The sequence below is a fragment of the Saccoglossus kowalevskii genome, chromosome 3 (genome assembly GCF_978046115.1).
Source record: "Saccoglossus kowalevskii chromosome 3, keSacKowa6.1, whole genome shotgun sequence".
In the NCBI taxonomy this organism is placed as follows: Eukaryota; Metazoa; Hemichordata; class Enteropneusta; family Harrimaniidae; genus Saccoglossus; species Saccoglossus kowalevskii.
Genome location: NC_140643.1, coordinates 43,791,277 through 44,031,898, shown reverse-complemented (window position 1 = coordinate 44,031,898; position 240,622 = coordinate 43,791,277). Strand labels below are relative to the sequence as shown.

The following is a 240,622-nucleotide window of genomic DNA, read 5'->3' as shown; positions in this document are numbered from 1 at the left end:
TTCTGACATCTGTCATTCAATCAGCCGAGACAGGACAAACATTGATAGTAATTATGGGGATAATGTTCAGTAATTTGAGGGCTGACAACCCAAATAATTAAACCAGCCAATTAATGATGTAACAAAGCGTTGCAGTTGTCAATGAAGGGTAGTCGTACAATCCCAACTCCGGTGTCGACTCAAGTAGTCTTTTGTTTTGCTGGGACAGTCTTCAAAGTTATTCACTCGAGAAACTTCGGCATATTTTGAAAAAGAGGTACAATTAGACCTCAGTTCAAAAAAAAAAATAGTCTGAGATATACTCATGTCCACGGCGAATCAGTTTTCTTTGCAAGTTGGGAAAATAGATAAAGCAGACGAGGGTCGATGATTTTCAGTACCGAAGAATAGAATAGAATATTGCTTTATCACAACGTTAAAGAAAATTTGACATTTCTTTTTTGGTTTCTACACATGTAGAAGGTAATAAAGCTAAAAACAAAACAAAAAGTGTGACAAACAAACAAGAAAGAATATGATTTTCAAATTGTTAGTCGATTGGTAACCAAATATTAACGGCTACAACTAAATTTCTTTTTTTCTGAAGCCCAACAAAATAATTATGCAATGTAAGCTCTGACTTTCGCGGTATGTAGTCCGTTTTTACTCGAAAACATTTGATCGAGCTCAGCCAATGATCGTGACTTAATTTTGAAAATGTAATGTCGAATTTTACCTACTTGGCTATGGCATCGTTATTTTTTGGAATAAACCAACATTGTTTCTCTGCTCTCTGTCAAAACATGTTAGCAATGCTTTTTTCACGTAATTGTCTCGATAATCGTCATTGAAAGAAGCAAGCGGCCCTGGGTACAAACGGAACACACAGTCCCACTCCATCAGCATGTCGTGGAACACTGCTAAATTCACAGACTATTTTTTACCATGAAACTATTGGTTTCTCTCAACTTATCCACAGTCACACTTCCATCCTACATTTAGAACGTTCTTGAACGATAACAGAATTTAATAATAGTTAATATTAATTGTATTTTCAGAATTTAACATTAAAACAACCATTTCGACCAGTGGATTGGGCGAGCGGTCGGCGTTTTCAATAAGCGAGCAGTGGTAAAAAGGCGATTAAAATTTGGCCGTTTTCCGGTCGGAAAAGACCGTGCGGCTGGAAGTTAAGCGATAAGTGGTTGATTGAAAAGCGATAAAAAGTTGGGTGAAATGAGTACTATACTTGTATACCAAACATCGCAGCACTACTTATATTTGTAAATGGGATGATAATAAACTTGTTTAGAAAATACTAGTGTATTAAATGTAGTTAAACTTACCTAGTTTTTTATCAATAGATAGTTCACGTAATAACAGTTTCTAACTAAGACCTTGACTGGGCTGGTCTGAAGCGAGATTTTTTTTCTTTCGAAAAAAATAAAACTTGCTTGTTAGCACGGCCAGAAGCACCTAAAATGTCTCACAGATCTACACAAACGGTGACGTACGCGCTCTTTGATTTAGATTTTCTATTTTGATGTACCAACAGTCTGAAAATAAAAAAGTAATATTTATATTGAACAGTCATATGTATTTGAGCTGGAAACAAATCTGAAATATTTATTTGTTGCTAAAATAGGTTAAATAATAACAATACTATGTGTAGATTTTACGGTTACGTAAACTGTCAATCGTAACATCGAAGTACAGTTACTGGATTGTAAAGCGGGAACTGTATATATAGCCGTCTGCTTGGTACAGCTTTTTAGCACCAAGTTTAGTGATAAAATCAGCAAAAACTATTGGTGCGTTATTCTTGTATACATTCACGAAAATGTTGCATATAATCTCACAATAAGTTAAAAACCAAATCAGCATGGCCTTAATGCTATAGGAAAAAAATGCAGACGTTTGTACTCACCCTGTAGGAGCCAAGTTTTGACGTTCTAACCCTGCGTATTTACGCGGAACCTGACGTCCTTGGCACCTGTCGGCACGTACGCATTGGCGTAAACGCGCGCTGTTAAACCTTGTAGCAAACTGAAAACGAGGCATTGACGTCAGAATTTTCGGCATTTTGCGGCAATTCCGAATTCCTTCACGATTTATAGGTCGGTGTACATGTACATTTTGTGATAATGGGTTTTAACCTAGAATCTGATCACCCAGATGTAAAGAAATCGCTGAAATTGATAAAGAGTCCGGGAACAGACTTTGCATGTATTTTTTGGACGATAGATAAGCAGTTTGGTGTGATACCCAGGAAGGATTGTTTGCACCATGAAGACAGTTTAGAGGACCTTCTGTTTGGCGATGCCTTCCAGGCAATGTACGGAAAAGAGAAGTACGATGCGGTTTTTGTAACGCATGGTAAGGTGATTTTTTATATTCTGATTTTAGTTATTACAGTTTTTGTACAACGATAAAAGCCTGAATAATATCTACATCGTTTGTTTTTGTTTTGAATTAGTGGATAGTAATAGTTTTATGCAATCTGTATTATTTCTCGTTTATTTTTAGATAGCAATATAATTATTTGTAGATTATATGTTTGGTAATCTGTTTTACCGTACTAGTCCGACTTAGCACCTATGCTCAACTAAGCGCCCAGCCTACTTTCGGGAAATTTTATTTTGGGATAAAGTTCGTCTTAGCGCCCAACCCTTCTAAATTATGACTGCCTAGACATCGTCTGACTTTTCCGAATACCAGTACCCAAATTTATATAATACAGCGTAAATATCGACTGCTGCCAATGCGAAAACTACATATACCCATCGACGATGACCTGTTAAAATTCCAGTTTACCTTGCAATATTTTTTAATTACAATTTGTTTCTACATCATGCCATTTTTCGTCAAAATCAATTTCAACAGATCGTACTTCGACATCGCTTCTTGGAGGCTTCTTCATTGCCTTACCGAAATGCCTTCGGGAATTCCCGGAGAATTTCGTCGGTACAACCCATCATTCTGATTGGTTAATAACAGACTTGACCTATCAGGTCAACAGACGTTGTTGTAGGTCAAATCTCCTGGGTCAAATCGAGAGTTTGCGTACGATCGAACACATTCGACAACGAGGTGATAAAGAGTTTGCCTTCGACTGTTCTCCCTCAGACTAATAATTTTTACATCGTAAATAACATTGGAATATTAAAATGTGCGTTTTTTTGTTACCATTTCTGTTTCTTCATTGTAAAAGTGCTGGGTAAATCAATGACGTCTAAACTAATTTCGAAATTTTATTATTGACTGAACTAAAATTGTCATTTGTTTAATTTTCCGAAAGCGTCATGTAATAGAACGTAATGGCTTATTACGTAATGGTTTATTTATGTATACTCTGAGTATTATTTAATGCAACAATGCCACAAATTCTTACTAAATAATGTCCCCAACTGTGTAATTCTACAACTCAATTATCTCATCATAGTTAAAATGAGACAACTTAGACATGGTTGTGTAAAAAAACAAAAACATTGTCTATGTGTAAAGTTATATATGTATTTTTCTGTTGTTTATTTAATTCATTTCAGTTTAACTGAAAATCTAATACTACAACTGATGTCAATGAGAATTTTAGTACACAAGAACATTTAGTAAATCATGTTTGCTTTGTCATTAATGTTCAGTGATTTATTTATTTATTTATTTATTTATTATGTACAGGAAATGCTGTTATAGATCAAGCAAAATATCATATAATTTATCAGATAAATTTGTTTTTTCATCTTCAATAACATTTCTTTTATTTCACACATTAAGTTGTCCCTTTTTATTTTAAAACTTGGACATTGCAAAATAAAATGTTCAAGGGTTTCTTCGACTTTTTTCATAACATGGAAAAATTATGTCATCTTCACTATTATTTTCCCATTTTCTTTTTTCATATGCCAACCCAAGAGTACATGATCTTGCTCTGAATTTTAGCTGTGCTCCTTTAAACTTATTTATTGACTGAAGATATTTTTAACTTTTCAAGCTAGTTTTGAATTATCTATAATAATTAAGGCTTGATTTTAACTTCATATCTTCTCTCCGCTTGGATTCATCATGGTTCAGAACCAACGTGATTCAAACTATTATTACACAATGTATCAGCACTGGTTGTTTTAACAGGCATGAATCGTTAAATCAGCTCATATTTCTATTAATTACCATTTATACTAAGTGAAAAAGTTGGTATACAAAATATATAGTGCCGTATGCTAGATTTGATTTATTTGTCACATACTTGGGTGTTTATTTGAGTACCTGCAGCTTTTGTAACTTTGAGGCTTGTGTTGATATATTTGTTGCAAGCAGACACTTCAGTAAATCATATAAATTATATTCATTAACATTAGGTGCTAGTGAATCAGAACTGGTGAAGTTGGCAAAAAAATTGTCATCAATTAGAATTGTTAGAATCAGTCATGAAACACCAAACTCTGGTAAAAGACAACGCAAAAATAAACAGCGTGCTGATTTTGTGGATGAAGAAGACAGATCTTCTGAAGAGGAAACTGCAGGTAATGATCAGTTTTTATACATTTTCACAAGTAAGTCTGACATTACTTGCCCGTTATGGACTAGTGCGAAATTCTCATTTTTTTTCAGGTAAATTAATTGCCAGCTGCTACAGCGATAGCCATTTTTGAAGCGCATAGTCAAGTCAAATGTACAAACATCAATGTAGCTTTAAAAGTTGTTGCAAAATTATTTAAACTTAAATCTTTTTGAAAGCTTTGTTGCATTGTCCAATCACTGTGTTGATCTGGTTGTCAATCACGCTTTTGAGAACTTACCGACTTTCAAATCAATGGAACTTCTGAAAAGAAATGTATACATATTAACAATTTCCTACAATGTTAGTATATTATCTACGTTGGATATCACTTTAATTCCAAGACAAGGCTTATGGCTTTTATGGTAAAACATATTAAATTGATTTTCTTTTGATTTGTCTTGCACCTTAAGAGTCTCCAAGGAAAAAGAGAAAAAACATTAAGACAACTAGCAAAAATAAAGTTAGCACTAAAACATCTAAAGAAAAAGAAACAAAAGGTAAGATTGCATTTTTGGAATAATAATATTGTACTTTACGATCATTATTCCTCTCTCAAAGACTTAATATTTCCCTAAACGAGCACATGGTGAACCAACATTGTAATTAAAATAATTTTTAGATGTGGGAGGGTGTTCTGCTAGGTGCCCACTCCCTAAAAAAGATTTTCAAAACTTGAGTATCCTGGGTATGGTAACAACATACAGATATACTGGGTACGACAGCTGATTAAATGTTAAATTTATTATTGATGTGTTTTTTTTCAGTTTTGATATATCTCTACCTTAATTAAGAAAACAACACTATAGTTGTACACTACAGTTTTATGGATTTTCTTGTGGTACATTTTATACAGTGCATGTTGTTTATTGAAAATGCTGTTTTGTTTAGCTTAATTTGCTCAGTTCAGTAGCACAGAATAATACTATGTTTGTAATGATAAAACCTTTTTCGTCACCAGAGTCGAAAGAAGCTAAAGAAAAGAAAAAAAGAGCAACTCAAGCCAAAAAACAGGCATCACAAGACCAGGCAAAGGTGATACTTGGTGATCTTATCGATGTACGAACATCAGACCAAAACAGAAGATCCCCACCTAACCAAGATGACAGGTCCCCTCCCAAACATAGTGACAGGACCCCTCTCAACCAGTATGACAAAGCCCATCCAGACCAACAAGACAGTTCCCTTTCCAACCAACATAGCAGGTTTCTCCTCAGCCAACACAACAGGTACTCTTCCAACCAACATGACAGTAGATCCCCCACCCGCCAACATGATAGACCCCCTCCAAACCCATGTGACAGTAGATCCCCCACCTACCAACAGGACAGCCCCCCTCCCAATCAACACAACAGCTACCCTTCCAACCAACATTACAGTAGATCACCCACCCACCTAAATGACAGTCCCCCTCCCAGCCAATACAACAACTACCCTCACAATCAGCATGATGGATCCTTTTCCAACCAACATCACAGATGCCCTACTAACCAACTGATTGCAACCAATGACAGATCTGTCAACCAACATGACAAATCACCACCCCTTGAGGAGTACAGCAGACCACTTTCTGGCCAACATTACATTTCCTATCCTGACCAATGTTACAATTACGCTCCTGACCATCAATTCAGTTCTCTCAATGAACACACCAATACCAGCCCATCTTTCCTAACTCTACTTGGAAATTCTGATGTGTGTGCTGAATGCCTTTTAAAAGACAAACAACTGAAAAGCATGCAAGAAAAGCTTCAGAAAACAGAGATGGACTATCATCATATAAAAATTAAATACCAAGAATTGAAGGCTTCAAAAGGTAAATAAGTGCTTCTTTATGTGCTTGTAATGATTTCATGGTTTTTAGCACATGTCTCCTAAGTTTAATGATCTGAATCTCCCTGATGGCTTTATTGCTCCCTGTTGTAAAGGTATTGAAATATTGTTCATATGTGTGCAATTGTAATATATAAAAAAAAATATGTTCAATACCATATTCTTTTTCTTTCAGCTTTATATTCATCTACAAGCATCTCTCACACTCCTAAACACTATGTACCAGTGCGTGGTGTACAGATTCCTGCAGCACCACATGTAAGCATATAACATTTTTAGTCTTGGATGAAGATGGTTACTAATAGATTTTGGTTGTTTTCTGTGTGTTTATCCTTCAGAAGCTATATCGCCTAAAGTCTTGTATCTGGTGTGATAGTGACACAGAATTTGAATGGCATACATAATACACACCATATGTATTCCTAATTGTTAGACATCTTGAGTGTCTAAACAATAGAGTGACTACATGTATAACCATCTTAAATGACAACCAGTGCAAAACACATACCATATTTTATACTGTCGTATACATTGTGCTACGCACAAATTATTCTGAAATAAATTTTGAAAGATTGGTTTGTTAGCTAGAATATACAAAAACAACTAACACTTTTAATTTGTATTATATGATTCTTTCAGAAATTTGTAGCCCTAGGGACCGATCCACCATTAGGGTTTGAGAGGCTGGGGAGTACCAATTTATGTGTACAAAGCTTATGGTTATCAACAGTCACATCTAAATGCAGAAACGATTCTCCATCACTTTTTATGAAAAAAATGATAGATGGGTTTTTTCTACCAGAGCAGTTGAGTGGTATGAACAGAACTAAACTGGCGGAAAATATAACCATAGATGCATTGATTAGTAAGTATCTAGATAGATTGGCTATAAAAAATTGGCATTATAATGATTTTTGAAACCTTTTCACATGCAATATCAGGCATATGATACATGTTACAAAACAATTGATTCTTGCATATTCAAATTTTACCATTAGGTTTTCTCTCTTTATTTGTAGAGTATGCCTGTAGTCATCTAAAAATGGCAGATAGGGACATAACTACATTGGTGAACCAGAAGTGTTGCTCCATGAAAAGAGCTCACCTCAACAGCATGAGAGGAAACAACACACAGGAGACCAATTAGTGCCTTTTTTTTATTTAGTAACTGACTGGTCTTTTTCAATAAAACATTTTTTTGGCAATATATTTATCTTGCAGTTAATTTGTTGTTCACCAAACCCCAGTATACAGCTGGATGCATTTTGACGATGTCAGAATGTACAAGAAAGTTCCCAGTACTTTCTGCATAGTCCTTTTATAAAATCTCATTGCTGCATAAAGCTGAAACCTTCCCGATGCTTTCTCGCATAGTCCTTTCATCAAAATGGTTTGCTGCATAAAGCTGAAACCTTCCCGATACTTTCTCGCATAGTCCCTATTCAAAATAATTTGCTGCATAAAGCTGAAACCTTCCTGATTCTTTCTCGCATAGTCCATTTTTAAAATGGTTTGCTGCATAAAGCAGGAACCTTGCCGCATAAAGCGGGAACCTTCCTGATACTTTCCTGCATAGCTAATTTGCATGCGAAAAAGACACCTATCTGGAAGGTTCCCGATAGCTATCTGGTGCTGAGCAGGTACACTATGCAGGAACCCTTATATTTTTATAAGGGAGAAGTTATGTGAACTCAGAAACAGTATGTGCCAGAAGTTAGGTGAACTCAGAAACAGTATGTGCCAGAAGTTAGGTGAACTCAGAAACAGTATGTGCCAGAAGTTAGGTGAACTCAGAAACAGTATGTGCCAGAAGTTAGGTGAACTCAGAAACAGTATGTGCCAGAAGTTAGGTGAACTCAGAAACAGTATGTGCCAGAAGTTAGGTGAACTCAGAAACAGTATGTGCCAGAAGTTAGGTGAACTCAGAAACAGTATGTGCCAGAAGTTATGTGAACTCAGAAACAGAATGTGCCAGAAGTTAGGTGAACTCAGAAACAGTATGTGCCAGAAGTTATGTGAACTCAGAAACAGAATGTGCCATATGTTAGGTGAACTCAGAAACAGTATGTGTCAGAAGTTAGGTGAACTCAGAAACAGTATGTGTCAGAAGTTAGGTGCACTCTGAAACAGTATGTGCCAGAAGTTAGGTGAACTCAGAAACAGAATGTGCCATATGTTAGGTGAACTCAGAAACAGTATGTGCCAGAAGTTATGTGAACTCAGAAACAGTATGTGTCAGAAGTTAGGTGAACTCAGAAACAGTATGTGTCAGAAGTTAGGTGAACTCAGAAACAGTATGTGCCAGAAGTTAGGTGAACTCAGAAACAGAATGTGCCATATGTTAGGTGAACTCAGAAACAGTATGTTCCAGAAGTTAGGTGAACTCAGAAACAGAATGTGCCATATGTTAGGTGAACTCAGAAACAGTATGTGCCAGAAGTTAGGTGAACTCAGAAACAGTATGTGTCAGAAGTTAGGTGCACTCTGAAACAGTATGTGCCAGAAGTTAGGTGAACTCAGAAACAGAATGTGCCATATGTTAGGTGAACTCAGAAACAGTATGTGCCATATGTTAGGTGAATTCAGAAACAGTATGTGCCAGAATTTAGGTGAACTCTGAAACAGTATGTGCCAGAAGTTAGGTGAACTCAGAAACAGTATGTGTCAGAAGTTAGGTGCACTCTGAAACAGTATGTGCCAGAAGTTAGGTGAACGCAGAAACAGTATGTGCCAGAAGTTAGGTGAACTCAGAAACAGAATGTGCCATATGTTAGGTGAACTCAGAAACAGTATGTGTCAGAAGTTAGGTGAACTCAGAAACAGTATGTGCCAGACGTTAGGTGAACTCAGAAACAGTATGTGCCAGAAGCTAGGTGAACTCAGAAACAGTATGTGCCAGAAGTTAGGTGAACTCAGAAAGTATGTGCCAGAAGTTAGGTGAACTCAGAAAGTACGTGCCAGAAGTTAGGTGAACTCAGAAACAGTATGTGTCAGAAGTTAGGTGAACTCAGAAACAGTATGTGCCAGAAGTTAGGTGAACTCAGAAACAGTATGTGCCAGAAGTTAGGTGAACTCAGAAACAGTATGTGCCAGAAGTTAGGTGAACTCAGAAAGTATGTGCCAGAAGTTAGGTGAACTCAGAAACAGTATATGCCAGAAGTTAGGTGAACTCAGAAACAGTATGTGCCAGAAGTTAGGTGAACTCAGAAACAGTATGTGCCAGAAGTTAGGTGAACTCAGAAACAGTATGTGCCAGAAATTAGGTGAACTAGAATATATTTGTAAATTATATATTTATGAACATAAAATTGTTGTGCAATATTTTGTACATTTATGTCATGTATATGAACTAAAAAAAGATTGTAAAGTATATTGTTATTTATTTTATTATTATCTATCTGCTATCATGCGGCCCATGCACACAAAGAGAGCGACTCCAGAATAATTACCTGAACCAATTTGGTACACATTATGATATCAGTAAGCAGCCTAAGCTTTTCTAAAATTAAGAAGAATCAATTTAATGGCAACCTCAGCTATTATAACAGCGCTAACATTTCCATTCCGTGCATAATGTAGTTCATATTGCCAGGTTGTTGTTCTCTGTCACAAACTATATATCTGCGTAGGTGAATATAGATGCCTCTCTGGAGGTATCACCCGAATCGCACGGTTTTTGGAGCTTGATGTATGTCAGCATCCTTTATTCTATGTTTTTGTCATATTACCTCAAACCCTGCAAATGGAAGTGTGCATGGAATCATGGGAATTATCTGTGTGCATTGTTGTGTGATAACTGTCATAAAGGTGATTGACAGGTCATACTTGGTTACAACTCTGTTAGAACAATTTGAATCTACCAGGTGTGCTTGTGATTTCCATAACAAAGGATGTTTACAATGTTGGAAGGACAATTTGAATCCACCAGGTGTGCTTATGATTTCCATAACAAAGGATGTTTACAATGTTGGAAGGACAATTTGAATCTACCAGGTGTGCTTGTGATTTCCATAACAAAGGATGTTTACAATGTTGGAAGAACAATTTGAATCCACCAGGTGTGCTTGTGATTTCCATAACAAAGGATGTTTACAATGTTGGAAGGACAATTTGAATCTACCAGGTGTGCTTGTGATTTCCATAACAAAGGATGTTTACAATGTTGGAAGGACAATTTGAATCTATCAAGTGTGCTTATGATTTCCATAACAAAGGATGTTTACAATGTTGGAAGAACAATTTGAATCTATCAGGTGTGCTTATGATTTCCATAACAAAAGATGTTTACAATGTTGGAAGGACAATTGGAATCCACCAGGTGTGCTTATGATTTCCATAACAAAGGATGTTTACAATGTTGGAAAGACAATTTGAATCTACCAGGTGTGCTTGTGATTTCCATAACAAAGGATGTTTACAAGGTTGGAAGAACAATTTGAATCTACCAGGTGTGCTTGTGATTTCAATAACAAAGGATGTTTACAATGTTGAAAGGACAATTTGAATCTACCAGGTGTGCTTGTGATTTCCATAACAAAGGATGTTTACAATGTTGGAAGGACAATTTGAATCTACCAAGTGTGCTTATGATTTCCATAACAAAGGATGTTTACAATGTTGGAAGGACAATTTGAATCTACCAGGTGTGCTTATGATTTCCATAACAAAGGATGTTTACAATGTTGGAAGAACAATTTGAATCTACCAGGTGTGCTTATGATTTCCATAACAAAGGATGTTTACAATGTTGGAAGGACAATTTGAATCTACCAGGTGTGCTTATGATTTCCATAACAAAGGATGTTTACAATGTTGGAAGGACAATTTGAATCTACCAGGTGTGCTTATGATTTCCATAACAAAGGATGTTTAAAATGTTGGAAGAACAATTTGAATCTACCAGGTGTGCTTATGATTTCCATAACAAAGGATGTTTACAATGTTGGAAGGACAATTTGAATCTACCAGGTGTGCTTATGATTTCCATAACAAAGGATGTTTAAAATGTTGGAAGGACAATTTGAATCTACCAGGTTTGCTTGTGATTTCCATAACAAAGGATGTTTACAATGTTGGAAGAACAATTTGAATCCACCAGGTGTGCTTGTGATTTCCATAACAAAGGATGTTTACAATGTTGGAAGGACAATTTGAATCTACCAGGTGTGCTTGTGATTTGCATAACAAAGGATGTTTACAATGTTGGAAGAACAATTTGAATCCACCAGGTGTGCTTATGATTTCCATAACAAAGGATGTTTACAATGTTGGAAGGACAATTTGAATCTACCAGGTGTGCTTATGATTTCCATAACAAATGATGTTTACAATGTTGGAAGGACAATTTGAATCTGCCAGGTGTGCTTGTGATTTCCATAACAAAGGATGTTTACAATGTTGGAAGAACAATTTTAATCCACCAGGTGTGCTTATGATTTCCATAATAAAGGATGTTTACAATGTTGGAAGGACAATTTGAATCTGCCAGGTGTGCTTGTGATTTCCATAACAAAGGATGTTTACAATGTTGGAAGAACAATTTGAATCCACCAGGTGTGCTTGTGATTTCCATAACAAAGGATGTTTACAATGTTGGAAGGACAATTTGAATCTACCAGGTGTGCTTGTGTTTTGCATAACAAAGGATGTTTACAATGTTGGAGGGACAATTGGAATCTACCAGCTATAGGTGTGCATGCTATTTGTATAACAAAGGATGTTTACAACATTGGAAAGACAATTGGAATCTACCAGGTGTGCTTGTGATTTGCATAACAAAAGATGTTTACAACTTTGGAAGTTGAAAGGACAATTGGGATCTATTAGGTGTGCTTGTGATTTGCATAACAAAGGATGTTATGATCTCCTGACTTGCCTCCAACTTGCAAAAACACATTCTGATTGGCTCATATGGAAACCAAGGCTAGACTGAGAACAGTTTGGGTCCATTATTTCAACTGTGTGTTGCTGCTGCCATATTGTGAGAAAAGTGATACGTACAGGCTTCAACCATCACTATGAACTGCTCTGTGATCTCCTGCTATCAGCGGTGCTCTCCAGAATAACAGCGTTCCTCTGCAAGCAAGACCCCTGTATTTCTTCGTTGTTGTGTTGCAGAAGCATTAATTTCCATATCCTGGAACTGTGAGTTATCACCAATGCACACTTCCATGGGCAATAACAAAAAGCAGGCCTTACACTGTGACAATGTAAACATACTCCCCAAAGAGACGAATGAATAAACGAGCCTTGGCTGGCGAAGATGCTCTGGAAGCAACAGGGCAGAAGTGTTGATGTCATACTCTTAGGACACAGGATAAAACTATGAATATTTTATCACAAGAAAAGTTCTAGCAACTGGATGTTAAATTATTCGCTGCTACTTGTATGTAATTTTTTTACTTTACGTGAATATTTTAAATTTTACCAATTTATGAATTTATCTGATGATGTTTTATCTTACTGTAACATAGTACAATGTACCTTCGAATTCGTATGCCAAAGCACAGTCCCTCTATGGCCAAACATTTACAAGGATGACTGTTACTTGTTTCGCTCCAATTGTGTATGGGCCAAACTTCAAACAGGTTCCAAACAGGAATGATGTAGTGTACGAAAACTAATTATGTATGTATCAAAGATTCAACAACCCACCAGTCTACATACAGTTATATACAAACTCACCATCACTATTATTATTCTCTGATATCTCGATGATTTCTGGCCGATTTTAGAACGATCCTCGATCGTCCTATTAGTAGACGGACAGCACCGCTGTGTTTCTCACTGGTGTTTACACTTTGTCGATAGAGGGCGTGCTTATAACTTGTTGTCAGTACTCATAAAATAACAGCACATATTGGTACAGTTTGTATTCGACGTTAAATAAGACGCGTCCTGTGACGACACAGCGGGTCAACTCAACTTTGTCGCATCATGCAAATTCTTAGCTCACATAACATGAAACACAGCAATTAATTCTTAACAGATAGTTTCAATTACGTTACGGGTAATATGTCCGAACTATTGAACAAAATGGTATGTAAATAACAGTAAATAAAATGTTTGACAAAAATTATATGTATAAACTGCATTCTACACATATAATACAAGTGTGCGTGAAAATTATATGAAAGTTATTTGTATATAGCGTAATTGTAATGACAATTATTTATACAAAAATTGAGTATGCCGTTATTACGATTTGCAAATAATATTTTAATATTTATCATATAATTGAACAAATGAAAAATATTTATACATAATACAATATAATACAATTTCTTTATATATAATATAATGGAATCAAAATTGTTTACAAATAAGTAATGCATTCCATTTTATCATATACAAATAAACTTTGATTACTTAATATGTTATAATTTGTAATAATAATTTATTGTATGTGTATAATTGGGGATTATGTATTTATTACAATTAATTTTGTTTATTACAATAACTTGACAATTTCTTTATATATAATTTATTGGAAGGAAAATTGTATGATGTACATAATATGAAGAATCGTGTAATTATTACATATAATTTGCTTAAATCAATAAATATACAAACCCCATATGATGATGAAACTTAAAATAGAAAATTCCAGGGTTACACAACAATGATTTCTGTACCTACAAAGCAATGGAATTGTCCATTTATGATTCATACCGTGTCCTGTGTTTAATCAAGTGCTCAGGAAAGTGTCTGGGGATGTTACAAAATCCTCTGTAATTATATGTAATCTTGAGCCCGCTGTAACACGCTGTAATTTTAGAAATTGGGCATCTCTTCACACATTGTCAAATGCTTTCGTAAACTTTCGTAAATAAAAACAAAAATGTGTATATACGTTTCTGTTTATTGTTTTGTGTAATGTACAATGATACTCTTCTGCTGTAATAACTTAATCTCTTAAAATAGACGTAGAGTTAAATCTGTCATTTTGTGTATTGTCAGTTGATGAAATAATGGAACGAATAATATTGTCAAGTTTATCGTGGATACCAATCTTTTAAAATGACAATTGCATCAGTTGTGCACATTTGTTTTAAGGCACACTGATTGGTTAGTTTGTTTTACTCAAAGGAATCGACGACAGACCCAATGCGTGATAAATACATTTATTTATTTAAAGAAGGTAGGCCAATGCAATATACAATAAAGTATTTTTTCATTTTGCCCTCTGTAGAAACAAAATACACAATATACACACTATAGGCTAGAGCCATTTACAACAAATTCTTCACTAAGATATATTTTGCAAGTTTTCTTTAAAATGCCTAATGAGGCTGAATTTCTGATTTGGGATGGTAATTTATTTTATATGGTTACCCCTCTATACTGAAACGTCCTCTGGCCCGTGGATGTTTTCCCATTAAGTAATGCATAAATTATTTCTAAGAGAGGAGCTTGTACTATACTTGTGGGTTTGGGAGATAGGACAGAACATTTCGCTTATATATAAAGGCGCCAAGCCGTTGGTTGCCATGTACATGATACATTATACATTATACACCGGACATAAATTTGATTGACTTGTATTGCCCCATACTGTACAGCAATAGTCCAATAACGACTGAATAAATGAAAAATACAATGTTCTTCTGACGGAAATAGGTAAGAAGCTGCGAACTCTAATTAGAACACCAATTCTTTGGCTAAGCTTTTTACAAAGCATATCCACATGATGATCCCATGGTAGACTTTTATCTAATACCACCCCGAGCGACTTTTCGAAACTAACTGTTTTAAAAATAATAAACGTTGTACTATATTTAAAAAAACTACCATATAATGAAATTACCTAAATTACCCTCGTAAGAACGGTTTAGTTTTGAATGCAGTTTCTGATTTGAACTCATCGTTGACTATACAATTATTGCTGTTATGTCAAAGCGTGTAAACTAAGACACTCCTATGGAGATTATTCGCCTCTTGCGAACGATCCCCGAATAAGTTGCACTGAGCGAGGGCAACGGCACAAGGGATTGTTCAGCAAGTTTCAGTCGCATTGGTTGGATACGTTACGACAGGAGTAGCGTCCGTCGTCGACTAAAGTTTACACATAGTTGAGTCAGAGGCGGCGGCAGAAAATTTTGCATGGGGGAGGGGCGAGATCTGCTCACCAACCTTCGCCGAAGGCGCAACCGTAGTAGGGTTCGTGAGGTAGGTGCACATAAATATTTTGCGCCCGCTGTAATTGTGTTTTATAACTCTTATATTAGAAGCTAGCGTGCGCAACATAGTCTATCTAACTTGCGTCAGAAAATCATTGCATGTTAGACAGGTTTTGATTACTAGTAGTATAATATGCGTAAAATGAATAACGCGATTTGTTTGCTAATGGGTGTTCACAGATAAAAGTGTTCAAGTACTGATGAAATGTCTGGTATTCACTAAACTATAACCTTTATCTTCTCGCAAAATAAATGGCTTCTATCTTGAGGCCCAGTGTACAATTATGATGCAATTTTTCGCAAATCTAACCCAGACGTTTTAGAGATAGAGAGCGCCACTAGCGACAAATAACTACACTGACTTTGTTTTTATTGTCTTAGCGTTACGTCTTGTGATTACCATGACAGCAATTTTGATTACACATTGCACACAATGAACGTGTGCAAGATTTTTTAAATATGAGTTACAGATGTGTGTTTGATCAATTGTTAAGACATCTCGATAATCAGGAATGGAAAGCTTGCTTTAACAAATGCCCTGCCTTCATAAATAACTAGTTACTTCTTATTGGTTGTTTTTTTATTTTCTTGTAGATGTCTGAGCAAAAAAAAAATTGCACGAAAATTAAAAAAAAAATAATAATCTAACCCACTGAATTTCACCGTATAAAAACAAAAGTATAATTTTGTTCATTTAATTGAGGGCAGAATTCCAAAATGGCGTTGTGTTAGAATACATGATGTATTGATTGATTGCGACGTAGAATAATTGAGTGTTTTTAGGTGAGTAAGGCGATAATATTTAGTCTGTGTATTTTGTCTCATCGCTAACATATCGCTCATCAATGCCGCTACTAGGATTTATGTATTGCAGGGTAGCGGCGGTCGCGGTCAGCCGTGTAGTTGATTCGCCTCGTTTCGGATCCGGATAAGTTCTGGGCTTCGTCTGTCCATAGAAAAAGCATTACGTCCAAACCAATTATCATTCTAACTTGCAATTCTACCCTACTTCACACACACATCACTATAATCCAAATCAATTATCATTCTAACTTGCAATTCTACCCTACTTCAAACACACATCACTATAATCCAAACCAATTATCATTCTAACTTGCAATTCTACCCTACTTCACACACACATCACTATAATCCAAACCAATTATCATTCTAACTTGCAATTCTACCGTACTTCACACACACATCACTATAATCCAAACCAATTATCATTCTAAGTTGCAATTCTACCCTACTTAACACACACATCACTATAATCCAAACCAATTATCATTCTAAGTTGCAATTCTACCCTACTTCACACACACATCACTATAATCCAAACCAATTATCATTCTAACTTGCAATTCTACCCTACTTCAAACACACATCACTATAATCCAAACCAATTATCATTCTAAGTTGCAATTCTACCGTACTTCAAACACACATCACTATAATCCAAACCAATTATCATTCTAAGTTGCAATTCTACCGTACTTCAAACACACATCACTATAATCCAAACCAATTATCATTCTAACTTGCAATTCTACCCTACTTCAAACACACATCACTATAATCCAAACCAATTATCATTCTAACTTGCAATTCTACCCTACTTCACACACACATCACTATAATCCAAACCAATTATCATTCTAAGTTGCAATTCTACCCTACTTCAAACACACATCACTATAATCCAAACCAATTATCATTCTAACTTGCAATTCTACCCTACTTCACACACACATCACTATAATCCAAACCAATTATCATTCTAACTTGCAATTCTACCCTACTTCACACACACATCACTATAATCCAAACCAATTATCATTCTAAGTTGCAATTCTACCCTACTTAACACACACATCACTATAATCCAAACCAATTATCATTCTAAGTTGCAATTCTACCCTACTTCACACACACATCACTATAATCCAAACCAATTATCATTCTAACTTGCAATTCTACCCTACTTCAAACACACATCACTATAATCCAAACCAATTATCATTCTAAGTTGCAATTCTATCGTACTTCAAACACACATCACTATAATCCAAACCAATTATCATTCTAAGTTGCAATTCTACCCTACTTCACGCACACATCACTATAATCCAAACCAATTATCATTCTAACTTGCAATTCTACCCTACTTCAAACACACATCACTATAATCCAAACCAATTATCATTCTAACTTGCAATTCTACCCTACTTCACACACATATCACTATAATCCAAACCAATTATCATTCTAAGTTGCAATTCTACCGTACTTCACACACACATCACTATAATCCAAACCAATTATCATTCTAAGTTGCAATTCTACCCTACTTCACACACACATCACTATAATCCAAACCAATTATCATTCTAACTTGCAATTCTATCCTACTTCAAACACACATCACTATAATCCAAACCAATTATCATTCTAACTTGCAATTCTACCCTACTTCACACACACATCACTATAATCCAAACCAATTATCATTCTAACTTGCAATTCTACCCTACTTCACACACACATCACTATAATCCAAACCAATTATCATTCTAAGTTGCAATTCTACCCTACTTAACACACACATCACTATAATCCAAACCAATTATCATTCTAACTTGCAATTCTACCCTACTTCACACACACATCACTATAATCCAAACCAATTATCATTCTAACTTGCAATTCTACCCTACTTCAAACACAACATCACTATAATCCAAACCAATTATCATTCTAAGTTGCAATTCTACCGTACTTCAAACACACATCACTATAATCGAAACCAATTATCATTCTAAGTAGTAATTCTACCGTACTTCAAACACACATCACTATAATCCAAACCAATTATCATTCTAACTTGCAATTCTACCCTACTTCAAACACACATCACTATAATCCAAACCAATTATCATTCTAAGTTGCAATTCTACCGTACTTCAAACACACATCACTATAATCCAAACCAATTATCATTCTAAGTTGCAATTCTACCGTACTTCAAACACACATCACTAAAATCCAAACCAATTATCATTCTAACTTGCAATTCTACCCTACTTCAAACACACATCACTATAATCCAAACCAATTATCATTCTAACTTGCAATTCTACCCTACTTCAAACACACATCACTATAATCCAAACCAATTATCATTCTAAGTTGCAATTCAACCCTACTTCAAACACACATCACTATAATCCAAACCAATTATCATTCTAACTTGCAATTCTACCCTACTTCAAACACACATCACTATAATCCAAACCAATTATCATTCTAAGTTGCAATTCTACCGTACTTCAAACACACATCACTATAATCCAAACCAATTATCATTCTAAGTTGCAATTCTACCGTACTTCAAACACACATCACTAAAATCCAAACCAATTATCATTCTAACTTGCAATTCTACCCTACTTCAAACACACATCACTATAATCCAAACCAATTATCATTCTAACTTGCAATTCTACCCTACTTAACACACACATCACTATAATCCAAACCAATTATCATTCTAACTTGCAATTCTACCGTACTTCAAACACACATCACTATAATCCAAACCAATTATCATTCTAAGTTGCAATTCTACCCTACTTCACACACACATCACTATAATCCAAACCAATTATCATTCTAAGTTGCAATTCTACCCTACTTAACACACACATCACTATAATCCAAACCAATTATCATTCTAAGTTGCAATTCTACCCTACTTAACACACACATCACTATAATCCAAACCAATTATCATTCTAACTTGCAATTCTACCCTACTTCACACACACATCACTATAATCCAAACCAATTATCATTCTAACTTGCAATTCTACCCTACTTCAAACACACATCACTATAATCCAAACCAATTATCATTCTAACTTGCAATTCTACCCTACTTCACACACACATCACTATAGTCCAAACCAATTATCATTCTAAGTTGCAATTCTACCCTACTTCAAACACACATCACTATAATCCAAATCAATTATCATTCTAACTTGCAATTCTACCGTACTTCACACACACATCACTATAATCCAAACCAATTATCATTCTAACTTGCAATTCTACCCTACTTCACACACACATCACTATAATCCAAACCAATTATCATTCTAACTTGCAATTCTACCCTACTTCACACACACATCACTATAATCCAAACCAATTATCATTCTAAGTTGCAATTCTACCCTACTTCACACACACATCACTATAATCCAAACCAATTATCATTCTAACTTGCAATTCTACCCTACTTCACACACACATCACTATAATCCAAACCAATTATCATTCTAAGTTGCAATTCTACCCTACTTCAAACACACATCACTATAATCCAAACCAGTTATCATTCTAACTTGCAATTCTACCGTACTTCACACACACATCACTATAATCCAAACCAATTATCATTCTAACTTACAATTCTACCGTACTTCACACACACATCACTATAATCCAAACCAATTATCATTCTAACTTGCAATTCTACCCTACTTCACACACACATCACTATAATCCAAACCAATTATCATTCTATCTTGCAATTCTACCCTACTTCACACACATCACTATAATCCAAATCAATTGTCATTCTAAGTTGCAATTCTTCCCTACTTCACACACACATCACTATAATCCAAACCAATTATCATTCTAACGTGCAATTCTACCTTGCAATTCTACCCTACTTCACACACACATCACTATAATCCAAACCAATTATCATTCTAACTTGCAATTCTACTCTACTTCACACACACATCACTATAATCCAAACCAATTATCATTCTAAGTTGCAATTCTACCCTACTTCACACACACATCACTATAATCCAAACCAATTATCATTCTAACTTGCAATTCTACCTTGCAATTCTACCCTACTTCACACACACATCACTATAATCCAAACCAATTATCATTCTAACTTGCAATTCTACTCTACTTCACACACACATCACTATAATCCAAACCAATTATCATTCTAAGTTGCAATTCTACCCTACTTCACACACACATCACTATAATCCAAACCAATTATCATTCTAACTTGCAATTCTACCTTGCAATTCTACCCTACTTCACACACACATCACTATAATCCAAACCAATTATCATTCTAACTTGCAATTCTACCTTACTTAACACACACATCACTATAATCCAAACCAATTATCATTCTAAGTTGCAATTCTACCCTACTTCACACACACATCACTATAATCCAAACCAATTATCATTCTAACTTGCAATTCTACCGTACTTCAAACACACATCACTATAATCCAAACCAATTATCATTCTAAGTTGCAATTCTACCCTACTTCACACACATCACTATAATCCAAACCAATTATCATTCTAAGTCTGTTATTAGCAAGCCACTTTCACACCTGTCAGACATTCTTTTATAGTTTATTGTTTTCTCACAGTTTATAGCTTTTTCTGTACTTTATCTTCTTTGTTCTGAAAAAAGAATCATGTTCACCACAACACAACAAAAACTCAGTGAAGACATGTGTGTTTTAACATGATGCATGTGTGTTTTAACATAATGCATAACAAATCATGTGACAGTATCATTTGTTTCACTGTGGAATGAGAATCTCAGAGTACAATAATTGTTTGCACAGTGTAATGACAGTGTCTATTGTCTAGTGTAGTAGTTGGAGCCTTTGTTTTGCAAGTGAAAGATAACGAGTTCAAATCCCATGCTAGTAGCTAATTTTTTTTTCGAATGAGGAATCACAAATTTTCAGGTGTTTTTTTTCCTTGGAATTATTTTTTTTTGCTTTTTTTGCGATTTTCTTATGCTGAATTTTATCAATTAACTTTTTGTTCAATAACTTCAATGTTTAACATTTTTAATGAATTTATTAACAAATATCTGGTAGAACTGTTCACTGACCGTGGTCAGTGGTAGTATTAATTAAACCATTCAGCATTATAGGAAGAGATTTACAATTTAATTAATCAAATCAGGTGGATTGGTAAATTTTGTTGAAGTTCATGATAACAAAATTAACATTAGCGTTGATTTTGTGAATATAAGTGTCAGGTCATTCCATAGCATAGTTACATAGTCATTTAGTATTGATGGTTGTCCAATGTATTACTTTCATCAAAGGCAAGTTTTCACTTGTTATACTATGAGGTTATTATGAGAATACCTCAAAGTATGCACAAAGACAGTACAGCTGGAGTATCGACCAACACGCAGCGGAGGTCAATGCGCGATGTACTGTCTGAGTGCATACTTTGAGGTATTCTCGTAATAATCTTATTATTATACATCTTTTCCTTCCAAGGATACACCATGGGAATGCCGAAATCCAAAATGTTTAGAACAGAATCAGCGAGCTTCTTTGTGTGGAGTCCGGTCAAACCCCGATGGCAGCCATGTTTGTTTTTATTACTGGACGACGCTTATGTGCGTAATCATTCCATCTTTGGAATTCGCATTTCTTTATATGGTAGGATGAAAATACCCCGTAAAATACCATAAAATTACGGCACGCTGTAACTTATGGCGTTACGGCAACAGATGTATACTCTCAATAATATGACAGAACCCCACACCCTTCCCGTGGCTTTCGTTGCGTATGGAAGTTATTTTCACGAGTGATGCGGTGTATCCTGCGGCCGTACTTTCACGAGCAAAGCGAGTGAAAGTACAGCAGAATACACCGCATCTCGAGTGAAAATAACTTCCATACGCAACGAAAGCCACGGGGAGGGTGTGGGGTTCTGTTATTATTACATATGTTCCATACTTGATTATTTCGTATTAAAGAAAGAACGTGCAAACCGGGATGGAATTTAGGTCGGGGAACCCCATTGCCCATTAATATGTTCTAATATAAGTGTTACGCCCTAGCAGCGCGTGTCAGTGTAGAACGCGCCCGGAGAACGCGTGTCACTGTTTGTTTGAAATTAAAATAATCAGACGTCTAATCTGAGTCACTGTTCGAATAAATAACTCGTTGACGTTTAGTTGGGACCACGGCAGAACCAGAACTTGAACTGGACGACTATGATACACAGTTTATGTTGAAGTTAAAAGTTCCACCACAGAATTGTGCATTGACAAACATGCCGTGCAACTGCGGTACTCCTCTGACGTGATGACTTTCGTCGACAGCGGTTGTCGCTGAGCTGCACGCTACAACTTCGTGTGTGATGTTGCTTGCTGGTCGTGGATTGACTGAGTCTTGATTACCGGTTAAAATGTTGCTCTTTTGGCGTTTGTATTTTTTATTTGGAACTGAGTAACGCAGCAACGTCGCCAGCAGAAACCTGCTATCTCGATGCTGATGGTTGCGGCTGCATAGTAATCGCTGATTTTACTGCTGGTGGATCTTCTGAGAGCCCTTCAAGGTTTATAAAACTCAGTTTCCAGGTGGTCAACATACATTAAGTTCTCCCAATCGTAGTATTCCATGTGATGTACACCTGACATGCCAAAAATGTTGTTGAACGATTTGAACTGGATAGAAATAGCAGACGAAAATGTGTTTACAAAATAAAAATAGTTCGGTAGCCAATGAAAATACCATGTTCATTTGCATATCATGCATGGGTGATATGCAAATTAGTTTGGGCCAAAATAAGTGACTGCCTAAAAGTACCGTTACTGTTGTTCAAATTTCATTTCACTCGGCAAGTATATTCATGTACCCCAAGGGGAAAATATCATACTTCTAAATATTGTTTATTTCGAAAAACTGTACTCCTGAAGGGACTACTTTGTTTGCTCTCAGACCTCATTTGCATATGGGTTGTGGAAATACCGATTTTGATTTCAGGGACGAATCAAAATAAACTGCAGTACATATGTAATAATATGTTATATTTATTTTGTTTGATTCTAGGGAGACTTGAAGATTGCTTAGCCTCCAAAATGGCGATAGTTACTGTATTGCGGAGAACAGTCATGATGGCAGCTCACATACAGAATATTGGATATCTTTATCACAGACAGCATTTTTGTTGTCATCTTACCTTTCGGTTCATCACCATTAAAAGCTCTTCTATTAATGTTCCATGGAAAAAAGCCATCATCAATTCTGATGATGAACGATTTTTAACGTCGATTGGAGTTGATACAAGAACTATGCATATCACTGAAAACTCTGATACTAATGCAGAAAAGCTTGTTAATTACCTGAATAAAAAAGGTATATCTTGTGATGATTTTATTCGAACAATAAAGAAAACCCAACGCATTGTTATGGTGAATCCAATCGACTTAGATGAAAAATTCTGTGTTTTGCTCAAATTTGGGTTCACTACTAATCAGATTGTGAAAACGTTGCTGAAGGCACCAACTGCATTCATTAGGCCGAGGACAAGCACAGGTTTTATCAGTGTCATTAACTATCTTCAAAGTATAGAGTTCAGTGATCAGTCGATCACATCAATTATTCTTAAGTGTCCATGGATCTTGTCGAATGAAGCAAATATTCAGCGAGTGATGTGGTATCTACAGACAATATTTACTGATCATGGATATGAAGCTGATGCATTCACTAAGGCAAAAGCAATTCTTAGAACAGAAAGTATGCTCTTCACGCAAGCGGTTTCAAAAATTGAGCAAAATATTTCTGTTCTGCTTAGCCATGGGTTTAATGGTGAGAACCTTATAAAAGTGATTGATAACTGCCCATACTCCCTCAGATGTCGCTCTCACACACTCACATCTAAACTAACTTGTCTGCAATTTAAGCTTGACCTGGACAGACGTCAACTCGTGGATACTATCGGGCGATATTCACAAATTCTGGAAGTTTCTGTGGAGAAGATCCAAACTAATATAGACTTTTTGCATAGTGAGGGGATCTCAAATAAAGCCATTCAGCGATGTCCTACAGCTTTAAAGCGAAGTCTTGCACTCCTCATGGAAAGGTGCCAAATACTCAAACAAGTTAATTATCACTTCACCAGTGTGAGTGTATTTACCAAATCCCCCAAGCATTTTGGTGAGAGAATAGAGCAGTTGTGTAGAAGAAAACATGCAGGCAACTAAGTTCATTTTGTAATTTACACTTTATATTTAGAAAGGTGCTATTTTATTTGTATCATATCTCAACACTTTTTATTGTGCTGAACATGTATGTGTGTGTAGCCTATGATTGTTGTTGATTGGTTCATCCCACTGTTGATTGGTTCATCCCACTGTTGACTGGTTCATCCCACTGTTGATTGGTTCATTCCACTGTTGATTGGTTTATCCCACGGTTGATTGGATCATCCCACTGTTGACTGGTTCATCCCACTGTTGATTGGTTTATCCCACTGTTGATTGGTTCATCCCACTGTTGATTGGTTCATCCCACTGTTGATTGGTTTATCCTGCTGTTAATTGGTTTATCCCACTGCTGACTGGTTCATCCCACGGATGACTGGTTCATCCCACTGTTGATTGGTTTATCCCACTGTTGATTGGTTCATCCCACTGTTGATTGATTCATCCCACTGTTGACTGGTTCATCCCACTGTTGATTAGTTTATCCCACTGTTGATTGGTTTATCCCACTGTTGATTGGTTCATTCCACTGTTGATTGGTTCATCCCACTGATGATTGGTTTATCCCACTGTTGATTGGTTTATCCCACTGTTGATTGGTTCATCCCACTGTTGGTTGGTTCATCCTGCTGTTGATTGGTTCATCCCATTGTTGACTGGTTCATCCCACTGTTGACTGGTTCATCCCACTGATGACTGGTTCATCCCACTGTTGATTGGTTTATCCCACTGTTGATTGATTCATCCCACTGTTGATTGATTCATCCCACTGTTGACTGGTTCATCCCACTTGACTGGTTCATCCCACTGTTGACTGGTTCATCCCACTGTTGACTGGTTCATCCCACTGATGACTGGTTCATCCCACTAATGACTGGTTCATCCCACTGTTGACTGGTTCATCCCACTGTTGACTGGTTCATCCCACTGATGACTGGTTCATCCCACTAATGACTGGTTCATTCCGATGTTGATTGGTTCATCCTGCTGTTAATTGGTTTATCCCACTGTTGACTGGTTCATCCCACTGTTTATTGGTTCATTCCACTGTTGACTGGTTCATTCCACTGTCGATTGGTCCACCATACTGTTGACTGGTTCATCCCACTGTTGACTGGTCCATCCCACTGTTGATTGGTCCACCCCACTGTTGATTGGTTCCTCCCACTATTGACTGGTTCATTCCACTGTCTATTGGTCCACCCCACTGTTGACTGGTTCATTCCACTGTCGATTGGTCCACCCCACTGTTGACTGGTTCATTCCACTGTCGATTGGTCCATCCCACTGTTGACTGGTTCATTCCACTGTCGATTGGTCCACCCCAATGTTGACTGGTTCATTCCACTGTCAATTGGTCCACCCCACTGTTGACTGGTTCATCCCACTGTTGTCTGGTTCCTCCCACTATTGACTGGTCCACCCCACTGTTGACTGGTTCATCCCACTGTTTCATTTTTGAACATTCAAAACTTTTTCAATATTTAATCGCATATTTACTCGTGTATATTGTTTTGAAATTGAGCGCAAATAAAGTGCTTTGATGATAATAAAATATATTTTTTTTAATAATGTGCACTGTATAATATGCTTTTGCCTGATTCTGTTGATATAAAATTATGTGTGTTCTTACTTCGTAGCATAAGATTATGGTCCATGTTAACATGCAATTTTGTACTGATTTGGTATTATGATGAATGAACATGCAGGTTACAGGGTGTTCAGGGCACACTTCCAGTGTTCAGGGTTGACTTCCAGTGAAAATGCTTGAGCAGACTTTATGATCATAATTTACATGGAGTTAACAGTTCCATATTCTGTTCAATTATCAGACTATAATCTGCCTCCTGATTAACTGTCTCTGTAACACCTACACATAAATACTGCTGTTTGATTCATCGACTATTCATTTCCATGTTTTTAAAATGCCATATATCAATTATATTTGTAATCACATCTGCAGTATTTATGTCAAAGAATGACTCTTACTACTAGTTGAGCCAATTTAATTATTCTGTTATACGTTTGAATTATTAAACCATTTTCGATTAACTGCATGTGTTCCATTCGCCCATATATCATAATTCAGATTAGAGTGTTCAAACTTTGAAAGAACCCGGAATCACAAGTTTTCAGTTTTTGACTGGATAGTTGGTTCATTCATTGATTGATTGGATTTTAATAGATAACAATTTTTTGATGTTTTTAAGCAGCACGGCCAGCGATATTCAGCTCTTGTTACCTTGTGTCAATCATTAAAATTCTTGCTTTGCTTTGACAATAGCTTATGATCAACACGACACAATGATTGTGGTGGTATATGTGGTTTGGCTGATTATTTTGTGCAGTGTGTATGGACTTTGTTCAAAACAATTTGGGGAATATGTGTAATCATTGAGACCCGAAAGAGTTCAAATCCGAATATAGTACACCAGAAATTCTTCTTTGCCATGATTTCCCGAGCCTGAAGCCATTAAAAGTGCAATCAGGACCAAGTTCCTGACGAGACGCCACACACATACATTTTAGCTCTGCCGTCATTATAGATGAGAGTGGAGCTGTTCATTTAGGTGATTGTCAGTCGTCGTCCATTGCATTTCGACTTCTTCTTCAAAACTACCAAGTATCAATTGCTTTGATATTTGGTATATAGGTCAATGTCATAATACAAAGTCTAAGTATTACAAAATCTGAATATTATATACGCCTAATTCAGCAACGTGAATAGGTTAACTGAAAATAATTCGATGAAGAATCCCGCGTGCTGTTTCTTGCATGATCGTCGATGATTGATGTCTGCACATGACATCTTCAATCAGAGAGTGAATGTTGTCAGCGACACATATCTGCCTAACAATTTCTAATAAAAGAAAACAAGAGAAACATTATACAGGATTAAACTACCATCTGTTATACGAATGGTTTATTAAAAATGAACAAACCCCTTACATATAAAACGGGCAGTTATTGTACTTACTGATATTAATTAGACACGATATCACCCTAACAGTTTCCTCGGCAACGCCTACGTCGTCAGGATGGAACGTCAACGCAGCAGAGATGTAACTCATTACGCCATTAAAAACTAGTTTATCTCTGAATGATTGACTACAAGTAAAGAACACACAAAACTGTGCATTATTGAACTGGATGCATTATATATGAATTCATCACACCGTATCTCTGCATAGCATAATTAAATATGTCGTTGTTCTAAACTGTCTAAACAACAGCTATAAAGTTTGAAGCTGCAGTAATTAACAATAATGAACGATAATTACGTTATTATTAAGTTATTATTCAGCATTGAAGCAAGATTTGACGTAGTAGGAACAGATCGAATGAGTCCCTGTTACAATAATCGTACAAATGTCTTGGTTTGAAGGTTCCTAACACTCCAAGAACTAGACAAGCGTCATCACCGGGTGGATTAAAAAAAAACGGTACGTTGGAGTAGTTAGTACTTCATTAGCAATAAAAAAAGTGTTTTGCTACACTTCGTTGTGCATCGGTATAGATAAGTGGATTAGATACTTCAATATTACCAAATTATAATATCTAGTCCTCGTACCAATTTCCACATCACAATCACATATAGACTAAACGGATAGAAAACAATGAAAAAACAATACCTGGATGACATCATTCCTCGAATAACCCTAAAGCCAGTTTCCTGTGACTTTGCAGAATCCTTATGTATGTGTAATGCTTTGAATATGGGATCAAACACTTCGTTTTCTGCTAAATATTGTACGATAGTCTCAGCCCCTATTGAGAAACAAGACTTATGCAATAAGCAAGTATACAAATACAGAGTTATAACAACATTCAACTGTATTCAAGTCTATTTAAATCAAGCAATATACACGCACCTTCGCTGGATACAACATCATATATTACTCTGCATACTGAGACGAACACGTGGTAGTTGTGGTAGTGTGACAGTAAGCATGACAGCAAATACGTATGTACACACAGTCTGCAACCAAAATTCTAGGGTTAATGTGCGTATGATTAGTAATGACACAGGCTTAGGTTAAGTTCTTTGGAGAGGCATTCCATGACTGATATGGCCAAGAGTCTGGACTCTTCTGAACATCTGGTCTAGAGTTTCAATTGTATTTCACATCAGGAAATAGACGTGGTCGCAAAAATGACACTTGTAAGTGGACAGCACCCACCGCTCTATGTCAAGCCAATGATGATAGTGACTAAAACAAGTATTTTTAGAATAATGTAACATATGTACATACTGATATTGTTCTTCGCCTATTCTTGATATTTGATGAGGGCGATGCATTATTACTTTGCTCAAAACGCGACATGCTGCTTCCTATAGATAACAAAACACAATGTTTCAAGTGCGGGTACCCAAAAACACAATACATTGTAGAGAATGCAATGATCAGTGTTGATCTGAATGTATAGATAGTACGTTCACAGCAGAAGAGCGTGCATCTGCACAGTTCGCAGTCGTCATTCAGTGGACCAAATCGAGGAAGATATGTTATTAAATATCATAGCCACTTAAGTCATGATGTAAATGGTATAAAATAAGAATATGAAGAGTATGGACAATGTGTTAGTCACATTGCATTAGTATATTAGATGATATGATAAAGTAAAAACATTAGCGTCATTAGATCGAGGGTGTTATATGCCTGGTAGGGTACTCTCCGTGGGTGAAGAGGTTTAGAAACACTTAACTTCTAATATTTAGTGGTAGTGAAAATGTAATCCCAGGGTCACATTGCATGCGAATTCTTAAACCCTTGAATATACCTCTCTTCGAACCTCAAAATAAAACCTCCAAAATTTAACCCAAATTTAACTCTTTTGAATTCTAAATGAGACATCTGCTTCGAAACCAAAATGATACCTCTCTTTTGCAAATTACATAAGACCTTTCATGTGAATCTTAAATGAGCCCTGTCTTTTTCTAAATGAAACCTATCAAATGTACAGGTGTCTGGGTCACCATTTACAAATATACAGTATTCACTCTCATATTCATTTCATTTTATTCATATTCATATACCTACTTGAACACCGGCGTGTGATTGGTGTGAACCCATTACGGAAACAACTTCTTTTAACCAATCACAGTGTTCCTTTACTTGTGGATTTGAACGCTTAATAAAAACTGCATTTCCTGGAATCGATAAAATAATTTTTCACAAAACAAACTACAAATGAATTACAGCAGCAATCCTTTGTATTATCATTTATAGTTAAGCCATTGCATATATAATTTTATTTTGCATGGTGCGATAAACATACAAGTTTGGAAATGTAGTGCGCTTACCCAGTTTATCAATAACATTCAGGGCTGAAGACCGGAAATCCGCATTATGTATGACATGCATGGACATTAGTATTGTTTTAGACGAACCATTCAATTCAATTAAATGCTGTACATTATCTGAAATAATACAATTAAGATATTTGTGTGTATTGAACTGAAATATTGCATAGCATACGTAATAATAGTGAGACCATTGGTGAAGTTATTTTGCAATTTCTTACCGTCATACGCAAGGGCGGCTAACAGATCGCAGCATGCAATCTGCAATCCAACGTCATCTTGAAACTCCGACTGCTGCATACATCTTACGATAAGTAGGTGTACTTTATTATGAAGCATAACATCGCAAATACCTGAAATTCGAATACAATTGTAAGCATCCATTTTGAATCACAAGGATGGAAATACAACGAGGCGAAGCCGAGTTTTACGATATACAAACGATTGTTTTTGATGTCAACTCACCAATGCAACAAATTATTTTCAGAACCAAGAACGCCTGTTTTAACAATTCTGCCGATTGTGAGTGTAGTTTGACAGCAGATAACAATGATTGACAATATTGTGACGTCACAACAAATTGGTATGCATCTTCTGAAATTACAGAATATACATAAATACTACACATGATGTTGTGTATGTTGTTACTGCCACTACTACGCACAATGCGTAAAAAAGTAATGTGCAACCAACCCTTCTTAAAAACACATATATCTTTTACTACTACCACGCAAATATTAGCGAGATTTAAGTTATTATTCACAATATAAATATGAAATATATCGCCATTAGGAAGATCGTTTATCAATGATACGATAGATAGATACATCAAACTAGCGAAATGAATGGTAGCTAGATCTCATCAAATTTGCTAAATGAATGGTAGCTAGATTTCATCAAATTAGCTAAATGAATGGTAGCTAGATCACATCAAACTAGCGAAATGAATGGTAGCTAGATCTCATCAAATTAGCTAAATGAATGGTAGCTAGATGACATCAAACTACCTAAATGAATGGTAGCTAGATCACATCAAACTAGCGAAATGAATGGTAGCTAGATCTCATCAAATTAGCTAAATGAATGGTAGCTAGATGACATCAAACTACCTAAATGAATGGTAGCTAGATCGCATCAAACTAGCGAAATGAATGGTAGCTAGATCACATCAAATTAGCGAAATGAATGGTAGCTAGATCTCATCAAATTAGCGAAATGAATGGTAGCTAGATCTCATCAAACTAGCGAAATGAATGGTAGCTAGATCACATCGAACTACCTAAATGAATGGTAGCTAGATCACATCAAACTACCTAAATGAATGGTAGCTAGATCACATCAAATTAGCGAAATGAAAAGCAGATAGATCACATCAAAATACCTAAATGAGTGTTAGCTAGATCACATCAAACTAGCTAAACGAATGGTAGCTAGATCACATCAAAATACCTAAATGAATGGTAGCTAGATCACATCAAATTAGCGAAATGAATGGTAGCTAGATCTCATCAAATTAGCGAAATGAATGGTAGCTAGATCTCATCAAACTAGCGAAATGAATGGTAGCTAGATCACATCGAACTACCTAAATGAATGGTAGCTAGATCACATCAAACTACCTAAATGAATGGTAGCTAGATCACATCAAATTAGCGAAATGAATGTTAGCTAGATCTCATCAAACTACCTAAATGAATAGTAGCTAGATCACATCAAATTAGCGAAATGAATGGTAGCTAGATCACATCAAATTAGCGAAATGAATGGTAGCTAGATCTCATCAAATTAGCGAAATGAATGGTAGCTAGATAACATCAAACTAGCGAAATGAATGGTAGCTAGATAACATCAAACTACCTAAATGAATGGTAGCTAGATCACATCAAACTACCTAAATGAATGGTAGCTAGATGACATCAAATTAGCTAAATGAATGGTAGGTAGATCACATCAAATTGGCTAAATGAATTGTCGCTAGATCACATCAAACTAGCTAAATGAAAAGCAGATAGATCACATCAAAATACCTAAATGAGTGTTAGCTAGATCACATCAAACTAGCTAAACGAATGGTAGCTAGATCACATCAAACTATCTAAACGAATGGTAGCTAGATCACATCAAACTAGCTAAACGAATGGTAGCTAGATCACACTAAACTAGCTAAACGAATGGTAGCTAGATCACGTCAAACTAGCTAAATAAATGGCAGCTAGATAACATCAAACTACCTAAATGAATGGTAGCTAGATCTCATCAAACTAGCTAAATGAATGGTAGCTAGATCACATTAAATTAGCTAAATGAATGGTAGCTAGATTACATCAAATTAGCTGAATGAATGGTAGCTAGATCACATCAAATTAGCGAAATGAATGGTAGCTAGATCACATCAAACTACCTAAATGAATGGTAGCTAGATCAAATCAAATTAGCTAAACGAATGGTAGCTAGATCACATCAAAATACCTAAATGAATGGTAGCTAGATCACATCAAACTAGCTAAACGAATGGTAGCTAGATCACATCAAACTAGCTAAACGAATGGTAGCTAGATCACATCAAACTAGCTAAATGAATGGTAGCTAGATCACACCAAACTAACTAAATGAATGGTAGCTAGATCACATCAAATTAGCGAAACGAATGGGAGCTAGATCACATCAAACTAGCGAAATGAATGGTAGCTAGATCTCATCAAACTATCTAAATGAATGGTAGCTAGATCACAACAAACTACCTAAATGAATGGTAGCTAGATCTCATAAAACTAGCGAAATGAATGGTAGCTAGATCTCATCAAACTAGCGAAATGAATCGTAGCTAGATCACATCAAATTAGCTAAATGAATGGTAGCTAGATCACATTAAATTAGCTAAATGAATGGTAGCTAGATCGCATCAAATTAGCTAAATGAATGGTAGCTAGATCACATCAAACTACCTAAATGAATGGTAGCTAGATCACATCAAATTAGCGAAATGAATGGTAGCTAGATCACATCAAACTACCTAAATGAATGGTAGCTAGATACATCAAACTACCTAAATGAATGGTAGCTAGATCACATCAAACTACCTAAATGAATGGTAGCTAGATCTCATCAAACTAGCGAAATGAATGGTAGCTAGATCTCATCAAACTAGCGAAATGAATGGTAGCTAGATCACATCAAATTAGCTAAATGAATGGTAGCTAGATCACATCAAATTAGCTAAATGAATGGTAGCTAGATCTCATCAAACTAGCTAAATGAATGGTAGCTAGATCTCATCAAACTAGCTAAATAAATGGTAGCTAGATCACATCAAACTAGCGAAATGAATGGTAGCTAGATCACACTAAACTAGCTAAACGAATGGTAGCTAGATCACGTCAAACTAGCTAAATAAATGGCAGCTAGATAACATCAAACTACCTAAATGAATGGTAGCTAGATATCATCAAACTAGCTAAATGAATGGTAGCTAGATCACAATAAATTAGCTAAATGAATGGTAGCTAGATTACATCAAATTAGCTGAATGAATGGTAGCTAGATCACATCAAATTAGCGAAATGAATGGTAGCTAGATCACATCAAACTACCTAAATGAATGGTAGCTAGATCAAATCAAATTAGCTAAACGAATGGTAGCTAGATCACATCAAAATACCTAAATGAATGGTAGCTAGATCACATCAAACTAGCTAAACGAATGGTAGCTAGATCACATCAAACTAGCTAAACGAATGGTAGCTAGATCACATCAAACTAGCTAAATGAATGGTAGCTAGATCACACCAAACTAACTAAATGAATGGTAGCTAGATCACATCAAATTAGCGAAACGAATGGGAGCTAGATCACATCAAACTAGCGAAATGAATGGTAGCTAGATCTCATCAAACTATCTAAATGAATGGTAGCTAGATCACAACAAACTACCTAAATGAATGGTAGCTAGATCTCATAAAACTAGCGAAATGAATGGTAGCTAGATCTCATCAAACTAGCGAAATGAATGGTAGCTAGATCACATCAAATTAGCTAAATGAATGGTAGCTAGATCACATCAAATTAGCTAAATGAATGGTAGCTAGATCTCATCAAACTAGCGAAATGAATGGTAGCTAGATCACATCAAATTAGCTAAATGAATGGTAGCTAGATCACATCAAATTAGCTAAATGAATGGTAGCTAGATCTCATCAAACTAGCTAAATAAATGGTAGCTAGATCACATCAAACTAGCGAAATGAATGGTAGCTAGATCACACTAAACTAGCTAAACGAATGGTAGCTAGATCACGTCAAACTAGCTAAATAAATGGCAGCTAGATAACATCAAACTACCTAAATGAATGGTAGCTAGATCTCATCAAACTAGCTAAATGAATGGTAGCTAGATCACATTAAATTAGCTAAATGAATGGTAGCTAGATTACATCAAATTAGCTGAATGAATGGTAGCTAGATCACATCAAATTAGCGAAATGAATGGTAGCTAGATCACATCAAACTACCTAAATGAATGGTAGCTAGATCAAATCAAATTAGCTAAACGAATGGTAGCTATATCACATCAAAATACCTAAATGAATGGTAGCTAGATCACATCAAACTAGCTAAACGAATGGTAGCTAGATCACATCAAACTAGCTAAACGAATGGTAGCTAGATCACATCAAACTAGCTAAATGAATGGTAGCTAGATCACACCAAACTAACTAAATGAATGGTAGCTAGATCACATCAAATTAGCGAAACGAATGGGAGCTAGATCACATCAAACTAGCGAAATGAATGGTAGCTAGATCTCATCAAACTATCTAAATGAATGGTAGCTAGATCACAACAAACTACCTAAATGAATGGTAGCTAGATCTCATAAAACTAGCGAAATGAATGGTAGCTAGATCTCATCAAACTAGCGAAATGAATCGTAGCTAGATCACATCAAATTAGCTAAATGAATGGTAGCTAGATCACATTAAATTAGCTAAATGAATGGTAGCTAGATTAAATCAAATTAGCTAAATGAATGGTAGCTAGATCGCATCAAATTAGCTAAATGAATGGTAGCTAGATCACATCAAACTAGCTAAATGAATGGTAGCTAGATCACATCAAACTACCTAAATGAATGGTAGCTAGATCACATCAAATTAGCGAAACGAATGGTAGCTAGATCACATCAAACTACCTAAATGAATGGTAGCTAGATCACATCAAACTACCTAAATGAATGGTAGCTAGATCACATCAAACTACCTAAATGAATGGTAGCTAGATCTCATCAAACTAGCGAAATGAATGGTAGCTAGATCTCATCAAACTAGCGAAATGAATGGTAGCTAGATCACATCAAATTAGCTAAATGAATGGTAGCTAGATCACATCAAATTAGCTAAATGAATGGTAGCTAGATCTCATCAAACTAGCGAAATGAATGGTAGCTAGATCACATCAAATTAGCTAAATGAATGGTAGCTAGATCACATCAAATTAGCTAAATGAATGGTAGCTAGATCTCATCAAACTAGCTAAATAAATGGTAGCGAGATCACATCAAACTAGCGAAATGAATGGTAGCTAGAACACATCAAACTAGCGAAATGAATGGTAGCTAGATCTCATCAAACTAGCGAAATGAATGGTAGCTAGATCACATCAAACTAGCTAAACGAATGGTAGCTAGATCACATCAAACTACCTAAATGAATGGTAGCTAGATCACATCAAACTACCTAAATGAATGGTAGCTAGATCACATCAAATTAGCGAAATGAAGGTTAGCTAGATCTCATCAAACTACCTAAATGAATAGTAGCTAGATCACATCAAATTAGCGAAATGAATGGTAGCTAGATCACATCAAATTAGCGAAATGAATGGTAGCTAGATCTCATCAAATTAGCGAAATGAATGGTAGCTAGATAACATCAAACTAGCGAAATGAATGGTAGCTAGATCACATCAAACTACCTAAATGAATGGTAGCTAGATGACATCAAATTAGCTAAATGAATGGTAGCTAGATCACATCAAATTGGCTAAATGAATTGTAGCTAGATCACATCAAACTAGCTAAATGAAAAGCAGATAGATCACATTAAAATACCTAAATGAGTGTTAGCTAGATCACATCAAACTAGCTAAACGAATGGTAGCTAGATCACATCAAACTATCTAAACGAATGGTAGCTAGATCACATCAAACTAGCTAAACGAATGGTAGCTAGATCACATCAAATTAGCTAAATGAATGGTAGCTAGATCTCATCAAACTAGCTAAATAAATGGTAGCTAGATCACATCAAACTAGCGAAATGAATGGTAGCTAGAACACATCAAACTAGCGAAATGAATGGTAGCTAGATCTCATCAAACTAGCGAAATGAATGGTAGCTAGATCACATCAAACTAGCTAAACGAATGGTAGCTAGATCACATCAAACTACCTAAATGAATGGTAGCTAGATCACATCAAACTACCTAAATGAATGGTAGCTAGATCACATCAAATTAGCGAAATGAATGTTAGCTAGATCTCATCAAACTACCTAAATGAATAGTAGCTAGATCACATCAAATTAGCGAAATGAATGGTAGCTAGATCACATCAAATTAGCGAAATGAATGGTAGCTAGATCTCATCAAATTAGCGAAATGAATGGTAGCTAGATAACATCAAACTAGCGAAATGAATGGTAGCTAGATCACATCAAACTACCTAAATGAATGGTAGCTAGATGACATCAAATTAGCTAAATGAATGGTAGCTAGATCACATCAAATTGGCTAAATGAATTGTAGCTAGATCACATCAAACTAGCTAAATGAAAAGCAGATAGATCACATCAAAATACCTAAATGAGTGTTAGCTAGATCACATCAAACTAGCTAAACGAATGGTAGCTAGATCACATCAAACTATCTAAACGAATGGTAGCTAGATCACATCAAACTAGCTAAACGAATGGTAGCTAGATCACACTAAACTAGCTAAACGAATAGTAGCTAGATCACGTCAAACTAGCTAAATAAATGGCAGCTAGATAACATCAAACTACCTAAATAAATGGTAGCTAGATCTCATCAAACTAGCTAAATGAATGGTAGCTAGATCACATTAAATTAGCTAAATGAATGGTAGCTAGACTACATCAAATTAGCTGAATGAATGGTAGCTAGATCACATCAAATTAGCGAAATGAATGGTAGCTAGATCACATAAAACTACCTGAATGAATGGTAGCTAGATCAAATCAAATTAGCTAAACGAATGGTAGCTAGATCACATCAAAATACCTAAATGAATGGTAGCTAGATCACATCAAACTAGCTAAACGAATGGTAGCTAGATCACATCAAACTAGCTAAACGAATGGTAGCTAGATCACATCAAACTAGCTAAATGAATGGTAGCTAGATCACACCAAACTAACTAAATGAATGGTAGCTAGATCACATCAAATTAGCGAAACGAATGGGAGCTAGATCACATCAAACTAGCGAAATGAATGGTAGCTAGATCTCATCAAACTATCTAAATGAATGGTAGCTAGATCACAACAAACTACCTAAATGAATGGTAGCTAGATCTCATAAAACTAGCGAAATGAATGGTAGCTAGATCTCATCAAACTAGCGAAATGAATCGTAGCTAGATCACATCAAATTAGCTAAATGAATGGTAGCTAGATCGCATTAAATTAGCTAAATGAATGGTAGCTAGATCGCATCAAATTAGCTAAATGAATGGTAGCTAGATCACATCAAATTACCTAAATGAATGGTAGCTAGATCACATCAAATTAGCGAAATGAATGGTAGCTAGATCACATCAAACTACCTAAATGAATGGTAGCTAGATCACATCAAACTACCTAAATGAATGGTAGCTAGATCACATCAAACTACCTAAATGTATGGTAGCTAGATCTCATCAAACTAGCGAAATGAATGGTAGATAGATCACATCAAATTAGCTAAATGAATGGTAGCTAGATCACATCAAATTAGCTAAATGAATGGTAGCTAGGTCTCATCAAACTAGCGAAATGAATGGTAGCTAGATCACATCAAATTAGCTAAATGAATGGTAGCTAGATCACATCAAATTAGCTAAATGAATGGTAGCTAGATCTCATCAAACTAGCTAAATAAATGGTAGCTAGATCACATCAAACTAGCGAAATGAATGGTAGCTAGATCACACTAAACTAGCTAATCGAATGGTAGCTAGATCACGTCAAACTAGCTAAATAAATGGCAGCTAGATAACATCAAACTACCTAAATGAATGGTAGCTAGATCTCATCAAACTAGCTAAATGAATGGTAGCTAGATCACATTAAATTAGCTAAATGAATGGTAGCTAGATTACATCAAATTAGCTGAATGAATGGTAGCTAGATAACATCAAATTAGCGAAATGAATGGTAGCTAGATCACATCAAACTACCTAAATGAATGGTAGCCAAATCAAATCAAATTAGCTAAACGAATGGTAGCTAGATCACATCAAAATACCTAAATGAATGGTAGCTAGATCACATCAAACTAGCTAAACGAATGGTAGCTAGATCACATCAAACTAGCTAAACGAATGGTAGCTAGATCACATCAAACTAGCTAAATGAATGGTAGCTAGATCACACCAAACTAACTAAATGAATGGTAGCTAGATCACATCAAATTAGCGAAACGAATGGGAGCTAGATCACATCAAACTAGCGAAATGAATGGTAGCTAGATCTCATCAAACTATCTAAATGAATGATAGCTAGATCACAACAAACTACCTAAATGAATGGTAGCTAGATCACATTAAATTAGCTAAATGAATGGTAGCTAGATTAAATCAAATTAGCTAAATGAATGGTAGCTAGATCGCATCAAATTAGCTAAATGAATGGTAGCTAGATCACATCAAACTAGCTAAATGAATGGTAGCTAGATCACATCAAACTACCTAAATGAATGGTAGCTAGATCACATCAAATTAGCGAAACGAATGGTAGCTAGATCACATCAAACTACCTAAATGAATGGTAGCTAGATCACATCAAACTACCTAAATGAATGGTAGCTAGATCACATCAAACTACCTAAATGAATGGTAGCTAGATCTCATCAAACTAGCGAAATGAATGGTAGCTAGATCTCATCAAACTAGCGAAATGAATGGTAGCTAGATCACATCAAATTAGCTAAATGAATGGTAGCTAGATCACATCAAATTAGCTAAATGAATGGTAGCTAGATCTCATCAAACTAGCGAAATGAATGGTAGCTAGATCACATCAAATTAGCTAAATGAATGGTAGCTAGATCACATCAAATTAGCTAAATGAATGGTAGCTAGATCTCATCAAACTAGCTAAATAAATGGTAGCGAGATCACATCAAACTAGCGAAATGAATGGTAGCTAGAACACATCAAACTAGCGAAATGAATGGTAGCTAGATCTCATCAAACTAGCGAAATGAATGGTAGCTAGATCACATCAAACTAGCTAAACGAATGGTAGCTAGATCACATCAAACTACCTAAATGAATGGTAGCTAGATCACATCAAACTACCTAAATGAATGGTAGCTAGATCACATCAAATTAGCGAAATGAAGGTTAGCTAGATCTCATCAAACTACCTAAATGAATAGTAGCTAGATCACATCAAATTAGCGAAATGAATGGTAGCTAGATCACATCAAATTAGCGAAATGAATGGTAGCTAGATCTCATCAAATTAGCGAAATGAATGGTAGCTAGATAACATCAAACTAGCGAAATGAATGGTAGCTAGATCACATCAAACTACCTAAATGAATGGTAGCTAGATGACATCAAATTAGCTAAATGAATGGTAGCTAGATCACATCAAATTGGCTAAATGAATTGTAGCTAGATCACATCAAACTAGCTAAATGAAAAGCAGATAGATCACATCAAAATACCTAAATGAGTGTTAGCTAGATCACATCAAACTAGCTAAACGAATGGTAGCTAGATCACATCAAACTATCTAAACGAATGGTAGCTAGATCACATCAAACTAGCTAAACGAATGGTAGCTAGATCACATCAAATTAGCTAAATGAATGGTAGCTAGATCTCATCAAACTAGCTAAATAAATGGTAGCTAGATCACATCAAACTAGCGAAATGAATGGTAGCTAGAACACATCAAACTAGCGAAATGAATGGTAGCTAGATCTCATCAAACTAGCGAAATGAATGGTAGCTAGATCACATCAAACTAGCTAAACGAATGGTAGCTAGATCACATCAAACTACCTAAATGAATGGTAGCTAGATCACATCAAACTACCTAAATGAATGGTAGCTAGATCACATCAAATTAGCGAAATGAATGTTAGCTAGATCTCATCAAACTACCTAAATGAATAGTAGCTAGATCACATCAAATTAGCGAAATGAATGGTAGCTAGATCACATCAAATTAGCGAAATGAATGGTAGCTAGATCTCATCAAATTAGCGAAATGAATGGTAGCTAGATAACATCAAACTAGCGAAATGAATGGTAGCTAGATCACATCAAACTACCTAAATGAATGGTAGCTAGATGACATCAAATTAGCTAAATGAATGGTAGCTAGATCACATCAAATTGGCTAAATGAATTGTAGCTAGATCACATCAAACTAGCTAAATGAAAAGCAGATAGATCACATCAAAATACCTAAATGAGTGTTAGCTAGATCACATCAAACTAGCTAAACGAATGGTAGCTAGATCACATCAAACTATCTAAACGAATGGTAGCTAGATCACATCAAACTAGCTAAACGAATGGTAGCTAGATCACACTAAACTAGCTAAACGAATAGTAGCTAGATCACGTCAAACTAGCTAAATAAATGGCAGCTAGATAACATCAAACTACCTAAATGAATGGTAGCTAGATCTCATCAAACTAGCTAAATGAATGGTAGCTAGATCACATTAAATTAGCTAAATGAATGGTAGCTAGATTACATCAAATTAGCTGAATGAATGGTAGCTAGATCACATCAAATTAGCGAAATGAATGGTAGCTAGATCACATAAAACTACCTGAATGAATGGTAGCTAGATCAAATCAAATTAGCTAAACGAATGGTAGCTAGATCACATCAAAATACCTAAATGAATGGTAGCTAGATCACATCAAACTAGCTAAACGAATGGTAGCTAGATCACATCAAACTAGCTAAACGAATGGTAGCTAGATCACATCAAACTAGCTAAATGAATGGTAGCTAGATCACACCAAACTAACTAAATGAATGGTAGCTAGATCACATCAAATTAGCGAAACGAATGGGAGCTAGATCACATCAAACTAGCGAAATGAATGGTAGCTAGATCTCATCAAAGTATCTAAATGAATGGTAGCTAGATCACAACAAACTACCTAAATGAATGGTAGCTAGATCTCATAAAACTAGCGAAATGAATGGTAGCTAGATCTCATCAAACTAGCGAAATGAATCGTAGCTAGATCACATCAAATTAGCTAAATGAATGGTAGCTAGATCACATTAAATTAGCTAAATGAATGGTAGCTAGATCGCATCAAATTAGCTAAATGAATGGTAGCTAGATCACATCAAATTACCTAAATGAATGGTAGCTAGATCACATCAAATTAGCGAAATGAATGGTAGCTAGATCACATCAAACTACCTAAATGAATGGTAGCTAGATCACATCAAACTACCTAAATGAATGGTAGCTAGATCACATCAAACTACCTAAATGTATGGTAGCTAGATCTCATCAAACTAGCGAAATGAATGGTAGCTAGATCTCATCAAACTAGCGAAATGAATGGTAGATAGATCACATCAAATTAGCTAAATGAATGGTAGCTAGATCACATCAAATTAGCTAAATGAATGGTAGCTAGGTCTCATCAAACTAGCGAAATGAATGGTAGCTAGATCACATCAAATTAGCTAAATGAATGGTAGCTAGATCACATCAAATTAGCTAAATGAATGGTAGCTAGATCTCATCAAACTAGCTAAATAAATGGTAGCTAGATCACATCAAACTAGCGAAATGAATGGTAGCTAGATCACACTAAACTAGCTAAACGAATGGTAGCTAGATCACGTCAAACTAGCTAAATAAATGGCAGCTAGATAACATCAAACTACCTAAATGAATGGTAGCTAGATCTCATCAAACTAGCTAAATGAATGGTAGCTAGATCACATTAAATTAGCTAAATGAATGGTAGCTAGATTACATCAAATTAGCTGAATGAATGGTAGCTAGATAACATCAAATTAGCGAAATGAATGGTAGCTAGATCACATCAAACTACCTAAATGAATGGTAGCCAAATCAAATCAAATTAGCTAAACGAATGGTAGCTAGATCACATCAAAATACCTAAATGAATGGTAGCTAGATCACATCAAACTAGCTAAACGAATGGTAGCTAGATCACATCAAACTAGCTAAACGAATGGTAGCTAGATCACATCAAACTAGCTAAATGAATGGTAGCTAGATCACACCAAACTAACTAAATGAATGGTAGCTAGATCACATCAAATTAGCGAAACGAATGGGAGCTAGATCACATCAAACTACCGAAATGAATGGTAGCTAGATCTCATCAAACTATCTAAATGAATGATAGCTAGATCACAACAAACTACCTAAATGAATGGTAGCTAGATCTCATAAAACTAGCGAAATGAATGGTAGCTAGATCTCATCAAACTAGCGAAATGAATCGTAGCTAGATCACATCAAATTAGCTAAATGAATGGTAGCTAGATCACATTAAATTAGCTAAATGAATGGTAGCTAGATTACATCAAATTAGCTAAATGAATGGTAGCTAGATCGCATCAAATTAGCTAAATGAATGGTAGCTAGATCACATCAAACTAGCTAAATGAATGGTAGCTAGATCACATCAAACTACCTAAACGAATGGTAGCTAGATCACATCAAACTACCTAAATGAATGGTAGCTAGATCACATCAAACTAGCGAAATGAATGGTAGCTAGATGACATCAAACTAGCTAAATGAGTGGTAGCTAGATCTCATCAAACTAGCGAAATGAATGGTAGCTAGATCTCATCAAACTAGCGAAATGAATGGTAGCTAGATCACATCAAATTAGCTAAATGAATGGTAGCTAGATCACATCAAATTAGCTAAATGAATGGTAGCTAGATCTCATCAAACTAGCGAAATGAATGGTAGCTAGATCACATCAAATTAGCTAAATGAATGGTAGCTAGATCTCATCAAACTACCTAAATGAATGGTAGCTAGATCTCATCAAACTACCTAAATGAATGGTAGCTCGATCACATCAAACTAGCGAAATGAATGGTAGCTAGATCTCATCAAATTAGCTAAATGAATGGTAGCTAGATGACATCAAACTACCTAAATGAATGGTAGCTAGATCTCATCAAACTAGCGAAATGAATGGTAGCCAGATCACATCAAACTAGCCAAATGAATGGTTGCTAGATCACATCAAATTAACGAAATGAATGGTAGCTTGATCACATCAAATTAGCGAAATGAATGGTAGCTAGATCACATCAAATTAGCGAAATAAATGGTAGCTAGATGACATCAAACTACCTAAATGAATGGTCGCTAGATCACATCAAATTAGCTAAATGAATGGTAGCTAGATCACATCAAATTAGCAAAATGAATGGTAGCTAGATCACATCAAATTAGCTAAATGAATGGTAGCTAGATCTCATCAAACTAGCGAAATGAATGGTAGCTAGATCACATCAAATTAGCTAAATGAATGGTAGCTAGATCACATCAAACTACCTAAATGAATGGTAGCTAGATCTCATCAAACTAGCGAAATGAATGGTAGCTAGATCTCATCAAACTAGCGAAATGAATGGTAGCTGGATCACATCAAATTAGCTAAATGAATGGTAGCTAGATCACATCAAATTAGCTAAATGAATGGTAGCTAGATCTCATCAAACTAGCGAAATGAATGGTAGCTAGATCACATCAAAATAGCTAAATGAATGGTAGCTAGATCACATCAAATTAGCTAAATGAATGGTAGCTAGATCTCATCAAACTAGCTAAATAAATGGTAGCTAGATCACAGCAAACTAGCGAAATGAATGGTAGCTAGAACACATCAAACTAGCGAAATGAATGGTAGCTAGATCTCATCAAACTAGCGAAATGAATGGTAGCTAGATCACATCAAACTAGCTAAACGAATGGTAGCTAGATCACACCAAACTACCTAAATGAATGGTAGCTAGATCACATCAAACTACCTAAATGAATGGTAGCTAGATGACAACAAATTAGCTAAATGAATGGTAGCTAGATCACATCAAATTAGCTAAATGAATTGTAGCTAGATCACATCAAACTAGCTAAATGAAAAGCAGATAGATCACATCAAAATACCTAAATGAGTGTTAGCTAGATCACATAAAACTAGCTAAACGAATGGTAGCTAGATCACATCAAACTATCTAAACGAATGGTAGCTAGATCACATCAAACTAGCTAAACGAATGGTAGCTAGATCACACTAAACTAGCTAAACGAATGGTAGCTAGATCACGTCAAACTAGCTAAATAAATGGCAGCTAGATAACATCAAACTACCTAAATGAATGGTAGCTAGATCTCATCAAACTAGCTAAATGAATGGTAGCTAGATCTCATCAAATTAGCGAAATGAATGGTGGCTAGATCCCATCAAATTAGCTAAATGAATGGTAGCTAGATCACATCAAACTACCTAAATGAATGGTAGCTAGATGACATCAAATAAGCTAAACGAATGGTAGCTAGATCGCATCAAACTAGCTAAATGAATGGCAGCTAGATCCCATCAAATTAGCTAAATGAATGGTAGCTAGATCACATCAAACTAGCTAAACGAATGGTAGCTAGATCACATCAAACTAGGAAAACGAATGGTAGCTAGATCACATCAAACTAGTTAAATGAATGGTAGCTAGATCTCATAAAACTAGCGAAATGAATGGTAGCTAGATCTCATCAAACTAGCGAAATGAATCGTAGCTAGATCACATCAAATTAGCTAAATGAATGGTAGCTAGATCACATTAAATTAGCTAAATGAATGGTAGCTAGATCGCATCAAATTAGCTAAATGAATGGTAGCTAGATCACATCAAATTACCTAAATGAATGGTAGCTAGATCACATCAAATTAGCGAAAAGAATGGTAGCTAGATCACATCAAACTACCTAAATGAATGGTAGCTAGATCACATCAAACTACCTAAATGAATGGTAGCTAGATCACATCAAACTACCTAAATGTATGGTAGCTAGATCTCATCAAACTAGCGAAATGAATGGTAGCTAGATCTCATCAAACTAGCGAAATGAATGGTAGATAGATCACATCAAATTAGCTAAATGAATGGTAGCTAGATCACATCAAATTAGCTAAATGAATGGTAGCTAGGTCTCATCAAACTAGCGAAATGAATGGTAGCTAGATCACATCAAATTAGCTAAATGAATGGTAGCTAGATCTCATCAAACTAGCTAAATAAATGGTAGCTAGATCACATCAAACTAGCGAAATGAATGGTAGCTAGATCACACTAAACTAGCTAAACGAATGGTAGCTAGATCACGTCAAACTAGCTAAATAAATGGCAGCTAGATAACATCAAACTACCTAAATGAATGGTAGCTAGATATCATCAAACTAGCTAAATGAATGGTAGCTAGATCACATTAAATTAGCTAAATGAATGGTAGCTAGATTACATCAAATTAGCTGAATGAATGGTAGCTAGATAACATCAAATTAGCGAAATGAATGGTAGCTAGATCACATCAAACTACCTAAATGAATGGTAGCTAGATCAAATCAAATTAGCTAAACGAATGGTAGCTAGATCACATCAAAATACCTAAATGAATGGTAGCTAGATCACATCAAACTAGCTAAACGAATGGTAGCTAGATCACATCAAACTAGCTAAACGAATGGTAGCTAGATCACATCAAACTAGCTAAATGAATGGTAGCTAGATCACACCAAACTAACTAAATGAATGGTAGCTAGATCACATCAAATTAGCGAAACGAATGGGAGCTAGATCACATCAAACTAGCGAAATGAATGGTAGCTAGATCTCATCAAACTATCTAAATGAATGATAGCTAGATCACAACAAACTACCTAAATGAATGGTAGCTAGATCTCATAAAACTAGCGAAATGAATGGTAGCTAGATCTCATCAAACTAGCGAAATGAATCGTAGCTAGATCACATCAAATTAGCTAAATGAATGGTAGCTAGATCACATTAAATTAGCTAAATGAATGGTAGCTAGATTACATCAAATTAGCTAAATGAATGGTAGCTAGATCGCATCAAATTAGCTAAATGAATGGTAGCTAGATCACATCAAACTAGCTAAATGAATGGTAGCTAGATCACATCAAACTACCTAAATGAATGGTAGCTAGATCACATCAAATTAACGAAACGAATGGTAGCTAGATCACATCAAACCACCTAAATGAATGGTAGCTAGATCACATCAAACTAGCTAAATGAATGGTAGCTAGATCACATCAAACTACCTAAATGAATGGTAGCTAGATCACATCAAATTAGCGAAACGAATGGTAGCTAGATCACATCAAACTACCTAAATGAATGGTAGCTAGATCACATCAAACTAGCGAAATGAATGGTAGCTAGATGACATCAAACTAGCTAAATGAGTGGTAGCTAGATCTCATCAAACTAGCGAAATGAATGGTAGCTAGATCTCATCAAACTAGCGAAATGAATGGTAGCTAGATCACATCAAATTAGCTAAATGAATGGTAGCTAGATCACATCAAATTAGCTAAATGAATGGTAGCTAGATCTCATCAAACTAGCGAAATGAATGGTAGCTAGATCACATCAAATTAGCTAAATGAATGGTAGCTAGATCTCATCAAACTACCTAAATGAATGGTAGCTAGATCTCATCAAACTACCTAAATGAATGGTAGCTCGATCACATCAAACTAGCGAAATGAATGGTAGCTAGATCTCATCAAATTAGCTAAATGAATGGTAGCTAGATGACATCAAACTACCTAAATGAATGGTAGCTAGATCTCATCAAACTAGCGAAATGAATGGTAGCCAGATCACATCAAACTAGCCAAATGAATGGTTGCTAGATCACATCAAATTAACGAAATGAATGGTAGCTTGATCACATCAAATTAGCGAAATGAATGGTAGCTAGATCACATCAAATTAGCGAAATAAATGGTAGCTAGATGACATCAAACTACCTAAATGAATGGTCGCTAGATCACATCAAATTAGCTAAATGAATGGTAGCTAGAACACATCAAACTAGCGAAATGAATGGTAGCTAGATCTCATCAAACTAGCGAAATGAATGGTAGCTAGATCACATCAAACTAGCTAAACGAATGGTAGCTAGATCACACCAAACTACCTAAATGAATGGTAGCTAGATCACATCAAACTACCTAAATGAATGGTAGCTAGATGACAACAAATTAGCTAAATGAATGGTAGCTAGATCACATCAAATTAGCTAAATGAATTGTAGCTAGATCACATCAAACTAGCTAAATGAAAAGCAGATAGATCACATCAAAATACCTAAATGAGTGTTAGCTAGATCACATAAAACTAGCTAAACGAATGGTAGCTAGATCACATCAAACTATCTAAACGAATGGTAGCTAGATCACATCAAACTAGCTAAACGAATGGTAGCTAGATCACACTAAACTAGCTAAACGAATGGTAGCTAGATCACGTCAAACTAGCTAAATAAATGGCAGCTAGATAACATCAAACTACCTAAATGAATGGTAGCTAGATCACATCAAACTAGCTAAACGAATGGTAGCTAGATCACATCAAACTAGGAAAACGAATGGTAGCTAGATCACATCAAACTAGTTAAATGAATGGTAGCTAGATCTCATAAAACTAGCGAAATGAATGGTAGCTAGATCTCATCAAACTAGCGAAATGAATCGTAGCTAGATCACATCAAATTAGCTAAATGAATGGTAGCTAGATCACATTAAATTAGCTAAATGAATGGTAGCTAGATCGCATCAAATTAGCTAAATGAATGGTAGCTAGATCACATCAAATTACCTAAATGAATGGTAGCTAGATCACATCAAATTAGCGAAATGAATGGTAGCTAGATCACATCAAACTACCTAAATGAATGGTAGCTAGATCACATCAAACTACCTAAATGAATGGTAGCTAGATCACATCAAACTACCTAAATGTATGGTAGCTAGATCTCATCAAACTAGCGAAATGAATGGTAGCTAGATCTCATCAAACTAGCGAAATGAATGGTAGATAGATCACATCAAATTAGCTAAATGAATGGTAGCTAGATCACATCAAATTAGCTAAATGAATGGTAGCTAGGTCTCATCAAACTAGCGAAATGAATGGTAGCTAGATCACATCAAATTAGCTAAATGAATGGTAGCTAGATCACATCAAATTAGCTAAATGAATGGTAGCTAGATCTCATCAAACTAGCTAAATAAATGGTAGCTAGATCACATCAAACTAGCGAAATGAATGGTAGCTAGATCACACTAAACTAGCTAAACGAATGGTAGCTAGATCACGTCAAACTAGCTAAATAAATGGCAGCTAGATAACATCAAACTACCTAAATGAATGGTAGCTAGATATCATCAAACTAGCTAAATGAATGGTAGCTAGATCACATTAAATTAGCTAAATGAATGGTAGCTAGATTACATCAAATTAGCTGAATGAATGGTAGCTAGATAACATCAACTTAGCGAAATGAATGGTAGCTAGATCACATCAAACTACCTAAATGAATGGTAGCTAGATCAAATCAAATTAGCTAAACGAATGGTAGCTAGATCACATCAAAATACCTAAATGAATGGTAGCTAGATCACATCAAACTAGCGAAATGAATGGTAGCTAGATGACATCAAACTAGCTAAATGAGTGGTAGCTAGATCTCATCAAACTAGCGAAATGAATGGTAGCTAGATCTCATCAAACTAGCGAAATGAATCGTAGCTAGATCACATCAAATTAGCTAAATGAATGGTAGCTAGATCACATTAAATTAGCTAAATGAATGGTAGCTAGATTACATCAAATTAGCTAAATGAATGGTAGCTAGATCGCATCAAATTAGCTAAATGAATGGTAGCTAGATCACATCAAACTAGCTAAATGAATGGTAGCTAGATCACATCAAACTACCTAAATGAATGGTAGCTAGATCACATCAAATTAACGAAATGAATGGTAGCTAGATCACATCAAACCACCTAAATGAATGGTAGCTAGATCACATCAAACTAGCTAAATGAATGGTAGCTAGATCACATCAAACTACCTAAATGAATGGTAGCTAGATCACATCAAATTAGCGAAACGAATGGTAGCTAGATCACATCAAACTACCTAAATGAATGGTAGCTAGATCACATCAAACTAGCGAAATGAATGGTAGCTAGATGACATCAAACTAGCTAAATGAGTGGTAGCTAGATCTCATCAAACTAGCGAAATGAATGGTAGCTAGATCTCATCAAACTAGCGAAATGAATGGTAGCTAGATCACATCAAATTAGCTAAATGAATGGTAGCTAGATCACATCAAATTAGCTAAATGAATGGTAGCTAGATCTCATCAAACTAGCGAAATGAATGGTAGCTAGATCACAGCAAATTAGCTAAATGAATGGTAGCTAGATCTCATCAAACTACCTAAATGAATGGTAGCTAGATCTCATCAAACTACCTAAATGAATGGTAGCTAGATCACATCAAATTAGCGAAATGAATGGTAGCTAGATCACATCAAACTACCTAAATGAATGGTAGCTAGATCACATCAAACTACCTAAATGAATGGTAGCTAGATCACATCAAACTACCTAAATGTATGGTAGGTAGATCTCATCAAACTAGCGAAATGAATGGTAGCTAGATCTCATCAAACTAGCGAAATGAATGGTAGATAGATCACATCAAATTAGCTAAATGAATGGTAGCTAGATCACATCAAATTAGCTAAATGAATGGTAGCTAGGTCTCATCAAACTAGCGAAATGAATGGTAGCTAGATCACATCAAATTAGCTAAATGAATGGTAGCTAGATCTCATCAAACTAGCTAAATAAATGGTAGCTAGATCACATCAAACTAGCGAAATGAATGGTAGCTAGATCACACTAAACTAGCTAAACGAATGGTAGCTAGATCACGTCAAACTAGCTAAATAAATGGCAGCTAGATAACATCAAACTACCTAAATGAATGGTAGCTAGATATCATCAAACTAGCTAAATGAATGGTAGCTAGATCACATTAAATTAGCTAAATGAATGGTAGCTAGATTACATCAAATTAGCTGAATGAATGGTAGCTAGATAACATCAAATTAGCGAAATGAATGGTAGCTAGATCACATCAAACTACCTAAATGAATGGTAGCTAGATCAAATCAAATTAGCTAAACGAATGGTAGCTAGATCACATCAAAATACCTAAATGAATGGTAGCTAGATCACATCAAACTAGCTAAACGAATGGTAGCTAGATCACATCAAACTAGCTAAACGAATGGTAGCTAGATCACATCAAACTAGCTAAATGAATGGTAGCTAGATCACACCAAACTAACTAAATGAATGGTAGCTAGATCACATCAAATTAGCGAAACGAATGGGAGCTAGATCACATCAAACTAGCGAAATGAATGGTAGCTAGATCTCATCAAACTATCTAAATGAATGATAGCTAGATCCCATCAAATTAGCTAAATGAATGGTAGCTAGATCACATCAAACTACCTAAATGAATGGTAGCTAGATGACATCAAATAAGCTAAACGAATGGTAGCTAGATCGCATCAAACTAGCTAAATGAATGGCAGCTAGATCCCATCAAATTAGCTAAATGAATGGTAGCTAGATCACATCAAACTAGCTAAACGAATGGTAGCTAGATCACATCAAACTAGGAAAACGAATGGTAGCTAGATCACATCAAACTAGTTAAATGAATGGTAGCTAGATCTCATAAAACTAGCGAAATGAATGGTAGCTAGATCTCATCAAACTAGCGAAATGAATCGTAGCTAGATCACATCAAATTAGCTAAATGAATGGTAGCTAGATCACATTAAATTAGCTAAATGAATGGTAGCTAGATCGCATCAAATTAGCGAAATGAATGGTAGCTAGATCACATCAAATTACCTAAATGAATGGTAGCTAGATCACATCAAATTAGCGAAATGAATGGTAGCTAGATCACATCAAACTACCTAAATGAATGGTAGCTAGATCACATCAAACTACCTAAATGAATGGTAGCTAGATCACATCAAACTACCTAAATGTATGGTAGCTAGATCTCATCAAACTAGCGAAATGAATGGTAGCTAGATCTCATCAAACTAGCGAAATGAATGGTAGATAGATCACATCAAATTAGCTAAATGAATGGTAGCTAGATCACATCAAATTAGCTAAATGAATGGTAGCTAGGTCTCATCAAACTAGCGAAATGAATGGTAGCTAGATCACATCAAATTAGCTAAATGAATGGTAGCTAGATCACATCAAATTAGCTAAATGAATGGTAGCTAGATCTCATCAAACTAGCTAAATAAATGGTAGCTAGATCACATCAAACTAGCGAAATGAATGGTAGCTAGATCACACTAAACTAGCTAAACGAATGGTAGCTAGATCACGTCAAACTAGCTAAATAAATGGCAGCTAGATAACATCAAACTACCTAAATGAATGGTAGCTAGATATCATCAAACTAGCTAAATGAATGGTAGCTAGATCACATTAAATTAGCTAAATGAATGGTAGCTAGATTACATCAAATTAGCTGAATGAATGGTAGCTAGATAACATCAACTTAGCGAAATGAATGGTAGCTAGATCACATCAAACTACCTAAATGAATGGTAGCTAGATCAAATCAAATTAGCTAAACGAATGGTAGCTAGATCACATCAAAATACCTAAATGAATGGTAGCTAGATCACATCAAACTAGCGAAATGAATGGTAGCTAGATGACATCAAACTAGCTAAATGAGTGGTAGCTAGATCTCATCAAACTAGCGAAATGAATGGTAGCTAGATCTCATCAAACTAGCGAAATGAATCGTAGCTAGATCACATCAAATTAGCTAAATGAATGGTAGCTAGATCACATTAAATTAGCTAAATGAATGGTAGCTAGATTACATCAAATTAGCTAAATGAATGGTAGCTAGATCGCATCAAATTAGCTAAATGAATGGTAGCTAGATCACATCAAACTAGCTAAATGAATGGTAGCTAGATCACATCAAACTACCTAAATGAATGGTAGCTAGATCACATCAAATTAACGAAACGAATGGTAGCTAGATCACATCAAACCACCTAAATGAATGGTAGCTAGATCACATCAAACTAGCTAAATGAATGGTAGCTAGATCACATCAAACTACCTAAATGAATGGTAGCTAGATCACATCAAATTAGCGAAACGAATGGTAGCTAGATCACATCAAACTACCTAAATGAATGGTAGCTAGATCACATCAAACTAGCGAAATGAATGGTAGCTAGATGACATCAAACTAGCTAAATGAGTGGTAGCTAGATCTCATCAAACTAGCGAAATGAATGGTAGCTAGATCTCATCAAACTAGCGAAATGAATGGTAGCTAGATCACATCAAATTAGCTAAATGAATGGTAGCTAGATCACATCAAATTAGCTAAATGAATGGTAGCTAGATCTCATCAAACTAGCGAAATGAATGGTAGCTAGATCACATCAAATTAGCTAAATGAATGGTAGCTAGATCTCATCAAACTACCTAAATGAATGGTAGCTAGATCTCATCAAACTACCTAAATGAATGGTAGCTAGATCACATCAAATTAGCGAAATGAATGGTAGCTAGATCACATCAAACTACCTAAATGAATGGTAGCTAGATCACATCAAACTACCTAAATGAATGGTAGCTAGATCACATCAAACTACCTAAATGTATGGTAGCTAGATCTCATCAAACTAGCGAAATGAATGGTAGCTAGATCTCATCAAACTAGCGAAATGAATGGTAGATAGATCACATCAAATTAGCTAAATGAATGGTAGCTAGATCACATCAAATTAGCTAAATGAATGGTAGCTAGGTCTCATCAAACTAGCGAAATGAATGGTAGCTAGATCACATCAAATTAGCTAAATGAATGGTAGCTAGATCACATCAAATTAGCTAAATGAATGGTAGCTAGATCTCATCAAACTAGCTAAATAAATGGTAGCTAGATCACATCAAACTAGCGAAATGAATGGTAGCTAGATCACACTAAACTAGCTAAACGAATGGTAGCTAGATCACGTCAAACTAGCTAAATAAATGGCAGCTAGATAACATCAAACAACCTAAATGAATGGTAGCTAGATATCATCAAACTAGCTAAATGAATGGTAGCTAGATCACATTAAATTAGCTAAATGAATGGTAGCTATATTACATCAAATTAGCTGAATGAATGGTAGCTAGATAACATCAAATTAGCGAAATGAATGGTAGCTAGATCACATCAAACTACCTAAATGAATGGTAGCTAGATCAAATCAAATTAGCTAAACGAATGGTAGCTAGATCACATCAAAATACCTAAATGAATGGTAGCTAGATCACATCAAACTAGCTAAACGAATGGTAGCTAGATCACATCAAACTAGCTAAACGAATGGTAGCTAGATCACATCAAACTAGCTAAATGAATGGTAGCTAGATCACACCAAACTAACTAAATGAATGGTAGCTAGATCACATCAAATTAGCGAAACGAATGGGAGCTAGATCACATCAAACTAGCGAAATGAATGGTAGCTAGATCTCATCAAACTATCTAAATGAATGATAGCTAGATCACAACAAACTACCTAAATGAATGGTAGCTAGATCTCATAAAACTAGCGAAATGAATGGTAGCTAGATCTCATCAAACTAGCGAAATGAATCGTAGCTAGATCACATCAAATTAGCTAAATGAATGGTAGCTAGATCACATTAAATTAGCTAAATGAATGGTAGCTAGATTACATCAAATTAGCTAAATGAATGGTAGCTAGATCGCATCAAATTAGCTAAATGAATGGTAGCTAGATCACATCAAACTAGCTAAATGAATGGTAGCTAGATCACATCAAACTACCTAAATGAATGGTAGCTAGATCACATCAAATTAACGAAACGAATGGTAGCTAGATCACATCAAACCACCTAAATGAATGGTAGCTAGATCACATCAAACTAGCTAAATGAATGGTAGCTAGATCACATCAAACTACCTAAATGAATGGTAGCTAGATCACATCAAATTAGCGAAACGAATGGTAGCTAGATCACATCAAACTACCTAAATGAATGGTAGCTAGATCACATCAAACTAGCGAAATGAATGGTAGCTAGATGACATCAAACTAGCTAAATGAGTGGTAGCTAGATCTCATCAAACTAGCGAAATGAATGGTAGCTAGATCTCATCAAACTAGCGAAATGAATGGTAGCTAGATCACATCAAATTAGCTAAATGAATGGTAGCTAGATCACATCAAATTAGCTAAATGAATGGTAGCTAGATCTCATCAAACTAGCGAAATGAATGGTAGCTAGATCACATCAAATTAGCTAAATGAATGGTAGCTAGATCTCATCAAACTACCTAAATGAATGGTAGCTAGATCTCATCAAACTACCTAAATGAATGGTAGCTCGATCACATCAAACTAGCGAAATGAATGGTAGCTAGATCTCATCAAATTAGCTAAATGAATGGTAGCTAGATGACATCAAACTACCTAAATGAATGGTAGCTAGATCTCATCAAACTAGCGAAATGAATGGTAGCCAGATCACATCAAACTAGCCAAATGAATGGTTGCTAGATCACATCAAATTAACGAAATGAATGGTAGCTTGATCACATCAAATTAGCGAAATGAATGGTAGCTAGATCACATCAAATTAGCGAAATAAATGGTAGCTAGATGACATCAAACTACCTAAATGAATGGTCGCTAGATCACATCAAATTAGCTAAATGAATGGTAGCTAGAACACATCAAACTAGCGAAATGAATGGTAGCTAGATCTCATCAAACTAGCGAAATGAATGGTAGCTAGATCACATCAAACTAGCTAAACGAATGGTAGCTAGATCACACCAAACTACCTAAATGAATGGTAGCTAGATCACATCAAACTACCTAAATGAATGGTAGCTAGATGACAACAAATTAGCTAAATGAATGGTAGCTAGATCACATCAAATTAGCTAAATGAATTGTAGCTAGATCACATCAAACTAGCTAAATGAAAAGCAGATAGATCACATCAAAATACCTAAATGAGTGTTAGCTAGATCACATAAAACTAGCTAAACGAATGGTAGCTAGATCACATCAAACTATCTAAACGAATGGTAGCTAGATCACATCAAACTAGCTAAACGAATGGTAGCTAGATCACACTAAACTAGCTAAACGAATGGTAGCTAGATCACGTCAAACTAGCTAAATAAATGGCAGCTAGATAACATCAAACTACCTAAATGAATGGTAGCTAGATCTCATCAAACTAGCTAAATGAATGGTAGCTAGATCTCATCAAATTAGCGAAATGAATGGTGGCTAGATCCCATCAAATTAGCTAAATGAATGGTAGCTAGATCACATCAAACTACCTAAATGAATGGTAGCTAGATGACATCAAATAAGCTAAACGAATGGTAGCTAGATCGCATCAAACTAGCTAAATGAATGGCAGCTAGATCCCATCAAATTAGCTAAATGAATGGTAGCTAGATCACATCAAACTAGCTAAACGAATGGTAGCTAGATCACATCAAACTAGGAAAACGAATGGTAGCTAGATCACATCAAACTAGTTAAATGAATGGTAGCTAGATCTCATAAAACTAGCGAAATGAATGGTAGCTAGATCTCATCAAACTAGCGAAATGAATCGTAGCTAGATCACATCAAATTAGCTAAATGAATGGTAGCTAGATCACATTAAATTAGCTAAATGAATGGTAGCTAGATCGCATCAAATTAGCTAAATGAATGGTAGCTAGATCACATCAAATTACCTAAATGAATGGTAGCTAGATCACATCAAATTAGCGAAATGAATGGTAGCTAGATCACATCAAACTACCTAAATGAATGGTAGCTAGATCACATCAAACTACCTAAATGAATGGTAGCTAGATCACATCAAACTACCTAAATGTATGGTAGCTAGATCTCATCAAACTAGCGAAATGAATGGTAGCTAGATCTCATCAAACTAGCGAAATGAATGGTAGATAGATCACATCAAATTAGCTAAATGAATGGTAGCTAGATCACATCAAATTAGCTAAATGAATGGTAGCTAGGTCTCATCAAACTAGCGAAATGAATGGTAGCTAGATCACATCAAATTAGCTAAATGAATGGTAGCTAGATCACATCAAATTAGCTAAATGAATGGTAGCTAGATCTCATCAAACTAGCTAAATAAATGGTAGCTAGATCACATCAAACTAGCGAAATGAATGGTAGCTAGATCACATCAAACTAGCTAAACGAATGGTAGCTAGATCACACCAAACTACCTAAATGAATGGTAGCTAGATCACATCAAACTACCTAAATGAATGGTAGCTAGATGACAACAAATTAGCTAAATGAATGGTAGCTAGATCACATCAAATTAGCTAAATGAATTGTAGCTAGATCACATCAAACTAGCTAAATGAAAAGCAGATAGATCACATCAAAATACCTAAATGAGTGTTAGCTAGATCACATAAAACTAGCTAAACGAATGGTAGCTAGATCACATCAAACTATCTAAACGAATGGTAGCTAGATCACATCAAACTAGCTAAACGAATGGTAGCTAGATCACACTAAACTAGCTAAACGAATGGTAGCTAGATCACGTCAAACTAGCTAAATAAATGGCAGCTAGATAACATCAAACTACCTAAATGAATGGTAGCTAGATCTCATCAAACTAGCTAAATGAATGGTAGCTAGATCTCATCAAATTAGCGAAATGAATGGTGGCTAGATCCCATCAAATTAGCTAAATGAATGGTAGCTAGATCACATCAAACTACCTAAATGAATGGTAGCTAGATGACATCAAATAAGCTAAACGAATGGTAGCTAGATCGCATCAAACTAGCTAAATGAATGGCAGCTAGATCCCATCAAATTAGCTAAATGAATGGTAGCTAGATCACATCAAACTAGCTAAACGAATGGTAGCTAGATCACATCAAACTAGGAAAACGAATGGTAGCTAGATCACATCAAACTAGTTAAATGAATGGTAGCTAGATCTCATAAAACTAGCGAAATGAATGGTAGCTAGATCTCATCAAACTAGCGAAATGAATCGTAGCTAGATCACATCAAATTAGCTAAATGAATGGTAGCTAGATCACATTAAATTAGCTAAATGAATGGTAGCTAGATCGCATCAAATTAGCTAAATGAATGGTAGCTAGATCACATCAAATTACCTAAATGAATGGTAGCTAGATCACATCAAATTAGCGAAATGAATGGTAGCTAGATCACATCAAACTACCTAAATGAATGGTAGCTAGATCACATCAAACTACCTAAATGAATGGTAGCTAGATCACATCAAACTACCTAAATGTATGGTAGCTAGATCTCATCAAACTAGCGAAATGAATGGTAGCTAGATCTCATCAAACTAGCGAAATGAATGGTAGATAGATCACATCAAATTAGCTAAATGAATGGTAGCTAGATCACATCAAATTAGCTAAATGAATGGTAGCTAGGTCTCATCAAACTAGCGAAATGAATGGTAGCTAGATCACATCAAATTAGCTAAATGAATGGTAGCTAGATCACATCAAATTAGCTAAATGAATGGTAGCTAGATCTCATCAAACTAGCTAAATAAATGGTAGCTAGATCACATCAAACTAGCGAAATGAATGGTAGCTAGATCACATCAAACTAGCTAAACGAATGGTAGCTAGATCACACTAAACTAGCTAAACGAATGGTAGCTAGATCACGTCAAACTAGCTAAAGAAATGGCAGCTAGATAACATCAAACTACCTAAATGAATGGTAGCTAGATCTCATCAAACTAGCTAAATGAATGGTAGCTAGATCTCATCAAATTAGCGAAATGAATGGTGGCTAGATCCCATCAAATTAGCTAAATGAATGGTAGCTAGATCACATCAAACTACCTAAATGAATGGTAGCTAGATGACATCAAATAAGCTAAACGAATGGTAGCTAGATCGCATCAAACTAGCTAAATGAATGGCAGCTAGATCCCATCAAATTAGCTAAATGAATGGTAGCTAGATCACATCAAACTAGCTAAACGAATGGTAGCTAGATCACATCAAACTAGGAAAACGAATGGTAGCTAGATCACATCAAACTAGTTAAATGAGTGGTAGCTAGATCACATCAAACTAGCTAAACTAATGGTAGCTAGATCACATCAAACTAAAAAAATGAATGGTAGCTAGATCACATCAAATTAGCTAAACGAATGGCAGCTAGATCACATCAAACTAGGAAAACGAATGGTAGCTAGATCACATCAAACTAGCTAAACGAATGGTAGCTAGATCACATCAAACTAGCTAAATGAATGGTAGCTAGGTCACATAAAACTACCTAAAGGAATGGTAGCTATATCTCATCAAACTAGCTAAATGAATGGTAGCTAGATCACATCAAATTAGCTAAATGAATGGTAGCTAGATCACATAAAACTAGCTAAATGAATGGTAGCTTGATGACATCAAACTACCTAAATGAATGGTAGCTAGATCACATGAAACTAGCGAAATGAATGGTAGCTAGATCACATCAAACTAGCGAAATGAATGGTAGCTAGATCTCATCAAACCAGCGAAATGAATGGTAGCTAAATCACATCAAACTAGCTAAAAGATTGGTAGCTAGATCACATCATACTAGCTAAACGAATGGTAGCTAAATGACATCAAACTACCTAAATGAATGGTAGCTAGATCACATCAAATTAGCTAAATGAATGGTAGCTAGATCACATCAAACTAGCTAAATGAATAGCAACTAGATCACATCAAAATACCTAAATGAGTGGTAGCTAGATCACATCAAACTAGCTAAACGAATGGTAGCTAGATCACATCAAACTAGCAAAATGAATGGTAGCTAGATCACATCAAACTACCTAAATGAATGGTAGCTAGATCTCATCAAACTAGCTAAATGAATGGTAGCTAGATCACATCAAATTAGCTAAATGAATGGTAGCTAGATCACATAAAACTAGCTAAATGAATGGTAGCTAGATGACATCAAACTACCTAAATGAATGGTAGCTAGATGACATCAAATTAGCTAAATGAATGGTAGCTAGATCACATCAAATTAGCTAAATGAATGGTAGCTAGATCACATAAAACTAGCTAAATGAATGGTAGCTAGATGACATCAAACTACCTAAATGAATGGTCGCTAGATCACATCAAATTAGCTAAATGAATGGTAGCTAGATCACATCAAATTAGCGAAATGAATGGTAGCTACATCACATCAAATTACCTAAATGAATGGTAGCTAGATGACATCAAATTAGCTAACTGAATGGTAGCCAGATCTCATCGAATTAGCTAAATGACTGGTAGCTAGATCGAATCAAATTAGCTAAATGAATGGTAGCTAGATCGCATCAAATTAGCTATATGAATGGTAGCTAGATGACATCAAATTAGCTAAATGAATGGTAGCTAGGTGATTTAAACTAGCTAAATGAATGGTAGCTAGATCACATCAAACTAGCGAAATGAATGGTAGCTAGATCTCATCAAATTAGCGAAATGAATGGTGGCTAGATGACATCAAACTAGCGAAATGAATGGTAGCTAGATCTCATCAAACTACCTATATGAATGGTAGCTAGATCACATCAAATTAGCGAAATGAATGGTAGCTAGATCACATCAAACTACCTAAATGAATGGTAGCTAGATCACATCAAATTAGCTAAAAGAGTGGAAGCTAGATGACATCAAACTAGCAAAATGAATGGTAGCTAGATCTCATCAAACTACCTAAATGAATGGTAGCCAGATCACATCAAACTAGCCAAATGAATGGTAGCTAGATCACATCAAATTAACGAAATGAATGGTAGCTTGATCACATCAAATTAGCGAAATGAATGGTAGCTAGATCACATCAAATTAGCGAAATAAATGGTAGCTAGATGACATCAAACTACCTAAATGAATGGTCGCTAGATCACATCAAATTAGCTAAATGAATGGTAGCTAGATCGCATCAAATTAGCTAAATGAATGGTAGCTAGATCACATCAAACTAGCTAAATGAATGGTAGCTAGATCACATCAAACTACCTAAATGAATGGTAGCTAGATCACATCAAATTAGCGAAACGAATGGTAGCTAGATCACATCAAACTACCTAAATGAATGGTAGCTAGATCACATCAAACTAGCGAAATGAATGGTAGCTAGATGACATCAAACTAGCTAAATGAATGGTAGCTAGATCTCATCAAACTAGCGAAATGAATGGTAGCTAGATCTCATCAAACTAGCGAAATGAATGGTAGCTAGATCACATCAAATTAGCTAAATGAATGGTAGCTAGATCACATCAAATTAGCTAAATGAATGGTAGCTAGATCTCATCAAACTAGCGAAATGAATGGTAGCTAGATCACATCAAATTAGCTAAATGAATGGTAGCTAGATCTCATCAAACTACCTAAATGAATGGTAGCTAGATCTCATCAAACTACCTAAATGAATGGTAGCTAGATCTCATCAAACTAGCGAAATGAATGGTAGCTAGATCTCATCAAACTAGCGAAATGAATGGTAGCCAGATCACATCAAACTAGCCAAATGAATGGTAGCTAGATCACATCAAATTAACGAAATGAATGGTAGCTTGATCACATCAAATTAGCGAAATGAATGGTAGCTAGATCACATCAAATTAGCGAAATAAATGGTAGCTAGATGACATCAAACTACCTAAATGAATGGTCGCTAGATCACATCAAATTAGCTAAATGAATGGTAGCTAGATCACATCAAATTAGCAAAATGAATGGTAGCTAGATCACATCAAATTAGCTAAATGAATGGTAGCTAGATCTCATCAAACTAGCGAAATGAATGGTAGCTAGATCACATCAAATTAGCTAAATGAATGGCAGCTAGATCACATCAAACTACCTAAATGAATGGTAGCTAGATCTCATCAAACTAGCGAAATGAATGGTAGCTAGATCTCATCAAACTAGCGAAATGAATGGTAGCTAGATCACATCAAATTAGCTAAATGAATGGTAGCTAGATCACATCAAATTAGCTAAATGAATGGTAGCTAGATCTCATCAAACTAGCGAAATGAATGGTTGCTAGATCACATCAAATTAGCTAAATGAATGGTAGCTAGATCACATCAAATTAGCTAAATGAATGGTAGCTAGATCTCATCAAACTAGCTAAATAAATGGTAGCTAGATCACATCAAACTAGCGAAATGAATGGTAGCTAGAACACATCAAACTAGCGAAATGAATGGTAGCTAGATCTCATCAAACTAGCGAAATGAATGGTAGCTAGATCACATCAAACTAGCTAAACGAATGGTAGCTAGATCACACCAAACTACCTAAATGAATGGTAGCTAGATCACATCAAACTACCTAAATGAATGGTAGCTAGATGACAACAAATTAGCTAAATGAATGGTAGCTAGATCACATCAAATTAGCTAAATGAATTGTAGCTAGATCACGTCAAACTAGCTAAATGAAAAGCAGTTAGATCACATCAAAATACCTAAATGAGTGTTAGCTAGATCACATAAAACTAGCTAAACGAATGGTAGCTAGATCACATCAAACTATCTAAACGAATGGTAGCTAGATCACATCAAACTAGCTAAACGAATGGTAGCTAGATCACACTAAACTAGCTAAACGAATGGTAGCTAGATCACGTCAAACTAGCTAAATAAATGGCAGCTAGATAACATCAAACTACCTAAATGAATGGTAGCTAGATCTCATCAAACTAGCTAAATGAATGGTAGCTAGATCTCATCAAATTAGCGAAATGAATGGTGGCTAGATCCCATCAAATTAGCTAAATGAATGGTAGATAGATCACATCAAACTATCTAAATGAATGGTAGCTAGATGACATCAAATAAGCTAAACGAATGGTAGCTAGATCGCATCAAACTAGCTAAATGAATGGCAGCTAGATCCCATCAAATTAGCTAAATGAATGGTAGCTAGATCACATCAAACTAGCTAAACGAATGGTAGCTAGATCACATCAAACTAGGAAAACGAATGGTAGCTAGATCACATCAAACTAGTTAAATGAGTGGTAGCTAGATCACATCAAACTAGCTAAACTAATGGTAGCTAGATCACATCAAACTAAAAAAATGAATGGTAGCTAGATCACATCAAATTAGCTAAACGAATGGCAGCTAGATCACATCAAACTAGGAAAACGAATGGTAGCTAGATCACATCAAACTAGCTAAACGAATGGTAGCTAGATCACATCAAACTAGCTAAATGAATGGTAGCTAGGTCACATAAAACTACCTAAAGGAATGGTAGCTATATCTCATCAAACTAGCTAAATGAATGGTAGCTAGATCACATCAAATTAGCGAAACGAATGGTAGCTAGATCACATCAAACTACCTAAATGAATGGTAGCTAGATCACATCAAACTAGCGAAATGAATGGTAGCTAGATGACATCAAACTAGCTAAATGAATGGTAGCTAGATCTCATCAAACTAGCGAAATGAATGGTAGCTAGATCTCATCAAACTAGCGAAATGAATGGTAGCTAGATCACATCAAATTAGCTAAATGAATGGTAGCTAGATCACATCAAATTAGCTAAATGAATGGTAGCTAGATCTCATCAAACTAGCGAAATGAATGGTAGCTAGATCACATCAAATTAGCTAAATGAATGGTAGCTAGATCTCATCAAACTACCTAAATGAATGGTAGCTAGATCTCATCAAACTACCTAAATGAATGGTAGCTAGATCTCATCAAACTAGCGAAATGAATGGTAGCTAGATCTCATCAAACTAGCGAAATGAATGGTAGCCAGATCACATCAAACTAGCCAAATGAATGGTAGCTAGATCACATCAAATTAACGAAATGAATGGTAGCTTGATCACATCAAATTAGCGAAATGAATGGTAGCTAGATCACATCAAATTAGCGAAATAAATGGTAGCTAGATGACATCAAACTACCTAAATGAATGGTCGCTAGATCACATCAAATTAGCTAAATGAATGGTAGCTAGATCACATCAAATTAGCAAAATGAATGGTAGCTAGATCACATCAAATTAGCTAAATGAATGGTAGCTAGATCTCATCAAACTAGCGAAATGAATGGTAGCTAGATCACATCAAATTAGCTAAATGAATGGTAGCTAGATCACATCAAACTACCTAAATGAATGGTAGCTAGATCTCATCAAACTAGCGAAATGAATGGTAGCTAGATCTCATCAAACTAGCGAAATGAATGATAGCTAGATCACATCAAATTAGCTAAATGAATGGTAGCTAGATCACATCAAATTAGCTAAATGAATGGTAGCTAGATCTCATCAAACTAGCGAAATGAATGGTAGCTAGATCACATCAAATTAGCTAAATGAATGGTAGCTAGATCACATCAAATTAGCTAAATGAATGGTAGCTAGATCTCATCAAACTAGCTAAATAAATGGTAGCTAGATCACATCAAACTAGCGAAATGAATGGTAGCTAGAACACATCAAACTAGCGAAATGAATGGTAGCTAGATCTCATCAAACTAGCGAAATGAATGGTAGCTAGATCACATCAAACTAGCTAAACGAATGGTAGCTAGATCACACCAAACTACCTAAATGAATGGTAGCTAGATCACATCAAACTACCTAAATGAATGGTAGCTAGATGACAACAAATTAGCTAAATGAATGGTAGCTAGATCACATCAAATTAGCTAAATGAATTGTAGCTAGATCACATCAAACTAGCTAAATGAAAAGCAGATAGATCACATCAAAATACCTAAATGAGTGTTAGCTAGATCACATAAAACTAGCTAAACGAATGGTAGCTAGATCACATCAAACTATCTAAACGAATGGTAGCTAGATCACATCAAACTAGCTAAACGAATGGTAGCTAGATCACACTAAACTAGCTAAACGAATGGTAGCTAGATCACGTCAAACTAGCTAAATAAATGGCAGCTAGATAACATCAAACTACCTAAATGAATGGTAGCTAGATCTCATCAAACTAGCTAAATGAATGGTAGCTAGATCTCATCAAATTAGCGAAATGAATGGTGGCTAGATCCCATCAAATTAGCTAAATGAATGGTAGCTAGATCACATCAAACTACCTAAATGAATGGTAGCTAGATGACATCAAATAAGCTAAACGAATGGTAGCTAGATCGCATCGAACTAGCTAAATGAATGGCAGCTAGATCCCATCAAATTAGCTAAATGAATGGTAGCTAGATCACATCAAACTAGCTAAACGAATGGTAGCTAGATCACATCAAACTAGGAAAACGAATGGTAGCTAGATCACATCAAACTAGTTAAATGAGTGGTAGCTAGATCACATCAAACTAGCTAAACTAATGGTAGCTAGATCACATCAAACTAAAAAAATGAATGGTAGCTAGATCACATCAAATTAGCTAAACGAATGGCAGCTAGATCACATCAAACTAGGAAAACGAATGGTAGCTAGATCACATCAAACTAGCTAAACGAATGGTAGCTAGATCACATCAAACTAGCTAAATAAATGGTAGCTAGGTCACATAAAACTACCTAAAGGAATGGTAGCTATATCTCATCAAACTAGCTAAATGAATGGTAGCTAGATCACATCAAATTAGCTAAATGAATGGTAGCTAGATCACATAAAACTAGCTAAATGAATGGTAGCTTGATGACATCAAACTACCTAAATGAATGGTAGCTAGATCACATGAAACTAGCGAAATGAATGGTAGCTAGATCACATCAAACTAGCGAAATGAATGGTAGCTAGATCTCATCAAACCAGCGAAATGAATGGTAGCTAAATCACATCAAACTAGCTAAAAGATTGGTAGCTAGATCACATCATACTAGCTAAACGAATGGTAGCTAAATGACATCAAACTACCTAAATGAATGGTAGCTAGATCACATCAAACTACCTAAATGAATGGTAGCTAGATCACATCAAATTAGCTAAATGAATGGTAGCTAGATCACATCAAACTAGCTAAATGAATAGCAACTAGATCACATCAAAATACCTAAATGAGTGGTAGCTAGATCACATCAAACTAGCTAAACGAATGGTAGCTAGATCACATCAAACTAGCAAAATGAATGGTAGCTAGATCACATCAAACTACCTAAATGAATGGTAGCTAGATCTCATCAAACTAGCTAAATGAATGGTAGCTAGATCACATCAAATTAGCTAAATGAATGGTAGCTAGATCACATAAAACTAGCTAAATGAATGGTAGCTAGATGACATCAAACTACCTAAATGAATGGTAGCTAGATGACATCAAATTAGCTAAATGAATGGTAGCTAGATCACATCAAATTAGCTAAATGAATGGTAGCTAGATCACATAAAACTAGCTAAATGAATGGTAGCTAGATGACATCAAACTACCTAAATGAATGGCCGCTAGATCACATCAAATTAGCTAAATGAATGGTAGCTAGATCACATCAAATTAGCGAAATGAATGGTAGCTACATCACATCAAATTACCTAAATGAATGGTAGCTAGATGACATCAAATTAGCTAACTGAATGGTAGCCAGATCTCATCGAATTAGCTAAATGACTGGTAGCTAGATCGAATCAAATTAGCTAAATGAATGGTAGCTAGATCGCATCAAATTAGCTATATGAATGGTAGCTAGATGACATCAAATTAGCTAAATGAATGGTAGCTAGGTGATTTAAACTAGCTAAATGAATGGTAGCTAGATCACATCAAACTAGCGAAATGAATGGTAGCTAGATCTCATCAAATTAGCGAAATGAATGGTGGCTAGATGACATCAAACTAGCGAAATGAATGGTAGCTAGATCTCATCAAACTACCTATATGAATGGTAGCTAGATCACATCAAATTAGCGAAATGAATGGTAGCTAGATCACATCAAACTACCTAAATGAATGGTAGCTAGATCACATCAAATTAGCTAAAAGAGTGGAAGCTAGATGACATCAAACTAGCGAAATGAATGGTAGCTAGATCTCATCAAACTACCTAAATGAATGGTAGCCAGATCACATCAAACTAGCCAAATGAATGGTAGCTAGATCACATCAAATTAACGAAATGAATGGTAGCTTGATCACATCAAATTAACGAAATGAATGGTAGCTAGATCACATCAAATTAGCGAAATAAATGGTAGTTAGATGACATCAAACTACCTAAATGAATGGTCGCTAGATCACATCAAATTAGCTAAATGAATGGTAGCTAGATCACATCAAATTAGCAAAATGAATGGTAGCTGCATCACATCAAATTACCTAAATGAATGGTAGCTAGATGACATCAAATTAGCTAACTGAATGGTAGCCAGATCTCATCGAATTAGCTAAATGACTGGTAGCTAGATCGAATCAAATTAGCTAAATGAATGGTAGCTAGATCGCATCAAATTAGCTATATGAATGGTAGCTAGATGACATCAAATTAGCTAAATGAATGGTAGCTAGGTGATTTAAACTAGCTAAATGAATGGTAGCTAGATTTCATCAAAACAGCTAAATGAATGGTAGATAGATCGCATCAAATTAGCTAAATGAATGGTAGCTAGATCACTTCAAACTACCTAAATGAATGGTAGCTAGATGACATAAAACTTCCTAAATGAATGGTAGCTAGATGACATCAAATTAGCTAAACGAATGGTAGCTAGATCACATCAAACTACCTAAATGAATGGTAGCTAGATGACATCAAATTAGCTAAACGAATGGTAGCTAGATCGCATCAAACTAGCTAAATGAATGGCAGCTAGATCCCATCAAATTAGCTAAATGAATGGTAGCTAGATCACATCAAACTAGCTAAACGAATGGTAGCTAGATCACATCAAACTAGGAAAACGAATGGTAGCTAGATCACATCTAACTAGTTAAATGAGTGGTAGCTAGATCACATCAAACTAGCTAAACTAATGGTAGCTAGATCACATCAAACTAAATAAATGAATGGTAGCTAGATCACATCAAATTAGCTAAACGAATGGTAGCTAGATCACATCAAACTAGGAAAACGAATGGTAGCTAGATCACATTAAACTAGCTAAACGAATGGTAGCTAGATCACATCAAACTAGCTAAATGAATGGTAGCTAGGTCACATAAAACTACCTAAAGGAATGGTAGCTATATCTCATCAAACTAGCTAAATGAATGGTAGCTAGATCACATCAAATTAGCTAAATGAATGGTAGCTAGATCACATAAAACTAGCTAAATGAATGGTAGCTTGATGACATCAAACTACCTAAATGAATGGTAGCTAGATCACATGAAACTAGCGAAATGAATGGTAGCTAGATCACATCAAACTAGCGAAATGAATGGTAGCTAGATCTCATCAAACCAGCGAAATGAATGGTAGCTAAATCACATCAAACTAGCTAAAAGATTGGTAGCTAGATCACATCATACTAGCTAAACGAATGGTAGCTAAATGACATCAAACTATCTAAATGAATGGTAGCTAGATCACATCAAACTACCTAAATGAATGGTAGCTAGATCACATCAAATTAGCTAAATGAATGGTAGCTAGATCACATCAAACTAGCTAAATGAATAGCAACTAGATCACATCAAAATACCTAAATGAGTGGTAGCTAGATCACATCAAACTAGCTAAACGAATGGTAGCTAGATCACATCAAACTAGCAAAATGAATGATAGCTAGATCACATCAAACTACCTAAATGAATGGTAGCTAGATCTCATCAAACTAGCTAAATGAATGGTAGCTAGATCACATCAAACTACCTAAATGAATGGTAGCTAGATGACATCAAATAAGCTAAACGAATGGTAGCTAGATCGCATCAAACTAGCTAAATGAATGGCAGCTAGATCCCATCAAATTAGCTAAATGAATGGTAGCTAGATCACATCAAACTAGCTAAACGAATGGTAGCTAGATCACATCAAACTAGGAAAACGAATGGTAGCTAGATCACATCAAACTAGTTAAATGAGTGGTAGCTAGATCACATCAAACTAGCTAAACTAATGGTAGCTAGATCACATCAAACTAAAAAAATGAATGGTAGCTAGATCACATCAAATTAGCTAAACGAATGGCAGCTAGATCACATCAAACTAGGAAAACGAATGGTAGCTAGATCACATCAAACTAGCTAAACGAATGGTAGCTAGATCACATCAAACTAGCTAAATGAATGGTAGCTAGGTCACATAAAACTACCTAAAGGAATGGTAGCTATATCTCATCAAACTAGCTAAATGAATGGTAGCTAGATCACATCAAATTAGCTAAATGAATGGTAGCTAGATCACATAAAACTAGCTAAATGAATGGTAGCTTGATGACATCAAACTACCTAAATGAATGGTAGCTAGATCACATGAAACTAGCGAAATGAATGGTAGCTAGATCACATCAAACTAGCGAAATGAATGGTAGCTAGATCTCATCAAACCAGCGAAATGAATGGTAGCTAAATCACATCAAACTAGCTAAAAGATTGGTAGCTAGATCACATCATACTAGCTAAACGAATGGTAGCTAAATGACATCAAACTACCTAAATGAATGGTAGCTAGATCACATCAAACTACCTAAATGAATGGTAGCTAGATCACATCAAATTAGCTAAATGAATGGTAGCTAGATCACACCAAACTAGCTAAATGAATAGCAACTAGATCACATCAAAATACCTAAATGAGTGGTAGCTAGATCACATCAAACTAGCTAAACGAATGGTAGCTAGATCACATCAAACTAGCAAAATGAATGGTAGCTAGATCACATCAAACTACCTAAATGAATGGTAGCTAGATCTCATCAAACTAGCTAAATGAATGGTAGCTAGATCACATCAAATTAGCTAAATGAATGGTAGCTAGATCACATAAAACTAGCTAAATGAATGGTAGCTAGATGACATCAAAGTACCTAAATGAATGGTAGCTAGATGACATCAAATTAGCTAAATGAATGGTAGCTAGATCACATCAAATTAGCTAAATGAATGGTAGCTAGATCACATAAAACTAGCTAAATGAATGGTAGCTAGATGACATCAAACTACCTGAATGAATGGTCGCTAGATCACATCAAATTAGCTAAATGAATGGTAGCTAGATCACATCAAATTAGCGAAATGAAGGGTAGCTACATCACATCAAATTACCAAAATGAATGGTAGCTAGATGACATCAAATTAGCTAACTGAATGGTAGCCAGATCTCATCGAATTAGCTAAATGACTGGTAGCTAGATCGAATCAAATTAGCTAAATGAATGGTAGCTAGATCGCATCAAATTAGCTATATGAATGGTAGCTAGATGACATCAAATTAGCTAAATGAATGGTAGCTAGGTGATTTAAACTAGCTAAATGAATGGTAGCTAGATCACATCAAACTAGCGAAATGAATGGTAGCTAGATCTCATCAAATTAGCAAAATGAATGGTGGCTAGATGATATCAAACTAGCGAAATGAATGGTAGCTAGATCTCATCAAACTACCTATATGAATGGTAGCTAGATCACATCAAATTAGCGAAATGAATGGTAGCTAGATCACATCAAACTACCTAAATGAATGGTAGCTAGATCACATCAAATTAGCTAAATGAGTGGAAGCTAGATGACATCAAACTAGCGAAATGAATGGTAGCTAGATCTCATCAAACTACCTAAATGAATGGTAGCTAGATCACATCAAACTACCTAAATTAATGGTAGCTAGATCACATCAAATTAGCGAAGTGAATGGTAGCTCGATGACATCAAACTACCTAAATGAATGGTAGCTAGATCACATCAAATTAGCTAAATGAATGGTAGCTAGATCACATCAAACTAGCGAAATGAATGTTAGCTAGATCACATCAAATTAGCTAAATGAATGGTAGCCAGATCACATCAAACTAGCCAAATGAATGGTAGCTAGATCACATCAAATTAACGAAATGAATGGTAGCTTGATCACATCAAATTAGCGAAATGAATGGTAGCTAGATCACATCAAATTAGCGAAATAAATGGTAGCTAGATGACATCAAACTACCTAAATGAATGGTCGCTAGATCACATCAAATTAGCTAAATGAATGGTAGCTAGATCACATCAAATTAGCGAAATGAATGGTAGCTACATCACATCAAATTACCTAAATGAATGGTAGCTAGATGACATCAAATTAGCTAACTGAATGGTAGCCAGATCTCATCGAATTAGCTAAATGACTGGTAGCTAGATCGAATCAAATTAGCTAAATGAATGGTAGCTAGATCGCATCAAATTAGCTATATGAATGGTAGCTAGATGACATCAAATTAGCTAAATGAATGGTAGCTAGGTGATTTAAACTAGCTAAATGAATGGTAGCTAGATTTCATCAAAACAGCTAAAAGAATGGTAGATAGATCGCATCAAATTAGCTAAATGAATGGTAGCTAGATCACTTCAAACTACCTAAATGAATGGTAGCTAGATGACATCAAACTTCCTAAATGAATGGTAGCTAGATCTCATCAAATTAGCTAAATGAATGGTAGCTAGATGACATCAAACTACCTAAATGAATGGTAGCTAGATCACATCAAATTAGCTAAATGAATGGTCGCTAGATCACATCAAACTACCTAAATGAATGGTAGCTAGATCACATCAAACTAGCGAAATGAATGGTAGCTAGATCTCATCAGATTAGCGAAATGAATGGTGGATAGATGACATCAAACTAGCGAAATGAATGGTAGCTAGATCTCATCAAACTACCTATATGAATGGTAGCTAGATCACATCAAATTAGCTAAATGAGTGGAAGCTAGATGACATCAAACTAGCGAAATGAATGGTAGCTAGATCACATCAAATTAGCTAAATGAATGGTAGCTAGATCACATCAAACTACCTAAATTAATGGTAGCTAGATCACATCAAATTAGCGAAGTGAATGGTAGCTCGATGACATCAAACTACCTAAATGAATGGTAGCTAGATCACATCAAATTAGCTAAATGAATGGTAGCTAGATCACATCAAACTAGCGAAATGAATGTTAGCTAGATCACATCAAATTAGCTAAATGAATGGTAGCTAGATCACATCAAACTAGCCAAATGAATGGTAGCTAGATCACATCAAATTAACGAAATGAATGGTAGCTTGATCACATCAAATTAGCGAAATGAATGGTAGCTAGATCACATCAAATTAGCGAAATAAATGGTAGCTAGATCACACCAAACTACCTAAATGAATGGCAGCTCGATGACATCAAATTAGCTAAATGAATGGTAGCTAGATCGCATCAAATTAACTATATGAATGGTAGCTAGATGACATCAAATTAGCTAAATGAATGGTAGCTAGATGATTTAAACTAGCTAAATGAATGGTAGCTAGATCTCACCAAATTAGCTAAATGAATGGTAGCTAGATCGCATCAAATTAGCTAAATGAATGGTAGCTAGATGACATCAAACTACCTAAATGAATGGTAGCTAGATCACATCAAATTAGCTAAATGAATGGTAGCTAGATCACATCAAACTACCTAAATGAATGGTAGTTAGATGACATCAAACTACCTAAATGAATGGTAGGTAGATCTCATCAAATTAGCTAAATGAATGGTAGCTAGATGACGTCAAACCACCTAAATGAATGGTAGCTAGATGACATCAAATTAGCTAAATTAATGGCAGCTAGATCGCATCAAACTAGCTAAATGAATGGTAGCTAGATGACATCATATTAGCTAAATGAATGGTAGCTAGATCACATCAAACTACCTAAATGAATGGTAGCTAGATCGCATCAAACTAGCGAAATGAATGGTAGCTAGATGACATCAAACTACCTAAATGAATGGTAGCTAGATCACATCAAATTAGCTAAATGAATGGTAGCTAGATCACATAAAACTAGTTAAATGAATGGCAGCTAGATGCCATCAAATTAGCTAAATGAATGGTAGCTAGATCGCATCAAACTAGCCAAATGAATGGTAGCTAGATGACATCAAACTACCTAAATGAATGGTAGCTAGATCGCATCAAATTAGCTAAATGAATGGTAGCTAGATCGCATCAAATTAGCTAAATGAATGGTAGCTAGATGATTTAAACTAGCCAAATGAATGGTAGCTAGATCTCACCAAATTAGCTAAATGAATGGTAGCTAGATCGCATCAAATTAGCTAAATGAATGGTAGCTAGATGACATAAAACTACCTAAGTGAATGGTAGCTAGATCACATCAAATTAGCTAAATGAATGGTAGCTAGATCACATCAAACTACCTAAATGAATGGTAGTTAGATGACATCAAACTACCTAAATGAACGGTAGGTAGATCTCATCAAATTATCTAAATGAATGGTAGCTAGATGACGTCAAACCACCTAAATGAATGGTAGCTAGATCACATCAAATTAGCTAAATGAATGGCAGCTAGATCGCATCAAACTAGCTAAATGAATGGTAGCTAGATGACATCATATTAGCTAAGTGAATGGTAGCTAGATCACATCAAACTACCTAAATGATTGGTAGCTAGATCACATCATATTACCTAAATGAATGGTAGCTAGATCGCATCAAACTAGCGAAATGAATGGTAGCTAGATGACATCAAACTACCTAAATGAATGGTAGCTAGATCACATCAAATTAGCTAAATGAATGGTAGCTAGATCACATAAAACTAGCTAAATGAATGGTAGCTATATGACATCAAATTAGATAAATGAATGGTAGCTAGATCTCATCGAATTAGCTACATGAATGGTAGCTAGATCGCATCAAATTAACTATATGAATGGTAGCTAGATGACATCAAATTAGCTAAATGAATGGTAGCTAGATCTCATCAAATTAGCGAAATGAATGGTAGCTAGATCGCATCAAATTAGCTAAATGAATGGTAGCTAGATGACATCAAACTACCTAAATGAATGGTAGCTAGATCACATCAAATTAGCTAAATGAATGGTAGCTAGATCACATCAAACTACCGAAATGAATGGTAGCTAGATCTCATCAAATTAGCTATATGAATGGTAGCTAGATCTCATCAAATTAGCTAAATGAATGGTAGCTAGATCACATCAAACTACCTAAATGAATGGTAGCTAGATCGCATCAAACTACCGAAATGAATGGTAGCTAGATGACATCAAACTACCTAAATGATTGGTAGCTAGATCACATCAAATTAGCGAAATGAATGGTAGCTAGATAACTTCAAACTAGCTAAATGAATGGTAGGTAGATGACATCAAATTAGCTAAATGAATGGTAGCTAGATCTCATCAAATTAGCTAAATGAATGGTAGCTAGATGACATCAAACTACCTAAATGAATGGTAGCTAGATCACATCAAATTAGCTAAATGAATGGTAGCTAGATCTCATCAAATTAGCTAAATGAATGGTAGCTAGATGACATCAAATTAGCTAAATGAATGGTAGCTAGATCACATCAAATTAACTAAATGAATGGTAGCTAGATCGCATCAAACTAGCTAAATGAATGGTAGCTAGAGGACATCAAATTAGCTAAATGAATGGTAGCTAGATCACATCAAACTACCTAAATGAATGGTAGCTAGATCGCATCAAACTAGCGAAATGAATGGTAGCTAGATGACATCAAACTACCTAAATGAATGGTAGCTAGATCTCATCAAATTAGCTAAATGAATGGTAGCTAGATGACATCAAACTACCTAAATGAATGGTAGCTAGATCACATCAAATTAGCTAAATGAATGGTAGCTAGATCTCATCAAATTAGCTAAATGAATGGTAGCTAGATGACATCAAATTAGCTAAATGAATGGTAGCTAGATCTCATCAAATTAGCTAAATGAATGGTAGCTAGATGACATCAAACTACCTAAATGAATGGTAGCTAGATCACATCAAATTAGCTAAATGAATGGTAGCTAGATCGCATCAAACTAGCTAAATGAATGGTAGCTAGAGGACATCAAATTAGCTAAATGAATGGTAGCTAGATCACATCAAACTACCTAAATGAATGGTAGCTAGATCGCATCAAACTACCTAAATGAATGGTAGCTAGATCACATCAAACTAGCGAAATGAATGGTAGCTAGATCGCATCAAATTAGCGAAATGAATGGTGGCTAGATGACATCAAACTAGCGAAATGAATGGTAGCTAGATCTCATCAAACTACCTATATGAATGGTAGCTAGATCACATCAAATTAGCGAAATGAATGGTAGCTAGATCACATCAAACTACCTAAATGAATGGTAGCTAGATCACATCAAATTAGCTAAATGAGTGGAAGCTAGATGACATCAAACTAGCGAAATGAATGGTAGCTAGATCTCATCAAACTACCTAAATTAATGGTAGCTAGATCACATCAAATTAGCGAAGTGAATGGTAGCTCGATGACATCAAACTACCTAAATGAATGGTAGCCAGATCACATCAAACTAGCCAAATGAATGGTAGCTAGATCACATCAAATTAACGAAATGAATGGTAGCTTGATCACATCAAATTAGCGAAATGAATGGTAGCTAGATCACATCAAATTAGCGAAATAAATGGAAGCTAGATCACACCAAACTACCTAAATGAATGGTAGATAGATGACATCAAATTAGCTAAATGAATGGTAGCTAGATGTCATCGAATTAGCAACATGAATGGTAGCTAGATCGCATCAAATTAGCTAAATGAATGGTAGCTAGATCGCATCAAATTAACTATATGAATGGTAGATAGATGACATCAAATTAGCTAAATGAATGGTAGCTAGATGATTTAAACTAGCTAAATGAATGGAAGCTAGATCTCACCAAATTAGCTAAATGAATGGTAGCTAGATGACATCAAACTACCTAAATGAATGGTAGCTAGATCACATCAAATTAGCTAAATGAATGGTAGCTAGATCACATCAAACTACCTAAATGAATGGTAGTTAGATGACATCAAATTACCTAAATGAATGGTAGCTAGATCTCATCAAATTAGCTAAATGAATGGTAGCTAGATGACGTCAAACCACCTAAATGAATGGTAGCTAGATCACATCAAATTAGCTAAATGAATGCTAGCTAGATGACGTCAAACCACCTGAATGAATGGTAGCTAGATCACATCAAATTAGCGAAATGAATGGTGGCTAGATGACATCAAACTAGTGAAATGAATGGTAGCTAGATCTCATCAAACTACCTATATGAATGGTAGCTAGATCACATCAAATTAGCGAAATGAATGGTAGCTAGATCACATCAAACTACCTAAATGAATGGTAGCTAGATCACATCAAATTAGCTAAATGAGTGGAAGCTAGATGACATCAAACTAGCGAAATGAATGGTAGCTAGATCTCATCAAACTACCTAAATTAATGGTAGCTAGATCACATCAAATTAGCGAAGTGAATGGTAGCTCGATGACATCAAACTACCTAAATGAATGGTAGCCAGATCACATCAAACTAGCCAAATGAATGGTAGCTAGATCACATCAAATTAACGAAATGAATGGTAGCTTGATCACATCAAATTAGCGAAATGAATGGTAGCTAGATCACATCAAATTAGCGAAATGAATGGTAGCTAGATCACACCAAACTACCTAAATGAATGGTAGCTAGATGACATCAAATTAGCTAAATGAATGGTAGCTAGATGTCATCGAATTAGCAACATGAATGTAGCTAGATCGCATCAAATTAGCTAAATGAATGGTAGCTAGATCGCATCAAATTAACTATATGAATGGTAGATAGATGACATCAAATTAGCTAAATGAATGGTAGCTAGATGATTTAAACTAGCTAAATGAATGGTAGCTAGATCTCACCAAATTAGCTAAATGAATGGTAGCTAGATCGCATCAAATTAGCTAAATGAATGGTAGCTAGATGACATCAAACTACCTAAATGAATGGTAGCTAGATCACATCAAATTAGCTAAATGAATGGTAGCTAGATCACATCAAACTACCTAAATGAATGGTAGTTAGATGACATCAAATTACCTAAATGAATGGTAGCTAGATCTCATCAAATTAGCTAAATGAATGGTAGCTAGATGACGTCAAACCACCTAAATGAATGGTAGCTAGATCACATCAAATTAGCTAAATGAATGCTAGCTAGATGACGTCAAACCACCTGAATGAATGGTAGCTAGATCACATCATATTAGCTAAATGAATGGTAGCTAGATCACATCAAACTACCTAAATGAATGGTAGCTAGACCGCATCAAACTAGCGAAATGAATGGTAGCTAGATGACATCAAACTACCTAAATGAATGGTAGCTAGATCACATCAAATTAGCTAAATGAATGGTAGCTAGATCACATAAAACTAGCTAAATGAATGGTAGCTAGATGACATCAAATTAGCTAAATGAATGGTAGCTAGATCTCATCAAATTAGCGAAGTGAATGGTAGCTAGATCACATCAAATTAGCTATATGAATGGTAGCTAGATCTCATCAAATTAGCTAAATGAATGGTAGCTAGATCTCATCAAATTAGCGAAATGAATGGTAGCTAGATCACATCAAACTAGCGAAATGAATGGTAGATAGATCACATCAAACTACCTAAATGAATGGTAGCTAGATTAAATCAAATTACCTAAATGAATGGTAGCTAGATGACATCAAATTAGCTAAATGAATGGTAGCCAGATATCATCGAATTAGCTAAATGACTGGTAGCTAGATCGAATCAAATTAGCTAAATGAATGGTAGCTAGATCGCATCAAATTAGCTATTTGAATGGTAGCTAGATGACATCAAATTAGCTAAATGAATGGTAGCTAGAGGACATCAAATTAGCTAAATGAATGGTAGCTAGATCACATCAAACTACCTAAATGAATGGTAGCTAGATCGCATCAAACTAGCGAAATGAATGGTAGCTAGATGACATCAAACTACCTAAATGAATGGTAGCTAGATCACATCAAATTAGCTAAATGAATGGTAGCTAGATCTCATCAAATTAGCTAAATGAATGGTAGTTAGATTACATCAAACTAGCTAAACGAATGGTAGCTAGATCACATCAAAATACCGAAATGAATGGTAGCTAGATCTCATCAAATTAGCTATATGAATGGTAGCTAGATCTCATCAAATTAGCTAAACGAATGGTAGCTAGATCGCATCAAACTAGCTAAATGAATGGTAGCTAGATCTCATCAAATTAGCGAAATGAATGGTAGCTAGATCACATCAAACTAGCGAAATGAATGGTAGATAGATCACATCAAACTACCTAAATGAATGGTAGCTAGATTACATCAAATTACCTAAATGAATGGTAGCTAGATGACATCAAAATAGCTAAATGAATGGTAGCCAGATATCATCGAATTAGCTAAATGAATGGTAGCTAGATCGAATCAAATTAGCTAAATGAATGGTAGCTAGATCGCATCAAATTAGCTATTTGAATGGTAGCCAGATGACATCAAACTACCTAAATGAATGGTAGCTAGATCACATCAAACTACCTAAATGAATGGTAGCTAGAGCGCATCAAACTAGCTAAATGAATGGTAGCTAGGTCTCATCAAATTGGCTAAATGAATGGTAGCTAGATGACATCAAACTACCTAAATGAATGGTAGCTAGATCACATCAAATTAGCTAAATGAATGGTAGCTAGATCGCATCAAACTAGCTAAATGAATGGTAGCTAGAGGACATCAAATTAGCTAAATGAATGGTAGCTAGATCGCATCAAACTACCTAAATGAATGGTAGCTAGATCGCATCAAACTAGCGAAATGAATGGTAGCTAGATGACATCAAACTACCTAAATGAATGGTAGCTAGATCACATCAAATTAGCTAAATGAATGGTAGCTAGATCTCATCAAATTAGCTAAATGAATGGTAGCTAGATGACATCAAACTAGCTAAACGAATGGTAGCTAGATCACATCAAAATACCGAAATGAATTGTAGCTAGATCTCATCAAATTAGCTATATGAATGGTAGCTAGATCTCATCAAATTAGCGAAATGAATGGTAGCTAGATCGCATCAAACTAGCGAAATGAATGGTAGCTAGATCACATCAAATTACCTAAATGAATGGTAGCTAGAACACATCAAACTAGCTAAATGAATGGTTGCTAGATCTCATCAAACTAGCTAAATGAATGGTAGCTAGATCTCATCAAATTAGCGAAATGAATGGTAGCTAGATCTCATCAAATTAGCGAAATGAATGGTAGCTAGATCACATCAAACTAGCGAAATGAATGGTAGCTAGATCACATCAAACTACCTAAATGAATGGTAGCTAGATTACATCAAATTAGCAAATGAATGGTAGCTAGATCACATCAAACTACCTAAATGAATGGTAGCTAAATCACATCAAATTAGCTTAATGAATGGTAGATGGATCACATCAAACTAGCTAAATGAATGGTAGCTAGATCTCATCAAACTAGCTAAATGAATGGTAGCTAAATCTCATCAAATTAGCTAAATGAATGGTAGCTAGATCACATCAAATTAGCGAAATAAATGGTAGCTAGATCTCATTAAACTACCTAAATGAATGGTAGCTAGATGACATCAAACTACCTAAATGAATAGTAGCTAGATCACATCAAATTAGCTAAATGATTGGTAGCTAGATGTCATCGAATTAGCTACATGAATGGTAGCTAGATCGCATCAAACTAGCTAAATGAATGGTAGCTAGATGACATCAAATTAGCTAAATGAATGGTAGCTAGATGACATCAAACTAGCTAAATGAATGGTAGCTAGATCGCATCAAATTAACTATATGAATGGTAGCTAGATGACATCAAATTAGCTAAATGAATGGTAGCTAGATCACATCAAACTAGCGAAATGAATGGTAGATAGATCACATCAAACTACCTAAATGAATGGTAGCTAGATTAAATCAAATTACCTAAATGAATGGTAGCTAGATGACATCAAATTAGCTAAATGAATGGTAGCCAGATATCATCGAATTAGCTAAATGACTGGTAGCTAGATCGAATCAAATTAGCTAAATGAATGGCAGCGAGATCGCATCAAATTAACTATATGAATGGTAGATAGATGACATCAAATTAGCTAAATGAATGGTAGCTAGATGATTTAAACTAGCTAAATGAATGGTAGCTAGATCTCACCAAATTAGCTAAATGAATGGTAGCTAGATCGCATCAAATTAGCTAAATGAATGGTAGCTAGATGACATCAAACTACCTAAATGAATGGTAGCTAGATCACATCAAATTAGCTAAATGAATGGTAGCTAGATCACATCAAACTACCTAAATGAATGGTAGTTTAGATTACATCAAATTAGCAAATGAATGGTAGCTAGATCACATCAAACTACCTAAATGAATGGTAGCTAAATCACATCAAATTAGCTTAATGAATGGTAGATGGATCACATCAAACTAGCTAAATGAATGGTAGCTAGATCTCATCAAACTAGCTAAATGAATGGTAGCTAAATCTCATCAAATTAGCTAAATGAATGGTAGCTAGATCACATCAAATTAGCGAAATGAATGGTAGCTAGATCTCATTAAACTACCTAAATGAATGGTAGCTAGATGACATCAAACTACCTAAATGAATAGTAGCTAGATCACATCAAATTAGCTAAATGATTGGTAGCTAGATGTCATCGAATTAGCTACATGAATGGTAGCTAGATCGCATCAAACTAGCTAAATGAATGGTAGCTAGATGACATCAAATTAGCTAAATGAATGGTAGCTAGATGACATCAAACTAGCTAAATGAATGGTAGCTAGATCGCATCAAATTAACTATATGAATGGTAGCTAGATGACATCAAATTAGCTAAATGAATGGTAGCTAGATCACATCAAACTAGCGAAATGAATGGTAGATAGATCACATCAAACTACCTAAATGAATGGTAGCTAGATTAAATCAAATTACCTAAATGAATGGTAGCTAGATGACATCAAATTAGCTAAATGAATGGTAGCCAGATATCATCGAATTAGCTAAATGACTGGTAGCTAGATCGAATCAAATTAGCTAAATGAATGGCAGCGAGATCGCATCAAATTAGCTATTTGAATGGTAGCTAGATGACATCAAATTAGCTAAATGAATGGTAGCTAGAGGACATCAAATTAGCTAAATGAATGGTAGCTAGATCACATCAAACTACCTAAATGAATGGTAGCTAGATCGCATCAAACTAGCGAAATGAATGGTAGCTAGATGACATCAAACTACCTAAATGAATGGTAGCTAGATCACATCAAATTAGCTAAATGAATGGTAGCTAGATCTCATCAAATTAGCTAAATGAATGGTAGTTAGATTACATCAAACTAGCTAAACGAATGGTAGCTAGATCACATCAAAATACCGAAATGAATGGTAGCTAGATCTCATCAAATTAGCTATATGAATGGTAGCTAGATCTCATCAAATTAGCTAAACGAATGGTAGCTAGATCGCATCAAACTAGCTAAATGAATGGTAGCTAGATGTCATCAAATTAGCGAAATGAATGGTAGCTAGATCACATCAAACTAGCGAAATGAATGGTAGATATATCACATCAAACTACCTAAATGAATGGTAGCTAGATTACATCAAATTACCTAAATGAATGGTAGCTAGATGACATCAAAATAGCTAAATGAATGGTAGCCAGATATCATCGAATTAGCTAAATGACTGGTAGCTAGATCGAATCAAATTAGCTAAATGAATGGTAGCTAGATCGCATCAAATTAGCTATTTGAATGGTAGCCAGATGACATCAAACTACCTAAATGAATGGTAGCTAGATCACATCAAACTACCTAAATGAATGGTAGCTAGAGCGCATCAAACTAGCGAAATGAATGGTAGCTAGATGACATCAAACTACCTAAATGAATGGTAGCTAGATCACATCAAATTAGCTAAATGAATGGTAGCTAGATAACTTCAAACTACCTAAATGAATGGTAGCTAGATGACATCAAACTTCCTAAATGAATGGTAGCTAGATCTCATCAAATTAGCTAAATGAATGGTAGCTAGATGACATCAAACTACTTAAATGAATGGTAGCTAGATCACATCAAATTAGCTAAATGAATGGTAGCTAGATAACTTCAAACTACCTAAATGAATGGTAGCTAGATGACATCAAACTTCCTAAATGAATGGTAGCTAGATCTCACCAAATTAGCTAAATGAATGGTAGCTAGATCGCATCAAACTAGCTAAATGAATGGTAGCTAGAGGACATAAAATTAGCTAAATGAATGGTAGCTAGATGACATCAAATTAGCTAAATGAATGGTAGCTAGGTCTCATCAAATTGGCTAAATGAATGGTAGCTAGATGACATCAAACTACCTAAATGAATGGTAGCTAGATCACATCAAATTAGCTAAATGAATGGTAGCTAGATCGCATCAAACTAGCTAAATGAATGGTAGCTAGAGGACATCAAATTAGCTAAATGAATGGTAGCTAGATCGCATCAAACTACCTAAATGAATGGTAGCTAGATCGCATCAAACTAGCGAAATGAATGGTAGCTAGATGACATCAAACTACCTAAATGAATGGTAGCTAGATCACATCAAATTAGCTAAATGAATGGTAGCTAGATCTCATCAAATTAGCTAAATGAATGGTAGCTAGATGACATCAAACTAGCTAAACGAATGGTAGCTAGATCACATCAAAATACCGAAATGAATTGTAGCTAGATCTCATCAAATTAGCTATATGAATGGTAGCTAGATCTCATCAAATTAGCGAAATGAATGGTAGCTAGATCGCATCAAACTAGCGAAATGAATGGTAGCTAGATCACATCAAATTACCTAAATGAATGGTAGCTAGATCACATCAAACTAGCTAAATGAATGGTTGCTAGATCTCATCAAACTAGCTAAATGAATGGTAGCTAGATCTCATCAAATTAGCGAAATGAATGGTAGCTAGATCTCATCAAATTAGCGAAATGAATGGTAGCTAGATCACATCAAACTAGCGAAATGAATGGTAGCTAGATCACATCAAACTACCTAAATGAATGGTAGCTAGATTACATCAAATTAGCAAATGAATGGTAGCTAGATCACATCAAACTACCTAAATGAATGGTAGCTAAATCACATCAAATTAGCTTAATGAATGGTAGATGGATCACATCAAACTAGCTAAATGAATGGTAGCTAGATCTCATCAAACTAGCTAAATGAATGGTAGCTAAATCTCATCAAATTAGCTAAATGAATGGTAGCTAGATCACATCAAATTAGCGAAATGAATGGTAGCTAGATCTCATTAAACTACCTAAATGAATGGTAGCTAGATGACATCAAACTACCTAAATGAATAGTAGCTAGATCACATCAAATTAGCTAAATGATTGGTAGCTAGATGTCATCGAATTAGCTACATGAATGGTAGCTAGATCGCATCAAACTAGCTAAATGAATGGTAGCTAGATGACATCAAATTAGCTAAATGAATGGTAGCTAGATGACATCAAACTAGCTAAATGAATGGTAGCTAGATCGCATCAAATTAACTATATGAATGGTAGCTAGATGACATCAAATTAGCTAAATGAATGGTAGCTAGATCACATCAAACTAGCGAAATGAATGGTAGATAGATCACATCAAACTACCTAAATGAATGGTAGCTAGATTAAATCAAATTACCTAAATGAATGGTAGCTAGATGACATCAAATTAGCTAAATGAATGGTAGCCAGATATCATCGAATTAGCTAAATGACTGGTAGCTAGATCGAATCAAATTAGCTAAATGAATGGCAGCGAGATCGCATCAAATTAGCTATTTGAATGGTAGCTAGATGACATCAAATTAGCTAAATGAATGGTAGCTAGAGGACATCAAATTAGCTAAATGAATGGTAGCTAGATCACATCAAACTACCCAAATGAATGGTAGCTAGATCGCATCAAACTAGCGAAATGAATGGTAGCTAGATGACATCAAACTACCTAAATGAATGGTAGCTAGATCACATCAAATTAGCTAAATGAATGGTAGCTAGATCTCATCAAATTAGCTAAATGAATGGTAGTTAGATGACATCAAACTAGCTAAACGAATGGTAGCTAGATCACATCAAAATACCGAAATGAATGGTAGCTAGATCTCATCAAATTAGCTATATGAATGGTAGCTAGATCTCATCAAATTAGCTAAACGAATGGTAGCTAGATCGCATCAAACTAGCTAAATGAATGGTAGCTAGATCTCATCAAATTAGCGAAATGAATGGTAGCTAGATCACATCAAACTAGCGAAATGAATGGTAGATAGATCACATCAAACTACCTAAATGAATGGTAGCTAGATTACATCAAATTACCTAAATGAATGGTAGCTAGATGACATCAAATTAGCTAAATGAATGGTAGCCAGATATCATCGAATTAGCTAAATGACTGGTAGCTAGATCGAATCAAATTAGCTAAATGAATGGTAGCTAGATCGCATCAAATTAGCTATTTGAATGGTAGCCAGATGACATCAAACTACCTAAATGAATGGTAGCTAGATCACATCAAACTACCTAAATGAATGGTAGCTAGAGCGCATCAAACTAGCGAAATGAATGGTAGCTAGATGACATCAAACTACCTAAATGAATGGTAGCTAGATCACATCAAATTAGCTAAATGAATGGTAGCTAGATAACTTCAAACTACCTAAATGAATGGTAGCTAGATGACATCAAACTTCCTAAATGAATGGTAGCTAGATCTCATCAAATTAGCTAAATGAATGGTAGCTAGATGACATCAAACTACTTAAATGAATGGTAGCTAGATCACATCAAATTAGCTAAATGAATGGTAGCTAGATAACTTCAAACTACCTAAATGAATGGTAGCTAGATGACATCAAACTTCCTAAATGAATGGTAGCTAGATCTCACCAAATTAGCTAAATGAATGGTAGCTAGATCGCATCAAACTAGCTAAATGAATGGTAGCTAGAGGACATAAAATTAGCTAAATGAATGGTAGCTAGATGACATCAAATTAGCTAAATGAATGGTAGCTAGGTCTCATCAAATTGGCTAAATGAATGGTAGCTAGATGACATCAAACTACCTAAATGAATGGTAGCTAGATCACATCAAATTAGCTAAATGAATGGTAGCTAGATCGCATCAAACTAGCTAAATGAATGGTAGCTAGAGGACATCAAATTAGCTAAATGAATGGTAGCTAGATCGCATGAAACTACCTAAATGAATGGTAGCTAGATCGCATCAAACTAGCGAAATGAATGGTAGCTAGATGACATCAAACTACCTAAATGAATGGTAGCTAGATCACATCAAATTAGCTAAATGAATGGTAGCTAGATCTCATCAAATTAGCTAAATGAATGGTAGCTAGATGACATCAAACTAGCTAAACGAATGGAAGCTAGATCACATCAAAATACCGAAATGAATTGTAGCTAGATCTCATCAAATTAGCTATATGAATGGTAGCTAGATCTCATCAAATTAGCGAAATGAATGGTAGCTAGATCGCATCAAACTAGCGAAATGAATGGTAGCTAGATCACATCAAATTACCTAAATGAATGGTAGCTAGATCACATCAAACTAGCTAAATGAATGGTTGCTAGATCTCATCAAACTAGCTAAATGAATGGTAGCTAGATCTCATCAAATTAGCGAAATGAATGGTAGCTAGATCTCATCAAATTAGCGAAATGAATGGTAGCTAGATCACATCAAACTAGCGAAATGAATGGTAGCTAGATCACATCAAACTACCTAAATGAATGGTAGCTAGATTACAGCAAATTAGCAAATGAATGGTAGCTAGATCACATCAAACTACCTAAATGAATGGTAGCTAAATCACATCAAATTAGCTTAATGAATGGTAGATGGATCACATCAAACTAGCTAAATGAATGGTAGCTAGATCTCATCAAACTAGCTAAATGAATGGTAGCTAAATCTCATCAAATTAGCTAAATGAATGGTAGCTAGATCACATCAAATTAGCGAAATGAATGGTAGCTAGATCTCATTAAACTACCTAAATGAATGGTAGCTAGATGACATCAAACTACCTAAATGAATAGTAGCTAGATCACATCAAATTAGCTAAATGATTGGTAGCTAGATGTCATCGAATTAGCTACATGAATGGTAGCTAGATCGCATCAAACTAGCTAAATGAATGGTAGCTAGATGACATCAAATTAGCTAAATGAATGGTAGCTAGATGACATCAAACTAGCTAAATGAATGGTAGCTAGATCGCATCAAATTAACTATATGAATGGTAGCTAGATGACATCAAATTAGCTAAATGAATGGTAGCTAGATGATTTCAACTAGCTAAATGAATGGTAGCTAGATCTCACCAAATTAGCTAAATGAATGGTAGCTAGATCGCATCAAATTAGCTAAATGAATGGTAGCTAGATGACATCAAACTACCTAAATGAATGGTAGCTAGATCACATCAAATTAGCTAAATGAATGGTAGCTAGATCACATCAAACTACCTAAATGAATGGTAGTTAGATGACATCAAACTACCTAAATGAATGGTAGGTAGATCTCATCAAATTAGCTAAATGAATGGTAGCTAGATGACGTCAAACTACCTAAATGAATGGTAGCTAGATCACATCAAATTAGCTAAATGAATGGCAGCTAGATCGCATCAAACTAGCGAAAATGAATGGTAGCTAGATGACATCATATTAGCTAAATGAATGGTAGCTAGATCACATCAAACTACCTAAATGAATGGTAGCTAGATCGCATCAAACTAGCTAAATGAATGGTAGCTAGATGACATCAAATTAGCTAAATGAATGGTAGCTAGATCGCATCAAACTAGCTAAATGAATGGTAGCTAGAGGACATCAAATTAGCTAAATGAATGGTAGCTAGATCACATCAAACTACCTAAATGAATGGTAGCTAGATCGCATCAAACTAGCGAAATGAATGGTAGCTAGATGACATCAAACTACCTAAATGAATGGTAGCTAGATCTCATCAAATTAGCTAAATGAATGGTAGCTAGATGACATCAAACTACCTAAATGAATGGTAGCTAGATCACATCAAACTAGCGAAATGAATGGTAGCTGGATCTCATCAAACTAGCGAAATGAATGGTAGCTCGATCTCATCAAATTAGCTAAATGAGTGGTAGCTAGATCACATCAAACTAGCGAAATGAATGGTAGCTAGATCTCATCAAATTAGCGAAATGAATGGTGGCTAGATGACATCAAACTAGCGAAATGAATGGTAGCTAGATCTCATCAAACTACCTATATGAATGGTAGCTAGATCTCATCAAACTACCTAAATGAATGGTAGCTAGATCACATCAAACTACCTAAATTAATGGTAGCTAGATCACATCAAATTAGCGAAGTGAATGGTAGCTCGATGACATCAAACTACCTAAATGAATGGTAGCCAGATCACATCAAACTAGCCAAATGAATGGTAGCTAGATCACATCAAACTACCTAAATGAATGGTAGCTAGATCACATCAAATTAGCTAAATGAATGGTAGCTAGATCACATCAAACTACCTAAATGAATGGTAGTTAGATGACGTCAAACTACCTAAATGAATGGTAGGTAGATCTCATCAAATTAGCTAAATGAATGGTAGCTAGATGACGTCAAACCACCTAAATGAATGGTAGCTAGATCACATCAAATTAGCTAAATGAATGGCAGCTAGATCGCATCAAACTAGCGAAAATGAATGGTAGCTAGATGACATCATATTAGCTAAATGAATGGTAGCTAGATCACATCAAACTACCTAAATGAATGGTAGCTAGATCGCATCAAACTAGCGAAATGAATGGTAGCTAGATGACATCAAACTACCTAAATGAATGGTAGCTAGATCACATCAAATTAGCTAAATGAATGGTAGCTAGATCTCATCAAATTAGCTAAATGAATGGTAGCTAGATGACATCAAACTAGCTAAACGAATGGTAGCTAGATCACATCAAAATACCGAAATGAATTGTCGCTAGATCTCATCAAATTAGCTATATGAATGGTAGCTAGATCTCATCAAATTAGCGAAATGAATGGTAGCTAGATCGCATCAAACTAGCGAAATGAATGGTAGCTAGATCACATCAAAATACCTAAATGAATGGTAGCTAGATCACATCAAACTAGCTAAATGAATGGTTGCTAGATCTCATCAAACTAGCTAAATGAATGGTAGCTAGATCTCATCAAATTAGCGAAATGAATGGTAGCTAGATCTCATCAAATTAGCGAAATGAATGGTAGCTAGATCACATCAAACTAGCGAAATGAATGGTAGCTAGATCACATCAAACTACCTAAATGAATGGTAGCTAGATTACATCAAATTAGCAAATGAATGGTAGCTAGATCTCATCAAACTACCTAAATGAATGGTAGCTAAATCACATCAAATTAGCTTAATGAATGGTAGATGGATCACATCAAACTAGCTAAATGAATGGTAGCTAGATCTCATCAAACTAGCTAAATGAATGGTAGCTAGATCTCATCAAATTACCGAAATGAATGGTAGCTAGACCTCATCAAATTAGCGAAATGAATGGTAGCTGGATCACATTAAACTACCTAAATGAATGAATGGTAGCTAGATCTCATCAAATTAGCTAAATGAATGGTAGCTAAATCTCATCAAATTAGCTAAATGAATGGTAGCTAGATCACATCAAATTAGCGAAATGAATGGTAGCTAGATCTCATCAAATTAGCGAAATGAATGGTAGCTGGATCACATTAAACTACCTAAATGAATGGTAGCTAGATGACATCAAACTACCTAAATGAATGGTAGCTAGATCACATCAAATTAGCTAAATGAATGGTAGCTAGATGTCATCGAATTAGCTACATGAATGGTAGCTAGACCGCATCAAACTAGCTAAATGAATGGTAGCTAGATGACATCAAATTAGCTAAATGAATGGTAGCTAGATGACATCAAACTAGCTAAATGAATGGTAGCTAGATCGCATCAAATTAACTATATGAATGGTAGCTAGATGACATCAAATTAGCTAAATAAATGGTAGCTAGATGATTTCAACTAGCTAAATGAATGGTAGCTAGATCTCACCAAATTAGCTAAATGAATGGTAGCTAGATCGCATCAAATTAGCTAAATGAATGGTAGCTAGATGACATCAAACTACCTAAATGAATGGTAGCTAGATCACATCAAATTAGCTAAATGAATGGTAGCTAGATCACATCAAACTACCTAAATGAATGGTACTTAGATGACATCAAACTACCTAAATGAATGGTAGGTAGATCTCATCAAATTAGCTAAATAAATGGTAGCTAGATGACGTCAAACTACCTAAATGAATGGTAGCTAGATCACATCAAATTAGCTAAATGAATGGCAGCTAGATCGCATCAAACTAGCGAAAATGAATGGTAGCTAGATGACATCATATTAGCTAAATGAATGGTAGCTAGATCACATCAAACTACCTAAATGAATGGTAGCTAGATCGCATCAAACTAGCTAAATGAATGGTAGCTAGATGACATCAAATTAGCTAAATGAATGGTAGCTAGATCGCATCAAATTAGCTAAATGAATGGTAGCTAGATCGCATCAAACTAGCTAAATGAATGGTAGCTAGAGGACATCAAATTAGCTAAATGAATGGTAGCTAGATCACATCAAACTACCTAAATGAATGGTAGCTAGATCGCATCAAACTAGCGAAATGAATGGTAGCTAGATGACATCAAACTACCTAAATGAATGGTAGCTAGATCTCATCAAATTAGCTAAATGAATGGTAGCTAGATGACATCAAACTACCTAAATGAATGGTAGCTAGATCACATCAAATTAGCTAAATGAATGGTAGCTAGATCTCATCAAATTAGCTAAATGAATGGTAGCTAGATGACATCAAATTAGCTAAATGAATGGTAGCTAGATCTCATCAAATTAGCGAAATGAATGGTAGCTAGATGACATCAAACTACCTAAATGAATGGTAGCTAGATCACATCAAATTAGCTAAATGAATGGTAGCTAGATCGCATCAAACTAGCTAAATGAATGGTAGCTAGAGGACATCAAATTAGCTAAATGAATGGCAGCTAGATCACATCAAACTACCTAAATGAATGGTAGCTAGATCGAATCAAACTACCTAAATGAATGGTAGCTAGATCACATCAAACTAGCGAAATGAATGGTAGCTAGATCGCATCAAATTAGCGAAATGAATGGTGGCTAGATGACATCAAACTAGCGAAATGAATGGTAGCTAGATCTCATCAAACTACCTATATGAATGGTAGCTAGATCACATCAAATTAGCGAAATGAATGGTAGCTAGATCACATCAAACTACCTAAATGAATGGTAGCTAGATCACATCAAATTAGCTAAACGAGTGGAAGCTAGATGACATCAAACTAGCGAAATGAATGGTAGCTAGATCTCATCAAACTACCTAAATTAATGGTAGCTAGATCACATCAAATTAGCGAAGTGAATGGTAGCTCGATGACATCAAACTACCTAAATGAATGGTAGCCAGATCACATCAAACTAGCCAAATGAATGGTAGCTAGATCACATCAAATTAACGAAATGAATGGTAGCTTGATCACATCAAATTAGCGAAATGAATGGTAGCTAGATCACATCAAATTAGCGAAATAAATGGAAGCTAGATCACATCAAACTACCTAAATGAATGGTAGCTAGATGACATCAAATTAGCTAAATGAATGGTAGCTAGATGTCATCGAATTAGCAACATGAATGGTAGCTAGATCGCATCAAATTAGCTAAATGAATGGTAGCTAGATCGCATCAAATTAACTATATGAATGGTAGCTAGATGACATCAAATTAGCTAAATGAATGGTAGCTAGATGATTTAAACTAGCTAAATGAATGGAAGCTAGATCTCACCAAATTAGCTAAATGAATGGTAGCTAGATCGCATCAAATTAGCTAAATGAATGGTAGCTAGATGACATCAAACTACCTAAATGAATGGTAGCTAGATCACATCAAATTAGCTAAATGAATGGTAGCTAGATCACATCAAACTACCTAAATGAATGGTAGTTAGATGACATCAAATTACCTAAATGAATGGTAGCTAGATCTCATCAAATTAGCTAAATGAATGGTAGCTAGATGACGTCAAACCACCTAAATGAATGGTAGCTAGATCACATCAAATTAGCTAAATGAATGCTAACTAGATGACGTCAAACCACCTGAATGAATGGTAGCTAGATCACATCATATTAGCTAAATGAATGGTAGCTAGATCACATCAAACTACCTAAATGAATGGTAGCTAGATCGCATCAAACAAGCGAAATGAATGGTAGCTAGATGACATCAAACTACCTAAATGAATGGTAGCTAGATCACATCAAATTAGCTAAATGAATGGTAGCTAGATCACATAAAACTAGCTAAATGAATGGTAGCTAGATGACATCAAATTAGCTAAATGAATGGTAGCTAGATCTCATCAAATTAGCGAAGTGAATGGTAGCTAGATCACATCAAATTAGCTATATGAATGGTAGCTAGATCTCATCAAATTAGCTAAATGAATGGTAGCTAGATTGCATCAAACTAGCTAAATGAATGGTAGCTAGATCTCATCAAATTAGCGAAATGAATGGTAGCTAGATCACATCAAACTAGCGAAATGAATGGTAGATAGATCACATCAAACTACCTAAATGAATGGTAGCTAGATTAAATCAAATTACCTAAATGAATGGTAGCTAGATGACATCAAATTAGCTAAATGAATGGTAGCCAGATATCATCGAATTAGCTAAATGACTGGTAGCTAGATCGAATCAAATTAGCTAAATGAATGGTAGCTAGATCGCATCAAATTAGCTATTTGAATGGTAGCTAGATGACATCAAATTAGCTAAATGAATGGTAGCTAGATCACATCAAATTAACGAAATGAATGGTAGCTTGATCACACCAAATTAGCGAAATGAATGGTAGCCAGATCACATCAAATTAGCGAAATAAATGGTAGCTAGATCACACCAAACTACCTAAATGAATGGTAGCTAGATGACATCAAATTAGCTAAATGAATGGTAGATAGATCGCATCAAATTAACTATATGAATGGTAGCTAGATCACATCAAATTAGCGAAATAAATGGTAGCTAGATCACACCAAACTACCTAAATGAATGGTAGCTAGATCACATCAAATTAGCTAAATGAATGGTAGCTAGATCACATAAAACTAGTTAAATGAATGGTAGCTAGATGACATCAAATTAGCTAAATGAATGGTAGCTAGATCGCATCAAACTAGCGAAATGAATGGTAGCTAGATGACATCAAACTACCTAAATGAATGGTAGCTAGATCGCATCAAATTAGCTAAATGAATGGTAGCTAGATCGCATCAAATTAGCTAAATGAATGGTAGCTAGATGATTTAAACTAGCCAAAGGAATGGTAGCTAGATCTCACCAAATTAGCTAAATAAATGGTAGCTAGATCGCATCAAATTAGCTAAATGAATGGTAGCTAGATGACATAAAACTACCTAAGTGAATGGTAGCTAGATCACATCAAATTAGCTAAATGAATGGTAGCTAGATCACATCAAACTACCTAAATGAATGGTAGTTAGATGACATCAAACTACCTAAATGAACGGTAGGTAGATCTCATCAAATTAGCTAAATGAAAGGTAGCTAGATGACGTCAAACCACCTAAATGAATGGTAGCTAGATCACATCAAATTAGCTAAATGAATGGCAGCGAGATCGCATCAAACTAGCTAAATGAATGGTAGCTAGATGAAATCATATTAGCTAAATGAATGGTAGCTAGATCACATCAAACTACCTAAATGAATGGTAGCTAGATCACATCATCTTACCTAAATGAATGGTAGCTAGATCGCATCAAACTAGCGAAATGAATGGTAGCTAGATGACATCAAACTACCTAAATGAATGGTAGCTAGATCACATCAAATTAGCTAAATGAATGGTAGCTAGATCACATCGAACTACCTAAATGAATGGTAGTTAGATGACATCAAACTACCTAAATGAACGGTAGGTAGATCTCATCAAATTAGCTAAATGAATGGTAGCTAGATGACGTCAAACCACCTAAATGAATGGTAGCTAGATCACATCAAATTAGCTAAATGAATGGCAGCTAGATCGCATCAAACTAGCTAAATGAATGGTAGCTAGATGACATCATATTAGCTAAATGAATGGTAGCTCGATCACATCAAACTACCTAAATGAATGGTAGCTAGATCACATCATATTACCTAAATGAATGGTAGCTAGATCGCATCAAACTAGCGAAATGAATGGTAGCTAGATGACATCAAACTACCTAAATGAATGGTAGCTAGATCACATCAAATTAGCTAAATGAATGGTAGCTAGATCACATGAAACTAGCTAAATGAATGGTAGCTATATGACATCAAATTAGATAAATGAATGGTAGCTAGATCTCATCGAATTAGCTACTAGCTACATGAATGGTAGCTAGATCGCATCAAATTAACTATATGAATGGTAGCTAGATGACATCAAATTAGCTAAATGAATGGTAGCTAGATCTCATCAAATTAGCGAAATGAATGATAGCTAGATCGCATCAAATTAGCTAAATGAATGGTAGCTAGATGACATCAAACTACCTAAATGAATGGTAGCTAGATCACATCAAATTAGCTAAATGAATGGTAGCTAGATCACATCAAACTACCTAAATGAATGGTAGTTAGATGACATCAAACTACCTAAATGAATGGTAGGTAGATCTCATCAAATTAGCTAAATGAATGGTAGCTAGATCGCATCAAACTAGCGAAATGAATGGTAGCTAGATGACATCAAACTACCTAAATGAATGGTAGCTAGATCACATCAAACTACCTAAATGAATGGTAGCTAGATCACATCATATTACCTAACTGAATGGTAGCTAGATCGCATCAAACTAGCGAAATGAATGGTAGCTAGATGACATCAAACTACCTAAATGAATGGTAGCTAGATCACATCAAATTAGCTAAATGAATGGTAGCTAGATCACACAAAACTAGCTAAATGAATGGTAGCTATATGACATCAAAATACCGAAATGAATGGTAGCTAGATCTCATCAAATTAGCTATATGAATGGTAGCTAGATCTCATCAAATTAGCTAAATGAATGGTAGCTAGATCGCATCAAACTAGCTAAATGAATGGTAGCTAGATCACATCAAATTAGCGAAATGAATGGTAGCTAGATCGCATCAAATTAACTATATGAATGGTAGCTAGATGACATCAAATTAGCTAAATGAATGGTAGCTAGATCTCATCAAATTAGCGAAATGAATGGTAGCTAGATCGCATCAAATTAGCTAAATGAATGGTAGCTAGATGACATCAAACTACCTAAATGAATGGTAGCTAGATCACATCAAATTAGCTAAATGAATGGTAGCTAGATCACATCAAACTACCTAAATGAATGGTAGTTAGATGACATCAAACTACCTAAATGAATGGTAGGTAGATCTCATCAAATTAGCTAAATGAATGGTAGCTAGATCGCATCAAACTAGCGAAATGAATGGTAGCTAGATGACATCAAACTACCTAAATGAATGGTAGCTAGATCACATCAAACTACCTAAATGAATGGTAGCTAGATCACATCATATTACCGAAATGAATGGTAGCTAGATCACATCAAACTACCTAAATGAATGGTAGCTAAATCACATCAAATTAGCTTAATGAATGGTAGATGGATCACATCAAACTAGCTAAATGAATGGTAGCTAGATCTCATCAAACTAGCTAAATGAATGGTAGCTAGATCTCATCAAATTACCGAAATGAATGGTAGCTAAATCTCATCAAATTAGCTAAATGAATGGTAGCTAGATCACATCAAATTAGCTTAATGAATGGTAGCTAGATCGCATCAAACTAGCGAAATGAATGGTAGCTAGATGACATCAAACTACCTAAATGAATGGTAGCTAGATCACATCAAATTAGCTAAATGAATGGTAGCTAGATCACATAAAACTAGCTAAATGAATGGTAGCTATATGACATCAAAATACCGAAATGAATGGTAGCTAGATCTCATCAAATTAGCTATATGAATGGTAGCTAGATCTCATCAAATTAGCTAAATGTATGGTAGCTAGATGACATCAAACTAGCTAAACGAATGGTAGCTAGATCACATCAAAATACCGAAATGAATGGTAGCTAGATCACATCAAATTAGCTATATGAATGGTAGCTAGATCTCATCAAATTAGCTATATGAATGGTAGCTAGATCTCATCAAATTAGCTAAATGAATGGTAGCTAGATCGCATCAAACTAGCTAAATGAATGGTAGCTAGATCTCATCAAATTAGCGAAATGAATGGTAGCTAGATCGCATCAAATTAACTATATGAATGGTAGCTAGATGACATCAAATTAGCTAAATGAATGGTAGCTAGATCTCATCAAATTAGCGAAATGAATGGTAGCTAGATCGCATCAAATTAGCTAAATGAATGGTAGCTAGATGACATCAAACTACCTAAATGAATGGTAGCTAGATCACATCAAATTAGCTAAATGAATGGTAGCTAGATCACATCAAACTACCTAAATGAATGGTAGTTAGATGACATCAAACTACCTAAATGAATGGTAGGTAGATCTCATCAAATTAGCTAAATGAATGGTAGCTAGATCGCATCAAACTAGCGAAATGAATGGTAGCTAGATGACATCAAACTACCTAAATGAATGGTAGCTAGATCACATCAAACTACCTAAATGAATGGTAGCTAGATCACATCATATTACCTAAATGAATGGTAGCTAGATCACATCAAACTACCTAAATAAATGGTAGCTAAATCACATCAAATTAGCTTAATGAATGGTAGATGGATCACATCAAACTAGCTAAATGAATGGTAGCTAGATCTCATCAAACTAGCTAAATGAATGGTGGCTAGATCTCATCAAATTACCGAAATGAATGGTAGCTAAATCTCATCAAATTAGCTAAATGAATGGTAGCTAGATCACATCAAATTAGCTTAATGAATGGTAGCTAGATCGCGTCAAACTAGCGAAATGAATGGTAGCTAGATGACATCAAACTACCTAAATGAATGGTAGCTAGATCACATCAAATTAGCTAAATGAATGGTAGCTAGATCACATAAAACTAGCTAAATGAATGGTAGCTATATGACATCAAAATACCGAAATGAATGGTAGCTAGATCTCATCAAATTAGCTATATGAATGGTAGCTAGATCTCATCAAATTAGCTAAATGAATGGTAGCTAGATGACATCAAACTAGCTAAACGAATGGTAGCTAGATCACATCAAAATACCGAAATGAATGGTAGCTAGATCACATCAAATTAGCTATATGAATGGTAGCTAGATCTCATCAAATTAGCTAAATGAATGGTAGCTAGATCGCATCAAACTAGCTAAATGAATGGTAGCTAGATCTCATCAAATTAGCGAAATGAATGGTAGCTAGATCACATCAAACTAGCGAAATGAATGGTAGATAGATCACATCAAACTACCTAAATGAATGGTAGCTAGATTACATCAAATTACCTAAATGAATGGTAGCTAGATGACATCAAATTAGCTAAATGAATGGTAGCCAGATATCGTCGAATTAGCTAAATGACTGGTAGCTAGATCGAATCAAATTAGCTAAATGAATGGTAGCTAGATCGCATCAAATTAGCTATTTGAATGGTAGCTAGACGACATCAAATTAGCTAAATGAATGGTAGCTAGATCACATCAAACTACCTAAATGAATGGTAGCTAGATCGCATCAAACTACCGAAATGAATGGTAGCTAGATGACATCAAACTACCTAAATGAATGGTAGCTAGATCACATCAAATTAGCTAAATGAATGGTAGCTAGATAACTTCAAACTAGCTAAATGAATGGTAGCTAGATGACATCAAATTAGCTAAATGAATGGTAGCTAGATCTCATCAAATTAGCTAAATGAATGGTAGCTAGATGACATCAAACTACCTAAATGAATGGTAGCTAGATCACATCAAATTAGCTAAATCAATGGTAGCTAGATCTCATCAAATTAGCTAAATGAATGGTAGCTAGATGACATCAAATTAGCTAAATGAATGGTAGCTAGATCACATCAAATTAGCTAAATGAATGGTAGCTAGATCGCATCAAACTAGCTAAATGAATGGTAGCTAGAGGACATCAAATTAGCTAAATGAATGGTAGCTAGATCACATCAAACTACCTAAATGAATGGTAGCTAGATCGCATCAAACTAGCGAAATAAATGGTAGCTAGATGACATCAAACTACCTAAATGAATGGTAGCTAGATCTCATCAAATTAGCTAAATGAATGGTAGCTAGATGACATCAAACTACCTAAATGAATGGTAGCTAGATCACATCAAATTAGCTAAATGAATGGTAGCTAGATCTCATCAAATTAGCTAAATGAATGGTAGCTAGATGACATCAAATTAGCTAAATGAATGGTAGCTAGATCTCATCAAATTAGCTAAATGAATGGTAGCTAGATGACATCAAACTACCTAAATGAATGGTAGCTAGATCACATCAAATTAGCTAAATGAATGGTAGCTAGATCGCATCAAACTAGCTAAATGAATGGTAGCTAGAGGACATCAAATTAGCTAAATGAATGGTAGCTAGATCACATCAAACTACCTAAATGAATGGTAGCTAGATCGCATCAAACTACCTAAATGAATGGTAGCTAGATCACATCAAACTAGCGAAATGAATGGTAGCTAGATCGCATCAAATTAGCGAAATGAATGGTGGCTAGATGACATCAAACTAGCGAAATGAATGGTAGCTAGATGACATCAAACTACCTAAATGAATGGTAGCTAGATCACATCAAACTACCTAAATGAATGGTAGCTAGATCACATCATATTACCTAACTGAATGGTAGCTAGATCGCATCAAACTAGCGAAATGAATGGTAGCTAGATGACATCAAACTACCTAAATGAATGGTAGCTAGATCACATCAAATTAGCTAAATGAATGGTAGCTAGATCACACAAAACTAGCTAAATGAATGGTAGCTATATGACATCAAAATACCGAAATGAATGGTAGCTAGATCTCATCAAATTAGCTATATGAATGGTAGCTAGATCTCATCAAATTAGCTAAATGAATGGTAGCTAGATCGCATCAAACTAGCTAAATGAATGGTAGCTAGATCACATCAAATTAGCGAAATGAATGGTAGCTAGATCGCATCAAATTAACTATATGAATGGTAGGTAGATGACATCAAATTAGCTAAATGAATGGTAGCTAGATCTCATCAAATTAGCGAAATGAATGGTAGCTAGATCGCATCAAATTAGCTAAATGAATGGTAGCTAGATGACATCAAACTACCTAAATGAATGGTAGCTAGATCACATCAAATTAGCTAAATGAATGGTAGCTAGATCACATCAAACTACCTAAATGAATGGTAGTTAGATGACATCAAACTACCTAAATGAATGGTAGGTAGATCTCATCAAATTAGCTAAATGAATGGTAGCTAGATCGCATCAAACTAGCGAAATGAATGGTAGCTAGATGACATCAAACTACCTAAATGAATGGTAGCTAGATCACATCAAACTACCTAAATGAATGGTAGCTAGATCACATCATATTACCGAAAAGAATGGTAGCTAGATCACATCAAACTACCTAAATGAATGGTAGCTAAATCACATCAAATTAGCTTAATGAATGGTAGATGGATCACATCAAACTAGCTAAATGAATGGTAGCTAGATCTCATCAAATTACCGAAATGAATGGTAGCTAAATCTCATCAAATTAGCTAAATGAATGGTAGCTAGATCACATCAAATTAGCTTAATGAATGGTAGCTAGATCGCATCAAACTAGCGAAATGAATGGTAGCTAGATGACATCAAACTACCTAAATGAATGGTAGCTAGATCACATCAAATTAGCTAAATGAATGGTAGCTAGATCACATAAAACTAGCTAAATGAATGGTAGCTATATGACATCAAAATACCGAAATGAATGGTAGCTAGATCTCATCAAATTAGCTATATGAATGGTAGCTAGATCTCATCAAATTAGCTAAATGAATGGTAGCTAGATGACATCAAACTAGCTAAACGAATGGTAGCTAGATCACATCAAAATACCGAAATGAATGGTAGCTAGATCACATCAAATTAGCTATATGAATGGTAGCTAGATCTCATCAAATTAGCTAAATGAATGGTAGCTAGATCGCATCAAACTAGCTAAATGAATGGTAGCTAGATTTCATCAAATTAGCGAAATGAATGGTAGCTAGATCGCATCAAATTAACTATATGAATGGTAGCTAGATGACATCAAATTAGCTAAATGAATGGTAGCTAGATCTCATCAAATTAGCGAAATGAATGGTAGCTAGATCGCATCAAATTAGCTAAATGAATGGTAGCTAGATGACATCAAACTACCTAAATGAATGGTAGCTAGATCACATCAAATTAGCTAAATGAATGGTAGCTAGATCACATCAAACTACCTAAATGAATGGTAGTTAGATGACATCAAACTACCTAAATGAATGGTAGGTAGATCTCATCAAATTAGCTAAATGAATGGTAGCTAGATCGCATCAAACTAGCGAAATGAATGGTAGCTAGATGACATCAAACTACCTAAATAAATGGTAGCTAAATCACATCAAATTAGCTTAATGAATGGTAGATGGATCACATCAAACTAGCTAAATGAATGGTAGCTAGATCTCATCAAACTAGCTAAATGAATGGTAGCTAGATCTCATCAAATTACCGAAATGAATGGTAGCTAAATCTCATCAAATTAGCTAAATGAATGGTAGCTAGATGACATCAAACTAGCTAAACGAATGGTAGCTAGATCACATCAAAATACCGAAATGAATGGTAGCTAGATCACATCAAATTAGCTATATGAATGGTAGCTAGATCTCATCAAATTAGCTAAATGAATGGTAGCTAGATCGCATCAAACTAGCTAAATGAATGGTAGCTAGATCTCATCAAATTAGCGAAATGAATGGTAGCTAGATGACATCAAATTAGCTAAATGAATGGTAGCTAGATCTCATCAAATTAGCTAAATGAATGGTAGCTAGATGACATCAAACTACCTAAATGAATGGTAGCTAGATCACATCAAATTAGCTAAATGAATGGTAGCTAGATCGCATCAAACTAGCTAAATGAATGGTAGCTAGAGGACATCAAATTAGCTAAATGAATGGTAGCTAGATCACATCAAACTACCTAAATGAATGGTAGCTAGATCGCATCAAACTACCTAAATGAATGGTAGCTAGATCACATCAAACTAGCGAAATGAATGGTAGCTAGATCGCATCAAATTAGCGAAATGAATGGTGGCTAGATGACATCAAACTAGCGAAATGAATGGTAGCTAGATGACATCAAACTACCTAAATGAATGGTAGCTAGATCACATCAAACTACCTAAATGAATGGTAGCTAGATCACATCATATTACCTAACTGAATGGTAGCTAGATCGCATCAAACTAGCGAAATGAATGGTAGCTAGATGACATCAAACTACCTAAATGAATGGTAGCTAGATCACATCAAATTAGCTAAATGAATGGTAGCTAGATCACACAAAACTAGCTAAATGAATGGTAGCTATATGACATCAAAATACCGAAATGAATGGTAGCTAGATCTCATCAAATTAGCTATATGAATGGTAGCTAGATCTCATCAAATTAGCTAAATGAATGGTAGCTAGATCGCATCAAACTAGCTAAATGAATGGTAGCTAGATCACATCAAATTAGCGAAATGAATGGTAGCTAGATCGCATCAAATTAACTATATGAATGGTAGGTAGATGACATCAAATTAGCTAAATGAATGGTAGCTAGATCTCATCAAATTAGCGAAATGAATGGTAGCTAGATCGCATCAAATTAGCTAAATGAATGGTAGCTAGATGACATCAAACTACCTAAATGAATGGTAGCTAGATCACATCAAATTAGCTAAATGAATGGTAGCTAGATCACATCAAACTACCTAAATGAATGGTAGTTAGATGACATCAAACTACCTAAATGAATGGTAGGTAGATCTCATCAAATTAGCTAAATGAATGGTAGCTAGATCGCATCAAACTAGCGAAATGAATGGTAGCTAGATGACATCAAACTACCTAAATGAATGGTAGCTAGATCACATCAAACTACCTAAATGAATGGTAGCTAGATCACATCATATTACCGAAATGAATGGTAGCTAGATCACATCAAACTACCTAAATGAATGGTAGCTAAATCACATCAAATTAGCTTAATGAATGGTAGATGGATCACATCAAACTAGCTAAATGAATGGTAGCTAGATCTCATCAAATTACCGAAATGAATGGTAGCTAAATCTCATCAAATTAGCTAAATGAATGGTAGCTAGATCACATCAAATTAGCTTAATGAATGGTAGCTAGATCGCATCAAAATAGCGAAATGAATGGTAGCTAGATGACATCAAACTACCTAAATGAATGGTAGCTAGATCACATCAAATTAGCTAAATGAATGGTAGCTAGATCACATAAAACTAGCTAAATGAATGGTAGCTATATGACATCAAAATACCGAAATGAATGGTAGCTAGATCTCATCAAATTAGCTATATGAATGGTAGCTAGATCTCATCAAATTAGCTAAATGAATGGTAGCTAGATGACATCAAACTAGCTAAACGAATGGTAGCTAGATCACATCAAAATACCGAAATGAATGGTAGCTAGATCACATCAAATTAGCTATATGAATGGTAGCTAGATCTCATCAAATTAGCTAAATGAATGGTAGCTAGATCGCATCAAACTAGCTAAATGAATGGTAGCTAGATTTCATCAAATTAGCGAAATGAATGGTAGCTAGATCGCATCAAATTAACTATATGAATGGTAGCTAGATGACATCAAATTAGCTAAATGAATGGTAGCTAGATCTCATCAAATTAGCGAAATGAATGGTAGCTAGATCGCATCAAATTAGCTAAATGAATGGTAGCTAGATGACATCAAACTACCTAAATGAATGGTAGCTAGATCACATCAAATTAGCTAAATGAATGGTAGCTAGATCACATCAAACTACCTAAATGAATGGTAGTTAGATGACATCAAACTACCTAAATGAATGGTAGGTAGATCTCATCAAATTAGCTAAATGAATGGTAGCTAGATCGCATCAAACTAGCGAAATGAATGGTAGCTAGATGACATCAAACTACCTAAATAAATGGTAGCTAAATCACATCAAATTAGCTTAATGAATGGTAGATGGATCACATCAAACTAGCTAAATGAATGGTAGCTAGATCTCATCAAACTAGCTAAATGAATGGTAGCTAGATCTCATCAAATTACCGAAATGAATGGTAGCTAAATCTCATCAAATTAGCTAAATGAATGGTAACTAGATGACATCAAACTAGCTAAACGAATGGTAGCTAGATCACATCAAAATACCGAAATGAATGGTAGCTAGATCACATCAAATTAGCTATATGAATGGTAGCTAGATCTCATCAAATTAGCTAAATGAATGGTAGCTAGATCGCATCAAACTAGCTAAATGAATGGTAGCTAGATCTCATCAAATTAGCGAAATGAATGGTAGCTAGATCACATCAAACTAGCGAAATGAATGGTAGATAGATCACATCAAACTACCTAAATGAATGGTAGCTAGATTACATCAAATTACCTAAATGAATGGTAGCTAGATGACATCAAATTAGCTAAATGAATGGTAGCCAGATATCGTCGAATTAGCTAAATGACTGGTAGCTAGATCGAATCAAATTAGCTAAATGAATGGTAGCTAGATCGCATCAAATTAGCTATTTGAATGGTAGCTAGACGACATCAAATTAGCTAAATGAATGGTAGCTAGATCACATCAAACTACCTAAATGAATGGTAGCTAGATCGCATCAAACTACCGAAATGAATGGTAGCTAGATGACATCAAACTACCTAAATGAATGGTAGCTAGATCACATCAAATTAGCTAAATGAATGGTAGCTAGATAACTTCAAACTAGCTAAATGAATGGTAGCTAGATGACATCAAATTAGCTAAATGAATGGTAGCTAGATCTCATCAAATTAGCTAAATGAATGGTAGCTAGATGACATCAAACTACCTAAATGAATGGTAGCTAGATCACATCAAATTAGCTAAATGAATGGTAGCTAGATCTCATCAAATTAGCTAAATGAATGGTAGCTAGATGACATCAAATTAGCTAAATGAATGGTAGCTAGATCACATCAAATTAGCTAAATGAATGGTAGCTAGATCGCATCAAACTAGCTAAATGAATGGTAGCTAGAGGACATCAAATTAGCTAAATGAATGGTAGCTAGATCACATCAAACTACCTAAATGAATGGTAGCTAGATCGCATCAAACTAGCGAAATAAATGGTAGCTAGATGACATCAAACTACCTAAATGAATGGTAGCTAGATCTCATCAAATTAGCTAAATGAATGGTAGCTAGATGACATCAAACTACCTAAATGAATGGTAGCTAGATCACATCAAATTAGCTAAATGAATGGTAGCTAGATCTCATCAAATTAGCTAAATGAATGGTAGCTAGATGACATCAAATTAGCTAAATGAATGGTAGCTAGATCTCATCAAATTAGCTAAATGAATGGTAGCTAGATGACATCAAACTACCTAAATGAATGGTAGCTAGATCACATCAAATTAGCTAAATGAATGGTAGCTAGATCGCATCAAACTAGCTAAATGAATGGTAGCTAGAGGACATCAAATTAGCTAAATGAATGGTAGCTAGATCACATCAAACTACCTAAATGAATGGTAGCTAGATCGCATCAAACTACCTAAATGAATGGTAGCTAGATCACATCAAACTAGCGAAATGAATGGTAGCTAGATCGCATCAAATTAGCGAAATGAATGGTGGCTAGATGACATCAAACTAGCGAAATGAATGGTAGCTAGATCTCATCAAACTACCTATATGAATGGTAGCTAGATCACATCAAATTAGCGAAATGAATGGTAGCTAGATCACATCAAACTACCTAAATGAATGGTAGCTAGATCACATCAAATTAGCTAAATGAGTGGAAGCTAGTTGACATCAAACTAGCGAAATGAATGGTAGCTAGATCTCATCAAACTACCTAAATTAATGGTAGCTAGATCACATCAAATTAGCGAAGTGAATGGTAGCTCGATGACATCAAACTACCTAAATGAATGGTAGCCAGATCACATCAAACTAGCCAAATGAATGGTAGCTAGATCACATCAAATTAACGAAATGAATGGTAGCTTGATCACATCAAATTAGCGAGATGAATGGTAGCTAGATCACATCAAATTAGCGAAATAAATGGAAGCTAGATCACACAAAACTACCTAAATGAATGGTAGGTAGATGACATCAAATTAGCTAAATGAATGGTAGCTAGATGTCATCGAATTAGCAACATGAATGGTAGCTAGATCGCATCAAATTAGCTAAATGAATGGTAGCTAGATCGCATCAAATTAACTATATGAATGGTAGCTAGATGACATCAAATTAGCTAAATGAATGGTAGCTAGATGATTTAAACTAGCTAAATGAATGGTAGCTAGATCTCACCAAATTAGCTAAATGAATGGTAGCTAGATCGCATCAAATTAGCTAAATGAATGGTAGTTAGATGACATCAAATTACCTAAATGAATGGTAGCTAGATCTCATCAAATTAGCTAAATGAATGGTAGCTAGATGACGTCAAACCACCTAAATGAATGGTAGCTAGATCACATCAAATTAGCTAAATGAATGCTAGCTAGATGACGTCAAACCACCTGAATGAATGGTAGCTAGATCACATCATATTAGCTAAATGAATGGTAGCTAGATCACATCAAACTACCTAAATGAATGGTAGCTAGATCGCATCAAACTAGCGAAATGAATGGTAGCTAGATGACATCAAACTACTTAAATGAATGGTAGCTAGATCACATCAAATTAGCTAAATGAATGGTAGCTAGATCACATAAAACTAGCTAAATGAATGGTAGCTAGATGACATCAAATTAGCTAAATGAATGGTAGCTAGATCTCATCAAATTAGCGAAGTGAATGGTAGCTAGATCACATCAAATTAGCTGTATGAATGGTAGCTAGATCTCATCAAATTAGCTAAATGAATGGTAGCTAGATCGCATCAAACTAGCTAAATGAATGGTAGCTAGATCTCATCAAATTAGCGAAATGAATGGTAGCTAGATCACATCAAACTAGCGAAATGAATGGTAGATAGATCACATCAAACTACCTAAATGAATGGTAGCTAGATTAAATCAAATTACCTAAATGAATGGTAGCTAGATGACATCAAATTAGCTAAATGAATGGTAGCCAGATATCATCGAATTAGCTAAATGACTGGTAGCTAGATCGAATCAAATTAGCTAAATGAATGGTAGCTAGATCGCATCAAATTAGCTATTTGAATGGTAGCTAGATGACATCAAATTAGCTAAATGAATGGTAGCTAGAGGACATCAAATTAGCTAAATGAATGGTAGCTAGATCACATCAAACTACCTAAATGAATGGTAGCTAGATCGCATCAAACTAGCGAAATGAATGGTAGCTAGATGACATCAAACTACCTAAATGAATGGTAGCTAGATCACATCAAATTAGCTAAATGAATGGTAGCTAGATCTCATCAAATTAGCTAAATGAATGGTAGTTAGATGACATCAAACTAGCTAAACGAATGGTAACTAGATCACATTAAAATACCGAAATGAATGGTAGCTAGATCTCATCAAATTAGCTATATGAATGGTAGCTAGATCTCATCAAATTAGCTAAATGAATGGTAGCTAGATCGCATCAAACTAGCTAAATGAATGGTAGCTAGATCTCATCAAATTAGCGAAATGAATGGTAGCTAGATCACATCAAACTAGCGAAATGAATGGTAGACAGATCACATCAAACTACCTAAATGAATGGTAGCTAGATTACATCAAATTACCTAAATGAATGGTAGCTAGATGACATCAAATTAGCTAAATGAATGGTAGCCAGATATCATCGAATTAGCTAAATGACTGGTAGCTAGATCGAATCAAATTACCTAAATGAATGGTAGCTAGATCGCATCAAATTAGCTATTTGAATGGTAGCCAGATGACATCAAACTACGTAAATGAATGGTAGCTAGATCACATCAAACTACCTAAATGAATGGTAGCTAGAGCGCATCAAACTAGCTAAATGAATGGTAGCTAGATAACTTCAAACTACCTAAATGAATGGTAGCTAGATGACATCAAACGTCCTAAATGAATGGTAGCTAGATCTCATCAAATTAGCTAAATGAATGGTAGCTAGATGACATCAAACTACTTAAATGAATGGTAGCTAGATCACATCAAATTAGCTAAATGAATGGTAGCTAGATAACTTCAAACTACCTAAATGAATGGTAGCTAGTTGACATCAAACTTCCTAAATGAATGGTAGCTAGATCTCACCAAATTAGCTAAATGAATGGTAGCTAGATCGCATCAAACTAGCTAAATGAATGGTAGCTAGAGGACATAAAATTAGCTAAATGAATGGTAGCTAGATGACATCAAATTAGCTAAATGAATGGTAGCTAGATCTCATCAAATTGGCTAAATGAATGGTAGCTAGATGACATCAAACTACCTAAATGAATGGTAGCTAGATCACATCAAATTAGCTAAATGAATGGTAGCTAGATCGCATCAAACTAGCTAAATGAATGGTAGCTAGAGGACATCAAATTAGCTAAATGAATGGTAGCTAGATCACATCAAACTACCTAAATGAATGTTAACTAGATCGCATCAAACTACCTAAATGAATGGTAGCTAGATCACATCAAACTAGCGAAATGAATGGTAGCTGGATCTCATCAAACTAGCGAAATGAATGGTAGCTCGATCTCATCAAATTAGCTAAATGAGTGGTAGCTAGATCACATCAAACTAGCGAAATGAATGGTAGCTAGATCTCATCAAATTAGCGAAATGAATGGTGGCTAGATGACATCAAACTAGCGAAATGAATGGTAGCTAGATCTCATCAAACTACCTATATGAATGGTAGCTAGATCTCATCAAACTACCTAAATGAATGGTAGCTAGATCACATCAAACTACCTAAATTAATGGTAGCTAGATCACATCAAATTAGCGAAGTGAATGGTAGCTCGATGACATCAAACTACCTAAATGAATGGTAGCCAGATCACATCAAACTAGCCAAATGAATGGTAGCTAGATCACATCAAACTACCTAAATGAATGGTAGCTAGATCACATCAAATTAGCTAAATGAATGGTAGCTAGATCACATCAAACTACCTAAATGAATGGTAGTTAGATGACGTCAAACTACCTAAATGAATGGTAGGTAGATCTCATCAAATTAGCGAAATGAATGGTAGCTAGATGACGTCAAACCACCTAAATGAATGGTAGCTAGATCACATCAAATTAGCTAAATGAATGGCAGCTAGATCGCATCAAACTAGCGAAAATGAATGGTAGCTAGATGACATCATATTAGCTAAATGAATGGTAGCTAGATCACATCAAACTACCTAAATGAATGGTAGCTAGATCGCATCAAACTAGCGAAATGAATGGTAGCTAGATGACATCAAACTACCTAAATGAATGGTAGCTAGATCACATCAAATTAGCTAAATGAATGGTAGCTAGATCTCATCAAATTAGCTAAATGAATGGTAGCTAGATGACATCAAACTAGCTAAACGAATGGTAGCTAGATCACATCAAATTAGCTAAATGAATGGTAGCTAGATCTCATCAAATTAGCAAATGAATGGTAGCTAGATGACATCAAACTAGCGAAATGAATGGTAGCTAGATCACATCAAAAAACCTAAATGAATGGTAGCTAGATCACATCAAACTAGCTAAATGAATGGTTGCTAGATCTCATCAAACTAGCTAAATGAATGGTAGCTAGATCGCATCAAACTAGCGAAATGAATGGTAGCTAGATCGCATCAAACTAGCGAAATGAATGGTAGCTAGATCACATCAAAATACCTAAATGAATGGTAGCTAGATCACATCAAACTAGCTAAATGAATGGTTGCTAGATCTCATCAAACTAGCTAAATGAATGGTAGCTAGATCTCATCAAATTAGCGAAATGAATGGTAGCTAGATCTCATCAAATTAGCGAAATGAATGGTAGCTAGATCACATCAAACTAGCGAAATGAATGGTAGCTAGATCACATCAAACTACCTAAATGAATGGTAGCTAGATTACATCAAATTAGCAAATGAATGGTAGCTAGATCACATCAAACTACCTAAATGAATGGTAGCTAAATCACATCAAATTAGCTTAATGAATGGTAGATGGATCACATCAAACTAGCTAAATGAATGGTAGCTAGATCTCATCAAACTAGCTAAATGAATGGTAGCTAGATCTCATCAAATTACCGAAATGAATGGTAGCTAGACCCCATCAAATTAGCGAAATGAATGGTAGCTGGATCACATTAAACTACCTAAATGAATGAATGGTAGCTAGATCTCATCAAATTAGCTAAATGAATGGTAGCTAAATCTCATCAAATTAGCTAAATGAATGGTAGCTAGATCACATCAAATTAGCGAAATGAATGGTAGCTAGATCTCATCAAATTAGCGAAATGAATGGTAGCTGGATCACATTAAACTACCTAAATGAATGGTAGCTAGATGACATCAAACTACCTAAATGAATGGTAGCTAGATCACATCAAATTAGCTAAATGAATGGTAGCTAGATGTCATCGAATTAGCTACATGAATGGTAGCTAGATCGCATCAAACTAGCTAAATGAATGGTAGCTAGATGACATCAAATTAGCTAAATGAATGGTAGCTAGATGACATCAAACTAGCTAAATGAATGGTAGCTAGATCGCATCAAATTAACTATATGAATGGTAGCTAGATGACATCAAATTAGCTAAACGAATGGTAGCTAGATGATTTCAACTAGCTAAATGAATGGTAGCTAGATCTCACCAAATTAGCTAAATGAATGGTAGCTAGATCGCATCAAATTAGCTAAATGAATGGTAGCTATAGATGACATCAAACTACCTAAATGAATGGTAGCTAGATCACATCAAATTAGCTAAATGAATGGTAGCTAGATCACATCAAACTACCTAAATGAATGGTAGTCAGATGACATCAAACTACCTAAATGAATGGTAGGTAGATCTCATCAAATTAGCTAAATGAATGGTAGCTAGATGACGTCAAACTACCTAAATGAATGGTAGCTAGATCACATCAAATTAGCTAAATGAATGGCAGCTAGATCGCATCAAACTAGCGAAAATGAATGGTAGCTAGATGACATCATATTAGCTAAATGAATGGTAGCTAGATCACATCAAACTACCTAAATGAATGGTAGCTAGATCGCATCAAACTAGCGAAATGAATGGTAGCTAGATGACATCAAACTACCTAAATGAATGGTAGCTAGATCACATCAAATTAGCTAAATGAATGGTAGCTAGATCTCATCAAATTAGCTAAATGAATGGTAGCTAGATGACATCAAACTAGCTAAACGAATGGTAGCTAGATCACATCAAAATACCGAAATGAATTGTAGCTAGATCTCATCAAATTAGCTATATGAATGGCAGCTAGATCTCATCAAATTAGCGAAATGAATGGTAGCTAGATCGCATCAAACTAGCGAAATGAATGGTAGCTAGATCACATCAAAATACCTAAATGAATGGTAGCTAGATCACATCAAACTAGCTAAATGAATGGTAGCTAGATCTCATCAAACTAGCTAAATGAATGGTAGCTAGATCTCATCAAATTAGCGAAATGAATGGTAGCTAGATCTCATCAAATTAGCGAAATGAATGGTAGCTAGATCACATCAAACTAGCGAAATGAATGGTAGCTAGATCACATCAAACTACCTAAATGAATGGTAGCTAGATTACATCAAATTAGCAAATGAATGGTAGCTAGATCACATCAAACTACCTAAATGAATGGTAGCTAAATCACATCAAATTAGCTTAATGAATGGTAGATGGATCACATCAAACTAGCTAAATGAATGGTAGCTAGATCTCATCAAATTACCGAAATGAATGGTAGCTAGACCTCATCAAAATAGCGAAATGAATGGTAGCTGGATCACATTAAACTACCTAAATGAATGAATGGTAGCTAGATCTCATCAAATTAGCTAAATGAATGGTAGCTAAATCTCATCAAATTAGCTAAATGAATGGTAGCTAGATCACATCAAATTAGCGAAATGAATGGTAGCTAGATCTCATCAAATTAGCGAAATGAATGGTAGCTGGATCACATAAAACTACCTAAATGAATGGTAGCTAGATGACATCAAACTACCTAAATGAATGGTAGCTAGATCACATCAAATTAGCTAAATGAATGGTAGCTAGATGTCATCGAATTAGCTACATGAATGGTAGCTAGATCGCATCAAACTAGCTAAATGAATGGTAGCTAGATGACATCAAATTAGCTAAATGAATGGTAGCTAGATGACATCAAACTAGCTAAATGAATGGTAGCTAGATCGCATCAAATTAACTATATGAATGGTAGCTAGATGACATCAAATTAGCTAAATGAATGGTAGCTAGATGATTTCAACTAGCTAAATGAATGGTAGGTAGATCTCATCAAATTAGCTAAATGAATGGTAGCTAGATGACATCAAACTACCTAAATGAATGGTAGCTAGATCACATCAAATTAGCTAAATGAATGGTAGCTAGATCACATCAAACTACCTAAATGAATGGTAGTTAGATGACATCAAACTACCTAAATGAATGGTAGGTAGATCTCATCAAATTAGCTAAATGAATGGTAGCTAGATCACATCAAACTAGCTAAATGAATGGTAGCTAGATCTCATCAAACTAGCTAAATGAATGGTAGCTAGATCTCATCAAATTAGCGAAATGAATGGTAGCTAGATCTCATCAAATTAGCGAAATGAATGGTAGCTAGATCACATCAAACTAGCGAAATGAATGGTAGCTAGATCACATCAAACTACCTAAATGAATGGTAGCTAGATTACATCAAATTAGCAAATGAATGGTAGCTAGATCACATCAAACTACCTAAATGAATGGTAGCTAAATCACATCAAATTAGCTTAATGAATGGTAGATGGATCACATCAAACTAGCTAAATGAATGGTAGCTAGATCTCATCAAATTACCGAAATGAATGGTAGCTAGACCTCATCAAATTAGCGAAATGAATGGTAGCTGGATCACATTAAACTACCTAAATGAATGAATGGTAGCTAGATCTCATCAAATTAGCTAAATGAATGGTAGCTAAATCTCATCAAATTAGCTAAATGAATGGTAGCTAGATCACATCAAATTAGCGAAATGAATGGTAGCTAGATCTCATCAAATTAGCGAAATGAATGGTAGCTGGATCACATAAAACTACCTAAATGAATGGTAGCTAGATGACATCAAACTACCTAAATGAATGGTAGCTAGATCACATCAAATTAGCTAAATGAATGGTAGCTAGATGTCATCGAATTAGCTACATGAATGGTAGCTAGATCGCATCAAACTAGCTAAATGAATGGTAGCTAGATGACATCAAATTAGCTAAATGAATGGTAGCTAGATGACATCAAACTAGCTAAATGAATGGTAGCTAGATCGCATCAAATTAACTATATGAATGGTAGCTAGATGACATCAAATTAGCTAAATGAATGGTATCTAGATGATTTCAACTAGCTAAATGAATGGTAGGTAGATCTCATCAAATTAGCTAAATGAATGGTAGCTAGATGACATCAAACTACCTAAATGAATGGTAGCTAGATCACATCAAACTACCTAAATGAATGGTAGCTAGATCGCATCAAACTAGCGAAATGAATGGTAGCTAGATCACATCAAACTACCTAAATGAATGGTAGTTAGATGACATCAAACTACCTAAATGAATGGTAGGTAGATCTCATCAAATTAGCTAAATGAATGGTAGCTAGATGACGTCAAACCACCTAAATGAATGGTAGCTAGATCACATCAAATTAGCTAAATGAATGGCAGCTAGATCGCATCAAACTAGCGAAAATGAATGGTAGCTAGATGACATCATATTAGCTAAATGAATGGTAGCTAGATCACATCAAACTACCTAAATGAATGGTAGCTAGATCGCATCAAACTAGCGAAATGAATGGTAGCTAGATGACATCAAACTACCTAAATGAATGGTAGCTAGATCACATCAAATTAGCTAAATGAATGGTAGCTAGATCTCATCAAATTAGCTAAATGAATGGTAGCTAGATGACATCAAACTAGCTAAACGAATGGTAGCTAGATCACATCAAAATACCGAAATGAATTGTAGCTAGATCTCATCAAATTAGCTATATGAATGGCAGCTAGATCTCATCAAATTAGCGAAATGAATGGTAGCTAGATCGCATCAAACTAGCGAAATGAATGGTAGCTAGATCACATCAAAATACCTAAATGAATGGTAGCTAGATCACATCAAACTAGCTAAATGAATGGTAGCTAGATCTCATCAAACTAGCTAAATGAATGGTAGCTAGATCTCATCAAATTAGCGAAATGAATGGTAGCTAGATCTCATCAAATTAGCGAAATGAATGGTAGCTAGATCACATCAAACTAGCGAAATGAATGGTAGCTAGATCACATCAAACTACCTAAATGAATGGTAGCTAGATTACATCAAATTAGCAAATGAATGGTAGCTAGATCACATCAAACTACCTAAATGAATGGTAGCTAAATCACATCAAATTAGCTTAATGAATGGTAGATGGATCACATCAAACTAGCTAAATGAATGGTAGCTAGATCTCATCAAATTACCGAAATGAATGGTAGCTAGACCTCATCAAATTAGCGAAATGAATGGTAGCTGGATCACATTAAACTACCTAAATGAATGAATGGTAGCTAGATCTCATCAAATTAGCTAAATGAATGGTAGCTAAATCTCATCAAATTAGCTAAATGAATGGTAGCTAGATCACATCAAATTAGCGAAATGAATGGTAGCTAGATCTCATCAAATTAGCGAAATGAATGGTAGCTGGATCACATAAAACTACCTAAATGAATGGTAGCTAGATGACATCAAACTACCTAAATGAATGGTAGCTAGATCACATCAAATTAGCTAAATGAATGGTAGCTAGATGTCATCGAATTAGCTACATGAATGGTAGCTAGATCGCATCAAACTAGCTAAATGAATGGTAGCTAGATGACATCAAATTAGCTAAATGAATGGTAGCTAGATGACATCAAACTAGCTAAATGAATGGTAGCTAGATCGCATCAAATTAACTATATGAATGGTAGCTAGATGACATCAAATTAGCTAAATGAATGGTAGCTAGATGATTTCAACTAGCTAAATGAATGGTAGGTAGATCTCATCAAATTAGCTAAATGAATGGTAGCTAGATGACATCAAACTACCTAAATGAATGGTAGCTAGATCACATCAAATTAGCTAAATGAATGGTAGCTAGATCACATCAAACTACCTAAATGAATGGTAGTTAGATGACATCAAACTACCTAAATGAATGGTAGGTAGATCTCATCAAATTAGCTAAATGAATGGTAGCTAGATCACATCAAACTAGCTAAATGAATGGTAGCTAGATCTCATCAAACTAGCTAAATGAATGGTAGCTAGATCTCATCAAATTAGCGAAATGAATGGTAGCTAGATCTCATCAAATTAGCGAAATGAATGGTAGCTAGATCACATCAAACTAGCGAAATGAATGGTAGCTAGATCACATCAAACTACCTAAATGAATGGTAGCTAGATTACATCAAATTAGCAAATGAATGGTAGCTAGATCACATCAAACTACCTAAATGAATGGTAGCTAAATCACATCAAATTAGCTTAATGAATGGTAGATGGATCACATCAAACTAGCTAAATGAATGGTAGCTAGATCTCATCAAATTACCGAAATGAATGGTAGCTAGACCTCATCAAATTAGCGAAATGAATGGTAGCTGGATCACATTAAACTACCTAAATGAATGAATGGTAGCTAGATCTCATCAAATTAGCTAAATGAATGGTAGCTAAATCTCATCAAATTAGCTAAATGAATGGTAGCTAGATCACATCAAATTAGCGAAATGAATGGTAGCTAGATCTCATCAAATTAGCGAAATGAATGGTAGCTGGATCACATAAAACTACCTAAATGAATGGTAGCTAGATGACATCAAACTACCTAAATGAATGGTAGCTAGATCACATCAAATTAGCTAAATGAATGGTAGCTAGATGTCATCGAATTAGCTACATGAATGGTAGCTAGATCGCATCAAACTAGCTAAATGAATGGTAGCTAGATGACATCAAATTAGCTAAATGAATGGTAGCTAGATGACATCAAACTAGCTAAATGAATGGTAGCTAGATCGCATCAAATTAACTATATGAATGGTAGCTAGATGACATCAAATTAGCTAAATGAATGGTATCTAGATGATTTCAACTAGCTAAATGAATGGTAGGTAGATCTCATCAAATTAGCTAAATGAATGGTAGCTAGATGACATCAAACTACCTAAATGAATGGTAGCTAGATCACATCAAATTAGCTAAATGAATGGTAGCTAGATCACATCAAACTACCTAAATGAATGGTAGTTAGATGACATCAAACTACCTAAATGAATGGTAGGTAGATCTCATCAAATTAGCTAAATGAATGGTAGCTAGATGACGTCAAACCACCTAAATGAATGGTAGCTAGATCACATCAAATTAGCTAAATGAATGGCAGCTATATCGCATCAAACTAGCTAAATGAATGGTAGCTAGATGACATCATATTAGCTAAATGAATGGTAGCTAGATCACATCAAACTACCTAAATGAATGTTAGCTAGATCGCATCAAACTAGCGAAATGAATGGTAGCTAGATGACATCAAACTACCTAAATGAATGGTAGCTAGATCACATCAAATTAGCTAAATGAATGGTAGCTAGATCTCATCAAATTAGCTAAATGAATGGTAGCTAGATGACATCAAACTAGCTAAACGAATGGTAGCTAGATCACATCAAAATACCGAAATGAATGGTAGCTAGATCTCATCAAATTAGCGAAATGAATGGTAGCTAGATCTCATCAAATTAGCGAAATGAATGGTAGCTAGATCGCATCAAACTAGCGAAATGAATGGTAGCTAGATCACATCAAAATACCTAAATGAATGGTAGCTAGATCACATCAAACTAGCTAAATGAATGGTAGCTAGATCTCATCAAACTAGCTAAATGAATGGTAGCTAGATCTCATCAAATTAGCGAAATGAATGGTAGCTAGATCTCATCAAATTAGCGAAATGAATGGTAGCTAGATCACATCAAACTAGCGAAATGAATGGTAGCTAGATCACATCAAACTACCTAAATGAATGGTAGCTAGATTACATCAAATTAGCAAATGAATGGTAGCTAGATCACATCAAACTACCTAAATGAATGGTAGCTAAATCACATCAAATTAGCTTAATGAATGGTAGCTAGATCACATCAAACTAGCTAAATGAATGGTAGCTAGATCTCATCAAATTAGCGAAATGAATGGTAGCTAGATCTCATCAAATTAGCGAAATGAATGGTAGCTGGATCACATTAAACTACCTAAATGAATGAATGGTAGCTAGATCTCATCAAATTAGCTAAATGAATGGTAGCTAAATCTCATCAAATTAGCTGAATGAATGGTAGCTAGATCTCATCAAACTAGCTAAATGAATGGTAGCTAGATCTCATCAAATTAGCGAAATGAATGGTAGCTAGATCTCATCAAATTAGCGAAATGAATGGTAGCTGGATCACATTAAACTACCTAAATGAATGAATGGTAGCTAGATCTCATCAAATTTGCTAAATGAATGGTAGCTAAATCTCATCAAATTAGCTAAATGAATGGTAGCTAGATCACATCAAATTAGCTAAATGAATGGTAGGTAGATCACATCAAATTAGCTAAATGAATGGTAGCTAGATCTCATCAAATTAGCTAAATGAATGGTAGCTAAATCTCATCAAATTAGCTAAATGAATGGTAGCTAGATCACATCAAATTAGCTAAATGAATGGTAGCTAGATCTCATCAAATTAGCGAAATGAATGGTAGCTGGATCACATTAAACTACCTAAAGGAATGAATGGTAGCTAGATCTCATCAAACTAGCGAAATGAATGGTAGCTAGATCTCATCAAATTAGCTAAATGAATGGTAGCTAGATGACATCAAACTACCTAAATGAATGGTAGCTAGATCGCATCAAACTAGCGAAATGAATGGTAGCTAGATCACATCAAATTAGCTAAATGAATGGTAGCTAGATGACATCAAACTAGCTAAATGAATGGTAGCTAGATCGCATCAAATTAACTATATGAATGGTAGCTAGATGACATCAAATTAGCTAAATGAATGGTAGCTAGATGATTTCAACTAGCTAAATGAATGGTAGGTAGATCTCATCAAATTAGCTAAATGAATGGTAGCTAGATGACATCAAACTACCTAAATGAATGGTAGCTAGATCACATCAAATTAGCTAAATGAATGGTAGCTAGATCACATCAAACTACCTAAATGAATGGTAGTTAGATGACATCAAACTACCTAAATGAATGGTAGGTAGATCTCATCAAATTAGCTAAATGAATGGTAGCTAGATCACATCAAACTAGCTAAATGAATGGTAGCTAGATCTCATCAAACTAGCTAAATGAATGGTAGCTAGATCTCATCAAATTAGCGAAATGAATGGTAGCTAGATCTCATCAAATTAGCGAAATGAATGGTAGCTAGATCACATCAAACTAGCGAAATGAATGGTAGCTAGATCACATCAAACTACCTAAATGAATGGTAGCTAGATTACATCAAATTAGCAAATGAATGGTAGCTAGATCACATCAAACTACCTAAATGAATGGTAGCTAAATCACATCAAATTAGCTTAATGAATGGTAGATGGATCACATCAAACTAGCTAAATGAATGGTAGCTAGATCTCATCAAATTACCGAAATGAATGGTAGCTAGACCTCATCAAATTAGCGAAATGAATGGTAGCTGGATCACATTAAACTACCTAAATGAATGAATGGTAGCTAGATCTCATCAAATTAGCTAAATGAATGGTAGCTAAATCTCATCAAATTAGCTAAATGAATGGTAGCTAGATCACATCAAATTAGCGAAATGAATGGTAGCTAGATCTCATCAAATTAGCGAAATGAATGGTAGCTGGATCACATAAAACTACCTAAATGAATGGTAGCTAGATGACATCAAACTACCTAAATGAATGGTAGCTAGATCACATCAAATTAGCTAAATGAATGGTAGCTAGATGTCATCGAATTAGCTACATGAATGGTAGCTAGATCGCATCAAACTAGCTAAATGAATGGTAGCTAGATGACATCAAATTAGCTAAATGAATGGTAGCTAGATGACATCAAACTAGCTAAATGAATGGTAGCTAGATCGCATCAAATTAACTATATGAATGGTAGCTAGATGACATCAAATTAGCTAAATGAATGGTATCTAGATGATTTCAACTAGCTAAATGAATGGTAGGTAGATCTCATCAAATTAGCTAAATGAATGGTAGCTAGATGACATCAAACTACCTAAATGAATGGTAGCTAGATCACATCAAATTAGCTAAATGAATGGTAGCTAGATCACATCAAACTACCTAAATGAATGGTAGTTAGATGACATCAAACTACCTAAATGAATGGTAGGTAGATCTCATCAAATTAGCTAAATGAATGGTAGCTAGATGACGTCAAACCACCTAAATGAATGGTAGCTAGATCACATCAAATTAGCTAAATGAATGGCAGCTATATCGCATCAAACTAGCTAAATGAATGGTAGCTAGATGACATCATATTAGCTAAATGAATGGTAGCTAGATCACATCAAACTACCTAAATGAATGTTAGCTAGATCGCATCAAACTAGCGAAATGAATGGTAGCTAGATGACATCAAACTACCTAAATGAATGGTAGCTAGATCACATCAAATTAGCTAAATGAATGGTAGCTAGATCTCATCAAATTAGCTAAATGAATGGTAGCTAGATGACATCAAACTAGCTAAACGAATGGTAGCTAGATCACATCAAAATACCGAAATGAATGGTAGCTAGATCTCATCAAATTAGCGAAATGAATGGTAGCTAGATCTCATCAAATTAGCGAAATGAATGGTAGCTAGATCGCATCAAACTAGCGAAATGAATGGTAGCTAGATCACATCAAAATACCTAAATGAATGGTAGCTAGATCACATCAAACTAGCTAAATGAATGGTAGCTAGATCTCATCAAACTAGCTAAATGAATGGTAGCTAGATCTCATCAAATTAGCGAAATGAATGGTAGCTAGATCTCATCAAATTAGCGAAATGAATGGTAGCTAGATCACATCAAACTAGCGAAATGAATGGTAGCTAGATCACATCAAACTACCTAAATGAATGGTAGCTAGATTACATCAAATTAGCAAATGAATGGTAGCTAGATCACATCAAACTACCTAAATGAATGGTAGCTAAATCACATCAAATTAGCTTAATGAATGGTAGCTAGATCACATCAAACTAGCTAAATGAATGGTAGCTAGATCTCATCAAATTAGCGAAATGAATGGTAGCTAGATCTCATCAAATTAGCGAAATGAATGGTAGCTGGATCACATTAAACTACCTAAATGAATGAATGGTAGCTAGATCTCATCAAATTAGCTAAATGAATGGTAGCTAAATCTCATCAAATTAGCTGAATGAATGGTAGCTAGATCTCATCAAACTAGCTAAATGAATGGTAGCTAGATCTCATCAAATTAGCGAAATGAATGGTAGCTAGATCTCATCAAATTAGCGAAATGAATGGTAGCTGGATCACATTAAACTACCTAAATGAATGAATGGTAGCTAGATCTCATCAAATTTGCTAAATGAATGGTAGCTAAATCTCATCAAATTAGCTAAATGAATGGTAGCTAGATCACATCAAATTAGCTAAATGAATGGTAGGTAGATCACATCAAATTAGCTAAATGAATGGTAGCTAGATCTCATCAAATTAGCTAAATGAATGGTAGCTAAATCTCATCAAATTAGCTAAATGAATGGTAGCTAGATCACATCAAATTAGCTAAATGAATGGTAGCTAGATCTCATCAAATTAGCGAAATGAATGGTAGCTGGATCACATTAAACTACCTAAAGGAATGAATGGTAGCTAGATCTCATCAAACTACCTAAATGAATGGTAGCTAGTTCACATCAAATTAGCTAAATGAATGGTAGCTAGATCACATCAAACTACCGAGATAAATGTGTCATATGACGTAACAGTGAATATACTACGTGGCTCACCTACATTGACAACTTAAATTTAATTATTAATGCATAATAAGTTTACAAATAATACAAATTGCAATGAACGCACCATTTTTTAGGAAATTGACAAGAGCACTATGAGCCGCTATCTGAATATTTAAATCAGCTTGATGCGTTCTGACTGCATCGAATATACATGTTACCACACCATCTTCCACCATTGACTGGATTCGACATTCTAGTGAAAAAGTAATATAAATGAATTGCCTTGCCCGGCTAGGGAATTCCATTTAATTATTTTACTCATATTTAATGCGTTCTCACAAAATACATTATACATAACAAGATTAAAACTAGCACTTATGTAAAGAGTTGTGTTCACTGAATACAATATTCAGCTCTCATTAACCCATGTTCTTAACCTAGGTGCTCAGAGGCATACGGAATTACCTTCTGTCGCCAAATGTGTCAGGACTTCCAATGCGGGGGCGAGTACTTCTGTGCTATGTAAAACATTTGTGAATGGTATTCTAATATGCCTGTTGGGAGAGATTTAAACGGAATGAAAGAACACCAACCACGATGACGATGACACGACAACAAATATATATTGAATAACGGTTATATAAATTAAACACTTTTCTCAATCTCGTTTTTGTGTGTTAACTCAACAATATACGCATAATATGTCCATTAATGGGGAAAAATCTAATATCTTGATAGTAAATAAAAGAATAAATAGACATAAGGAATGGTATATTGGAGATTTAAAAAATAAAGAATCTAATGAATACAAATATTTAGGCTACTGGTTCACCAGAAACCTGTCTGACCATATTCACTGTGTAAAAATAAGTGAAAAATTCAACAAACTATTCCCAGTAATGAAAGCAACCCTTGGAAGTCATGGATAGATTATGGGTTATCACTATGGAATAATCTAATACGCCCTCATTAGAATATGCTGGTGAAATAGTAACGCCTAGTTTATCAAATGTAGAGAGTTTGGAAAAACTGCAAAGAACAGTTGGAAAATTTATAGTGAAAAGTCAGCGAAAGACTGTAAATGAAGCTGTTCTTGGTGATCTTGGGTTGAATACAATGAAAAGTAGATTAGATATAATAAAGTTAAAATATTATAAGAGACGAAATGAAATGAATGAATCCAGGTGGACAAAAGTTTTACCAAATTAAATGAGTTAAACCAAAAAATTGAACAACATAGAAGTTACATATTTTGGAACTGGCTAAAATATACAGATGATATAATATATGCCAAAATAAACACACAAAAAACAGTTTACAAACTTAACTGATAAAAACATTAGTTCTGAAACATGACGAATCCAAGTGGAGAGAAGATATAAAGTTAAAATCAAGCCTTAAATATTATAGAAAATTCAAAACTAGCTTGAAAAGTGAGAAATATCTTCAGTCAATAAATAACTTTAAAGGAGCACAACTAAAATTCAGAGCAAGATCATGTAGTCTTGGGTTAGCATATGAAAAAAGAAAATGGGAAAATAATAGTGAAGATGACATAATTTGAAAACAATGAAGAAACCTGTCGAACATTTATTTTGCAATGTCCAAGTTTTAAAATAAAAAGGGTCAACTTAATGTGTGAAATAAAAGAAATGTTATTGAAGATGAAAGAAACAAATTTATCTGATAACTTCCAGCAACTGAATAACGAAGAGTTAGTATGCTTTCTTCTGGGAGATATCACTCAAGGTTATAACAAAGAAATATGTTACACCATAGACAAACTTATGAAAGAATTTTTAGTTGATGCCATGGACTTTAGAACAACATTTTCACACTAATAAGTAGATTGTAATGTTATTTTTATTGTACTAATATTAATTTTGTTATATGTTATTTTTCTTGATCTATAACAGTATTTCTTGTACTTATTTTAAGAAATGTATCTTTAATTTTGCAGCTCCTGTAAAAGTGAGCCCATGCTTTGAAAGGGTAGCAACAAATAACTAAATAACTAAATAACTAACTAAATAACTAACTAACTAAATAAATAAATAAATAAATAGACAGACAGACAGACAGACAGACAGACAGACAGACAGACAGACAGACAGACAGACAGACAGACAAACAAGTAAATAAATAAATAAATAAATAAATAAAACATGTAATTATGACTACAAACCTGTACAAATCACACTGAATAATGCGAGCCCTTAGTCTATCGCTTTTCTTGATTAGTTTTGCCAAACAGTCGTATCCTACCTGCAAAATAAAGCTAGCTTAATAGTTATTGTGGAAACAACTTTAAAATATTCAAGTAGAAATTCAATCATTTTGTAAAAAAAAAAACAGTTAACTGAGTGTGATAGTAATGTGTAATAATACATGGCAGATGTCAAATAGAAAGCAAGTTGTTTCCTTGAGATATATATTGACGTTCCCTACATTACTTACTTTCTGTGCGCCCTCATCAGTCGGGAATGTTTCAATCATGTTGATGATATAATTGTGTAATTCATATCCTTCTATTAATCGTATACATTTATCTAATATTTGAAATATTTGTAATTATGTAATTAAACATGATTATTATAAATCAAAACAACGGAAATGCAGAATATACACACATACAGTATAACTCATAACGCCACAATCTCGTTATGTATTGCTGGGTTTCACTTCAATGTGCATTTTGAAAACATTCAATGGTAGGCCTACTTTACCGTTATTAAGTAGTTTTACCAACTCGGTTGTCTTTTCGACGAGACAGTTTGGCCGCGTGTCGGTTTTAAACTCTACTACTAATTCTAGCGTTCTCAGTTCTTCTTTAAATACCGTTTTTCTGCCCATACGTGGAAGTAATGTGCTCGTCAGCTTTTTTACCATTGCTGCTAAATATAAAGGTGATACAAAGTCCTTAAAACGTTGCGTAATTAATATTCTAATGATACATAGTCCGTAAAACACTGCGTAATTAATATTCTAATGTTACATAGTTCGTAAAACACTGCGTAATTAATATTCTAATGTTACATAGTCCGTAAAACACTGTGTAATTAATATTCTAATGATACATAGTTCGTAAAACACTACGTAATTAATATTCTAATGATACATAGTCTGTAAAACACTAAGTAATTAATATTCTAATGATACATAGTCTTTAAAACACTGCGTAATTAATATTCTAATGATACATAGTCCGTAAAACACTGTGTAATTAATATTCTAATGATACATAGTCCGTAAAACACTGCGCAATTAATATTCTAATGATACATAGTCCGTAAAAAACTGCGTAATTAATATTCTAATGATACATAGTCCTAAAACACTGCGTAATTACTATTCTAATGTTACATAGTCCATACAACACTGCGCAATTAATATTCTAATGATAGATAGTCCGTAAAACACTGCGAAATTAATATTCTTATGATACATAGTCCGTAAAACACTGTGTAATTAATATTCTAATGATAGATAGTCCGTAAAACACTGCGTAATTAATATTCTAATGATACAGAGTCCTAAAACACTGCGTAATTAATATTCTAATGATGCATAGTTCTAAAACACGGCGTAATTAATATTCTAATGATACATAGTCCGTAAAACACTGCGTAATTAATATTCTAATGATACATAGTCCATAAAACACTGCGTAATTAATATTCTAATGATACATAGTCCGTAAAACACTACGTTATTAATATTCTAATATGACACATAGTCCGTAAAACACTGCGTAATTAATAATCTAATGTTACACAGTTCGTAAAACACTGCGTAATTAATATTCTAATGTTACATAGCTGGTAAAACACTGCGTAATTAATATTCTAATGATACATAGTCCGCAAAACATAGCGTAATTAATATTCTAATATGATACATAGTCAGTAAAACACTGCGTAATTAATATTCTAATGATACATAGTCCGTAAAACACTGCGTAATTAATATTCTGATGATACATAGTTCGTAAAACACTGCGTAATTAATATTCTAATGTTACATAGCTGGTAAAACACTTCGTAATTAATATTCTATTGATACATAGTCCGCAAAACATAGCGTAATTAATATTCTAATATGATACATAGTCAGTAAAACACTGCGTAATTACTATTCTAATGATACATAGTCCGTAAAACACTGCGTAATTAATATAAAGATGTTACATTGTTTGTAACACACTGCATAATTAATATTCTAATGATACATAGTCCGTAAAACACTACGTTATTAACATTCTAATATGACACATAGTCCGTAAAACACTGCGTAATTACTATTCTAATGATACATAGTCCGTAAAACACTGCGTAATTAATATTCTAATGATACATAATCCGTAAAACACTGCGTAATTAATAATATAATGTTACACAGTTCGTAAAACACTGCGTAATTAATATTCTAATGTTACATAGCTGGTAAAACACTGCGTAATTAATATTCTAATGATACATAGTCCGCAAAACATAGCGTGATTATTATTCTAATATGATACATAGTCAGGAAAACACTGCGTAATTAATATTCTAAAGATATATAGTTCGTAAAACATTGCGTAATTAATATTCTAATGTTACACAGTTCGTAAAACACTGCGTAATTAATATTCTAATGTTACATAGCTGGTAAAACACTGCGTAATTAATATTCTAATGATACATAGTCCGTAAAACACTGCGTAATTAATATTCTAATGATACATAGTCCATAAAACACTGCGTAATTAATATTCTAATGATACATAGTCCGTAAAACACTACGTTATTAATATTCTAATATGACACATAGTCCGTAAAACACTGCGTAATTAATAATCTAATGTTACACAGTTCGTAAAACACTGCGTAATTAATATTCTAATGTTACATAGCTGGTAAAACACTGCGTAATTAATATTCTAATGATACATAGTCCGCAAAACATAGCGTAATTAATATTCTAATATGATACATAGTCAGTAAAACACTGCGTAATTAATATTCTAATGATACATAGTCCGTAAAACACTGCGTAATTAATATTCTGATGATACATAGTTCGTAAAACACTGCGTAATTAATATTCTAATGTTACATAGCTGGTAAAACACTTCGTAATTAATATTCTATTGATACATAGTCCGCAAAACATAGCGTAATTAATATTCTAATATGATACATAGTCAGTAAAACACTGCGTAATTACTATTCTAATGATACATAGTCCGTAAAACACTGCGTAATTAATATAAAGATGTTACATTGTTTGTAACACACTGCATAATTAATATTCTAATGATACATAGTCCGTAAAACACTACGTTATTAACATTCTAATATGACACATAGTCCGTAAAACACTGCGTAATTACTATTCTAATGATACATAGTCCGTAAAACACTGCGTAATTAATATTCTAATGATACATAATCCGTAAAACACTGCGTAATTAATAATATAATGTTACACAGTTCGTAAAACACTGCGTAATTAATATTCTAATGTTACATAGCTGGTAAAACACTGCGTAATTAATATTCTAATGATACATAGTCCGCAAAACATAGCGTGATTAATATTCTAATATGATACATAGTCAGTAAAACACTGCGTAATTAATATTCTAATGATACATAGTCCGTAAAACACTGCGTAATTAATATTATAATGTTACATAGTTCGTAAAACATTGCGTAATTAATATAAAAATGTTACATTGTATGTAAAACACTGCGTAATTAATATTCTAATGTTACATAGTCCGTAAAACACTGCGTAATTACTATTCTAATGACACGTAGTCCGTAAAACACTGTGTAATAAATATTCTAATGATACATAGTTCGTAAAACATTGCGTAATTAATATAAAAATGTTACATTGTTTGTAACACACTGCGTAATTAATATTCTAATGATACATAGTCCGTAAAACACTACGTTATTAATATTCTAATATGACACATAGTCCGTAAAACACTGCGTAATTAATATTCTAATGATACATAGTCCTAAAACACTGCGTAATTAATATTCTAATAATATATAGTCCGAAAAACACTGCGGAATTAATAATCTAATAATATATAGTCCGTAAAACATTGCGTAATTAATAATCTAATGATATATAGTCCATAAAACACTGCGTAATTAATATTCTAATGATACATAGTCCGTAAAACACTGCGTAATTACTATTCTAATGACACGTAGTCCGTAAAACACTGTGTAATAAATATTCTAATGATACATAGTTCGTAAAACATTGCGTAATTAATATAAAAATGTTACATTGTTTGTAACACACTGCGTAATTAATATTCTAATGATACATAGTCCGTAAAACACTACGTTATTAATACTCTAATATGACACATAGTCCGTAAAACACTGCGTAATTAATATTCTAATGATACATAGTCCTAAAACACTGCGTAATTAATATTCTAATAATATATAGTCCGAAAAACACTGCGTAATTAATAATCTAATAATATATAGTCCGTAAAACACTGCGTAATTAATAATCTAATGATATATAGTCCATAAAACACTGCGTAATTAATATTCTAATGATACATAGTCCGTAAAACACTGCGTAATTAATTTTCCAATGATACATAGTTCATAAAACACTGCCTAATTAATAATCTAATGATACATAGTTCGTAAAACATTGCGTAATTAATATAAAAATGTTACATTGTCTGTAAAACACTGCGTAATTAATATTCTAATGTTACATAGTCCGTAAAACACTGCGTAATTACTATTCTAATGATACATAGTCCGAAAAACAATGCGTAATTACTATTCTAATGATATATAGTTCGTAAAACACTGCGTAATTAATATTCTAATGTTACACAGTTCGTAAAACACTGCGTAATTAATATTCTAATGTTACATAGCTGGTAAAACACTGCGTAATTAATATTCTAATGATACATAGTCCGCAAAACATAGCGTAATTAATATTCTAATATGATACATAGTCAGGAAAACACTGCGTAATTAATATTCTAAAGATATATAGTTCGTAAAACATTGCGTAATTAATATTCTAATGTTACACAGTTCGTAAAACACTGCGTAATTAATATTCTAATGTTACATAGCTGGTAAAACACTGCGTAATTAATATTCTAATGATACATAGTCCGCAAAACATAGCGTAATTAATATTCTAATATGATACATAGTCAGTAAAACACTGCGTAATTAATATTCTAATGATACATAGTCCGTAAAACACTGCGTAATTAATATTCTAATGTTACATAGTTCGTAAAACATTGCGTAATTAATATAAAAATGTTATATTGTTTGTAACACACTGCGTAATTAATATTCTAGTGATACATAGTCCGTAAAACACTACGTTATTAATATTCTAATATGACACATAGTCCGTAAAACACTGCGTAATTAATAATCTAATGTTACACAGTTCGTAAAACACTGCGTAATTAATATTCTAATGTTACATAGCTGGTAAAACACTGCGTAATTAATATTCTAATAATACATAGTCCGCAAAACATAGCGTAATTAATATTCTAATATGATACATAGTCAGTAAAACACTGCGTAATTACTATTCTAATGATACATAGTCCGTAAAACACTGCGTAATTAATATTCTGATGTTACATAGTTCGTAAAACATTGCGTAATTAATATAAAAATGTTACATTGTTTGTAACACACTGCGTAATTAATATTCTAGTGATACATAGTCCGTAAAACACTACGTTATTAATATTCTAATATGACACATAGTCCGTAAAACACTGCGTAATTACTATTCTAATGATACATAGTCCGTAAAACACTGCGTAATTAATATTCTAATGATACATAGTCCGTGAAACACTGCGTAATTAATAATCTAATGTTACACAGTTCGTAAAACACTGCGTAATTAATATTCTAATGTTACATAGCTGGTAAAACACTGCGTAATTAATACTCTAATGATACATAGTCCGCAAAACATAGCGTGATTAATATTCTAATATGATACATAGTCAGTAAAACACTGCGTAATTAATATTCTAATGATACATAGTCCGTAAAACACTGCGTAATTAATATTATAATGTTACATAGTTCGTAAAACATTGCGTAATTAATATAAAAATGTTACATTGTATGTAAAACACTGCGTAATTAATAGTCTAATGTTACATAGTCCGTAAAACACCGCGTAATTAATATTCTAATGACACGTAGTCCGTAAAACACTGTGTAATAAATATTCTAATGATAGATAGTCCGTAAAACACTGCGTAATTAATATTCTAATGATACATTGTCCTAAAACACTGCGTAATTAATATTCTAATAATATATAGTCCGAAAAACACTGCGTAATTAATAATCTAATAATATATAGTCCGTAAAACACTGCGTAATTAATAATCGAATGATACATAGTCCGTAAAACAGGGCGCAATTAATATCCAATGATACATAGTCCGTAAAACACTGCGTAATTAATAATCTAATGATATATATTTCGTAAAACACTGCGTAATTAACAATCTAATGATATATAGTTCGTAAAACACTGCGTAATTAATATTCTAATGATATATAGTTCGTAAAACACTGCGTAATTAATAATCTAATGATATATAGTTCGTAAAACACTGCGTAATGAACAATCTAATGATATATAGTTCGTAAAACATTGCGTAATTAATATTCTAATGATATATAGTTCGTAAAACACTGCGTAATTAGTAATCTAATGATATATAGTTCGTAAAACACTGCGTAATTAATATTCTAATGTTACATAGCTGGTAAAACACTGCGTAATTAATATTCTAATGATACATAGTCCGCAAAACATAGCGTAATTAATATTCTAATATGATACATAGTCAGTAAAACACTGCGTAATTAATATTCTAATGATACATAGTCCGTAAAACACTGCGTAATTAATATTCTGATGGTACATAGTTCGTAAAACACTGCGTAATTAATATTCTAATGTTACATAACTGGTAAAACACTGCGTAATTAATATTCTAATGATACATAGTCCGCAAAACATAGCGTAATTAATATTCTAATATGATACATAGTCAGTAAAACACTGCGTAATTACTATTCTAATGATACATAGTCCGTAAAACACTGCGTAATTAATATAAAGATGTTACATTGTTTGTAACACACTGCATAATTAATATTCTAATGATACATAGTCCGTAAAACACTACGTTATTAACATTCTAATATGACACATAGTCCGTAAAACACTGCGTAATTACTATTCTAATGATACATAGTCCGTAAAACACTGCGTAATTAATATTCTAATGATACATAATCCGTAAAACACTGCGTAATTAATAATATAATGTTACACAGTTCGTAAAACACTGCGTAATTAATATTCTAATGTTACATAGCTGGTAAAACACTGCGTAATTAATATTCTAATGATACATAGTCCGCAAAACATAGCGTGATTAATATTCTAATATGATACATAGTCAGTAAAACACTGCGTAATTAATATTCTAATGATACATAGTCCGTAAAACACTGCGTAATTAATATTATAATGTTACATAGTTCGTAAAACATTGCGTAATTAATATAAAAATGTAACATTGTATGTAAAACACTGCGTAATTAATATTCTAATGTTACATAGTCCGTAAAACACTGCGTAATTACTATTCTAATGACACGTAGTCCGTAAAACACTGTGTAATAAATATTCTAATGATACATAGTTCGTAAAACATTGCGTAATTAATATAAAAATGTTACATTGTTTGTAACACACTGCGTAATTAATATTCTAATGATACATAGTCCGTAAAACACCACGTTATTAATATTCTAATATGACACATAGTCCGTAAAACACTGCGTAATTAATATTCTAATGATACATAGTCCTAAAACACTGCGTAATTAATATTCTAATAATATATAGTCCGAAAAACACTGCGTAATTAATAATCTAATAATATATAGTCCGTAAAACACTGCGTAATTAATAATCTAATGATATATAGTCCATAAAACACTGCGTAATTAATATTCTAATGATACATAGTCCGTAAAACACTGCGTAATTACTATTCTAATGACACGTAGTCCGTAAAACACTGTGTAATAAATATTCTAATGATACATAGTTCGTAAAACATTGCGTAATTAATATAAAAATGTTACATTGTTTGTAACACACTGCGTAATTAATATTCTAATGATACATAGTCCGTAAAACACTACGTTATTAATACTCTAATATGACACATAGTCCGTAAAACACTGCGTAATTAATATTCTAATGATACATAGTCCTAAAACACTGCGTAATTAATATTCTAATAATATATAGTCCGAAAAACACTGCGTAATTAATAATCTAATAATATATAGTCCGTAAAACACTGCGTAATTAATAATCTAATGATATATAGTCCATAAAACACTGCGTAATTAATATTCTAATGATACATAGTCCGTAAAACACTGCGTAATTAATTTTCCAATGATACATAGTTCATAAAACACTGCCTAATTAATAATCTAATGATACATAGTTCGTAAAACATTGCGTAATTAATATAAAAATGTTACATTGTCTGTAAAACACTGCGTAATTAATATTCTAATGTTACATAGTCCGTAAAACACTGCGTAATTACTATTCTAATGATACATAGTCCGAAAAACACTGCGTAATTACTATTCTAATGATATATAGTTCGTAAAACACTGCGTAATTAATATTCTAATGTTACACAGTTCGTAAAACACTGCGTAATTAATATTCTAATGTTACATAGCTGGGAAAACACTGCGTAATTAATATTCTAATGATACATAGTCCGCAAAACATAGCGTAATTAATATTCTAATATGATACATAGTCAGGAAAACACTGCGTAATTAATATTCTAAAGATATATAGTTCGTAAAACATTGCGTAATTAATATTCTAATGTTACACAGTTCGTAAAACACTGCGTAATTAATATTCTAATGTTACATAGCTGGTAAAACACTGCGTAATTAATATTCTAATGATACATAGTCCGCAAAACATAGCGTAATTAATATTCTAATATGATACATAGTCAGTAAAACACTGCGTAATTAATATTCTAATGATACATAGTCCGTAAAACACTGCGTAATTAATATTCTAATGTTACATAGTTCGTAAAACATTGCGTAATTAATATAAAAATGTTACATTGTTTGTAACACACTGCGTAATTAATATTCTAGTGATACATAGTCCGTAAAACACTACGTTATTAATATTCTAATATGACACATAGTCCGTAAAACATTGCGTAATTAATAATCTAATGTTACACAGTTCGTAAAACACTGCGTAATTAATATTCTAATGTTACATAGCTGGTAAAACACTGCGTAATTAATATTCTAATAATACATAGTCCGCAAAACATAGCGTAATTAATATTCTAATATGATACATAGTCAGTAAAACACTGCGTAATTAATATTCTAATGATACATAGTCCGTAAAACACTGCGTAATTAATATTCTGATGTTACATAGTTCGTAAAACATTGCGTAATTAATATAAAAATGTTACATTGTTTGTAACACACTGCGTAATTAATATTCTAGTGATACATAGTCCGTAAAACACTACGTTATTAATATTCTAATATGACACATAGTCCGTAAAACACTGCGTAATTACTATTCTAATGATACATAGTCCGCAAAACACTGCGTAATTAATATTCTAATGATACATAGTCCGTGAAACACTGCGTAATTAATAATCTAATGTTACACAGTTCGTAAAACACTGCGTAATTAATATTCTAATGTTACATAGCTGGTAAAACACTGCGTAATTAATATTCTAATGATACATAGTCCGCAAAACATAGCGTGATTAATATTCTAATATGATACATAGTCAGTAAAACACTGCGTAATTAATATTCTAATGATACATAGTCCGTAAAACACTGCGTAATTAATATTATAATGTTACATAGTTCGTAAAACATTGCGTAATTAATATAAAAATGTTACATTGTATGTAAAACACTGCGTAATTAATAGTCTAATGTTACATAGTCCGTAAAACACCGCGTAATTAATATTCTAATGACACGTAGTCCGTAAAACACTGTGTAATAAATATTCTAATGATAGATAGTCCGTAAAACACTGCGTAATTAATATTCTAATGATACATTGTCCTAAAACACTGCGTAATTAATATTCTAATAATATATAGTCCGAAAAACACTGCGTAATTAATAATCTAATAATATATAGTTCGTAAAACACTGCGTAATTAATAATCTAATGATATATAGTTCGTAAAACACTGCGTAATTAATATTCTAATGATACATAGTCCGTAAAACACTGCGTAATTAATAATCTAGTCCGTAAAACACTGCGCAATTAATATTCTAATGATACACAGTCCTAAAACACTGCGTAATTAATATTCTAATGATACATAGTCCGTAAAACACTGCGTAATTAATATTCTAATGATACATTGTCCTAAAACACTGTGTAATTAATATTCTAATAATATATAGTCCGAAAAACACTGCGTAATTAATAATCTAATAATATATAGTCCGTAAAACACTGCGTAATTGATAATCTAATGATATATAGTTCGTAAAACACTGCGTAATTAACAATCTAATGATATATAGTTCGTAAAACATTGCGTAATTAATATTCTAATGATATATAGTTCGTAAAACACTGCGTAATTAATAATCTAATGATATATAGTTCGTAAAACACTGCGTAATTAATATTCTAATGATACATAGTCCGTAAAACACTGCGTAATTAATAATCTAGTCCGTAAAACACTGCGCAATTAATATTCCAATGATACATAGTCCTAAAACACTGCGTAATTAATATTCTAATGATACATAGTTCTAAAACACTGCGTAATTAATATTCTAATGATACATAGTCCGTAAAACACTGCGTATTTAATAATCTAATGATATATAGTCCATAAAACACTGCGTAATTAATATTCTAATGATACATAGTCCGCAAAACACTGCGTAATTAATTTTCCAATGATACATAGTTCATAAAACACTGCCTAATTAATAATCTAATGATACATAGTCCGTAAAACACTGCGTAATTAATATTCTAATGATACATAGTCCGTAAAACACTACGTTATTAATATTCTAATATGACACATAGTCCGTAAAACACTGCGTAATTACTATTCTAAAGATACATAGTCCGAAAAACACTGCGTAATTACTATTCTAATGATATATAGTTCGTAAAACACTGCGTAATTAATATTCTAATGTTACACAGTTCGTAAAACACTGCGTAATTAATATTCTAATGTTACATAGCTGGTAAAACACTGCGTAATTAATATTCTAATGCTACATAGTCCGCAAACATAGCATAATTAATATTCTAATATGATACATAGTCAGTAAAACACTGCGTAATTAATATTCTAATAATATATAGTTCGTAAAACATTGCGTAATTAATATTCTAATGTTACACAGTTCGTAAAACACTGGGTAATTAATATTCCAATGTTACATAGCTGGTAAAACACTGCGTAATTAATATTCTAATGATACATAGTCCGCAAAACATAGCGTAATTAATATTTTAATATGATACATAGTCAGTAAAACACTGCGTAATTAATATTCTAATGATACATAGTCCGTAAAACACTGCGTAATTAATATTCTAATGTTACATAGTTCGTAAAACATTGCGTAATTAATATAAAAATGTTACATTGTTTGTAACACACTGCGTAATTAATATTCTTATGATACATAGTCCGTAAAACACTACGTTATTAATATTCTAATATGACACATAGTCCTTAAAACACTGCGTAATTACTATTCTAATGATACATAGTCCGTAAAACACTGCGTAATTAATATTTTAATGATACATAGTCCGTAAAACACTGCGTAATTAATAATCTAATGTTACACAGTTCGTAAAACAAAGCGTAATTAATATTTTAATGTTACATAGCTGGTAAAACACTGCGTAATTAATATTCTAATGATACATAGTCCGCAAAACATAGCGTAATTAATATTCTAACATGATACATAGTCAGTAAAACACTGCGTAATTAATATTCTAATGATACATAGTCCGTAAAACACTGCGTAATTTATATCCTAATGTTACATTGTTCGTAAAACATTGCGTAATTAATATAAAAATGTTACATTGTTTGTAACACACTGCGTAATTAATATTCTAATGTTACATAGTCCGTAAAACACTGCGTAATTAATATTCTAATGACACGTAGTCCGTAAAACACTGTGTAATAAATATTCTAATGATAGATAGTCCGTAAAACACTGCGTAATTAATATTCTAATGATACATTGTCCTAAAACACTGCGTAATTAATATTCTAATAATATATAGTCCGAAAAACACTGCGTAATTAATAATCTAATAATATATAGTCCGTAAAACACTGCGTAATTAATAATCTAATGATACATAGTCCGTAAAACAGTGCGCAATTAATATCCAATGATACATAGTCCGTAAAACACTGCGTAATTAATAATCTAATGATATATAGTCCGTAAAACACTGCGTAATTAACAATCTAATGATATATAGTTCGTAAAACACTGCGTAATTAATATTCTAATGATATATAGTTCGTAAAACACTGCGTAATTAACAATCTAATGATATATAGTTCGTAAAACACTGCGTAATTAATATTCTAATGATATATAGTTCGTAAAACACTGCGTAATTAATATTCTAATGATACATAGTCCGTAAAACACTGCGTAATTAATAATCTAATGATATATAGTCCGTAAAACACTGCGCAATTAATATTCTAATGATACATAGTCCTAAAACACTGCGCAATTAATATTCTAATGATACATAGTTCGTAAAACACTGCGTAATTAATATTCTAATGATACATAGTCCGTAAAACACTGCGTAATTAATAATCTAATGATATATAGTCCATAAAACACTGCGTAATTAATATTCTAAAGATACATAGTCCGAAAAACACTGCGTAATTACTATTCTAATGATATATAGTTCGTAAAACACTGCGTAATTAATATTCTAATGTTACACAGTTCGTAAAACACTGCGTAATTAATATTCTAATGTTACATAGCTGGTAAAACACTGCGTAATTAATATTCTAATGATACATAGTCCGCAAAACATAGCATAATTAATATTCTAATATAATACATAGTCAGTAAAACACTGCGTAATTAATATTCTAATAATATATAGTTCGTAAAACACTGCGTAATTAATATTCTAATGTTACACATAGCTGGTAAAACACTGTGTAATTAGTATTCTAATGATACATAGTCCACAAAAAATAGCGTAATTAATATTCTAATATGATACATAGTCAGTAAAACACTGCGTAATTAATATTATAATGATACATAGTCCGTAAAACACTGCGTAATTTATATCCTAATGTTACATTGTTCGTAAAACATTGCGTAATTAATATAAAAATGTTACATTGTTTGTAACACACTGCGTAATTAATATTCTAATGTTACATAGTCCGTAAAACACTGCGTAATTAATATTCTAATGACACGTAGTCCGTAAAACACTGTGTAATAAATATTCTAATGATAGATAGTCCGTAAAACACTGCGTAATTAATATTCTAATGATACATTGTCCTAAAACACTGCGTAATTAATATTCTAATAATATATAGTCCGAAAAACACTGCGTAATTAATAATCTAATAATATATAGTCCGTAAAACACTGCGTAATTAATAATCTAATGATACATAGTCCGTAAAACAGTGCGCAATTAATATCCAATGATACATAGTCCGTAAAACACTGCGTAATTAATAATCTAATGATATATAGTCCGTAAAACACTGCGTAATTAACAATCTAATGATATATAGTTCGTAAAACACTGCGTAATTAATATTCTAATGATATATAGTTCGTAAAACACTGCGTAATTAACAATCTAATGATATATAGTTCGTAAAACACTGCGTAATTAATATTCTAATGATATATAGTTCGTAAAACACTGCGTAATTAATATTCTAATGATACATAGTCCGTAAAACACTGCGTAATTAATAATCTAATGATATATAGTCCGTAAAACACTGCGCAATTAATATTCTAATGATACATAGTCCTAAAACACTGCGCAATTAATATTCTAATGATACATAGTTCGTAAAACACTGCGTAATTAATATTCTAATGATACATAGTCCGTAAAACACTGCGTAATTAATAATCTAATGATATATAGTCCGTAAAACACTGCGCAATTAATATTCTAATGATACATAGTCCTAAAACACTGCGCAATTAATATTCTAATGATACATAGTTCTAAAACACTGCGTAATTAATATTCTAATGATACATAGTCCGTAAAACACTGCGTAATTAATAATCTAATGATATATAGTCCATAAAACACTGCGTAATTAATATTCTAATGATACATAGTCCGTAAAACACTGCGTAATTAATATTCTAATGATATATAGTTCGTAAAACACTGCGTAATTAATAATCTAATGATATATAGTTCGTAAAACACTGCGTAATTACTATTCTAAAGATACATAGTCCGAAAAACACTGCGTAATTACTATTCTAATGATATATAGTTCGTAAAACACTGCGTAATTAATATTCTAATGTTACACAGTTCGTAAAACACTGCGTAATTAATATTCTAATGTTACATAGCTGGTAAAACACTGCGTAATTAATATTCTAATGATACATAGTCCGCAAAACATAGCATAATTAATATTCTAATATAATACATAGTCAGTAAAACACTGCGTAATTAATATTCTAATAATATATAGTTCGTAAAACACTGCGTAATTAATATTCTAATGTTACACATAGCTGGTAAAACACTGTGTAATTAGTATTCTAATGATACATAGTCCACAAAAAATAGCGTAATTAATATTCTAATATGATACATAGTCAGTAAAACACTGCGTAATTAATATTATAATGTTACGTAGTTCGTAAAACATTGCGTAATTAATATAAAAATGTTACATTGTTTGTAAAACACTGCGTAATTAATATTCTAATATGATACATAGTCAGTAAAACACTGCGTAATTAATATTCTAATGATACATAGCGTAATTAATATTCTAATATGATACATAGTCAGTAAAACATTGCGTAATTAATATAAAATTGTTACATTGTCTGTAAAACACTGATGATGTTACATAGTTCGTAAAACATTGTGTAATTAATATTCTAATGTTACATTGTCTGTAAAACACTGCGTAATTAATATAAAAATGGTACCCGGTTTGTAATAACTCTATATATTTAAGGTACAAACGAAGCCCTGTCCGAAAAATACTACGTTATTCGAATTTAGATTTGGGTGATGAAATTGAACTACATAGTATTGAGTGAGCGGAGATCTAATCCTAAAAATCTGTGAAATATTGTTGCAGTTCCTCTTCACCGTCAACGATACTTCTCGGTCCAAGGTTCACTTCCTTATACTACTAATTTATTGTTCCGTATAATTTATCCATTTATTGCATTACCGTTCAGTAACAGAATATAGTCTCACACGTAGTACCTATATCAGTACCAACACAAACATGCATGCTTATTGGGAGATTGGTACTTTAGACTCGCTACGCAGTGTATATGTACAGTGACTGCAACTACTACACCGGTCAGCGTCGTTTCACAATGACAGCAACACCCGATAACAAACGACACCGACACTACACTGGCACCAAATATAAGATCCTCATTAGCAATAATATAACTCTGATTTGGTGACGAGCTAATATACAACAATATATGTTTATATACTAGTATACTTACACATTGTGGGCAAGGTATATACACGTTAACGGTTGTTTTAAAGTACATAGACTCCGAGCTTTGTTTCATTCATATCACTTCCGGGTCGGAATTGGTTGCGAAGAAAGTTCCACTTCTTTTATATGTCTAGCTACAAAGCAGGGGGTGTCGCAGACAGTATGTGCAACCCCTTATTAAATTCGATTGCCTCTTATGTTGTATCTGCATTTGCTTCCGGTGTGGACACGACCGGAGTTCCTAACATGTATCCAGTAATCAATGTCACACACCCAATTATAATTTTTTTTTTTAATTATAATTTTTTTGAATGAACGAGAGAAAGCTTTTTTCGCTTGTTGTGCCAATAGTTTTTAGGCCATTGACTATACGATTATTCCAAGATATTTAAATATGAAACGGTGTTTCTGTCCACCATAAACTCACTTCTCGAATCTATGAAAATGTGAACGTCATCGGCAAATAAAAAACAAAATGATTAAATCAGGAGATAATTAAACATGGGCATTGGAGGTATTTACGATGATTTTTTGAGTATGGTCTTCTGCTAATTTATGATTTGAGCCGGGTACGTATAACATGTAAACGGGAACATATATATAAACACATGTGATGGCAACTCCCGCTCATTAACTGCAGAAAGTGTATGCAACGTCAACGTACCAGCATAGCACCAGGTTATTACTCGACACCTGGATAAATAACGTATCGAGAAGTTCAAAGACTGTCTCGTGCAAGGGGTATGTACAGGCGCGTTTTGTAATAAACTGTGCATTTTGTTACAAGCTATGACGCATTTTGTAATACAATTGTCTACGCCTGTTGTTCGATTCATGCTGGAATAGCCACTTTCTTGATAAGTTCTGTTGAGCGTATATGTATGTCAAGTTATCGTGGTGTGATTTAAATATGATGAATGGCCTATAGTTTGCCATTACGTTTTGTATCATGTATTAACAGTGATTCAATTTTACCTGCTAGTTGGTGTGTATGCTTAATATCGCATCCCCGTCGATATCCTTACTAGTAGTAACATTGAAAGCCAAGGATTGGTTCACAATCACAAACATTTATTGTCGCAAGTAAATATGCTAATTAAAAGTAAACTTATCTTTTGTAGAATTTTTTTAATGTCATTTATTTCTATTTTTTGAAGCTGAGAATAGATTACACGATTCCCACAGTTTTCCCGTAAACAATTAAACATATAGTAACAGTTAAACTTGAGATAGACACTAGAGGGCAGCACTTAATTACGCGCTGTCAGAAATGTGGGACCTGTTATGGGTTCTGTTCATTGAAGATAATTAATGACAAGACGAGTGACTGAACACTGACAGCATATCTAAGACGCCATGTTTATATTCTATACCGAGAGGTCAGAAAGAGGCTGCATACATTAAGTGTATAAACAAGCGGGTTATCAGTATGGACGCTGATGGCGCCATATCTTACATAAGGCTAACTCCCTAACATCTCCCTTCTTTTATCAAGATTAATTAAAGTTCAATGTTCACACTGGATGTTGATGCTGCATCAGGATGCTAAAAGTCATTTCTCATATGCAAAGATCTTGAACGAATCAGATAACGAATGAAATATCGAACAGGGTCAAGTAACATATAACATATAGGTTGCAATCTAACTTGTTGACCTATATTTAGCTCTGGTAGTTCTTTAGCACTTTTGTCATAATGAAATTTGGACTTCTGTTTTCTAAGTTTGATGTTTTCTGCTACACCTTGAATAACTTGTGGTTGAAGTAATACTTCTGGAGTTGGTAATAGTGTGCGGGCTCTACGTGACATTAATTTCTGTAGTGGGCTGCTGCCATCAGTGCTGGGTGTATTTCGCCAATCTAAAATTGCTAGCTGTAAGTCTTTCTTGTCTTTGTTTGTTTTCTTGATGATCTTTTTTGATATCTTGACAGCTGACTCGACTTTCCCGTTGCTTTGACTGTGGTACGGTGAGCAGGTTATATGTTCGAATTCCCATTCGCGTGCGAAAGTTTCATACTCATTGGATATGAATTGCGGTCCGTTGTCTGAAATTACATTCTCTGGAATGCCATGTCTGGCAAAGTGTGATTTAGTACAGTTAACTATAGTTGATGAAGTTGTATCTGTATCTAATTTGTCAAGTTCCCAGTAATCACTATAGTAATCAACAGTAATTAGGTAGTCAGTTTTGTTGTATGTAAATAAATCTTGTCCAATCATTTTCCATGGTCGTGATGGAATCTCGTATGACATCAAAGGTTCTTTTTGTTGTTTACTGAGGTATTCGTTGCAAGGACTACATTGTGTGATTTTGTCCTTTATTTCCGCTGTCATTCCGGGCCAAAATAGTACGTCGCGTGCTCGCCGTATACATGCTTCAGCACCTAAGTGACTTGAATGAATTCCATTGAGCATTTGTGGTCTCATTTGTTTTGGAATTATGATTTGATTTCCTTTGTATAGAACACCATTGTGTACTGTGATTTCTTCTCTGTATGTCCAATAGTCTCTTGCACATATTGGAACATCATCTCTGTTGTCTGGCCATCCAGCTAATACTGTTGTCATTAAGGATTGTAGAGTTGTATCTGTTTGTGTTAGCTTTTGAATTTGCTGATGAGTAGGATCACTAACGTGTTGGTATTGAGCTTGGTTAATGGACTCTATTTCTTGAAACAACTTGTCTTCTATTTTTAGCTGAAATAACTGATACTCTGGCATGTTGGAGCTAGTACTCTTCTCTGTTAAGTATGCTCTGCTGAGCATATCAGCAATGTGCATCTGGTTGCCGGGTTTATATTGTACTTTGATGTTGTACTTTTGAAGACGTAGCATCATGTGCTGTAAGCGTTTCGGTGCTCGGTGTATCGGTTTATTGAAGATAGGTACAAGCGGTTTGTGATCTGAATCTATGGTGATTTCTTCTCGTCCATGTATGTATTGATTAAATCGTTCACATGCGAAAACGATTGCTAAACATTCCTTCTCTATTTGGGCATAGTTTTGCTCAGTGGGAGACAACAATCTTGACGCAAATGTCACAGGTTGTCCGTTTTGAAGAAGTGTGGCACCTAATCCTTTTTCCGAAGCATCGCATTGTATGGTTACCTCGTCATTTACATCGTAGTATTTCAGAATTGGTGCATGGGTGATAAGATGCTTTATTTGACTGAACGATTCTTCTTGCTGCGATTCCCATACAAATACAGCTTTGTCTTCTTTCAGTCGTCTTAACGGTTCGCTGATTTCTGCTAGTTTGGGTAAATATCTAGCTAAGTAGTTAACGCATCCAAGTAAACGTTGTACTGCTTTCTTGCCATCTGGTCTGGGCATATTCTGTATCGCCTGTATTTTCTGAGGATCTGGTCCGAGTCCATCAGTGGTAATCAGCTCTTCCATAAATGGTACTTCTTTGAGCGATAATCTTAGCTTCTTTTTGTTTAATTTCAAGTTAACCTCTCTCGCTCTCTGCAGTAGACTTCTTAGCTTTTTGTCATGGTCTTCCATGTATTGTTGAGGAGTGTCTCCACATCCAAACACAAGTATGTCATCTGCAATGACTTCAATACCAGGAATATCATCCAATGCGTCATGAAGGCGGCGTTGGAATTCTTCCGAAGCTGATGAAATGCCAAACGGCATCCGTACATATCTGTACCTGCCAAAAGGTGTCCAGAACGTTGTCAGGTAGGAGCTTTGTTCATCCAGTTTGACCTGATGGAAACCATCTTTGGCATCTAGAATCGAGAATACTTTGGCATCGGATAACTTAGGTAGAATTTCGTCTAGCGTTGGCATCTGATACTTGGGACGTTTAATTGCTCGATTTAAATCTCTGGGATCAAGACATACTCTCAACTTGTTTGGTTTCAGAACAGCTACAATACTGCTTATCCAGTCTGTGGATTTAGTAACTTTCTTTATTATGCCTTTCCTTTCCATTTCATTTATTTTGGCTTTCAATTTTGCTTTCAGTGGAATGGGAACACGTCTTGGTACATGCTGTACTGGCTTAATAGTTGAGTCTATTTCAATTTTGTATTCACCAGGCAGGCACCCTAGACCTTCAAACACATCATTGTATTGTTTGATGACGTTTAGATGTGCATCTATCATCATGATGTGCATGATCTTTAGATGTGCATGTAGGAGTTGCTTCCTGTGAAATACTATTCACAACATTAAGATTAATCAGTCCCATATTTGTACATGTATCACCAGATAGTAGTGGTTTCTGTTTTCCAGCTATAACTTTGAAGTTCAGTGTTTATTCTTTATCTTTAACTTTGCAGATTAGGTTACATTCACCAATAGCATTTACTATGCTATCGTCATAGAGCTTCAACCTTGCTGTTGTTTTCTCTAATGCTGGCTTGCCATGCTGTTTTATGTCACACAGGTCATTATATGTCATCACATTACAGGTTGCACCAGTGTCTAATTGACAATTTATTCTTGTTTCACCAGTCGTATCTCGAAATGTTATTGGTATATAGAATTTCTTTCTATGTCCATATTGAACTGCACCAATAGTATCTATCTTAAATATGGAATCATCAGAATCTGATACTTCATCCTGCAGCTGGTGTAGATTCTGTTGTACTTGACGCTTCTGTTTGCATACAGATTGAAAGTGATTTTGCTTACCACAATTCCTGCAAGTCTTACCATAGGCTGGACATTTGTTCTTGTCACGTTCATGGTTGCTACCACAATATCTACACTGGGAGGACTTATCTTTCGTTTGCTTATACTTGGGTCTTTCTTTGCGTTGCTCAGTATATTTATGTCGATTGCTTTCTGTATGTTTACCTCCTTTCTTTACATAGTTGACTGGGTTTACTGTGACATCATTTCCCATTTGACTTAGCTGTTGCCGTGAAACTTCACTTATTCTAAGCGATTCTATGACTTTGTGTAAGTCACTTGCTTGCTCTCTGAATAATCTTGCTCTTGCTATGGAATCTTTACAGCCAAGGACCAATCTATCTCTAACCATCTCATCTTCGAATGTGCCAAATTTGCATGGTTCAGCTAACTGACGTAGTCGGATTACTAACTGGTCTATGGTTTCATTGGGTTGATGTTCTGCGTTGTGAAAAACATATCTTTCATACAGAACGTTGCGTTTTGGTACGAAGTGTGCTTCTAACTTATCTAAGATTGTCTGAGGCTCTTTCATTTCATCATCTGTGAGTTGCAATCTTTTTAGTATTTTCTTACACTCTGTACCCATTAACATCTTAAGAGTAGCAACTTGGATGGGTTTATCTTTCTTATCAAGCTCAGTGGCTGTTTTTTAATCTTCATATGATTCACGATATGTCTGCCAATTTATTGCTATATTTCCATTACAGTTCATTGGTTCTGGAGCGGGAATAGAATTGTTCGTTGCCATGATCAATCACTGGGGTCAACGCTGACAAAAAATGTTACGCTATGTTACTCACGGTTTTGAAGTGTTGTGCTGCACACATCTGAGTCAGTTTGAAAGCTGGATACTTCAAAAAAAATGTTTGCACTCATATATATTCAATCGGTGATATTGTCAAACTGTTCACAACAATAATAGCGGCGATCTGTGCTCAAACACATGTACGGAGTCAAACTTGCCAGTCTTGTATTTTACTTTGCTCAATAGTCTTCGTTTTGGTAGCTATGTTGTAATCCAGGCTTTTCTACTGTGATCCACACTATTTTCGCCAAAACTTCACAACTTCTGACACCATGTTATAGGTTATGTTCATTGAAGATAATTAATGACAAGACGAGTGACTGAACACTGACAGCATATCTAAGACGCCATGTTTATATTCTACACCGAGAGGTCAGAAAGAGGCTGCATACATTAAGTGTATAAACAAGCGGGTTATCAGTATGGACGCTGAGGGCGCCATACCTTACATAAGGCTAACTCCCTAACAGGACCATTCTCTTTCCCAGAGTTCCCCGAGGTTAGAGGAAGATAGACAGAGGAGCTCGGGTAGAGGAGGCCGTAGTTGAATACATACCACTCACTTCTGACACCATCAGTCGTCATGTCTGTACCATCACTGAGTTTGAACAATGGCTTGACAATGCCTCAACTGGGTTTAGGAACCTGGAAGGTACGTGCTGAATAGTACTAATAGAAAACCTCAACTTTAATATTGTGTAATGACTAAAGTCCAGGTGGGCGGTCAGTAGCACAAAACGCAACGAAACGTGTTCGTTGGCGAGTCACCTTATAAAGGTGTTAACTAACAGAGGCGGCGACACGAAATGTTGCATGAGGACAAGATCTGAATTCTAGACCCTCTTAAACGCTATTTCTTGCATTTTGAAGAACAAATATTGCTGACATAAATAATTTCAGCTTGATTGGGAGGGCGGGGCGACGCCCCCATACTTTTTTTTCGGGTGGGCGACCGCCCTCTGCCCCTGTGCCGCCGCCACTGACTAGCACTACTTAAGGTAGCGAGAAGGGTTTTGTGACGTTTTTAAATAAAACATTCTCTGTCTGTGGTCTCGTTCAGAACAGTAATTTAGGTTATATATATCAAAAGACTAAGTATAGAGGTGCAAGTTCGCACAAACTGGACAGTCATTGTTTACATAATTATCACTTGACATCAAAAATGGCGAACCTTGTAAAAATGACTAAGTCCGCGATTGCGAGAGCACACTGCGGAATTTCCTGGTGAAATTTACATCATACATTGTCCGTAATCAAGTCCATTGAAATGCGTCTCCGATAATCAAAAGACCTATTATTCCGATTTCTATGCAAGTTTGTTTTTTTGTCCCCAAATTTTTTCATACTTAGCACCTTTAACAGACTATTATTCTGTGACAAAGCATTTTCTTTAAAAACCCAGACATATTTCACACCATCATTATCTTTTGAACGATAACTGCGAGTTTGAATGTCCTAGTCCAAACGCACTTGATTTGGCGGCGGTCCCAATGAGTTGTACTCTATCAAAACTTAAACTCGAGAAAAACGCGAAAAACAATTTGGTTAATAAAACACTGTAGATTTGCTGCATTATTATAAATATACACTAAAAATGGCCAAACATATTAACCACTGATATCATAGAACTCATAAAGAGTGTCAGATAATGAATAATTTCAAGCTCGAGCGTGAAAAATGAAGAAAACTGCTGGCATTTGAGTCCATACTCCAGGAACGTTTGGGTTTTCCATTGTTATGCAAACGAACAACGAGGGATAATCCTCTGACAAACATTACTGTCCTACTGTACACGCTGACAGTTTACAAACAAGCTAATCCTTCAAGTGTCTCTGATAAGACAACTAATAAAACAGTTTTCATGGTGAAACAAAATGGCCGATGTTTGAAAAAAATTGCTGTGTCAGAGTGCGACACTGAGTGGCAGATTTTTCTTTGCCTCGTCTGTCAACGCTTTCTTTCTTTTCTTGGCCATTGCGTTAGAAAAAAATTGTATTAGTAAAATAGAATATTGACTTGGAAAATAAAACGATTTAAAACATACATTAACAGAACGACCCACGCGTTGAAAGCCCTGCCCACATTAACACAAAAAACTATCCACATTAACAGAAAGAACTGCCTACATGCATTGAAAGACCTGCTCACACAAACAGAAAGAACCGCCCACACACATTGAAAGACTTTCCCACATGCATTTAAAGAACTACCCACATTAACAGAAAGAACTGCCCACACACATTGAAAGAACTGCCTACATGCATTGAAAGACCTGCTCACATAAACAGAAAGAACTGCCCACACAAATTGAAAGACTTTCCCACATGCATTGAAAGAACTACCCACATTAACAGAAACAACTGCCCACACACATTGAAAGAACTGCCTACATGCATTGAAAGACCTACTCACATAAACAGAAAGAACTGCCCACATGCATTGAAAGACTGTCCCACATGCATTTAAAGAACTACCCACATTAACAGAAAAAACTGCCCACAGACATTGAAAGATCTGCCTACATGCATTGAAAGACCTGCTCACATAAACAGAAAGAACTACCCACACACACATTGAAAGACTTTCCCACATGCATTGAAAGAACTACCCACATTAACAGAAAGAACTGCCCACACACATTGAAAGAACTGCCCACATGCATTGAAAGACCTGTCTACACACATTGAAAGAACTACCCACATTAACAGAAAGAACTGCCCACATGCATTGAAAGACTTTCCCACATGCATTGAAAGACCTGCTCACATAAACAGAAAGAACCGCGCACACACATTGAAATACTTTCCCACATGCATTGAAAGATCTGTCTACACGCATTGAAAGACTGCTCACATTAACAGAAACAACTGCCCACACACATTGAAAGAACTGCCTACATGCATTGAAAGACCTGCTCACATAAACAGAAAGAACTGCCCACACACATTGAAAGACTTTCCCACATGCATTGAAAGAACTACCCACATTAACAGAAAGAACTGCCCACACACATTGAAATACTTTCCCACATGCATTGAAAGAACTACCCACATTAACAGAAACAACTGCCCACACACATTGAAAGAACTGCCTACATGCATTGAAAGACCTACTCACATAAACAGAAAGAACTGCCCACATGCATTGAAAGGCTGTCCCACATGCATTTAAAGAACTACCCACATTAACAGAAAAAACTGCCCACAGACATTGAAAGATCTGCCTACATGCATTGAAAGACCTGCTCACATAAACAGAAAGAACTACCCACACACATTGAAAGAGTTTCCCACATGCATTGAAAGAACTACCCACATTAACAGAAAGAACTGCCCACACACATTGAAAGAACTGCCCACACGCATTGAAAGACCTGTCTACACACATTGAAAGAACTACCCACATTAACAGAAAGAACTGCCCACATGCATTGAAAGACTTTCCCACATGCATTGAAAGACCTGCTCACATAAACAGAAAGAACCGCGCACACACATTGAAATACTTTCCCACATGCATTGAAAGATCTGTCTACACGCATTGAAAGACTGCTCACATTAACAGAAAGAACTGCCCACACACATTGAAAGAACTGCCTACATGTATTGAAAGACCTGCTCACATAAACAGAAAGAACCGCCCACACACATTGAAAGACTTTCCCACATGCATTTAAAGAACTACCCACATTAACAGAAACAACTGCCCACACACATTGAAAGAACTGCCTACATGCATTGAAAGACCTGCTCACATAAACAGAAAGAACTGCCCACACACATTGAAAGACTTTCCCACATGCATTTAAAGAACTACCCACATTAACAGAAAAAACTGCCCACAGACATTGAAAGATCTGCCTACATGCATTGAAAGACCTGCTCACATAAACAGAAAGAACTACCCACACACATTGAAAGACTTTCCCACATGCATTGAAAGAACTACCCACATTAACAGTAAGAACTGCCCACACGCATTGAAAGACCTGTCTACACACATTGAAAGAACTACCCACATTAACAGAAAGAACTGCCCACATGCATTGAGAAAGACTTTCCCACATGCATTGAAAGACCTGCTCACATAAACAGAAAGAACCATGCACACACATTGAAATACTTTCCCACATGCATTGAAAGATCTGTCTACACACATTGAAAGACTGCTCACATTAACAGAAAGAACTGCCCACACACATTGAAAGAACTGCCTACATGCATTGAAAGACCTGCTCACATTAACAGAAAGAACTGCTCACACACATTGAAAGACTTTCCCACATGCATTTAAAGAACTACCCACATTAACAGAAAGAACTGCCCACATGCATTGAAAGACTTTCCCACATGCATTGAAAGAACTACCCACATTAACAGAAAGAACTGCCCACATGCATTGAAAGACTTTCCCACATGCATTGAAAGAACTACCCACATTAACAGAAAGAACTGCCCACACACATTGAAAGACTTTCCCACATGCATTGAAAGAACTACCCACATTAACAGAAAGAACTGCCCACACACATTGAAAGACTTTCGCACATGCATTGAAAGAACTACCCACATTAACAGAAAGAACTGCCCACACACATTGAAAGAACTGCCTACATGCATTGAAAGACCTGCTCACATTAACAGAAAGAACTGCTCACACACATTGAAAGACTTTCCCGTATGCATTTAAAGAACTACCCACATTAACAGAAAGAACTGCCCACATGCATTGAAAGACTTTCCCACATGCATTGAAAGAACTACCCACATTAACAGAAAGAACTGCCCACATGCATTGAAAGACTTTCCCACATGCATTGAAAGAACTACCCACATTAACAGAAAGAACTGCCCACACACATTGAAAGACTTTCCCACATGCATTGAAAGAACTACCCACATTAACAGAAAGAACTGCCCACACACATTGAAAGACTTTCCCACATGCATTGAAAGAACTACCCACATTAACAGAAAGAACTGCCCACACACATTGAAAGACTTTCCCACATGCATTGAAAGAACTACCCACATTAACAGAAAGAACTGCCCACACACATTGAAAGACTTTCCCACATGCATTGAAAGAACTACCCACATTAACAGAAAGAACTGCCCACATGCATTGAAAGACTTTCCCACATGCATTGAAAGAACTACCCACATTAACAGAAACAACTGCTCACACTCATTGAAAGAACTGTCTACACGCATTGAAAGAACTACCCACATTAACAGAAAGAACAGCCCACATGCATTGAAAGACTTTCCCACATGCATTGAAAGAACTACCCACATTAACAGAAAGAACTGCCCACACACATTGAAAGACTTTCCCACATGCATTGAAAGAACTACCCACATTAACAGAAAGAGCTGCTCACACTCATTGAAAGAACTACCCACATGCATTGACAGAACTGCCCACATTAACAGAAACAACTGCCCACACACATTGAAAGAACTGCCTATATGCATTGAAAGAACTGCAAAATTTCCCCAAATCAATAAGTTTTATTTAATAGAAATATTTCCTTATAATTATGTATGATAAAATATGTAATTTAATTGACTAACTTCTATCACTTGCATATATCACACATTGCATGTGAGTTTAACTCTAATGTCTTGTTGCAGGTGAAACCTGATGAAGTTGGTAATGCAGTGAAGTCTGCTATTGACATTGGTTATCGTCATATTGATACGGCATGCCTGTATAATAATGAAAAAGAAATTGGAGATGCCTTAAAAGAAGTACTTAGTGATGGAAAAATAAAAAGAGAAGATCTGTTTATTGTCACTAAGGTAAATATTGCCAGTTTGGCACTTTTGTTTATGCAACCATATGACGTCTGTATTGGTTTGATCGTTAGTAGATCCTTACATGTATGTAGACATACAGGTTAAAACCTGCCTTGTTTTGTTAATGACGTAAACATTTGATAATTACTACAGATTATGATAGAAGGCTGACATTACAACAGACTATTTTATTTTTTGCTGTTGTTCACAAAATAAATATAATATGATTACTAATCAATCTTAAAAATGTTGATTATAACCCATTTCTCATTGGTTTCTAAGGCAATGATATATCTGAAAATGACATTTTATTAAATATCGTGACACAATCATGTTATTACAAGGAGGGAACATTCAATGAATACTATTTATTTGTTTTTTTTAAATATTGCTTTAACACAGATTTCTATGCATATTGTTCCAAATTGTTTTCTGCAAAAACAAAATCATACTGGATATAAAGATTAAAATCTATTGATAATTGTCCTAAAAAAATTATTATGTGACATTTTTGACATATAATGTGCTAACACGTTCATCCTTATTTATTATTGAATGACTCTCTGTAAATGATCCAGGGTAATCTAATTAGAATTATATTGACTTGACAATATAAATAAATGTCCACACACAATGGAAATGGTAACCTAATGTGCAATAATGTCTAATATTAAACCCAACTTATAACCATGATAAAAGTAATTGAATTAAAATTCATAGTGAATTGTGTGTTATCTAAGAACCTTACGTAATGTCTGTTCAAATGGATGACCTAAATTGTTTTGTTCACACTAGAAAGTGGTTTATTTACAGTTACTTGTTTTTCACATGGCACCAGAAGTTGTACGTGGTGCATTTATGGAGTCTTTCAAAAAGTTACAGTTGGACTATATTGATTTATATTTGATTCATTTTCCAGTTGCTATACAGGTACAGCTATTTTTTTTTATTTTATTTTTAAGTTACCACGTGTAGAGTGTATAGTGTTTTTTTCGAATAACAAAATATCTTCATTTTAAATAAACTAACATACATTTTTGTTAAATTTACTTGCTATACAACATTTTTTTAGTAAATAATAAATTAATTTTTTAAAGACGGATGAGAATGGTGTTATGACAGACAGTGCTGGGAGGGCAGTACCCGCAGATGTTGATTTTCTTGACACATACAGGGTACGTATGTGGTGTACATGACATTTAAACTCTAAAATTCAATGTTAAGTACATCAAGTCCAAACTTGTTCTGAAATTGGGTTAATTTTATGTGAGAGCCCGAAGTCTGTAGCAATAAAAATTGGTGCAAAAAGATGTGCAAGACGACATATATTACTCAAATTAATCGTTATACATTGGTTGAGTGAAATTAACATGAGACAAGTTTCTGTATCTCACTCGTATTTTATTCTATATTTCTATCTATTGACATTAATTATCCTTTCAAACGCCTCATATTGGTAAGCGAAGTATTGTTTGTGAATGAAATTTGTATATGTTATTAATAAGTATGCTTCGCATGGTGTGTAGTTCAGCAGAAATATCACAAAACTGACCAGTTTCTGTGATGCAATAGTTGTACTCTCTTATATATAACATGTGTGTATGCATACAAAAAAAGACCGCTTTGTGTATCTGAAAAAAATGCATGTAGTTAAGTTTACATAGAAAAACACAATGGCGTTAAATGGCTGTGTATCTCAAGTGTCATAATTCATATATTAAAGATTATGCAACAATTGTAAAATGCAGGAAATAGAAAAACTGGTAGATGATGGGTTAGTCAAGTCTATTGGTGTCTCCAATTTCAATCACAAACAGTTGGAACGTGTTCTTGGTGTGGCTAAACACAAACCAGTGACCAATCAGGTAATAATATGCGTGTTTGTGCATACGCGCACGTGTGCGTGCACGTGTGTTGTGTCAACGTTGTGATGACTTTCATTTAACTGACCAAATGACGACTCTCACTATTTTCATAATTTATATTAATATTTATATTAATATCCTCCTGTTTTTCAGATACACAATCACTTTTTTGTTTAGATGTTATTTCATCAATCTAGCCTTTCGTGTCCTAAAATTCTATCAAATACACACAGTAACAATGATTTTTGTATATACTGTACATTGTATGTATATGTTCGTAGATTGAAGCACATCCGTATTTTACCAGAACTAAATTAATTAATTGGTGTCATGAACGAAATATCATTACCACATGTTACAGTCCATTAGGTTCATTGGACAGGCCTTGGTGAGTAGAAACTATATATAATTCCAAAATTTGTCCTCTCATTGGACAGGCCTTTGTACGAAGAAATCATAATTCCAAAATTTGATAAAATCACATCGAACCTAAAACTTGTTTTAAACACATTTTACCTGAGTTTAATAATCTTATATAAGCAACATATTTTTCCAACTGACAACTGGTACGAAAAATTGGCGATGCTGTATTCAGGCTCAGAATATTTTATGGTTCAGCAATATACGGTAAGCCTACATGCAATTATAGATTTATTTTATATATTAATTACAGGGCTAAAGATGACGACCCCAATTTGTTGAAGGACCAGGTTGTGAAGTCCATTGCTAGCAAGCACAACAAAACACCAGCACAAGTATTGCTAAGGTTTTGCATTGATCTTGGATGTGCAGTGATACCGAAAAGTGTAAATCCAGGTAGAATGAAAGAGAATCTTGAGGTATATATGTTTGTTGAAAATCCAAAAACAAAGGTTAAGGTGGACACATATTAGGAAAATAATTGATAAAGAAAATAGCTTATTCCTGTACAATTCTCTGTTGTCATAGTGTCATGTTGCAAATCTCACACAATGCAGAGTGTATACCATACTAGACTATAGTGAAATATTTGATACATTGCAGAGTGTATACCATACTAGACTATAGTGAAATATTTTATACATTGCAGAGTGTATACCATACTAGACTATAGTGAAATATTTGATACATTGCAGAGTGTATACCATACTAGACTATAGTGAAATATTTGATACATTGCAGAGTGTATACCATACTAGACTATAGTGAAATATTTTATACATTGCAGAGTGTATACCATACTAGACTATAGTGAAATATTTGATACATTGCAGAGTGTATACCATACTAGACTATAGTGAAATATTTGATACATTGCAGAGTGTATACCATACTAGACTATAGTGAAATATTTTATACATGCTCAGTTGTGGTCATAATGCAGAATGAAACATTCAATTAAAGTCAAACCAGCTGCTTAATATATATTAAGCACATTGTTAATATATATGTTTATAGATATTTGATTTCAAGTTAACTTCAGAAGATATCACATCTCTGGAATCTCTCAACCGTGATTGGATGATGGCTGATGAGTTTTTTTGGAGCAAGTCAGTATCATTAAAAATACTTCCCACTAAATACACATGATAGCAAACAATATACTCTAAATAGCTAACAATATTACATTTATGCATAACATTATACTCTGAATAGCTAACAATATTACACTTATCTATAACATTATACTCTGAATAGCTAACAATATTACATTTATGCATAACATTATACTCTGAATAGTTAACAATATTACACTTATGTATAACATTATACTCTGAATAGCTAAGAATATTACACTTATGTATAACACTATACTCTGAATAGTTAGCAATATTACATTTATGCATAAAATTATACTCTGAATAGTTAACAATATTACACTTATGTATAACATTATACTCTGAATAGCTAAGAATATTACACTTATGTATAACACTATACTCTGAATAGTTAGCAATATTACATTTATGCATAAAATTATACTCTGAATAGTTAACAATATTACACTTATGTATAACACTATACTCTGAATAGCTAACAATATTACAATTATGCATAACATACTCTGAATAGCTAACAATATTACACTTATGCATAACATTATACTCTGAATAGTTAACAATATTACACTTATGTATAACACTATACTCTGAATAGCTAACAATATTACAATTATGCATAACATACTCTGAATAGCTAACAATATTACACTTATGTATAACATTATACTCTGAATAGCTAACAATATTACATTCATGTATAACACTATACTCTGAATAGTTAGCAATATTACATTTATGCATAAAATTATACTCTGAATAGTTAACAATATTACACTTATGTATAACATTATACTCTGAATAGCTAAGAATATTACATTTATGCATAACATTATACTCTGAATAATTAACAATATTACACTTATGTATAACATTATACTCTGCATAGCTAACAATATTACATTTATGTTTCACATTATACTCTGAATAGTTAACAATATTACATTTATGTATAACATTATACTCTGCATAGCTAACAATATTACATTTATGTATAACATTATACTCTGAATAGCTAACAATATTACATTTATGCATAACATTATACTCTGAATAGTTAACAATATTACATTTATGCATAACATTATACTCTGAATAGTTAACAATATTACATTTATGCATAACATTATACTCTGAATAGTTAACAATATTACATTTATGCATAGCATTATACTCTGAATAGCTAACAATATTACATTTATGCATAACATTATACTCTGAATAGTTAACAATATTACACTTATGCATAACATACTCTGAATAGCTAAGAATATTACATTTATGCATAACATTATACTCTGAATAGTTAACAATATTACATTTATGCATAGCATTATACTCTGAATAGCTAACAATATTACATTTATGCATAACATTATACTCTGAATAGTTAACAATATTACACTTATGTATAACATACTCTGAATAGCTAACAATATTACATTTATGCATAACATTATACTCTGAATAGCTAACAATATTACACTTATGTATAACATTATACTCTGAATAGTTAACAATATTACACTTATGTATAACATTATACTCTGAATAGTTAACAATATTACATTTATGCATAGCATTATACTCTGAATAGCTAACAATATTACATTTATGCATAGCATTATACTCTGAATAGCTAACAATATTACATTTATGCATAACATTATATCTGAATAGCTAACAATATTACATTTATGCATAACATTATACTCTGAATAGTTAACAATATTACATTTATGTATCACATTATACTCTGAATAGTTAACAATATTACATTTATGTATAACATTATACTCTGCATAGCTAACAATATTACATTTATGTATAACATTATACTCTGAATAGCTAACAATATTACATTTATGCATAACATTATACTCTGAATAGTTAACAATATTACATTTATGCATAACATTATACTCTGAATAGTTAACAATATTACATTTATGCATAGCATTATACTCTGAATAGCTAACAATATTACATTTATGCATAACATTATACTCTGAATAGTTAACAATATTACACTTATGCATAACATACTCTGAATAGCTAAGAATATTACATTTATGCATAACATTATACTCTGAATAGTTAACAATATTACATTTATGCATAGCATTATACTCTGAATAGCTAACAATATTACATTTATGCATAACATTATACTCTGAATAGTTAACAATATTACACTTATGTATAACATACTCTGAATAGCTAACAATATTACATTTATGCATAACATTATACTCTGAATAGCTAACAATATTACACTTATGTGTAACATTATACTCTGAATAGTTAACAATATTACACTTATGTATAACATTATACTCTGAATAGTTAACAATATTACATTTATGCATAGCATTATACTCTGAATAGCTAACAATATTACATTTATGCATAGCATTATACTCTGAATAGCTAACAATATTACATTTATGCATAACATTATATCTGAATAGCTAACAATATTACATTTATGCATAACATTATACTCTGAATAGTTAACAATATTACACTTATGTATAACATACTCTGAATAGCTAACAATATTACATTTATGCATAACATTATACTCTGAATAGTTAACAATATTACACTTATGTATAACATTATACTCTGAATAGCTAACAATATTACAATTATGCATAACATACTCTGAATAGCTAACAATATTACACTTATGTATAACATTATACTCTGAATAGCTAACAATATTACACTTATGTATAACATTATACTCTGAATAGCTAACAATATTACATTTATGCATAACATTATACTCTGAATAGCTAACAATATTACATTCATGTATAACATTATACTCTGAATAGTTAACAATATTACATTTATGCATAAAAGTATACTCTGAATAGCTAACAATATTACACTTATGTATAACATTATACTCTGAATAGCTAACAATATTACATTTATGCATAACATTATACTCTGAATAGCTAACAATATTACATTCATGTATAACATTATACTCTGAATAGTTAACAATATTACATTTATGCATAAAAGTATACTCTGAATAGCTAACAATATTACACTTATGTATAACATTATACTCTGAATAGCTAACAATATTACATTTATGCATAACATTATACTCTGAATAGTTAACAATATTACATTTATGCATAAAAGTATACTCTGAATAGCTAATAATATTACACTTATATATAACATTATACTCTGAATAGCTAACAATATTACATTTATGCATAACATACTCTGAATAGCTAACAATATTACACTTATGTATAACATTATACTCTGAACAGCTAACAATATCACACACATATATAGCCGCATAACTCTGCAACAGGTAAATTGTTACCTAATTTTTTCATTCTCTTTTTCTTTTCAGGTTGAAGACTCATCCATATTACCCATTCAATGAATTATTCTGATCAATTATTCTCGTGACTTAATCTTGATTGGTAATTGATCAAATATGTCATGTGATCATATATTTGTTGTGTGCATTGGGAAAGTAAGGTAGATTTGTATATCATATAAACATAGCTCTTCCGTGTTGATAAAAATCCTAATATTTGAAAATAATAAATTTAACGACACAAAATATACAAGAAATATGTAATCACCACAAAGGCCGACACAAGTAGCGCTACAGGCCCATACTAGCTAACATAATAAACAACATCGTTGCGTATGTTTCAACTGTGTTGTTGTCCATAACATATCAGAAACGTTGTCACTTAATTTGTTATTTTAAAACATTGTCAACTACCAACAAAAGCATGAAAATTGTTACCAGGTTTATTCGGGAACGCCAATACAATTTTTCCAATCTTGGAAGTATGTATATACTGCCTCCTAGTAGTAGTATTACATGCGTCCCCCACATGTATCTAAATGGTTCTAAGTTGGATTTCATACTTTTTGTACAACGATGTATTGTTCGCATTTATGGGTTGTATTTCCAAAGCTAATCTGAATGCTGTGCGGGTTGCTTATAACAATGCTTTCCGTGTTATATTTTATGTCAGTCGTAACTTGAGTATTTCTGAAACTTGTTTCTGAGATTGTAAATGGTGTTCCCACACTTTTTAAGTACTCTGCGCAAATCTAGAGCTGGCTTTTACACAAGATTAACTGCTAGTGGGAATTGTTTAATTGTGGCAGCAATGTTTATTGACATGTTTGAGGGACAGCAACTACTGGAAAAGTCTTTTCTGATATTTCTACGGAACCCCGTTTTTAACTTCTGTTTTGATTTTGTACTATTTAGTAACTTTTATTTTTTTTATTATGAGCTGGTTCTTGAAATAACAATTATTATATATTATATTATGAAACAATGTAAACAAACGACAGAAATACAAAATAACAAAAATAGAAGCAGACTTGAAGTAAACTCAGGAAAAACTGAATAACCACTCGCACTAGCTTTCCTGATATTGGGGATATTGAGGATGCCAAATTTAAGATACAAAATTCGATTCCAATTTTCGAAAATCATATCGAGTTGTATTGTTGTTATATAGACAAATAGATAGATAGAAAAATATTCTTTTGGTGATAGAGTAATATGGTATGCCATTTAGTTGCTATTTAAGTTTGAATTATTGAAAGTGGACTGTGATTATGTTGCCTCAATGTTGAATCAGACATTCTGCCAAATTTCTTATAATATTGTAATATAATTACACTGTTACAATGTATAGGTTATATTATTATTAAGAAAAACATTTGTTCCAGATTTCAAAAAGACACAACTACTGTACAGAAAAAATGTTATTCTTGGACTCTCTTTGAAGTGTGAAATAAACACCATATCTAAAATTACCGGTATAATCCTACTATAAGGTGTAGCTCAGGTCAATGTTTAATATTGTTGTATTGATCAATGTATTGCGACTTCATAATGGTTTGAAGTTCCCCCAAAATGCTGCTACATCTTACTGCTGTCATTACCCTATACTGTAGTGTGTTTCCCGTGAGATTTAGGCAGGGGAAGCCCCATGACCTCATAGATTTTCGTCCAAGTGACCGAGGCAAAGAGGGCGATGCCATCTTGCCTTATGATCACTTCGTAAACGACGACTAAGCCAATCGCTACAGAAAAGTTGGGTGGTCGGGAGGGACCTGGTTGCCTAAATTCACTACATTCAATTACCCACCATAGGTTCCGGTCAGTCAAAATGACACCGATAGGTGGTGGGTTTCCGAGCAAAACAGAATAACATCCTATTTACGACTACCACCAAGTTAAGACCAGTGAAAAATAGTGTCTTACCTTGCCAGTGACGTCCGCATAACAAAAGCAAATGCTGACACAGAGGCAGGGTCGGCATGCCCAAGAACGCTAGACCCAAACCCCAACTCTGGGGTAGTTAGCCTTTAAAAATGCACTTCTGCATGAGGCATAGGCCGTAAGCGAGACCTGGGAACTTCCAAGGAGCGCTGACGGGAGACACCTCTCCACAAAAAAACGTGCTGCCGAGACTGCTCTATCGCCTATGTGCAGGGATCCCTGTGGTCGTCTGGGCTGGGTCAGTAACTAGGCCTGACCATTCCTAAAAAGACCCCCAATGGATTGGATATCTCTTGGGTTGTAGTTAATAAAGACGTTTTGCATTCTTCAGAAGCCTGCCCTCAGTACATGCTCTAGGAGGGCACCTTATGCAAGAGCCAATGAGTTAGCGATCATACATAATTTATGCGCTCTTACTTGGTGTCTCTGTAGACCATGTGTCGAGGATGCCAGATGGTCATAAACCTCACACACTGTCACAGTGATCCACCTGGAAATGGAAGTCGGGAAGGCTGGTCTGTTCTCCACTTTGGCTGTAACACATAGGCATGACTTGTTGCCATGTCTGGACTCAATAGTTCTCGTAGTAACTCAGCGCTTGAACCGGGCAAATAAGCAACTCCACTTGATCTTCCTTGCCGACAATGTTGGCCAGACAGGGATGTGAACTCATTTGATTCTCTGAGAAACTTGATTTGTGTCTTTAGCACAGCTTGATTGTCCATAAAAGCGGAGCACCTGTCCGAGGAGACAAGGCCCCTAGCTCAGAATGACACCCACCCGAGGCGAGAGCTAATAGGATGACTGCTTTCCCACGTCAAATATTTTTATTTAGTGGTACAGACCCCAGAGGCTCAAAGGGTGGTTTGCTTAAAGTTACCCATTGAAGTATTTGCAACTCCGTGTTCTGGAAATGGAGTCACCGCTGCTCAACTGTTTTGCACCCCTGAAAGGTGGTGTGTGGTTAGCTCCACATTGTATTCCAGACACCAAAGGAGAATTTGTTATGCCAGGACTGACAGGGATGGGGATCTGGTTCCCCCACCTAGTTGATATAGGAGACCACCAGTGTGTTGTCTGTGCAAGCCAATTGATAGGTAGGTGAGCCTGGTGCTGCAACAAAGTGTAACGTGGTGTGAGGAACTACCCTCTGAACTGAGGTCATCATTTCGATGATATGCATCAGTTCTCGAAGAGAAACAGAGGGAATGCTGACTAGGGCTTTGGCTAGGTCGCTTTGTGCCAGGCAACGAGCCAGCGATAACCACATCAAACCTGCCTCCATGTTGAACTCCATGCCCTGAAACACCAACCGTTGTGTTGGTTGAGGATGGGACTTTTCTCGATTTACCAGGAAGCCCAATTGGTGTAGTAAATCCTGTGTTAGTGTTACTTTCTCGGCCAACAACCCCTTGTTTTGGTTGTGTAGCAACTATTCGTCTAGGTATGATTTGATGTGTACCAACGCCCGATGCAGAAGCAGCACCATGTGTTTGAACACGTACAGAGCTGTGCATAACCTGAAAGGGAGCACCCTGAATTCGAATACTTGGCCCAATTGAATCGAAGAAGTCGCTGACTCGCTGGGTACATTGGTATGTGCAGATAAGCTTCGCTTAAGTCTAGCGAGGCTAACCAGTTGAAATGGTGCATGGAGAGTAAAACAGTGCTTGGTGTCAACATGCGAAACCCTGTGTATTGCGCCCTTTGTAAGAAAACTGTCTGCTTCCTGCTGGGTTGCCTTGCGGGGGATTCCCTTGACAGTTTTCCCAACAGGAGAGCTGTTGACGGGGGGGGTGGAAATCGCAGCGCTATCTTGAGAGTCCTGGGGTTGGTTAAATGCTGCTTCCAAGCCGAAATACACCGACACAATCTGTCTGTGACCAGAATATACATGTATGGTCATGGGTTTGGAGGTTCTACATTGAGGGTGATCTCTCCTCTGCCGAGGTGAGTCCCTGTGAGGCTTGTAGCAGTAAAAAAGTTCAGACTCTTGCAGAATATATGCCCCATCAGAGGTAATCATCAAACTTGCTTCCACATCGACCGTGGCGGGCGACCACCCGAAAAAGATGTGGAACCACCACCTGGTTCCTTCTACCTGGGGGGGGGGGGGGGTGCACTGCCACTCTTCACTCCCCTGGAAGGGTGGGGATGCTTGCCTCCTGGCAAAACCCTGGCCAGTGGGTACCAGCTTTGGTTGTTGTGCTTTCTGCACTTGGGGCCCTTTCCGCTTGCCTTTGGCAGCAGCCAACTGGCTTGCGGACTTGACCTGTACCATCTGGTCAGTGGACTCCCGAAGCTCCGAGACTGCACTCACCATCTCTCCATCAAAGAGTGTGGAAGAGATCCAGTCTGGCGGTGATATACCTCTTGACTCAGTTCGCCAAGACAGCATCCACAGAAGTAGCCCCTGCCATAAGAACTAGATGACACTGGAGGATATCACACATAGCTGTGCTATGTCCTACAAATATAGCTGTGTCGCCTGGTCTAGGAGGCTGGTGCATTCTGCCTCTGAGGCCTCAGAGTCTCGGACACACACAATTATGCATTCCAGCATGCTGGCCACATATCAAGGAGTTAATTAATAACTCTGCCCTCAGGGCATGATGGATCGTTTCGGAACATGCCATCCACCTTTTACCTGTCCTGCCGAACAAAAGTTTGTGGTACCGGGGTCGGGGGAAGGAAACTTGGAATCCGGTCGTGGGCATGTCGTTTCATCCCAGACCTTGTTGGTATCAGAACCGAGGTTGTATCTGCCAGATAGTGCCAAACCACCTCCCCTCATCTTAATAAAGTGAGCGAGTGTGTGTTCAACAGACGCCTGTGGGTCGACAAGAAGAGTGTCTATACCCATAGCGGAGGCCGGACTTGAATTCCTGTTACCAGCTCCAACAGATGATTCCTGGCTGGCAGATTGCAGGGGGAGGGGAAATGCACATCCTGTCCTGGTTGGTCGACTCCGAAATCTGCCAGCCCCGCCTCTGTCGGTGGGCTGTGAACTAGGTATTGCCGGAGACCCGGTACCACTAGCATGTGCCTCATGTGCGTTCCAATTTATGGGGAGGTTGGGGCTGGGATCGGGGGATCCTGGGAAGAGGTGTGCTTCGAATGTGAATGTTGCTTCTTAAAGTGCTTCTTCTGGCTTGCCAAGCAAGGGGCTGCATTTGGTCTGCAGGGAACGCAATCTGTCCCGGCAGACCCTCAACCAAACACGGCGCCCTGCAAAGAAGGATCCACAGAGGAACCCAACAGGCTCCATGGAGCAATAAGCTCCAGGGGCATTGATATGATCGGGCAAAACTCCGCTTGCAAAAGCAGACTGCAAGAATGCCCTCGGTTCAGGGGGGGATAAACCTTAGTACTTCCACCGTCGGGCATCTCACTCGTCAATGCGGTACCCAAGGTACCAGTAGACAAGTAGGAGGACTTTCGGCCTGTTCACAGAGCCCCCAAACTGTACACACAACTACTAGGAGGTGAGGAGACTTTGGACTACTTCCTATTCTTCCTATCCATTTTATAAAACACACTAGTGAAAATGAACAACACATGCAGGAGAGGAACAAACTACAGTTAAAAGCTGACACAAAGAGATCCGAGAACGTGGTCGAATCTGCATCACCCGAGTTTTGTCTTGCTTGTAAGCAATGCACACAGATAAAACTTATCCTACCAGCTACAGCATCTGCTGCAACCGACAGTTCACAGCTTCCCAGACAAAACTCATAAGGCTAGATGGCGTCGCCATCTTTGCCTCGGTTACGTGATGCGTGACGTGGTAGAAAATCTATGAGGTCATAGGGGCTTTCCCTGACCTAGATTTCTCTCTCCGTCATCAGCTGAATCGTAGAAAAAAACCTACAGTTCAAAACAGTCATTTTGACCTAATTGACCTAATTTTGGCCTAAGCTTAATAACAAAATACTATACTCGAGTGTGTTTCCAATGAGATTGGCCTGTACTCAACAACATAATATTATACTCTAATGTGTTTCCAATGAGATTGGCCTGTACTCAACAACAAAATACTATACTGTAGTGTGTTTCCAATGAGATTGGCCTGTACTCAACAACATAATATTATACTGTAGTGTGTTTCCAATGAGATTGGCCTGTACTCAACAAAATAATACTATACTGTAGTGTGTTTCCAATGAGATTAGCATGTACTCAACAACAGAATACTATACTATAGTGTGTTACCAATTAGATTGGCCTGTACTCAACAAAATACCATACTCTAGTGTGTTTCCAATGAGATTGGCATGTACTCAACAACAGAATACTATACTATAATGTGTTTCCAATGATATTGGCCTGTACTCAACAACATAATATTATACTCTAGTGTGTTTCCAATGAGATTGGCCTGTACTCAACAACATAATATTATACTGTAGTGTGTTTCCAATGAGATAGGCCTGTACTCAACAACATAATATTATACTCTAGTGTGTTTCCAATGAGATTGGCCTGTACTCAACAACAAAATACTATACTCTAGTGCCTTTCCAATGAGATTGGCCTGTACTCAACAACATAATACTATACTCTAGTGTGTTTCCAATGAGATTGGCCTGTACTCAACAACATAATATTATACTGTAGTGTGTTTCCAATGAGATAGGCCTGTACTCAACAACAAAATACTATACTCTAGTGTGTTTCCAATGAGATTGGCCTGTACTCAACAACAAAATACTATACTCTAGTGTGTTTCCAATGAGATTTGCCTGTACTCAACAACATAATACTATACTCTAGTGTGTTTCCAATGAGATTGGCCTGTACTCAACAACAAAATACTATACTGTAGTGTGTTTCCAATGCGATTGGCATGTACTCAACAACAAAATACTATACTCTAATGCGTTTCCAATGAGATTGGCCTGTACTCAACAACATAATATTATACTCTAGTGTGTTTCCAATGAGATTGGCCTGTACTCAACAACATAATATTATACTGTAGTGTGTTTCCAATGAGATAGGCCTGTACTCAACAACAAAATACTATATTCTAGTGCCTTTCCAATGAGATTGGCCTGTACTCAACAACATAATACTATACTCTAGTGTGTTTCCAATGAGATTGGCCTGTACTCAACAACATAATATTATACTGTAGTGTGTTTCCAATGAGATAGGCCTGTACTCAACAACAAAATACTATACTCTAGTGTGTTTCCAATGAGATTGGCCTGTACTCAACAACAAAATACTATACTGTAGTGTGTTTCCAATGAGATTTGCCTGTACTCAACAACATAATACTATACTCTAGTGTGTTTCCAATGAGATTGGCCTGTACTCAACAACAAAATACTATACTGTAGTGTGTTTCCAATGCGATTGGCATGTACTCAACAACAAAATACTATACTCTAATGCGTTTCCAATGAGATTGGCCTGTACTCAACAACATAATATTATACTCTAGTGTGTTTCCAATGAGATTGGCCTGTACTCAACAACATAATATTATACTGTAGTGTGTTTCCAATGAGATAGGCCTGTACTCAACAACAAAATACTATACTCTAGTGTGTTTCCAATGAGATTGGCCTGTACTCAACAACAAAATACTATACTCTAGTGTGTTTCCAATGAGATTTGCCTGTACTCAACAACATAATACTATACTCTAGTGTGTTTCCAATGAGATTGGCCTGTACTCAACAACAAAATACTATACTGTAGTGTGTTTCCAATGCGATTGGCATGTACTCAACAACAAAATACTATACTCTAATGCGTTTCCAATGAGATTGGCCTGTACTCAACAACATAATATTATACTCTAGTGTGTTTCCAATGAGATTGGCCTGTACTCAACAACATAATATTATACTGTAGTGTGTTTCCAATGAGATAGGCCAGTACTCAACAACAAAATACTATACTCTAGTGCCTTTCCAATGAGATTGGCCTGTACTCAACAACATAATACTATACTCTAGTGTGTTTCCAATGAGATTGGCCTGTACTCAACAACAAAATACTATACTCTAGTGCCTTTCCAATGAGATTGGCCTGTACTCAACAATATAATATTATACTCTAGTGTATTTCCAATGAGATTGGCCTGTATTCAACAAAAAAATACTATACTCTAGTGTGTTTCCAATGAGATTGGCCTGTACTCAACAACACAACATAATATTATACTGTAGTGTGTTTCCAATGAGACTGGCCTGTACTCAACAACATAATATTATACTCTAATGTGTTTCCAATGAGATAGGCCTGTACTCAACAACAAAATACTATACTCTAGTGCCTTTCCAATGAGATTGGCCTGTACTCAACAATATAATATTATACTCTAGTGTATTTCCAATGAGATTGGCCTGTATTCAACAACATAATATTATACTGTAGTGTGTTTCCAATGAGATTCGCCTGTACTCAACAACAAAATACTATACTCTAGTGTATTTCCAATGAGATTGGCCTGTACTCAACAACATAATACTATACTCTAGTGTGTTTCCAATGAGATTGGCCTGTACTCAACAACATAATACTATACTCTAGTGTGTTTCCAATGAGATAGGCCTGTACTCAACAACAAAATACTATACTCTCGTGCCTTTCCATTGAGATTGGCCTGTACTCAACAACATAATATTATACTCTAATGTGTTTCCAATGAGATTGGCCTGTACTCAACAACATAATACTATACTCTAGTGTGTTTCCAATGAGATTGGCCTGTACTCAACAACATAATATTATACTCTAGTGTATTTCCAATGAGATTGGCCTGTATTCAACAACAAAATACTATACTCTAGTGTGTTTCCAATGAGATTGGCCTGTACTCAACAACATAATATTATACTGTAGTGTGTTTCCAATGAGACTGGCCTGTACTCAACAACATAATATTATACTCCAATGTGTTTCCACTGAGATAGGCCTGTACTCAACAACAAAATACTATACTCTAGTGCCTTTCCAATGAGATTGGCCTGTACTCAACAACAAAATACTATACTCGAATGTGTTTCCAATGAGATTGGCCTGTACTCAACAACAAAATACTATACTCTAGTGTGTTTCCAATGAGATTGGCCTGTACTCAACAACATAATATTATACTCTAATGTGTTTCCAATGAGATTGGCCTGTACTCAACAAAATAATACTATACTCTAGTGTGTTTCCAATGAGATAGGCCTGTACTCAACAACGGAATACTATACTCTAGTGTATTTCCATTGAGATTGGCCTGTATTCAACAACATAATATTATACTGTAGTGTGTTTCCAATGAGATTGGCCTGTACTCAACAACATAATATTATACTGTAGTGTGTTTCCAATGAGATTGGCCTGTACTCAACAACAAAATACTATACTCTAGTGTGTTTCCAATGAGATTGGCCTGTACTCAACAACATAATACTATACTCGAATGTGTTTCCAATGAGATTGGCCTGTACTCAACAACAACATACTATACTCTAGTGTGTTTCCAATGAGATTGGCCTGTACTCAACAACATAATATTATATTATAATGTGTTTCCAATGAGATTGGCCTGTACTCAACAAAATAATACTATACTCTAGTGTGTTTCCAATGTGACTGGCCTGGACTCAACAACATAATACTATACTCTAGTGTGTTTCCAATGAGATAGGCCTGTACTCAACAACAAAATACTATACTCTAGTGTGTTTCCAATGAGATTGGTCTGTACTCAACAACATAATATTATACTGTAGTGTGTTTCCAATGAGATTGGCCTGTACTCAACAACATAATACTATGCTCTAGTGTGTTTCCAATGAGATTGGCTTGTACTCAGCAACATAATATTATACTGTAGTGTGTTTCCAATGAGATTGGCCTGTACTCAACAACAAAATACTATACTCTAGTGTGTTTCCAATGAGATTGGCCTGTACTCAACAACATAATATTATACTCTAATGTGTTTCCAATGAGATTGGCCTGTACTCAACAACAAAATACTATACTCTAGTGTGTTTCCAATGAGATTGGCCTGTACTCAACAACATAATATTATACACTAATGTGTTTCCAATGAGATTGGCCTGTACTCAACAACATAATATTATACTGTAGTGTGTTTCCAATGAGATTGGCCTGTACTCAACAACATAATACTATACTGTAGTGTGTTTCCAATGAGATTGGCCTGTACTCAACAACATAATATTATACTCTAATGGTTTCCAATGAGATTGGCCTGTACTCAACAACATAATATTATACTCTAATGTGTTTCCAATGAGATAGGCCTGTACTCAACAACAAAATACTATACTCTAGTGCCTTTCCAATGAGATTGGCCTGTACTCCACAATATAATATTATACTGTAGTCTGTTTCCAATGAGATTGGCCTGTACTCAACAACATAATATTATACTCTAATGTGTTTCCAATGAGATAGGCCTGTACTCAACAACAAAATACTATACTCTAGTGTGTTTCCAATGTGATAGGCCTGTACTCAACAACAAAATACTATACTCTAGTGTGTTTCCAATGAGATTGGCCTGTACTCAACAACATAATATTATACTCTAGTGTATTTCCAATGAGATTGGCCTGTATTCAACAACATAATATTATACTGTAGTGTGTTTCCAATGAGATTGGCCTGTACTCAACAACAAAATACTATACTCTAGTGTGTTTCCAATGAGATTGGCCTGTACTCAACAACATAATATTATACTCTAATGTGTTTCCAATGAGATTGGCCTGTACTCAACAAAATAATACTATACTCTAGTGTGTTTCCAATGTGACTGGCCTGTACTCAACAACATAATACTATACTCTAGTGTGTTTCCAATGAGATAGGCCTGTACTCAACAACAAAATACTATACTCTAGTGTGTTTCCAATGAGATTGGCCTGTACTCAACAACATAATATTATACTTCAGTGTATTTCCAATGAGATTGGCCTGTATTCAACAACATAATATTATACTGTAGTGTGTTTCCAATGAGATTGGCCTGTACTCAACAACAAAATACTATACTGTAGTGTGTTTCCAATGAGATTGGCCTGTACTCAACAACATAATACTATACTCTAGTGTGTTTCCAATGAGATTGGCCTGTACACAACAACATAATATTATACTGTAGTGTGTTTCCAATGAGATTGGCCTGTACTCAACAACAAAATACTATACTCTAATGTGTTTCCAATGAGATTGGCCTGTACTCGACAACACAATACTATACTCTAGTGTGTTTCCAATGAGATTGGCCTGTACTCAACAACAAAATACTATACTCTAGTGTGTTTCCAATGAGATTGGCCTGTACTCAACAACATAATATTATACGCTAATGTGTTTCCAATGAGATTGGCCTGTACTCAACAAAATAATACTATACTCTAGTGTGTTTCCAATGTGACTGGCCTGTACTCAACAACATAATACTATACTCTAGTGTGTTTCCAATGAGATAGGCCTGTACTCAACAACAAAATACTATACTCTAGTGTGTTTCCAATGAGATTGGCCTGTACTCAACAACATAATATTATACTCTAGTGTATTTCCAATGAGATTGGCCTGTATTCAACAACATAATATCATACTGTAGTGTGTTTCCAATGAGATTGGCCTGTACTCAACAACATAATATTATACTCTAATGTGTTTCCAATGAGATTGGCCTGTACTCAACAAAATAATACTATACTCTAGTGTGTTTCCAATGTGACTGGCCTGTACTCAACAACATAATACTATACTCTAGTGTGTTTCCAATGAGATAGGCCTGTACTCAACAACAAAATACTATACTCTAGTGTGTTTCCAATGAGATTGGCTTGTACTCAACAACATAATATTATACTCTAGTGTATTTCCAATGAGATTGGCCTGTATTCAACAACATAATATTATACTGTAGTGTGTTTCCAATGAGATTGGTCTGTACTCAACAACAAAATACTATACTGTAGTGTGTTTCCAATGAGATTGGCCTGTACTCAACAACATAATACTATACTCTAGTGTGTTTCCAATGAGATTGGCCTGTACACAACAACATAATATTATACTGTAGTGTGTTTCCAATGAGATTGGCCTGTACTCAACAACAAAATACTATACTCTAATGTGTTTCCAATGAGATTGGCCTGTACTCGACAACACAATACTATACTCTAGTGTGTTTCCAATGAGATTGACCTGTACTCAACAACAAAATACTATACTCTAGTGTGTTTCCAATGAGATTGGCCTGTACTCAACAACATAATATTATACACTAATGTGTTTCCAATGAGATTGGCCTGTACTCAACAACAAAATACTATACTCTAGTGTGTTTCCAATGAGATTGGCCTGTGTTCAACAACATAATATTATACTGTAGTGTGTTTCCAATGAGATTGGCCTGTACTCAACAACATAATATTATACTCTAGTGTGTTTCCAATGAGATTGGCCTGTACTCAACAACAAAATACTATACTCTAGTGCCTTTCCAATGAGATTGGCCTGTACTCAACAACATAATACTATACTCTAGTGTGTTTCCAATGAGATTGGCCTGTACTCAACAACATAATATTATACTGTAGTGTGTTTCCAATGAGATAGGCCTGTACTCAACAACAAAATACTATACTCTAGTGTGTTTCCAATGAGATTGGCCTGTACTCAACAACAAAATACTATACTCTAGTGTGTTTCCAATGAGATTTGCCTGTACTCAACAACATAATACTATACTCTAGTGTGTTTCCAATGAGATTGGCCTGTACTCAACAACAAAATACTATACTGTAGTGTGTTTCCAATGCGATTGGCATGTACTCAACAACAAAATACTATACTCTAATGCGTTTCCAATGAGATTGGCCTGTACTCAACAACATAATATTATACTCTAGTGTGTTTCCAATGAGATTGGCCTGTACTCAACAACATAATATTATACTGTAGTGTGTTTCCAATGAGATAGGCCTGTACTCAACAACAAAATACTATATTCTAGTGCCTTTCCAATGAGATTGGCCTGTACTCAACAACATAATACTATACTCTAGTGTGTTTCCAATGAGATTGGCATGTACTCAACAACATAATATTATACTGTAGTGTGTTTCCAATGAGATAGGCCTGTACTCAACAACAAAATACTATACTCTAGTGTGTTTCCAATGAGATTGGCCTGTACTCAACAACAAAATACTATACTGTAGTGTGTTTCCAATGAGATTTGCCTGTACTCAACAACATAATACTATACTCTAGTGTGTTTCCAATGAGATTGGCCTGTACTCAACAACAAAATACTATACTGTAGTGTGTTTCCAATGCGATTGGCATGTACTCAACAACAAAATACTATACTCTAATGCGTTTCCAATGAGATTGGCCTGTACTCAACAACATAATATTATACTCTAGTGTGTTTCCAATGAGATTGGCCTGTACTCAACAACATAATATTATACTGTAGTGTGTTTCCAATGAGATAGGCCTGTACTCAACAACAAAATACTATACTCTAGTGTGTTTCCAATGAGATTGGCCTGTACTCAACAACAAAATAATATACTCTAGTGTGTTTCCAATGAGATTTGCCTGTACTCAACAACATAATACTATACTCTAGTGTGTTTCCAATGAGATTGGCCTGTACTCAACAACAAAATACTATACTGTAGTGTGTTTCCAATGCGATTGGCATGTACTCAACAACAAAATACTATACTCTAATGCGTTTCCAATGAGATTGGCCTGTACTCAACAACATAATATTATACTCTAGTGTGTTTCCAATGAGATTGGCCTGTACTCAACAACATAATATTATACTGTAGTGTGTTTCCAATGAGATAGGCCTGTACTCAACAACAAAATACTATACTCTAGTGCCTTTCCAATGAGATTGGCCTGTACTCAACAACATAATACTATACTCTAGTGTGTTTCCAATGAGATTGGCCTGTACTCAACAACAAAATACTATACTCTAGTGCCTTTCCAATGAGATTGGCCTGTACTCAACAATATAATATTATACTCTAGTGTATTTCCAATGAGATTGGCCTGTATTCAACAAAAAAATACTATACTCTAGTGTGTTTCCAATGAGATTGGCCTGTACTCAACAACACAACATAATATTATACTGTAGTGTGTTTCCAATGAGACTGGCCTGTACTCAACAACATAATATTATACTCTAATGTGTTTCCAATGAGATAGGCCTGTACTCAACAACAAAATACTATACTCTAGTGCCTTTCCAATGAGATTGGCCTGTACTCAACAATATAATATTATACTCTAGTGTATTTCCAATGAGATTGGCCTGTATTCAACAACATAATATTATACTGTAGTGTGTTTCCAATGAGATTCGCCTGTACTCAACAACAAAATACTATACTCTAGTGTATTTCCAATGAGATTGGCCTGTACTCAACAACATAATACTATACTCTAGTGTGTTTCCAATGAGATTGGCCTGTACTCAACAACATAATACTATACTCTAGTGTGTTTCCAATGAGATAGGCCTGTACTCAACAACAAAATACTATACTCTCGTGCCTTTCCATTGAGATTGGCCTGTACTCAACAACATAATATTATACTCTAATGTGTTTCCAATGAGATTGGCCTGTACTCAACAACATAATACTATACTCTAGTGTGTTTCCAATGAGATTGGCCTGTACTCAACAACATAATATTATACTCTAGTGTATTTCCAATGAGATTGGCCTGTATTCAACAACAAAATACTATACTCTAGTGTGTTTCCAATGAGATTGGCCTGTACTCAACAACATAATATTATACTGTAGTGTGTTTCCAATGAGACTGGCCTGTACTCAACAACATAATATTATACTCCAATGTGTTTCCACTGAGATAGGCCTGTACTCAACAACAAAATACTATACTCTAGTGCCTTTCCAATGAGATTGGCCTGTACTCAACAACAAAATACTATACTCGAATGTGTTTCCAATGAGATTGGCCTGTACTCAACAACAAAATACTATACTCTAGTGTGTTTCCAATGAGATTGGCCTGTACTCAACAACAAAATACTATACTCTAGTGTGTTTCCAATGAGATTGGCCTGTACTCAACAACATAATATTATACTCTAATGTGTTTCCAATGAGATTGGCCTGTACTCAACAAAATAATACTATACTCTAGTGTGTTTCCAATGAGATAGGCCTGTACTCAACAACGGAATACTATACTCTAGTGTATTTCCATTGAGATTGGCCTGTATTCAACAACATAATATTATACTGTAGTGTGTTTCCAATGAGATTGGCCTGTACTCAACAACATAATATTATACTGTAGTGTGTTTCCAATGAGATTGGCCTGTACTCAACAACAAAATACTATACTCTAGTGTGTTTCCAATGAGATTGGCCTGTACTCAACAACATAATATTATACTGTAGTGTGTTTCCAATGAGATTGGCCTGTACTCAACAACATAATATTATACTCTAATGTGTTTCCAATGAGATAGGCCTGTACTCAACAACAAAATACTATACTCTAGTGCCTTTCCAATGAGATTGGCCTGTACTCAACAATATAATATTATACTCTAGTGTATTTCCAATGAGATTGATCTGTATTCAACAACATAATATTATACTGTAGTGTGTTTCCAATGAGATTGGCCTGTACTCAACAACAAAATACTATACTCTAGTGTGTTTCCAATGAGATTGGCCTGTACTCAACAACATAATACTATACTCGAATGTGTTTCCAATGAGATTGGCCTGTACTCAACAACAACATACTATACTCTAGTGTGTTTCCAATGAGATTGGCCTGTACTCAACAACATAATATTATACTATAATGTGTTTCCAATGAGATTGGCCTGTACTCAACAAAATAATACTATACTCTAGTGTGTTTCCAATGTGACTGGCCTGTACTCAACAACATAATACTATACTCTAGTGTGTTTCCAATGAGATAGGCCTGTACTCAACAACAAAATACTATACTCTAGTGTGTTTCCAATGAGATTGGCCTGTACTCAACAACATAATATTATACTGTAGTGTGTTTCCAATGAGATTGGCCTGTACTCAACAACATAATATTATACTGTAGTGTGTTTCCAATGAGATTGGCCTGTACTCAACAACATAATATTATACTGTAGTGTGTTTCCAATGAGATTGGCCTGTACTCAACAACAAAATACTATACTCTAGTGTGTTTCCAATGAGATTGGCCTGTACTCAACAACATAATATTATACTCTAATGTGTTTCCAATGAGATTGGCCTGTACTCAACAACAAAATACTATACTCTAGTGTGTTTCCAATGAGATTGGCCTGTACTCAACAACATAATACTATACTCGAATGTGTTTCCAATGAGATTGGCCTGTACTCAACAACAACATACTATACTCTAGTGTGTTTCCAATGAGATTGGCCTGTACTCAACAACATAATATTATATTATAATGTGTTTCCAATGAGATTGGCCTGTACTCAACAAAATAATACTATACTCTAGTGTGTTTCCAATGTGACTGGCCTGGACTCAACAACATAATACTATACTCTAGTGTGTTTCCAATGAGATAGGCCTGTACTCAACAACAAAATACTATACTCTAGTGTGTTTCCAATGAGATTGGTCTGTACTCAACAACATAATATTATACTGTAGTGTGTTTCCAATGAGATTGGCCTGTACTCAACAACATAATACTATGCTCTAGTGTGTTTCCAATGAGATTGGCTTGTACTCAGCAACATAATATTATACTGTAGTGTGTTTCCAATGAGATTGGCCTGTACTCAACAACAAAATACTATACTCTAGTGTGTTTCCAATGAGATTGGCCTGTACTCAACAACATAATATTATACTCTAATGTGTTTCCAATGAGATTGGCCTGTACTCAACAACAAAATACTATACTCTAGTGTGTTTCCAATGAGATTGGCCTGTACTCAACAACATAATATTATACACTAATGTGTTTCCAATGAGATTGGCCTGTACTCAACAACATAATATTATACTGTAGTGTGTTTCCAATGAGATTGGCCTGTACTCAACAACATAATACTATACTGTAGTGTGTTTCCAATGAGATTGGCCTGTACTCAACAACATAATATTATACTCTAATGGTTTCCAATGAGATTGGCCTGTACTCAACAACATAATATTATACTCTAATGTGTTTCCAATGAGATAGGCCTGTACTCAACAACAAAATACTATACTCTAGTGCCTTTCCAATGAGATTGGCCTGTACTCCACAATATAATATTATACTGTAGTCTGTTTCCAATGAGATTGGCCTGTACTCAACAACATAATATTATACTCTAATGTGTTTCCAATGAGATAGGCCTGTACTCAACAACAAAATACTATACTCTAGTGTGTTTCCAATGTGATAGGCCTGTACTCAACAACAAAATACTATACTCTAGTGTGTTTCCAATGAGATTGGCCTGTACTCAACAACATAATATTATACTCTAGTGTATTTCCAATGAGATTGGCCTGTATTCAACAACATAATATTATACTGTAGTGTGTTTCCAATGAGATTGGCCTGTACTCAACAACAAAATACTATACTCTAGTGTGTTTCCAATGAGATTGGCCTGTACTCAACAACATAATATTATACTCTAATGTGTTTCCAATGAGATTGGCCTGTACTCAACAAAATAATACTATACTCTAGTGTGTTTCCAATGTGACTGGCCTGTACTCAACAACATAATACTATACTCTAGTGTGTTTCCAATGAGATAGGCCTGTACTCAACAACAAAATACTATACTCTAGTGTGTTTCCAATGAGATTGGCCTGTACTCAACAACATAATATTATACTTCAGTGTATTTCCAATGAGATTGGCCTGTATTCAACAACATAATATTATACTGTAGTGTGTTTCCAATGAGATTGGCCTGTACTCAACAACAAAATACTATACTGTAGTGTGTTTCCAATGAGATTGGCCTGTACTCAACAACATAATACTATACTCTAGTGTGTTTCCAATGAGATTGGCCTGTACACAACAACATAATATTATACTGTAGTGTGTTTCCAATGAGATTGGCCTGTACTCAACAACAAAATACTATACTCTAATGTGTTTCCAATGAGATTGGCCTGTACTCGACAACACAATACTATACTCTAGTGTGTTTCCAATGAGATTGGCCTGTACTCAACAACAAAATACTATACTCTAGTGTGTTTCCAATGAGATTGGCCTGTACTCAACAACATAATATTATACGCTAATGTGTTTCCAATGAGATTGGCCTGTACTCAACAAAATAATACTATACTCTAGTGTGTTTCCAATGTGACTGGCCTGTACTCAACAACATAATACTATACTCTAGTGTGTTTCCAATGAGATAGGCCTGTACTCAACAACAAAATACTATACTCTAGTGTGTTTCCAATGAGATTGGCCTGTACTCAACAACATAATATTATACTCTAGTGTATTTCCAATGAGATTGGCCTGTATTCAACAACATAATATCATACTGTAGTGTGTTTCCAATGAGATTGGCCTGTACTCAACAACATAATATTATACTCTAATGTGTTTCCAATGAGATTGGCCTGTACTCAACAAAATAATACTATACTCTAGTGTGTTTCCAATGTGACTGGCCTGTACTCAACAACATAATACTATACTCTAGTGTGTTTCCAATGAGATAGGCCTGTACTCAACAACAAAATACTATACTCTAGTGTGTTTCCAATGAGATTGGCTTGTACTCAACAACATAATATTATACTCTAGTGTATTTCCAATGAGATTGGCCTGTATTCAACAACATAATATTATACTGTAGTGTGTTTCCAATGAGATTGGTCTGTACTCAACAACAAAATACTATACTGTAGTGTGTTTCCAATGAGATTGGCCTGTACTCAACAACATAATACTATACTCTAGTGTGTTTCCAATGAGATTGGCCTGTACACAACAACATAATATTATACTGTAGTGTGTTTCCAATGAGATTGGCCTGTACTCAACAACAAAATACTATACTCTAATGTGTTTCCAATGAGATTGGCCTGTACTCGACAACACAATACTATACTCTAGTGTGTTTCCAATGAGATTGACCTGTACTCAACAACAAAATACTATACTCTAGTGTGTTTCCAATGAGATTGGCCTGTACTCAACAACATAATATTATACACTAATGTGTTTCCAATGAGATTGGCCTGTACTCAACAACAAAATACTATACTCTAGTGTGTTTCCAATGAGATTGGCCTGTGTTCAACAACATAATATTATACTGTAGTGTGTTTCCAATGAGATTGGCCTGTACTCAACAACATAATACTATGCTCTAGTGTGTTTCCAATGAGATTGGCCTGTACTCAACAACATAATATTATACTGTAGTGTGTTTCCAATGAGATTGGCCTGTACTCAACAACAAAATACTATACTCTAGTGTGTTTCCAATGAGATTGGCCTGTATTCAACAACATAATATTATACTCTAATGTGTTTCCAATGAGATTGGCCTGTACTCAACAACAAAATACTATACTCTAGTGTGTTTCCAATGAGATTGGCCTGTACTCAACAACATAATATTATACACTAATGTGTTTCCAATGAGATTGGCCTGTACTCAACAACATAATATTATACTGTAGTGTGTTTCCAATGAGATTGGCCTGTACTCAACAACATAATACTATACTCTAGTGTGTTTCCAATGAGATTGGCCTGTACTCAACAACATAATATTATACTCTAATGTGTTTCCAATGAGATTGGCCTGTACTCGACAACACAATACTATACTCTAGTGTGTTTCCAATGAGATTGGCCTGTACTCAACAACAAAATACTATACTCTAGTGTGTTTCCAATGAGATTGGCCTGTACTCAACAACATAATATTATACTGTAGTGTGTTTCCAATGAGATTGGCCTGTACTCAACAACATAATATTATACTCTAATGTGTTTCCAATGAGATAGGCCTGTACTCAACAACAAAATACTATACTCTAGTGCCTTTCCAATGAGATTGGCCTGTACTCAACAATATAATATTATACTGTAGTGTGTTTCCAATGAGATTGGCCTGTACTCAACAACATAATACTATACTCTAGTGTGTTTCCAATGAGATTGGCCTGTACTCAACAACATAATATTATACTCTAATGTGTTTCCAATGAGATTGGCCTGTACTCAACAACATAATATTATACTCTAATGTGTTTCCAATGAGATTGGCCTGTACTCAACAAAATAATACTATACTCTAGTGTGTTTCCAATGTGACTGGCCTGTACTCAACAACATAATACTATACTCTAGTGTGTTTCCAATGAGATAGGCCTATACTCAACAACAAAATACTATACTCTAGTGTGTTTCCAATGAGATTGGCCTGTACTCAACAACATAATATCATACTCTAGTGTATTTCCAATGAGATTGGCCTGTATTCAACAACATAATATTATACTGTAGTGTGTTTCCAATGAGATTGGCCTGTACTCAACAACATAATATTATACTGTAGTGTGTTTCCAATGAGATTGGCCTGTACTCAACAACAAAATACTATACTCTAGTGTGTTTCCAATGAGATTGGCCTGTACTCAACAACATAATATTATACTGTAGTGTGTTTCCAATGAGATTGGCCTGTACTCAACAACATAATACTATACTCTAGTGTGTTTCCAATGAGATTGGCCTGTACTCAACAACATAATATTATACTGTAGTGTGTTTCCAATGAGATTGGCCTGTACTCAACAACAAAATACTATACTCTAGTGTGTTTCCAATGAGATTGGCCTGTACTCAACAACATAATATTATACTCTAATGTGTTTCCAATGAGATTGGCCTGTACTCAACAACAAAATACTATACTCTAGTGTGTTTCCAATGAGATTGGCCTGTACTCAACAACATAATATTATACTGTAGTGTGTTTCCAATGAGATTGGCCTGTACTCAACAACAAAATACTATACTCTAGTGTGTTTCCAATGAGATTGGCCTGTACTCAACAACATAATACTATACTCTAGTGTGTTTCCAATGAGATTGGCCTGTACTCAACAACATAATATTATACTGTAGTGTGTTTCCAATGAGATTGGCCTGTACTCAACAACAAAATACTATACTCTAGTGTGTTTCCAATGAGATTGGCCTGTACTCAACAACATAATACTATACTCTAGTGTGTTTCCAATGAGATTGGCCTGTACTCAACAACATAATACTATACTCTAGTGTGTTTCCAATGAGATTGGCCTGTACTCAACAACAAAATACTATACTCTAGTGTGTTTCCAATGAGATTGGCCTGTACTCAACAACATAATATTATACACTAATGTGTTTCCAATGAGATTGGCCTGTACTCAACAACAAAATACTATACTCTAGTGTGTTTCCAATGAGATTGGCCTGTACTCAACAACATAATATTATACTGTAGTGTGTTTCCAATGAGATTGGCCTGTACTCAACAACAAAATACTATGCTCTAGTGTGTTTCCAATGAGATTGGCCTGTACTCAACAACATAATATTATACTGTAGTGTGTTTCCAATGAGATTGGCCTGTACTCAACAACAAAATACTATACTCTAGTGTGTTTCCAATGAGATTGGCCTGTACTCAACAACATAATACTATACTCTAGTGTGTTTCCAATGAGATTGGCCTGTACTCAACAACATAATATTATACTCTAATGTGTTTCCAATGAGATTGGCCTGTACTCGACAACACAATACTATACTCTAGTGTGTTTCCAATGAGATTGGCCTGTACTCAACAACAAAATACTATACTCTAGTGTGTTTCCAATGAGATTGGCCTGTACTCAACAACATAATATTATACTGTAGTGTGTTTCCACTGAGATTGGCCTGTACTCAACAACATAATATTATACTCTAATGTGTTTCCAATGAGATAGGCCTGTACTCAACAACAAAATACTATACTCTAGTGCCTTTCCAATGAGATTGGCCTGTACTCAACAATATAATATTATACTGTAGTGTGTTTCCAATGAGATTGGCCTGTACTCAACAACATAATACTATACTTGAATGTGTTTCCAATGAGATTGGCCTGTACTCAACAACAAAATACTATACTCTAGTGTGTTTCCAATGAGATTGGCCTGTACTCAACAACATAATATTATACTCTAATGTGTTTCCAATGAGATTGGCCTGTACTCGACAACACAATACTATACTCTAGTGTGTTTCCAATGAGATTGGCCTGTACTCAACAACAAAATACTATACTCTAGTGTGTTTCCAATGAGATTGGCCTGTACTCAACAACATAATATTATACACTAATGTGTTTCCAATGAGATTGGCCTGTACTCAACAACAAAATACTATACTCTAGTGTGTTTCCAATGAGATTGGCCTGTATTCAACAACATAATATTATACTGTAGTGTGTTTCCAATGAGATTGGCCTGTACTCAACAACAAAATACTATGCTCTAGTGTGTTTCCAATGAGATTGGCCTGTACTCAACAACATAATATTATACTGTAGTGTGTTTCCAATGAGATTGGCCTGTACTCAACAACAAAATACTATACTCTAGTGTGTTTCCAATGAGATTGGCCTGTACTCAACAACATAATACTATACTCTAGTGTGTTTCCAATGAGATTGGCCTGTACTCAACAACATAATATTATACTCTAATGTGTTTCCAATGAGATTGGCCTGTACTCGACAACACAATACTATACTTGAATGTGTTTCCAATGAGATTGGCCTGTACTCAACAACAAAATACTATACTCTAGTGTGTTTCCAATGAGATTGGCCTGTACTCAACAACATAATATTATACTCTAATGTGTTTCCAATGAGATTGGCCTGTACTCAACAAAATAATACTATACTCTAGTGTGTTTCCAATGTGACTGGCCTGTACTCAACAACATAATACTATACTCTAGTGTGTTTCCAATGAGATAGGCCTATACTCAACAACAAAATACTATACTCTAGTGTGTTTCCAATGAGATTGGCCTGTACTCAACAACATAATATCATACTCTAGTGTATTTCCAATGAGATTGGCCTGTATTCAACAACATAATATTATACTGTAGTGTGTTTCCAATGAGATTGGCCTGTACTCAACAACATAATATTATACTGTAGTGTGTTTCCAATGAGATTGGCCTGTACTCAACAACAAAATACTATACTCTAGTGTGTTTCCAATGAGATTGGCCTGTACTCAACAACATAATATTATACTGTAGTGTGTTTCCAATGAGATTGGCCTGTACTCAACAACATAATACTATACTCTAGTGTGTTTCCAATGAGATTGGCCTGTACTCAACAACATAATATTATACTGTAGTGTGTTTCCAATGAGATTGGCCTGTACTCAACAACAAAATACTATACTCTAGTGTGTTTCCAATGAGATTGGCCTGTACTCAACAACATAATATTATACTCTAATGTGTTTCCAATGAGATTGGCCTGTACTCAACAACAAAATACTATACTCTAGTGTGTTTCCAATGAGATTGGCCTGTACTCAACAACATAATATTATACTGTAGTGTGTTTCCAATGAGATTGGCCTGTACTCAACAACAAAATACTATACTCTAGTGTGTTTCCAATGAGATTGGCCTGTACTCAACAACATAATACTATACTCTAGTGTGTTTCCAATGAGATTGGCCTGTACTCAACAACATAATATTATACTCTAATGTGTTTCCAATGAGATTGGCCTGTACTCGACAACACAATACTATACTCTAGTGTGTTTCCAATGAGATTGGCCTGTACTCAACAACAAAATACTATACTCTAGTGTGTTTCCAATGAGATTGGCCTGTACTCAACAACATAATATTATACACTAATGTGTTTCCAATGAGATTGGCCTGTACTCAACAACAAAATACTATACTCTAGTGTGTTTCCAATGAGATTGGCCTGTATTCAACAACATAATATTATACTGTAGTGTGTTTCCAATGAGATTGGCCTGTACTCAACAACAAAATACTATGCTCTAGTGTGTTTCCAATGAGATTGGCCTGTACTCAACAACATAATATTATACTGTAGTGTGTTTCCAATGAGATTGGCCTGTACTCAACAACAAAATACTATACTCTAGTGTGTTTCCAATGAGATTGGCCTGTACTCAACAACATAATATTATACTCTAATGTGTTTCCAATGAGATTGGCCTGTACTCGACAACACAATACTATACTCTAGTGTGTTTCCAATGAGATTGGCCTGTACTCAACAACAAAATACTATACTCTAGTGTGTTTCCAATGAGATTGGCCTGTACTCAACAACATAATATTATACACTAATGTGTTTCCAATGAGATTGGCCTGTACTCAACAACAAAATACTATACTCTAGTGTGTTTCCAATGAGATTGGCCTGTATTCAACAACATAATATTATACTGTAGTGTGTTTCCAATGAGATTGGCCTGTACTCAACAACATAATACTATGCTCTAGTGTGTTTCAAATGAGATTGGCCTGTACTCAACAACATAATATTATACTGTAGTGTGTTTCCAATGAGATTGGCCTGTACTCAACAACAAAATACTATACTCTAGTGTGTTTCCAATGAGATTGGCCTGTATTCAACAACATAATATTATACTCTAATGTGTTTCCAATGAGATTGGCCTGTACTCAACAACAAAATACTATACTCTAGTGTGTTTCCAATGAGATTGGCCTGTACTCAACAACATAATATTATACACTAATGTGTTTCCAATGAGATTGGCCTGTACTCAACAACAAAATATTATACTGTAGTGTGTTTCCAATGAGATTGGCCTGTACTCAACAACATAATACTATGCTCTAGTGTGTTTCCAATGAGATTGGCCTGTACTCAACAACATAATATTATACACTAATGTGTTTCCAATGAGATTGGCCTGTACTCAACAACATAATATTATACTGTAGTGTGTTTCCAATGAGATTGGCCTGTACTCAACAACATAATACTATACTCTAGTGTGTTTCCAATGAGATTGGCCTGTACTCAACAACATAATATTATACTCTAATGTGTTTCCAATGAGATTGGCCTGTACTCGACAACACAATACTATACTCTAGTGTGTTTCCAATGAGATTGGCCTGTACTCAACAACAAAATACTATACTCTAGTGTGTTTCCAATGAGATTGGCCTGTACTCAACAACATAATATTATACTGTAGTGTGTTTCCAATGAGATTGGCCTGTACTCAACAACATAATATTATACTCTAATGTGTTTCCAATGAGATAGGCCTGTACTCAACAACAAAATACTATACTCTAGTGCCTTTCCAATGAGATTGGCCTGTACTCAACAATATAATACTATACTGTAGTGTGTTTCCAATGAGATTGGCCTGTACTCAACAACATAATACTATACTTGAATGTGTTTCCAATGAGATTGGCCTGTACTCAACAACAAAATACTATACTCTAGTGTGTTTCCAATGAGATTGGCCTGTACTCAACAACATAATATTATACTCTAATGTGTTTCCAATGAGATTGGCCTGTACTCAACAAAATAATACTATACTCTAGTGTGTTTCCAATGTGACTGGCCAGTACTCAACAACATAATACTATACTCTAGTGTGTTTCCAATGAGATAGGCCTGTACTCAACAACAAAATACTATACTCTAGTGTGTTTCCAATGAGATTGGCCTGTACTCAACAACATAATATTATACTCTAGTGTATTTCCAATGAGATTGGCCTGTATTCAACAACATAATATTATACTGTAGTGTGTTTCCAATGAGATTGGCCTGTACTCAACAACATAATATTATACTGTAGTGTGTTTCCAATGAGATTGGCCTGTACTCAACAACAAAATACTATACTCTAGTGTGTTTCCAATGAGATTGGCCTGTACTCAACAACATAATATTATACTGTAGTGTGTTTCCAATGAGATTGGCCTGCACTCAACAACATAATACTATACTCTAGTGTGTTTCCAATGAGATTGGCCTGTACTCAACAACATAATATTATACTGTAGTGTGTTTCCAATGAGATTGGCCTGTACTCAACAACAAAATACTATACTCTAGTGTGTTTCCAATGAGATTGGCCTGTACTCAACAACATAATATTATACTCTAATGTGTTTCCAATGAGATTGGCCTGTACTCAACAACAAAATACTATACTCTAGTGTGTTTCCAATGAGATTGGCCTGTACTCAACAACATAATATTATACTGTAGTGTGTTTCCAATGAGATTGGCCTGTACTCAACAACAAAATACTATACTCTAGTGTGTTTCCAATGAGATTGGCCTGTACTCAACAACATAATACTATACTCTAGTGTGTTTCCAATGAGATTGGCCTGTACTCAACAACATAATATTATACTCTAATGTGTTTCCAATGAGATTGGCCTGTACTCGACAACACAATACTATACTCTAGTGTGTTTCCAATGAGATTGGCCTGTACTCAACAACAAAATACTATACTCTAGTGTGTTTCCAATGAGATTGGCCTGTACTCAACAACATAATATTATACACTAATGTGTTTCCAATGAGATTGGCCTGTACTCAACAACAAAATACTATACTCTAGTGTGTTTCCAATGAGATTGGCCTGTATTCAACAACATAATATTATACTGTAGTGTGTTTCCAATGAGATTGGCCTGTACTCAACAACAAAATACTATGCTCTAGTGTGTTTCCAATGAGATTGGCCTGTACTCAACAACATAATATTATACTGTAGTGTGTTTCCAATGAGATTGGCCTGTACTCAACAACAAAATACTATACTCTAGTGTGTTTCCAATGAGATTGGCCTGTACTCAACAACATAATATTATACTCTAATGTGTTTCCAATGAGATTGGCCTGTACTCGACAACACAATACTATACTCTAGTGTGTTTCCAATGAGATTGGCCTGTACTCAACAACAAAATACTATACTCTAGTGTGTTTCCAATGAGATTGGCCTGTACTCAACAACATAATATTATACACTAATGTGTTTCCAATGAGATTGGCCTGTACTCAACAACAAAATACTATACTCTAGTGTGTTTCCAATGAGATTGGCCTGTATTCAACAACATAATATTATACTGTAGTGTGTTTCCAATGAGATTGGCCTGTACTCAACAACATAATACTATGCTCTAGTGTGTTTCCAATGAGATTGGCCTGTACTCAACAACATAATATTATACTGTAGTGTGTTTCCAATGAGATTGGCCTGTACTCAACAACAAAATACTATACTCTAGTGTGTTTCCAATGAGATTGGCCTGTATTCAACAACATAATATTATACTCTAATGTGTTTCCAATGAGATTGGCCTGTACTCAACAACAAAATACTATACTCTAGTGTGTTTCCAATGAGATTGGCCTGTACTCAACAACATAATATTATACACTAATGTGTTTCCAATGAGATTGGCCTGTACTCAACAACAAAATATTATACTGTAGTGTGTTTCCAATGAGATTGGCCTGTACTCAACAACATAATACTATACTCTAGTGTGTTTCCAATGAGATTGGCCTGTACTCAACAACATAATATTATACTCTAATGTGTTTCCAATGAGATTGGCCTGTACTCGACAACACAATACTATACTCTAGTGTGTTTCCAATGAGATTGGCCTGTACTCAACAACAAAATACTATACTCTAGTGTGTTTCCAATGAGATTGGCCTGTACTCAACAACATAATATTATACTGTAATGTGTTTCCAATGAGATTGGCCTGTACTCAACAACATAATATTATACTCTAATGTGTTTCCAATGAGATAGGCCTGTACTCAACAACAAAATACTATACTCTAGTGCCTTTCCAATGAGATTGGCCTGTACTCAACAATATAATATTATACTGGAGTGTGTTTCCAATGAGATTGGCCTGTACTCAACAACATAATACTATACTTGAATGTGTTTCCAATGAGATTGGCCTGTACTCAACAACAAAATACTATACTCTAGTGTGTTTCCAATGAGATTGGCCTGTACTCAACAACATAATATTATACTCTAATGTGTTTCCAATGAGATTGGCCTGTACTCAACAAAATAATACTATACTCTAGTGTGTTTCCAATGTGACTGGCCTGTACTCAACAACATAATACTATACTCTAGTGTGTTTCCAATGAGATAGGCCTGTACTCAACAACACAATACTATACTCTAGTGTGATTCCAATGAGATTGGCCTGTACTCAACAACATAATATTATACTCTAGTGTATTTCCAATGAGATTGGCCTGTATTCAACAACATAATATTATACTGTAGTGTGTTTCCAATGAGATTGGCCTGTACTCAACAACATAATATTATACTGTAGTGTGTTTCCAATGAGATTGGCCTGTGCTCAACAACAAAATACTATACTCTAGTGTGTTTCCAATGAGATTGGCCTGTACTCAACAACATAATATTATACTGTAGTGTGTTTCCAATGAGATTGGCCTGTACTCAACAACATAATACTATACTCTAGTGTGTTTCCAATGAGATTGGCCTGTACTCAACAACATAATATTATACTGTAGTGTGTTTCCAATGAGATTGGCCTGTACTCAACAACAAAATACTATATCTAGTGTGTTTCTAATGAGATTGGCCTGTACTCAACAACATAATATTATACTCTAATGTGTTTCCAATGAGATGGCCTGTACTCAACAACAAAATACTATACTCTAGTGTGTTTCCAATGAAATTGGCCTGTACTCAACAATATAATATTATATTGTAGTGTGTTTCCAATGAGATTGGCCTGTACTCAACAACATAATACTATACTCTAGTGTGTTTCCAATGAGATTGGCCTGTACTCAACAACATAATATTATACTCTAATGTGTTTCCAATGAGATTGGCCTGTACTCGACAACACAATACTATACTCTAGTGTGTTTCCAATGAGATTGGCCTGTACTCAACAACAAAATACTATACTCTAGTGTGTTTCCAATGAGATTGGCCTGTACTCAACAACATAATATTATACACTAATGTGTTTCCAATGAGATTGGCCTGTACTCAACAACAAAATACTATACTGTAGTGTGTTTACAATGAGATTGGCCTGTACTCAACAACAAAATACTATACTCTAGTGTGTTTCCAATGAGATTGGCCTGTACTCAACAACAAAATACTATACTCTAGTGTGTTTCCAATGAGATTGGCCTGTACTCAACAACATAATGCTATACTCTAATGTGTTTCCAATGAGATTGGCCTGTACTCAACAACAAAATACTATACTCTAGTGTGTTTCCAATGAGATTGGCCTGTACTCAACAACATAATATTATACTCTAATGTGTTTCCAATGAGATTGGCCTGTGCTCAACAACATAATATTATACTCTAATGTGTTTTCAATGAGATTGGCCTGTACTCAACAACATAATATTATACTCTAATGTGTTTCCAATGAGATTGGCCTGTACTCGACAACAAAATACTATACTCTAGTGTGTTTCCAATGAGATTGGCCTGTACTCAACAACAAAATACTATACTCTAGTGTGTTTCCAATGAGATTGGCCTGTACTCAACAACATAATACTATACTCTAGTGTGTTTCCAATGAGATTGGCCTGTACTCAACAACATAATATTATACTGTAGTGTGTTTCCAATGAGATAGGCCTGTACTCAACAACAAAATACTATACTCTAGTGTGTTTCCAATGAGATTGGCCTGTACTCAACAACATAATATTATACTCTAATGTGTTTCCAATGTGACTGGCCTGTACTCAACAACATAATACTATACTCTAGTGTGTTTCCAATGAGATAGGCCTGTACTCAACAACAAAATACTATACTCTAGTGTGTTTCCAATGAGATAGGCCTGTACTCAACAACAAAATACTATACTCTAGTGTGTTTCCAATGAGATTGGCCTGTACTCAACAACATAATATTATACTCTAATGTGTTTCCAATGAGATTGGCCTGTACTCGACAACAAAATACTATACTCTAGTGTGTTTCCAATGAGATTGGCCTGTACTCAACAACATAATACTATACTCTAGTGTGTTTCCAATGAGATTGGCCTGTACTCAACAACATAATATTATACTGTAGTGTGTTTCCAATGAGATAGGCCTGTACTCAACAACAAAATACTATACTCTAGTGTGTTTCCAATGAGATTGGCCTGTACTCAACAACATAATATTATACTCTAATGTGTTTCCAATGAGATTGGCCTGTACTCAACAAAATAATACTATACTCTAGTGTGTTTCCAATGTGACTGGCCTGTACTCAACAACATAATACTATACTCTAGTGTGTTTCCAATGAGATAGGCCTGTACTCAACAACAAAATACTATACTCTAGTGTGTTTCCAATGAGATTGGCCTGTACTCAACAACATAATATTATACTCTAGTGTATTTCCAATGAGATTGGCCTGTATTCAACAACATAATATTATACTGTAGTGTGTTTCCAATGAGATTGGCCTGTACTCAACAACATAATATTATACTGTAGTGTGTTTCCAATGAGATTGGCCTGTACTCAACAACAAAATACTATACTCTAGTGTGTTTCCAATGAGATTGGCCTGTACTCAACAACATAATATTATACTGTAGTGTGTTTCCCATGAGATTGGCCTGTACACAACAACATAATACTATACTCTAGTGTGTTTCCAATGAGATTGGCCTGTACTCAACAACATAATATTATACTGTAGTGTGTTTCCAATGAGATTGGCCTGTACTCAACAACAAAATACTATACTCTAGTGTGTTTCCAATGAGATTGGCCTGTACTCAACAACATAATATTATACTCTAATGTGTTTCCAATGAGATTGGCCTGTACTCAACAACAAAATACTATACTCTAGTGTGTTTCCAATGAGATTGGCCTGTACTCAACAACATAATACTATACTGTAGTGTGTTTCCAATGAGATTGGCCTGTACTCAACAACAAAATACTATACTCTAGTGTGTTTCCAATGAGATTGGCCTGTACTCAACAACATAATATTATACTCTAATGTGTTTCCAATGAGATTGGCCTGTGCTCAACAACATAATATTATACTCTAATGTGTTTTCAATGAGATTGGCCTGTACTCAACAACATAATATTATACTCTAATGTGTTTCCAATGAGATTGGCCTGTACTCGACAACAAAATACTATACTCTAGTGTGTTTCCAATGAGATTGGCCTGTACTCAACAACAAAATACTATACTCTAGTGTGTTTCCAATGAGATTGGCCTGTACTCAACAACATAATACTATACTCTAGTGTGTTTCCAATGAGATTGGCCTGTACTCAACAACAAAATACTATACTCTAGTGTGTTTCCAATGAGATTGGCCTGTACTCAACAACATAATATTATACTCTAATGTGTTTCCAATGAGATTGGCCTGTGCTCAACAACATAATATTATACTCTAATGTGTTTTCAATGAGATTGGCCTGTACTCAACAACATAATATTATACTCTAATGTGTTTCCAATGAGATTGGCCTGTACTCGACAACAAAATACTATACTCTAGTGTGTTTCCAATGAGATTGGCCTGTACTCAACAACAAAATACTATACTCTAGTGTGTTTCCAATGAGATTGGCCTGTACTCAACAACATAATACTATACTCTAGTGTGTTTCCAATGAGATTGGCCTGTACTCAACAACATAATATTATACTGTAGTGTGTTTCCAATGAGATAGGCCTGTACTCAACAACAAAATACTATACTCTAGTGTGTTTCCAATGAGATTGGCCTGTACTCAACAACATAATATTATACTCTAATGTGTTTCCAATGAGATTGGCCTGTACTCAACAAAATAATACTATACTCTAGTGTGTTTCCAATGTGACTGGCCTGTACTCAACAACATAATACTATACTCTAGTGTGTTTCCAATGAGATAGGCCTGTACTCAACAACAAAATACTATACTCTAGTGTGTTTCCAATGAGATTGGCCTGTACTCAACAACATAATATTATACTCTAGTGTATTTCCAATGAGATTGGCCTGTATTCAACAACATAATATTATACTGTAGTGTGTTTCCAATGAGATTGGCCTGTACTCAACAACATAATATTATACTGTAGTGTGTTTCCAATGAGATTGGCCTGTACTCAACAACAAAATACTATACTCTAGTGTGTTTCCAATGAGATTGGCCTGTACTCAACAACATAATATTATACTGTAGTGTGTTTCCAATGAGATTGGCCTGTACTCAACAACATAATACTATACTCTAGTGTGTTTCCAATGAGATTGGCCTGTACTCAACAACATAATATTATACTGTAGTGTGTTTCCAATGAGATTGGCCTGTACTCAACAACAAAATACTATACTCTAGTGTGTTTCCAATGAGATTGGCCTGTACTCAACAACATAATATTATACTCTAATGTGTTTCCAATGAGATTGGCCTGTACTCAACAACAAAATACTATACTCTAGTGTGTTTCCAATGAGATTGGCCTGTACTCAACAACATAATATTATACTGTAGTGTGTTTCCAATGAGATTGGCCTGTACTCAACAACAAAATACTATACTCTTGTGTGTTTCCAATGAGATTGGCCTGTACTCAACAACATTATATTATACTGTAGTGTGTTTCCAATGAGATTGGCCTGTACTCAACAACATAATACTATACTCTAGTGTGTTTCCAATGAGATTGGCCTGTACTCAACAACATAATATTATACTCTAATGTGTTTCCAATGAGATTGGCCTGTACTCGACAACACAATACTATACTCTAGTGTGTTTCCAATGAGATTGGCCTGTACTCAACAACAAAATACTATACTCTAGTGTGTTTCCAATGAGATTGGCCTGTACTCAACAACATAATATTATACACTAATGTGTTTCCAATGAGATTGGCCTGTACTCAACAACAAAATACTATACTGTAGTGTGTTTACAATGAGATTGGCCTGTACTCAACAACAAAATACTATACTCTAGTGTGTTTCCAATGAGATTGGCCTGTACTCAACAACAAAATACTATACTCTAGTGTGTTTCCAATGAGATTGGCCTGTACTCAACAACAAAATACTATACTCTAGTGTGTTTCCAATGAATTTGGCCTGTACTCAACAACATAATACTATACTGTAGTGTGTTTCCAATGAGATTGGCCTGTACTCAACAACAAAATACTATACTCTAGTGTGTTTCCAATGAGATTGGCCTGTACTCAACAACATAATACTATACTCTAGTGTGTTTCCAATGAGATTGGCCTGTACTCAACAACATAATATTATACTGTAGTGTGTTTCCAATGAGATAGGCCTGTACTCAACAACAAAATACTATACTCTAGTGTGTTTCCAATGAGATTGGCCTGTACTCAACAACATAATATTAAACTGTAGTGTGTTTCCAATGAATTTGGCCTGTACTCAACAACATAATACTATACTGTAGTGTGTTTCCAATGAGATTGGCCTGTACTCAACAACAAAATACTATACTGTAGTGTGTTTCCAATGAGATTGGCCTGTACTCAACAACATAATATTATACTCTAGTGTATTTCCAATGAGATTGGCCTGTATTCAACAACATAATATTATACTGTAGTGTGTTTCCAATGAGATTGGCCTGTACTCAACAACATACTATTATACTGTAGTGTGTTTCCAATGAGATTGGCCTGTACTCAACAACAAAATACTATACTCTAGTGTGTTTCCAATGAGATTGGCCTGTACTCAACAACATAATATTATACTCGAATGTGTTTCCAATGAGATTGGCCTGTGCTCAACAACATAATATTATACTCTAATGTGTTTTCAATGAGATTGGCCTGTACTCAACAACATAATATTATACTCTAATGTGTTTCCAATGAGATTGGCCTGTACTCGACAACAAAATACTATACTCTAGTGTGTTTCCAATGAGATTGGCCTGTACTCAACAACAAAATACTATACTCTAGTGTGTTTCCAATGAGATTGGCCTGTACTCAACAACATAATACTATACTCTAGTGTGTTTCCAATGAGATTGGCCTGTACTCAACAACATAATATTATACTGTAGTGTGTTTCCAATGAGATAGGCCTGTACTCAACAACAAAATACTATACTCTAGTGTGTTTCCAATGAGATTGGCCTGTACTCAACAACATAATATTAAACTGTAGTGTGTTTCCAATGAATTTGGCCTGTACTCAACAACATAATACTATACTGTAGTGTGTTTCCAGTGAGATTGGCCTGTACTCAACAACAAAATACTATACTCTAGTGTGTTTCCAATGAGATTGGCCTGTACTCAACAACATAATACTATACTCTAGTGTGTTTCCAATGAGATTGGCCTGTACTCAACAACATAATATTATACTGTAGTGTGTTTCCAATGAGATAGGCCTGTACTCAACAACAAAATACTATACTCTAGTGTGTTTCCAATGAGATTGGCCTGTACTCAACAACATAATATTAAACTGTAGTGTGTTTCCAATGAATTTGGCCTGTACTCAACAACATAATACTATACTGTAGTGTGTTTCCAATGAGATTGGCCTGTACTCAACAACAAAATACTATACTGTAGTGTGTTTCCAATGAGATTGGCCTGTACTCAACAACATAATATTATACTCTAGTGTATTTCCAATGAATTTGGCCTGTACTCAACAACATAATACTATACTGTAGTGTGTTTCCAATGAGATTGGCCTGTACTCAACAACAAAATACTATACTGTAGTGTGTTTCCAATGAGATTGGCCTGTACTCAACAACATAATATTATACTCTAGTGTATTTCCAATGAGATTGGCCTGTATTCAACAACATAATATTATACTGTAGTGTGTTTCCAATGAGATTGGCCTGTACTCAACAACATAATATTATACTGTAGTGTGTTTCCAATGAGATTGGCCTGTACTCAACAACAAAATACTATACTCTAGTGTGTTTCCAATGAGATTGGCCTGTACTCAACAACATAATATTATACTCTAATGTGTTTTCAATGAGATTGGCCTGTACTCAACAACATAATATTATACTCTAATGTGTCTCCAATGAGATTGGCCTGTACTCGACAACAAAATACTATACTCTAGTGTGTTTCCAATGAGATTGGCCTGTACTCAACAACAAAATACTATACTCTAGTGTGTTTCCAATGAGATTGGCCTGTACTCAACAACATAATACTATACTCTAGTGTGTTTCCAATGAGATTGGCCTGTACTCAACAACATAATATTATACTGTAGTGTGTTTCCAATGAGATAGGCCTGTACTCAACAACAAAATACTATACTCTAGTGTGTTTCCAATGAGATTGGCCTGTACTCAACAACATAATATTAAACTGTAGTGTGTTTCCAATGAATTTGGCCTGTACTCAACAACATAATACTATACTGTAGTGTGTTTCCAATGAGATTGGCCTGTACTCAACAGCAAAATACTATACTGTAGTGTGTTTCCAATGAGATTGGCCTGTACTCAACAACATAATATTATACTCTAGTGTATTTCCAATGAATTTGGCCTGTACTCAACAACATAATACTATACTGTAGTGTGTTTCCAATGAGATTGGCCTGTACTCAACAACAAAATACTATACTGTAGTGTGTTTCCAATGAGATTGGCCTGTACTCAACAACATAATATTATACTCTAGTGTATTTCCAATGAGATTGGCCTGTATTCAACAACATAATATTATACTGTAGTGTGTTTCCAATGAGATTGGCCTGTACTCAACAACATAATATTATACTGTAGTGTGTTTCCAATGAGATTGGCCTGTACTCAACAACAAAATACTATACTCTAGTGTGTTTCCAATGAGATTGGCCTGTACTCAACAACATAATATTATACTCGAATGTGTTTCCAATGAGATTGGCCTGTGCTCAACAACATAATATTATACTCTAATGTGTTTTCAATGAGATTGGCCTGTACTCAACAACATAATATTATACTCTAATGTGTTTCCAATGAGATTGGCCTGTACTCGACAACAAAATACTATACTCTAGTGTGTTTCCAATGAGATTGGCCTGTACTCAACAACAAAATACTATACTCTAGTGTGTTTCCAATGAGATTGGCCTGTACTCAACAACATAATACTATACTCTAGTGTGTTTCCAATGAGATTGGCCTGTACTCAACAACATAATATTATACTGTAGTGTGTTTCCAATGAGATAGGCCTGTACTCAACAACAAAATACTATACTCTAGTGTGTTTCCAATGAGATTGGCCTGTACTCAACAACATAATATTAAACTGTAGTGTGTTTCCAATGAATTTGGCCTGTACTCAACAACATAATACTATACTGTAGTGTGTTTCCAATGAGATTGGCCTGTACTCAACAACAAAATACTATACTCTAGTGTGTTTCCAATGAGATTGGCCTGTACTCAACAACATAATACTATACTCTAGTGTGTTTCCAATGAGATTGGCCTGTACTCAACAACATAATATTATACTGTAGTGTGTTTCCAATGAGATAGGCCTGTACTCAACAACAAAATACTATACTCTAGTGTGTTTCCTATGAGATTGGCCTGTACTCAACAACATAATATTAAACTGTAGTGTGTTTCCAATGAATTTGGCCTGTACTCAACAACATAATACTATACTGTAGTGTGTTTCCAATGAGATTGGCCTGTACTCAACAACAAAATACTATACTGTAGTGTGTTTCCAATGAGATTGGCCTGTACTCAACAACATAATATTATACTCTAGTGTATTTCCAATGAGATTGGCCTGTATTCAACAACATAATATTATACTGTAGTGTGTTTCCAATGAGATTGGCCTGTACTCAACAACATAATATTATACTGTAGTGTGTTTCCAATGAGATTGGCCTGTACTCAACAACAAAATACTATACTCTAGTGTGTTTCCAATGAGATTGGCCTGTACTCAACAACATAATATTATACTGTAGTGTGTTTCCAATGAGATTGGCCTGTACTCAACAACATAATACTATACTCTAGTGTGTTTCCAATGAGATTGGCCTGTACTCAACAACATAATATTAAACTGTAGTGTGTTTCCAATGAATTTGGCCTGTACTCAACAACATAATACTATACTGTAGTGTGTTTCCAGTGAGATTGGCCTGTACTCAACAACAAAATACTATACTCTAGTGTGTTTCCAATGAGATTGGCCTGTACTCAACAACATAATACTATACTCTAGTGTGTTTCCAATGAGATTGGCCTGTACTCAACAACATAATATTATACTGTAGTGTGTTTCCAATGAGATAGGCCTGTACTCAACAACAAAATACTATACTCTAGTGTGTTTCCAATGAGATTGGCCTGTACTCAACAACATAATATTAAACTGTAGTGTGTTTCCAATGAATTTGGCCTGTACTCAACAACATAATACTATACTGTAGTGTGTTTCCAATGAGATTGGCCTGTACTCAACAACAAAATACTATACTGTAGTGTGTTTCCAATGAGATTGGCCTGTACTCAACAACATAATATTATACTCTAGTGTATTTCCAATGAATTTGGCCTGTACTCAACAACATAATACTATACTGTAGTGTGTTTCCAATGAGATTGGCCTGTACTCAACAACAAAATACTATACTGTAGTGTGTTTCCAATGAGATTGGCCTGTACTCAACAACATAATATTATACTCTAGTGTATTTCCAATGAGATTGGCCTGTATTCAACAACATAATATTATACTGTAGTGTGTTTCCAATGAGATTGGCCTGTACTCAACAACATAATATTATACTGTAGTGTGTTTCCAATGAGATTGGCCTGTACTCAACAACAAAATACTATACTCTAGTGTGTTTCCAATGAGATTGGCCTGTACTCAACAACATAATATTATACTCGAATGTGTTTCCAATGAGATTGGCCTGTGCTCAACAACATAATATTATACTCTAATGTGTTTTCAATGAGATTGGCCTGTACTCAACAACATAATATTATACTCTAATGTGTTTCCAATGAGATTGGCCTGTACTCGACAACAAAATACTATACTCTAGTGTGTTTCCAATGAGATTGGCCTGTACTCAACAACAAAATACTATACTCTAGTGTGTTTCCAATGAGATTGGCCTGTACTCAACAACATAATACTATACTCTAGTGTGTTTCCAATGAGATTGGCCTGTACTCAACAACATAATATTATACTGTAGTGTGTTTCCAATGAGATAGGCCTGTACTCAACAACAAAATACTATACTCTAGTGTGTTTCCAATGAGATTGGCCTGTACTCAACAACATAATATTAAACTGTAGTGTGTTTCCAATGAATTTGGCCTGTACTCAACAACATAATACTATACTGTAGTGTGTTTCCAATGAGATTGGCCTGTACTCAACAACAAAATACTATACTGTAGTGTGTTTCCAATGAGATTGGCCTGTACTCAACAACATAATATTATACTCTAGTGTATTTCCAATGAATTTGGCCTGTACTCAACAACATAATACTATACTGTAGTGTGTTTCCAATGAGATTGGCCTGTACTCAACAACAAAATACTATACTGTAGTGTGTTTCCAATGAGATTGGCCTGTACTCAACAACATAATATTATACTCTAGTGTATTTCCAATGAGATTGGCCTGTATTCAACAACATAATATTATACTGTAGTGTGTTTCCAATGAGATTGGCCTGTACTCAACAACATAATATTATACTGTAGTGTGTTTCCAATGAGATTGGCCTGTACTCAACAACAAAATACTATACTCTAGTGTGTTTCCAATGAGATTGGCCTGTACTCAACAACATAATATTATACTCGAATGTGTTTCCAATGAGATTGGCCTGTGCTCAACAACATAATATTATACTCTAATGTGTTTTCAATGAGATTGGCCTGTACTCAACAACATAATATTATACTCTAATGTGTTTCCAATGAGATTGGCCTGTACTCGACAACAAAATACTATACTCTAGTGTGTTTCCAATGAGATTGGCCTGTACTCAACAACAAAATACTATACTCTAGTGTGTTTCCAATGAGATTGGCCTGTACTCAACAACATAATACTATACTCTAGTGTGTTTCCAATGAGATTGGCCTGTACTCAACAACATAATATTATACTGTAGTGTGTTTCCAATGAGATAGGCCTGTACTCAACAACAAAATACTATACTCTAGTGTGTTTCCAATGAGATTGGCCTGTACTCAACAACATAATATTAAACTGTAGTGTGTTTCCAATGAATTTGGCCTGTACTCAACAACATAATACTATACTGTAGTGTGTTTCCAATGAGATTGGCCTGTACTCAACAACAAAATACTATACTCTAGTGTGTTTCCAATGAGATTGGCCTGTACTCAACAACATAATACTATACTCTAGTGTGTTTCCAATGAGATTGGCCTGTACTCAACAACATAATATTATACTGTAGTGTGTTTCCAATGAGATAGGCCTGTACTCAACAACAAAATACTATACTCTAGTGTGTTTCCAATGAGATTGGCCTGTACTCAACAACATAATATTAAACTGTAGTGTGTTTCCAATGAATTTGGCCTGTACTCAACAACATAATACTATACTGTAGTGTGTTTCCAATGAGATTGGCCTGTACTCAACAACAAAATACTATACTGTAGTGTGTTTCCAATGAGATTGGCCTGTACTCAACAACATAATATTATACTCTAGTGTATTTCCAATGAGATTGGCCTGTATTCAACAACATAATATTATACTGTAGTGTGTTTCCAATGAGATTGGCCTGTACTCAACAACATAATATTATACTGTAGTGTGTTTCCAATGAGATTGGCCTGTACTCAACAACAAAATACTATACTCTAGTGTGTTTCCAATGAGATTGGCCTGTACTCAACAACATAATATTATACTGTAGTGTGTTTCCAATGAGATTGGCCTGTACTCAACAACATAATACTATACTCTAGTGTGTTTCCAATGAGATTGGCCTGTACTCAACAACATAATATTATACTGTAGTGTGTTTCCAATGAGATTGGCCTGTACTCAACAACATAATACTATACTCTAGTGTGTTTCCAATGAGATTGGCCTGTACTCAACAACATAATATTATACTCTAATGTGTTTCCAATGAGATTGGCCTGTACTCGACAACACAATACTATACTCTAGTGTGTTTCCAATGAGATTGGCCTGTACTCAACAACAAAATACTATACTCTAGTGTGTTTCCAATGAGATTGGCCTGTACTCAACAACATAATATTATACACTAATGTGTTTCCAATGAGATTGGCCTGTACTCAACAACAAAATACTATACTGTAGTGTGTTTACAATGAGATTGGCCTGTACTCAACAACAAAATACTATACTCTAGTGTGTTTCCAATGAGATTGGCCTGTACTCAACAACAAAATACTATACTCTAGTGTGTTTCCAATGAGATTGGCCTGTACTCAACAACATAATACTATACTCTAATGTGTTTCCAATGAGATTGGCCTGTACTCAACAACAAAATACTATACTCTAGTGTGTTTCCAATGAGATTGGCCTGTACTCAACAACATAATATTATACTCTAATGTGTTTCCAATGAGATTGGCCTGTGCTCAACAACATAATATTATACTCTAATGTGTTTTCAATGAGATTGGCCTGTACTCAACAACATAATATTATACTCTAATGTGTTTCCAATGAGATTGGCCTGTACTCGACAACAAAATACTATACTCTAGTGTGTTTCCAATGAGATTGGCCTGTACTCAACAACAAAATACTATACTCTAGTGTGTTTCCAATGAGATTGGCCTGTACTCAACAACATAATACTATACTCTAGTGTGTTTCCAATGAGATTGGCCTGTACTCAACAACATAATATTATACTGTAGTGTGTTTCCAATGAGATAGGCCTGTACTCAACAACAAAATACTATACTCTAGTGTGTTTCCAATGAGATTGGCCTGTACTCAACAACATAATATTAAACTGTAGTGTGTTTCCAATGAATTTGGCCTGTACTCAACAACATAATACTATACTGTAGTGTGTTTCCAATGAGATTGGCCTGTACTCAACAACAAAATACTATACTCTAGTGTGTTTCCAATGAGATTGGCCTGTACTCAACAACATAATACTATACTCTAGTGTGTTTCCAATGAGATTGGCCTGTACTCAACAACATAATATTATACTGTAGTGTGTTTCCAATGAGATAGGCCTGTACTCAACAACAAAATACTATACTCTAGTGTTTTTCCAATGAGATTGGCCTGTACTCAATAACATAATATTAAACTGTAGTGTGTTTCCAATGAATTTGGCCTGTACTCAACAACATAATACTATACTGTAGTGTGTTTCCAATGAGATTGGCCTGTACTCAACAACAAAATACTATACTGTAGTGTGTTTCCAATGAGATTGGCCTGTACTCAACAACATAATATTATACTCTAGTGTATTTCCAATGAGATTGGCCTGTATTCAACAACATAATATTATACTGTAGTGTGTTTCCAATGAGATTGGCCTGTACTCAACAACAAAATACTATACTCTAGTGTGTTTCCAATGAGATTGGCCTGTACTCAACAACATAATATTATACTGTAGTGTGTTTCCAATGAGATTGGCCTGTACTCAACAACATAATACTATACTCTAGTGTGTTTCCAATGAGATTGGCCTGTACTCAACAACATAATATTATACTGTAGTGTGTTTCCAATGAGATTGGCCTGTACTCAACAACAAAATACTATACTCTAGTGTGTTTCCAATGAGATTGGCCTGTACTCAACAACATAATATTATACTCTAATGTGTTTCCAATGAGATTGGCCTGTACTCAACAACAAAATACTATACTCTAGTGTGTTTCCAATGAGATTGGCCTGTACTCAACAACATAATATTATACTGTAGTGTGTTTCCAATGAGATTGGCCTGTACTCAACAACAAAATACTATACTCTTGTGTGTTTCCAATGAGATTGGCCTGTACTCAACAACATAATATTATACTGTAGTGTGTTTCCAATGAGATTGGCCTGTACTCAACAACATAATACTATACTCTAGTGTGTTTCCAATGAGATTGGCCTGTACTCAACAACATAATATTATACTCTAATGTGTTTCCAATGAGATTGGCCTGTACTCGACAACACAATACTATACTCTAGTGTGTTTCCAATGAGATTGGCCTGTACTCAACAACAAAATACTATACTCTAGAGTGTTTCCAATGAGATTGGCCTGTATTCAACAACATAATATTATACTCTAATGTGTTTTCAATGAGATTGGCCTGTACTCAACAACATAATATTATACTGTAGTGTGTTTCCAATGAGATTGGCCTGTACTCAACAACAAAATACTATGCTCTAGTGTGTTTCCAATGAGATTGGCCTGTACTCAACAACATAATATTATACTGTAGTGTGTTTCCAATGAGATTGGCCTGTACTCAACAACATAATACTATACTCTAGTGTGTTTCCAATGAGATTGGCCTGTACTCAACAACATAATATTATACTGTAGTGTGTTTCCAATGAGATTGGCCTGTACTCAACAACAAAATACTATACTCTAGTGTGTTTCCAATGAGATTGGCCTGTACTCAACAACATAATATTATACTCTAATGTGTTTCCAATGAGATTGGCCTGTACTCAACAACAAAATACTATACTCTAGTGTGTTTCCAATGAGATTGGCCTGTACTCAACAACAAAATACTATACTCTAGTGTGTTTCCAATGAGATTGGCCTGTACTCAACAACATAATATTATATTGTAGTGTGTTTCCAATGAGATTGGCCTGTACTCAACAACATAATACTATACTCTAGTGTGTTTCCAATGAGATTGGCCTGTACTCAACAACATAATATTATACTCTAATGTGTTTCCAATGAGATTGGCCTGTACTCGACAACACAATACTATACTCTAGTGTGTTTCCAATGAGATTGGCCTGTACTCAACAACAAAATACTATACTCTTGTGTGTTTCCAATGAGATTGGCCTGTACTCAACAACATAATATTATACACTAATGTGTTTCCAATGAGATTGGCCTGTACTCAACAACAAAATACTATACTGTAGTGTGTTTACAATGAGATTGGCCTGTACTCAACAACAAAATACTATACTCTAGTGTGTTTCCAATGAGATTGGCCTGTACTCAACAACATAATATTATACTCTAATGTGTTTCCAATGAGATTGGCCTGTGCTCAACAACATAATATTATACTCTAATGTGTTTTCAATGAGATTGGCCTGTACTCAACAACATAATATTATACTCTAATGTGTTTCCAATGAGATTGGCCTGTACTCGACAACAAAATACTATACTCTAGTGTGTTTCCAATGAGATTGGCCTGTACTCAACAACAAAATACTATACTCTAGTGTGTTTCCAATGAGATTGGCCTGTACTCAACAACATAATACTATACTCTAGTGTGTTTCCAATGAGATTGGCCTGTACTCAACAACATAATATTATACTGTAGTGTGTTTCCAATGAGATAGGCCTGTACTCAACAACAAAATACTATACTCTAGTGTGTTTCCAATGAGATTGGCCTGTACTCAACAACATAATATTATACTCTAATGTGTTTCCAATGAGATTGGCCTGTACTCAACAAAATAATACTATACTCTAGTGTGTTTCCAATGTGACTGGCCTGTACTCAACAACATAATACTATACTCTAGTGTGTTTCCAATGAGATAGGCCTGTACTCAACAACAAAATACTATACTCTAGTGTGTTTCCAATGAGATTGGCCTGTACTCAACAACATAATATTATACTCTAGTGTATTTCCAATGAGATTGGCCTGTATTCAACAACATAATATTATACTGTAGTGTGTTTCCAATGAGATTGGCCTGTACTCAACAACATAATATTATACTGTAGTGTGTTTCCAATGAGATTGGCCTGTACTCAACAACATAATATTATACTGTAGTGTGTTTCCAATGAGATTGGCCTGTACTCAACAACATAATACTATACTCTAGTTTGTTTCCAATGAGATTGGCCTGTACTCAACAACATAATATTATACTGTAGTGTGTTTCCAATGAGATTGGCCTGTACTCAACAACAAAATACTATACTCTAGTGTGTTTCCAATGAGATTGGCCTGTACTCAACAACATAATATTATACTCTAATGTGTTTCCAATGAGATTGGCCTGTACTCAACAACAAAATACTATACTCTAGTGTGTTTCCAAAGAGATTGGCCTGTACTCAACAACATAATATTATACTGTAATGTGTTTCCAATGAGATTGGCCTGTACTCAACAACAAAATACTATACTCTAGTGTGTTTCCAATGAGATTGGCCTGTACTCAACAACATAATATTATACTGTAGTGTGTTTCCAATGAGATAGGCCTGTACTCAACAACAAAATACTATACTCTAGTGTTTTTCCAATGAGATTGGCCTGTACTCAATAACATAATATTAAACTGTAGTGTGTTTCCAATGAATTTGGCCTGTACTCAACAACATAATACTATACTGTAGTGTGTTTCCAATGAGATTGGCCTGTACTCAACAACAAAATACTATACTGTAGTGTGTTTCCAATGAGATTGGCCTGTACTCAACAACATAATATTATACTCTAGTGTATTTCCAATGAGATTGGCCTGTATTCAACAACATAATATTATACTGTAGTGTGTTTCCAATGAGATTGGCCTGTACTCAACAACAAAATACTATACTCTAGTGTGTTTCCAATGAGATTGGCCTGTACTCAACAACATAATATTATACTGTAGTGTGTTTCCAATGAGATTGGCCTGTACTCAACAACATAATACTATACTCTAGTGTGTTTCCAATGAGATTGGCCTGTACTCAACAACATAATATTATACTGTAGTGTGTTTCCAATGAGATTGGCCTGTACTCAACAACAAAATACTATACTCTAGTGTGTTTCCAATGAGATTGGCCTGTACTCAACAACATAATATTATACTCTAATGTGTTTCCAATGAGATTGGCCTGTACTCGACAACAAATTACTATACTGTAGTGTGTTTACAATGAGATTGGCCTGCACTCAACAACAAAATACTATACTCTAGTGTGTTTCCAGTGAGATTGGCCTGTACTCAACAACATAATACTATACTCTAGTGTGTTTCCAATGAGATTGGCCTGTACTCAACAACATAATACTATACTCTAGTGTGTTTCCAATGAGATTGGCCTGTACTCAACAACATAATATTATACTGTAGTGTGTTTCCAATGAGATTGGCCTGTACTCAACAACAAAATACTATGCTCTAGTGTGTTTCCAATGAGATTGGCCTGTACTCAACAACATAATATTATACTGTAGTGTGTTTCCAATGAGATTGGCCTGTACTCAACAACATAATACTATACTCTAGTGTGTTTCCAATGAGATTGGCCTGTACTCAACAACATAATATTATACTGTAGTGTGTTTCCAATGAGATTGGCCTGTACTCAACAACAAAATACTATACTCTAGTGTGTTTCCAATGAGATTGGCCTGTACTCAACAACATAATATTATACTCTAATGTGTTTCCAATGAGATTGGCCTGTACTCAACAACAAAATACTATACTCTAGTGTGTTTCCAATGAGATTGGCCTGTACTCAACAACATAATATTATACTCTAATGTGTTTCCAATGAGATTGGCCTGTACTCAACAACAAAATACTATACTGTAGTGTGTTTACAATGAGATTGGCCTGCACTCAACAACAAAATACTATACTCTAGTGTGTTTCCAGTGAGATTGGCCTGTACTCAACAACATAATACTATACTCTAGTGTGTTTCCAATGAGATTGGCCTGTACTCAACAACATAATACTATACTCTAGTGTGTTTCCAATGAGATTGGCCTGTACTCAACAACATAATATTATACTGTAGTGTGTTTCCAATGAGATTGGCCTGTACTCAACAACAAAATACTATGCTCTAGTGTGTTTCCAATGAGATTGGCCTGTACTCAACAACATAATATTATACTGTAGTGTGTTTCCAATGAGATTGGCCTGTACTCAACAACATAATACTATACTCTAGTGTGTTTCCAATGAGATTGGCCTGTACTCAACAACATAATATTATACTGTAGTGTGTTTCCAATGAGATTGGCCTGTACTCAACAACAAAATACTATACTCTAGTGTGTTTCCAATGAGATTGGCCTGTACTCAACAACATAATATTATACTCTAATGTGTTTCCAATGAGATTGGCCTGTACTCAACAACAAAATACTATACTCTAGTGTGTTTCCAATGAGATTGGCCTGTACTCAACAACATAATATTATACTCTAATGTGTTTCCAATGAGATTGGCCTGTACTCAACAACAAAATACTATACTCTAGTGTGTTTCCAATGAGATTGGCCTGTACTCAACAACATAATATTATATTGTAGTGTGTTTCCAATGAGATTGGCCTGTACTCAACAACATAATACTATACTCTAGTGTGTTTCCAATGAGATTGGCCTGTACTCAACAACATAATATTATACTCTAATGTGTTTCCAATGAGATTGGCCTGTACTCGACAACACAATACTATACTCTAGTGTGTTTCCAATGAGATTGGCCTGTACTCAACAACAAAATACTATACTCTAGTGTGTTTCCAATGAGATTGGCCTGTACTCAACAACATAATATTATACACTAATGTGTTTCCAATGAGATTGGCCTGTACTCAACAACAAAATACTATACTGTAGTGTGTTTCCAATGAGATTGGCCTGTACTCAACAACAAAATACTATACTCTAGTGTGTTTCCAATGAGATTGGCCTGTACTCAACAACATAATATTATACTCTAATGTGTTTCCAATGAGATTGGCCTGTGCACAACAACATAATATTATACTCTAATGTGTTTTCAATGAGATTGGCCTGTACTCGACAACAAAATACTATACTCTAGTGTGTTTCCAATGAGATTGGCCTGTACTCAACAACAAAATACTATACTCTAGTGTGTTTCCAATGAGATTGGCCTGTACTCAACAACATAATACTATACTCTAGTGTGTTTCCAATGAGATTGGCCTGTACTCAACAACATAATATTATACTGTAGTGTGTTTCCAATGAGATAGGCCTGTACTCAACAACAAAATACTATACTCTAGTGTGTTTCCAATGAGATTGGCCTGTACTCAACAACATAATATTATACTCTAATGTGTTTCCAATGAGATTGGCCTGTACTCAACAAAATAATACTATACTCTTGTGTGTTTCCAATGTGACTGGCCTGTACTCAACAACATAATACTATACTCTAGTGTGTTTCCAATGAGATAGGCCTGTACTCAACAACAAAATACTATACTCTAGTGTGTTTCCAATGAGATTGGCCTGTACTCAACAACATAATATTATACTCTAGTGTATTTCCAATGAGATTGGCCTGTATTCAACAACATAATATTATACTGTAGTGTGTTTCCAATGAGATTGGCCTGTACTCAACAACATAATATTATACTGTAGTGTGTTTCCAATGAGATTGGCCTGTACTCAACAACATAATATTATACTGTAGTGTGTTTCCAATGAGATTGGCCTGTACTCAACAACATAATACTATACTCTAGTTTGTTTCCAATGAGATTGGCCTGTACTCAACAACATAATATTATACTCTAATGTGTTTCCAATGAGATTGGCCTGTACTCGACAACACAATACTATACTCTAGTGTGTTTCCAATGAGATTGGCCTGTACTCAACAACATAATATTATACTCTAGTGTATTTCCAATGAGATTGGCCTGTATTCAACAACATAATATTATACTGTAGTGTGTTTCCAATGAGATTGGCCTGTACTCAACAACAAAATACTATACTCTAGTGTGTTTCCAATGAGATTGGCCTGTACTCAACAACATAATATTATACTGTAGTGTGTTTCCAATGAGATTGGCCTGTACTCAACAACATAATACTATACTCTAGTGTGTTTCCAATGAGATTGGCCTGTACTCAACAACATAATATTATACTGTAGTGTGTTTCCAATGAGATTGGCCTGTACTCAACAACAAAATACTATACTCTAGTGTGTTTCCAATGAGATTGGCCTGTACTCAACAACATAATATTATACTCTAATGTGTTTCCAATGAGATTGGCCTGTACTCGACAACAAATTACTATACTGTAGTGTGTTTACAATGAGATTGGCCTGCACTCAACAACAAAATACTATACTCTAGTGTGTTTCCAGTGAGATTGGCCTGTACTCAACAACATAATACTATACTCTAGTGTGTTTCCAATGAGATTGGCCTGTACTCAACAACATAATACTATACTCTAGTGTGTTTCCAATGAGATTGGCCTGTACTCAACAACATAATATTATACTGTAGTGTGTTTCCAATGAGATTGGCCTGTACTCAACAACAAAATACTATGCTCTAGTGTGTTTCCAATGAGATTGGCCTGTACTCAACAACATAATATTATACTGTAGTGTGTTTCCAATGAGATTGGCCTGTACTCAACAACATAATACTATACTCTAGTGTGTTTCCAATGAGATTGGCCTGTACTCAACAACATAATATTATACTGTAGTGTGTTTCCAATGAGATTGGCCTGTACTCAACAACAAAATACTATACTCTAGTGTGTTTCCAATGAGATTGGCCTGTACTCAACAACATAATATTATACTCTAATGTGTTTCCAATGAGATTGGCCTGTACTCAACAACAAAATACTATACTCTAGTGTGTTTCCAATGAGATTGGCCTGTACTCAACAACATAATATTATACTCTAATGTGTTTCCAATGAGATTGGCCTGTACTCAACAACAAAATACTATACTCTAGTGTGTTTCCAATGAGATTGGCCTGTACTCAACAACATAATATTATATTGTAGTGTGTTTCCAATGAGATTGGCCTGTACTCAACAACATAATACTATACTCTAGTGTGTTTCCAATGAGATTGGCCTGTACTCAACAACATAATATTATACTCTAATGTGTTTCCAATGAGATTGGCCTGTACTCGACAACACAATACTATACTCTAGTGTGTTTCCAATGAGATTGGCCTGTACTCAACAACAAAATACTATACTCTAGTGTGTTTCCAATGAGATTGGCCTGTACTCAACAACATAATATTATACACTAATGTGTTTCCAATGAGATTGGCCTGTACTCAACAACAAAATACTATACTGTAGTGTGTTTCCAATGAGATTGGCCTGTACTCAACAACAAAATACTATACTCTAGTGTGTTTCCAATGAGATTGGCCTGTACTCAACAACATAATATTATACTCTAATGTGTTTCCAATGAGATTTGCCTGTGCTCAACAACATAATATTATACTCTAATGTGTTTTCAATGAGATTGGCCTGTACTCAACAACATAATATTATACTCTAATGTGTTTCCAATGAGATTGGCCTGTACTCGACAACAAAATACTATACTCTAGTGTGTTTCCAATGAGATTGGCCTGTACTCAACAACAAAATACTATACTCTAGTGTGTTTCCAATGAGATTGGCCTGTACTCAACAACATAATACTATACTCTAGTGTGTTTCCAATGAGATTGGCCTGTACTCAACAACATAATATTATACTGTAGTGTGTTTCCAATGAGATAGGCCTGTACTCAACAACAAAATACTATACTCTAGTGTGTTTCCAATGAGATTGGCCTGTACTCAACAACATAATATTATACTCTAATGTGTTTCCAATGAGATTGGCCTGTACTCAACAAAATAATACTATACTCTAGTGTGTTTCCAATGTGACTGGCCTGTACTCAACAACATAATACTATACTCTAGTGTGTTTCCAATGAGATAGGCCTGTACTCAACAACAAAATACTATACTCTAGTGTGTTTCCAATGAGATTGGCCTGTACTCAACAACATAATATTATACTCTAGTGTATTTCCAATGAGATTGGCCTGTATTCAACAACATAATATTATACTGTAGTGTGTTTCCAATGAGATTGGCCTGTACTCAACAACATAATATTATACTGTAGTGTGTTTCCAATGAGATTGGCCTGTACTCAACAACATAATATTATACTGTAGTGTGTTTCCAATGAGATTGGCCTGTACTCAACAACATAATACTATACTCTAGTTTGTTTCCAATGAGATTGGCCTGTACTCAACAACATAATATTATACTGTAGTGTGTTTCCAATGAGATTGGCCTGTACTCAACAACAAAATACTATACTCTAGTGTGTTTCCAATGAGATTGGCCTGTACTCAACAACATAATATTATACTCTAATGTGTTTCCAATGAGATTGGCCTGTACTCAACAACAAAATACTATACTCTAGTGTGTTTCCAAAGAGATTGGCCTGTACTCAACAACATAATATTATACTGTAATGTGTTTCCAATGAGATTGGCCTGTACTCAACAACAAAATACTATACTCTTGTGTGTTTCCAATGAGATTGGCCTGTACTCAACAACATAATATTATACTGTAGTGTGTTTCCAATGAGATTGGCCTGTACTCAACAACATAATACTATACTCTAGTGTGTTTCCAATGAGATTGGCCTGTACTCAACAACATAATATTATACTCTAATGTGTTTCCAATGAGATTGGCCTGTACTCGACAACACAATACTATACTCTAGTGTGTTTCCAATGAGATTGGCCTGTACTCAACAACATAATACTATACTCTAGTGTGTTTCCAATGAGATTGGCCTGTACTCAACAACATAATATTATACTGTAGTGTGTTTCCAATGAGATTGGCCTGTACTCAACAACAAAATACTATGCTCTAGTGTGTTTCCAATGAGATTGGCCTGTACTCAACAACATAATATTATACTGTAGTGTGTTTCCAATGAGATTGGCCTGTACTCAACAACATAATACTATACTCTAGTGTGTTTCCAATGAGATTGGCCTGTACTCAACAACATAATATTATACTGTAGTGTGTTTCCAATGAGATTGGCCTGTACTCAACAACAAAATACTATACTCTAGTGTGTTTCCAATGAGATTGGCCTGTACTCAACAACATAATATTATACTCTAATGTGTTTCCAATGAGATTGGCCTGTACTCAACAACAAAATACTATACTCTAGTGTGTTTCCAATGAGATTGGCCTGTACTCAACAACATAATATTATACTCTAATGTGTTTCCAATGAGATTGGCCTGTACTCAACAACAAAATACTATACTCTAGTGTGTTTCCAATGAGATTGGCCTGTACTCAACAACATAATATTATATTGTAGTGTGTTTCCAATGAGATTGGCCTGTACTCAACAACATAATACTATACTCTAGTGTGTTTCCAATGAGATTGGCCTGTACTCAACAACATAATATTATACTCTAATGTGTTTCCAATGAGATTGGCCTGTACTCGACAACACAATACTATACTCTAGTGTGTTTCCAATGAGATTGGCCTGTACTCAACAACAAAATACTATACTCTAGTGTGTTTCCAATGAGATTGGCCTGTACTCAACAACATAATATTATACTCTAGTGTATTTCCAATGAGATTGGCCTGTATTCAACAACATAATATTATACTGTAGTGTGTTTCCAATGAGATTGGCCTGTACTCAACAACATAATATTATACTGTAGTGTGTTTCCAATGAGATTGGCCTGTACTCAACAACATAATATTATACTGTAGTGTGTTTCCAATGAGATTGGCCTGTACTCAACAACATAATACTATACTCTAGTTTGTTTCCAATGAGATTGGCCTGTACTCAACAACATAATATTATACTGTAGTGTGTTTCCAATGAGATTGGCCTGTACTCAACAACAAAATACTATACTCTAGTGTGTTTCCAATGAGATTGGCCTGTACTCAACAACATAATATTATACTCTAATGTGTTTCCAATGAGATTGGCCTGTACTCAACAACAAAATACTATACTCTAGTGTGTTTCCAAAGAGATTGGCCTGTACTCAACAACATAATATTATACTGTAATGTGTTTCCAATGAGATTGGCCTGTACTCAACAACAAAATACTATACTCTTGTGTGTTTCCAATGAGATTGGCCTGTACTCAACAACATAATATTATACTGTAGTGTGTTTCCAATGAGATTGGCCTGTACTCAACAACATAATACTATACTCTAGTGTGTTTCCAATGAGATTGGCCTGTACTCAACAACATAATATTATACTCTAATGTGTTTCCAATGAGATTGGCCTGTACTCGACAACACAATACTATACTCTAGTGTGTTTCCAATGAGATTGGCCTGTACTCAACAACATAATACTATACTCTAGTGTGTTTCCAATGAGATTGGCCTGTACTCAACAACATAATATTATACTGTAGTGTGTTTCCAATGAGATTGGCCTGTACTCAACAACAAAATACTATGCTCTAGTGTGTTTCCAATGAGATTGGCCTGTACTCAACAACATAATATTATACTGTAGTGTGTTTCCAATGAGATTGGCCTGTACTCAACAACATAATACTATACTCTAGTGTGTTTCCAATGAGATTGGCCTGTACTCAACAACATAATATTATACTGTAGTGTGTTTCCAATGAGATTGGCCTGTACTCAACAACAAAATACTATACTCTAGTGTGTTTCCAATGAGATTGGCCTGTACTCAACAACATAATATTATACTCTAATGTGTTTCCAATGAGATTGGCCTGTACTCAACAACAAAATACTATACTCTAGTGTGTTTCCAATGAGATTGGCCTGTACTCAACAACATAATATTATACTCTAATGTGTTTCCAATGAGATTGGCCTGTACTCAACAACAAAATACTATACTCTAGTGTGTTTCCAATGAGATTGGCCTGTACTCAACAACATAATATTATATTGTAGTGTGTTTCCAATGAGATTGGCCTGTACTCAACAACATAATACTATACTCTAGTGTGTTTCCAATGAGATTGGCCTGTACTCAACAACATAATATTATACTCTAATGTGTTTCCAATGAGATTGGCCTGTACTCGACAACACAATACTATACTCTAGTGTGTTTCCAATGAGATTGGCCTGTACTCAACAACAAAATACTATACTCTAGTGTGTTTCCAATGAGATTGGCCTGTACTCAACAACATAATATTATACACTAATGTGTTTCCAATGAGATTGGCCTGTACTCAACAACAAAATACTATACTGTAGTGTGTTTACAATGAGATTGGCCTGTACTCAACAACAAAATACTATACTCTAGTGTGTTTCCAATGAGATTGGCCTGTACTCAACAACAAAATACTATACTCTAGTGTGTTTCCAATGAGATTGGCCTGTACTCAACAACATAATATTATACTCTAATGTGTTTCCAATGAGATTGGCCTGTACTCGACAACACAATACTATACTCTAGTGTGTTTCCAATGAGATTGGCCTGTACTCAACAACAAAATACTATACTCTAGTGTGTTTCCAATGAGATTGGCCTGTACTCAACAACATAATATTATACACTAATGTGTTTCCAATGAGATTGGCCTGTACTCAACAACAAAATACTATACTGTAGTGTGTTTACAATGAGATTGGCCTGTACTCAACAACAAAATACTATACTCTAGTGTGTTTCCAATGAGATTGGCCTGTACTCAACAACAAAATACTATACTCTAGTGTGTTTCCAATGAGATTGGCCTGTACTCAACAACATAATACTATACTCTAATGTGTTTCCAATGAGATTGGCCTGTACTCAACAACAAAATACTATACTCTAGTGTGTTTCCAATGAGATTGGCCTGTACTCAACAACATAATATTATACTCTAATGTGTTTCCAATGAGATTGGCCTGTGCTCAACAACATAATATTATACTCTAATGTGTTTTCAATGAGATTGGCCTGTACTCAACAACATAATATTATACTCTAATGTGTTTCCAATGAGATTGGCCTGTACTCGACAACAAAATACTATACTCTAGTGTGTTTCCAATGAGATTGGCCTGTACTCAACAACAAAATACTATACTCTAGTGTGTTTCCAATGAGATTGGCCTGTACTCAACAACATAATACTATACTCTAGTGTGTTTCCAATGAGATTGGCCTGTACTCAACAACATAATATTATACTGTAGTGTGTTTCCAATGAGATTGGCCTGTACTCAACAACATAATATTATACTGTAGTGTGTTTCCAATGAATTTGGCCTGTACTCAACAACATAATACTATACTGTAGTGTGTTTCCAATGAGATTGGCCTGTACTCAACAACAAAATACTATACTGTAGTGTGTTTCCAATGAGATTGGCCTGTACTCAACAAAATAATACTATACTCTAGTGTGTTTCCAATGAGATTGGCCTGTACTCAACAACAAAATACTATACTGTAGTGTGTTTCCAATGAGATTGGCCTGTACTCAACAACATAATATTATACTGTAGTGTGTTTCCAATGAATTTGGCCTGTACTCAACAACATAATACTATACTGTAGTGTGTTTCCAATGAGATTGGCCTGTACTCAACAACAAAATACTATACTGTAATGTGTTTCCAATGAGATTGGCCTGTACTCAACAAAATAATACTATTCTCTAGTGTGTTTCCAATGAGATAGGCCTGTACTCAACAACAAAATACTATACTCTAGTGCCTTTCCAATGAGATTGGCCTGTACTCAACAAAATAATACTATACTCTAGTGTGTTTCCAATGAGATTGGCCTGTACTCAACAACATAATATTATACTCTAATGTGTTTCCAATGAGATTGGCCTGTACTCAACAACATAATATTATACTGTAGTGTGTTTCCAATGAGATAGGCCTGTACTCAACAACAAAATACTATACTCTAGTGTGTTTCCAATGAGATTGGCCTGTACTCAACAACATAATATTAAACTGTAGTGTGTTTCCAATGAATTTGGCCTGTACTCAACAACATAATACTATACTGTAGTGTGTTTCCAATGAGATTGGCCTGTACTCAACAACAAAATACTATACTGTAGTGTGTTTCCAATGAGATTGGCCTGTACTCAACAACATAATATTATACTGTAGTGTGTTTCCAATGAATTTGGCCTGTACTCAACAACATAATACTATACTGTAGTGTGTTTCCAATGAGATTGGCCTGTACTCAACAACAAAATACTATACTGTAGTGTGTTTCCAATGAGATTGGCCTGTACTCAACAAAATAATACTATACTCTAGTGTGTTTCCAATGAGATTGGCCTGTACTCAACAACAAAATACTATACTGTAGTGTGTTTCCAATGAGATTGGCCTGTACTCAACAACATAATATTATACTGTAGTGTGTTTCCAATGAATTTGGCCTGTACTCAACAACATAATACTATACTGTAGTGTGTTTCCAATGAGATTGGCCTGTACTCAACAACATAATATTATACTGTAGTGTGTTTCCAATGAGATAGGCCTGTACTCAACAACAAAATACTATACTCTAGTGTGTTTCCAATGAGATTGGCCTGTACTCAACAACATAATATTATACTCTAATGTGTTTCCAATGAGATTGGCCTGTACTCAACAAAATAATACTATACTCTAGTGTGTTTCCAATGTGACTGGCCTGTACTCAACAACATAATACTATACTCTAGTGTGTTTCCAATGAGATAGGCCTGTACTCAACAACAAAATACTATACTCTAGTGTGTTTCCAATGAGATTGGCCTGTACTCAACAACATAATATTATACTCTAGTGTATTTCCAATGAGATTGGCCTGTATTCAACAACATAATATTATACTGTAGTGTGTTTCCAATGAGATTGGCCTGTACTCAACAACATAATATTATACTGTAGTGTGTTTCCAATGAGATTGGCCTGTACTCAACAACATAATATTATACTGTAGTGTGTTTCCAATGAGATTGGCCTGTACTCAACAACATAATACTATACTCTAGTTTCTTTCCAATGAGATTGGCCTGTACTCAACAACATAATATTATACTGTAGTGTGTTTCCAATGAGATTGGCCTGTACTCAACAACAAAATACTATACTCTAGTGTGTTTCCAATGAGATTGGCCTGTACTCAACAACATAATATTATACTCTAATGTGTTTCCAATGAGATTGGCCTGTACTCAACAACAAAATACTATACTCTAGTGTGTTTCCAAAGAGATTGGCCTGTACTCAACAACATAATATTATACTGTAATGTGTTTCCAATGAGATTGGCCTGTACTCAACAACAAAATACTATACTCTTGTGTGTTTCCAATGAGATTGGCCTGTACTCAACAACATAATATTATACTGTAGTGTGTTTCCAATGAGATTGGCCTGTACTCAACAACATAATACTATACTCTAGTGTGTTTCCAATGAGATTGGCCTGTACTCAACAACATAATATTATACTCTAATGTGTTTCCAATGAGATTGGCCTGTACTCGACAACACAATACTATACTCTAGTGTGTTTCCAATGAGATTGGCCTGTACTCAACAACATAATACTATACTCTAGTGTGTTTCCAATGAGATTGGCCTGTACTCAACAACATAATATTATACTGTAGTGTGTTTCCAATGAGATTGGCCTGTACTCAACAACAAAATACTATGCTCTAGTGTGTTTCCAATGAGATTGGCCTGTACTCAACAACATAATATTATACTGTAGTGTGTTTCCAATGAGATTGGCCTGTACTCAACAACATAATACTATACTCTAGTGTGTTTCCAATGAGATTGGCCTGTACTCAACAACATAATATTATACTGTAGTGTGTTTCCAATGAGATTGGCCTGTACTCAACAACATAATATTATACACTAATGTGTTTCCAATGAGATTGGCCTGTACTCAACAACAAAATACTATACTGTAGTGTGTTTACAATGAGATTGGCCTGTACTCAACAACAAAATACTATACTCTAGTGTGTTTCCAATGAGATTGGCCTGTACTCAACAACATAATATTATACTCTAATGTGTTTCCAATGAGATTGGCCTGTACTCGACAACACAATACTATACTCTAGTGTGTTTCCAATGAGATTGGCCTGTACTCAACAACAAAATACTATACTCTAGTGTGTTTCCAATGAGATTGGCCTGTACTCAACAACATAATATTATACTCTAATGTGTTTCCAATGAGATTGGCCTGTACTCAACAAAATAATACTATACTCTAGTGTGTTTCCAATGTGACTGGCCTGTACTCAACAACATAATACTATACTCTAGTGTGTTTCCAATGAGATAGGCCTGTACTCAACAACAAAATACTATACTCTAGTGTGTTTCCAATGAGATTGGCCTGTACTCAACAACATAATATTATACTCTAGTGTATTTCCAATGAGATTGGCCTGTATTCAACAACATAATATTATACTGTAGTGTGTTTCCAATGAGATTGGCCTGTACTCAACAACATAATATTATACTGTAGTGTGTTTCCAATGAGATTGGCCTGTACTCAACAACATAATATTATACTGTAGTGTGTTTCCAATGAGATTGGCCTGTACTCAACAACATAATACTATACTCTAGTTTCTTTCCAATGAGATTGGCCTGTACTCAACAACATAATATTATACTGTAGTGTGTTTCCAATGAGATTGGCCTGTACTCAACAACAAAATACTATACTCTAGTGTGTTTCCAATGAGATTGGCCTGTACTCAACAACATAATATTATACTCTAATGTGTTTCCAATGAGATTGGCCTGTACTCAACAACAAAATACTATACTCTAGTGTGTTTCCAAAGAGATTGGCCTGTACTCAACAACATAATATTATACTGTAATGTGTTTCCAATGAGATTGGCCTGTACTCAACAACAAAATACTATACTCTTGTGTGTTTCCAATGAGATTGGCCTGTACTCAACAACATAATATTATACTGTAGTGTGTTTCCAATGAGATTGGCCTGTACTCAACAACATAATACTATACTCTAGTGTGTTTCCAATGAGATTGGCCTGTACTCAACAACATAATATTATACTCTAATGTGTTTCCAATGAGATTGGCCTGTACTCGACAACACAATACTATACTCTAGTGTGTTTCCAATGAGATTGGCCTGTACTCAACAACATAATACTATACTCTAGTGTGTTTCCAATGAGATTGGCCTGTACTCAACAACATAATATTATACTGTAGTGTGTTTCCAATGAGATTGGCCTGTACTCAACAACAAAATACTATGCTCTAGTGTGTTTCCAATGAGATTGGCCTGTACTCAACAACATAATATTATACTGTAGTGTGTTTCCAATGAGATTGGCCTGTACTCAACAACATAATACTATACTCTAGTGTGTTTCCAATGAGATTGGCCTGTACTCAACAACATAATATTATACTGTAGTGTGTTTCCAATGAGATTGGCCTGTACTCAACAACAAAATACTATACTCTAGTGTGTTTCCAATGAGATTGGCCTGTACTCAACAACATAATATTATATTGTAGTGTGTTTCCAATGAGATTGGCCTGTACTCAACAACATAATACTATACTCTAGTGTGTTTCCAATGAGATTGGCCTGTACTCAACAACATAATATTATACTCTAATGTGTTTCCAATGAGATTGGCCTGTACTCGACAACACAATACTATACTCTAGTGTGTTTCCAATGAGATTGGCCTGTACTCAACAACAAAATACTATACTCTAGTGTGTTTCCAATGAGATTGGCCTGTACTCAACAACATAATATTATACACTAATGTGTTTCCAATGAGATTGGCCTGTACTCAACAACAAAATACTATACTGTAGTGTGTTTACAATGAGATTGGCCTGTACTCAACAACAAAATACTATACTCTAGTGTGTTTCCAATGAGATTGGCCTGTACTCAACAACAAAATACTATACTCTAGTGTGTTTCCAATGAGATTGGCCTGTACTCAACAACATAATACTATACTCTAATGTGTTTCCAATGAGATTGGCCTGTACTCAACAACAAAATACTATACTCTAGTGTGTTTCCAATGAGATTGGCCTGTACTCAACAACATAATATTATACTCTAATGTGTTTCCAATGAGATTGGCCTGTGCTCAACAACATAATATTATACTCTAATGTGTTTTCAATGAGATTGGCCTGTACTCAACAACATAATATTATACTCTAATGTGTTTCCAATGAGATTGGCCTGTACTCGACAACAAAATACTATACTCTAGTGTGTTTCCAATGAGATTGGCCTGTACTCAACAACAAAATTCTATACTCTAGTGTGTTTCCAATGAGATTGGCCTGTACTCAACAACATAATACTATACTCTAGTGTGTTTCCAATGAGATTGGCCTGTACTCAACAACATAATATTATACTGTAGTGTGTTTCCAATGAGATTGGCCTGTACTCAACAACATAATATTATACTGTAGTGTGTTTCCAATGAATTTGGCCTGTACTCAACAACATAATACTATACTGTAGTGTGTTTCCAATGAGATTGGCCTGTACTCAACAACAAAATACTATACTGTAGTGTGTTTCCAATGAGATTGGCCTGTACTCAACAAAATAATACTATACTCTAGTGTGTTTCCAATGAGATTGGCCTGTACTCAACAACAAAATACTATACTGTAGTGTGTTTCCAATGAGATTGGCCTGTACTCAACAACATAATATTATACTGTAGTGTGTTTCCAATGAATTTGGCCTGTACTCAACAACATAATACTATACTGTAGTGTGTTTCCAATGAGATTGGCCTGTACTCAACAACAAAATACTATACTGTAGTGTGTTTCCAATGAGATTGGCCTGTACTCAACAAAATAATACTATTCTCTAGTGTGTTTCCAATGAGATAGGCCTGTACTCAACAACAAAATACTATACTCTAGTGCCTTTCCAATGAGATTGGCCTGTACTCAACAAAATAATACTATACTCTAGTGTGTTTCCAATGAGATTGGCCTGTACTCAACAACATAATATTATACTCTAATGTGTTTCCAATGAGATTGGCCTGTACTCAACAACATAATATTATACTGTAGTGTGTTTCCAATGAGATAGGCCTGTACTCAACAACAAAATACTATACTCTAGTGTGTTTCCAATGAGATTGGCCTGTACTCAACAACATAATATTAAACTGTAGTGTGTTTCCAATGAATTTGGCCTGTACTCAACAACATAATACTATACTGTAGTGTGTTTCCAATGAGATTGGCCTGTACTCAACAACAAAATACTATACTGTAGTGTGTTTCCAATGAGATTGGCCTGTACTCAACAACATAATATTATACTGTAGTGTGTTTCCAATGAATTTGGCCTGTACTCAACAACATAATACTATACTGTAGTGTGTTTCCAATGAGATTGGCCTGTACTCAACAACAAAATACTATACTGTAGTGTGTTTCCAATGAGATTGGCCTGTACTCAACAAAATAATACTATACTCTAGTGTGTTTCCAATGAGATTGGCCTGTACTCAACAACAAAATACTATACTGTAGTGTGTTTCCAATGAGATTGGCCTGTACTCAACAACATAATATTATACTGTAGTGTGTTTCCAATGAATTTGGCCTGTACTCAACAACATAATACTATACTGTAGTGTGTTTCCAATGAGATTGGCCTGTACTCAACAACAAAATACTATACTGTAGTGTGTTTCCAATGAGATTGGCCTGTACTCAACAAAATAATACTATTCTCTAGTGTGTTTCCAATGAGATAGGCCTGTACTCAACAACAAAATACTATACTCTAGTGCCTTTCCAATGAGATTGGCCTGTACTCAACAAAATAATACTATACTCTAGTGTGTTTCCAATGAGATTGGCCTGTACTCAACAACATAATATTATACTCTAATGTGTTTCCAATGAGATTGGCCTGTACTCAACAACATAATACTATACTCTAGTGTGTTTCCAATGAGATTGGCCTGTACTCAACAACATAATATTATACTCTAGTGTATTTCCAATGAGATTGGCCTGTATTCAACAACATAATATTATACTGTAGTGTGTTTCCAATGAGATAGGCCTGTACTCAACAACATAATACTATACTCTAGTGTGTTTCCAATGAGATTGGCCTGTACTCAACAACAAAATACTATACTCTAGTGTGTTTCCAATGAGATTGGCCTGTACTCAACAACATAATATTATACTGTAGTGTGTTTCCAATGAGATAGGCCTGTACTCAACAACAAAATACTATACTCTAGTGTGTTTCCAATGAGATTGGCCTGTACTCAACAACATAATATTAAACTGTAGTGTGTTTCCAATGAATTTGGCCTGTACTCAACAACATAATACTATACTGTAGTGTGTTTCCAATGAGATTGGCCTGTACTCAACAACAAAATACTATACTGTAGTGTGTTTCCAATGAGATTGGCCTGTACTCAACAACATAATATTATACTGTAGTGTGTTTCCAATGAATTTGGCCTGTACTCAACAACATAATACTATACTGTAGTGTGTTTCCAATGAGATTGGCCTGTACTCAACAACAAAATACTATACTGTAGTGTGTTTCCAATGAGATTGGCCTGTACTCAACAAAATAATACTATACTCTAGTGTGTTTCCAATGAGATTGGCCTGTACTCAACAACAAAATACTATACTGTAGTGTGTTTCCAATGAGATTGGCCTGTACTCAACAACATAATATTATACTGTAGTGTGTTTCCAATGAATTTGGCCTGTACTCAACAACATAATACTATACTGTAGTGTGTTTCCAATGAGATTGGCCTGTACTCAACAACAAAATACTATACTGTAGTGTGTTTCCAATGAGATTGGCCTGTACTCAACAAAATAATACTATTCTCTAGTGTGTTTCCAATGAGATAGGCCTGTACTCAACAACAAAATACTATACTCTAGTGCCTTTCCAATGAGATTGGCCTGTACTCAACAAAATAATACTATACTCTAGTGTGTTTCCAATGAGATTGGCCTGTACTCAACAACATAATATTATACTCTAATGTGTTTCCAATGAGATTGGCCTGTACTCAACAACATAATACTATACTCTAGTGTGTTTCCAATGAGATTGGCCTGTACTCAACAACATAATATTATACTCTAGTGTATTTCCAATGAGATTGGCCTGTATTCAACAACATAATATTATACTGTAGTGTGTTTCCAATGAGATAGGCCTGTACTCAACAACATAATACTATACTCTAGTGTGTTTCCAATGAGATTGGCCTGTACTCAACAACAAAATACTATACTCTAGTGTGTTTCCAATGAGATTGGCCTGTACTCAAAAACATAATATTATACTCTAATGTGTTTCAAATGAGATTGGCCTGTACTCAACAACAAAATACTATACTCTAGTGTGTTTCCAATGAGATTGGCCTGTACTCAACAACAAAATACTATACTCTAGTGTGTTTCCAATGAGATTGGCCTGTACTCAACAACATAATATTATACTCTAATGTGTTTCCAATGAGATTGGCCTGCACTCGACAACAAATTACTATACTGTAGTGTGTTTACAATGAGATTGGCCTGCACTCAACAACAAAATACTATACTCTAGTGTGTTTCCAGTGAGATTGGCCTGTACTCAACAACATAATACTATACTCTAGTGTGTTTCCAATGAGATTGGCCTGTACTCAACAACATAATACTATACTCTAGTGTGTTTCCAATGAGATTGGTCTGTACTCAACAACATAATATTATACTGTAGTGTGTTTCCAATGAGATTGGCCTGTACTCAACAACAAAATACTATGCTCTAGTGTGTTTCCAATGAGATTGGCCTGTACTCAACAACATAATATTATACTGTAGTGTGTTTCCAATGAGATTGGCCTGTACTCAACAACATAATACTATACTCTAGTGTGTTTCCAATGAGATTGGCCTGTACTCAACAACATAATATTATACTGTAGTGTGTTTCCAATGAGATTGGCCTGTACTCAACAACAAAATACTATACTCTAGTGTGTTTCCAATGAGATTGGCCTGTACTCAACAACATAATATTATACTCTAATGTGTTTCCAATGAGATTGGCCTGTACTCAACAACAAAATACTATACTCTAGTGTGTTTCCAATGAGATTGGCCTGTACTCAACAACATAATATTATACTCTAATGTGTTTCCAATGAGATTGGCCTGTACTCAACAACAAAATACTATACTCTAGTGTGTTTCCAATGAGATTGGCCTGTACTCAACAACATAATATTATATTGTAGTGTGTTTCCAATGAGATTGGCCTGTACTCAACAACATAATACTATACTCTAGTGTGTTTCCAATGAGATTGGCCTGTACTCAACAACATAATATTATACTCTAATGTGTTTCCAATGAGATTGGCCTGTACTCGACAACACAATACTATGCTCTAGTGTGTTTCCAATGAGATTGGCCTGTACTCAACAACAAAATACTATACTGTAGTGTGTTTCCAATGAGATTGGCCTGTACTCAACAACATAATATTATACACTAATGTGTTTCCAATGAGATTGGCCTGTACTCAACAACAAAATACTATACTGTAGTGTGTTTACAATGAGATTGGCCTGTACTCAACAACAAAATACTATACTCTAGTGTGTTTCCAATGAGATTGGCCTGTACTCAACAACAAAATACTATACTCTAGTGTGTTTCCAATGAGATTGGCCTGTACTCAACAACATAATACTACACTCTAATGTGTTTCCAATGAGATTGGCCTGTACTCAACAACAAAATACTATACTCTAGTGTGTTTCCAATGAGATTGGCCTGTACTCAACAACATAATATTATACTCTAATGTGTTTCCAATGAGGTTGGCCTGTGCTCAACAACATAATATTATACTCTAATGTGTTTTCAATGAGATTGGCCTGTACTCAACAACATAATATTATACTCTAATGTGTTTCCAATTAGATTGGCCTGTACTCGACAACAAAATACTATACTCTAGTGTGTTTCCAATGAGATTGGCCTGTACTCAACAACAAAATACTATACTCTAGTGTGTTTCCAATGAGATTGGCCTGTACTCAACAACATAATACTATACTCTAGTGTGTTTCCAATGAGATTGGCCTGTACTCAACAACATAATATTATACTGTAGTGTGTTTCCAATGAGATAGGCCTGTACTCAACAACAAAATACTATACTCTAGTGTGTTTCCAATGAGATTGGCCTGTACTCAACAACATAATATTATACTCTAATGTGTTTCCAATGAGATTGGCCTGTACTCAACAAAATAATACTATACTCTAGTGTGTTTCCAATGTGACTGGCCTGTACTCAACAACATAATACTATACTCTAGTGTGTTTCCAATGAGATAGGCCTGTACTCAACAACAAAATACTATACTCTAGTGTGTTTCCAATGAGATTGGCCTGTACTCAACAACATAATATTATACTCTAGTGTATTTCCAATGAGATTGGCCTGTATTCAACAACATAATATTATACTGTAGTGTGTTTCCAATGAGATTGGCCTGTACTCAACAACATAATATTATACTGTAGTGTGTTTCCAATGAGATTGGCCTGTACTCAACAACATAATATTATACTGTAGTGTGTTTCCAATGAGATTGGCCTGTACTCAACAACATAATACTATACTCTAGTTTGTTTCCAATGAGATTGGCCTGTACTCAACAACATAATATTATACTGTAGTGTGTTTCCAATGAGATTGGCCTGTACTCAACAACAAAATACTATACTCTAGTGTGTTTCCAATGAGATTGGCCTGTACTCAACAACATAATATTATACTCTAATGTGTTTCCAATGAGATTGGCCTGTACTCAACAACAAAATACTATACTCTAGTGTGTTTCCAAAGAGATTGGCCTGTACTCAACAACATAATATTATACTGTAGTGTGTTTCCAATGAGATTGGCCTGTACTCAACAACAAAATACTATACCCTTGTGTGTTTCCAATGAGATTGGCCTGTACTCAACAACATAATATTATACTGTAGTGTGTTTCCAATGAGATTGGCCTGTACTCAACAACATAATACTATACTCTAGTGTGTTTCCAATGAGATTGGCCTGTACTCAACAACATAATATTATACTCTAATGTGTTTCCAATGAGATTGGCCTGTACTCGACAACACAATACTATACTCTAGTGTGTTTCCAATGAGATTGGCCTGTACTCAACAACAAAATACTATACTCTAGTGTGTTTCCAATGAGATTGGCCTGTACTCAACAACATAATATTATACACTAATGTGTTTCCAATGAGATTGGCCTGTACTCAACAACAAAATACTATACTGTAGTGTGTTTACAATGAGATTGGCCTGTACTCAACAACAAAATACTATACTCTAGTGTGTTTCCAATGAGATTGGCCTGTACTCAACAACAAAATACTATACTCTAGTGTGTTTCCAATGAGATTGGCCTGTACTCAACAACATAATACTATACTCCAATGTGTTTCCAATGAGATTGGCCTGTACTCAACAACAAAATACTATACTCTAGTGTGTTTCCAATGAGATTGGCCTGTACTCAACAACATAATATTATACTCTAATGTGTTTCCAATGAGATTGGCCTGTACTCAACAACATAATATTATACTCTAATGTGTTTTCAATGAGATTGGCCTGTACTCAACAACATAATATTATACTCTAATGTGTTTCCAATGAGATTGGCCTGTACTCGACAACAAAATACTATACTCTAGTGTGTTTCCAATGAGATTGGCCTGTACTCAACAACAAAATACTATACTCTAGTGTGTTTCCAATGAGATTGGCCTGTACTCAACAACATAATACTATACTCTAGTGTGTTTCCAATGAGATTGGCCTGTACTCAACAACATAATATTATACTGTAGTGTGTTTCCAATGAGATAGGCCTGTACTCAACAACAAAATACTATACTCTAGTGTGTTTCCAATGAGATTGGCCTGTACTCAACAACATAATATTATACTCTAATGTGTTTCCAATGAGATTGGCCTGTACTCAACAAAATAATACTATACTCTAGTGTGTTTCCAATGTGACTGGCCTGTACTCAACAACATAATACTATACTCTAGTGTGTTTCCAATGAGATAGGCCTGTACTCAACAACAAAATACTATACTCTAGTGTGTTTCCAATGAGATTGGCCTGTACTCAACAACATAATATTATACTCTAGTGTATTTCCAATGAGATTGGCCTGTATTCAACAACATAATATTATACTGTAGTGTGTTTCCAATGAGATTGGCCTGTACTCAACAACATAATATTATACTGTAGTGTGTTTCCAATGAGATTGGCCTGTACTCAACAACATAATATTATACTGTAGTGTGTTTCCAATGAGATTGGCCTGTACTCAACAACATAATACTATACTCTAGTTTGTTTCCAATGAGATTGGCCTGTACTCAACAACATAATATTATACTGTAGTGTGTTTCCAATGAGATTGGCCTGTACTCAACAACAAAATACTATACTCTAGTGTGTTTCCAATGAGATTGGCCTGTACTCAACAACATAATATTATACTCTAATGTGTTTCCAATGAGATTGGCCTGTACTCAACAACAAAATACTATACTCTAGTGTGTTTCCAAAGAGATTGGCCTGTACTCAACAACATAATATTATACTGTAGTGTGTTTCCAATGAGATTGGCCTGTACTCAACAACAAAATACTATACCCTTGTGTGTTTCCAATGAGATTGGCCTGTACTCAACAACATAATATTATACTGTAGTGTGTTTCCAATGAGATTGGCCTGTACTCAACAACATAATACTATACTCTAGTGTGTTTCCAATGAGATTGGCCTGTACTCAACAACATAATATTATACTCTAATGTGTTTCCAATGAGATTGGCCTGTACTCGACAACACAATACTATACTCTAGTGTGTTTCCAATGAGATTGGCCTGTACTCAACAACAAAATACTATACTCTAGTGTGTTTCCAATGAGATTGGCCTGTACTCAACAACATAATATTATACACTAATGTGTTTCCAATGAGATTGGCCTGTACTCAACAACAAAATACTATACTGTAGTGTGTTTACAATGAGATTGGCCTGTACTCAACAACAAAATACTATACTCTAGTGTGTTTCCAATGAGATTGGCCTGTACTCAACAACAAAATACTATACTCTAGTGTGTTTCCAATGAGATTGGCCTGTACTCAACAACATAATACTATACTCCAATGTGTTTCCAATGAGATTGGCCTGTACTCAACAACAAAATACTATACTCTAGTGTGTTTCCAATGAGATTGGCCTGTACTCAACAACATAATATTATACTCTAATGTGTTTCCAATGAGATTGGCCTGTGCTCAACAACATAATATTATACTCTAATGTGTTTTCAATGAGATTGGCCTGTACTCAACAACATAATATTATACTCTAATGTGTTTCCAATGAGATTGGCCTGTACTCGACAACAACATACTGTACTCTAGTGTGTTTCCAATGAGATTGGCCTGTACTCAACAACAAAATACTATACTCTAGTGTGTTTCCAATGAGATTGGCCTGTGCTCAACAACATAATACTATACTCTAGTGTGTTTCCAATGAGATTGGCCTGTACTCAACAACATAATATTATACTGTAGTGTGTTTCCAATGAGATAGGCCTGTACTCAACAACAAAATACTATACTCTAGTGTGTTTCCAATGAGATTGGCCTGTACTCAACAACATAATATTATACTGTAGTGTGTTTCCAATGAGATTGGCCTGTACTCAACAACATAATATTATACACTAATGTGTTTCCAATGAGATTGGCCTGTACTCAACAACATAATACTATACTCTAGTGTGTTTCCAATGAGATTGGCCTGTACTCAACAACATAATATTATACTCTAGTGTATTTCCAATGAGATTGGCCTGTATTCAACAACATAATATTATACTGTAGTGTGTTTCCAATGAGATTGGCCTGTACTCAACAACATAATATTATACTGTAGTGTGTTTCCAATGAGATTGGCCTGTACTCAACAACATAATATTATACTGTAGTGTGTTTCCAATGAGATTGGCCTGTACTCAACAACATAATACTATACTCTAGTTTGTTTCCAATGAGATTGGCCTGTACTCAACAACATAATATTATACTGTAGTGTGTTTCCAATGAGATTGGCCTGTACTCAACAACAAAATACTATACTCTAGTGTGTTTCCAATGAGATTGGCCTGTACTCAACAACATAATATTATACTCTAATGTGTTTCCAATGAGATTGGCCTGTACTCAACAACAAAATACTATACTCTAGTGTGTTTCCAAAGAGATTGGCCTGTACTCAACAACATAATATTATACTGTAATGTGTTTCCAATGAGATTGGCCTGTACTCAACAACAAAATACTATACTCTTGTGTGTTTCCAATGAGATTGGCCTGTACTCAACAACATAATATTATACTGTAGTGTGTTTCCAATGAGATTGGCCTGTACTCAACAACATAATACTATACTCTAGTGTGTTTCCAATGAGATTGGCCTGTACTCAACAACATAATATTATACTCTAATGTGTTTCCAATGAGATTGGCCTGTACTCGACAACACAATACTATACTCTAGTGTGTTTCCAATGAGATTGGCCTGTACTCAACAACAAAATACTATACTCTAGTGTGTTTCCAATGAGATTGGCCTGTACTCAACAACATAATATTATACACTAATGTGTTTCCAATGAGATTGGCCTGTACTCAACAACAAAATACTATACTGTAGTGTGTTTACAATGAGATTGGCCTGTACTCAACAACAAAATACTATACTCTAGTGTGTTTCCAATGAGATTGGCCTGTACTCAACAACAAAATACTATACTCTAGTGTGTTTCCAATGAGATTGGCCTGTACTCAACAACATAATACTATACTCCAATGTGTTTCCAATGAGATTGGCCTGTACTCAACAACAAAATACTATACTCTAGTGTGTTTCCAATGAGATTGGCCTGTACTCAACAACATAATATTATACTCTAATGTGTTTCCAATGAGATTGGCCTGTGCTCAACAACATAATATTATACTCTAATGTGTTTTCAATGAGATTGGCCTGTACTCAACAACATAATATTATACTCTAATGTGTTTCCAATGAGATTGGCCTGTACTCGACAACAACATACTATACTCTAGTGTGTTTCCAATGAGATTGGCCTGTACTCAACAACAAAATACTATACTCTAGTGTGTTTCCAATGAGATTGGCCTGTACTCAACAACATAATACTATACTCTAGTGTGTTTCCAATGAGATTGGCCTGTACTCAACAACAAAATACTATACTGTAGTGTGTTTCCAATGAGATTGGCCTGTACTCAACAACATAATATTATACTGTAGTGTGTTTCCAATGAATTTGGCCTGTACTCAACAACATAATACTATACTGTAGTGTGTTTCCAATGAGATTGGCCTGTACTCAACAACAAAATACTATACTGTAGTGTGTTTCCAATGAGATTGGCCTGTACTCAACAAAATAATACTATACTCTAGTGTGTTTCCAATGAGATTGGCCTGTACTCAACAACAAAATACTATACTGTAGTGTGTTTCCAATGAGATTGGCCTGTACTCAACAACATAATATTATACTGTAGTGTGTTTCCAATGAATTTGGCCTGTACTCAACAACATAATACTATACTGTAGTGTGTTTCCAATGAGATTGGCCTGTACTCAACAACAAAATACTATACTGTAGTGTGTTTCCAATGAGATTGGCCTGTACTCAACAAAATAATACTATACTCTAGTGTGTTTCCAATGAGATAGGCCTGTACTCAACAACAAAATACTATACTCTAGTGCCTTTCCAATGAGATTGGCCTGTACTCAACAAAATAATACTATACTCTAGTGTGTTTCCAATGAGATTGGCCTGTACTCAACAACATAATATTATACTCTAATGTGTTTCCAATGAGATTGGCCTGTACTCAACAACATAATACTATACTCTAGTGTGTTTCCAATGAGATTGGCCTGTACTCAACAACATAATATTATACTCTAGTGTATTTCCAATGAGATTGGCCTGTATTCAACAACATAATATTATACTGTAGTGTGTTTCCAATGAGATAGGCCTGTACTCAACAACAAAATACTATACTCTAGTGTGTTTCCAATGAGATTGGTCTGTACTCAACAACAAAATACTATACTCTAGTGTGTTTCCAATGAGATTGGCCTGTACTCAAAAACATAATATTATACTCTAATGTGTTTCAAATGAGATTGGCCTGTACTCAACAACAAAATACTATACTCTAGTGTGTTTCCAATGAGATTGGCCTGTACTCAACAACAAAATACTATACTCTAGTGTGTTTCCAATGAGATTGGCCTGTACTCAACAACATAATATTATACTCTAATGTGTTTCCAATGAGATTGGCCTGTACTCGACAACAAATTACTATACTGTAGTGTGTTTACAATGAGATTGGCCTGCACTCAACAACAAAATACTATACTCTAGTGTGTTTCCAGTGAGATTGGCCTGTACTCAACAACATAATACTATACTCTAGTGTGTTTCCAATGAGATTGGCCTGTACTCAACAACATAATACTATACTCTAGTGTGTTTCCAATGAGATTGGTCTGTACTCAACAACATAATATTATACTGTAGTGTGTTTCCAATGAGATTGGCCTGTACTCAACAACAAAATACTATGCTCTAGTGTGTTTCCAATGAGATTGGCCTGTACTCAACAACATAATATTATACTGTAGTGTGTTTCCAATGAGATTGGCCTGTACTCAACAACATAATACTATACTCTAGTGTGTTTCCAATGAGATTGGCCTGTACTCAACAACATAATATTATACTGTAGTGTGTTTCCAATGAGATTGGCCTGTACTCAACAACAAAATACTATACTCTAGTGTGTTTCCAATGAGATTGGCCTGTACTCAACAACATAATATTATACACTAATGTGTTTCCAATGAGATTGGCCTGTACTCAACAACAAAATACTATACTGTAGTGTGTTTACAATGAGATTGGCCTGTACTCAACAACAAAATACTATACTCTAGTGTGTTTCCAATGAGATTGGCCTGTACTCAACAACAAAATACTATACTGTAGTGTGTTTACAATGAGATTGGCCTGTACTCAACAACATAATATTATACTCTAGTGTGTTTCCAATGAGATTGGCCTGTACTCAACAACATAATATTATACTCTAATGTGTTTCCAATGAGATTGGCCTGTACTCGACAACACAATACTATACTCTAGTGTGTTTCCAATGAGATTGGCCTGTACTCAACAACAAAATACTATACTCTAGTGTGTTTCCAATGAGATTGGCCTGTAGTCAACAACATAATATTATACACTAATGTGTTTCCAATGAGATTGGCCTGTACTCAACAACAAAATACTATACTGTAGTGTGTTTACAATGAGATTGGCCTGTACTCAACAACAAAATACTATACTCTAGTGTGTTTCCAATGCGATTGGCCTGTACTCAACAACAAAATACTATACTCTAGTGTGTTTCCAATGAGATTGGCCTGTACTCAACAACATAATACTATACTCTAATGTGTTTCCAATGAGATTGGCCTGGACTCAACAACAAAATACTATACTCTAGTGTGTTTCCAATGAGATTGGCCTGTACTCAACAACATAATATTATACTCTAATGTGTTTCCAATGAGGTTGGCCTGTGCTCAACAACATAATATTATACTCTAATGTGTTTTCAATGAGATTGGCCTGTACTCAACAACATAATATTATACTCTAATGTGTTTCCAATGAGATTGGCCTGTACTCGACAACAAAATACTATACTCTAGTGTGTTTCCAATGAGATTGGCCTGTACTCAACAACAAAATACTATACTCTAGTGTGTTTCCAATGAGATTGGCCTGTACTCAACAACAAAATACTATACTCTAGTGTGTTTCCAATGAGATTGGCCTGTACTCAACAACATAATATTATACTCTAATGTGTTTCCAATGAGATTGGCCTGTACTCAACAACAAAATACTATACTCTAGTGTGTTTCCAATGAGATTGGCCTGTACTCAACAACATAATATTATACTCTAATGTGTTTCCAATGAGATTGGCCTGTACTCAACAACAAAATACTATACTCTAGTGTGTTTCCAATGAGATTGGCCTGTACTCAACAACATAATATTATATTGTAGTGTGTTTCCAATGAGATTGGCCTGTACTCAACAACATAATACTATACTCTAGTGTGTTTCCAATGAGATTGGCCTGTACTCAACAACATAATATTATACTCTAATGTGTTTCCAATGAGATTGGCCTGTACTCGACAACACAATACTATACTCTAGTGTGTTTCCAATGAGATTGGCCTGTACTCAACAACAAAATACTATACTCTAGTGTGTTTCCAATGAGATTGGCCTGTACTCAACAACATAATATTATACACTAATGTGTTTCCAATGAGATTGGCCTGTACTCAACAACAAAATACTATACTGTAGTGTGTTTACAATGAGATTGGCCTGTACTCAACAACAAAATACTATACTCTAGTGTGTTTCCAATGCGATTGGCCTGTACTCAACAACAAAATACTATACTCTAGTGTGTTTCCAATGAGATTGGCCTGTACTCAACAACATAATACTATACTCTAATGTGTTTCCAATGAGATTGGCCTGGACTCAACAACAAAATACTATACTCTAGTGTGTTTCCAATGAGATTGGCCTGTACTCAACAACATAATATTATACTCTAATGTGTTTCCAATGAGGTTGGCCTGTGCTCAACAACATAATATTATACTCTAATGTGTTTTCAATGAGATTGGCCTGTACTCAACAACATAATATTATACTCTAATGTGTTTCCAATGAGATTGGCCTGTACTCGACAACAAAATACTATACTCTAGTGTGTTTCCAATGAGATTGGCCTGTACTCAACAACAAAATACTATACTCTAGTGTGTTTCCAATGAGATTGGCCTGTACTCAACAACATAATACTATACTCTAGTGTGTTTCCAATGAGATTGGCCTGTACTCAACAACATAATATTATACTGTAGTGTGTTTCCAATGAGATAGGCCTGTACTCAACAACAAAATACTATACTCTAGTGTGTTTCCAATGAGATTGGCCTGTACTCAACAACATAATATTATACTCTAATGTGTTTCCAATGAGATTGGCCTGTACTCAACAAAATAATACTATACTCTAGTGTGTTTCCAATGTGACTGGCCTGTACTCAACAACATAATACTATACTCTAGTGTGTTTCCAATGAGATAGGCCTGTACTCAACAACAAAATACTATACTCTAGTGTGTTTCCAATGAGATTGGCCTGTACTCAACAACATAATATTATACTGTAGTGTATTTCCAATGAGATTGGCCTGTATTCAACAACATAATATTATACTGTAGTGTGTTTCCAATGAGATTGGCCTGTACTCAACAACATAATATTATACTGTAGTGTGTTTCCAATGAGATTGGCCTGTACTCAACAACATAATATTATACTGTAGTGTGTTTCCAATGAGATTGGCCTGTACTCAACAACATAATACTATACTCTAGTTTGTTTCCAATGAGATTGGCCTGTACTCAACAACATAATATTATACTGTAGTGTGTTTCCAATGAGATTGGCCTGTACTCAACAACAAAATACTATACTCTAGTGTGTTTCCAATGAGATTGGCCTGTACTCAACAACATAATATTATACTCTAATGTGTTTCCAATGAGATTGGCCTGTACTCAACAACAAAATACTATACTCTAGTGTGTTTCCAAAGAGATTGGCCTGTACTCAACAACATAATATTATACTGTAGTGTGTTTCCAATGAGATTGGCCTGTACTCAACAACAAAATACTATACTCTTGTGTGTTTCCAATGAGATTGGCCTGTACTCAACAACATAATATTATACTGTAGTGTGTTTCCAATGAGATTGGCCTGTACTCAACAACATAATACTATACTCTAGTGTGTTTCCAATGAGATTGGCCTGTACTCAACAACATAATATTATACTCTAATGTGTTTCCAATGAGATTGGCCTGTACTCGACAACACAATACTATACTCTAGTGTGTTTCCAATGAGATTGGCCTGTACTCAACAACAAAATACTATACTCTAGTGTGTTTCCAATGAGATTGGCCTGTACTCAACAACATAATATTATACACTAATGTGTTTCCAATGAGATTGGCCTGTACTCAACAACAAAATACTATACTGTAGTGTGTTTACAATGAGATTGGCCTGTACTCAACAACAAAATACTATACTCTAGTGTGTTTCCAATGAGATTGGCCTGTACTCAACAACAAAATACTATACTCTAGTGTGTTTCCAATGAGATTGGCCTGTACTCAACAACATAATACTATACTCCAATGTGTTTCCAATGAGATTGGCCTGTACTCAACAACAAAATACTATACTCTAGTGTGTTTCCAATGAGATTGGCCTGTACTCAACAACATAATATTATACTCTAATGTGTTTCCAATGAGATTGGCCTGTGCTCAACAACATAATATTATACTCTAATGTGTTTTCAATGAGATTGGCCTGTACTCAACAACATAATATTATACTCTAATGTGTTTCCAATGAGATTGGCCTGTACTCGACAACAACATACTATACTCTAGTGTGCTTCCAATGAGATTGGCCTGTACTCAACAACAAAATACTATACTCTAGTGTGTTTCCAATGAGATTGGCCTGTGCTCAACAACATAATACTATACTCTAGTGTGTTTCCAATGAGATTGGCCTGTACTCAACAACATAATATTATACTGTAGTGTGTTTCCAATGAGATAGGCCTGTACTCAACAACAAAATACTATACTCTAGTGTGTTTCCAATGAGATTGGCCTGTACTCAACAACATAATATTAAACTGTAGTGTGTTTCCAATGAATTTGGCCTGTACTCAACAACATAATACTATACTGTAGTGTGTTTCCAATGAGATTGGCCTGTACTCAACAACAAAATACTATACTGTAGTGTGTTTCCAATGAGATTGGCCTGTACTCAACAACATAATATTATACTGTAGTGTGTTTCCAATGAATTTGGCCTGTACTCAACAACATAATACTATACTGTAGTGTGTTTCCAATGAGATTGGCCTGTACTCAACAACAAAATACTATACTGTAGTGTGTTTCCAATGAGATTGGCCTGTACTCAACAAAATAATACTATACTCTAGTGTGTTTCCAATGAGATTGGCCTGTACTCAACAACAAAATACTATACTCTAGTGTGTTTCCAATGAGATTGGCCTGTACTCAACAACATAATACTATACTCTAGTGTGTTTCCAATGAGATTGGCCTGTACTCAACAACATAATATTATACTGTAGTGTGTTTCCAATGAGATAGGCCTGTACTCAACAACAAAATACTATACTCTAGTGTGTTTCCAACAACTCAACAACATAATATTAAACTGTAGTGTGTTTCCAATGAATTTGGCCTGTACTCAACAACATAATACTATACTGTAGTGTGTTTCCAATGAGATTGGCCTGTACTCAACAACAAAATACTATACTGTAGTGTGTTTCCAATGAGATTGGCCTGTACTCAACAACATAATATTATACTGTAGTGTGTTTCCAATGAATTTGGCCTGTACTCAACAACATAATACTATACTGTAGTGTGTTTCCAGTGAGATTGGCCTGTACTCAACAACAAAATACTATACTGTAGTGTGTTTCCAATGAGATTGGCCTGTACTCAACAAAATAATACTATACTCTAGTGTGTTTCCAATGAGATAGGCCTGTACTCAACAACAAAATACTATACTCTAGTGCCTTTCCAATGAGATTGGCCTGTACTCAACAACAAAATACTATACTCTAGTGTGTTTCCAATGAGATTGGCCTGTACTCAACAACATAATATTATACACTAATGTGTTTCCAATGAGATTGGCCTGTACTCAACAACAAAATACTATACTGTAGTGTGTTTACAATGAGATTGGCCTGTACTCAACAACAAAATACTATACTCTAGTGTGTTTCCAATGAGATTGGCCTGTACTCAACAACAAAATACTATACTCTAGTGTGTTTCCAATGAGATTGGCCTGTACTCAACAACATAATACTATACTCTAATGTGTTTCCAATGAGATTGGCCTGTACTCAACAACAAAATACTATACTCTAGTGTGTTTCCAATGAGATTGGCCTGTACTCAACAACATAATATTATACTCTAATGTGTTTCCAATGAGATTGGCCTGTGCTCAACAACATAATATTATACTCTAATGTGTTTTCAATGAGATTGGCCTGTACTCAACAACATAATATTATACTCTAATGTGTTTCCAATGAGATTGGCCTGTACTCGACAACAAAATACTATACTCTAGTGTGTTTCCAATGAGATTGGCCTGTACTCAACAACAAAATACTATACTCTAGTGTGTTTCCAATGAGATTGGCCTGTACTCAACAACATAATACTATACTCTAGTGTGTTTCCAATGAGATTGGCCTGTACTCAACAACATAATATTATACTGTAGTGTGTTTCCAATGAGATAGGCCTGTACTCAACAACAAAATACTATACTCTAGTGTGTTTCCAATGAGATTGGCCTGTACTCAACAACATAATATTATACTCTAATGTGTTTCCAATGAGATTGGCCTGTACTCAACAAAATAATACTATACTCTAGTGTGTTTCCAATGTGACTGGCCTGTACTCAACAACATAATACTATACTCTAGTGTGTTTCCAATGAGATAGGCCTGTACTCAACAACAAAATACTATCCTCTAGTGTGTTTCCAATGAGATTGGCCTGTACTCAACAACATAATATTATACTCTTGTGTATTTCCAATGAGATTGGCCTGTATTCAACAACATAATATTATACTGTAGTGTGTTTCCAATGAGATTGGCCTGTACTCAACAACATAATATTATACTGTAGTGTGTTTCCAATGAGATTGGCCTGTACTCAACAACATAATATTATACTGTAGTGTGTTTCCAATGAGATTGGCCTGTACTCAACAACATAATACTATACTCTAGTTTGTTTCCAATGAGATTGGCCTGTACTCAACAACATAATATTATACTGTAGTGTGTTTCCAATGAGATTGGCCTGTACTCAACAACAAAATACTATACTCTAGTGTGTTTCCAATGAGATTGGCCTGTACTCAACAACATAATATTATACTCTAATGTGTTTCCAATGAGATTGGCCTGTACTCAACAACAAAATACTATACTCTAGTGTGTTTCCAAAGAGATTGGCCTGTACTCAACAACAAAATACTATACTGTAGTGTGTTTCCAATGAGATTGGCCTGTACTCAACAAAATAATACTATACTCTAATGTGTTTCCAATGAGATTGGCCTGTACTCAACAACAAAATACTATACTCTAGTGTGTTTCCAATGAGATTGGCCTGTACTCAACAACATAATACTATACTCTAGTGTGTTTCCAATGAGATTGGCCTGTACTCAACAACATAATATTATACTGTAGTGTGTTTCCAATGAGATAGGCCTGTACTCAACAACAAAATACTATACTCTAGTGTGTTTCCAACAACTCAACAACATAATATTAAACTGTAGTGTGTTTCCAATGAATTTGGCCTGTACTCAACAACATAATACTATACTGTAGTGTGTTTCCAATGAGATTGGCCTGTACTCAACAACAAAATACTATACTGTAGTGTGTTTCCAATGAGATTGGCCTGTACTCAACAACATAATATTATACTGTAGTGTGTTTCCAATGAATTTGGCCTGTACTCAACAACATAATACTATACTGTAGTGTGTTTCCAGTGAGATTGGCCTGTACTCAACAACAAAATACTATACTGTAGTGTGTTTCCAATGAGATTGGCCTGTACTCAACAAAATAATACTATACTCTAGTGTGTTTCCAATGAGATAGGCCTGTACTCAACAACAAAATACTATACTCTAGTGCCTTTCCAATGAGATTGGCCTGTACTCAACAACAAAATACTATACTCTCGTGTGTTTCCAATGAGATTGGCCTGTACTCAACAACATAATATTATACACTAATGTGTTTCCAATGAGATTGGCCTGTACTCAACAACAAAATACTATACTGTAGTGTGTTTACAATGAGATTGGCCTGTACTCAACAACAAAATACTATACTCTAGTGTGTTTCCAATGAGATTGGCCTGTACTCAACAACAAAATACTATACTCTAGTGTGTTTCCAATGAGATTGGCCTGTACTCAACAACATAATACTATACTCTAATGTGTTTCCAATGAGATTGGCCTGTACTCAACAACAAAATACTATACTCTAGTGTGTTTCCAATGAGATTGGCCTGTACTCAACAACATAATATTATACTCTAATGTGTTTCCAATGAGATTGGCCTGTGCTCAACAACATAATATTATACTCTAATGTGTTTTCAATGAGATTGGCCTGTACTCAACAACATAATATTATACTCTAATGTGTTTCCAATGAGATTGGCCTGTACTCGACAACAAAATACTATACTCTAGTGTGTTTCCAATGAGATTGGCCTGTACTCAACAACAAAATACTATACTCTAGTGTGTTTCCAATGAGATTGGCCTGTACTCAACAACATAATACTATACTCTAGTGTGTTTCCAATGAGATTGGCCTGTACTCAACAACATAATATTATACTGTAGTGTGTTTCCAATGAGATAGGCCTGTACTCAACAACAAAATACTATACTCTAGTGTGTTTCCAATGAGATTGGCCTGTACTCAACAACATAATATTATACTCTAATGTGTTTCCAATGAGATTGGCCTGTACTCAACAAAATAATACTATACTCTAGTGTGTTTCCAATGTGACTGGCCTGTACTCAACAACATAATACTATACTCTAGTGTGTTTCCAATGAGATAGGCCTGTACTCAACAACAAAATACTATACTCTAGTGTGTTTCCAATGAGATTGGCCTGTACTCAACAACATAATATTATACTCTTGTGTATTTCCAATGAGATTGGCCTGTATTCAACAACATAATATTATACTGTAGTGTGTTTCCAATGAGATTGGCCTGTACTCAACAACATAATATTATACTGTAGTGTGTTTCCAATGAGATTGGCCTGTACTCAACAACATAATATTATACTGTAGTGTGTTTCCAATGAGATTGGCCTGTACTCAACAACATAATACTATACTCTAGTTTGTTTCCAATGAGATTGGCCTGTACTCAACAACATAATATTATACTGTAGTGTGTTTCCAATGAGATTGGCCTGTACTCAACAACAAAATACTATACTCTAGTGTGTTTCCAATGAGATTGGCCTGTACTCAACAACATAATATTATACTCTAATGTGTTTCCAATGAGATTGGCCTGTACTCAACAACAAAATACTATACTCTAGTGTGTTTCCAAAGAGATTGGCCTGTACTCAACAACATAATATTATACTGTAGTGTGTTTCCAATGAGATTGGCCTGTACTCAACAACAAAATACTATACTCTTGTGTGTTTCCAATGAGATTGGCCTGTACTCAACAACATAATATTATACTGTAGTGTGTTTCCAATGAGATTGGCCTGTACTCAACAACATAATACTATACTCTAGTGTGTTTCCAATGAGATTGGCCTGTACTCAACAACATAATATTATACTCTAATGTGTTTCCAATGAGATTGGCCTGTACTCGACAACACAATACTATACTCTAGTGTGTTTCCAATGAGATTGGCCTGTACTCAACAACAAAATACTATACTCTAGTGTGTTTCCAATGAGATTGGCCTGTACTCAACAACATAATATTATACACTAATGTGTTTCCAATGAGATTGGCCTGTACTCAACAACAAAATACTATACTGTAGTGTGTTTACAATGAGATTGGCCTGTACTCAACAACAAAATACTATACTCTAGTGTGTTTCCAATGAGATTGGCCTGTACTCAACAACAAAATACTATACTCTAGTGTGTTTCCAATGAGATTGGCCTGTACTCAACAACATAATACTATACTCCAATGTGTTTCCAATGAGATTGGCCTGTACTCAACAACAAAATACTATACTCTAGTGTGTTTCCAATGAGATTGGCCTGTACTCAACAACATAATATTATACTCTAATGTGTTTCCAATGAGATTGGCCTGTACTCAACAACATAATATTATACTCTAATGTGTTTCCAATGAGATTTGCCTGTACTCGACAACAACATACTATACTCTAGTGTGTTTCCAATGAGATTGGCCTGTACTCAACAACAAAATACTATACTCTAGTGTGTTTCCAATGAGATTGGCCTGTGCTCAACAACATAATACTATACTCTAGTGTGTTTCCAATGAGATTGGCCTGTACTCAACAACATAATATTATATTGTAGTGTGTTTCCAATGAGATAGGCCTGTACTCAACAACAAAATACTATACTCTAGTGTGTTTCCAATGAGATTGGCCTGTACTCAACAACATAATATTAAACTGTAGTGTGTTTCCAATGAATTTGGCCTGTACTCAACAACATAATACTATACTGTAGTGTGTTTCCAATGAGATTGGCCTGCACTCAACAACAAAATACTATACTGTAGTGTGTTTCCAATGAGATTGGCCTGTACTCAACAACATAATATTATACTGTAGTGTGTTTCCAATGAATTTGGCCTGTACTCAACAACATAATACTATACTGTAGTGTGTTTCCAATGAGATTGGCCTGTACTCAACAACAAAATACTATACTGTAGTGTGTTTCCAATGAGATTGGCCTGTACTCAACAAAATAATACTATACTCTAGTGTGTTTCCAATGAGATTGGCCTGTACTCAACAACAAAATACTATACTCTAGTGTGTTTCCAATGAGATTGGCCTGTACTCAACAACATAATACTATACTCTAGTGTGTTTCCAATGAGATTGGCCTGTACTCAACAACATAATATTATACTGTAGTGTGTTTCCAATGAGATAGGCCTGTACTCAACAACAAAATACTATACTCTAGTGTGTTTCCAACAACTCAACAACATAATATTAAACTGTAGTGTGTTTCCAATGAATTTGGCCTGTACTCAACAACACAATACTATACTGTAGTGTGTTTCCAATGAGATTGGCCTGTACTCAACAACAAAATACTATACTGTAGTGTGTTTCCAATGAGATTGGCCTGTACTCAACAACATAATATTATACTGTAGTGTGTTTCCAATGAATTTGGCCTGTACTCAACAACATAATACTATACTGTAGTGTGTTTCCAGTGAGATTGGCCTGTACTCAACAACAAAATACTATACTGTAGTGTGTTTCCAATGAGATTGGCCTGTACTCAACAAAATAATACTATACTCTAGTGTGTTTCCAATGAGATAGGCCTGTACTCAACAACAAAATACTATACTCTAGTGCCTTTCCAATGAGATTGGCCTGTACTCAACAAAATAATACTATACTCTAGTGTGTTTCCAATGAGATTGGCCTGTACTCAACAACATAATATTATACTCTAATGTGTTTCCAATGAGATTGGCCTGTACTCAACAACATAATACTATACTCTAGTGTGTTTCCAATGAGATTGGCCTGTACTCAACAACATAATATTATACTCTAGTGTATTTCCAATGAGATTGGCCTGTATTCAACAACATAATATTATACTGTAGTGTGTTTCCAATGAGATAGGCCTGTACTCAACAACAAAATACTATACTCTTGTGTGTTTCCAATGAGATTGGCCTGTACTCAACAACATAATATTATACTGTAGTGTGTTTCCAATGAGATTGGCCTGTACTCAACAACATAATACTATACTCTAGTGTGTTTCCAATGAGATTGGCCTGTACTCAACAACATAATATTATACTCTAATGTGTTTCCAATGAGATTGGCCTGTACTCGACAACACAATACTATACTCTAGTGTGTTTCCAATGAGATTGGCCTGTACTCAACAACAAAATACTATACTCTTGTGTGTTTCCAATGAGATTGGCCTGTACTCAACAACATAATATTATACTGTAGTGTGTTTCCAATGAGATTGGCCTGTACTCAACAACATAATACTATACTCTAGTGTGTTTCCAATGAGATTGGCCTGTACTCAACAACATAATATTATACTCTAATGTGTTTCCAATGAGATTGGCCTGTACTCAACAACATAATATTATACACTAATGTGTTTCCAATGAGATTGGCCTGTACTCAACAACAAAATACTATACTGTAGTGTGTTTACAATGAGATTGGCCTGTACTCAACAACAAAATACTATACTCTAGTGTGTTTCCAATGAGATTGGCCTGTACTCAACAACAAATTACTATACTCTAGTGTGTTTCCATTGAGATTGGCCTGTACTCAACAACATAATACTATACTCTAATGTGTTTCCAATGAGATTGGCCTGTACTCAACAACAAAATACTATACTCTAGTGTGTTTCCAATGAGATTGGCCTGTACTCAACAACATAATATTATACTCTAATGTGTTTCCAATGAGATTGGCCTGTGCTCAACAACATAATATTATACTCTAATGTGTTTTCAATGCGATTGGCCTGTACTCAACAACATAATATTATACTCTAATGTGTTTCCAATGAGATTGGCCTGTACTCGACAACAACATACTATACTCTAGTGTGTTTCCAATGAGATTGGCCTGTACTCAACAACAAAATACTATACTCTAGTGTGTTTCCAATGAGATTGGCCTGTACTCAACAACATAATACTATACTCTAGTGTGTTTCCAATGAGATTGGCCTGTACTCAACAACATAATATTATACTGTAGTGTGTTTCCAATGAGATAGGCCTGTACTCAACAACAAAATACTATACTCTAGTGTGTTTCCAATGAGATTGGCCTGTACTCAACAACATAATATTAAACTGTAGTGTGTTTCCAATGAATTTGGCCTGTACTCAACAACATAATACTATACTGTAGTGTGTTTCCAATGAGATTGGCCTGTACTCAACAACAAAATACTATACTGTAGTGTGTTTCCAATGAGATTGGCCTGTACTCAACAACATAATATTATACTGTAGTGTGTTTCCAATGAATTTGGCCTGTACTCAACAACATAATACTATACTGTAGTGTGTTTCCAATGAGATTGGCCTGTACTCAACAACAAAATACTATACTGTAGTGTGTTTCCAATGAGATTGGCCTGTACTCAACAAAATAATACTATACTCTAGTGTGTTTCCAATGAGATTGGCCTGTACTCAACAACAAAATACTATACTCTAGTGTGTTTCCAATGAGATTGGCCTGTACTCAACAACATAATACTATACTCTAGTGTGTTTCCAATGAGATTGGCCTGTACTCAACAACATAATATTATACTGTAGTGTGTTTCCAATGAGATAGGCCTGTACTCAACAACAAAATACTATACTCTAGTGTGTTTCCAACAACTCAACAACATAATATTAAACTGTAGTGTGTTTCCAATGAATTTGGCCTGTACTCAACAACATAATACTATACTGTAGTGTGTTTCCAATGAGATTGGCCTGTACTCAACAACAAAATACTATACTGTAGTGTGTTTCCAATGAGATTGGCCTGTACTCAACAACATAATATTATACTGTAGTGTGTTTCCAATGAATTTGGCCTGTACTCAACAACATAATACTATACTGTAGTGTGTTTCCAATGAGATTGGCCTGTACTCAACAACAAAATACTATACTGTAGTGTGTTTCCAATGAGATTGGCCTGTACTCAACAAAATAATACTATACTCTAGTGTGTTTCCAATGAGATAGGCCTGTACTCAACAACAAAATACTATACTCTAGTGCCTTTCCAATGAGATTGGCCTGTACTCAACAAAATAATACTATACTCTAGTGTGTTTCCAATGAGATTGGCCTGTACTCAACAACATAATATTATACTCTAATGTGTTTCCAATGAGATTGGCCTGTACTCAACAACATAATACTATACTCTAGTGTGTTTCCAATGAGATTGGCCTGTACTCAACAACATAATATTATACTCTAGTGTATTTCCAATGAGATTGGCCTGTATTCAACAACATAATATTATACTGTAGTGTGTTTCCAATGAGATAGGCCTGTACTCAACAACAAAATACTATACTCTAGTGTGTTTCCAATGAGATTGGCCTGTACTCAACAACATAATATTATACTCTAATGTGTTTCCAATGAGATTGGCCTGTACTCAACAACATAATACTATACTCTAGTGTGTTTCCAATGAGATTGGCCTGTATTCAACAACATAATATTATACTGTAGTGTGTTTCCAATGAGATAGGCCTGTACTCAACAACAAAATACTATACTCTAGTGTGTTTCCAATGAGATTGGCCTGTACTCAACAACATAATATTATACTGTAGTGTGTTTCCAATGAATTAGGCCTGTACTCAACAACATAATACTATACTGTAGTGTGTTTCCAATCAGATTGACCTGTACTCAACAAGAAAATACTATACTGTAGTGTGTTTCCAATGAGATTGGCCTGTACTCAACAACATAATATTATACTGTAGTGTGTTTCCAATGAGATTGGCCTGTACTCAACAACAAAATACTATACTCTAGTGTGTTTCCAATGAGATTGGCCTGTACTCAACAACATAATATTATACTGTAGTGTGTTTCCAATGAGATTGGCCTGTACTCAACAACAAAATACTATACTCTAGTGTGTTTCCAATGAGATTGGCCTGTACTCAACAACATAATATTATACTCTAATGTGTTTCCAATGAGATTGGCCTGTACTCGACAACACAATACTATACTCTAGTGT

At 34.9% G+C, this 240,622-nt stretch overlaps 4 protein-coding genes across 4 annotated transcripts; 3 read left to right on the top strand and 1 right to left on the bottom strand.

Moving 5' to 3' along the window:
* Nucleotides 1-2,011: 2,011 nt before the first annotated feature.
* LOC144355196 (uncharacterized) lies at nt 2,012-7,576 on the top strand. Its single transcript, XM_085497525.1, has 7 exons — nt 2,012-2,355; nt 4,335-4,499; nt 4,948-5,034; nt 5,496-6,350; nt 6,543-6,625; nt 7,007-7,232; nt 7,387-7,576. The coding sequence occupies exons 1-7, from the start codon at nt 2,124-2,126 to the stop codon at nt 7,512-7,514; spliced, it is 1,776 nt and encodes a 591-aa protein (XP_085353651.1). The 5' UTR covers nt 2,012-2,123; the 3' UTR covers nt 7,515-7,576.
* An 8,669-nt stretch (nt 7,577-16,245) lies between these two features.
* Nucleotides 16,246-24,625, top strand: LOC144342147 (uncharacterized). Its single transcript, XM_085497524.1, has 3 exons — nt 16,246-16,329; nt 21,909-22,073; nt 23,472-24,625. The coding sequence occupies exons 2-3, from the start codon at nt 21,917-21,919 to the stop codon at nt 24,623-24,625; spliced, it is 1,311 nt and encodes a 436-aa protein (XP_085353650.1). The 5' UTR covers nt 16,246-16,329; nt 21,909-21,916.
* Nucleotides 24,626-26,614: 1,989 nt separating this feature from the next.
* LOC146748007 (leucine-rich repeat serine/threonine-protein kinase 2-like) lies at nt 26,615-122,153 on the bottom strand. The gene is made up of 14 exons (XM_085497523.1): nt 121,991-122,153; nt 121,722-121,813; nt 121,450-121,529; nt 119,730-119,818; nt 119,389-119,517; nt 30,396-30,524; nt 30,152-30,283; nt 29,931-30,047; nt 29,668-29,777; nt 28,879-28,958; nt 28,498-28,604; nt 28,258-28,393; nt 27,603-27,733; nt 26,615-27,485 (listed from the first exon to the last, which is right to left on the bottom strand). The coding sequence occupies exons 1-14, from the start codon at nt 122,151-122,153 to the stop codon at nt 27,355-27,357; spliced, it is 1,626 nt and encodes a 541-aa protein (XP_085353649.1). The 3' UTR covers nt 26,615-27,354.
* A 20,987-nt stretch (nt 122,154-143,140) lies between these two features.
* On the top strand, nt 143,141-155,563 carry LOC102806942 (aldo-keto reductase family 1 member B1-like). The gene is made up of 9 exons (XM_085496615.1): nt 143,141-143,309; nt 148,294-148,461; nt 149,272-149,388; nt 149,556-149,633; nt 150,207-150,323; nt 150,605-150,711; nt 150,997-151,162; nt 151,761-151,852; nt 155,250-155,563. The coding sequence occupies exons 1-9, from the start codon at nt 143,241-143,243 to the stop codon at nt 155,290-155,292; spliced, it is 957 nt and encodes a 318-aa protein (XP_085352741.1). The 5' UTR covers nt 143,141-143,240; the 3' UTR covers nt 155,293-155,563.
* The last annotated feature ends 85,059 nt before the right edge of the window (nt 155,564-240,622 follow it).

What these genes read in the sequence shown, in the direction of transcription:
- LOC144355196 (XM_085497525.1), top strand. Translation starts at nt 2,124, where the DNA reads ATGGGTTTTAACCTAGAATCTGATCACCCAGATGTAAAGAAATCGCTG. An exon ending in AGAATTGAAGGCTTCAAAAG is followed by an intron (nt 6,351 to 6,542) that starts GTAAATAAGTGC and finishes TTTTTCTTTCAG; the next exon opens with CTTTATATTCATCTACAAGC. An exon ending in AGATTCCTGCAGCACCACAT is followed by an intron (nt 6,626 to 7,006) that starts GTAAGCATATAA and finishes TGATTCTTTCAG; the next exon opens with AAATTTGTAGCCCTAGGGAC.
- LOC144342147 (XM_085497524.1), top strand. Translation starts at nt 21,917, where the DNA reads ATGGGAATGCCGAAATCCAAAATGTTTAGAACAGAATCAGCGAGCTTC. An exon ending in AATTCGCATTTCTTTATATG is followed by an intron (nt 22,074 to 23,471) that starts GTAGGATGAAAA and finishes GTTTGATTCTAG; the next exon opens with GGAGACTTGAAGATTGCTTA.
- LOC146748007 (XM_085497523.1), bottom strand. Translation starts at nt 122,153, where the DNA reads ATGGTAAAAAAGCTGACGAGCACATTACTTCCACGTATGGGCAGAAAA. An exon ending in GAATGTTATTGATAAACTGG is followed by an intron (nt 29,778 to 29,930) that starts GTAAGCGCACTA and finishes TATCGATTCCAG; the next exon opens with GAAATGCAGTTTTTATTAAG. An exon ending in TGATGTTGTATCCAGCGAAG is followed by an intron (nt 28,394 to 28,497) that starts GTGCGTGTATAT and finishes GTTTCTCAATAG; the next exon opens with GGGCTGAGACTATCGTACAA.
- LOC102806942 (XM_085496615.1), top strand. Translation starts at nt 143,241, where the DNA reads ATGTCTGTACCATCACTGAGTTTGAACAATGGCTTGACAATGCCTCAA. An exon ending in ATCTGTTTATTGTCACTAAG is followed by an intron (nt 148,462 to 149,271) that starts GTAAATATTGCC and finishes GTTTATTTACAG; the next exon opens with TTACTTGTTTTTCACATGGC. An exon ending in GGTTCATTGGACAGGCCTTG is followed by an intron (nt 150,712 to 150,996) that starts GTGAGTAGAAAC and finishes TATTAATTACAG; the next exon opens with GGCTAAAGATGACGACCCCA.